The 288,358-nt window shown below is 38.2% G+C and overlaps 3 protein-coding genes across 5 annotated transcripts; 1 reads left to right on the top strand and 2 right to left on the bottom strand.

The window, feature by feature from the left end:
- Positions 1-82,998: 82,998 nt before the first annotated feature.
- Positions 82,999-217,673, bottom strand: arap2 (ArfGAP with RhoGAP domain, ankyrin repeat and PH domain 2). 3 transcript variants are annotated; one of them, XM_041986600.1, is made up of 33 exons: positions 217,492-217,673; positions 213,960-214,819; positions 210,533-210,615; positions 205,184-205,260; positions 204,795-204,859; positions 203,527-203,835; positions 200,875-200,944; positions 192,808-192,928; positions 180,426-180,619; positions 166,851-166,957; positions 160,852-161,051; positions 152,093-152,178; positions 151,622-151,804; positions 145,667-145,841; positions 132,312-132,437; positions 122,487-122,631; positions 117,355-117,457; positions 116,570-116,768; positions 108,278-108,341; positions 107,576-107,742; positions 106,921-107,133; positions 106,625-106,730; positions 104,750-104,897; positions 102,448-102,525; positions 98,041-98,115; positions 97,459-97,576; positions 94,198-94,326; positions 93,384-93,517; positions 92,353-92,435; positions 89,027-89,062; positions 88,035-88,098; positions 85,305-85,430; positions 82,999-84,681 (listed from the first exon to the last, which is right to left on the bottom strand). In XM_041986600.1, the coding sequence occupies exons 2-33, from the start codon at positions 214,769-214,771 to the stop codon at positions 84,334-84,336; spliced, it is 4,944 nt and encodes a 1,647-aa protein (XP_041842534.1). In that variant the 5' UTR covers positions 214,772-214,819; positions 217,492-217,673; the 3' UTR covers positions 82,999-84,333. The 3 variants fall into 3 exon arrangements, with proteins under 3 accessions (XP_041842534.1, XP_041842533.1, XP_041842532.1); XM_041986599.1 differs by lacking the exon at positions 217,492-217,673 and adding an exon at positions 217,180-217,406; XM_041986598.1 differs by lacking the exon at positions 217,492-217,673 and adding an exon at positions 216,875-216,964 and having other exon boundaries at positions 107,576-107,739.
- Positions 217,674-218,906: 1,233 nt separating this feature from the next.
- Positions 218,907-234,231, top strand: dthd1 (death domain containing 1). The gene is made up of 10 exons (XM_041984563.1): positions 218,907-219,653; positions 221,098-221,581; positions 222,521-222,851; positions 225,715-225,894; positions 226,391-226,638; positions 226,785-226,940; positions 231,949-232,238; positions 233,079-233,326; positions 233,427-233,484; positions 233,720-234,231. The coding sequence occupies exons 1-10, from the start codon at positions 219,269-219,271 to the stop codon at positions 234,028-234,030; spliced, it is 2,691 nt and encodes an 896-aa protein (XP_041840497.1). The 5' UTR covers positions 218,907-219,268; the 3' UTR covers positions 234,031-234,231.
- LOC121639377 lies at positions 227,696-232,023 on the bottom strand. The gene is made up of 6 exons (XM_041984564.1): positions 230,768-232,023; positions 230,508-230,676; positions 230,360-230,409; positions 230,121-230,258; positions 227,998-228,157; positions 227,696-227,919 (listed from the first exon to the last, which is right to left on the bottom strand). The coding sequence occupies exons 1-6, from the start codon at positions 230,836-230,838 to the stop codon at positions 227,731-227,733; spliced, it is 777 nt and encodes a 258-aa protein (XP_041840498.1). The 5' UTR covers positions 230,839-232,023; the 3' UTR covers positions 227,696-227,730.
- Positions 234,232-288,358: the final 54,127 nt, after the last annotated feature.

Genomic DNA, 288,358 nt, shown 5'->3' with positions numbered 1-288,358 from the left:
ACCAACTACAGAATGTCCCCCTCTTTCCCTCATCTGCTGATCCAGTCATGAACTCCTTTATTTCTATCCCTCTCATTCTACAAAGCCCACCTGATGTGCCCAGCCGAGGGACTAACCTGCTACAAACATGGCTGCTCAACAGCTCTGGCAAGACAAACCCTTCCCATTCCTGGAAGGCCTGCACAGCACTGATGTGCCATGCAATCTGCGTGGACTGGCTGATGGTTGCACTTAGTTCCACTTCTTCCTGCCAACATGAACAGGCCCCTCTGAAACTGCTTTAGTTGCAAGCCAATGTTCCCACTATCCTTTGAATGGGCATGAGGAGATAGTGCCAAAGTTGCTAGTGCCACTTTGGAGTTTTCCCATTAGAGGATCTATTGTTAAAGCTGACGCCCACTTCAAGTGAAGAAGACTTGAAGTTATTTAATGCATTATATATATAAATATATATTTTTGGACAAAGACACACATGCAGATGGCATTAATGAAAATGACCCAAAAGTCACAGTTATGCTATTTTTGTGGCATTCAAAGAATGGCACAAAACGTCTAATTGCAGTTATTATTATTACTGCAATAAGACACTCATCATTGTGACTTAATTATCTGAATTAGCAAAAAATCTGTTCATATTGGTTAATGAAAATGGAACCAAAATGAATGTTTAGGGCATAATTTCACATTAGCAGAGCCACAGAAATTTTTCCTTTTTTTAAGAAATTACATTTTGCACAGATATGCTGTAGTGCAGAATCATAGTTACTGTTAACATACACTCATGATCCACTTAAATCTTAAAATATCAGATTTGTTTGCTTTCACTTGTTAAAAACAGGGCAATTCTTCTAAGCATGGTGTCCCATTTCAGAGATTTCTTGTTAAAAATAAACTGTACAGAAAAATGTTTCAACTCAAGCAAGATAAAAGAGCTGCTATTCCAGTTTGACTTAGTTACTTTGTTTCCTAGAAATAAATGCACAACGTAGACAAAAAACTTCTTATACATGAAACTAAAAGGAACACAGGGGACCTGTGGTGAACAGGAAGTCATTGTTTTATTTTTTTATTTTTTCCTGATTAATCAAGCCTGTATTCAGATTCTGTAGCCAGCAAAACATTGTCCCATTAACAATATTTAATGGGGGAATAATGCACTCAGCGAGGATGGGCAAACATGGGTCAGTAGGGGAAAAGACTGAATAGCGTGAGAACAAGAGTTGCGTGAGGCAGAGGAGCAAAAAGGGAAGTTAAAGGAGGAAGATTCTTGGTGTCTGCAGAGAAGCCAGAGCCTTTGGGGACCCAGTGTGTACAAGACAGCAATTATACTTGATGAAGTGCCTCCCTCCGCAGCCCCCTTCAGCAGTCATTTCCCACTAGTGCGCCCCATGCCACAGCCACATATATCTTCCTGTTGCAAAAGATCTCATTAACAACCAATAGATGGGACGTCACTTATCTTTATCAAGCATATGCATAAGTGCCCCCTTATGATTCCCTCTCCTACTCCGTCTCTCTTTAGATGCATTGTCTTTAAGGTAAATCAGTTTAATTTAGCAGGATATAGGCAGATGGCTGGTTAGTCTTCTGAAATTGAGCAACTTTTGTCATTACCAAGCAAATGGAAGGCGTTTCTATTTTTTTTTTTTTTTTTTTGTGTAAACTGGTAGAGGTAGTGGTGAAGGGGGGGAATCAGTGGCACTGTGATGGGTATAATTAGCTTAATGAAGTCAAAGCAAGCTCAACTAGAGTATGAGTAAATACTGATTTCACTGTCCTAAATTATTCCTCAAAGCATTATCCTGTTATATGTTCTTGTCTGGGTTAAATGTCACTTATTTTGAGATTTTTTAAGATTAATAATTCCTATGTTGAAGGAATCCACACAATGGTCAAGCTGCCACTTGCTCGTGTTCAAAAAGAAGCCCAAGCAAAGAAAAAACACATTTGTGAAACCGATGACTTGCTTAAATTAGATTTCCATCTTTGAAATTGATCTACATCCCCCAAAAAGGTTAGGCCTATTCAATGCATTCAGGATGGTAATTAACATGAGCCTTAGGAGAAATGTCTCACGCTGCTCGCTGGAAAAGGCAAGTGAAACGAAGTAAGAAATGAGGTCTCATCTCTGCCTCATTGTCACACAAAAGTTATTCGAACCACCTTTACAATTTCTCAGATAACATCTTTCTTCTTTGGTTTCTGCAATAAGGACATTTTCCTCCGCTGAAAGTCAGGAGGCATCTCCTGGGGCCTATTAGTTTAGGCAGATTGTGAAGTCAGTCATCCTGGATTATTTGAGTCATATGTATCTACAATCTGCAAAAGTAAACAAGATCTCTGCTGCTAAAAAGTAATTGTGTCACCTCTGCTCTTACTCTAGTAACAGGACTGGCAGCACTTTTCAGAGTGCAGGGGTACAAGCAAGTTTATATAATTCAAAGCAAACACCTTGTTGTGAAACGAATCCTCATTGATTATGAGAGCCTTAGAATGTATGACTGTCCTTTTATATCTATAATATAAAAGCTAATCAACAGCCATGTTAGCAGTTTTTACAAATAAATGCTAAATCAGCTAACTGACATTTTAGAAATGATATAGCTAACAGGCTAACTAACAGGTTTAATATATTCAAAACTGTTTAAGTTCCTATACCAGATAGCATGCTAACATTTGTTAATTAGCTACTAAAAACACATTACAGCTGATGCTTTTTGGAGGCTCCAGAACTCTGCAGACTTCCAAGTTGTAGCAAGTTGTCACTTTGCATAACTTAGCATAAACGTTAACCATGAATTATCAGGTACCTAGTTTTTCATATGGTTAATATCTTTCATATAAATTATTACAATTGTCAGAATTTAAAATTGAAAATATGACATTTCCTAAAGGCTTATAAAATACATTTATGCAGCAAATGAAGTCGGAAATAGATGGGTACCATTTTTACTGTTAGGTCCAACAAAAGAAACACAAAATAATACCACTGTAGAAAGCATGAGAGTATGCCATGTCATGTTCCATGCTGGGACAGGAGGGCCATATCTGAAATTCACAACTACAGTTCTGTGGTAAGAAATATTTAGTTTGGCTACAAATAGTCTAGGGTAGGAGAGTAAGGAAGAGAAGGAGAAAGGAAAAAATGTGAAAGAAGATGTACTTTACCTGGAATCCTTGAATCACGGAGCCAACAACATGATCTGCTAATTTACAAGCTGGCATTGTGCTGATTTCTGAGCCTCTAAAAAAATCTTACCTCATCTAATCTTATATTAAAGTAACATAATTACAATAATAATAAATATAGCAATGTGCTTATGTTATGGAGTCACATAGGATTGTACTAATCACTACAGAGATAAAAAATGTGTTGTACATTGAAAACTTCTCATCAAAGTGGTTATTTTTATTATGCAGTAGCAGATATGTTTAACATTTTATTTGAGTTTTAAAAATAGCAGAATATATGATTTTTAGAGGAAGATCTAACAGGGAAGTTATAATTCAAGGTCTGTTTGTATAAATGTCAGTTTTAAAATTAAACTCTGGATACTGTACACAGTTTAACTAAAAACAAGTCATTTAAAACCTATTTTTGATTTCAAATGGCACAATACAATTTGTTCGTAGAAAGTTGGGACAAGGCATTATTTTAAATGATCTCTTCTTTTGACCACTCAAAGTGTTTCAATAAGGGGAAAGCCTGGACCATAAGCAAGACAGTAAATTAAATCATTAGCTTCATAGCACAATTGCTTAAGCAATATCTAAGTAACTACTCCCCTAACAATGCTGATTCACTGTGCATTATTTGCCTTTAAACCCTTAAAAGTATTAATCAGACAATTATACTATGTGGTTAACAAAGTAAACAATGACAATGTCTTACAGAAAGAAGCAAAACATTCCATGAAAATGACATCAGCTAGATTTTTGTGACAGAAAATTTATTAATGTTAGCATTTTTATATCTATGAACATGAAATTTGGAATTAGTATGAATTTTGACAAACATTTGACAAAATATGAATGTAACATTTAATCACACTTATGGGAAAGAAAAAATGGAGCTCTGTGCAGAAAAGTTATCTGTTTAAAACTTAAAGCAAATCATAATAAAATCTTCTCTAAAGGCATTTTTAAAGTCTCTGAATAGGTTTTCAGTTGTTCTAAAAAATGTACAGCTGCATGATGAAACGCCAAGAAAACACCAGCATGCTTTTTATTTCTATCTAAATAATACCTCTATTCCCTGAGCAAACTTATCATGCAACCTTCATCTCCTAAAGTTGCTATACAGACCTCTCCCCCATCTGCCTCTCTCCCCTTTCCCTCACAACGTCCACCTCCTCTCTCCTTTCTTGTATTGTCACTCACCTGCTCCTACTACAAAGGTGCACAGATGCCTGAAATCTTCACCACTGATCTGCCCCAGCAAAAGGGTAACCCACATGAGATCTACCTCACTAATCACTGCCTGAAACCACTCTGGGCTCACAGGCCGGGAGATAAAGACAGCCATGAGCTTTATTCAGCTTTAGCAGGCCTCAGCAGCTGTCTCTGTTTGGAATGACAAGCAAGACTGTTGCTGAGTTGAAAAATCGCCGCTGGCCAGCCTGCTGCAGACTACCTACCTTTCCATCTTTCCATCTCACTGTCAGAAAAGTTTTAACACAATCTATGGAACAAGCACAAGAATGTCACCTCTGAGCTGGCGTGATGTTACCACCACCGCAGTTTAACACGGCTCCAGGTCTGCATGCATAATAATTGTCATTTCATTGTTTTTTATGTTTAATATGATTATTCTTTTTTTTTTTCTTTTTTTTTTTTTTATCCCGTAACTCTCAAGAGTGATAAACGATGAACAGCGAGGCCCAGAGAGTAAGTTTCACATGGTTGCACCGAATCCGCAATTAGCCATTTCATTAGCATTCATTAACATTTCATTTTATTGTGTATATGGGAGCAACAGTACATGAGGTGAGGGCAGATGCTGCATTTTACCACTGACCCGTGAATACACATGAATGCAGTCTGGTGGCACTCTAGCTACTGTTTATGCATATGATCACAAAACATAACCAAATGAGGCCTTTCATTAACAAAGTTTCCAAAAGAGCTTAAACACAAGGACAGTTATGATGGGTGAATAGGCTATGGTTGGACTGGATGTCGATGTTATGAACATAAAAGGAATTTGTTTCTTTAAGAATGTCAAAATAATTTTAATTGAGACTAAAGACAGCTAAGAGGACTCAAAAGTTAGTTCTTATCCTTATAATTTTGGCTCCACAGTCCAAAAGTATTTTTATTGCAAATATACCCCACTTCAATTAAAACGGTATTTCTGTTCTTACATTCGCTTCCATTTGCATAAAATGCCCTGCTCTTCAGTTTGAGTACCTCTCTCTGCACTGAGACTTAAGAAATTGTTATCTTAGCTTTGTGTGCTCATTTTCAGATATCTGTAAGACAAGACACTCAGCCAACAGAGTGCCAGATATGATGCAGATGTCACTGCCTCTTTGTAAGTCCCCTTGTTCAAAACATCCCCTAAAGATAATCACGGGTTAACCTGCATCAAAAAAACACATAATTTTATTTTCATTTGATTAAGGTCAGTTTTATTTACTTTAAAATGCAGCAATTCACAACATAAATCACCTCAGGGCATTCTACAAAGAAAGTTTACTTCAGGTCCAGTTACATGCAGTCTGCTTCATTATATTCATTATATTCTGCTTTATTATATTTTAAATAATTTAGTCCAATTCATTGCTCATATTCTACAACAAAAATACTGGAAGCTAACATGCATATATAGATTTTTCTAATTTCATCAAGTGGTCAGCCATTCTTTATGCACACATTAGCAGTGATGTTCCTACAGCATGGAAATTTGTCATTGTTGCTCAAATGTTATAACAAAGGAATTAAGCAAATGTTAAGAGGCTCAAGTCCTCAAGAACTGGAGTTCTTCTGTTGCCTCCCCCTTCCAGGCTGCTCTTCCTTGAGTCCTTGGTTGTTCTTCAGTTTCTTGTGTTCCATGTATTATTTTCTTGCCAGCATCTTGCACCCTGCTGTGAGGTGCTGGATTGTTTCAGGGGCCTCTTTGCACAGCTTATACCTGGGGTCCTGCCTGGTGTGGTAGATCTGGGCTTCTATTTCTGTGGTGCTCAAGGCTTGCTTCTGCTCTGCCATGATTAGAACCTCTGTACTGTCCTTGAGTCCAGCCCTCTCTAGCCATTGGTAGGACTTGATCATATCCATCATTTCAGCCAACCTATCGGTCACACATCCCATGCAGTGGTTTTTCCTCCCATGATGGTTCCTTCAACTCTTTCTCATGCAGTTTCCACTGCCTGAGACATTCATTAAGTGCTTCCTGAAGTATTTATGGATCTTGGATGTTTCATCTTGAATAGTGGGTCTGATGCTCACTAGTCCTCTTTTTATTCTTTACTATAGCCTCTCTCTTCTCAGTGTAGAGCCTCTGGTTACTGGATTTGGGGTGGAACCCTCCATGCATGGTGAGAAGCTTTTGTGTTTCAACATTTATGGTCTGAGCTTCCTCCTTTGGCCAGCTTATTATCCCAGCAGGGCATGTGATCACTGGCAGGGCATAGCTGTTAATTGCCTGGAAGTTGTTCTTGCCATTAAGCTAACTGTGTTACTTGTTGCAGACATTTGACTTAGGCAGTTTTCCTTGTGTCACATTCCTGGTCCCTCTGGGAGTGCAACACCCTCTGTATGCACTACCTTCTTTATCTTTGACATATTTTGGTACATTTCTCCAGTTGAAAATTCTCCAAATGACATTGTGATGTCCCTATTGTAGATCCTGGTGGTGTGGATCAGTGAGTCAATGTCTTGTTCGCCCAAATATGCTTAATGTCATCTATCTAGAGGAGCTGATACTGCTTCACCAGTTGGTTACTGGAAAACATGACTACCATGAAACCAATAAAATCACTTTTCAAAAAGCCTTCTATTAGATTGAAAGCCTTTGTCTTTCCATCATTGCTTTATATTTCAGAAATACAACATGCTAAGTTTTGAAAATAAAAGAACAAAAACAAAAAAGAAATAAGCTTGCCTGTTCCATCTATAGGATCTTACATGCTCCACCCCCATTAGGTGAGATAATGATGTTGAAACTCAGTATTTATTATGTGACCAGAGCCTTTACAAGAGGCAATAATACTTTGGCTTTCACCTCAACTTTTCATGACTATGTTAGAAAAAGCAGTTAAAATCCAAATGGGCAAGGTTGGTGGGCAAATGGAATGATACCTTGGTGTAAGGAGAAGGACTCAAACTGAAGAGCAAGATATTTGTATAAGCAGCAGTGAATCTGAGCTGGAAAATAATTTTGAAGGTGCTGAAGTAAATGTAGCTGTCACTAATTGCTGTAGAGATATTTAAAAATACACAATGCTATGATTTTAATGGTGTGCAGTTCAATGGCAAGGCCTGTGTACCCAACAGAAAGGTTTTTAAATATGATTGAAGTAAGTCCTTTAAGTAAAAATTGTATATTGGTGTTGCTAATAAACTCTATTCAGCAACACACAGCCAATGTTGCATTTGGTAAGAGTGCATATTTACACAAATATACATCAACGTGTGTGTGTATGAGAAGATTAGTAGTTTGGGGGGCTTTGCTTCTGGCAGGACAAAGACACTAAGAGAGATGAGCTTGAGGATCTATTAATTTTGGCAGAAGCTTGGTCATTACAAAGGTAAACAGTGACATTTTAGGTGTAGTGTTATTTTGACTGACTGCCTATTAGAAGGTGTAATGCGGCGCGCAAATGTATACTTCAAGCCTCAGTGCCTCACCAATGGACAGGGAGAAGGGACGACTCAATCTACTAGTTTTTATTTAGCAAGGTCGCTTAGGACATTAGTAGGTTTGAACAAAGCCAGTGCAGCACACCACCCACACACACACAATCAATGACACCATTGTCAGCAGAACTCAGAAGAGCCAGAGCTATTAAGGGCCTGTCTCCATTTACAGAATATTGGTCATGTTTATAGAAGATAGGGGTTGTAAATTTATTGTTATGGCTTCTTGTCATCCTCTGACTTAGGGGAAAGCTGTGTATTCACGCCTTCTGATCAGTAGTGCTTCCCCGCCTGCTGACAGCTCTTGCAGACAGCTTGGTTAGATAGTAAAGCCACCAAGTGTTGAAGTCAGAGTTGAGGAATATAAAATTTTAAACTGTTACTGCAACAACTCAACAAACGTCAGCTATAATGGTTCACACAGACACATTTAATTGGCTTCTTTGACCCTCTAAAAAACTAATCAGTTCAGTAGAAATGATACATTACTTGCAGTGAAGGATTACCACCAAATAATTGGTCTATGTCTTGCAATGCACCAGCCTCTGTAATTTTGAAAGTGGCAGCTCTTTGTAGTGCAATAGCCATACTTTGATTAACCTGCCAGTTGTCACTAACTCCAAACAATGGGTTTGAGAGCCTCCCAGGCTGAAGTTTGTTTCTTTGAGTCTGTGCAGCTTGCTGAGCACAGTTACTACTTTGTTTACCACTGGGAGGAGAAGGCGTTGTTTGTTCCCTGCTAGTGTGACTCCTCAAGGGTGTCTCATAATTCTGGCCTGTTGCCCCATTTTGTCTCGCTTTTATAGCTGCATTGTTATATTGAGTGGACAGTGGGTCATGGGGGGTTGGGTACACCCCTTATAAAGGTCCGCTTTCAAGAAAACTGGTGGACTTTTTTATGGGTCTAATTGGAACTTGGCAAGATGGGCATGTGGGCTGCTGGTAGGGATTAGACTGGTGGCTCAGTTGGCTGACTTCTGATGGAGCAGTATGGACCCAACGCAGACGCTTTCCTTGTTATCCTGGAGGAGAGGGACAGCATGTGTGTACATGTGTTCATCTGTAAAGAGTGTGTATGTGTGCTCAGAGTGCAAGGATGGGGAGGTGGTGGGAGGCTGCAGCCCTGCTCCAAAGCGATTTGTCTCGGCCAAAAGGTTCCCTTGTCCTTCACAGATGGCTGGGCATGCATCCCCATTAGTGCTGGAGAAAGAAGAGCAGAAAGAACACAGAGGAAGAAAAGACACCTGTGTCTGTGCTTAACAAACAAACTCTGATCTACATGTTTTTAATATGCAATATAGTTAACAGTCCATCACAGACAAAGAAAAAAAAAGAATATGGAATCTATGCAATGCTGTATCTACACAGGAACGTTACTGAGGCAGACAAAATTTCATGGCTCCTTTAAAAGAATTAGCATTTTCAGCTCACAGGGGAACAATGATGGAGTAAGAGAGATGGGAAAAAAAGCTAGGCAAAGTAGTGAAGAAAACAGAGAGGGAGCAGTAGGGGGAACAACAGAATGTAATAGGTCTTTCTAGTATTTAGTGCAGCAGAAGGTTTATTTGAAAGAAAATAAAATGTGTGGTGGTCATCAGAGTGTTTTTGTCTTCATTCTGAGACCACAGGGTGGGCAGTGAAAGGTTAAGGCATGCCAGTTTGGCACAGTTTCAACAATGCCTTATTTTGGGGGGGGGGGGGGGGGGGGTCATAAGATCATTTGGGAAAGTTCAGTGTGTGAGGGAAGGTTGTTGGCAATTCTGTGTGCATCATATCTCTCACTTACCCCTTTGCTTCACTTATTCCAGGTTTGCCGTAAATGGTAAGCATGAAAGTGAGGAAAAGTAAAAAGTAAACTTTTTGTTTGGATCCATGTAAACACCAATTCAAACAATTTAGAGGTTTCTGTGGGGAGAAGTAAGACGAGCAATACTTTAAAATAAGATCTGCATGGAAACAATGTCTATGTGTCAGACAGCAGTTATTTAAATTAAGTTAAAGGCTATGGTTTACTGAGTTGTGGCAATGGACCAAATAAACCAAATACAAATCTTCCACTGAGGATATCTTTCAGCAGATGTTTAAAATCACAAATCCGTGATGCAGGAGGACTGAGTAGAAAAGACCAGTAAAAGTGCCCCCACCCCTTGAATAAATAGGCATATTACCAGGCATTAGCCTTATACTAGCAATTTGTCTGCTTTCTTTCTGTCTATAAATTAACCTTTCCTGGGTAACAGAATTTTCTGAACTTGGGTTATCTTCTTAAATTGCAAAAAACAACAAAGAAAAAATAGAAACAGAAGAAGAAGAAAAACTGAACTTATGAAGAGTGAAGCAGAAAGGTGGTGCCACTACAGACCTGGCAACCCACCAGCATAGCCAGTAGCGCAGGTTCAACAGTTTAACTCCTTCTGAGAGAGCTAAATATTTGGTGGATAAACTATGTACAGAGCTTCAGTTCAGGATCACCGCCAACACCCGCCTCAATATTTATCTGGAACTTTAACATTTAACTAATAAAAAGCTTCAGCTGTCAGACTGAATTACTCCTTGCACTGTTGTATTCATGTTAGGCTGATGCTTGTCTGCTGAATCTTGTGGATCTAAGACATACCCACTTAGCATATCATATCTAGTAAAATCACTTTGATTGAAATAAATTCAGCTTTCTTTTTGCCCACTCATATCATATGATATGATCTAAGATCTGTTAATCAGGGCATTGGTTGGACACAATCCCAGCATCATGAATTTTTCTGTAATTTTCCTATATGTATGTAATGATTGCGTAAATAATTTGTCTTTGACTGAGTGTAAACTACAGATTTATTTGGGATGTACCAAATTATAAAACAGACTTGTTTCTACTTTACTCAGACTTTAAACTGGAAAGATCTAGACACTATAAAACAGATTATAGTATTGAAATGAGTTCTGTACACATAACAATAACAATAATAAGAATTATAATTAGTTTTGGGCTCACTCTCTTTTAATGTTCTCACCTTTCACAACTAGTTAGTTAAATTTTGAACAATTTTGTTCGACACCCATTTCCCATTCGAAGAATACTTCTCAGCAGTGATTAAATTGGGGTAGGGCTCTCTGGGGCCCATCTCAGGCACATACGCTTTTTCATCAGGAAAGATTGTGCATATTCTAACATTTTTCTTTAGCAGACACACACAATTTTCCATTGTTGCTCGTAAACACTACAATTAATATTAATAAACTTTATTCACAAAACACTTACCTCCTTTTATTTTACTCTGCTGGCAACTCTCTTGGAGCCAAATCAGGAAACAGATCTATAAGCTGTAAATGATAAGAATAACACATTACAGACTTTTTGAAACTCCAAGTCAAATCTAAAGTCTTATGGTTCAAGTCCAAGTCAAGTCACAAGTCACTTTTAGTTGTAATAAATAATCTGTCATGTGATGCTTGCTGTCTGGTCTGCTTAGAAGACTGCATTATAATATCCAAGGAATTAAAAATCCATACTCACCCTTTATTTACCAGCATTTAGTAACATCTCTCATCTTTAGCATAAACTGACAAATGCGCTGTCCCTCTCTTCTGGATGATTTCTTTACTTCACTTAATTTGGAAAACCTATAGGTGAGCATGGAAATTTATTAGTTAATATGCACTAAAAATAACTCATCCATGAGATTTTAATGTTTACAAAAATCCATCTAGACCCACAGAGAATCTTTAAAAAATAATGCTGCAGTTCATAGCATGTTTTCCAGAATGTAGAGAGGAAGGCCAATATGTTACACTTTAGTGCAGATTTACCAGCTGTCCTGGACGTTTTAGACGTTTTCCTGCTGCAACACACCTGATGTACATAACAGCTTGTTGTCAAGTTCTGCACAAGCCTCTTAATGACCCACTAATAATTTGACTCAGGTGTTTTGCAGCAGGTAAACACTTAAAATCTGCAAGACAGTGGCTCAAAATGTCCAGTACTAGTGCATCAGAAAAATATGAATAACTTATGTTTGTTTGTTTTTGTTTGTTTTTTTGTTTGTTTTTTAATAGCTTAAAATGACTGTGAGATTAGTACAGAAATGTGAATGTTAAACTTTAATAAAAACTTTAAAATTTCATTATATATATATATATATATATATATATATATATATATATATATACACAACACATTACTTTTCCACTAACCATTAGTGGAAAAGTAAGACCAAATTGTTCACAGTGGGTCTGATTTCAGTTTGGTCCCAGTTTAACGTCCTCATGGCAAAGTCAGAAATTTATGGAAACTGTGTTTAGTAAATGTTTCACTGTTCTTCTGAACACATTCAGTGGAGCCAATCTGATGAAGTTAATATTGTTGTAGTACAAAAGTAGTAACAAGCTAACGTTTACATCGCTGTGGCTCTAAGCTCCTTGCTAACATAGATGCTAACATTAAGCTTTCATATTACACTGACCAACCTCTCCAGGGTTCTTTTAAGGTGGATAAAGATGGATGTAGTGGATCCAGGGTCCTGGATTTTTATACCACAGACATTGCAGTTTGCTGATCGAATATTTGTTCCTTTTAATAAGTTTTTAATACCAAAAAGTTACAACAGCAAACCTTGACATGAAGCGATTTTGCTTTATGGCCCTTGAAGTGCAACTCGAGTCCCAGACTTAAGTCCCCATCACTGATACATATACAAGAGAGCATTAATAGAAAAGTTTTACTATCTCCTCACATTGCCAGTAGTGTCTAGTTATTCCAATTGAGTTGCAAGCCAAATGGTCACTTTGTATTGTGTATAATTTGTCAAATTTTTGTCTGTTTGCAAACACAAGTGGCATGTCCATTCCAACCATGAAACCAAAGAAGCCCCCCGCATGACACATCCCAGTTTAACCCCTTTTTAAAACAGTTTTTAAACATCATTTTCCTCAAATAGGTACATCCCTCTGAAGAAAGTCTGTCTATCCTCTTCTTATAAAGGTTTTATGTTTTTCTTTATTTATATTATTTATATTTCTTTATTAAATAAAAATGTGGTTCTTCAAAAATAACATAAATCCTATGGTGGCTCCTCATTAAAAATTATATATATTAAGTTGCCTTTTTGAAAAGTCTCATCAGGTGAACAGACAGAAAGCAGGATTAGAATCTTACACCTTCTAGATGGTGAGGAGAGAGAAATATTCACAATATGCACAATAACTTCCATCAATGCACCTTTAGTGCTTCATTAACCAGATTTCTGGCCTATAATTTCTCTAACCTTCCATTCTTAGCTTGAGTGCACCTGCAGCTGCACCTGAACCCCCCTGCTACCGGGAGTTAAGGGGTTAACATCTTGTTTCCAGGTGTAGCATCAGATGTGTAAATGCAACTATAAACGTGTGTGGTATCCAAAGAAAAATCCAGAATCTCAGCTAACAGCTCAGCAAAACCATTTCTATGACTAACAACAGTTAAGACAAGAATAATTAAAAGACCAGGTACTCAAAGGACGAAAAATATGTAAACACAGATGATGACTCCTCTACTGAAAGCTCACATCTTACAGATTCCACAGCTGGAAGTTTCATCTCACTCTGACCAAGATTCACCAAACCAGAGGTAGAAGAAGACCCAATATATGCTGCATGTTTGCAAAAGTCAGAAAACATGTTTTACCTTTGATGTCTTGCCTGAATTAAAACCATGTTTATTAAAAATAAAATAATAATAATATTAATAAATAAAAAGTTTCTCGTTGTCTTTTAGGTGTTGTTGGCTTTTGACAGACAAAGAGAAACGTTGGTTCTTCTTCTTCTTTCTTAAGTTCCAGACAGAAAGCGTTTCTTCATTTTAATAAACCCGCTCTCTCATGATTATATCAGACGCACCGCCTGAGCAGGGAAGGGAGACATGGACGCCATGTTTCTGTGATCAAAGTTAGTGGCCAGCAAATAAATAAAAAAATTAAAAAAACATTAACACGCAATTAAAAAAATTAATGGCGTTAATTAATCATGTTCCCAGCCCTAAAGGTAATATGAACTTTGTCTTGGGAATTTGTCTTAGGCTAAACAGGGTAGGTAGGAGCCTTGCCTCCAACCCCTTTCCATCTTTTTCTACCATCTTTCTGCATTATGTGCTGTTTTGGTCCAGAACAGCTAGTTGTAAAACTTTTGTTAATTTTACTTTACTGAGTTATGTACTTCTATGGGCAGCTGAAGAAACTGCTCACACTCTGTTTAATATTAAATTAAACTTGTTCTTGTAGGTATTTATCCTTGTAATTTATTGCAGATATAGTGGGTATGATTTTAATGTCTAAATAAGTGCATTTTTACACCTTTTTGTCACTTTTGACTAGCTCTTTATTCAGGTTTAGGTTTAGTACACATGGTGAAGAATAAAATGGACCATGATAAAGACATCAAATATATAAACAAAGGTAATTATATTCTGTAAATGTTTTTAAAAGGGCAAAAGTATAACTAAAAAAAGAGTATGAAAAAAGAGTGAGGTCATATAAAATGAGTTTACTGACCTATGTTCTTCAGGTAAAGAGCTCCATAACTAAATGACACAAAACAACCCTGTTGGGAAGTTTCTCCAAGGAGGACAAGCAGTGACCATGTTTATAATATGCCGGCTGTTAAATCTTTATTCAAAGGGAAGACTTAAATGTAGGACATGAAAGGTGGGTTTTTGGAGCAAACAGTAAGCTATACTGCATGTGAAAACAGTCCAAGCTAAACACATGGAACAGGTGAAGGCTAAGAATAAATCCAGGGAGAAAAACTAGGAAACCAAGGAACAAATTAAGGCATAGCACAAGGAACACAAAGAACTCAGCCAAGGAACACAGATAGAGTGACAAAGACAGAGGCGGAAACCCAAAGCTCAACACATTAACGAACTGAAGGAGGTGGAAACAATCAGGAAGTCCCAGAGGCAAGAGAGGAAAATCACTGGAGGTGATTATCACATACACTTTTCAAATAAATACGGGCCAATACAAAAAACTAAAACTGTGCAAGACAAAAGTTGAAAATCAATTCTACACTACGCCAAACAGGAAGTCAATGCAGTGTAGCAAAGATGTAGGTGATGTTATCTTTCCTTTTTTAACTAAGGCTGACAGTCAACATTGTTTGACTCTGGCAATGGCTTTTTGGCTGAGAGTGAGAAATACCATGGTGAATGTGTATCTTTTTTTAAGGTCAAACTAAAAAGTAGGAAAAAGTAAAACTTTTGATATATTTCTATGTCTGAGAGATTCAGTTGTCACACCAATTTTCAAAGATTACAACTACATTAGAAGCAGATTATTTCCCTTTTCAGGATGGGTTTCTAATTATGTTTTTCATCCCAGATCAGAATTTTGGATGTAAGATAAAAGCCTTATAATTTCAACATAGCTTTAACTTTAAAAAAAAACAAACAACATGTTTGAGTTGTTTTAATGGCGAGGCATCATTGTTAAAGAATAAACTCAAGAATGCACTGCTGAGGGGAGTAACTGGCATGCTGTTAGGCTAGGAGTTGATCATTCTTGTGCTTTGGAGAGTATAATTGGCATCACACAAAGACAAGATGACAGTATAATTATCAACCCATACTGACCAAGGTAATTTGAACTGTCTGGTGTTCTTAACCTGGAGATCAGTGTTCTTTACCAGGAGTCTTCTCATGAGAAAAATAACAGTTATTTTTCAGAGGAAGCCAGCAAAAGGTTGTAAAGAAAAACTAGATAATAATATAGTTCCTAATATCTGTGATAACAAGGTTGTAGGTCATATATGGTTCACGTGCCTACTTCCAAAATCTTAACAAACAGTATGTTGCTATATTTTAACACTCAGCCACTGGCCAGAGCTTTTTGATGACCTTTAAGGTAGGCTCACCCGAAATGTTATAATAGGAGAAAAAACAGAAAATACAATATTCTGCAAAGGTTTGGCCGAGCAAAATGCTTCATAAGAGGGTAAAGAATAAAACTACAAAGAAAACAAGAACGTTTAAGAAAATGTGAAAAGTACTAGAGAAGATTACTGATTGCTGATGACCCCAGTAACAACCCCTTGTTATCCTACTAGCAGTTACAAAAGGTAATTCATGCATTCATATCATGACGCATAGACTACTGCAGATCTCTTTATTTCTATAAGCCAGAACTCTATCACCTGTAAGCAGTTGCTCCAAAACTTTGCAGCGAGATTGTTCAAAAAGGCTGTCACATCAGCTCAGTTGCTACGCCGCTACACTGGCATCCAGTCAAATTCAGGATCCATTTAAAAATCCTGCTTCTAGTCTATAAAGCCTGAAATAATTCCCGTCAGACCCCTAAAGTCCTCTGATCAAGGTCTATTAATTATTCCTTGCGCTGAGTCTTCCTCTGGAGGTCAGATCTGCAAGCTCCCCTGAGTGCTTTAAATCACAACTGAAGAGCCATCTCTGTTCAAAATGTTTATAAGTCTAACGTATAGAGTTTCAGGCTTTCAGGCTCTGCATTTCTTGTTCATCTTTTCCCCATAATTTATTTTATTTTAATATTACTATTTCATGGAAATCATTCTGTAACCCATGTTTTTAAAGATGATATACAAATTCAATTTACTCACCTACTTATATGCAACCACATCTTTCAGGAAATCCTTTTCTGGGTCTACCTGAAACCATGCAGCTCATCATATCTGATACTTGGCATGGAGCTGAAAATGGCTTCTGAAAAGGCAGAAAACACTATAAGCTCAAAGAAAAAGCTTGGTTGTCATCCCTGAACTTGTATCTGAAGAACAAATGCAGGTGAAGTGAATGACAGAGTGCAATGGACAATGATGGTCTTTAAGTAGATGATAATCAAGAGCTCCCTAGTGGGGCTTTTAAAGACCATCAGCGATGAACCATAGAGACCAGAGATGATAGCAAATCATAGCTGACACCTTTTAACTGCACAGGTCAGAGCAGCTAATGGCCTTCCCAGAAAGCAAAGCAAGCACACACAGCCCATATGTTGAAGTTCACATTCTATCTTTGCACCACTTGAGCATTGGAGCATAGTGTGCTTTTTAGAATTGAGTGGGCCATTCCACTATTTACTGGTCAAGTCAAACAAATTTAATTGTGTTCTCTGAGTAAAGTGCTGTGACAGAAAGAGAATGGATAAATATAATGTCTTGGAAGGACGGAGCACAAAAACAAAGGTATAGGGGTGCAGAGGCTAGAAACATGGCAGCTTTTAAAAGCCAATTGCACAGCCATTAAGCTCCAACATGGGAGAAAAGAAGGTGTGCAGTAAAAGTTGCATTGAGCGAGATGAAAGGTGCACCTTTTGTTCACAATGAATGTGCTTATCATGAAAGAGGCACAGTTGCAGCAGCTGTGACTCTGTCTGAGAAGTGAAGAAGTAAACAAGTGTGTCATTTGAGACGTTGTGGCTGAAATTCCATTTTCAGACTCAATTTTCCTTGAAAACAATGAGAATAATTAGCTTCATAACTCAGACACTGAGCGGAAAAATAATGGCCACGATGAATCATAATGTCTCGAATGTCATTACAGCAGTGCTGAAGGCTTATTAGAAGACCGCCATCACAATCACACATCAAAAACCACCATCTGGAAGGTTTAAGAATACCAAACTGGCCAGAGAATAAAAGGTCAGGACAGATAATGATATATGCATACAATTTTTATTTATACTGTGTTTATATTTATAATATTTGGACAGACTAAAGATTTGGCTTATTATTGTTAGAAAATACAAGGTGATGTAATTTAGAAATGCTCTGACTCAAACTTAAACCAAACAATCTATGGACTTATCTTGGCAGCTACCAAGCACTGAAAATAAAACCAACTGTTTCCAACAAACGTAGCAAAAATGAGAAGAAACACTCTCTGACCAGCTTCTTCAGCTTGGTAATGCGATTTAAATATGCCAGTTAATGAAAAAATACAGTTGAGCTCATGTTGTGGTCTGAAAGATTTTCTTGAAGAACTGTTTGCATGTTTGCTATCAAATCAAAAGGTCTGTTTCACTGACCTCTAGAAAGATTTATTAGCCCCTTAACTACTGGTGCTCTGTTCAACCCTTCTATCACATGCTGCACATATATCACCTTTATGGAAACCATCAGGAGGAAGCATTTCCTGCAAACCTGCTGTTAAATTCACTTCCATTGTTTCCAAGTTCAATTCCTTACAAGACTGATACATTTAGGTATATGTCCTGTAGGCTGATGAGGTTAAAATAGACATTTTATTATATTTTTTAACTACAATAAGCAGACATTTGGGGAAAAAAATAGGCAGAAGTTTGTAAAGACAACATCTTTTCAACTATCAAGATTGGTGGCTGACAATCATGATATGAGCTTGCGTCACAGTTCTTTGCAATCCATCCTTCCTGCTATTCCTGCCAAGACTGTCCCACAGGAGAACGGGGACAATTCCCAGTGGCCTAGACCTGAAAGTGGCCTGCCTGGCCTGTTTGTAAAAAGAAATAAAAAAATCCCAGAACATTAGATCGATGTGGCTGATTGTCACTGACACCTGTGCACATCATTTGTGCTCGTTGCTAATAATGGCGATTGGTCAAAATGATGAGCTTGAGCAACTTAAGCAAAGCAAACAGAAAATTAAAAGGTGAAAGGGGGAAGACAGATGAAAAGGAGGCAGCAAGTGTTGGAAAATTACAGGTATTTTCAGCAGCGACGAACTCACGAGTTCACTATTTAGTAAATGAGTGATTGAGGAGAACTTTTATCTGAACATAATATGATGTTATAATATGACTTTACTAAAACACTTTTATCAGTTCCTGGTTGGGTTGTAGGCACTGACATCACTTGGTTAAGTAAGAAATCAAGGCTTTGTAAATTTCAATGGCCTTCACAACCAGTACAGATTACATTAAACATAACTTGTAGGTGGTGATGGCCTGCATGAAGAAATGACCATATTAGTCTGATTAAACAGATTAAACACTTATTGTTCCAATGAGACAATTTAAACAAAAATATTATCTTCCCAAACAATATGATGTATAGTTGTGGTCTTTCTTTTTAGCATCATAGTCCAGTACCTATTTAAAAATACCAAATTCCTCAAAGACTGCAGCAACTAGGAAAGTGACAGGTTATTATTAAGTACCTTTATTTGAGAAGCATAACTTTTTTTTTTCTTATCTTTTTTTATTTATAATGTTCTATAATTGATCATATTTATGTACAAAACTTTTTTACATGTTTGCCTGTTAGAGTCTATATTAAACCATTTGTAGTTCATTGTAAGTTCTCTGTACTAAAACCTTTCATGTCTTAAGAGGTCTTTAATATAAAACATTTGCAGATATAATATATGCAAGAAAAAGCTGGATGTGATTCAAGGATGAAAAGATAAAGGTATAAATGTATAATGTATAAATATACAAAAGATAAAATAATGATGGATAGTGCCTCTGACACATAGCCCACTGGTATGCCAACTGTTGTTTTGCTGGAGTTTTGCTTCGAACTGCTGGCTTTTTCCTTTGGAAGTAAATTCAAATTAAGCAGATCTACAACAAACGTTGATGATACTGAGGTTATAAAGAAGGAACTAGCCCCACTGCAGTGACATTATGTTCAGAAAGAGTGCCTTGTACATCCCTGGGGGTTTGTAACATGTTCTGGGCTTTTGTGAAATATTGTGAAATAAATCAATCTTTTTAAGCTTGTAACAGGAAACACATCCTCATGCTAAGGCATTAAAAGCTAATACAGGAAACACTTTTCACATTTGTATTGCATGTAATTGCTGGCATGGGGATGCATTCTTGTGTATATTTCTTTTCCTGAGACAAACCCAAGCATGAATATATGATTGGTAATGATGCTTAATTAATTTCCTTCATCTATTTAATTACTTACATGTATATTAGTTTGATCTGCATAGCTTTCAATTATCTTTGGATGTGTGCTTCATTAATTTAATGTTACAGCAAAATTTAATCATAATTTATAATAGACTTAATGAAGTGTCTCCATTTCATTTGGAGTCAAATGATTTGACATGTTTATTTGTTACAGGGAAAGAAAGCAAGATCACTTTTTGTTGTGACCCCTAGACAATAAATTTCTATACAGGATAGATAATTAAAGAAAGATTTCATAGTTTCATAGTTTGAACTTCCTGACAGAACTGTCAATAAACGAAAAGCTTTCTAAAACTCTTATCTCCATTTTACTTGGCATTTCATATCCTCTTTCAGTCAAGCTCTAATTAAAAACTAAAAAAATAATTGCCTTTTTATTGTTAATTAAGCAGCTTCTTGGGGCTCAGAAACTAATTCATTTTGAACAAATATGGATTTATTTAAAAGAATTTATACTAAACATTTAATATGAAATGCATTTTTTTGTTAAAAGTTTAATTAATGGCTATTATAAGAAGGCATACGTGTACCTGTAAGAAATTGTCACTTTCATTTATGTCATTGCTTGGCTTAATTACTTTAGATAGTTGTTATTTTGACTGATTAAATTACAGTACATGTCATATTTAACTATGTGAATGGTTGATATGAATAACAATTGTTTTAATCCTTACCATTTCCCTGTTTTTTTCATGTATTTTTGATAAGAGGCTTGAATCCTAACTCCTTAAATCTTGAATAATTAAAAAAAAAAAAAAAAAAAAAAAAAAAAAACCTTACAGAATTATTGGGGGCAACCACTGGCCCTCGATGTTATGGGAGTAGCCACTGGTAACCAAAGAATTTAACCTGTACTGTACATTTACTGTTTAACCCTACTGCCACCTTTTCCTCCCATCACTCTACTCTGTTGCTTCTCATCATGTTGCTACTCTGCAGACTTTCTCACTTGCTCACTGCCTCATTCACAATCGTAGCTAAGCGACTACACAAGGCTGGCTGGGCTGGGGGATGGACAGGAGTCTGGTGCGATCAGCGCTGTTGCTAATGTCACACCTCCCCCTCTGTAACCAGGTCTGTTGTGAATGCACATATACACTGGCAGAGATGTTCGATTAGTACATTTTGTAAGAGCAACAGCACTAAATTAATACCAAATTAAAAAAAAAAACAAAAGCAATTGCAACTCTTCAGTAAAAAGTAAAAGTCCATCCATCCATCCATTTTCTGCCGCTTATCTGGAGTCAGGTCGTGGGGGCAGCTGCCTAAGCAGGGAAACCCAGACTTCCCTCTCCCCTGCCACATTCACCAGCTCATCCGGAGGGATCCCAAGGCGTTCCCAGGCCAGCCGAGAGATGTAGTCCATCCAGCATGTCCTTGGTCTTCCTCGGGGCTTCTTTCCGGTGGGACGGGCCCGGAACACTTCACCAGGGAGGCGTTCAGGAGGCATCCTAAATAGATGCCCGAGCCACGTCATGAATATAATTATAAAATCTAATCATTACTGCTCATGGTGTAGAACAGTGGATTCTCAAACTGGTGGTTTCAAACACCAAAGTATTTTATCTTGGGGGTCGTGGCTCAAAAAGTTTGAGAACCACTACTGGTTGTAAATTTTTTTTTTTAGGACGTAACTCACTCAGAAATCGTTTTTAACGAAGTACCCTCTGGCCAGGGCAAAACATTTTATTAAAAAAGCACAACTGCAAACATGATTTAGGAAACACCAAAATAAAAATATTGACTATATAATGTGTTTTTTCATTCTACAATACTATAGTACCGCCACCTCAGGACCTTTCATCAGGACATCTATGGACAACATCTATAGGATTGTAAAAGGTATAATCTGAAGGTGCAGGATACTCTAGCATCAGCCTGTCAGTGTCAAAAAATGTTGAGGTGCCTGGAAGCCTTGAAAGACTGCCTTGAGTCTTCAAGTAAAGAGCTGTAGAAGCTAGTGAGTAGAATGCCTGACTTTTATCTGACCTTTGATAGTAAGGTTGCCCAGGGAGCTGGAAAGAAGAAAAAAGAGGCAGTGGTGACTTCAAAGGCCTGTTTTGCTGAGCTGCCACTGCATCCCCTGTTGACATTGTCCTAAAGGAAAGGCCAAACATACACTGATCCAATAAAGTTGGCCACAGCTCTCCAGAGAGCCTTGCAGGAAGGATTAAAAGGAGTAAAAATGACAATCCAACTGGCCACTCTTTGCCCAGCTGCTGAGCTGACCCACTACTGACACCCCAGCTTCATCCATGCTTAGATGATCAGGGCCAACCTGATTGCCTTAAGTGTGATGGTGATTTTGACAGGATTACCTTCTGCTTCAACAAAGCCTGCCCCCTTTAATCCAAAAGATTTGCTACTTTAGTGCAAGAGGATCAACAACCAGGTGTGGAGACTGGGGCTGGAAGATAGCTCTGTCTCTGTCTCTGTCTAGAAGTGTTACAGTGAAATGTGTTTGAAAGTTATAAACCAGGCAGGAAAGCTCCACACAAAGTAGCTAAAGTGTCAAGAATTCTGTCATCCTAATGTGTGCTTTGTTAAATGTTTGAGAGACAAAGAAATTAACAAAACAACTAAAAGATTGCACATTATAAAGTTTAAAGCCACCACAGGCAAAATTATAGGCGTACATGTAATCTTTTTGTTATAATTACATGCACAATGTCAGGCATTACATTGTAAATGTTGATAAATGGCATATACAGTGGTTAGACACAACAGTAAAACCACTCATTTAATATTACATTTTTCCTCTTAAGTGCCCTCAAAATACTTCTGAACTGGTGTCCTCTGGTGTCTGGCACTGGGATATTGGAAGCAGATCCTTATAAATCAATGCCTCTGTGATTTGGGCATGTGTTGGCACATATGGTGGATGCTCAATCAGATCGGGATCAAGGGAGTTTTGAGGTCAGGTTAGCTCCTGAGCTCAAGCTGTTCTTGAGCAGTTTTTTGCAGTGTGGTGGGCTCATTGTCCTGCTGCCATCAGGGAGTGCTATAGCAGGGGGGTGGGGGGTGCTTGGGTCTACAGCAATGCTTGTGTGTGGTACATGTCAAAGTAACTTTCACATAAATGGAAGATTTTACTGATGAAGCACTGCACTGTAACATGATGAATGTTGTTCACTTCTTAGAACAGAGGTTACTAAGAAGCGTGCTGCGGTCCAGATCCAGACCCAGAACGTATCCCATATGGATCCGGATTTAAAATATAAAATCTGACGGGTGCTTGACTCCGAAAGTTTTTCCCTAACTGTGACGGAGCAATGTCACCGGAAATTGTGGGGGCAGTGCTGAGCAGAATAGCTACATGCGACCAACGAAAGAAACAAACCAGAAAAGAAGAAGATCCGGAAGAGAACAAAAAACCAGAAGAAGAATGAAGATAAGCACAATATCTGTAGAAATTGCGTCTTTTTAAGAAAGAATATGTGCTGTGTTTAGAGCGTGTTGGGTGGTTGGAAACAACTTTACAGCAGTGCAGCTGTGTCTGAAACTGACATCGGACCTAGGGAGTGAACTTTGAACCTAGCGCTGCCCACTAGTGGAGGAATGGATTTAACAGCCATGGCAACAAAAAGATGCATGGAAGTATAATGAAGGTGACATATGACAATGTTTGAAATGGACATCGCTATTTACGTTCATAAGGGAGCATAAATGGGCCTATAGAGATTAACAGTGTGGTTGATCAGTGACTGTTATTTCAAGGCTGAAAGTTAAAGCTGCATATTCATGTAACTACTGAGACTTTCAAATTATTCAAGCTTAAGTTTCCTGCTGGATAATCTCACAATATATATATATATATATATTGTTTTCTGGGCTGCAGTAAGAAACACAGAAGTCTCTCTTAGTTTCAAGCACATGACCAGCTTGTTTGAATGTTATGGCCAAAGAGAAGAAATATGAGCATCAAACTGTCCAAAAGACGAGGACATCTCTCCTGGCACTTACTGAGAGTGATGTGACTCGGCATGTAACACTGCATTGCCTTGCAAACTGTCAGGGTGCAGAAAAATGTGAAATAAATGTGGCTTAAGATGACTTTATAGGTCAGGAATGCAGATTCATACAGTCAGGGCAGCCTTAGGTGCAAGTCTAACCCTATATTCTTTTTAAATAAGTGACAAGGAAGTGACAGAGAGAGGGACATAAATGTCGAAATGCTGCTTTTACCATTAAGGTTTCATTAAATTAGCTTATTTGTCATGCTGCTTTATAATTTTTTTCCTCCTACCCGCCTATTATATACCGTACATTTTTATTGACTGACCCGAGTCATGGCCAAACTTACGGGTCCACCCATAAAGTTTATTGGTTACTTTCAATCTTCATGAGAAGCTTTGTCACTAATGGGGCAGGGGTTGGTAAGAGTATGTAATTTATTTGCAGTATACAATTGGTTTGATTAATTCGTAAAATTTTGTTTGTGGTATGGCAGGGTTGTGTACACGGTCGTGTCCGTGTCTTTATATATCACATGTGTTGTATACATATTCACACTTTCTCACCACCTCAACCAGCTGTTAATGAAAACTATCAGTCCAATGTTGTTGAACCTTTTGCAAAAGCAGAAAAGCAGAAATGACAACTTTTCTGATTCTTGCTTTTTCCACATTAACTACACCCATTTTAAATTTCTGACCAATCACGCAACTGTTATCCACATCCAACACAAAACTACTTGAATTCTTGCATAGCACACAACAAACATACTCAGTTCATAATACTTCTGTGTTTGAAAATATATAACCGGAGCTGATTGTAAACCACTTCTGTCCACCACTTTGTCCTTAGCCTCCTGCAATAATATAGATTTTTCTGCCTCACTTATCTTCCAAACCAAGGCAACAGTGGCTCAGTAGTGCAATGTGTCTAGAAAATCTAAACATGACCAAGAAGATGTCGAGTAATCCGGGGTTAACGTACGCGGTCAGATGGAAATCCTGCTCAGATTGCAAAGCAGCATGGGTGTCCATCCACCTCCTACGTTGCCTGTCTGTAGAATCAGACAAGCTGCCAGACACTGTAAGAGAACCAGTATATCAAGTCCATTATAACAACATGGTGGAGTCTGATTATAGCTGACAGCTGGGTACAGGTAAGCACATAATGTCCGGCACAGCTGTGGTTTCAACCCTGTCCTTTCTTTTTTGTCATTGTCATTGTTTGGGAAAAAATATGTGAAAGACTGTGGTCTCCTCAGGTGCACAGCATCTACACCCAGCGGGAGGGATGAAAGAATTTTTTAAACCCCTAACATATCATAAAGTGAGAAGAACACGTAGTGACACTAAATTTTAATTAAGGGAGTGACTCTTCAGTCTTAAGCCACACCTCTGTTAAGCATCAGGATGCTCCAGCTGTACAACTCAGTCACAGGAAAAAGATGCAAATGAGAGCAGTGGGACAGCAAACCATGTTGCATCAGGCGATTTAAGTGTCCTCAACACTGCAGTTTACCTGGGCTCCTTGAGATCATTCATTTTGCTAATTACCACTTGTATATCTGTGATAATTATGTTCATGAATTGTACACGAGATACATACACCTCAATTCAGAACATCCAAGCATTTCCCTGGTAAGCAATTACTGTTGTACATTTTTAGATTGTGTCCTTTCAGCCCAGTCTCAGCTTAAATCCAGAAACAGGCCCAAAATATCAAGGAAATTTAAATTGAGGGTGAAAAAAAAATTGTGCATTTCTTTTAAAACACCCAGCACCACTTTCAAAAGTTTTTCATGGGGGAGGTCCTTTTAATCCTGCTCTATGTTTTTATTTTGCAAACAAGCTGAAACTCATTAGTTAAAGTCTAAAAAAAATACTAGACTCCTTATATATTATGTCATTGTGAAAGGTCTATTTTAAAAAAAGGTACACCAGGTTTGAACCTATAACCAGTTAATTCTGGACCTGAACTTAACAATTTGGTTTAACCTAAACAGGCACTAAGTGACAATGAAACAAAAAAATGTTTAAATGGGGTCAATACTGGAACAAACTCATTTCTTGCAGATGGTAGTCTCATACAGTAACTACCACCGCACCCACCCGCCTCATGATGTGACATTTTAATTAAATTGTTTTCTAACATGAAGCAAAAATAAATGAGGAAATTGTGTCCAAAGGTGCTAATCATTACATTACTGTTATGGTTTGGTACTAGAGGCACGACCCAAAAAACAGAGACACAAGACCAGATGATAGGAAATAATTCACAAGGTGCTCAGAACCAAGGAAGTTACTGGGGGCTGTGGGTGAGTCACTCAGGAAGGTGGCGGTTATTGCTGGAGAAGGTAACTGGTGTGTCCACAGGTGAGTGTACAGGGAAAGAGAGATCCTTAATGAAAGAACAGAGTGTACCTGATCATTGAGGGTTTTCCTGATGACCATGAAACGGTGATGGAGCAGTGACAAGAAGATGGGTCAGCAACTCAGGACTGACTGATGGCTGAAGATTTATTTCAAAGGAAGTGATATACTGGGCTTAGAAATTTTGGTCATACAATAGCGCATGAAAGCAGGCGAACTGGTGCTGACTGGAGAGCAGACCCACACTTAAAAGGAGGAGGCCATCAGATCAGTCACAGGTTAGGTGCATGTGCCATCAGTAAGTACCGGGAAAGCCACACCCAAAAGAAGACCGGGGTAACAGATGAACAAAAATACTAAAAAAAACACAGAGATTACATATAGTGAAGGTTTGATAAACTGTATTAAGACTGTGCTGTCCTATATAGAGTTTGCATGTACTGTATCTCATAAAAAAAAGTAATAATACATCAATTTAGTGGATGAAAAATTAATTTCACAGATAAAATTATTATTATTTTCAATTAAACAAGAAAGTAAAAAGAACATATATTAAATAGTCAAATTACTCATGGGCAGATCAGTCACCTCAGAGCTGCATTGTTTTTGTTTCTTGAAACACAATTAACAGGTTGATTATTTTGCTCAAAGATAAAAGCTAAAATCTTCTAAGTATTAACTCCGACAAATTTACCTCCACAAACAGCTTTTCAAAGGTAACTGGAATATATGTCCGGTTTTGTGCTTAACAAATCCCATTGCTATTTTCAATGAGAGGGTATCAAAGCCAGAAAGAAGACAAACCTGAAGGGAATGTGAGCTGCCACAGCCTGACCTTTCTTTTGGGAATTTCTTAGGTGGCTGTAACTTGCCGGCAGCATACACCTACATCCACTGGAGCACAGTCGTAGAGAACACTGGCGAGTGCTTGATGTTTCGAATGACTGGAGAGAACAAGAGCAACACAGAGTCGGCTGTGCCAATACATTCATCATACTCCGCTGCCCCCCTACGGACCAGGTTCGCTGTTTACAACCTCCCACAGAAGCTGTGGAGTGCACTGATGTGGATTTGATGCAGAACTGCAGCCACTGTAACATGGTGAGCAAATAATCTTAAATGTCTCATGATGTATCTGGTGTCACTATTTTTGGTTTTGCCTCTGCACAAAGCTTTTTTGGGGGAAAAAAAATGTAAATAAGGGGTTTAATTAATTAGCAAACACCCCCCATATTTTATGATGTATTCTTATACAGCTGCCCACCCCTCTTCTCCTCCCATAGCATATATCCTAGCAGTAATACAACTAGTTAATGAATATCTATTTTAGTCATACTTCTATCGCCCCCATTACAGTGGTATTATTTCAAACTGCTCCACTTGCTTATATGGGGCGTAAAAAAGGAAGTCTAAGCCAATTGTCTATGGAAACGGTGCCTGAAGAACATGTCTCTGCTAGATAAGTTAATTACCTCCTAACCTACGGCTACAGACCAGCTTCCTCAGCTTTTCCCGCCCTTTACAGAAAGAATGAAAACAACACTCCTACACGATCAAGATGTATTTCATGCTAAAGGTAATTATTTCTGGATTATGTAACATGCACCTTTTATACTAATCACAGAGTAATCAAATAAGTATGGCTCACTTTTGAAATGTACATCACATACATCATTTATTTAGCGTTTAAAGATAAATCTTGTTTATTTTAATTTGTGCATAAACCATGAATGCGGTCGTTGTGCCTCTGTGGGTTGGGGACTTTGCATTTGAGCCATTGAAACAACACCTCACATTACACATCTTTTATTGTAGCTAGCAGTGCAAGCCTTGTGAAGCTTCTAAATAAGATTTGTACTTAAGGAATTTCAAAGGTGACATAAAGTAAATACACAATCTGGCTGTTTTATCAACATACCACCTGATCAACCAGCATTTAATATGCTATTATTATATATAAGCATATTATTTTTTACCTTCAGGGATTAATGAAGCATTTTTCATTTAATGTTAAATTCATATACTGGTGTTTGTGGTGCTGTGTACTGTTTTACTTTTTACTTTTAAAAAGCTGAATGCAGTGGCAAAGTACTCAGTGGACTGTTATGAGATGAAGTAATTTCTTTCTGACTACATATTGAACCGGAGAAAATACATGACGAGTTAAATCGGGTGGAAGAAGAGACACATGGGATGTAGCCAGACAGACATAACAAAACAAAGAAGGAAAAAAATATTTATACCACTGGAAACTGATGTGGTCACCAATCCCTAGCGCCAGTTCAGAAAAGCCCATTTAATATCTCTATTCCCAGGTTAGTGCTGAAGACTTATATCTGTAAGCAACATAGCTCAGATTGCAGACTTAAAGTCTACAAATTGACACTTTAATAATGTTTTTTTTTTTTTTTTTACTTTTTACTTGCTGTAATACTTTAAATAATGTTGACATCAAGGTCTGCTGTTTTTTGTGTGAAACCTACATTCAGCAGCAACTTTCTTTGGAACTAATGTGAAATCTAAAGCAATAAAATTTGTTGTATTTAACCATTTGCTCCAAGCATGAAATTAAAACTGACTGCTTCTTGTTTTTACTGCAGCTTCCTGTCTGCATACCTGTCATAAGGCCTTAAAGAGTGGATACGTTTTAGCCAAACAAGGCGGTTTTGTTCTCATGAGGCACACATTTTCTCCAGAATTTATTCAGTGTGAATGCACCTTTGACAATGTGAGAGTCACTGTCGTTGAAAACAAATTACACTGTTGATACTCAGGAAGCTGAGTGAACTTAGTGAGAGTACTGTAAAGGTACAGAGTCTTACAATCTGACGAGAACCATTATCTTATTTTCTTCATTGTAAGTAAATAAGTAAATAAGAAATGACCTATTTCTGGGCTCAATCTCAAACCGGCCTTTACACACTATCCCAATGGGAGGAGTGGAGTCATTTGTGCCACGGGGCAAGTAGTGCCATCCAGAACAGCCTTAAACTGGGGGTGGAGTGGAGGCTCCAAGATCATTTCAGGGGGTTGCCATATCATTGTAAAAAAAAATATAAATTTATCAAATAAATTAGATGTTTTAATTGGGGTTGTCAAAATTAGTGCATTAATGCAAAGACTTTTATCTGGGGAATTTACACATTATTTTTAACACAATATTACATAAACAACTAAATTATCACTCATGCCATGTTAAAAATCTAAATATAAAATCTCCAAAGACGCTGATTTTGGTGCCTTGTTACAGCGGACAACTGAATTTACCAAAACCCACTTTATCCTCCCTTATTTATGTAGATTCTTATAGTTTTCAAGTCTTACGTTTAGAGGATGACCACAGTATGACTCTTTTCATATATCAGACAATTAACCACTTGGTCATTGCATCTGACATCCACATTGGTCCACACTGTTTACTAGCGCTCGTAATAGACAAAATCTTTGCATACCCACCACCAGAAAATAAGAAGAATCCCTCCATACATAATGGCTGATTGTGACAACAGCCGGATGGAGGAATCCAAAAAAAAAACCGTCAGACCTCTAGACGGAAGTTTGAGTATTACAGAGACGGATCAATCAATGCCATTTGTAGAGAACAGGTTTTTGTTTCACTAAAGCATGTCTATCCCAAAGTCAAGCTGTTCAGGCTGCAATTTGAGGTGCAACACCTAGCTATCGGCAGGTTGCAAGCTAGTCTGGAGGTCGGGGTCACGAACACCAATGCAATTTATTTTTGGGGTTGTGGCTCAAAGGTTGAGAACCACTGGAACAGGAAAGCTTAGAAGATGGTCATGTCACCACATATTTTTAAAGAGGTATCCATTTCACTCATCTTCTAAAGAAGAGAGACACATGGCTTGAGAGGTAAACACATTTAAGTCAAAAAAATAAATATATAAAACAGTTTTCTGTCCTCCAAAGCAACATTTTTATGATCAAGGTTTTTTTTATTGCTGTGTTTGAACAGTTATAGACAACTTTGAAAACAGTTCACACATGTTTTAGTGCTTTAGTAAGCTACACCATGAGTCTATCCAGTTAGCATGATGCTAGCTCAAAACAGCCAGGGGGTGCTTTTTTTTTTTTTTCAAATTGGTGGGCTTGAGGTGATTTGTGCCAAAGGCCTTGTGATTATTTACTATATATTACTTTATTGTATTTAATTGTTAGTGTACATTGTATTCTCACATTTGATCACTAAAACTATGTGACTGTCTTAATTTTATACAAAAATCCATCATGTCATACAAGTACAAATGGAAAACAGACGGGTTTTAGCTGGAGTTGGAAAGAGCAGTGAAAGAGGTTCAACAGGGGAAGACCAAACGTCAGGTTGGAAAGGAGATGAAGATCTGCAGGATGACCATAAAAAGATATATGGATAAAAAAAAAAAAATAGGAGAAGTGACAAAGCCAGGCTATGAAAGAACAGCAGTCACCAAATGAGTCTTCAATTAGAACATTAGAAGATTTAGCTGACCATATTAATACACTAGCAGCAATGCTTCATGGCATAGGTGTCATGAAATGCCGTGAGCTGGCTTTTGAGTTCACACAAAGAATTAACATTGACATCCCTACCAGCTAGACCAGAGACTGCTCCACCAGTCACCCAGTCCTGCTCATTGTGGGCAACCATGCATCTCACATCTTACTCACATCAGTGGCAATTGCTACCACTTCACGCTGCTTGCAACCATTAGACAAAACCGTCTACAGACCACTCAGAATCTACTATAACCGAGCGATGGATGGGCCGATGCGATCACATCCAAGCCAATTCGTATCGATCTACGAGGTCTCGGAAATTGTGAACCCTTTCAACAGGGACTTCTTCCTGGAAACAATACCATCAATGGTGACAGACAGGGCCAATCCAGAAGAACCCAGTGCAACTGCTGACCTGCCTGGAGAAGAGCCCTCCACAAGTTCATGAGCCAGCACATGTCACAGTGTCATGTGACAGCAACATGGAGGAAACAGCCACAAAACATGAATTCTGCATGTATCCTGCAGGTTTGTCATACTGACAGAAAATCACAAAATGTTTAGAAAGATAAAATGAAATAGCAAATCTTGCTCTATGCTGATGTTTAAATTGTTATAAGCACAGTTCGCAGCATTCATTCATTTCTTTAGAAATAACTTGTGGCTTTGAATTCATGAGGTTGATTCTGGTTCAGATTTTATTTAATTTTTTTATTAAGCAAATGAAAATACAAACTCTCAAAGAGAATAATAATAATACAGATGAAAATTAAATACAGTGTAAAAGTGTAAAAATAAAACATTATGGAATTCCTGAATCCAAAACCAAAGAAAAACACAAAGCAAAAAAACACCATATTGGCACGAAAGATACATTTTATTTGACATTTAAATCTAACATGAAAAGAAACAGCAGAATACTAAAATAAAATAAGTTATCATTTAGAATAGCCGAAGACGGGGAAGGTTGAAAGACTTGTGGAATCTTTGTGGAAATATTTGAAGTATAATGTAACTCTTGTCATTGTAAAGGTTGCTGAGTTTATGATGTTTCAGGGACAGTGGAAAAAACAAGGAGCTGGTGCAGCGCACCAATTTATAAAATGGTAGTTTCACCAGTGGAGTTAAAAAAAGAAATTTGGGGCGTCATTGTGTTGCCATGGCAACAAGCGCTTTCCTTTTTCCATGGAGGGAAGAGGGTGTCCCATTCCTGCCTATCTTATAAATGCCCCTCCCATCCAATTAAAGTGTCCGCCACAGCTGCAACTGTGTCTTCATTGGGAGTGCTGACTCAGTAGTGAAGGGGTAGGCTTTTATTTTGTTTCTTTTTGCTCCCTCTGTGTTTCTGAGACTTCCTGCTGGGCATGGTGGCGCTGTTTGAGGATTCAACTCATCTAATTAAGCACCAGTCTGCAGCTTCAACATTAGCAGATTGTTGCCTTCCCTGTGGGGTAAAACTGTGGCTTTAAAAAGGGAATCTAACACATTTCGTGACCAATGCAAAAATACTAGAACAAGAGAATTTTATAATTGACAAAAAAATGACTTTGTTGGCACAACTGAATGCAGTGTGGCTAGCATGTGGTGCCTATCAGCAAGTAAAAAGATGGACAGGAGATTGGCTAACTGATCCAATATGGAAGATAAAATCTCTGAAGTTATATAAGAATAAGTATGTATAGGAAATATCATATATTTATATATATGTAAGCTCTGGGTAAGAGTGGCAGTGTATCTGAAATTTTTTAAATCACAAAGATGTGTTCATGACTTTAATATTTCTTTTAAAAGGATAACCTCTGTGGTGTGGCACCTTCCCCCTTACTATCAGCCTGTTTCCTCAAAGAATTCAGCAGAGCGAGTAGCTTCTACACAGGCCCCAGAAGTAGGCTGTCTGCACTTTTTTTTTTTTTTTTTTCTTTTTTTTTGCAATAATGTGCAGATGTTGCTGCTGAGGAGTTCCCAATTCAGTGATGATTTGTTTACAGATGCAGCGCGAGCTTGAGCAGCACATAATCCTGCATGTCAGCACTGTTTTGCTTGAAGCCGTCTCATGCGTTGTCAGTGTTACGCTCTCCGGCTGCTCTGTAAATACACTAAAAGCCCCTTGGCACATGCCTTTTTCACACAAACTCACTGCATGCGTTGCCCACAGAGGGTAAAGTCAGCAAGAAGGCTCAGCGTAACCTGTGTATAAGGCGTGTTTTTTACTGGATTATCTGCACCCTACCTCGCCACTGAAAAGCTTAAGTTCATTGGAAAAAAAAAAAAAAACTCCTCCTTTTCTTCATATCTTGCCGGCTTAATGACTAATAAAACCTCTTGTTGGTGCGCAAAGTCAAAGGAGCAGCAAACGCAAGCAAAACAAACAAGTCTATTAAAACCACTAAATGCAACCTTATAAGTCACAAGTGCAGAAGCTTGAAGAACACAAAGGGCACATGTTTGTTGTTCACTTAAGTCCAAATAAGGCTTTCTATTGAGGTCTTCCTGGAATGAGCCGTCTGTGAAAGAGCCTCAGCCTGTTCAGCGTATCATTACCCCCCTCTGCTGGTGCACATGGGAAACAAACCCTGTGAGTTCCACAGGGGAAGTGTATTTAAAACATCTTTACCACCTCATTGTTATGACCCAACACATTCTGCCTTGGTGTTAAACAAGGAGAAACAGTATAACACATGCTGTAGATTTTATTAGTCGAGCAGAGTGCTGTGACTCATTTCCAAGTCAGCGGCTGAAGGAGTTGCTTCAGTATGCAATATGCTCTTCTCACAGGATGACTAGCTCTCTCTCCCATTGCTCGCCACCTCTCACTCTTTCAGTCGCAGTCGAATTCATTAGCTCTGCTGCCATGTTGCCAATGCGGTGAGGAATGTAAATTAAAGTGACAGAACAGATATTAGCAGACGTCTCATAATAAAATCAACTGATTTTATCTGGAAGAGTATAACACACACACACCAACAACAAAAAAAAGAAAAAAACACTCTTCTTTTTCTATTTACCATCCTCATATCCTCCTGAGTTATCACGATTGTCTTCATGCACTGCCTTCCCTCTATCGCCTCATCCTCTTGCCTTCTCTGCATCCTGTCACACATGGACTCCTCCTGCTCACTATGCTTTGTTTTGTGCCATGACTGTGGACACTGTGTCAAACAGCACATTGACAACTTCAGTCCATTTCAGAAAGCCCATAGGTTTCTGTCAGATGTACGATTTTCTACTCGTCTCTACCTCATCTTAACTTCTTAAACTCTACATGCACCACTGCAAGGGAACTAATGGAAGTACAGTAGAGCAAAGTTGTGCATCTTTCTGATAAGAAAGCTTGACAACCACTGTATTTAATCATTGATATCATCATTCAATCTGTTTGACTTAGAAAAAACCATGTTGAAATGATCTGTTGCAGCATGATCAGCACTTTGCTGGTGACCTGTTTATGGTATGTACAGGTGCATTAAATAGCCTGAGGATGAGAAAAATCTTAAATAATTTAAGAAAGATTATTTTGTTTTGTTTTCATTTCCAAATTTTAAATTTTTATTATAACCAAAAAAGACAAAGAGCCAGAGGCAGAAGTTTAAACATCCTGCATTTTTAGCACTAACACATTTTTCCAAAAATAGAGAAGAGTCACCTCAAAGCATCTTAAACAGATGAATTTTGAAAAATACCAAATGAACTATGACATATTTCCTGTGTTTACTCAAAGAGAATTTATATAATGTTCAGTTCAGTGGACTGTGGGGGCCAACAGAAATCCGTCCGTTGGCACCTCAGGAGGTCCACCGTTACCACTATGAATTGGTGGAGTCCTCGTTATGCTGTTGTAGAAATCAACATCTTATCACTTTTAACTTTCTTACAAACTGTGTGATGTTTGCTTTCAGAATTTATTGGCATTTTAATTAAAAGAGTAGAATTTGAGTTCTTTCCCTCTTCTGGTAAATATTCTTCGTCCCCACTACAACATAAGCCCAAAACATGACTGATTCTCCACCGTGCTGAACAACTGGAGATGTTTCAGTATAAATGGCTCTATTTTTTCTTCCAAACATAGCATTGCTAGTTGTGGCTCAAAAAATCCACTCTGATGACAGAAGAAGCTCACAAAACTCATTTTCAAAATGCTTTAGGCTCGCCAGCTATTTGCGTAGATTTGATGCTGGATTTTCAGATGAGAAAAGAAAGACTTTCTCTCTACAGTGATGATCGTATTCTAGCATTTGCAGCTGTTTGTCATGATTCTCCAGACTAATGGCACTCTGACCACCATCTGTTGCAGGAAAGATGTGCATTGTAAAAGTACATAAAATTATTACATGCAAAGTGAGACATTTCAAGCATTTATTTGTTATTATTTTTGATGATTACAGTTTACAGCTTATGAAAACCCAAAAGTCTAAATCTCAGAAAATTAGATTATCACATGAAATCAATTAATAAAGGATTTTGAAAACAGAAATGTTGACCATCTAAAAAGTATAGTCATGCATATGAACTTAGTACTTGGTTTAAGCCCTTTTGTATGAATTACTGCCTCAGTGCGGCGTGGCATGGATGTTATCAGCCTGTGGCTCTGCTGGGGTGGAATGGAAGACCAGGATGCTTCAATAGTGGCCTTCAACTTTTCTGTCTTCTCATGTGTCTCATTTTTCTCTTGGCAATACCCTATAGATTTTCTATGGGGTTCTGATCAGGAGAGTTTGCTACCCACTCAAGCACAGTAATCCTTGGTCACCGAACCAGGTTTTGGTTAAAGTTTTCTGCTGAAGGAGACATGAAGTGCTGTAAAATCTCCTGGTAGACAGCTTTGTTGACTCTGGACATAATAAAACCTAGTGGGCCAACACTGACAGATGACATGGCTCCCCAAATCAACACAGACTGTGGAAACTTCCCACTGCACTTTAAGTGTCTTGGATTGTTGCCTCTCCATTCTGGACCACTGATCAACAGACCAGCTCAGTTTTTCTTTAGCCCAGTAAAGCCTGGTTACACACATAACGATTTTTTTCAATCTTATGAGATTTTTTATCTGAAGATAAAAAAAAATAAAAAAAAATCAGCTTTGATCGTACTGTGTGTGGTGTAAATGTAATCACGGAACAACAAACACATAACAATGCTGTCCCGCAACTCATCTACAATCTATAGCAACAGCCAGAAAACACAACACAAAGCATGGAAGAGGATATATATATATATATATATATATATATATAGGACAGGGGAATGATGGTGGTCTTGGGACTATTGTTTTAAAAATGATAATTGGACAGGGAAATCTCATGATAATCGGGTGTTTGCCATCCGAGGTCGGGAAGAGGCTAAATCAGGACAAAAACAGCCCAAAAATCGTTATGTGTGTGCCAGGCTTAAGGCACTTCTGATGTTGTGTTTTGTTCAGGAGCAGCTTTACAAGAGGAATCCAACATTTGAAGCCCATGTCCAGAATCTGCCTGTGTGTGGTGGCTCTGAAAGCACAAACTCCAGCCTTGGTCCACTCTTTGTGAAGCTCCCCCGCATTTCTGAATAAGCTTTTCCTGACGATCCTGCAGTCATCCCTGCCAGTTGTGCACCTTTTTCTTCTACGTTTTTCCCTTCCTTTCATCTTTTTGTGCTTTAATACAGTACTTTGAGAGCATCCAACTTCTTTTTCAGTTACCTTTTGAGGCTTTTCCTCCTTCTGGAGGGTGTCGATGGTTTTCTGCACAACTGTCAGGTCAGCAACCTTCCCCATGAACCTTACTGAAATCGGATGAAACCAGTTAAATGGTCAGAAGTCGTTTGTAGGTGTTTTGGATTATTTAGCTGATTAGAGTGCGGCATTTAGAGGCTACAACAATGAAATATTCAAATTTTCTGAGATTTTGATTTTTGGATTTTCATAAGCTGTAAGCCATAATCATCAAAATTATAACAAATAATTGCTTGAAATGTCTCACTCTGCATATAAGAATATATTTGTTTTTCCTTTCAAGTTGAATTACTGAAATAATTTAAGTTTTGCACAACATTTTTTTTCTTTATTTTATATTATATATTTTATTCTGTACATATATATATATATGTGTGTGTGTGTGTGTGTGTGTGTGTGTGTGTGTACTATATATTGTACACGCAAACAGACACACATCACCATTAAAGTGAAAACAAATCTGTAATATGGAAGGATTTGCAGCCTTTCTGCTTGTAACTCATTCCATCTTTTACTTTGCTCTTGTCCCTACATAGCAGAGCTGCATAAAGATCTGCTGACACTGCGCCAGCTACCCCTCCGAGACCAATCATCGAACTGAGAACTCTCCATCTTCTCCCTTGCCCCTGCACTTCCCAAGTCTTTTCTTTTTTTCCACTACCATCTGCTTATTGCCTCTCGTTCATTTTCCATTGTCCAACACAACCGTCGTAATATGCCATTACTGCTTTCACCTTTTAGTTTTCTTCCTCTCTTGCTTTCTTTGCCATTATCTGTGGGGTTACGGGCAGGCGCTGGATAAAGAGAGTAATTGTTGCTAAGGAACACTTCGTGCTGATAAAGAAGAAGCAAGCCAAGTGAAGTAAGTATTTGGGGGAACAGAAAAGTAAGAAGAGAGATGTGGGCTTTCTTTATATCCATCCACCAACATTGATAGCTGACTGAGTTTCCAAAACCCGTAGAGAGTGTAGTCTTTAGAGGCTCTTTTTGAAGTTGAGCCTGAGGATTACCATGGCTGCTTCCTCAGCAGTGGCAAACCTGTGTCTGATTCCTGAGACTGCAGGAGAGGCAGAGGGGGGAGGAGTAAAGTTTGAGCCCTTGGGAAATGGTAAAAACATGCATCTGAAAGCAACCACTGAGCAATGACAAAAGGAAGACAGATACATAGAAAAAAGGGTGTGGGTGTTCAACGTGCATGTGCTGCTGTGTTCCTCCAAAGAGGAGATTCATGAGTCACTAATTAGTCACAAGCTTGTTCATTACTTAACACCATTCAACACATCATACAAGCTTGTTGCCATCCAGAGCTCCACTATACATGTCATGTTTTAACTCCATGACCTTCCAACATGTGGAATCGGTTGCTTTGCAAAGAGAAAAAAAAAAGAAGCAGTAACAGGACATTAAATTATTCCACGTGGTATTGACATTACATCTTAATTGAATTGGTAACCACAGGCCTTTGCTAATCATAAGAAATCATTTTTGCCCAGTAAAGTCATCTGTGCTGGTTTTGAATCATATTTTTTGTCCTTTTACCAAAAAAAGCAGTCACAACTTCTCGACTGGTCAGATTGTATTTCATACTCGGCATTAACATTTATGAGGATATTCCATCTGTATAAGGTAAGACAGGTTAATGCCGAGCATAAAAATGTGCAGAATCCGAATGTGATCACATCAGCCTGCATTTTGCTCAGATCTCTGGCGGACAAATGCAATTCCTACTCTACTCCTGCTTTCCTAAGAGATAAATCTCCCCAGCAAATTGAAAGGTCATCTCATTTCAGGACTCACTGGTAAGTCAAGCAAACCTGGCAAAGGCTGCAAATAGTAGCAGTCTCTCTTGCAAAATTGATTTTGAAAGTGATTGTTGCACGTGCACGTCATCACTTCCCACGGCCAGGGATGCTTTGTACTTACTGATAGACCAGCATTTACCTGCCCCTGCCTGCATGGTGGTGTCATCTACATCAAGATAGCAGGACGGTCTGTCTGTAAATCTCAGCCACCTCAGTAAATGTTAATAAATGGTGAGTGTAGGAGATTAGATTATCCCTGAAAGGGCAAAAGTTCAGAATGAAATGAAACAAGATAGGTGTTTTTTATTTTGTTTAATTTTAAATAATGGGGGGAAAAAAAGGTTTTAGTAGTTTCAGATTTTATTTGGCTCTTTAGGGTTATGACTTGTTCATCATTATTATTTTGAAAAGTCAGCTGATGCAAAGTCCAAACCTTTATGAAAAGTTTTAGATACTATAAATACCCTTTCAAATACGCTAACAATTAGCAGCAAGGAGGTAAGCAATAGCCTGGAACTATGAAAATCAAACTGTTGCTCACAAGCAGGCAGCAGTTTTCAACTTGTAATTTAATTTAGAAATAACATTAACAGAAGAAGAGTAGTTCACCTCATCCACCTACCATATTTACCATGGTGGACTTTTCAGGATTTATGCATCGCCACCAAGTTTCTCTACTTCAGGTTTCTCCCCGAAACAAACAAAGCTGCTTTATTACTACTGGGAAACAGCATTAAGTATTCAAAATCAATCTCACACAGAAGTTGTAAAATGTCTGGAACACTGCATTTACACCACATGCGCAGCCACTTGTTTGAATCTATCACTCGTTCATTAATGGAAGCTGGCAACTGGGTCAGCCATACACCTGAAATACAAAAAAAAAAAATGTTTTTACTGCAAGAAACTGATCGTGACTGGAATTCCCCGTGGTGGGACAGCTAAACGAAGAGCTTCTAAGAGCAAGACCACAAAAACGATTGTTTTGCAATCTAAACAACTTAAACCTCAAATATTTCAAAGCAGCAAGAGCAAATGCGTTAAATATTTATTTTCACTCCACATCACTTTTGCATCACTTATTTACTTTGTCACTTTTTTCTTACGCAAGGAACTTGTGTGTCGTTCCATTGCCACTGCATGCCTAATGATGGGCGGGCTAATCAAGAATCCACAATATAATGTTGGCTATGTTAGCTTCACCTGACCTTCCTGAGTCCTAAAAGTAAGAGAACTCTGGCTGCTGTCTACTAGACAGGACTACAGTTGTTCTTGTACCAAAATAATCTTCTAAAATGGCAAAATGACAGGACAATTTAACAATGAAAATCTAATTAAAATGGTTCAAGGTTCAAAGAAAGAAGTAATATTGAGATTACATGTATCACACAATAGTCAGTGGTTTCAAGATTTCATTATGCACTCTTACAAAGACTATTTATCTCTGTGATATACTACTTAAGCAAAAATTAGGAAAAACATCTGGTCTCAAAATCTGAACAGTTATCTAGGACCACCTTCTTTCACCTCTGTGATATTGCTGAAATGAGGGACACCCTGTCAGAGATTGATGTAGAAAAACTAGTCCATGCTTTCGTTACTTCCAGATTGAACTACTGCAATTCCTTATTATCGAGCTTTCCCTAATATGCCCTGAAAAGTCTCCAGCTGATCCAAAATGTTGCAGCAAGGGTTCTGATGCTGAAAAGACCATATTTCTCTAGTTTTAGTTTCTCATCATTGACTCCTTGTTGAATCCAGAGCAGTTCGCTATTCGCTATAAGACTGCAGGTCTACTTGTGGTTCCCAGGGTCTCTAAGAGTAGAGTGGGAGGCAGAGCCTTTGGCTAACAGGTTCTGCTCTTATGGAACCAGCTTCCAGTCTGGGTTCGAGAGGCAGACACCCTCTCTACCTTTAAGATTAGACTTAAAAGCTTCTTTTATTATTATTATTATTATTATTAATCTTATAGTTGGTGATAGCTGGCCATCCCTTATTTATGCTGCCATAGGCTAAGATTGCTGGGGGGCGTGCCATGATGCACTGATCACTTCCTTCTCTTTTCGTCTCTCTGTTCTTTATTTTCCATGTATAAATTTATGACAGTATTTGCATCGTTAACTTGTGTTTCTAATCTTCTCTCTCACCAGCTCTCTCTGGCTAAAGGTTGTGGTGCCTGTTGATCCCTCTTTCCTGTCCTCTTCATATCCAGGCCTTCCAGGCAGGTAGTCACGCTCACTAAGTCGGGTTCTGCCAGAAGTTTTTCCTTCCTGTTAAAAGCAAAGTTTTCCACTGTCACCCACTGCCCTGTACATGCTCTGGATGGGGACTGAATTAAAGACAAGATTCAATACAATCTGTTGGTTTGCATAGGTAGGCTATCATTTTTTATGAATTACCATGTATAAACATAGTTCGAAATTGAAGATTCAAGATTTAAAACTCAAAGATTCAAAGCATTTATTATCATGTGTAAAGAAAGACATGGGTTTTCCTATACAATGGAAATTTTACTTTGCTGTCCACACCAAATACCACAACAATTTGAAAGTATAAGTATATGAATTAAAATATAATAAAATAAATCAATTAAATTACAACAGCCAAAACTGTTTAAAATTTAAAAATGACACTGAGGTGAATAAAAGCATAAAAATACCATTATTACTAGAAGAAAAAAAAAATCCTGTAAAAACAGGTCAGTCTGTTCCAGACAGTTCACAGATATCATATATGATTTTATAGGCATTGTAATACAAATTAAATTAAAGGTTTCTATTTTAAAGAACCATTTCAGTATAAAACCTGCATGCTATGACATGCAGAAATAGAGTGGAATTTAAATATAAGGCTGTCCATAAAGTGCATATGCTACTGCAAGATTACATTATAAACATAGGAATTGAATGAGCCACATTTATTCCTGCAAAGCTCCTGACATTCTGCAAATTATGTTAAAAAAAAGCTGACTATAATTTCATCTCAGATTTAAGAAAAATAAATAAAAACTACTGCTATACTGCATTCACATCATGTTAGTTTGATTATTATTAGTTCATCTAATTTTTTACATAAATTTTAATCCTGTTAATTTTACCCAGAGGGGCTGTACTGCTTTGCCCTGCTGCCAGAAAGGAAATGCAACTGCTCCCTCTCCTCATCTCACAATCATTCACTGCCCACGTGTCATTAACTTAATCTGTCCCTATAGATTGCAGGCTTCCAACAATAGAAGCTATGGATTTTTTCTTTCAGTGAAAAACAAAAAAAAAAAAAAAAAAAAAAAAAAAAACGTGCTTGGCTTTTTGAATAAGCCTAGGGTGAAGCTGCTTTACTAGACCAACAGCAGAAAGCAGAACTCTCAGTATCCACATAGGTGTTTCTGCTCTCATTGAGGAACAGCATCAACTTTGGAGCCGGAAGGACTCAGACAGGCGCTGCTTAAACATTTAAAATGGAGGAGGCCCACTTCAAAGGAATGGCCTCGTACAATCAGTGTACTCCTTTCCCTTTCAATTAGTACACAGTCTGCCAGGCTGGCTCGCTCACCCAAGGCCCAGGCTAAGGCCGTGAAATATTGATGGGCTTTTCTCCGGAGTGAATGGAACACTTTGTGCTTCGTTCCCCTGGGTGACTTTATGTGTGTGTTTTTTTTTTTTGTCTTTTTTTTGACGGCAGACAGCTGAGTTTGTGATTGTTTGTAAGATCCGAGTGGGCGTGCAGTGATGCACCAATGGCGGATTGCACTAAATTCAATACATTGTATTCTAACACAGCAGCACATTAATCTTTCACAACCATAACACGAGAAATAGTTCTTTGTTCAGTCAGATGAATCCCGTGTCTCACTATCTTTCTTCCTCAGCCTGAGTGATGCGTTCTTATTATCTGCAGTGTTTTACAAGACCATCTACACTGTTTCACCTTTGGCTGTGGCATGGAAACTCAGAGAGGGCAAATTCTGCAGGAATCAAAGCCTTTTTGCTTGCAATCTGTAGTAAACAAGACCTCATTATTTCCAACTGTGTGATCCTGCAATCATCAGGGACAGACATTTGCACTGGTAATTGCCATCGCTCATGTGTTCAATAAATGAGCACTACTTAACATCTGAGAGAAATAAACCTTCACAATTTTTTTGGGAGTATTAAGCTTTTATCTTGATTTTTTTGTAGGAAGGGCAAAGTGTAGTCTTTGTGTGAGATTATGGCTTTTTAAAATGAATCTCAACATAAACTAGTGTGTTCACTAGTTTATGTGAAACAAGTGATTCAAGCTTGGTGTTGGTTCATCCAGAGCCCAAATAGCTTTTTTCTCTCTTTCTTTTTGTATTTTCCTGAATTGAAAGGGGGTTATAAATCACAAGACCACTTTTGGCAAGTCTAACTTCTTTCACGAAGTAGACAAGGTGTGTGAACTTTAACATGCATGACCAATCTAAAATATTCCCACATTTACTGCAAGATGAAGGCAGAGAGCAGGAGGAGCAGATTGGATTTGGTATTAGTTAGGGCTCAGGCGGGTAGAGGGGTTATACACTTAGTCATATGATGACACAGCTCCTAATGGAGCAGAGAAACGATGCACTGATATCATTAATTGATGGATTAGAAGCATATAATTCCCTGCAGAGAGACAATGATCAAGAGCACGGTGGAGGGCAAGAGGAGCACAAGTAAGCACAGGGACCAAGAGCTTGAACGTGACCTGAGCCGCTAATTGAATAGGGAAATTCCTGTGATATTTTATTTAAATGAGGCAGGAAGAACAAATTAGTAAGAACAGAATGGAGGGGGGGGGGGGTGAATAGAAAAGCAAGCTGAGGGTTTAGAAGGAAAACGAGCAATAAAAAAAGAAGACTGCGGATTCAATAAGTTTTAAAATGAGCTTAAATTAAATAAGGAGCTCAAACATTGAGATTTTCCTTTTTTTTTTTCTAACCAAGTGGCAGTGTTGGTGGTTAATGTATGAGTTAAGACACCAAAGAGAAGAACCCAGGAGCAGATAAACACCAGTGCACCATTAATACATCAAGACTGAACGATAAATCCATGGTGGAGACATGGATGGATGGGTGGAGGAGAGACCTCCAAAGGGAAAGCAGCAGATCCCTGTTTAAAACTCTGCTTTTATCTGGCCCACACAGTGCCAGATCAATCCAAATGCCCGCCCATCATTAGGCATCAAAGGGTTGTAGGAGGGGATCCTGTCTGCACACAGCTAATCCTCTTTAAATGTGCCTTCTCAGAGAACAAAGCTGCTATTACATCAACAATGCATTTCTTGATGATCTATGCTTTTCTCACCATGTTTCATGATCATCAAAGCTTGCAAGGTGGCAGAGAATTTTTTAAAGATTGTGAAAATTTCAGATATGATTGTCATGTTATCCACCTGGTGACACGATACAAATAAAGCAGTTCAGTACATCCATTTACCTTAAATGGTTGCAAATGTAAAAATCTCCAGGGAGAGAAGTTCCACATTTGAACATGTCCATTTTTAGCCCCAAACTCTTGGTTTTATGTTGATGAATGTTCTGACATCGACTTGGGGGACGTGTAAAACAAAGGTCAGGTGCAGTCCCTGCAAGTAAAATCATTTCCTTCGCAACAGATGACAAATGGAGTCCGTTTCCCGTTACTGTCGAGAGATTCCTCCTCTTTTTCCTTCACTCCTCAAACTCCCTTTATGCGGTTTTTACTGTTCCTCCATGAATAAATAATTCAAGACATAGATTTTTCATTTTATCACTGAATATAATATTTATCTCCTTCTCCTTCTTGCCACCTACTGTGAAGAAACACACAAAATGCTGTGAGTCTCTTCACCTGAGTCTCAAATAAAAGTAAAAAAACAAACAGGAAAAAAAAATCTCTTGAGTCCCAAAATGATGCCTCAGCACCACTTGAGTTCTGTGGCATCTCTTAAGTTTCCATCTACCATTCCCCTTGCTTTTCTCCTTTTCATCCGACCCTCTGCTTCCTGTGTTACCCTCCTCTCAGCATCGTGCTGTGAATCTGTGACAGTGACAAATGCTGACAAGAAAACCAGTTATCTTGATACCTCTCTGCAACTCAATAATGGAGAACTTGATATGAAAGCCCTGTTATCTCGGCCCTCTTGGCTTGCTGTGTGTTGCACCCCATCAGTCAACAGGGAAACAAAGGAAAAGAAGTGGGGAGAAACAACTGGTGGGAAGAAACAGGGAGGAGGTTATGGTTTGGTTAATGCTGCAATGGGATTAATGGATGTGTGGGGTATAAATTGTCTCTCAATGACAGCAGAGGCCTCACTGCATTTCTACTGGTTATCGACGGGTTCCCCCATTGCTCAGTCTCTTTCTCCTCCCTCATTTTTCTCCATCTGCATGTAGCTGCAATTTATTACAAAGTGTCTTCCCATTCCTGTCTGAACCCCCCATGCATCAACCTTTTCCCTCCTCCTGCACTCTTTGAATTCAATACTCTAGACTGCATGATGTCCGAATTAAAGGAAGTAATGGAAGCAAATAAGAGTACACAGCCTAGTGTAGTAAGTCAACTGCATAAATGGGCTTAATGGGCATCTTTAATATTTGATAACTGAATAGAACTTGAGCAGAAATGAGTAAAATATACTAGAGCAGTGGCTTCCAGCTCCTCTTGCCTTAGATTGCACATTTCAATGAAATAATTTCATGAACAACTTTAGTGACATCTGTGTTAACAGTGATGTTCTGAACATGCTGATTTGATGTAAAAGTGAACAGTTTCATTTATAAAACAGAATAATGTTGCTAGAAAGTCACAGTGACATTGATCATGCTGAAATTTTTATTCTTGAGTCATGTCTTTCATTATTTCAAGCAAATTATTTTAGCTTGTTTTCAGGAACTTTGCTGCAGGGCCAATGACCTTATTGTAATAATAACAGGTTGACATAGTATCTCTATAAAAAAAAATCTATGCTATTATTCTAGTTTTATTTATCTCTATCTTTTTATATTTGCTAGTGTTGAATGTATCTTTAAATTCCTTCAGTCCACTGTCAAATTATGTGTTAGTTTGATGCTGTAATCCTCCATAATGTGGTTTCTAACAGGCATAATAATCAAGAGGAACGATGTTAAAATGCAACAGACCATGCTTGAGAGAGTCGACCAGAAAACAATGGAAATGGATGACCCAGAGATAGATTCTGGGCACAGGTGGAGGTCACTACCAGCAGTCCTTTTGGGGAGCTGGACCACATAGGACAACCTTTAACCCTCACATATATTATTCATTGTGATTAAGTGTACAGTTAAGTTGAGTGTAAAGGAACACAGGAGGGGGATTGAGTTATTGAGTGGGGCATGTTAAACATTGAAACACTGTGGACTGTTTGAGAAAATGTTCAAGATATTCTGCTGCTTCTAACTTTCTCTGTGGGATATCATCTAACATTCAACTACAACTAGGGCTTGGGCCACACAGGGATTTTTCAAGGGAGCTTTATTTTTAGGTGTGCACCACAGCGTTTTGCAGCTGATCAGAAACATTTGACATAGAGACGGGAAGCACTTTTAACAACAAAAAAAAGCAGCAAATTAATTAATTACTGTTTGGGCGGAGCTGTGCTTTTCTATCAGGTCCACACTGGCCGGTTCTTCGTTATTCTGAGTCAAAGTGAGACAAAGTTGCAATGACAAAAAGTCTTATCTAAGTACAAACTATTGTTTACAATATCTCTTGAGTAAAACACAATGTATGAACAAAGAACAGATCAACCTCAACACAGCAAACAACTAATGAACAATGCTGCTATCCACAGTAATGGAAGAAATCGCCTGCATTTGGAAAATTTTTTGTATCAAATGAATAAAGAGACAACACTAAAAATTTAATGCTATTCATTTCATTTAAGAAAGATCCAGAACCTTATATAAAATAAAATTAAATATATCCTGAAAATGGACGATTCTTAGAGCTCCCCCCTTAGAGCCCTGTTTCCACCAGTGGGTCTGGTAAGATATCAAGTCTTACACAGACAACTAAACAAACGAAGAGCTACTACGCTCTGTAATCTTACCACAAATCTGCAAACAAATACCCACAAAGGGTAAAAAACAGCACACAGCAAAGAGATCACTCCCAAAGTGGCAAACTTTGTCCCAGTTGTACACAGTTGCCCCGACTGAAAGCAATCCACGGTATATGAGGGCGAGGAGTCGTCCTGAACGGTCAGCCATGGAGGATCTAGAACAGTCGGCGACCAATCCTGGAAAAGGAAGGCGGATCCAGGAAGCAGTCCTGCAGCCAATCACCAGGAAGCACTGGCACAGTTTTATTTGCATAGACGGCTTCAGGCTGACAAGTTCATATGCCTTTGTTTGTATTTTCACCAGCAATTACTGACAAGGATGCCAGAATATCTGGTCTGAACCGTCCTACCCTTTTTGGGACCCTTCATTAGTACAAAGCCAGTACGTGGCTGACGCATCTATTGCTAACCAGGTGATACCTACCAGGTAAAGTACAGCTGGCTCTGGAAACGCAACAGAGATCACAGTTGCACCAAACCATCCCATACTGACCCTGTTGGTGAGTGTTTTTAGCTCTCCAAAAATTTGACTACAACCATCCAAGGTGGTTTTGTCAGGTGACAAAAAGAGGATTTTTTTTGTTAGAACTGTGTGACAGTCTGGAAAAGCTTCAAGACAAGGAATCTAGATGCACGCTGCCTTTTAGTATTTTTCATTTCTTTTACATTCCGCTCTCTCTCAAAAGCTAGAAAAACGTGTGAATGTGAGCAGCTTTATTGTGGATTTAGCTGTTTTAATAACACTGATGCGTTCCTGTTTTTACAAACAGATTAAGAAATATTTCACTTTGGAGCATGTAGAGCATGGACCCACTGGAGTCAAGCTGACTTTATACATGGTGGACTGATTCAAAACCACAACAATATCCAGGTGTGTTATTCTGACTTCAATGAGAGCTTGAAATTGCACAATTCTTGTCAGACTGACATGTTGACATGTGCTGTAATTGCACTGCATTGTAATTTGTCATTCATTTCTAACTTGTAATTAAACACACAAAAAGCAATTAGTTCATTTAAATGCAGTATTTTAATTGTTTTACAGCCATAATGTTTATGCATTTCCAACTATTGAAGTTGTCAGTCTGCCAACTGGAAGATGGATACAACAGACGGTATAGATACAACTGTGCCTGGGCAGTGAGTGTTATCAGCCTTATCTAACAGAAAAACAACATCCTTACCACTGAACTTCATGGTGGAGGCATGCAGCAACAGAGATGTCCTCCTCTGTTGTCTATGTTACTGGGGTGACTAGTAGCATTTTGTACAATGTTGAATTGTTCATTAGAAAAAACAAATTCTTTTAGTGAGTACACTCAGCGGCTTCTTAATTACACGTTGCTAGTACCAAGTTGAACCCTATTTAGCTATGTTTTTCCAATCTTCCTTTATAATTTTAGTATGCCTGTATGAATTATAGCCTCAGCTGATATGATTCTGTTTGGTAACAAAGAGAGGGTCAGCGTTACTAAACGACTTTTAAACTCAGCCTTTTATATTCACTGACCAAGTTTGTATCCTTAAGAGTGTGAATTGACTTAGATCTGACTTTCAGCCACATCAAAGCTGTCACCAAGCAGCTCTTTACCAACAAAATTAAAGGTTTTGTCTCCCAAAAAAAGGCCACGAGAAACTCATCCATGCTTTCATCCCCAGTCGACTGATTTACTGTAATGGTCTTTAACAGGACAACCAAAAAGCAGGATTAAACATCTGCAGCTCACCCAGAATGCTGCAGCAATAGTTTTAACCAGGACCAAGGGATCTGAGCACTTCACACCAGTTTTAAAATATTTAACTGACTTCCAGTCAGTCCCAGGATAGATTTTAAAACCCTACTGATTTTCTACAAATCCCAGAACAGTTTAGGCCCAGAATACATCTGTAATATGTTCAGAGGTTATAAACCTAGCAGAGCTCTAAGGACTCAAGTCAGCTGGTCCAGACTAGAGTCCAGACTAAACATGGAGAAGCAGCATTTAGCTGCAAAGAAGTGGAACAAACTGCCAGTGACGATTAAACTTCCACTAGCAGTAGACACTTTTAAATCCAGGTAAAAACATTTATTTTCTTATGCATGAAATCTGTACAGTAACTTTTAACTTACTTTGATTGTTGCTTGCATTTAACACACATATATATTATTTCTTTTCTTAATGTACTTGTTAATGTTACTTCTGCACCCTGCTGTAATGCTTTTAATGTTTGATTCAAAGCACTTAGATTTAATTGTCTTATACATGATATGTGAAATACGAATAAACATGCCTTGCCTTCTGAGCTGGCAGGAGTGGCTAGTGTCGTCTTCGACTGCTGTAGCCCATCTGCTCAAGGTTCAACGTGTTGTGTGTTTGGAGATTCTGCATATCTTCCTTGTTAGGAGTGGTTATTTGTGTTACTGTTGCCTTTCTGTCATCGTGAACCAATCTGCCCATTCGTCTTCTGGCTTCAACAAGATAGTTTCACTGCTGCTCACTGGATATTTTTTTTTCTTTGACCATTTTCTATAAACCCCAGAGTTTCTGAAAAGCCCAGTATATCAGCAGTTTCTGAAATACTCAGACTAGCCCATATGGCACCAACATGCATGGCAGTTTCACAGTCACTTAGATCCCCTTTTATCCCACATTTTGATGCCCAGTTTGAACTTCAGTACATCGTCTTGATCATGCCTACATGCCTAAAACTATTGAGTAGTTGCCATATGATAGGCTGCCTAGCTATTTGTGTTAACGAGAAATTGAGCAGGTTGGTGAGTATGACTGAAAGGAAATCAAAGATAACTGAGCTATTCAACAATCTCAGAGTACCTTTTCGACAAATCAAGTTTGTGGTCCATTTACTTCTCAATTACGAATCATTTTGCAAGAGACCTCACAGTTTTCATTGTGACTTACTTAATAGACACTCAATATCAGGTGCAGCACTCTATTATATAATTCTTTCCTACCAAAGCAAGACCTGCAGTTCTTCCTAAGAGTGCCTGCTGTACCATTTAGGGAGAAAAACCATTTTATTCACTGCTTACTTTGGTTCAAAAGGCTTATTCATATGAAATAAACTTCCGCTCATGGTGGCAGATGGTCTAGGGAGGAAGAAACGCCTTTATGAAAACTTGCAGCAACAGTGTAATTACTTCTTACTCTTGTTTTTGTTAATGTTCTGCACTTAGAAACATGGAAGAAGAGGCTTTAGCAAAGTAAAACAAAACTTCTTTCAGGAGAAAAATAGATTTCCAAATACAACCTTTTTGCTGCCACACATTTGGCTTACAGTTACTGCACACTATGCGACATCCTCGGCGTTCGTGGCAGGCCTGTGTTGATCAGTTCAGTCCTGTTTTGTATGCTCTTTTCCTTATGTCCCACATCCTCTCCATCTCAAAGGTTCCCTGTAGGTTATTATCTCTTGTGAATCCTATCAGTTACAAAACACAAACGGGTTATTGTGGTGTTGTTTGGAAGTGCTTAATTCAATTTGGTTGAGCCGGGTGCAGCTTTCAGACACCATGTGGATTCACAAACATCTGCTGCTGATGGAAAAGATACCCAAAACCTTGTCAGAATATGTATGAAAAGTCACCCATTGTGAGTGATTTGCTGCTGTCAGTTATAATATTAACTTTTAGGAAAATGGCTTCATTCTCACATACGAAATAAAGTCTTTGTTTTTCTTTAAATTATACAGGTGTTTATGAGACTCTCATAGCAGACTGTTACTGTAGTCTCCCTCAGGACATGCTGCACGAGTAAAAACAAAGTTGGAGTGACACGACTTCTATCTGCCAAGTGTAAATTCCTAGAAACAATGCACATCAATGCCGTCTGACATGTAATGGAGCTGAGTGCATGGAACTGGAAACCAGCGTTTGCTCCATGTTGTGCGTCTTGTTGTGGGAATGGGACTCAATCTAAACACATGGCTTCCCTCAGTGGAGAAGAAATGAAGGGGAGCCCTCAGGGCAAACACAAAGACAGGAGGACCTGGAAAAGTCTGTGATAAGCATTAACACATGCATGTAAACAGCAGGAAACAGTGTGCCGGCCTTTTCAGCACCCCTGAACGGCTGCCACCCCTGAAAATGCTGTACATACTTTTTACTGTCTCTATGGATAGTACTTAGGGTTTGCTCAGTTTGATAGTTTATTAAAGTCTCGTATTCCTGATCAGGCAGCCTACTGGTTTGTTTTCCCATCACCATCTTGTGACAGACAATATTTATTTATTTATTTTGCATTGCGTTGTCTTATCCTTTAAGCAAGAAGTTTAAACTCACCCCAAATATAAAAGGAGAATAAGGAATATTAAATCTATTATTATGTTCTGTCACTGCTTTTGTTTCCAGATAACTTTCCTCTATCCCCTCAGTGGATGATTTTGTTGTGATTTCAGGAAACAAAATATGAAAATTGCATAGAGGGGATATTCCTGATAATATCTGCTATGTACTCTTTCACTCAGTATGCAGAATCAGGTGCCCCTTAGGCCAGTTTCCTCTCTTTATCTTATTTATTTTGAGAAAAGCTTATATTGTCTCATACACCACAATGTGCACCTAGGAACCTCAGTGCATGGCTAAACAGGAACTTTTATTGCTGTCCCTACCCAGAATGGCAATTAGCTGTGGTATACTGGGGAAAGAACACAGAGTAGATTTGGTATGCAGAGAGCTCAGCAAAGTTAATGGACTTTTAAATCGTTGCTGTGCGCCAAATTCCTCATTAATGCCGTCCCTGGTCCCTGCCTACGCGACCGTTTGATTTCAAAGGTCAACTCTCAAATGTCAACATAGGAACGGTAAATCGAGTACACTTTTATGATGCACGCAGTGTGTGTGGAAAATATGTGAGGTAAAGCAGTGACAAAGTGAAAAAACTTTATGGACGTCGCTATGTTTTTTTCCTTTTTCTTGTTTTATAGAAGATATGCAGATTATTGTTAATTAAACTAAAACAAGTCTTTAAAGATTAGTGCAATATTTAGCATACTGAAGTTAATTTGAGTCAAACATTTAAAAGGTTTCTCTTAAGTAGCATAGCATGCTAGTCTTATAAATACTGAAGTTTAAACTTAAGGTTAGCATGCTACAGTTGAGCTCAAGGTTAGCAAGCTAAGGCTATTTCAAGATTATTATGCCAATGCTGAACACAAGGTTAGCAAGCTAAGGTTAAATGCAAGTTTAGCATGCAAAGGTTGAGCTCAAAGTTAGCATACTAAGGCTATTTCAAGTTTATTGTTCCAATGCTGAACACAAGGTTAGCAAGCTAAGGTTAAATGCAAGGTTAGCATGCAAAGGTTGAGCTCAAAGTTAGCATGCTAAGGCTATTTCAAGTTTATTGTTCCAATGCTGAACACAAGGTTAGCATTATAAGGTTAAGCTTAGGAAAGTAAAGCTTAATGGTGCGTTCCTGTTGTCATGTAAGTCCGAGATGTCGAGTGTGGGTGACGTCAATACCAGGTAGTTGCACCAACTCTGAAAAAATAGATGCCTCCAAAATAGCCAAATTGTGAGCATCCACAAATGCTGTATAAAACTAGAAAACCCATTGTAAAAATGTGCACCATGAGAACACCAGCCAATCGTTAATAAGGCAAACACATTGACATGATTTTTCACCAACAAGCCAGCCATAATGATGTAATTATCGATAACAACTCCCTGCCGTTTACTATAGAAACTTGACGGACACAAAATATATTATAAAGAATTCTAAGAAAGACATTAAAGGAATATGAAGTGGCACAGCAGCCATCTTTAAATATGGAATGTCAGGGTCCATTGAAACGTACAAGATCTTTGATCAGAAAAATTATTCCAGCAAAAATTATGAGTTCCATCGACATCTGGAATGCATGCTAAGGTTAAACTTAAGATTAGCATGCTAAGGTTGCTTTAGTCGATATGATTTTTGTGTTAACTTTCTGTGAAAATCTCTAACCCAGCAAAAGGTGTTAATTTATTGTCAATTAAAGGTCAAAATGGTTGATTTCTGCTTTAAATTTTAATCTGCTGATTATCAACACTTTAAAATGGCAGATGTTGAATATATGTCATTGAAACAACATTGTACCCTTGTTAAATGTGGATGATTCAAATTAACCAACAATGCACTGTACAGCTGTGCAGGCACCTATTTCAACAAAAACAAGGTGAGACCATTTATGAAAGTGTAGGGCTTTAGAAAATGTCAGTTTACTGTCTTAAACTGTCAACAAGTAAGAAAAAAAAAAGGAAAAAGAGTTGCCTGTGGATACAGACTTTGAGAAAGAAAGGAGAGAAAGCAATTACCTGAAGGTAATCTTCCAAATTTTTAAACGCAGGTTTAGTTAATGGTCTCAATACCTAACTTAGTTTATTACTTTTTTTAAAGAGATGGTCCTTTGAAAAATAATGTATTTTTCCCTTATTTTTTAAAGAAGTTGTGTCGTGGAATTTATGTAGATACTGTTTCCCTGCCTCCAAAAATCTGACTCAAACTAACGAGTCATTGTGTAGAACTTCTAAAACAAGCTTTTAGATTAATTTGAATCAGGTATGTTGGAGCATCTCAAACATACAGCAGTGGTGGGAAACTCTGGTCCTCGTCCTGCAAGTTTCCTGGTTTTCGTGCTCCAGCACATTAGATTCAAATTAATGAGTCACTGATGGGCTGTTTGATCCATTTTATTCAAATCAGGTGTTTTAGAGCAAGGAAACATCAAAAACGTACAGGGCTGCAGCCCTTTAGGAGCAGGGTATCCCACCACTTAGCTACAGGGTCAGAGAAGGTAGAAATATTGAGTTGAATTGCTGCTATGGTTGAGGTCAGATCACTAATGATTAGACAAATATTGCATTATTGATCATTGCTATCCCTGATAACTGCGTCGTCCCCAGGGTCTGGAGGCAGCTTTCTCTCCCATAACTGTCTAAGGTCGTCCAAGAGTGCTATAGCATTTGTTGACAAAAGAACAGTGAACAACCACTTATATGAACTAAAATTATTCAAAACCAATCACAATAAGCGCTTTTTAATTTGGTTTCAGTCTCAGACATCTGTAGAGTTAACATTCATGGGTGATGTTAAAAATGTTGATGCGGTTAAATTTTAGGGAAGATATCATAACTGTAATAATTCCCAATACTCTAGCAGCATGACGTCCATCTTACATCCTGCTATAATGTAGAATTTTAAAGTCCCTTTCATACTGTTGGATCCATTTCATTAGAACCTGGTGTGTTAAAGCAGGGAAACATCTAAAACCTGCAGGACTGCAGCTCAAGAACCAGTATTGATTACACCTGGATTAGGTTATATTAAGATAGAATTAAATGAAATACTCTGTATTTGCCAGAATTTACAGTACTTTATGTTTATTGCAGATATACTTTGGCACATAATGATGCTTAGTTAGGGGCTAAACACAGAAATATCCATTATTGCCATTTCTTACTTATACCAGAGTGGCAAACTGTATCAGTGACCTAATATAATGATATGCAATGAGGATAGATAAAAATGTTTTTAGTACATATTTGGATTTTTAAAAAAAGATACATGACTTAAATGTTTAATTAAAAACTTTTGATTCTGTATCTTTTTGGTAGCTGCTGTTTGATTAGGTTTTGGAATAATAAACAACTTGTTTAGGAAAACATTTTGTCTGAGTCTCGAGATATGAATTGTAAATCCCTTCTGGATGCTAGATTGTAACTGTAAATACATAATATGCAGTGTTTAAAGTATTCTGGCATGCAGAGTTTTTGCAGTGGAAAAAAAAAGCTGCAGACTTGACCGATGCTTTGAACTCAAACACTGAGCGTAGATGAAGAAATGTTCAGAGATGTGAGCCTGATATTTGTGGTATAAACAAAGGGGAGCTCCATTGGTTTATGGGGGGCTTTGACCACATTAGACCAGGTCCAGCTGAATAACTAAAACCCTCTGATTGTTAGCACTGTTGCCTCAGAGCAACAATGGTTCCTGGTTTGAACATCTGCTGTTGTCTTCCTGTGTAAAGTTTGCATGACTTTAGACTTTGTTGTCATTACACAGACATGTGCAACAAAATTAAGGTGCTCAGACCAGTACAATGTACAAGATATAAAACAAAACAATTTAGATACATAAAGAGAATATTAAATCTAAAATAAAGCAGTTTACATAGTAAAAAACAATGTACATTTACTGAGCTTATTTCACTGTTATGGTATTGAATATTGAACTGTAATGATAAAACAGCACGTTCTTCTTATGCATACATGGGATATTTTCCAGGTATTCCTGCTTCATCCTAGAGTCTGAAAAGATGTATGTTAGATTAACTGGTCATTCTAAATTGGCCCATGTTGTTTGTCTTATTTGTCTCTGTAATGCACTGGCGACCTGTCCAGGGAGTATCCTGCCTCTTGTTTGATGGCAGTTGGAGAGGCTGAAGCCCCCATGTGACCATAAATATGATTAGAAGGTATAGAAAATGGATGGATCTGACAAAAAAATAATGTTTTACTAGAACATATCTATTTCTCCTCTTTTTTTTCTCCAGTTAATGACTGCCTTAAAAAAAAAAAAGTCTACATGGTTACAAAAAACACACACACATTGGAGGTGATCCAAAGGAAGAAATAAAATCAGTCTAAAAGATTTGGTGACTAATAGCAGCATGACAACAACAGCAGAGGTTGTCATTAAAAGGCATCAATGCAAGATGAAGACCCCTTTTATTTCACTGCATTTGGAGCAGGAAGCAGAAATGTGCCATGCAGCACCTCTTTACGTCCAGCCTGGGGCCAGAGGCTGCACATTTTGACCTCATGACTTTGACAGACCATGGTGGAAATGATGCCACAGGCCAAAGCCAAACTGAGACATGTATAGTATAATCGAAACGCACACATTATTTTTGCTTGCACATGAAAGAAATCCACACAGACGCAGATCCATTAATCTGTCGAAGTGAAGATGTGCTGTAAAATGTACCTCAGGTATTGATTGCAATAATGTAGCTCAAGGTGCAGAGGGATATGAGAGCAGTAAACAGAAGAGAAAGAATAAGGGAAATGGATGTAGAGGTGGAAAGCAGAATTTAAATATGGCATTAAGCAAGCAGAGTGCATCTGTCTATTTTAATTTGCTTACCTAATTATCTGATTACTGCCTGTTCATGTGGATTCATTCCCTACTCTAAATATAGGCCCGGATCATTCTAAAGCAGTGCTATCAAATTCTTTATTTACTGATGAAAAGCCTTCTTCTCAATTAAAAAAAACACATGTATGTATAGAAAAATAAATATATATTTATATTGTTCTGAGAAAAAGCATTTGTTGGGCTGTAAGGCTAGAAAATGTTCATCTCCTTCATCTAACTTTCCAGATTCGCTTGCTCTGTTGTCAACAAAACATTAAAGTTTTGTCTCATTAATTATTGTTTGCTCTCCACCTTTGCGTTGATGTGTCTCAAATGCCATGCTTGCAGCCCATAATAGAGGCTGTGTTGAGCATTCATCTGGGTTGATGGGAATCAAACGTGGGAAGGAAATTAAAAAAGAAAGAAACAGGAAGAGTAAGGAAAGAGTCAGCATGTGGCAGAAATGGAAAAAAAAAAAAAAAACAGGATAACCCCCACTGGAGGAAGAGGACCTGTATCTGAAGAGATTCAAACGTGAACAAGTTTGTGTATCTATCACGTAAAGTTAGAGGGAATAAGGGCAGATTAATCTGTTATGCAAATATATGCAAGAATCTGGATATGATTTCTATATCTGGAAACATGGCACAAATGTTGAGAGATAAAGAAATATTAGATTTCATCATTTACTTATCTGTAATACTCATTCTGCAGAGGGTCGGATCCCTACATGAATAGATTTAAAAAGTTGTTAATGGAAATGGTTTGACATTTGCTTAAATACTTTGTAGTAACCCGTTTGCCATCATTTGGAGAACTGTAGCATTTCCTGGTGTAATTTGGTCCAGCAGCACTGGAAAAGGTAGATTTAATCATGCTAGTGTTAGCAGTACAATTCTGTCATGGATCAACGGTTGACAAAGTTGTGTTGCTCAACAGGTTCCACATAACGTACAGCTAGTGAAGTAGAAAAAAAACATTGTTTTGCTGTCTCTGCATTATATAAGGTGAGGTTGTATGGATAACAGGTCCAGGAGGAAAACCCACACATCCCTCTCCCTAACAACATTCACCAGATCCTCATGGTCTGATGGGATATATGATCCCTCAAGCATATTCTTGGTTTTCCACAGTCTCCCCTCCCAGTTGGGCATTCCTGAAAAATCTCAAAAGGAAGGCAAACAGAAGGCCTTCTTATCAGATATCCAAACCCTCTCACCTGACTCCTTTAAGTGCAGAGGAGCAACTGTTTTACTGCCACCATTTTCCCAGCCACCTTCCAAAAGGAATCTTTTTTTCAGCACCTTTCCTCTTTGTGTATGTTATTCTTCCACTACCTAAATCCTGTGATCACAGGTGAGGGTTGAAACTCTTTGGCTCATCTCCCTCTTCCTTACAACGGGCCGATGCAGTTGTCTCATTATTGATGACGGAGTCTCAATCCATCTGTCAGACTGTCTTTCCTTACTACCTTCACTCAAAGAGGCTGAGATGCTTCAATTTATCCCTTTTGTGCAAAAAACTTACTTGCAGACATGAAGTTTTTAGAATTTTTTTTTAAGTGTTAGACTTTGTTTCAATATATATATATATATATATATATATATATATATATATATATATATATATCACATCACTAGTATGAGATCTGGTGTGTAATCAGTAGAATATGCCATACTTTTATATATTTTTCCCAGTAATAGTCTAGCACAGAAGGATTACCAGGAGAATTATTCAACCCTCATGCAAGCACTGGTATTTTAAGTAACTGGAAAACAAGGACAAGTATTATCTTAGGTTAAAGTTATTTCCTTTTCAACAAGCAAATTGTGTTGGTTTCCAAACCTTCCACAACAGATGAGGAGAAGAGGAATAAGATTATTATGTCCAGGCACAAAACTAAAAATACAGTGAAATCAAACTTGACCTGGCTGACTTAAGCCACCAAAATGAAGACCTCTTACGTCTTCCCTGGTTAATCCTCAGAACCCTGAAGGTATATGTATCACTATACTGTGACTGATATCATAGGATTTCTGGAGCATTTTACACACTACCTGAAAGATTCTCCAGGAAACCTCTTTGTGCTTTTTGTGGTCCACAAAGTTGCGCACTGAGCTGTGTATGAACAATTATGCATGAAAAGAAACATTGAGGGTTTTTTTTTTTTCCTCAACTACTGTTTCTTTGTCAAAACAAAGGAGGATACATCTATTTCTATATGTTCGACCTTTCTGTGAGATGTTTTCTTTTTTAAAAAAATCCTGTAAATACAAAAATTAGCATGTTTTAAATGAGTAATATGTAATATTCTGTGTGATATAAGATTTTGAAACAAAGCAGATGCTTTGAAACTAACAGTTGAAATATGCCTATGAGAGGAATTTTTTGCAAGGATCTCTTAAATCCACCAGGCTCCAGGGATTAATAATAAACACGTTTGTGCAGATTGAGACACGTGCTTCAAGAAACATTAAATGCCAAAGTACCAAACGCTGAGATTATATATAATTTCAAGTGTTTGTTATGTGAATGCCTGCCCTTTACCTTGGCCAGGCTGTAATAAGTGTATAGAGAAGGGACAAAAGAGAAGGATATTAACGATTGTGGCGACTATGGATGCATTTCATGGTATAGCCACCTCTCGGGGGCATCATTGTGGCCATGAAAGGGAAATTCACACAGCTTAGATTATATGTATGTGTCAGATTCATCTAAATGTTTCCCTGTGTGAATCGATTTCCTGTTCCTCCTGCTTGATTGATAAGCTGGACACACTCATCTATTAGTTTTGGTCCACCGAAGCAACTGCTCAGGATAAAAGCGACAAAATGCTTTTGTATGGAGAGTCTGCAGGTGTGTGTGTGTGTCATGTGTGTGCATGCTAGGAGGCAGCTGCCTGTCTGCGATTGTCTAGACAGAATCATGTGCTTGCATACTGAGAGAGGAGGTGAAATGCTGAAAGCTGCCCGTGTTGATAATTTTCGGCAACACTCGTTTTGTGGCGGCAGAAACCTAAAAGTTAGTTGCAACAGAACTTTTTTAAAAATTAAAGCGGTTCAGGGATTTAAAGCAAAGATCAGCTTTTTAGCATAAAACACTCAAACAGCATCGAGTTAAGGGGATTATGATTATAAGGCTTGCAAAGTTTTCAATACAATACTATCAACCGTATGCATACCCCACTGTGTCTTCTCTGGGTGTTTTCCACCACATGAGGCAGAACTGATGTCATAAACCGCTCATTATTCACTGTACATAAAACCACAGAAATACTTTGAATGTTTCTGCATGAAAGGTCTGATACAGCTTTGACTTCAGCTTCTCCGTACTCTGCATCTCCTTTCAATCTTTAATGGAATCACCACGAACACCATCCCAAATCAGCCCCCATAATGCCTTGCTGTCTGCATGCCCGTGGGTTACGTCTGTGCCACGCTGTAATGGCTGCCCCTTATCTGACACACAGTTATGCAAATATTAGGTTCCACCAGAATATCTGGTGACAGGAGTTTCCCTTGCTCTCTCCGTTTTCCCTGATTATGCAGCGATAGGCTCGCTTGGCCTGGAATAGACTACTGGCGTGTAAAAGTGATTAGTCATATCTTGTGTTCGCAGCAATGTAAAACCCATCGTTTGTGCGCATGTCATGCTACTGGACAGCTGGAGACAGATGGAAAATTCTTTCCACACCACTGGTTTGGGTTTTGAATGTAATGTGCTGCGCTGTCTGTTTACTAATAATGTCTTATTGATGCTTAAGAAACTAAGTGCTCAGAATTCTTCTTTTCTAACCAGCTATTTAACTACTCAGTTAGGAATCTGAGATCAGATTTAGGTAGAGTAATAATTAAAGAACTTTTCAAGCTGTTATCCTCAATGCATCAGTGAATTACACAACCAGTTTCACTTTTCTTACTTTTGCCACCATGCCATGTTGACTACTGCTGATCCAGAGCAAGACAGAAGCCCACACAGTCAGTAACGCACACTGTGAATTTACATGGTAAAAGAAAGTTAAGAGTTGTTCTCAACCCGTAGCCGAGGAGGCTCTAACTTGCCTGACAGCAGTTTGGTTTTTAAAGCACAGCCATATGTCAAGGATACTGACTGGTATTAAAAATATTCCAAAAATTCAGGAAACTGCAGCCCACAACTTTGTGTTACTAAGTGAGAAAAAATGACAGAAAATTAACATCTTATAAAATCATCATGATATAATCGGCACACGGGTTTGAGTTTCATATTCACATAAGCACCGCTCTAGTAACGGTGCATAATCTGAAGTGAAAAATATATCAGCACAACTCTTAAAATAAATAAATGAAAAAATAATTTAATTGCTCAACATCTCATTAGAGATTAGGCTTATCTGCAATGTTATCAACTAAAACATCCCCCAAAGTTTAAATAAAGAGGTATACATATGTTTTCATGCAAAAGGGACTAAGTTGTTCCTGTAGTCTCAAACTCTTGCATGCAAAACTTTTTATCAGCAACCTGTTATCAAAGAAATAAATGTTAAATATCTGTGTTGTTATTTAGACTATATGGTATTTAGCAAATGTTAAGAATGGATGTAATAAGAAGATAAAAGCCTTGAGAAGACGCCAACCAGGGGATAAAAGCAAAATAATCAATAACATTGTACAATTGTGGGTAATGAGCAAATAGATTTGTCCTGCTTAATTTTTGTTGTGGCAGTTTTTCGTGCTGTTCACCTTTATAGTCTGGAGAATGTTTACAAGAACCATTTAATGCCCAATTAATTTATAAACTAATTTATAGGTCTATATAGAGTAAAAGTTCATCAAAATGATAAGTGTTTCGTTGAATGAAATAAATATATATATATATATATATATATATATATATATATATATATATATATATATATATATTTCACTCTTATAACACGATTTGCACGATTGTGTCCAACTTTTCCTCCTGCGGTCAGAATGTGACCGCCAAAGTCCTTTTAAAGAGTTCTGCAGAACTTAAAACTAAAACCATTTATGTTGATCATTGCACCACCTTAAACCCAACACTTCTGCAGCTCAGGCATTTTTTCTTTTTATGTAGTTTTTCTTGGGGGGGGTTGCATTCTTACACGTAGATTTTTATGATTCTTGTTTTAATAGATTTTTATAGACTGTTGCAGTACAATTTTCTGCGCAAGCAGACAATGAAGTATTTCATTTTGAAGTATTTCTTATCTTCGTTTTTATAGAGAAACTGTTTCGGTAGACAAAGTAATTTAGAAAGATGTTTTCTGTTGCTAAAAGCTCCTCTTTCTTTATTAGCTGGCTAGCTTCTCTGTGTTTTAATGTTAGCCAAGGAGCACAGGGAAATTTCAACAGCGTTTGTTGTAGCTACAACAAGGTTTGTGAGGGTAGAATTTAAGGGTAAAGTTTACCGATAGCTTAAGACAGATTTGCTAATTATCCTTAATCCTCATCTTTCGCCATTGCATTATCATGAGTAAACATTTAAGGCAAGGGTTAAGTTGTAATCTAACATCTAATCTAAGCTTGACCGAAATATACAAACTAAAACAGTCTGAACAAGGCACAGGCATGAATCAGAGACCAATGAGACATGCTGAAATGTAAATACTGGCAGCCTCTTTACTACATGCTTTAATTGGTCGGAGAATGTGTTCAGGTGACTCCATCTGGTCAGGTAAAGGTCTCGTATGACTTGACTTGGTCAGGTAATATTGCCAAGCAGGGATGGTGACAGCACAACTGAAAGATATAGAAGAAGAGTACATGAGGAGTAAAATAACAACCAGCCCCTTGTTCTTTCTCTCTCTCACACACATACCACAAAAAAAAAAAAAAAAGAACACTCTCTGCTCTCTAACACGCACAAATTCCATCTCCCCAAGGGGTAGTGATCTGTGACTACTCAATGTTCTGTGCACATCCGAGATGACAGCATGCACAACATGGCCAGCGCACCAGTCTGGGTTCCACATGATCACCCACTGCAGTACTGTACAGCAAACAAGATACAACTGCAGTGTACTGACAAGGAAAACAGCCCTGGAATTCCACTGAACCCAAAAGAGTCGAACACAGACCGGGTAAATGCACAGAAGGTCCTATACAGCCCATGATCTGTCTCGGCCTGCAGTAAAATGCCCATTAGTCATTTATCTATTAGTTTATTTCTACACAGATGACAGTTTTATTCATTAAAATGCTTTGCCCTAACTGTGGCCTTGTTAACTATTTACTAACCACCTCAGCTGTTTGGTAGAGCACATTAATCATAGATGATGATGATGGTCACACCCATACTGTTTCACCCTTTATACCCATAGCAGCCAAAGATTAAATAGTATGTGTTGCAGCATGCTTGGGCCATTTTGCCACCAACAGACATCCTAAATGAGCCTACCATCTCACTCCACGTTATTCAAGTTAAAACATCAGTCCACCACCACCTTTCTGACATCACAGCCTTATTATGGCATGGTGGCCATCCAACAGCCAACCAGAACTCCATCTATCTGGACCACCCAGTGTAGCACAGCATTCTTGGGTGAATAAAACTATTTAAAAACAAGTCTTCATGTTTCTCTTTACGAAGCCTTGGTTAAGGATGGTGAAAATACAGATTTATGCACAGCTGCAGCCTCGAGAGTATCCTACATGGTATGTTCTTGGGATTCCACCAGCAGCTTTGAACATCTTTTTGCTGCTCATCAGTGGTGTTTAAACAGTCCCTGCTTCAATATGATGCAACCTTTTTGCTCTCTGAGTCATACAAATGTTTTAAAAGTAAAATGATTTTGCTTAAGACTTCGTGAAATGTCCAATGTTTTCATGCAGATCCTTTTTTTCCTACAGCATAGAAACTATGACTTGCTGAATAATGTGGAACTTCCTTAAGTACTTTCCCTTAAATTAAGCTTAATTTACTAATTATCAAACCTATCTGAGATTGTCATGAACAGACGGGGGAAACAACACAAGTAAAACCTTCCACTGAAGCAAAACCCCAATGTGTCATTAACTGAAATCCTGCATGCATAAAAACATAAAATACTGTTCATTTGTGTGAGAAAGTTCTCCACAGTTTTCACAATATTGCAGTTTAAGAAATACTGTAATGTTGACTGCTAAAAGACGCGTAAATTTACACTCCATTAAGCCTTATGTCTAAAAATTACTGTTATAAGTTGTCTTATAAATACACAAACATGTCATGAAATGTACTATTTGACTGAGCTTGTAAAGCTGCTGTACATGTGCACATTTATACTTCCATAATTTAAAACTTGAGAAAGTTTTCCTTATTATCAGCAGAGGAAGTAGTAGCATGGGAGATTTAATTTAAGAGGAGGTAGTGGATCATGAAGGCATTTCACCATTCCTGAACAAATTTGATATCCGTCTGGAAGGCACAACCCAGAACGTCAGTGTTGTCAGAAAAAGTCAAATGTTGCTTTATTTGCCATTCCAATTCCAATTTCACATCACTGCCCATACTTTTTGATCATATCATTTTTCTGACATTTTCATATATTTTTGGCTCTACCTTCCTTTTGCCACTTACTAGCAAATCCTCACGGCTCTGCTTAAATAGCATATGATGAAATTCAGACCAGCTACCGTTCTAAAATATTTTATATCATAGAAGGCGAAAAAAAAAAGACCACGGAAAAGGTGAAACTTTTATAAGATCAGGGTTCTTCTGGCTAGTAGCTCCTACAATTCTTAAGTTCATGTTGTAATCAGGATGAAGCTGAGTGAATTATGAGCTGAATTGTGTGCAAATATTGCATTATTATTATTTATTTTTTTTTTTTAAGAAAATTTATTTTTTTCTTGAAACAGAAGTAAATTCTCCCTTTCAGTGACATTCATATTTCATGTTTAATCTTTTCCTCAGCTTTGACTGCAGTTTTCTTTCATTTTTATTATCCATGCATTTGCCTGATGACTTTTTTTTCCCCATTAATGAAGGATCAGCTGCTACACAGCGGTTTTATGGTGTTTTGGCTATGCAGTTTTTGCCAGAGTGCTATTGCTTAAAAGGCGGTAGTTAATGAATACAAAGCTACCGCTGACCCATGGATTGTCCACACAATGCAAGTTGCTTACCTGGGCAAAATCTCCATTCAGCGGTATAATTACAGACCACAACTGGAAATGAAAAGAAACATACACGCTCATCTTCTCTTTAAAACATGCTTTTGTTCCTTCCACAGTTATACTATATGCCCTCTTTCCTTTTCTAATGTAATAAATAAGTAACCTTTTTCCTTTTTCTGCAGACCTGAAAGTTGCCTTTTATTCTCTTGTGCATGTTTTTCTTAGTATTCTAGAAGAAACAGGCTACAAAGTCAATTAAAGAAGGTTGTGTCTTCCAGTCAGTGGCTGGTTAACTTAGCCTCTTCTCTTACCTGATGAACCAGACAGCTATATTTTGAAATGTTTAAAGTCATGCAGGTAAAGTTGCCTTTTGTTCTCTTGTGCATGTTAGACTGTAAGACTGTGGTGCTCAGGGATCTGCAAGAACTCCAAATATAAGCCTAATATCCAAACAACGTGGTCATGAGGGCAGGCAGAGGTCATACACAGAGAGGCAGAAATAAGACTACTTGTCCGGGGCAGGCAAGAATCCGTGGTCGTTCCAAACAGGGTTCGATATCCAGATAGACTTGGGGCAAGAAAGTCTGGCGTGGGTCAGGCAAGAATAATGACAGGAAAATCTGAAACATAAAGCAAGGCTGGGTCTCAACAAGGCATGAGCAGTTGACCATCTGACAGGGAAGCAGAGACTGGAGAGGGTTTAAGAAGGGTGGGGCACAGGTGTGAACAGGGAGCAATCAAGGAACTCCTGGTAGCGCAAATGAGCCTGATCAAGGAGCTGGAGGCCCAGCAGAGCAGCAACCATGACAATATCCACACCCTAACCTTAACTCAATGTTTCTCAATCCTGGTGCTCGGGGACCACCGCCCTGCATGTTTTAGAGATGTCCATCTTTAACACACATGACTCAGATGAATGGCTCATTAGCAGGCTTGCAATCTGAATCAGGTGAACTGGAGTTGGAAAGAACTAAAACATGCAGGGCAGTGGTCCCTGAGGACCAGGATTGAGAAACACTGCCCTAACTGAATGTGATCACACAGTGAACCTGCTTATAGTCGCCAACCTAGGATGGAGATTGGTCCATCCAACCATGAATCAGCCCCTAACAATACGAACCCTTACAAGATTAACTTTCCTCTGATCATCATCTTACAGTTCTTGGTAGAGTCCATCTGCCTCATGGAGTTATTAATACTCAAATTCATAATCTTTGCTATAGTGTCAGTCGCGGCATCCAGGTTTAACTGGCATTACTGATCTAGTTAATTGAGTTATGAACTGTTATAGAATCCATAAGTATTCAGCATACTGTACAGTACCAAAGCAGTTTGAAAGGATAACTTGGAGCTTGGCAAGATTTATTCTTCTTCTTTCTCTTCTTCTTCTTCTTCTTATTATTATTATTATTATTATCAATATTAATACACTTTTCAGTTTTCAGATTTTGAGATATTTTTGCCTCCACAGAAACTAATGGGTATATTACAAATACACTTTGATGTTATTTTAATTATATTATTTACACAATTTAGATGACTGTTTGCACACTAATAAAAAAAAAATCATAAAAGTTAAAAGTGACATACCAGCATTTTTCCTCTTATAAATTATGATTTTTGTTTAAGATGTGGCATATAAACAAAAAAAATTTTAACTAATTCAATAATTTATAATTTTTTTGTTGTTGTTTTTTTGTTTGTTTTTTTTTTTTTTTTTTTTTGTTTGTTTTGTTTTGTTTGTTTTGTTTTTTGGCTGTTGGGTGCGTTTTCAGATTTTTGTGATAAAATGAGATGAAAACAAACACCAAGTATACAATCTTCTCTTTGCAAACACAGATTTTAAATGTAGTGTGACCATTAGTCATTGGAACCAAAATAAGTTTTTTTAAAGGTATTTATGTCGCTCGAAACAAGCAATAGCACAAAACGGCAAGAGCTTGAGTGTAGCATCAGGTTAGCACAGTACCTCTGTAAATGGGAGAAACAGAAAAAAAAAAGAGAGAAGAGAGAAGATGGAGTAAAATAGCGCTGAGGGTGTCGAGGGAATCCGATGATGCAAAATGAAAGCATAACAACAGGACAGAAAGCAAAAAAAAAAACTAAGAAAGAACCAGTGAGTAAGATGTGTTTAACTGCAGGGGTTTGTGTAGGAGTGATGGGAGACCCTGCGGGGCCCCGAGGTAATCTGTGGGTTTACGTGCTAGCTCTCCAGGACCTTGCAGGTGTGCTGCAGTGGAGATGTCACAATTGTTTGTTTTGTTTTTTTTTGTTCTGTGTGTGTGTGTGTGTGTGTGTACGTGTTTTTACTTCGCACACACATTTGGATGAACATACAAGATATACAGCCACATCGATTATGAACATGTAGGCATGAAGTTCTGCAGCAGACTGTAAAAGTGCACTCAGCTCCTCATGTTGTCATCTCAGAATTTACTTTCTTCAATGGCAGCAAGGAACAAAAGCTGTTTGCTGGAAATATTAATGAAATACTTTTGTTGTAATGTGTAAGAGGAAACCTGAGAACACCATTAAATTATAGCAACCAAAAGTCCTCAGACTTTTTAACCAGGTGGTGCTGGTTGAAGTGTTTGTGATTACCCCCGCAGTTATGCACTCTTCACTTACGATCTTTGAAAAACTCAAATGGAAAAGGCCTTTTTTCTCCAATAGATTCCTGCACTGTGATGGGTCCATGTTCTCCCTTTCTCTTGTCTACTTCCGTTGCACTGAATGATATGAAAAAACAATTAGATTTAATCATCCCATTCTCTTTTTGCAAACAATTACATTGCGCCTTTGTTTCTTCTTCAATTTGATGAGGGAATCTGACACTATTCTTCCCCACAATCCTCAGTCATACATTATGGAGATGGCGAAGCGTGCTTCTGGTAATAGGAATTGACAGGAGCTACAGCAGAAATAACAGAAGCAGACTCCTCTGGCATCTCCAGCCCCACCCAAGACAATCTGCCTCTGCATATACATAAATGCACATGCACACCACCTTCAATATACAGCAGCAGTGGGGCATCCACGAGACATCCTCATCAATTATGAAAGAGCTCGGAGTACCATCCATTACATCCAATCAGCTGGAGAAATCACTGTTTTACCACCATTAGCATTTCTCTATTCATTAGGAAACCACATGCACACTCTCACACATGCACACACACCCACACAATTCTGCAGACAATGCGTCCAATAAGCCAGGATGAATAAGGATGAACTAAAAAGTCTTCAGAATGCAAAGAAACCAGTTGCATTCCCCAGTTTATTCATGACCTGAGTGGTATGCCTGCAAAAGGGCCCAGACTAATGTTAATTAAGCAGAGAAAAGGCTCATTAGAAAAAGTTAGAAACTAAAATGTTACAAAAAAATAGTCCAGTGTTTGAAGTGCTTTCTGCTGTCGGCCCCTTTATGGTCAAATCAACGACTCTCAAACAGAGACCAGGATAACCTGCAGGGGTTGCAGGACATATGTGAGAAGACAGAAGATATAACATCATTCTTCACTTTGGAACCTGGAAAAGTAAAAGAATAAAATATAATTTAGACTCAATAGTTGTGAACTTGGTTGTTTGTCTCCATTTAAATGTAAAGAGAGAGAAATTCCACCTGAACAGGCAAGCCAAAAAAAAAAAAAAAAAAAAAAGGAAAGACCAAAATAAAGTGGTTTAATTAAATATATATTGTGAACAAATCAAATCGTAAAAATTGTTTTACTTGGGGAACCACTGGGAACCACACTGCAGCAACAGAACATCAGATTCAAACCAGTTTAATCTTAATCCTAATATTTACTCTGTGTTGGTTCTGGTTTTGTCCCTCTCTTTCACCAATTGTGTGTGGTTTGCACTTTCTCCCGGTGTGTGCTTGGGGTCTCTCCAGAAAGTCTGGGTTCCTCCCACTATGCAAAGACATGCATGTTAGGTTAATCGGTCTCTCTAAATTCTCCCTAGAAATGTACATGAATGGTTGTTTGTCTCTGGACTTAGCTGTAAACTAAATGAATGAATACATTCTGCTGGGATGCTATGCACTTGGTGAAGTAGGGTATCATTGCTTTATAGTGTTTGTATAGAAATATAGTTGATTTTGAATAGTATAATTCAGAATGTTATACATTTAAGCGTTATGTATTTTACAGAGGTCACTAACACTGAATAAAACCTGCCAACTAAGTCAACCAAGCAGACTGTCAGAGCTGGTGTATAAACGCTATGAAACTATATTAAAATAACCAGGTTATCACACTAAAGGGAAAACAAAGACTGCAAAAGTAACCATGGATGGATCGGATCTTATTTGTTGCTGTCATCCCTAGAACGGCAAAACAGAGGAAACAGAAAAACAAAAAGAAGCTGTTCAGAGCAAGTAGAGTCCTACCAGTAAGGAAGGGAGTGTATACAGTAACAGTGGCCACAACTGGTAATAAAAATAACAAACTATCCTACAGGTTTTGCAAAATTATCCAGAATCCAGTGCCTTAAAGACAGCTCCATTTTTACCTTTTTAACCATATTTATCACTTATCAGCTTATCACTAGACCACAAAAAGCTTTGGAGGTCAAATCAAATTAGTTTCAACTTCCTAAATGTTGCTTATGTAGGCTTTAAGAGGACATAACTGTTTAGCCCACAGGTTGACAAATGCTAAGAACTAACTAATGGCTTTACATATAGGTATAATAACAAATGCAGTTTTGTTTATTTATTTATTTTTTTATGGAATTGTGTTGAACTTCCACAACATAATGACACTAAAAGTCTCTCTCTCTCTCTCTCTCCCTCTCTGCATATCTACATATATCTACATACATATATATATATATATATATATATATATACATATCTACATATATATATATATATATATATATATATATATACACATATCTACATACATATATATATATATATATATACATATCTACATACATATATATATATATATATATATATATATATATATATATATATACACATATCTACATACATATATATATATATACACATATCTACATACATATATATACACATATCTACATACATATATATACACATATCTACATACATATATATATATATATATATATATATATACACATATCTACATACACATATACAGTCATGGACAAAATTGTTGGTACCCTTCGGTTAATGAAAGAAAATATCACAATGGTCACAGAAATAACTTGAATCTGACAAAAGTAATAATAAATAAAAATTCTATGAAATTTAACCAATGAAAGTCAGACATTGCTTTTCAACCATGTTTCAACAGAATTATTTAAAAAAATAAACTCATGAAACAGGCCTGGACAAAAATGATGGTACCCCTACAAAAGACTGAAAATAATGTGACCAAAGGGACGTGTTAATCCAAGGTGTGTCCACTAATTAGCATTACAGGTGTCTACGATCTTGTAACCAGTCAATGGGCCTATATATAAGCTACAGGTAGTCACTGTGCTGTTTGGTGACATGGTGTGTACCACACTCAATATGGACCTGAGGAAGCAAAGGAAAGAGTTGTCTCAGGAGATTAGAAAGAAAATTATAGATAAGCATGTTAAAGGTAAAGGCTATAAGACCATCTCCAAGCAGCTTGATGTTCCTGTGACTACAGTTGCACATATTATTCAGAAATTTAAGATCCATGGGACTGTAGCCAACCTCCCTGGACGTGGCCGCAGGAGGAAAACTGATGACAAATCAAACAGACGGATAATACGAACGGTAACAAAAGAGCCCAGAAAAACTTTTAAAGAGAATAAAGGTCAACTTCAAGCTCAAGGAACATCAGTGTCAGATCGCACCATCCGTCGTCGTTTGAGCCAAAGTGGACTTAATGGGAGACGACCAAGGAGGACACCATTGTTGAAAACAAATCATAAAAAAGCCAAACTACATGTTGACAAGCCACAAAGCTTCTGGGAGAATGTCCTATGGACAGATGAGACAAAAATGGAACTTTTTGCCAAGGCACATCAGCTCTATGTTTACAGACAGAAAAATGAAGCATATGAAGAAAAGAACACTGTCCCTACTTTGAAACATGGAGGAGGCTCTGTTATGTTCTGGGGCTGCTTTGCTGCATCTGGCACAGGGTGTCTTGAATCTGTGCCGGTACAATGAAATCTCAAGACTATCAAGAGATTCTAGAGAGAAATGTGCTGGCAAGTGTCAGAAAGCTTGGTCTCAGTCGCAGGTTATGGGTCTTGCAACAGGACAATGACCCAAAACACAGCTAAAATCACCCAAGAATGGCTAAGAACGAAACATTGGACTATTCTAAAGTGGCCTTCTATGAGCCCTGACCTAAATCGTATTGAGCATCTTTGGGAGGAGCTGAAACATGCCGTCTGGAAAAGGCTCCCTTCAAACCTGAGACAACTGGAGCAGTTTGCTTATGAGGAGTGGACCAAAATACCTGCTGAGAGGTGCAGAAGTCTCACTGACAGTTACAGGAATTGTTTGATTGCAGTTATTGCCTCAAAAGGTTGTGCAACAAAATATTAAGTTAAGGGTACCATCATTTTTGTCCAGGCCTGTTTCGTGAGTTTATTTTTTTAAATAATTCTGTTGAAACATGGTTGAAAAGCAGTGCCTGATTTTCATTGGTTAAATTTCATAGAATTTTTATTTATTATTACTTTTGTCAGATTCAAGTTATTTCTGTGACCATTGTGATATTTTCTTTCATTAACCGAAGGGTACCAACAATTTTGTCCATGACTGTATATATATATATATATATATATATATATATATATATATATATATATATATATATATATATATATATATAATCTATTTTTCTTGTCATTAAGTTAGAAACTATTAGCATTTTTTCCTTTTTTGTACATCATTTTAATAAATATTTACATCCTATAGAAAAGTCAGCTTTTTTTTTATTTGTCTGTTTTTCTTTATTTTCAGTTATGAAAATAGAAATAAAAATGTTGTTCTTAAAAAATTACAACAAATTTTCAAGTGTATATATTCATAAAAATTTATAAGAAGTCTTCTTGCAGAAGGTCTTGTAACATTAACGACTAAACGAGTTTTTTTTAGCTGGGCTGAGGGAAAAATGGCTCTGGATTAAAAAAGTTGCACACCCCTGGTTTAGCCCCATGAACGACTTACAAAAGAAGAAGAAAAAAAAAAAAGGTTGAGAACCACCACTCCTTTGGATAGGTAACAGCTTAAATCTGATGAGACAGGTGCCTGCTGGGTGGCAGTTCTCTCTGGGACCATTACTCCAGCATCTAATCTAATTCCCCCTAAGGAATATCCATCAGATACTGGTTTTGTACCTTGCTTAAGAAAATAGAAGATCAATCAAAGTGTTAAGGTGGAGCAGAAGGAACAATGGGACTAGAAGGAAGGCCACCTACATTGGAGAGCTGTGAGGCCACATTTTTGATGTGGTTGCATTGGGCTTCATTATGCATGCTGTATTGAACCAAACCAACAGGTAATCAAGGTGAATCAAATATTCATTGGGACAGATAGCACTGGAGGGTGCAGAGTAACCCCAGTCAGAAAAGCCAATAAACCCTGATAGTATTGGAAGTAGTACAAAGACAGAAGATTTAGTTATTGTTAAATCAGAGGGCAATTGGTTTGGGAGGTATTTTCAGCCATGATGTAGTGCTTATGGCTATATAACATGAAAATATTTACATTAAAGACCTCTTAGTGTACTTTTTTTTTTCCTTGGTGAGACTGACAACTACAACAAATGTTTCTATATAAGACAAGTTAAGCGTGCTCGGTGTTTCCCTGCTAAACGAGTCTAAAGTGGGTTAAAAAACTGTTGGTGAGCTGGAATGACTCCATCATCACTGCCTTTATCTTCATCCATCCCCTCCATCTCTTTCCTTCTTCGTTATGTCTCACTTGAGCATTTGCCCCTCACCCTTGGTCTGCCTTGATCCCTTTTTTTTTTTTTTTTTTTTTTTTTTTGAATCCTTTAGTGGGAAATCAACCACATGCATGTAAACAAAGCTTCACACTCGAACACACCCCCACAGACACATCATTTTGTAGCACCATGGGGCTGACAGAAACTTCTATCAGCACAGCGTAGTCTTTCAGGTGGTAATTAGCAGCCATTGTTGCTGTTCTGCTAATCAGAAATCTCACACACCGATGAGGGTCATTATCTCGCCATCATGACAAAGAAAAAAAAAAAAAAAAAAGACAGCCCGGTTGAGGGAAGATGCAGAGATGTGTGTAGGTCTGTTATGTGATATGATACTTCACAGTCTTATCAAATAAAATTCCAAAATTGGATATTTTTCAATCATTTGCATATAGAGGGCTTTAATACCAATTATGAGATGAGATTCTGTGACTCCTCTGGCTAGTTGCACCTTAAGATACAGAGATATACTCTGAAAAAGCTTTGAGGCGAGCTGCAATGTGCACAAAGACATGCTGAAAACAGTGTAGTTCAGAGGTTTAAATGAAGCTGAATACAGTTTGCCATGAAAAGGGTGAAGAAATAATTAAATGCCCTCCAACAGACACACAATACAGGCTTGCTGGGTTGTATGAAATCCAATCAAATATTTCCAATAGAGAAAAACCCTCCTGATTGTGTTTAATCCAGTGAAAGTATGTTTTATAATAGTTGTTTTTTTTTTCTTGTAAGCAGACCTGTGGTTTAAAGCAAGATGATGACATTTTTGCTGATTAGTAGCTGCGGTGGCCTCGACTGTAATGTCCGAGAATTGAAAAATATTTTATTATAATAGTACATATTGATGGTCTCAGTAGCTGGAGTACTACTACACTTTGAGCTACATATTCACTACCTAATCATTATGTGCCTTTCAAAATGCTTAGATCCCTACATTCTGAATAAAGTAATGGTCAAGCAAGCTCAGAAATGGTATATGACCAAGCTTTGCAAATTTAAACTTTATTTTAGATGAAACAGAATTTATTTTAGATTAGACTAGTATTGAGCACCTGTTATTCGTTCAAAAATGCTTATGAGGAGGTAGAAAGGAGGTGAAATGTATCATGACTCCATGGACTATCACACAACAGAACCTACTACTTGTTCATTTTTCCACTTTCCTGTAAATTATAGTTGTTAAGGTTAAGGAATTAAAATGAACTTCGTCTAGTCTAGTCAGTTATTAATCCCCTTTACCACCAGTTGGTGTTGTATTATACATGACTGGAAAGTCTTCTGTAAAATACAGCTAAAGCTGGATTTATATTTGTGCAACGTCGGCGTAAGGTTAGTTTCGCTGTCACCGCCATAGGCCCTGCGTAGGTCTGCAGAGGCTCGACATGCACCCCTGCTACAAAGACAGTTACACAGAAGTACTCCCTTGTGATTGGTCAGTTTGGGATTACGCGTTTCGGGATATCTGAATCTTCTTGCTGAATTTTTGTGGTAACGGCCTTTTTGAAAAACAATAATCAGTGGATCAAGTTGATGAGAAGCTGATCGAATTATTTCTACGTTTGCTTTCACAACCTCATAAATACACTGCACCATGTTGGACGTCATTGCTGTTTTAAAACAGGAAATACGTACCGGAACTGAAGTGAACCATAAAAACAACTCAGTCCTGTTGAGTTTACCGGCCGATACCACCCTTGCTGCCACCTTCAGATTAGGAAGAGAAACTGCAACACAACACCAAAACCATGCATACCCCCTACGCTCGAGTGTAAGAACAAACTCACCAGCGTCAGCTACAGCGTAACCAACCGCACGCAAGCGTGTGGGTAGTCCTAGATTCCTGGATGTGGGATCACCAATGGCTTCAGAATCTCATTTGAAAATGTCATTTACACAGTTGCAGGTTTGCAATACAAATCAGCAGCAAATCAATAAAGTGGCAACATACAGTACCTATTACCTTTTAACTGACTACTGAGCAAAACAGTGGCGTGCATTGTACACATTCTGATTAATATTCAGTGCATCAAAATAAGAAAATTAACATTTAAAAGTCATGATCAGAATCATTTGAGGGTTTTTCCAAAGGTGAAGTGCTAAAGAGTGAAGAACAGGACATAAGAGTGAACTAAAAGCTGTGTAAACTGCACAATTAATTGTACAGTATATCATTACCACTTATCAACAATGTGGCTCAAGCTCAGACATAAATTAAACAGCTGGTCTTTCGTTATTTAACAGTTTGTCCATCGTTCCCTTAGTCTGCCATAAAACCTAATATCTACTTAAAATACCTTTAAGAATGATCACCAGCACCAGCTAATGGCAACACGAAGAATGTGGGGGGATAGAAGATAAATAAGCCTTAGTAGTTTTAAGAAACAGACGCTATTTTAATGGAAGTCTTTTGGAGCTGCTGGAATTTCTGTTTGGTCTTTTCAGATGTGGTGGTAATATGTCTTTTACTTAGTCTCTGGTTAAGCAAAGTGCCCCGTATTTTTTATGAATTCAACATTGCATTCAAGTGTTTTTTATCTTTAACTTTTAGTTGGAAATCAATAGAACTGAAACATTTTCTAAAGGATGACAGAAATAAATGAATACATTCAATTTTCCTATTAACTGCATATAACTGACGAGGTGTTGAAGTACATATTGACTTGTTAACATGGCACAGTTAATTATTTATACAATAATCACAAGATGTCTGAACTTGACTGATGGCAGAGTCTGCATACTGTACATCAGATATTACAGATACCATCACCCAAGGACACTAAAACTTCAGAGGACAAGCCTTCTGCCACTCTATAGACTCTTTGCATATTTAACCAGTAACTGCTTAAATTCCTTCTACTTTTCTTCCTCTGCGGCCCCTGTGTTGATAATTTCATTTAGCGCAAACAATATCAAGATGAAGGTTACTTTGAATGAACAGTCTATATTAAATGAGGATAAATAAATAATGAACTCCGAATGAGGCAACAAATTTCGCTAGTCTCCAATTCAAATCAGTGGTGTCCAATCTATATGTGTGTCCTTGGGATGATGGGGTTTGGAGAGCCGCAGGGCATCGCGGAGTACAAGAAATTGCTGACTGTCTCATGTGGTGTGCTGCTGGTCACTCAAGGGAGCAAGCTGCTTGCTTAATAGGATGGTCAAGGTCTTGGCACACAAAATTGAAAACCAGAACAGGGACTTTTGGTTCAGGGGTCGTGAGATGGTCCAGCACTTCTCCTCTCTCATTCGTACACTTTTTCTTGATCTGATAAAAGGCAGCGGGTCAAACCATTTCTAATTAGCTACATTTTTCTTAGTCATTTATTTTGTACCCACGTCTCCTGTTTATACCTGAATAATTATGTTTGTCCTTCCCTGATAGCGAACTAAGGCAGGTCATTGGACAATGGTATAAGGAGACTGCTTTGGCCTTGTCTCAGATTTTATTTTTAATAAACCAAATAACAGCAAGGTTTGGAAGTTCACTTTGATCAACTTAACGCTCCCCCGTTCGCCTTAAACATGAACCTTCACCAGTTACTAAATACCCCAAAAATAAAGCCTTTGCTGAGTCTATCAATGTTAAAACTATTCTCATTCATAGTAGAGCACACATAAGGAGACTGCATTTCTGAGGATTTTTTTTGTTTTTTAATCTTAAGGACTTGCTCCAGAGACATACCAGAAGACCTGAATACATTTAGGAGGCTTGCACGAGACACATTTTAAATATTAATGGTCAAAAGCTGTGGAGCATTGCCAGAGAAATCATGACCCAAGATCAAGTCAAGCTGCCAACATGTTGGATCCTCATGTTCTGTATCACACAAATAGCTAACATCTATGCTAGGTAAATGCCATGTTTTTGCGAAGGTTTAGTTCTAGACGTGAGAGAGCATCCCCTCAGAGCTACCGAAGACTTTTACAAGGGTTTTTAGAGGCTTCTGAGCAGGAATCTCCAAAAATAAAAGTAACCTGGTCTTCGCATATGCATCAACGTCTCTACAGTTTTTACTAGCTAGCTTTTCAGAGGATCATTGGCAGGATTTCAGTTCCCATGACCCGGCTAATGAAGTGCTATTTGCCTTTACCATTTAACATGTTTCTTGTGAAAATTTGGCATTTTAAATGACAATGAATTCAATGTTTTTGTAACCTAAGTACTGGTTCATGTTGTAAAAATAGTAAAATTTGCTCAAACAACAAATGAATTCTCTTTCATTAAGAGGGGAGTGAATGTCATTGTGACTGAAAGTACTGACATTTTTAGTCAACAACTAAAATTTAAAGTAAACTTTTACTGTTTATTTTATGCCAGTGTCATTCATGGACACATTTCCACCAGTTATGTGCCCACTGCAAGCTTAAAATAACCAAGATAAGAACATACCTTCAACAACCACCTGTTGTCTGGCCCGACTCCTTGTACACTGATGCTCGGCCAGGAGCCCACAGTGTTGGTTTTTACCTTTCTAATTCCACTGATGCTTTGGGTTACAATCTGACTTTCAGTGATGCTTACTGTTGGTGCAGCCAGTACATCACCTGGCAATAACTAGCATGACAACTATGATAAAAGAGTTACCCTGTCGATTGAAATCTGACCCGAAGGGCTCTTGTTTAAGTTTCATATCTGGGAATCTGTTGATCATTGCCACATGGGCAATGAAGTGCAGGCATCCATCTATTTTTTATACCTGCTTGTTACAATTATGGGTCACAGGGGGGCTAGAGCTTAACCCAGCTGCTGTCAAGCAATCGGTGTCTCCAGTTAAACAGTGAAGTATGAGAGTTGGTAAAGAAACTGTGTTGTCAACAGCATTTGCTCCTGCAAAATTCTTCTAATCTCAATAATGAAGAAAAATCTGATATTTTCATTTTTCTCAAGGTTTAATTGGAGTGTTTTAACATTTCCCTCTTTATTAGCTCTGCAGTGACATGCTCCTGTCTTCTACAACGAAAAGGGGGGGTTGCACTGATTGTGGTTTTAAATACTTAATCCCAGTTGAAGTGCAATTGCAGAAGCTTTTAATTAGATAAAGCTTGGCTGGTTTGAACATATACTTTACAGCCATGTCAGGCTAAAAGGGTCTATGTGCCGTAAATATCACCAGAGACATTAATAGAATTAAGATTAGAGGGCAAAATGTGTGGATCAGCGCAAAGAAGCAGCCGGCAGTGGGACAACTTCATCCAGTGAGCTATTTATAGCTGCTAAAATGGACGACGCCATTAATATATGGCTTACCCTTTCTGGAAATGTAAATCACGAGCACCATGGAGCGTTGTGCATGTTATAGAGCTGCAGTACGTCAGAGTTAACAGCACAGCTTGACTGGTTTACAGAGGCCGGGAATACAGTAAAGAAAATTGCTTCATTTTTGCGCACTATGCTTAAGGACATATAATGTGTTTTTAAGTAAATATGATGTCTTAGCACATTTTTTTTAGTCCTGCCTCTATAAATGGGCCAGTATATAAGAAATTTCAAAAGCTGTGGGGGATATGTTTTAATTGCTTGGCTGTTTCAAAAAGCCAGCTTGAGGATGAAGAAGTGCTTCTCCTTAGACAGAAATCTAAATGAATACAGTGGTATTATAACCATGAAGAGGCCTGTCACTCATCTGTGCTCCATCATTTCTCCCCTTCATGTTTAGTATTATCCTCTCCAAGAGACAAAGAAGGAATGAAAGATCAGATTGTATCCTCAGCGGACACCTCCACAAGGCCCGAGGCTGATCAATAAGCTGCGTATTTCAAAACTTGGATTGAATTAGGCACAGACTTCAGGTTTAATTGAGAAGCATTTCACGTCCAATCAGAGGGTTCAGGTCTGTTCTTTTGAAATGACTTGTCATCTGTTCTCTCTTTCAGCAGCGTATCAGTTGCTCCTTTACTCTCTAACCCCCCCCAACCCAACCCTCCACCCTCCGTCTAGCTGTCATCATAGTCTGTGTGAATGCTGCATACAGCTCAGGTGCTTTGCTTCTGTACATCTCTGCATACTGGCAGTGTGTGACTCAGAGCCCACATCCAGTGGTGGAAACATTAAGGATGTTTATGCTTATGCAGGAAAATCAGATTTATATCTCAAATTTGATCATTGGCACAGACTATCTGCACTTTTGATTTGCAAGTGATCAGATCACATTTGTGTGTCCAAATTCCACCAATTACCAGCATAGTTGCTGTGGTAACTGCATACATAGAAAGCTGCACCACCAGCATTTATATTTATAGGCTCCTTCCAGGTGTGCCTGTGCAGACAGCCCTGTCTCATCAGAAAATGTGTGATGGGCACATTTGTGTACATGTCTAAAGCCAATTAGTTTCACACTTCATCTGTGTAAATAGTGAGAAACTGTTTATCACATCTACCAAGCTATTTATGGGTGAAAGAGCAGCATAAGAGTGAGGAGTAGCAGTTTGAAGGGGAAGCAGGAAAGTGTATGAACTGTTAAAAAGGTTGTGAAGTCTTGAATAAGTGCTCGCTTACAAAGCAGATTCAAAATGCCCTTCTTGTACATGGACTGTACTTATATAGCACTTTTCTAGTCATCATAACCAATAAATTAGCATCCGCGTAGGTGATGGTTGCATTTTAAAAAGAATGTATTTTACAGTTATCTTTTTCTAATTCTAACCAAGTAGTTTTAATCTTGAATAACGATTAACACATAATGTTATAGGAAGTGACTAAAGTGTTTGAGTAAAGTGTTATGAATAATCGGTTGTTTAAAAAAAAAAAAAAAAAAACATCCCTTCTGCCTCAGTTACAAAGATTTTGTGGTTTGTTAAAGGAAAATCAAGATGTACATTGAGTATGATGAAGACAAGCAGGATCTCGAAATAAGAGGATTTAAATAAACTTCCTAATGTAAACAGAAGGCAATGCCAGGCGGGATAGTCTAAACGGGAGAAGAGAATTAGCTGAATGGAACAAAGTGAATACAGCTCATGGAGCAGGATAACAATGGCGATGTAGCAGCAAACAGAGAGAATGAGGGAGTCTTCGCTGTGGTAGGATGATGCAAATACAAAAGAAAAAAGCTCTACAAAAACAAAACAGGAAGTGAAGTCAACAAAGGTTCAAAAGTGAAACTAGAAACAAGCTAAAAGGTCAAACAATGACTAATCAGAGGGCTTTACAAAGCATTAAACAAAAGATAATTAAGACTAACCTAAGTGAAGCTAAATATTTTAACAGAACTGTGTGTTGAAATTGAAAGAGTTTTTGAGATAAAATTTTTAGGGGTTGTGATTGATCATAAATTAACATGGAAAAAAACATATTGATTATATTAAAGGAAAGATATCAAAGTCAATAGCAATCCTCTATAAATCTAGGGATATATTAAATTATAAGGCCTTGCATATAATATATTGTTCGCTTATACTTCCTTATATATCTTATTGTGTGGAATTGTGGGGGTCGACTTTTAAAATGACTATAAATTCAATAGTCATACTACAAAAACGAGCTATACGTATTATTAATAGGGCTGGTTACTATGATCACACTAATCCAATGTTTATAAAATCACATGTTATGAAATTTAAGGATTTGGTATATTATAAAATAATGCAAATAATGTTTAGAGCTAAAACAAAGTCACTCCCCGGCGGTGTACAAAGGTTTTTTTCAATACAGGAGTGCAAATATGATTTGAGAGATGTTTGTAAGTTTGCTGTACAAAAAGCTAAAAAAGGGATTAAAAGGACATGTATTTCGATTGTTGGGGTAAAATTATGGAACAATGCTAATAAAAATGTTAGAGGGTGTAAATCGCTTTTGGTTTTCAAAAGAATGGTTTATAAAGCTATTTTTGAGGGTTACAATTGTGAATGATTTTGTATTTTGGTATTATGTTTACTGTTGAAGGGTAGCTTAAATTGAAAAGAAAGTAGGACAGGCATATATAAGCATCATGCTTCAGCCTGTGCCTTTTCAGTCATTACCTAATGTTAAGACTGTTGACTAGTTTATATTGTCTAGAATGTTTATATTTATTGTATTGTGTGTGATGACTGAATAAATACTACTACTACTAGTGTGGTGGCTGGCTGTTACAGTATTTCAGTGTTATCTGTGTTTCAAGGAACAGATCCTTGTCTTTGTTTTTTCTTTAAGTAAATTTCCAGTACCTTAACAGCTAAATTTTTAGCTGTTGTGTTTGTAATAATTGGAAGAAAACATGACAACAAAATAATTTGTTGTATGAAGTATAAAAAGTAAGAGTACTTCTAGTCTTTTCTGGGAGTAATATCCTGATCATAATATTACAGTTAATTTAGCCGCATTAACAAGTAACAGCATGTTCTTGCTTTAATCTTTAACACTATCCCCATGTTACCTCTAAACTAGGAGACATGTTTCCATGGTAACAATGACAACTGCTACCAAGTGGCAACAAGTAACTGTAATTTATGTTTTTCTCATGAGGCTGTGAAGCTGAACAAACAGGTGGCAAATTAAAAGGAAAAAGAAAGATAAATAAATAAAAAATTGCCTTAGTGAGGTGTTTGGTCACCACAGCTCATCCACATGTGTGCACTGAGCTGCTGACATGTACCTTCACAATAATAGTTTGATCCAGAAGGGAGATTCATTTAGTGTTTGAGTGATGGGAACTAAGTGGTTTGACACATGATTTTGGGGGATATTATTTTTCCAAAGATTAAAAATACCTTAATTCATCTACAAGTTGTGGCAAATTAGTTCCCACTTATGTGCAACCTTAATAATAACCACACAAGTCTACCAACATCTATAACCACTAAGTGAGAATTCAACATTTAGCAGGAGTAAATGATCTGCTGTACTGGATTATGTGTTCCTCCGCATCTGGATCTAATAAAATGACTGCCCCATTTGAAGGTAAAACCACATCCAAACTAGTAAACTGCAAGAGAAGCAGTAAAGTCGACCTACATGAAGAATTCCACTTAGTAACTCACTATTATTGCTGCCACACAAGCTGCTATGCTGCAACTGAGTGATACGGTCAAAGTCAGCACATTAAAAAATGCTCATGACTCGGCAGGACTTTTTCACTGAACTCTCTCCCACCATATGGTGACCTTTGGACAGCGTAGGCCTCGAAGGAAGGGGAAAAATGCTTGGTTATACAGACACAGAGGACAAGAGAGGTAAATATACATTCAGGCGACAGCCCAATGAAAGACAGGGAGGATGAGAAGATGGTACCCGAAGCAGATTTAGTGTAGTTTTACAAATCAGAATCAATAGGCTGCAGGATCAACTCTACATCTGCTGCAAGTTGAATAAAAAACTCAAAAATGGCACTTAAGGAATGTATTCATTGCCACTTATGCAATAAAATATAAGTCATAATTACCACACTTGAGCATAGAAAACCCATTTCCACCATGTAAACCAAACCATAAAAAGTGCTAAGACTGAATGCACTAATGTGGTAGTTCTATGATTAGAATATAAGGACATGAAACAAAGGACAAGCAGCTGGTGTATGAAGCATAATGAAAATAAATATGAATTTTTCATGGAGAAACCTGTAACAATTGCCTACGTGTGCATTTTCCAGCCTCCATACATTATTCAACAAAGGCGTGTGACTCGAGACATGGAGTTTATTCTTGTATTTCACTTGAGATAAAGCAGATTTTGGTGTAATTTATGTACAAAATGATGATATAATTACATATTAATAGGACAAGGACAGATGGAGTCTCCTTCACGCTGAAATCTGCAACCTGAATTAAGTTGCAAGTCTCTACATCTTAAAATTTTGTCATTATGGTCACAGAAGGTAAGGTTTCAAAAAAAAAAAAAAAAAAATTGTTGAGTATAATGAGCTCATGTGAAAAAAAAAAAGAGTTAAATTACTCTATTCTCGCAACCTGGAGAGAGCAGATGCATCATTAAAATAAAAATAAACCACAGATAAAAGCCTTCAGTAGCTAAACAGAAAAAAAAAGAAATCCAATCAAGACGCATAATAAGAAACCTGAAAGCAGCGTCTGTAATTATCAGTAAACATCATTGATGTTCATCACTTTCTGAAACTCCAGATCCCTCTCATCATATAAGTCTTCTTTTATTCATGTATTAGTTTAAACGCCTTTTTTCTTAGATCTGGATGTAGTCTCATTTCTGTTTTTGCTGCTATAAAAAGTAGAAAGCTGCCAATTTCAGAAGAAAAAAATAGTTTTTTTTCCTGTTTATAAACATTGCTCACACCTCTACCAACTCTACCAATCCCACCATCTCTAATTCTGTGGAAACACAGGATGGGTCTTTTTTTTTCTATTTTTCATTTGCAGTTGTGACACAAGGAAGACATGTTTTAGGAATGTCCTGCAAACTATGCAAGCATACACATCTACAATAAATCTATGCTTTACCATGTTACATGTATTACATATAACATCAAAGATGGAGCAATTCTTTTCATCTTTACACTGTTTCAAGTAAAAACGCGAGTTAAATTCACCTGTGTTGCATGATTAAAACTCCAAACGGATTTGATTCTCGGGTCATTCTGCACATCATCCCTTTAAACTGGCACAATACATGCAAAATCCTAAAATAAAGAATCTAATCCAAAAAGAAGAATCACAAGCACTAGATCAGCAAAAAGTTTCACAAACATAGTGAGAAAGCAAAATATGAAGAACTAAAAATACACACTGATGACTGATCTGGCAACATTTAACTTATGAGGTAATCAAAAAGAAGAGGGGAAAAAAATCATAAAGACAGCGAGTTACTTGATATAACACAAAAAGATGCACATTGACGAAAAAAAACAAAGGCAAAGAAGTGCAGAAAGCACATTGAAAAAGATAAACAGAGCAATGCAAGGGGCAAGATCTATTCATATTAAATCAATATAGAAATATATAGAATATAGATATATAGATCCATAATAAAAAAATGCAACCTTTCTCTTTGTAATCACTCGATTTTATGTTATTAACATAAATGCAATCTTATGATTGGGCTGTATATGAATACCGGTATTATTTTTCCTGCAATAAGCTTCTAGTTTTTACATGTCGTCTATACAGGTTTGTTTATACAGGTCTGTCCACAGATTTAACACTATTTACATCAGACTGTGACATGGCAAAACCTTCCGCTTGCACCTCTCCAGGTATCTACTGTGTATTCTTAAGTTATGTGAATTATTACTGTAGTCGAAGCCAGGAAGTTGGATGTTTGCCTTCACTCATGCTTTGTAATTGATTTCATTCTTCCCACCACCAGTGAAATGTTTTCAGTCCCATTGGCTGCAACAAGCCCAGAGCATGATTGATCCACCTCCATGCTTGACAAATGAAGATGTATTCTTATCATCAAACTGAGCCTTTCCCCCCCCCCATAAGTTCTATTTTACCAACATAGGGCCACATCTCCACAGTCTCTTCCTGAGGATCCTCTTCACTCTAACTTGGGTTGTGTAATATTTCCAGTAATTTTTTTAAAGAGTCACCTTTTTGACATTGAAAAGAATGTTTTAACTTACCTTTAAGAGCTCATCTGCCTGTAACTATTCAGAGACATATTTAATATAGCCTAATGGACTCACTTTGTCAATACTGCAAAGAAGTCAAAAGCAATTTGTCCTTGTTCAGAAATTGTAGTTTTAACAACAACAAAGGAAAAGACTTCGAATCATTTCTCAGCTTGATCCCAAAGATTAAAAAAGTCAGAGTCAGAAATCCAAGTGTTTTATTTCAGGTTTAACAGCCACATCAGGGTAATAAGTAAATCAGTTTGTTATGAATTTATATAAATAACCAGGAAACAAGAGTTAGAGGTCGTCTCAAAACGACTGACATCTTTGGCTCTTTCAGAAATCACAAAGAGAGCTGAACACATTAGCAACGCTTTTACTGGCTCACTGAAGAAGCTGCTGCTAATTTATAGATGTCTTGGTAATTCCTAGCAATACTTTCCATTTGACCCCTCATATACTACTGTTTTATGTTGGGGACCATTTAACATACAACAGGAACTGTATAAGCATATCTGTCCTGTAACTGTGCTCAACTCACATATAAACATTTCCCAAATTTCCCCAGAAGAAGGCAAACTTTCCGTGACGTAATCAGGCTGACGTATAGCAGGGAATATTTTGATGTTGCAACCTGCACTAAACTGTCAGCCAAATAGAAATAAGTTATCATTAAAGATTAAACTGTTCACTAAAAACAGCATGTCAAAGCATTTTTTAAATGTTTATTAATATATTCATGCTGTGCATTAAAATTACATTTGGGGCAGCCAGTTTAAAAATTAAAGTGGTGTGCTACTGAAAAAGCTCAACAGCCTTAAAAACACAGCTATTAGCTGAACAGTTAAATGTTACAGTATTCCTGCATGTAAAAAGGTCACTTTATTAAAAATAAATAGTAACACTTAACACTTTAGTTTCTCCCCATCGACCAGCTAATAGCCAATAAAATATATGAGTATTAGTCACTATTAATGGCTCAGTCTGCTCTTTTCTCCATTTCATAAAAAGCACACACTTCTGTTTTTAAACCTTGCGTGCAATATAAAAATATGGAAGGCAGCTGAATATACACATCTATTATAAACATTTTTCTTTATAAAAGTGCTATGAAGAATAAAATGTTTATGAAAACTTTAACTGGAAGGTGGAAAAAGTGGAAAAATACTTTCCAGGTGTGGATGAAATCAGCTTCTCAAAGAAACATGAAGCAGAAAAAAATGGAGAAAAGACTTTCTGCTAACTTCTGTTGGACAGCTGAACATGCTTTTCTAACTTAGTCTTGATATAGACTACACACTGTGTAGTGCTTGGGTCAGCGCCACTTCCAGCTGAGGTTTTTCTGACCTCTGCTGTAGCCTGCATCTGTTTTCCACATCCCCCGTGTATCGGTATCTCTCCTTAAAAAGCAGTTGGAGATCAGAGCCTGGAGTTGGGCAGATCACTTTGTCTCCATCTGCACTGCGTGATCTTTCCTTCAGGCTTCTTTTTTTATTGTTTTCATCTCAGTGTGTGTCCTGATCTTCAGTTCTTCCTTTTTCAGTCATTATTCTTGCGACCGGTCTTACTCAGCACTGAATTTAGTTCATTCATCAGATTAGCTGGCATAATACTCTCACCACCGACAACTGGACTTTTGCTGAGTGTCTTACAGCTACTCTGAGGGACGGGCAAAGGCATAGGTTGCAGGTGTCTGGACAAGGATGGGGAGGGTAGTCGGTGTGGCATACAAACATCCACAGAAGTTCTTCTTTGTGGAAGCTCTGGGGCCTTGGTCAGGACACTTAGCTTTGGAGAGTTTGCTAGATTTTTGGTTTTGAGGGGAAGACTAGAAGTCTTGACGGTCCTTTGGTCTCCATCTCTGTAAGAAACGTTTCTATTTGTAAGCTGGGGGGAAACACAAAAGAGAGGATATACTGTAATAGAGTGAATTAAAGCCAGAACATTCCAACCTGGTTCTTATGAGGAGATTGAAATGATTAGAAATCACCTTCAATGTAATGTTAACAAGTAATCAAGAAAAAAAAACCAAAAGGGATATTTCTGTTGTTAATGAAGCTTAAAGAAGCACTACTAAACTTCCATCTAATCCCACTCTGAGGCCTCTCCATTCAGTATGAGCTAGTCTGATGTTGACTCTTTTATTTTTCTCTGTCTCGTTCCTTTTCTTTTCCTCTCTTTCTCTGATGATCTCTTGAATCACCCATGGTGTGCATACATGGCCAGCGTTTTTATATCCAGTTGCTGACATGTCTTGTGTGAAGCAAAACTTTACTGTAACGTGATGCAGCATCCCTGAAGTTTAACTTCTCATCCTCAGGACGCTGCTGGGCAACGACGGTTCCAGGAATGTAAACAATAAAGGTCACTATGCCATCAAAATGAGTCAGAAACACAGAGCTTTAAGATCTGAAAGTTACATAGTGCGACTTTAAGTTCAGAACATGCTACTTTACAGAGTAAGAAACTAAGGAATAAAAGGAAACCAATACTACCTCTAATTTCCTCACCTGTTGGCTGGAACTGTCCTTGCATGGTAGGCTCATGGGCCCTTCTGACACAGCGCCACCTCTGGTTGGTTTGTGATCTGCCATTTCTGTTGAGTTGATGGTCTTTGAATGGAGGTCGGACCCAAACTGGAAAAAAAGAGTAAACATCAAAGATACGGCAACAAGAAAAAAAAACTGCATTTACTGTTGTTCATTGTGGACAAAAACATTAGATCATGTTGATTTATTGTGCCGCATATTCTTTTTCAAGGAGTATTTGATATTTCCTTACCTTCATCCTGCTTTCATTTTATTTGGGTGACAAATATAGATAAATCCAACGTGACCCGACAACTTTCGTTGTCACACATACAAAAGAAGAAGATGGTACAAATGTCTGTTGCAAAGTAAATGCAACTATTTGCAACTGAATTTGCACCTGAAGTGATCTATGTTGAAATGTGGCTGGAGGACAGACTTAATTTCCTATGATATGAAAGCTTCTGCATGACATGCAGGTCATACAGAAAAATAAGTCTACATGTGAGTATGAGCAGAGGCAGCTGCCCGAGGAAGAAAGGAGTAATTTTATAAACAGATTTATTGCAAACTGTGGTTAGTAGTTACTGTTCAAACTGTAGCATCAAAAATGTTGAGCCACACTTCAGAGCTTTGGAAGAAACTATCTCACGAAGATTGCACCATGCTCCTGTAAATATATTTTGCCTTGCAGATCATTTTGTTAAAGGACAGCAGAACAGATTTGTGTAGAAAAATGTGGGGGGAGACCAAGGTTACAAAGGTACGTTCAATCGCTAGTATTTGTATACATATTTCTGGCTGTAGCTCTTTCCTGAACTTGTTGCTAGACTTTAGGAGTTGGGTTGCTTTATATTCAGACTTTGATCAACAAGCATAGAAGAATAGTATAATCCAGAATAGAAATAGAGACAAGAAATCCAAATGAAAGTGGTTAGTTCTACAACAGACACTGAAAGGGAAACCATCACTGACACCAGAAGAACAAAAAGATCTACCTTCCTTCCTATAAGACCCTCGCAGTAATCCTGCCAGATAACAATCTAAACCTTTGAAATGCAATGATATATATTTTACATATGTCAATGTAGAGGGTAATAGATTCAAATGACGTCAAGTTTAAAGTCATGTTCATAACTCTGAAAGAGCTACTGATTTTGTGCTGTTGTTGGCTGCATTAAAACAAGCATCTCTAAGAATGAGTCAGAGTGATGACTTTCTGCTCTGCAGCAGCAGTCCAACTGTGTTCTGATCTCTGGCTAAACTTTCACTTTAACAATGTCCACTTTTAAAATCACCGTGACCCTCAGACCTACAGAACTGTCTCTCCTTAACAAATCCTTATTTCATCGCTGCTGGGCCCTCTCCTTGGACCTTTACACCCTCCCTCCAACCTGCACCACCACCACCTCCTATTCCACCTCACTTTAGAGTAAGGCCTTCCATTGCTGGTTGCTATGGAAACTGTGAGAGCACAATACTCGGTACCAGGTAAGGGATGGGGAATCGAGACCACTGAAGCTCTCTCTCTGTCTACTTTCTCTTCTACACTTTCTCTCTGCCCTTCGCCAAAGTCCTGTGTCCTTCCCACGAGGCTCTCTGCTGGAAACTGACAATCCTGATATTTAGAGGATTTGGGAGGAGACTCCTAATATTTTTAGCCAGCGCCAGTCTGCTAAAGATTTACTTGTAGCAGTGCTAAGAGCCTCTCCAAAGATCAGAAAAAAGTCCACTGAAATAAACACCCTGAAACACTTAAAACAAAAATGGTCCTTCCCTTTAGATCAATCTCTGCCTGAGAGTGTTGCCCTTTTTACTTGCTAAGCTAAACTAAGGCACTAAAAGGCTTTTACAGTAAGCGCCTGTGATAAACAACACTTTCCTGTAGACGAGTTCCCATAAAGGCGGCCGAGGAAAGTGCCAAAGCTGATGAAATGTGCTGAGCATACAATACTAACTTAGATAATCTTAGTTTGATCTTTCTGGTCAGGACGAAGACAATGTTCAACTTTGGACAATTTTTAAAAAATAAACAGAAAGCACAAACATATTTCATGTAATTAGAAAGCAACGTGCCACTTTTACAAAGACGATAGCAGCAATAAATGTGAAAAATGATCCAGGGAAATGACAGATCTGTAGCTGCTCTCCCTGTGTTTGCTTTGCCCTGCATTATTTATGTCATATATGCTGTGTCAGCGACTGACAACGACAACACAGCGCTCTATCTGTGGGCTAAGTACCACAATGTGATTGTTACAGTCGCCTTGACCCTATTCTCACAGCTTTTCCAGATAAAGTGATTTGTGTTATTGTTGAGTGACCTCGAAAACTTCTCAGTTCTTTTCCTGTTTATATATATAATTTTTTTTTTTTCTGCCTTACAGTGTTACGAACCCCCTAAGTCCTGGGGCTGTAACAACAGCAAAATGGAAATGCATGTTTGGTGGTGAGGGTTTATGATTTATCATATCTCCTTGTTCTAAGATTTGGGTTGTAAAAGATGATTCATTCTGTTTTTAATCAAGTGTGTTTTTAATTAAAATAAAGTAAGGAAGAAGGATATCTTTGGTTTGCAACTCCACAGCAGGGTTATTGAAATTACACCCATACACACAATGCATTCAGCGCCTGCACAATTAACTGCTTCATCAGGCTTTTACATGAAAGAATTCTTCGCTGCTTCAACTTCTCTGTTGCAAGTCATTTTACCTTCATGGCGATGATGTCTGTCACCCAGCTGACCTGCGTCTCCCTCTTGTCGCAGCAGAAGTGCCTGAGGAGGGAAAGCTCGGTCACATCATTCACTGTTATTTATGCATTTTATCCCGTTGACTGGATTCGGTGAGAAACAGCCCTCGACATCATTGCTTCTGAGGGGACAACCTGAACGATTACTGTACATAGACTTGAATAGGGGTGGAGTTCTGTCATTAGCTATCATTATGTGAATCTGCCAGCGTAAAGTATGCCTCTGCATCACCGATTATTGCTGCAAGTAATAATCTAGGATGATAGTTAAAGTAATACCTGCCACCTGCTCAGGTTTGTGCTACTGTGCCACTGCAGGTAGGCTTGCTATTATGGAAGCCCTTCAGGCAAGTTCATATTTGGTATACAGTGTATAAATGACACAGGAGACACTTGTTAAACATAAAATGATGCTGTCCTAATACTATTCTATACCGAGGATGCATTAGACATGATATGGTTAGTATAATAAATTCAAAGTAGCATGCTAAGATTTGCATTAACATTAGCATTCATTACAGATGATGACGATGAGTTTTTATCTTAAATTTGGCCCCCCTATGCTTTCACTAATTCAGTTTGTACTCAGAAGTTAGATTTTCCACTACACAAACGCCCCTTGAAGTCGGCTATCTGACTTGGAAAATCGTTAGCCTATACATGCAGCAGGCATCCAGGACAGTAACAGTCCATTTGATTGGTCATTGACGTGCACAGAGCATGAATGCTCAGCAGCGTTAGAAACAGCTTCGGTTTCTTAAAATATGCAAATCAAGATGATTTATCACAGTTTAGTCAGTTGTTGCAATATGTATATCGCAAAAGCTATTTTCATGATGACGGTAAATTTTCTGCAGCCCTAATAGATATATTTAAACGTTTTAGAGACAATTTTTAATGGTAGGATTCAAATCTAAAAACATTATTGAAATTGAAACCTACAAAGTACTCACCACTGTTGTTTGTCAGTGTAGATTGTGAAGCCCCAGCTGTAAAATAAGACAGGCACAGGTCAGATTTGGAAAGCTTTGTTCTGCCAACCTATGCCTGCATATTTCATTTAAAGATAGATAATAAGCATCATTTTTTGACGGGATGTGAGGAACTTTTGAGTAACGTTTGATTAAATCTAACTTCGGTGAGGATGTACAAATGCAAAAAGGTCAAAACCTTGGCAGAGTGTATAAAAAAAAGTTCCCTTTCAATGCTGAGAGCTTAACAGTAGAATTAATTAGTACAAATTCTGGCACATATGTTTATGCATGAGCAGACATCAATATGCTCTGGGCCAAACGGTACAACACACGAGAACATGCTGCTCACCTACAAGCCTTAAAGTACTATTTAGATGCTCAACCTCTAAACTGTTGCCCTGCAAATGCGAGAATTTAACCAATGCTGTTATGATGTAGGTATTTCAATTAAAATCTCGGCTTGCTTTTAAGTGTATAAATACTTAAATGTATTTGGTTTTAGGGTAAATTAAACTGCACACCACCAATATAAGGTGAAAAGAGCACCTTCCTCTTCCCTGAAAACACTCACAGCTCTAAGTGAAACAGAGCAGAATAGTGAAGGGAGGGGGTTGGGGGGGGGCAAAGCTAAAGATGGAGCAGAGATGGAGAGGCTGCAGCCTGGAGCACCACTCCTGTGAGTTAAGGCAGCAGATCCATCGCCGCAGTAGGCTGCTCACAGATAGACCTCTGCCTAATGAGGTACTGAAGCGCTGCTTCTCCTAACCCTCTCACTTCGGCTCTCTCCATTCTCCTCACCACTCCGTCTTTGTTTCTTTACCCACTGCATCACCTCTCCTACAGCCCACTCAACAGCACATCTATGATACCACACTGCAGCATCCGCACTTTCGGTCCCTCCCTCTCGTACACTACTCCCTGAAAGGACTGCGTGATGTAGACAACCGCTTTATGCTCTCATTTTTCACACTTCCCCTAACTCCAAATCCCGACACGAGGAAAATTATGAGGAATTATAATTAGGTAATGTGAAATATAGGGTTTGGCTTCTCAAAAATTTCCTTTTTGTTTTACCAACAAGAACTGCTGCAGTTTTGGCATGTGTCATAAATTCCAATAACAGAAGATCATTAAAATAAAACAGTGGCAGCAATGTTTTCTGTTTGCAGAGGGAGACTTTAATAATTTGTATTTGTTAAAATGCAATTACATTTAATCAATTTTGCTACAGTGAAAAATAAGATGAGGTCAAGAGTGGCTTTGCTTTTCCCCACAGGATGCAAAATTCTGAGTGGAGAAAACGGATGATATATCACTGGGGACAAATACCTGACACAGGAGCAGCTGAGCACATGCACAATTTGAAAAACTTTGCTCAAAAGGACAGTGGTGCTGCTAAATGGTCCCCAGTTTATTATCAGTAGGAGAAAAGCTGGTTTCCTAAATGTTTGGCACTAATAATTTTATGTTATATTTTTAGCGGGGGACAAGTCTGGACAACAGGCGAGACTCTTCTTGCAGAGCCATGCTGTTGTAAAATAACAAACAAAAACAACTACTATATAGCAACATATGCTGCTCCAAACTCTGTATATGTTTTACAGATTTTAATAATCTAACCTCATACTATCATAGATGATTATTAGTTAGAGTGGACTGCAGACAGGAAAGCAGGATGGAATTACATGCACAAAATGATTGCAGGTTAAAGTTGATCAGAGTCAGCTGCAACAATGACTTTAGACTCTAAATCAGTGGTTCTCAAACTTATTGAGACAACATGCGGTAGTGTTCGTGACCCCCACAACCAATGCGATGATTTAATGATTAATTGTGATTACATGCACAAAATCAGCTTCTAAACAGCTTCTAAAACCTCATTTCAGTTCATACCGAACCACCATGATCAAATCAACATGTATTTCGTAATATTGTAATTTAACAAAATCAGTGAAAAACAGGAAAAACCTGCTTGTTAATTGGCAGATCTTGTATTCATAGATGACATATTTGGTCCAGGAAAGTTTGAACTTTTTAGCCATTTTTCTTTTGCTTCCTCCCCCGTCTTTTATATTTTAGCCATTTTAACTTAAACAAAACTAAAGAAGCCCAGACTTCAGGCATAGGTGGTGAGATCCCCACATTTCTGTGTTTATGCATTTTAAAATATTACTCTTTTTTATGCTTTGAGTGTATTTTTTAATTTTATCTAATATTTGTTTTTATTTTACATTTTTTATTTTCTTTAGTGTCACATACTGGTTTCTTTTAAGTCTTGCTCTGTAAAGCACTTTGATCTATACTTGTGTTAAATGCTAAAATATTCTTTTTTGTTCACCCCTGTTCCAGCTTTTCTTGAAAATTGTTGCTGGTGTTGAATAAAAACAATAGGAAAAAAGAAAAACTTCCAATATCTGACATGTTTCTATGCTCTATTTTCATTTAAATATAGACTTTAAAGGATCTGTAAATAACCGCATTCATATTTTGCAAACAGTAGTGAACCATTTGGAAACAGAGTTGCATGATTCTACATTAGAAACTTCTTTGATTTAATGCTCCATAAAATATGTGAGGAGGGAGCAGAAATGACACCAATGACCACTAAAACTGGTTGGTAATTACTGGCTGACAACACTAGCACAGAAGGTTGCATCTGTGATTTAAAAACTGGGAGAAGTCAGAGTAAAATTAGTGTTAACATTGTTTTAATGACAGAGCTCTGATGTGGTAATATCTAAGAAGCAGTGAAGACCTTTCCGGTTATAGGAGCAGATCATATTGCAGCAAATGAACATTAAGTGCACTTAAAGAGGAGCTCAAAGTACAAGAGGAAAGCAAAAACTCTACATATGGATTTCTATTTTTTAAGAACTGCAGATACTTTTCCATTAGACTGGTCCTTCTTTTATTGCTTTATTTAGCTGTAAAAGTCTGTAAACTAACTAACGATACCTTATTATCTAAAGAAGCACTGTCCAGGGAGTCGTCGACCTCCATGTTAGCTTAACGTTTCTTAATCAGCACTTTTATAAAGCTAATTTGCTTTTTTTGCATTTGCAGAAACGTGTTTCTTTGTTCTGTTATACCTTGTTTAAAGTAGAAGCACAGCATCATTTGCCAATTATAATGTTGACAATGTAGCTGCAGCATCTGTACCAATTTATATCAACAGCAGAAGTGAATCAGAAAACATTTAATAATGCAACAAGTGCAGCTGAGATTGAAATTTAAGTGGTTTTATTGCATCTATGCAGACTAATATATCCCTATATAGTTTCATAATATATATGAGTGCCCTTTACTTGGTGGGAGGCTTGAGCTTTTTCTTCAGGCCCATGTAACATTTCACAGTCTTCAACTGGACAGCTCTCTCTGCCTTGGTACTCTAAAAAAAGGAAAAAAAATTTTTTAAAGTAAAATAAAATAGCCAAATAATTCTCTTTAGCATCACAGTAAATCACAATATTACAATCAGTGTGAATCATTACCGACATCTTCCATTTGACAAAGAACAAAGTAAAGAGAACAAAGCAAACAAAATCAAAGTTATGGCTTGCTTCTGACACCTACACATGACAACCCACCACCCATTCCCCGTTTCATCCAACATAATTTGCACTAAATGCAGACCTGAGAATAATTGCAGAGGCCAGGGAATATCAATTATATTCCAGTAAGACTTCTAATTTCCCTTGTATTTACGCAGAAATTAGCCACATTCTTGAGCAAACCTCATACTTAGAAAAGCTTTCAGAGAAAGTATCACCTCCACACACACCACCACCACCTTTAGCCATTATGCCTCCTACCTACATCTCCCCATCCTACAGCCAGATTTACTGCACCTCCATCAATTATTAACACTTCTTCACAGTCCTTTACGAATCCCATGATTCAACTGCAGAAATATGCTGAGAAGAAAAAGCCTCCAGAGATCCCAGTCTTGCTGGTCGTCTCTGAAGCACACACTGTATGCTTCCTTTTCCTTTTATTTATTTATTTTCTTCTTAGAAAAAACGAGAACAAAGCCTGTTGCAATCAGTATGTTTTTTATTCCTCTAATGCAAAAACATAGGATGGCAGCACAGATCGCCAGGGTGATGAAATGCAGACTTCATGTCACAGAAGCTGGCTGGGTTGTGGTCTAATAGGCCCCACTGTAACCCAATTTCAGATTTCTTAAGCAGGTATAACCTTCAGTATTCCCTTGGGAAGTCTGCCACTCTCTGTTCCCCTACAGGATTTCTGTTTGCATACAAAAAACCCCCACAGTGAAAAGTGTTTACTATAAATGTGACGGCAGGTGAAGCCAAAACTACAAACGAGTACTTACTTTAATGTCCCTGTAGAGCAGAAGCTTCTCTGCACGTAGAACAACATACTTGTCCTGAAATCTGTGTCCCGACAGAAGTTTGGAGGATCCATCACTGAACTTCATGTGATCGCCTTTTATAAACTGCCTTCGGTCTGGTGGAAAATATTGAAACAGTGCACTGTAAAACATGGTTAATTAAAAGGAGTTTTATTTAAAAGTTGAGCTATGTTTAACAGTGTAAATTCTGCATTATATGTTTTTACAGTATTAAATTGAAACTCTACAGCTTGGGCTGGATTTGATGACCCAATTCTTTAGCTTAGAGGCCTAAGCTGCGATAATCCATGGGGGATAGCAGCAGGTAAGCAGGTACCCCTGGCTGACAGTTATGATGCTTGTTGTCTTTCCTGTCCTCTCCACACACAACTTGTTAAGGCAGATGGACACTCCTCCTGACTTTGGTTTTAGGTCAGGCTTCTGATGTGTTGGTGTCTTTAGGTTAACAGGATTTTGACAATTCCCTTTTTTTCTAATTTTTGCAGACAGATCTGGTCATACCTGAACAATTACACAATTTCCTGTTATTTAAATCTATTTAAGTTATAGTTAGTTTTAATATGAGCGCATTCAGATCCAGAGTAGAATAAGGCAATGGGAATTTATAACAACATAAGATTAAATCATGCTCATAGTTTAAACTAGAAGTTGGCTGTTACTAATGTAGACAAAACAAATCAACAGAATAGTGAAAAATATAATAGTCATTCTACAATGAATAATAAAAGAAACATGTACATTTAGTGATAGTTTTGCACTTTTGATCATACTTGACCTTTACCATCAGCTGCTCTTCTGGTCCATGCAAACTTCTTTAGAACAAGAAAAGCAGAGCTAGGGCTTTCCAAGCTACTCCACTCCAACACCTGCTCAAGAATCTTCTCACTGTGGTGCAACGGTCGCTCTGTTCAAAAGCATCAACAAGGGAGGAAAATTATTTAATGAGGCAAATGTAGTAGGAAACCGTAGTTCTCAAAGAAGCCAAAAGTCAATAACTAAGCAGACAGCCTCTGGCTTGTGATCATTTCTACAAGAATGAAACAAATCCACAGCCTCACATCACAAAACCCACAACTAAATCATGCTAACCGTATAACCGAATTATGTTGCTGTGGCTCCCATCTTCATCATAGAGCAGTTTAAATTATCTACAGCATATCAAGACCTGATTATAAAAACACACTCATGTGCAAAATAGACCTATTATCTCTTCCTAATTGGCGAACAGGGTGCATGCTGTCAGCCAAAAAAAGCAGATAATTTGTGTACCACCACCCCTGCTCCGACGCTTCCATCTCTACACTCCCATGTTTTTCATAACCGAAGGAGGTAAAAAAAAAAAAAAAAGAAGCCACAATGGCATAACTTATTAATAACAGCCGGCTTATCTTCTCTCTGGAATCTCTGCAGACCCCGGCCACGGAATTAGTTCCTCATTTCCCAACAAATATTAGCTCCCCTTTTCTGCCTACTGTCCTCAATAACAGTGTTTATCTGGAGCTATCCTCCAAAATGACTAATTAAAGCACGTTCCCTCCCTTCTTTATGGTTTTAAAAGTAAAACCTGTCACGCTTGAGCCTTCAAAATAGCTTGAGTGTTTACTCTTCCACTGACATATTGTTTTGCCATGGAAAATTTACTGAACCGTCAGCAAATATATTCATTATTCAACACACCTTTACTTTTAGAAGAGGACAGCGTGTCCTCTGAAACTCTGTGACGAGGAAAACAAACATAAGAGCGAGGTGTAAACTCTCAGTGAACTGATGAAAAGTGCACAGGGACAGCTTCATGACAAATCTGACTTCCCTCTCGCTTGCCTCTTCAATGATCAAATGCAGATGTGTGAGACATGAGGAGCTGTTGGTGCGTATTAATGCAAGATGAGGTGGGTCAGCTTTCTAGGTTGCTCATGCAAAAAAGATGAAGGTAATCCATGACATATGATGGCAAAGATAATTAATTAATGTGCATATCATCAAACCAATGATGCTTGGATAATTTCTCAATGTGCTGCCACGTTCCCAGACACTGGTTCATTACAGAGATAGTATAATCTTCTAATCACGAGATCCATGGATGAGAGGAAGTGATCATATGAGAATAGCCACTATAACGGTGATGTGAAGTCAACTGGATATACAGCAAATCAAAGTAAGGTGTTTAGAGCAAAGAAAACTGTTCCAGTACAACAGGTGTGTGATGGTATATGATGCATTCAGTGGCATTACAGCCTTTTGTAAAAAGTGATGACAACTGTTCAGGGAAAAAGTAGTAAACTTAAAAGCACCATACCAAGCACATTATATTCAATTCATTTATGAGTTAAATGGGCATAAACACAATGATCAGAAAGACTACAGACTGAGACATTTTCTTTGTATGCTGTCCTTTAGTTACAGAACAAAATGGCTTCCTGACCTCTCAATCTAGCATAAACAGAAGCTATTTGTTACCACAGATTCTTTTCTCCTTGATTAATTTCACCAGGTGGATTCTAAACAGTGGTAATTAGTGGAGTGTTATTGTAAAAGCCGACTTATCTGAGGTGCAGAAAAACATGTTGCCCTTTACAAAAAAAAAAAAAAAAAAAATCAGTTTTGATTAAACTGCATGACAATGGAGCGGGGTGTCTTATTCATGTGTACAGAGGAGGCAGCGAAACAACAAGAGCTGGCAATAATTAATACTACAAGTAATTACAGTTGTGGAAAAACAGCTCTGAATGAACATCTTACTGTTAGTATGAGTTCATTATGAAAATTTTGTTTTTTGTGTTGACCTAGTGTTAACCTCAGAGCTTTACTAACACAGGGAAAATGCTCATACTGACCAATAACAGACCCTCAAAATGAACTCAAGGTTTACATGCTAACACATGGTTGATCACTTTTATATTTACTCATGTGGCCTCCTAAGCTTCACTAATGGAAGCAAAGCATCAGCTGTTACTCATCTGTTCATTATCTGTTTCCTTTTCTGACTCTTCTTTATTGTTAGCTGCTAGCATAAGCCTCCTGACTGGTTTCGCTATGCTTTCACTATCTGTGCAATAACACTTTTAAAATTTCCTTCATTGTTGGAAACAATAACCTTTAAGCTACATGTTGAGTTTGCTGAAGACCTGGATCAAGAAATAAGGCAGACCTGTCTGGTTTCTTCAGTAAAAGGTTGTCAAGGTCTCCGATGAATTGTTTCTAATATTTTCTGTCCAACAGTGGCTTCCATCTGTACCCAACACTTTAACAAACAATACCTCCTTTCAGACATTAGATTGCAGGGGACCTGTTGCAGCGTTTCAGTTGACCTTAAAGGTTTTATACTTGGACACGGGAATGACATCACCTCCAAGTTCACCTTCCTGTTTCAAGCTGGTAAAACAGCCAGATTTACTCGCTGATCAGGCTGGTTATAACTTACAAAAACAAGTTGATGACTATGTGTTTTGCCATAGAAATGTGTTCTTAGATAGAATTTCCACAAAACTATGTGTATGACTGATTTAATGGAACACACACTGATAGAAAAGCTCATTATCAGTTTATTATGGAAATTACTACAACTTTTATGTGCAGGACGTCGGGGCTGAACAGGTTCTGACTTTTCAAGGAGGAAATCAGATTTCAGGGAGCGTTACAGTGGATTTTTCCCATATGAAACTTGGAAATGTTGACTTCCAACTTCAGATGGAAAGTAGTGTTATATTAAAATATCAAGGTGGAAAAATGCTCAACAGAGAGGCCACGGCATAGATAGTTTCTTTTTTTTTAGCTCTATGATTGAACAGCATAATTTCTGGAGCAGAATTACCTCTTTCCAGTTCTTTTATCCTGATAATCACATTACAGTCTCAAAGACTGAACATGAAATCCCTTGGAAAGCATCGACTAATACCTGCATCCCTACAAGATACCCTCTAACCAGGGTTAGAAGTGGTGAAGTCAGTCAATCATCACTTTCTGAGAGGGAAGAATGAATGAGGATGAATCAGTGTTACATGATGCAGACCGGAGGGGACCAGAAAATCCTTCATACCCAGTTCTCCATTTTCAATAACTTCAAAGGTGGTCCAGAAGTCATCAGCTTTAAAAGTGACATTCTTCATACTCAGCGCAGATTCTGCAAGCTCTGAGGGCCGCATACTGGGAGAGACCTGCACAAGCAAAATATAAAAGTAACTAACAAACACAGTGAGCACATCCTGTATCTCTAAATGAAGATTTTAGTCTACAAGACTGAAAAATAGAAAATATGCTATCTTTCTACAAGAAAAAGACATTTAGGAATTAAGGTCAAACTGTGCTGCTGAGCGCTCCGTTTTAATTCTGACCCCCTCTGGCATTGCTGCCATATGAAGAGTCTCTAACCAGCAGCAGCCTACAACCCTTGGAAAATGCAATTACTCACACAATTTAAACAGATTTTTTGATTAGTTTGCTTATGATTAATTTCTGTAGTTGTAATCCCATCAGGTTAAACCACAGATGTCTGTGCCCTATTCCATCAACCTCTACCACTCTGGATCTACCCTCCCTCCTCCTGCTCCCCCCCACCTCTATCTCCGCTTTCTCTCTTATTTCACCTTACTAACAGGACAAAGAAATCACACAGCCTCACCTTTATTAAGCAGCACTGCTCTGGCTCTTTTTTTTCCAGGTAAACCTCGAAAATCAAATCCCCAGCTGGACAGAACTGGAATGAAACAAACAAAAAAAAAAAAACAGTTGGATGAAAACCGAAGAGCAGGATGTATTTGAATAATTTCCTTAAAATTTAAGCTCCTGTGTGGTGAGACTGTAAATGGAGGTAAGTGAGAGAATTTGTAAGAGGAATTTTGGAAACCTGACTTTTTTTTAAATTTTTTTTAAGAGATATGAGGCAAATGAAACCCGGTAGTGTTAATGGAATGCAAAACCTGGCTAAATGAAGCAGACATGTGTGAGAGACACACAGGAAGAAGTGGGAGCGCAGGATGAATGTTTCACTTTCCACATGTGTTAATTTCAAGTTTGCTGTCAGTTTGAGAATATTTCAAAAACACAACTGACAAACACTCTTATGGCGTGGTGAGATGAGTCAAGGTGCCAAGTCTTTTTCTCAGTCTTGTACAACAGAAAATGAAATATTTATTTATTTCAAACTGTTGTCTTGTAGCTGTGATACATCCACTGCACCCCCCCCATTCATTAAAAAAATCTGCACTGATTTAATATCTGCTTTCTGGCTATTTGTTTATATTTAGAAAGTATATAGAGAAAGCAATTTGTAAACCAATCTCAGGGCTCTTACATTTCAAGGAAAGGCTCAACTTGACTCCAATCCCTGTTTTTCCTGCACAGATGGCATATCCATATTTATTACCAAGAGTGCAGATTTGCAAGGCTACTTTTTCCTCCCCTTACCCGAGGAGAGTTCTGTAGTCCACAATTTTTGTGCATACCTTAAATATTACAGCAGAGCACCTCTGTTTAATGAATATGAAGTTAATCAGTTTTTTTTACATGTGGAACAGATTTAACTTTTCTCATACACAAGTCATGCAAGCTCCTGTTGACATCTGCAAGGGTGAAGTGGAACAACTGATGTGAAGAAATAACAAAGAAAGAATGCAAAACATCATTTTGATGTCAGCAAATGTATTGCATCAAACGACAGTACCAGTAATAAGTTTGGACACACTTTCCCATTAAATGTAATGGGAGAGTGATAGATGGGGCCCCTCCTGACTCCTGTGGCCCTAAAATGACAGAAATTATAGTCATTCAAACCAATGGAGCAAAAAGCTGAAATTGTGAAAATGCCACAGATGGATATGGAGCCATCTTGCTTTGCTCTGTACTTGTCCTCCTTCCTTTCACTGGTGTGTGATGAGAGAAGGACCAGAACCACTTAACAAACAGGAAAGTACAGGGAAGAAAAAGAGAGCCAAGGAGAATCAAGGCTTTTCTAATCTTTCTAATTAAAGCCATCCAGGCCCAGGCTGTAAATGCAACGATCGATTTTAAAGTACCAGCTCGAACTTAGAAGGCATGACACTGCCTTGCACCTCATTATGTCACTGATTCACTTACTCCCTTACTGTAAGCCTAGCCATCTTGAGCATGGCTCCCTTCGTGCCTTTCTGCACCTTTATAAGGAAACAGACGAGGTCAGAACCTTCACCTGCAAGGTAAATGTCAAAAGCACTATGTCTCGGTGTTCAAGTAAAGACCCAGGAGCCATTTGTTCAGCAAAGGCATCATCCTATTACTTTAACTCCTATCTGGGCTGAATTGTTAAAAATAGCTGGATGTGTCAGCCTGATGGTCCACTTGTTCACTGGTCCAGGCTAAATATTTAAACAGCAGCAAAAGGATCAGCATGAGCTTTTGCACATGACTCCTTAACTGTTCCCCTGTAGCCACAACAGCATTTATATATGTGGTTTTGAGTGAAAGTTGTTAATAGCTCTTTTCATGGATTACCATGGAAACTGGCATTTATGTCCTTTTTACGATTGACAGAGCACTGGAAATCCTGTTATGCACAATCACTGAAAATTAAATCCAGGTAGAAAAAAAAAGTAAGGTTGCCAACATTTGGTCTTAAAAGTAAGTGAGGGAGTCTTTTGTTGCCATAAAAACATTTTAATGAGACAAACAGTTAGGAGGGAAACAGCTGGCTTTTTCTAGTTAGGTTTTAAAAATAAAGTGCAAGATGGGGTCAAATATAATCATGTACAATACAAAGAAAGTGGTTAAAAAAAATCTAAACTTTTTTTCTTTTTTTTAAGTTTACCTGAATGATTCTGCTATATTTCCAGTTCATTTTTTACACAAAGGATCTTACAGCTCCTACCAGAGTAGCATGACTTTGTTCATTTATTTTTTGCAGTATCATTCCAGAAGAACTGCTTGTTTATTTAGTTTTTATCTCTAATAAATACAAAATTAAAAATGAAAGACTCTCAAGTAAAATGAGGACATTTCATTTAAAATTTAACATCCTCCATAATGTCTACAAGTGAAAATGTGTCATATTGTTCTTTTATTAACATACTAAACCTAAAAATCTGGAGGAAATTTTCCAGCAGCCCAATGAATAACAAAAAGACCACTGAAGTTCTGTTTTAAATGATGGCTTATATAAACCTCAGACACCACTATGAATAAAATGAACACACACATAATCACTGCAACACAACCTTTCTAAACCTGTGGGTGGGAAATTAACTCATATATATATATAATTTTTTTTCCCCATCTTTTCAGACACCAAGAGCTAAAGTACCAGGAGACAGTTCTTTGGCTAAATGGATAAATATAAATAACATTTTAGTTCACAGCTTTTAATTTCCACTTATAAATGAGTGCTTTCCATGACTGCTCTTAATTTGGTGCTCACCATCCTCGGCAGACACAGTGTCTAACAGTTGCTTTGGCAAGAAAAGGGAGTGATCGTGATTGACATCAACTGTTTTCTTTGCTAAAATATTAGCCCAAAGATAGAGCTAACAACTCTGAATAATCTCAATGCTCACTTGAAATATTTGTAAGTAATTGTTTTTAAATGGAAAAATATAAGGCTGTTAAAAATAATGGTGGTAACTAATTAATGCAATTTATTCTGTTAAAATTTTTAACGCATGTATAGCATCCGTCATTAATGACAGTGAAACATGGAGGAGTCTAGAGGCAACATGGAACAAGGTGAGTCGGCTTGCTTTATGTATGGAATTCAGGGCGTTACACTGGTGGGAGATAAGGATGTTTTAACACCCACACTTTTTCTAATGAGAGGGTGCAATACCCACACTTTTCCAAGAAAAAAAAAACAACAACAACAAAAACTTTAAACGTAGTTTTGCACAAACATGACCGCTCTGGTTGTCTCTCTCCTATTGTGAATCATGACGACTGTCGATCAGCTGACTGTGTTTGCTGTCGCTAGCCCCATCTCTCTTGTTGCGTCTGTTTATTGTGGCTCATGGTTCACACTGGCACACATTTACCCAAAAGTATTGTTTTTGGACGAGCTGACAATAGTAAGCTAAATTTAACAGCCTCATGTCAATCAGACCCATGTCACTGTCACCTGAAGCTCAACAGCATTCTATTTCAGTTAGAGATGGTTTGCCTATAACTTTTCAGTATTGACGGTGTTTGCTAGTAAAACAGCTAAAAATGTAACGCCATGCACACATCTATGAAGATAGATCAGATTCAGATATCTGGTGAGAGCGAAACAGCAAAAGAAAGCAAAGGGGACGTTTTCTCTAAGTCATTAGTGCTGTGCAGATGTTGGAGACACAGATCATTTAAGGTCCATGTGGCGAAATACATTATGAACAGGCTCTAAAATACAAATCAGAGCAGGGCGTTTTGCATTTTCTATTGATACAATACCGAAAAAATGGACATATTACAGGCATAGTTGCAAATGGTGATTAATCATTATTAATCAATTTGTAAGCTGTGATTAATCTGACTAAAAATTTTAATCATTTGACAGCTCTTAAGAAAAAGTGAATGATTTTCCTATTTTAAAACTCCGAAAACCCTCAAATTTACATTCATAAGCAGAATGTCATCCCATGTTTCCCCTCTGACAGCTTTATAACAGCACTGGCTTTCCATTGACTAACCCTCATGCCTGACAGCAGCAGACATGCTCTGAAAGCCTGTGGACTAGGCAGAGAGAAGCAGAAAGAAGCCGCTGTAAACAACTTATTCCAGATTTCAACAACAGCGGCACCATGTGATTTCATTTTTTCCCCCTCTCAGTTATCTAAACCACGTGGTTTTCTCGGCATCCAGGCATAAAATACCTGCTGTAAAAGGTTAACAGGAACAAGGACCTTTTTTTCCTCAACCACTTTCTCTTGCTCTCTCTACCTCCCCCTTCATTTCTGCCAGAATAAACAGGAATCCTCTTCAAATAAATCCCACCTTTGAGTCCCCGACTCGCTTGTTGATGCGAGTGAGACACCGCACTCGCACACAAACAGGATGCACATTTCCATTCGGGCTTTGCAGGTCGACTTACTGTGGTGTCCTTCTTGTCATTCCAGCGTGTGATGAAGCAATTCTCTCTCTCCATCTGTTGCACCTGGTCCTCATTGACCTGTTGGAAATACCACAAAAAAAAAGACACATCACTATTCAGTCAGCAGCAACTTTCTCATCACCTAAAGTAAATTTGAGAGACATCAACTTGCTTGACAGAACACGAAAGGCACTCTGCAATGGTCATATTAATTTCACCACTTCACCATCAGAATAGACTGGAAAAAACAAGCATGTCGTGCACGCTGTAGTGGGTCGTTCAGCACACACTTCTAAAACTAATTTCTACATAGAAAGTTGGCTGAGTGTCTTCACCAAGTGAAGGCTCTCTTCTTCCAAAGTGTTGGAAGTGACATTTCTTTTTCCAATGTTTTTTTGTTCGTTTTAACATCATTATCGTTTTCAGAGAACAGTTTGCTTTGTTTGAGCCATACGAATGGCGAAGAAGATTGTGGAGCTCATCGTGTGTGTTTGGGCCTGATAATGGGCCCCGCCGACGACATCCAGCACAGAACCGGTGCTTTAATTAGCGAGACGTCTCACTCGTTTTATGTCACAGTTAGTGTATTCATTGCTATTGAGCTCATGATTGGCTGAGCTTAATGTTTATTTGTTATGCGAATGATGGCGTCCCGAACTGATTTGGAGAGAATGCTCCTCCTATTAAGGTTTTTAACAAGAGGGATCCAGGCGTTCAACTGGGAATCAGCAGCCACTCTGTGCTGCATACCCCATAAGCAAGGCTGGTCTCCAAGGGTAACGCTGATCCTGCACCCCTCCCCATCCATCCAACACATCCACGAAATATGTACTGTTGTGGAGATTTGGCAAACGGAGCGCTGCTCCCCCCGACGGTTTAAATAAGAATAAAGTTATCCCTGCTTGATTTAAATATGTAACTATCTGGATATTCTGTTCATCACTGTGACTGACAGTTGTTAAGATTGATTTCACACATTTCCTGCAGTTTCCTTCCTCTATTTGCTGGAAAAAAATAAACAGATCTGCCACTGAGACTGAGCCGCAGCCATTGGATGAAGTTTTAGTGCTGTGACAGGGTGCTGCATTTATTTTATTTTCTATACACATTATTGGGAAAAAGCACTGCTGGTCACTTCATGGATTTCTTTTGGACAGTGGACTTTCATCAGCTGTGACGCAGGAGTTATGGCAGGCCGACAAAACTGTCCTGATGTGTTTACCAGTGTGTGTACGAAGCATAAAAAGCTATATAAGAAAGTGTGTGAATGGCTGTATTTTGCCTGTGGTGTAAAATGCTCTGGATGATCGGAAAGTGACTAGAAAAGCACCGTATAGGTGCTGCTTGTTTACTTTCTTCTACTTCATGGTGCAGTAATTCTGCACACTACATGAGTAGTTATAGTTATTGGCTTTCGCAATGTCGATAATGTTAAAATATCAATTAGAAAAAACTATTTGTAATCAAAAAATGTTTTTTGTTATCTCAATTTTTGATGATCAGATCTTGATATAATCATAGGTGTATTCAACATGATAAACATCATCGTCTTATTCCTTCATTATCATAATTATCATTAAGACAATTATCGTGACGCTCTACTGCAGATCTATCAAGAAAACCTCAAATGAATTAAATACTTTTGGCTTTTTGTTGACTTATTTAATTTAACACTCTGCTGCAGCAAAAATCCTCAACTGAGATTTTGTTTTTTTTCATGGGCATTCACACATTAGAAAGATGACAAACAGCCAAGCATGAGCTTGAGGAAGCATTTAAACACTGGTGCAGGACTGGATCATTTTTTTAAATCTTTGAGTTGATCAAGAATTTGAAATCTCAAGGTCAGCTAAAAAAATAATAATAAAAAAAAGAAGACTTATTTATCGTACCTACATATATAAAATGTACACGAATATATACAATTTATCTATGTGTTTTGTGATTTTGCCAAACAAAAGCGCTTTTTTTAATGAAATGCATTTATCAAAAGCAGTTTACTTCTGTGTGATAGTGGCATGAAAACCAGACGGGTTTATGCTTAATAACTGCAGCCAAAGACACAAAGCAGCAATACTTTACAAAGAAAAGCTGCAAAAAGCTTTTTTTTTCCCAAACTAATTACGCTATTTTTTTCTTTGACCATAAAAAAGTAAGACATTATTTAACTGATAGTAAAAAGTCCCACATTCAGTAACCAAATACAACTGTGCCATCTTCCACAATGTCTCAGAAACAGTTTTTCATCGTTATTGATGCTGTGTAACGGCATAGAATAAAAGACGCTATATTCTTGACTCACACTGAAGAGTGTAATGTAGTTGCTGATTAGGTCATGAACCACACTAATTTCCTCTGGGGTTTGTCCTCGAGTCTGGAACAAGCAGGAGGAGAAGACCGAGGCCAGTTTTTCACTCGGCATGCAGTTGAGGTGGGAACACTGCTGAATCCTGAGTCACAGAGGAAAACATGATTAGGAAAGCCATGAATGCGTGCACACAGTCACACAGATCAACACCAGAAGCACACATCCTTTCCTCAGTTGCTCTCTCAATCTCTCATAGCAGTACAAACACACAGAATTGAATAAAATGTTAGGCCTAAGGCCAAACTCTGCAGTGAGGCAATTAAGTCTTCTTAAAACAGTCCATATAAATTACAGCTAAATCAAACCATTCAGTGCAGGTATCTAAGGAGCCGGTGTGTAATGTGAGCATCAGTGAAAGAGACATGAGGACAGCACAGTATTTGTTACTTAATCCAATTAGACGTAGAGCTAATAGCTTTGTGCTGTGATTCTGCAGCAGGACCAGATCCAGTCTCTGATGTCAACTTTCTCTGATATTTATCACCACAAACTTCGACACATGAATCGTATTGTTCAGAACATGTTAAGATGAGGACAGAAAATGTAACATTTTAATTAAATAAAGGAGAAGACACACATAATATATTATGAAAAGAGACAAAAATAGCCCCACTTGTAACAAGAACTTTAGAAATGTCTTTGAAAATTGCTCAAGTTTCAATAATGAGGCACACAATCTGTCTTTCACTGAAAATGCCAACTAATGGTACAAACAACACGTAAAAAAAAAGATCATTTTTAACCCAAAGATGTTGTTTCTTTAGTGAGAAGCAATCGTTCAAAATTATTTTTCTATTTGCAGTACTTGCCACAATATGTATTTGGTTGAATTTATAACAAAGGAAAGAGGAAACTGTCTCGCCAGATTGGTTAGTAAAGAGTCAACAAAATGAAATCAGAAAGTGAATCATTTATTAGAAGAGAAGAGGCACCATGGTGATCAGTGGGTGACATTGCAAGCTAAGGGCTGTCTCATGGTGAGGTTGAGTTTTCCTACTTGTTTAATTTGCATCAGTCGAGCTACAACTGTACAACCAGTGTCTGGGTCAGTAGAGAACAATAAGACAAACCAGACAGGTCATGTGACATTTTAAGAGCTATGAATGGGTTTTCTGTCGATTGCTCCAAAAGTTTGTAATTAAATCACATTAAATGTATTTTAGTTCTACATTGTTGAGAAAACAAGCTATGCAATGAACTATTAAATGACTGTTAGACACATTTAAGTAGAAAATATTCTCATTCAGTTCTAAGCTTTTACACGTCAGTACACAAAAAAAATGATCTCATTCCTACCAGGTCTTTAACCTCAGCTAACAAACAAGACACAATGCTGTATAATAATCCATTTAACAAAAATTAGGTCAAAATAAAGAAGCAGTGTGTTAATAACTGAGTACATCTTTACTGCTTCCACAGGAATCAAGAGGTTAAGTAGCAGCCCGGCGCTGATGATCAAATGCAATTGATGAATTGAGCTTCAATAGTGTAACCAGCTCAATAAGAGCAGAATTTTGGGTCCGTTTTCTGATCTAGAGATCATAACTGTGTGTTAACTCAATGATAAGAAGGAAAGAAATCTGCAATCGTCCTAGAGAAGCAATTGTTGCCCTTTAATCTGGGAAGGGCTATACAGCCAATTCCATCAGTGCACAGTGTAGAAGATTATTCACAAGTTTAAATTAAAATTAAACTGTTGCCAATTTTTCCAGGAGTGGGCGCACCAGCAAGTTCACCTGGAGGTCAGACAGTGTAACAGGAGAGCTAATTTCAGCTCTCGCTTTCAGCTTTAGCTTTCTGTGTGAATACCTGTACAGATGTTGAAGCAGCGCATTAAGGGTTGATCTGTTGATCTTCGGCAAACTCTCTATAAAAGTAGAGTACTTCTTCACTCTTTGCCTCTTGTCCTTCTCATCTGCAAAACCAGACATGATAAATATAGGGAAAAAAATACATTTAATTATATAATAAATTTAAAAACTAGTGAACAAAAGCTACACAATAAAAGTGGATTTTTGTGTTATCCAAACATTGAAATATTTTCTGTGATGTCATTCCATTAAAAATGTTCGACAGTCTCCATCCCAAAGCGACACCTCACATACCCAGAGCTGACACCCAGAATGGATAGAGCTCCTTGGTCAGCAGTGCATCCTCTGCCTGGGATAAGAACCTCTTCAAGGTGTCCGTCACATCCTCGAGATGGTGCTCCTTCTCCCTCAGCTTGACATTTCGGGCATCGCGGGTGAATTCCTCTAGGAGGGCAGACACTCGAGCAGAGTCCCCACGCCTCTGGTAGACCCCCTCCTGGCACAACCCTGAGCACAATGTCAGGAGGTGATAATTAAATAAGAAAATAGCTAAAGATGTCTGTGATTTTTGCATGTTTTTAAGGTAAGAGACTATGACTAAGGTCAACTACAGCAGAATCAAAGTGTTGGTGTATGGAGCTGTTTTTGGAGCTGCCAAGGCTAAACTTACTGTAATATGTATTGTGTGTTTATATTTTCTAGGGAGCATTCATATAGTCACAAGGAAATGAAAAGTTGGACAGCATTTTCTACATTTCTAAAAATGTGGTGAAATGAGACAGTGTAATGTTACTGCTTTGTGCCAGACAACATTAGAAAGTATGACATTCTCATCTCAACGCAGTGTACCGGATGAATCACCTCCTCAAGGGGAAATGTGAATATTACTCATGCAGAACTTATTTTTTATAACTTTTTTTTCTCTGCAGATATATGTGTTCAAACTCACCATACTGGGTGACAAAAGCAATGCAGCTGTCGACAATAATAGGGACCCCGTTTTTAGTCAGCTGTTGGTTGCTGAGTGCTTTTCCGTCTGTCCCTGCAGCTAGTGTGATGGCGGAGTGCCACAGACAAAAGTCCATCTTGTTGAAGCCATGAATGTAAACTGTTCTGCTTAAAAAAAGATAAAGGAAATGGACACTGGTTAAAAAAAGACAAGGAAATAAAATCCAGTTACAGGATTGAGCTTCGTGTTCTTACACCTGGAGTTCTTATATTTGGAAAACACTTCTAAATCATTAAATAAACAGCCAACATGATTAAAGGACTCCAAACGTGCCTCAACAGAGCTTGCATCTATAAACAACTGCTGTTTCCCACGAGGTTTGATCAAAAACTCACAAACAAACAGCAATTAGCAGAGTATGCACAAAGTGTTGTTGTATTACTCTAAAAAGGAGCCTAAAATTCTCAGCTTGTGCGAGAGTCGCTGTGTGCTGCCGACTAACACCTTCTCTCTAACTCTGGCAGGCAGTCTGGCTGGGCTTTAATTATCGCGGATGGCTACAGTAGGTGAAATGCATCAGGACTAACAAGACAAAAGGTAAAGTCAAAGCCAACAGCACTGCCTCATGAATATCTTGCTGCTGTATCACAAATAATTCCAATTAGCAAATATATCCCCCTCTTTTTTTCTCATAAGTCATACCTTCCACACCCCACCATCAGCAGGACTTGGATCTTGTCCTCGCCCTTAGTATGTGTGGAGACAGCTGTGGAGGGAAAAAAAACAGGAAGATGTAGCTTTAATAATCTTGTAGTAATTGTAGTTGCAATAAAATTGTAGGCTTTGAAGCTGTGTGCAACATATGCTGCTGATGCAAAGTAGTGTGAACAGGATGGTTTAGTATTTGCAGCTGTTTGATATCAAAAAAATAATTTAAAACTTCACAATTAAACTTGGAAGTGGATGCATTTAGAAGTTGTAACTTAAGGGTTTGCAGTATACATCAATTGTTTGGTTATTCAAATAACACATAACAATACTTCTAGACATACATTTTCCAGCCTTAATTTTTTTAATCCTATCTTTACCCATTTTTTCCATTTTATTTGTCCTTTATTTATCCAAGAATTTAAAGATAAAAGTTTTCCTTAACGGCATTTCTTTCTAGATCTATAAGTTGATGGCAGCATAGGGACATATAAAAGAAGTCAGGTCATAGTTTTAGTATCAAATTGGCTGGTAGGGAATGAAAGAAGTGTGAGTCAATGGTCCCTTTACGACATTCAAATACTACATTCATATAATTCTAATAACTCTATAAAGAGAGAAAAATGGTTACAATGTGCAATGTGTGTAAAATAACAGCTGAAACATAAATGCACACATTTGTCTGCAAACTCATATCACGGCCTCTCAGTGGTCAACAACAATTACACAAGAATGTCAGTCGGTCATTAAAAAATAATTAATTACAGAATACCTTCCGTGCTGGATTTATCAATATGGATTTGTTTAACAAGTCTCAGAAAAGATGCCTTGGGTAAAGGATGGATTTCACAGCTTCTGAAAGGGGTATGGTAAAACCCAAACCCTCATTCTGATCACAAAATAGTCAAGTCATGAGCATAAAGTTAGGATTTGTCCACAGATTTTTAACTTGTGTAAACTTCTGTCAATCAGCCATAGGGATTAAATTCAGTGACACTTTTAAAATGAGTAACACTGCTTATATTGTGACCATGGCCTCCAAACTCCCACAGGTACTGATCTTAAGGGATCGCATGGTATCTGTGAAGTAACCCCAAAGCACAAAAACCCCATCCAACAACCCACAGGGACCATCGGCTCAGTTAGCAACACTAGGCATTCTGGGACACCCTCAGGTGTTCTTGCTCAAATAGATGTTCAAATATCTTCTGGTGACACAAGAAGGACAAATTTTTATTTTCAAAAGTCAGACGTGATCAGTGCTCTGTATAACACAGAGATATTTACTCAAGTAGTTAATTACATGTCATCTAGGATCCACACAGTGTTACCCAACCTGATCTAATCCCTGTATTCTGCATGGGGAGAGGTATACATACATGAGGTCCTTTTGGTCTGACACAATGGAGACACAATGGAAAAAATTTATCCATCAAGCTCATTCCACAGATAATCAGCTGAACTGAGACCTGGAGAGTTTTGGATTTGTTGTTAAACTGTTTGTTAGGTTCCTCAAATCTTGTCTGATTAAATCTTACAGTACAGTAGACAGACTTATCCTGAGGAAAGAGCTGTCAACGCTACATATTTTAGCTTTTAGTGGTGAACTGAGACCAGAATAAGCTTGTTAACAGTTGTACCACCCTCTATCGCTGCATTTTTTTTTTAGCTGCTTGTGCTAAAGTAGCTCCTCTGTAGCTCCCAGCCCAAATCACTGCAACTTGGTTGGCTTTGTTCCCCTCACTTGCTCACATGTTGCCCTTCTTTGTACTAAATTTGGTAGCTACAAACAAAAAAAAAACCATCACTATTAGACGAGTGTAAAAATTGCTCAGATCCAGTCATGATTTCCACCATTGCCTTCAGTAAACCACTTGGCCACATGGATAATCTCCCTGTTTAGTTCCCAAGGTTACAAATTGGTCAGCAGAACCTAGATGGACTTCAAAAACTGGTGCTGGTGAACACATTTAAATAACAACGGCCACAAAGGAAAGCATGGCCATGCTTTAATGCAGCACATCTTTTGATAAGTGCTTTTGTAGCAAGACAAACAATGCTATTCTAATGTACTACTGAGATGTTTTTAATGTGGAGTCTGTTTGAGTTTGCACTTGACAAGGCTTCTAAAAGGTGCAGATATACAGTGTGTGTGTGCGTGGTGGTGGTGGGGGTAAGGTGAGAGAACAGCAGTACAGTAATGGAAATTGCCAAATGCACTCCAGTGGGTTTAATGGTGTTTCCATGTTGTAATGGGCAACATGAATTCAGGCTTTGTGCCCCAGTCCCATTGATGGCAGATTGAACAGGAGAGGAAAGTGGGGCATAAAATAATAGTGTTATTTGTCCTCAATCCTTACATAAAAGGTCTAACTGCAAATAAACAACATTGCTTTGCTGGCTGTTTTGTGCACATAAAAATAAATAAATATATAAATAAAAAACTAAATCTGTACAATCAAATCTCTTGAAATCGGAATGAGAGAGCAAGATACAGAAGAGCTGTGCTGGGGGACTCAAAAGTTCTGCCATAATCTCTTCGGGGGCTTCAAACAGCTGCTTGGATCATGGCAACAATCACACACAACAGAGAAAGTACAAAAAAAGAGACGAGGCTCTGCTCAAATCTCCTAGCAACAACATCTGGCGCTTTCATCACGCTCAAGCACTGGTTGTTCTCAAGTAGCAGATAGAAAGATGAAAAATACAGAGAAGATGAGGGACTCTACCTTAAACTGATTTTATGAGATTGATGGAACCAGTATAACTAGTTGTTTAATTATCTACAAAAAACTCAAGCCTTGACATTTGTGGGTGTTTTGCTTTACAACAAAATGGTAAACATGCCAACTGATAATCTGTTCAAACATAAAGTTTAATTTCATTATTGGCACAAGAGAGAAAGACTGTTATTTTGACTGACAAGTGCTCTGTATGGGCCTTTGTGTGCTAAGCCAGACAGTAAAAACAATTAATCCCCAAAAGTCTCTTCTAACAAATTCTAGCCTTTTATTTTGTTTGGCATAATTTCAAGGGTGCAACATTTCTTTCTGATCCAAATAACTTGAGAAGAAAGCGAAGAACTTAAGAGTTTGACTTGAGAAGCGTTTATTAACAGCGTTATCAGGTAAATGCACAGCATTTGTCATAGTGGTTTGAACAAACACACATAAACCCTCTTTTATCCTTCTAACAGCTCAGTGGATTTTTTTATTTATTACTTAATATATTGGTGTGATAAGGAATTAAGTCGGCAGTCTTGTTCTCACCAAAGAAGATATTTTTTATTATGTTTTCATTAACAAAATTAGACTGTTCAAACATATTTCTTTTCCTTCCTCTTCAATGTTGTGGATGTTGTTTTATTAGCTATGGTACTCTGGTGGGAGTGGGTAACACATGCAGATGTCATAATAAACTAATTCCTAACAGAAAGTAAAATTAGGAAGTTTATGTAGTGTTTTATTAGCAATGTAGACCACCCTGTTTTATAAAGTCATATTTTTCAGGTAACACTTTAAATGTACTTTTTCTAGCTTGGATGAGCCCTGTGGCAAGTTCTTGTAAACAACGTTTCCATTCCCAGATGCAGTAAGTGTCTCCTTGAGCTTATGTCCTCAATTATAAGACATTGTTTTAAGGCTTAGATCTGCACTGTTTATATCCATGACAACAAGCTAGTTGACTTTTCCTGCCTTACGTTTAGTGGTACAACTTATAACAAAAGCCATGTTTACCACTATGTACAATGACCTCTCCTTTTATAAACAGTCTGTAAACACCTGGGAAGTGATGAAATCTGATACTGGACCTTTGGAAGAGAAATGTCTCATTCTTGTTTGATAAAAGATTCCAGCTGCTTAATAATTGTTCTTCTTTGGCATGATGTGCCAAAGTTTTTAGTCAGCAAAAGCTTTGGATTGCAAAGGCTGGTCCATCGCCTGGACTCCTCAAATATACGAAGCCATGCTGTTATTTTAGATGCATGATGTGATTTAGTTCGTCTTGCTGAAAAACGCAAAGTCCTCAATGAAAAAGATTCTGAATGGGAACACGTATTGTACTAAAGCCTTTATATATCTATCAGCAATGATGATGACTTTCCAAATGTGTCATCAGTTCTATATGCACATAACATAATACACCCTGATACCATCAGAAATGTAGGCTATTGAACTGAGCATCCTCTCCTCTTTAGTCAAGGGGATGTAGCATCCATTATGTCCAAAAAGGAATTCAAATTTTGATGTGACTGACAACATGAAAGTTTTTTTTGCATTTCACAAGTCTATATTAAATGGGATTTTTGGCCCAGAGGAAACATATGTTTCTGAATCATATTCATAAATTGCTTCTTCCTTAAGCTTTAACTTGTATTTGTGAATCGTACAGCAAACTGCTCACAGAACATAAGATTTCTGTAAGTGTCCCTGAGCCCCGAGTGATTTACATGACAGAATTATTCTGGTTTATAATGCAGACCTGCCTCAGGGCCTGAAGATCTTAGGCATCAAATGCTGATTTTCATCTACGTCTTTTAAGACTTATTGAGATTCTTGGACTGTTTTGACGATATTATGTTCTGTAGATGACGGGAAATTCAAAATCTTTACTATTTTACTCTGACTAACATTACAACATTGTGGTGACATTGTACCACAATTTACACTTTGTTTACAGCTCTTACTTCTGAGAGACTCTGCCTGTCTGAGGTGCTCTTTGTAAACACAACACGTTAGTTGTCCTATTGTCCTCCAGCTGTTATTGTACCATTTGAGTTTCCAGCCTTTTGTTCAATTGAGAATTCTTGTAGACATCAATTTAAAGAAGAGATAATTTTCTTTAAATATGAAAGAATAAAATGCTTCACTTTCTAAAATTGATACTTTTTTATGTTCTATTGCAAATAAAATGGTTTTTGAGATCTGCATCTTTTCCTTAACATTTTACACAGTCTCATATTTTATTAAACTTTTTTTTTTTTTAAAGGTTTGTTTTTACAAACACAAGACAAAAAGTAAAATTAATAATAAAGTACGTCTTTTTTTTCTTAGGGACAATATAGACTGAAATCCTGCTTGCAATGTTCCCACAGAGTAACACAACACTGAATTCCTCACCTGTAGGAGTAAAAAGATTTTTATTTACTCATTTTTTCCCGTTTAATCAAATTTTCTGCTGTGATGTTGCAATCTTACTTTCACATTTGGATCTTTGTAAGCATGCATGAAAAAAAACAAACAAACAAACAAAAAAGAACAAAAACAAAAAAGGCACTTGCTAGCATGAACTCCTTACAGCACTGGAAATCAAATACTCAACACATAACCTTTATTCTACCAATTTATCAGCAAAACTAATTTAAAAGACAAAGTAATCAAAATTGGATTTAAATGGTCGGCACCATCTCCCAGTCATGGCTCTAAAACTAAGGTACTGCAGAGTATCGTTCAGTAGATTCATCTACACTGGACTGGTCTTATTAAATGATTGTGTGACTTCAACCTGTGGCTTTAAATTGAAATAATATCACTCACTTGAATTCGAATCAACTTCCAATTTAGCACAATTTATTGGGGACACTTCTTTTTCCTTCTAAATTTATCTGTAATTTCTATATGTAGTAAAAATATTACAATTTTTATTTAAATGAACCTCAATTTAATTGTGGAAATACTAAATATGAGGGGCCTTAGTCTTGTGCTGATCTTTATTATTAATGATTACGTAGAGCAATGGGATTATCATAATTTTTTTATATATATATATATATAACTGGGTGGACTGCTGTGAGATACAACCACAAAGAAAATGGCACACACAGAGTTTAAAGTTAATGTGCTTATCTTGTTGGAAAACCTCTAATTTCAGAAAGTTATGGGCGGAATGGCTGATTTTTGCACTGTGACAGGTTAATGATTATACCGCTCTATCTGCCATTCCCCCTTCATTTTACTTTCTGTGTCTTGTTATTTGCTTTGCAGATATCTTGATCCAAGACACCACAAAAAGATCTATGTCCTCCCAAATACACAGCTGAACTCCTTCCATATTTAGAGGTATAAACTTTATTTGATTGTTTTTCTGGTTCACATAACACAAAGCTTTAATATCCAAGAAAAGATTACAAAGACCACAAATTAAATTATACACAATCGTCTGTAAGGATTTCCCTGATTATTGTGTTAAGTTGAATTTAGGATGAATGACAGAAAAGAAAAATTGAGAATAAAATGAATGAAAGTCAGATTAGTGCTGCCTATTTACAAAATAAGAAAAAAACATTTCCATATGCATGTTGCAGCCTGAGGCCCAAAAAATAGGACCAGAGTACATCCAACTTAAAATAAACTCCTTATGCAGTCTGAAGTGAAGCATGCTGGAAACATGTTGTGATTTTAATTGAAAAGTGTGTTTATTTAATCCCTCAGTGCTACACAGGGGGCACCTTTCATGTGGTGGTGTCACTGTAGAGAAAATAACAGTTAATCCCATGCCACAGACTGTGAATCCTAAAGCGATCCTTTCAGTGCTTCGCAACCCACCATCCCCTGACAAAACGTAGTCCCTTCTGGCACCAGCGGATCCCCGGCTGTGACAAACATGGTTTGTGAAAGCCGGGAATAAAAATGAACACCGCTGCAGTTCTTTATCCGCCCCAGGTGAGGAGATGGGGCGGCACTTTGCACAATTTGATCCATGTCGAGCTGTAAGTAGATTAAAAAGATCCATTGATCCTCTCCTCCTTCTGTTTGAATGACACACTGGTGCAATCAATTGAAATGCTGAAAAATCTCCATCATCTGCCGAAGTATGAGTGAACTTTAGAGCCTTCTTCTCTCACTGTCCTTTACATAACTACCATTGGCCTGTAATGTGAACATTCAGAGTTAAAATGAACTGCAATTAACCCGCCTTGAAATTATGAAGATTTTGTAAGCAGCTGTAATAAATCTGAATCCCATCCTAACACGTTTACTTACATTATGTAATATTCACCTTTGCTCTCTTCATTTTAATAGACCAGCTTCTCATATACACGACTGCAACACTTTGCCTCCAAGCATGTCAGTTAACCACTAATAGCAGGGTTTGAACTGAAATGTGTAATGGTGTGAGAAGCTGAAATGTCTTCTGACACTGGTCGCTTGCACACCGCCGCCAACATCATTAAGTAGTTATGAAAGCTGCTGTTATAGATTGGTAGACTTTTGGTAATTACAGAGAGAATATTAAAACCATCTGAGAGTTAACAAGGCACAAATCTCATTGCATTGATCAAAAAATTACCACCACTGTCCACTGGCACTACCAAGTATGAACAGCAGGATTGCTCATTTTGGGCACTGTGATGTTGAAATATCTGATTCATAACTTATTGAAGTGTAACAGCAGCATTAACGAGGCCATTTGCTGGTGTAAATACTGGTAGTTTACAGAGATTTAAGGTATCTTCTCGGGTGTTAACAAAACAAACTTTTGTATCCAGCTGAGCAGGACCTCAACCAGAACAAATCTAACTATCTGAGCCATGTAGTGGTCACTGGACCCAGGACTTTCCGAAGCTTGGTTTTAATTCTGGGGTATCGCTTGTCTTAATGTTGTTGGGCTAAGATTTATCCCATCCACCAATGATGAGAAAAAAAAAAAAACTGGATGAAATTTTCCATTTTTCCATTTCTTTCCCGACTGCTGTGGTGGACTGGATTCTTAAAATGCCTTTTATAATTGTATCCATTTCTAACTGGTCGACCACCAGTGGTGCAGCTGCTACACAATCTATCATAGCCATCCACTACTCTGCTCGTAGTGGCTTTTCTGGCAGGAGTGATAAACCCTGCTGTTCTGATCAGGAAAATCCAGACAGTTTGCTGTGTTGGTAGACCTGATCCACATTGGGAAGGTGAGCAGCAGGGACATTGTGGAGACGAGCTGGTTGCCTGACACCTGATGGAAGATTAAATGATTTGGGGACTGCTGACAAACACTTTGCTGCTTTTTTTTATCCTTTTTCTACCTGAGTATAGACAGTAGTAGGAGGTACTTAAATCCTCTTTCCTGCACAAACTTTTTTTTTTAACCTTAGCAATAAAAGAGTAAACTTTTCACTTACATTATGTTGACTAACCTAATAAATTCTAATCACTGAGATCTTATTGAAGATCACTGAACACCCATTAAAACTGCATTCAGCTCCCAATTAAAAACTGCAATTAAATGCTTCTTTTAAAAGCATATGAGACAATAAATGATTAAAATAACAATGAAAGTAATCAAAAAGCTTACTAAGCTCCTGTAGTTGTTTGAGTTGAATGATTTCCGCCTGTCCCTCCTCATCTCCTGAGCTGTAGTGCAGGGCAGAGCCTTCCAGCATAAACCAGCCCATCCTCCAGTGGTACAGGTCGTGGCCTTCTTTGTAGTGGAGTCTGCCAATCAATTCACTGTCTTTCCGAACCAGACCCTCAACTTTAAACGGAATGAAGTGCTGCCAGTGAGACACAAACAAAAAAGAGAATTGGATAACAAGAACTTCTAGGATTAACAATGTAAAACTTTTTTTTGGAGTAAGCCATCAAAAAGCAAGAGGAATGCAAACAGAAAGCAGGTGCAACCTTCTTTGCTAAGTTTCTGCTCCCTTGTGAAAGTATTTCTACTGTTAAGCTCTATCTGGTCATTGTTCTGTGATTCGAATTGAAAGCCTCTGGTACAGATGGAGAAACATATGGGCTAATGATGCAACACCTTTCACTAGAAATCACTTGGTTGCCTGGGACTAAAAAGATAAAGGATAAAATGAGGGCATATTTTCATCAGGTATTATTACAAGATCCTGTCAGCATGCAGAGAGAGACAGCAAAGCCACTTGTCTTAGTGAAAGATGTGCAGGCAGCATGGGGCTCAGTGAGGACATAAAGTGGCTGAGTGAATGGAAAAGTGTGAGACAGATGTGCTGTGGTTCTGCAGCATGTTCACACAGTTTCTTCTTTTTACTTTTAAGTAAAAAAATAAACTTAGAAAAGAAGCAAAGAAATGTGTGCTTTGTGTGGTGTGCTCAGTGCGAAGTGTGTCACCTTTGTCAGCGCCTGGATCCAGCCATGCTGTGTATTCTGTGTTTCAGCTCCAACAATCAGCACTCGCTCTGTCTGCAGGTACAGCTCAACGGTGAACATGGCTCTGCCAAAGACACAAAGCTCAACATTACATACAATATACGGGATTTAAAATGCTCCCAGAAATGCAGAAAGGCAGCAGAAACGTCCAAAATAATCTAGGTTTCTGCACAAGGTGAAAACAAAACAAACAGGTTAAATCCGTCTGATTCAGTGAGTGATGAAATAGGGCAAAGCTGCTTTTGTAAATGTCCATATTCATTCTGCTGCATTCACACAATGCAGCAAAAAGGCAGTAAAGTTAGCTAGTTAAATATCCAACTTTTTTAATATGACAAACTCATGTACATTTCAGCTCATCAAAGGCACAGGTGTAGTTTGTTACATAGGGTTTTCTTGCATTAAATGGCCAAACAAAACATGTTTGTAAATGAGCATGACCAACACAAGAGCTGTAAATGGATTACTACATAAAATGTAGTGTAGCCATCACTGAGGTTACCACAACAAATTAGCACAAACAAATTAGACCGCTCTAGCAACTATTTCAAATAGGCGACTAATGACAAATCTAGCAACTTTTTCTGGTGTTACTGGAGCCTTTTGGAGACTGACGAGAAAGCTTATATAGTTTACTTCTCAATGAGCTGCGAGCGCTGCTGCAGGATCCTCCCCCATCCATTAGCGCTCACAGCTGCAGTCAAAGCAGAAGATGTTCACCTCTGCTCCATGACCAGACTGAAAATAAAACTCGCAAAGCTGCTGCTGGCTGATCCCACCCTGGCTTGCCATCAGATATGAATGCCTATTAATACAGAGTCTGGATGAAAACATTAAAAAAGTTAAAAGTACTGTAGCAGGGGCGGTGTGTATCACAACTGGTTGAGCAGATGCTCCATGTACAGAGGTTACAGCTCCTCAATGCAGCAGGCCCAGGTTCGGGTCCCTGCTCTCTCTGACCCACCTTTACCTGTAGTACTGTAACATGGTGTAGACTCAGAGAACAGAGTCTACACAGTCGGAGCTGTTAGTTAAAATACTTAAAATGACACTTTAATTTTATGTTTGTTCATTTTTGGGCGGGGATATTTTCTTTTACTTTTTCTACTGTTTTGAATTTAAATGCAATTAAATGCATTTTTCAAGACATTACTACAGTTTGAGTTTACAATATTAATGTCTGTGTCTATTATATGATTTAGCCGTCCACCAAAATCAATTTAAATGAAAAAAAAAAAAGTTGCTTTTTGGTTTTATATATATATATATATATATATATATATATATATATATATATATATATATATATATATATATATATATATATATATATATATATATAAAACCAAATATTGTAACCAAAAAATTTGCTATTAATCTGTTCTAGTTTTTTACATCCTTTCTCTGCCTATTATTTCCTCTGTGGAGGTAAACAGGACAGAGTAATGCTACGTTAATGACCTGCTCACACTGCCAAACTCTGCTCTCCTTCTTGCTGTTTGCTACAGTGAGGGCAGCTCTAAATACTTCAGCAATGGGTGTTTAAGGTGATGTGTCACCCAGGTCACAGCAGCTCTGAGTTGCTCTCTTCTCACACGTATCATGGGAACAAGCAAGATATGGGTGTTTGCGTGCCCTCACACGATCCCACCCTCCGTTCTCCTCACCCCCTATACACCACCCTCCTCTTTCAATGCTGGCAGGTGTGCAGGAGCTTGTTAGAGGAGGTCCCACAGGGAAAGAGTGTCGGAGGAGTACATTGTTGTTCTTGGCAAATCCATCAGTAAAGAAAGACCTGGAGGAATGAGAGATGAACACTGCAATATATGAGTCGCAGAGGGAGGTAGGAAAGTTGTGGCAAAGGTAAGGAAGAGATGGCAAGCTGACAGCAGTGGAATATATGGCCAAGACCACAAAGGCCATTTTTATTTACATTTGTCCGGTTTTAATTTACTCATCTTTCTCTTTTACTCATATCTTTCCATTTCCTTTCCTTTATGTCCCATATAGCCCTCAAAACTGAAAGTGTGTTTTAGGTGTAGCACATTGACATGCTGAATTCAATGACTTAATTGGACCGTGCAGCTGTTTTAAAACATAAAAGAAGGAAAAGTAGTTTGGTTGACAATGCACGAGCATGACAAGCAGCAGAGATATAAGACAGATTACACTTTAAAAAAAAAAAAAAAAAAACCCTGAAAGCCATGTTTTTAAAATAGCAAAAAAGAAAAAGAAAACACTAAACAAAAACATTGAAGCTACCAGTTCATAGTTTTATTTTGTAGGTCAATATGTAACAAGTCTACATGCTTTAAAGCAATACTACATACATTTCTGGCCATTAAACTTTGCTATTCTGACTCAGTTTGATGGCACACTGACATTCACTATGTACATCCCTAGAGTTGAGTCACAGTGCTGAGAAACCACACTTCACAACTGTGTGTTGCAACTTGGAGCACCACGTAATAACTGTGTTTTTGTTATGGAACCACATCACATGCCGCCACCTGGATATCAACAGACTGGCTGTTTTGGACCCAGTAGTCACTGAGGCAAAGGGTCAGAAAATGCTCTCTTTTACACTCTTGCTTAGCTAAAGTGGGCATTAGTGTAAACTAAATATAAATTGAAATAATTATTGAGAAATCATTAAAAATATACCTAAAAGCATGACAGTAGATAGTAAACAGCCATCCACCCTTAGTGGCATCCAGACAGCATCCTTCACTCGCTCATACCACCTCAACTGGCTCCATTTGATCAAAGAGGCAGCAGCTTTCCTTTAAACCTCCTAGAACGACTGAGCCAAAGGTGACACCTTTTGAAGAAAGCTTATTTCCCTTATTTTTCTCTGCAGTCTTATTCTCTCAATCACTACCCACAGCTCACGGCCTTAGGTGAGGGCAGCAACATAGATCAACCTGTAAACTGACAGTTTCAACTTTTGGCTCTGCTCTCGCTTTACCACGACAGACCTGTGATGGTCTGTTGCACCAATCAGCCTGTCAACCCTCAGCTCCACTCTTTCCTTGTTTATGAACACGACAAATACCTTAACATATCTTCTTGAGGCAACAGTCTGTCAAACTCATTTATTTGGATCACATTTGAATTTCAATTTACAGTACACTTTTAGTTAAATAGTTTTACAAAGATAGGCTCGAAGTGCTCTCTGTACCTGTACATACAAACTCTTTGAGCTTTGCTTCTTTCTCTTAATAGTTTAGCTACAACTAAAGAAAATGAGATTTGCTGCATTCACAACCACAGAAAGAGCAATTAATTAAGTGAAATATGAGTTTCATGGAAAAGCTTATTGCAAAGTTATCTACATATGAGGTATTTTAATTACACCATAAGCTTTTAAGTAATTTTCATTCTTTAGCCCTCTTTTAGGAATATAACCCATCTAAATTACAAAGACCCCACCAAGGAGTCTTTAAAAAGTCCTTTTTGTATGGCTGTGACTAAGAGAAGAGAATGACGGAAAAGAGAGTGGTAAATGGAGAAGTGGTGGGAAAAGCAGCCAAAAAGATTGTAAAGAAAACCAGGAAAAAACAGAGGAAAGGGAGCTTCTTTTCAGGATTGTTCAATGGATCTGAAGGACAAAACTGACTTACAATTATTCCTGTTCAAACAGGCAGAAAAAGTCCCTGGAAAATCTCAACTTATCACCAGCCACCATACTCGCTTTGCATTAATTCCTTGGGAGTGGGTTTGTAATATTCATGTAACTTTAGCAAACGTATGTTTCCGGCCGCTCTATAATTCACGGTGTCCTCTGCCACGGTGAAATTACCCAGATGCCGTGTTTAATGGAAGCGACACCTACGGCCTCCTGTAGCGCGGTGATAGGCTGCTGGTGGGAGTGTGTCATCTGCATGCATTAATATTCATGAGCGGAAGACAGTCAAGAGGTGAGACGTCCCCGCACTCTCGGTGCTCAGGCATGCTAGGCATGATGGGAATGCTGGAAGTTTCAGAAGTGAGATGGAGTGAGGCAGAGTTTAATCTAGTGAAACGCATGGCCATTAAGAGTGTTAGCGACAGAGAAATAATAGCCTTTCTCAGGGTGACGCTGTGACCTGTAACTGGTATGTGTGCAGCAAGCTAAAAATGGAGCTGCTTTGTAGTGACTGCGCGCCCAGTGTTACTGTACCTGTCATGGCTGTGTGTGTGTTTTCTTTTTTTTTTTTTTTTGCCTAGTTCATCAGACAGACCATAGTTTATATTGCCAGACGTGTTTCTTATTAGGAGTTTAGATGCCATTTACAAATAAATGAACTGTTTCCTCTTTGTGACATCTGCTGCGATCATTAAAGTCTTGTTTTCTGCTTTAATCATGAACCGTTATCAGACTTCATGCTTTGAAACTGCAGCACACACAAACAAAGAAAGACACACAAGAAAAATCGATGCATCTGTTTCTTCTTTGTGTGTTTCCATCACCTCTAGAAATAAGGAAAAGTTTGTTGTCAGAGTAACTTTTTTAACTGAATCATAATCTAACAGCAAAGGGGTGGAGACCGTAAAGTTAACACAGGAAATGGCGGTTAAAGCTGCACTATTGCCAGCAAAGTAAACTGAAAATATAGCTCTCATAAAGCTCTGATGGTTCTGTTAAAGTGAATGATGCTCTGTCTGAGATTATGTTAACAAGACATATGATGAGGAGGAACAAGTGCGTCAGAAATCTGTGTTTACAAGCTTGTGTGTGTTTATGTCAAACCAGGATGGCATTACATGTGCAGTAAATCGTTATTCAGCCAATCAAAGAAATAAATCACAAAGGAGGCTTTTGTTTCATGTGTAGTATAGGTGTCCTTACAGCAGGTTAAATCATGATTTAGTGAAGGGGATGTATATGAAGCTTTTTAAAGGGGCTTTTATCAGAGCTGTTTGAAAAACTGGGTTCCAATTAGAGCCCCCTTACCTGGCTGATTTCCTACAAAATGTAATTTATCAGTAGAGATTGGATGTATTGGTTCTTAAGCCACAGTAAATCCCATTTTAGTGATTTTGAACGTGTAATTTCCACGTTTTAATTCAAATAAATTGAGAAAAGTATGTGTATGTGTGAGAACTCTTACCCAGCTCCAGTCATTGTCTCCGAGTTGTTGACAGCCAGGCTGACCACTTCGCTGATGTCCACTCTCCCCATGGCTGAGGGGCTTCGCTCGCTCTCATAGTAACTCAGGAAGCCGCCCTCCAACGTACACCAACGACGCGCCATGTCTAAAACACACATACATCCAAGCATTATTTAAAACAGCACTGTGTATGAGGACAGATGAGCTGAAGTATTCACAGGATACATGTTTGTAATAATGTTTAAAAATCAGTGCATCACAAACAAAATAATGTAATTGCAATAAACAGCTAGCACGCAAGCTCTTTTTTTTAGCTTTTTGATTGTAAACTGTCTCTACTTAAATACTGCATTATTTTATTCATTCACTGATTCAGATTTAGGAAAGATTATGTTCTCAACTAAGTTCCCATTGTTGCCAAGTGCAATGACAAGGAAATGGAAAATTTCATTTCGGTGGCTCATGGACTTAAAGGAAAACCTGAAGGGTGAAACATTTATCAAAACCTTTTCATCTGTTTATTTACTGCAATGGTAAGCCCACGTGTCTCAGCCAGGAGCAGCCTACTGAATGCTACAATGACTTTCCAAAGGTTTTCTAAAAGTCATAGGTGTCCTCATAGCCTGTGTAAGAGGCCCCAAAATGAGAGAATTCTGTCTCCTCGCTCACTTGCTTGCTCCACTTTTTTGCAAATCTGTGAGTCTGAGATCTTTCCCTTTGTGACTTCACAAAAGGAAAGATCTCAGGCTCACCACTGACCTTTTAGAGGGCAGGCTAGCTGAGCCAGCCCTCTAAAATCACTGAGCGGGTGACAGCAAAAGCTGGATCATCTCCCAGAGAGCGGTGTGGCGTAGGCATGGATAGGCACCACTCATGAACATTTAAAGGTTTAGACACAGAAACAGCCCGTTCTCAGTAGAGCTCACTAGAGCTACTTTTGAAATGGCTTAAACAAAGGACCAAGACTGAATTTGGGGTAATACACTTTGAAAACAATGTTGTTGGACCTCTGACACCCATTATGAAATAGTTAAAAAAAATGTACAATATGGGACCTTTAATAAATAACAAGGTTAGGGAGTTAAATAAATGCATGGTGTGTTTAAGTGCTGGTGGAAGGCTGGGTCATCTGGATTTTATAGTTATTTAATATAAAAAACTATGTATGAAATTATCCACCTGTATTAAAAGGCTGATTCTATGTCTTTACAAGAAAACAATTTAAAACAAACTGTCTTGTTTCAGGTGTATATGTATGAAAATTTACAAACCAGTGGTCTGAGACACATCTGGCTGTATTTTGTACCTGTAAAGGTTGCCCAGCCATCCAATTTCGTGGTGGTGTTTTTGTGATCTTGTTTTGTTTTTTTTGTTATTTCTTTTTATCAACAAATGAATTTCAGGTTTAGACACATACTGGTTTCAGTCTCAGACACGTCTGCTTGCCTTGTTTTTGGTGTAATTTCGTACACCTGACATTAATTTAAAACATACTGATCATTAAATGCAGAAGCAGCTATTTTACAGACAACCTGCGTGCCGACCGTCAGCTGCAGCTACACCATCATACAGGAAATGTTACTTCAATTGATGAAAAGAAGTTTAAGTCTGCCTGTTTCATTCAGTGTAACTAATGTTTAAGATTCTTTGCTGGGTGTAAATGTCTTTACCCAGACCCCCTGATTTTGTACAACTATGGACAACTCAAAGGGTCCTTAGGTTTTGGCATGCAATCTTTACAGTATGATTGTATACACTAAGCTAAAAGCTTATTTTCTTGTATTTACAAATACATGTGCCTGTTTTAGTCTTGTGCTAACTTAAGCTATAATGTTAGCATTGCTAACAGACGCCAAAAGCTTCTGATCTTACCAGACCAAAACCGCAGGACGTACCAATATTTATTGCTTCATGGTTTCAACACAAACTAAAACAGTTATGAAGGTGTACTTACAAGAGCCGCCTCTCACACTATGCTAATCTGATGTTAACTTTAGACACTTTCTACTTTTGCCCTTTCCATATGCTACAGCTACTGGAAAAAATGTAGAGGCATACATTTGCATACTGATCAAATTTTACAAACCGACTATTGTTTGTAGAGTCAAAAAAAGGCAATTAATTAGAGCCTGCAATTTTAGCGATTGGTTTGGAACAATTAGACCCACTCCAATCTATTTAACAGCGTTAATGACTCTCTGCAAGCTGGGACAGTGTTACTGAGAAATCGTTTAAAAGTTCAGAGATAAGTCCATGTGTTTCAGCTTACACACTGTACTGTATCTGGCAGATGAGTATCATAGGTTTCTCTCTCATTTTTCTTCTTTTATTTTTAGAGTGCTTAACCCTTAAACTGAAATATTTTTATGCAAAGCCAATTTGTTAAAATCCCACTTTCTGAAGGGCAGAATTTCAAGTTATCATATCAGAGGGAATACATGAAAGAAAAAAAAAAAAAAAAAAAAACTTGTTTGGACTTGCTTGTATGTTTGGACATACATACACAAGCATGCACACAAAATTAAAGCTGTTTAGGGACACCAAGTAGCAGGCAGATTTCAATCAGCAAACATCATCTCAGCGGAAAAGCTGGAAAACACACAACATTGTCTTTCATGACTGTCTGACTGTGTGATTTACATAGCCAATGAGCACGAAGTTCATAAAAACATACCTAATTTTGGATTTTCAAAGTCACCGTGCCATCTGCTTTTTTGTTCTGCAACAAACACACGCGCACCAACAGCTTCCCAGCCCACACCCCCTGCCGTTCGCAACTCCAAAGTTCCCACTGCATTCATCTCATGAATATGCTAATTGTGCATTCCTCTGCCAACTGTGTGTGATGTTTCAGAAGGAACAGATATAGTACCAATAAAAAGGAAGTGTCTACAACTGGATGTTAAAAGAAAAAGGATGTGATAAGGATGAAAAAGGAGGATGTCAGTTTTGCTCTAGTCACCCTCGTGCTGCCACTCTGCGGCTTTTTATGACTATGTGTTCTCGGTTTATAAAAGAAAAAATAATAATCATTTGGACACGATTCTGCAAACTGCTTGAAAACTGCAAAAAATAGCTAGTATTTAGTTTCTCACTTGGCATTTAAAACACATTCTCCTTCTGACCCTACTTCACTTCAAGAAAAAGATTATTCCTGCAGCTGCAGATTCATCATCTCTATTTAAAATCCACCATACATGAAGACGTCTTTTTTATGTGAGTGGATACAGCAAAGCAGACAAAGTGTGGTATTTAAAGCCATTACCACTTTGGTCTATCTGGCAGGATACTGTGTTGTCTTGGTGACGCAAGTGATGGAAATACACTTTGCTTTGGTTTCAAACGTGTCTAAATCACTAAGGGTTTGGAGAAAATGTCATGTCCATCATATTTAATAGAAGATGGTAAAGTTCTTGTGTTGTGTTACGTTTCTCTTTAACTTTGCCTTCTTTCTCTCTTCCACCCCTCTAATTGGGTAATAACTGAACAGTTTTCCTTTCTTTCCTAAAGTCTGTTACTATGAAAAGCAGCTGGAAAACTCAACAACAGCAAAAAACAAAACTAATTTTATCTCAGTTGTGTTACATAACATGCAAACATGAAGCTTGTTTGAGACTTGCTGCTTTTTTATGACCTGGTCATGATTTAACAAATAGCTAAATTATGTCTTGCTCCAAATTTCCTCATATCAAAATTCCAGACTCAGTCTTTAGATTCCTCACTTGTTTTCATGCACTCGTTGACTTGAATACAAATAATAACTGTAGATGGTAATTGAATGATTTTGAAATTCAGTAGTAAACATGGATGTTATGTGTTAAGCTAAGATGCAGACCTCTGGTTCTAGGTCCTGATCAATCGCCATAAAAATCAATGTATGATGTCATTTCCATAGAAAAGTAACATATCTGCCCAGATATCTGCCCTGTTCCCTCATTTTTTATTTTTTATTTTGCTTATTTGCTCTTTTATGCCATTATTCCCAGTTTTCCTTGCATGTTAAAACTCTCCAAAGTGCAACTCAGCTAGAGCGTGCATGCTCATCAACCTCAACCATTTAAAAAAAATAATACCTGGCTATTACAGTGTGGGAGTGTATGGGTATTTAGTATGAGAAGAATGGATATAATAATAAGCTAGCACAAGCCATGAGAAGATGCCAGCCAAGGACAGTAGCAGCAGGCAATGCAATACATTTCTATAGCACATTAAATCAACTTAATGAGCTGTAGATGGCTGCTTCCCAGGCTAAATGAACAAATGCTAGCCATGACAGTTGCCATGACTGGGGTCTGCTGAGTCAGCAAGTGCTAGCTAAAATGCCCCTGTGCAGGACCGAATGAGCATCCAAGCAAGCAACAGCAGCCAGTGGCGCTCAGGTGAAATCAAGGCTGCTCCCTGGGCTGCTCACCCACTCAACCCTTTCCAGATGAACAGCATTTCCTTCCCAGGCAGAATGAGTAAGAGCTGGTGAAATGTGAAATCGCAAACTACCATAACATGTTTCTTAAAAGGTAAAACTTGGCTAGAAAAAGAAGGCGGATTGTCATTTATGAGAAAAACAAGTTGATGATTTCTTGTTTTCTCAATTAGTTTCTGCTCTTAATTGGTAAATGTTTATTTTATGAAACTTTGGTTGCATTATTCTGCTTTATAGCAAGATAAAGTGCGAATTTGTAGGCTAAGGCAAATTTATTTGTATAGCACATTTCATGTACAAGACAATGATTGTACAGCACCATTTAACAAAAGCAAAAGATTTTTAATCTGAATTGTGAATTATGTTACTTAATACACAATTTTCTTCTTTTTCCTTTTTTAACCAGTGTTGCAACAAGGCCAACATTTTTTTTCCCTGTCAAAGTTGTTATTGAAATATTTAGATGGACTGGACGAAATTTCATTAAAGAAAGTTAATGTTCACCAGAAGCTGAACTCAAATCCACTGACTTTTCCTCAGCCATAAGGACATTTCCACTTCTGTATGAACGGTCTCAACAACGGCTGGATGAATTAAGCTGATTTTCAATCTAAAGTCAAATTTCCAATTTGTCCAAAACACCATTCAATAAAATAAACTGCCTCAGCAAACTCATTCTGTAGGAATATTCTTAGTTGCCAAGGTTAAGTCAACAAAAGTTGACGAGTCTTCCCTCATACATGTATTTAAATGAAGCAGTCTGGAGCTAAATAAAAGGTAATAAATGAAAACCCAAAGGGGAAGCTGAAATGAGTCCTTACTTCAGCCACACATATTTCTTATTTAAGCATTTTTATTTAGCAACTTATAAGATAATTTGTCTTCAATGAAAGATTACAAAAAAAAATTCAAATTACTCTGAAGAAATCTTGCGCAAAGTATTGTGCAAGAAATTACAATGTCCAAAAAGGTTTGTAACGTTTGTTGCCTTAGGTCCTAAAGTTACAGGGCTGAATGCTATAAAAGCTAAAATATCTAACTTTTATGGAGGTATACAGTACCAGACGTTTGGACACACTTTCTCATTAAATCTAATGGGAAAGTGTGTCCAAACGTTTGCATTGAAATGCCTTGAATAAACTACATTTAACATCATCATGTTTTTTAGAGGTTTTTCCCAGTTTGAGGACAGATACACTGAAAATCCCACTAATCATCTGGAAACAAATCGGTGTGAGATCAAGGATCAGATGATATAGATCTAATATGTCAAATCATTTGACCCGTTTAATGTGTGGTGGCTTTATTTAAATTAAAATAATAATGGTTACTGTTTGTGTGTGGACATGAAGTTTGCTTACTGTAAGCAACAACAAGATGGATAAATGCAGACTAGCTCACTGAGTTTGATACAACTGAATTAAATTAGTACTGAACTTCTTTCAAAACTGTGGGAAAAGTTCCTTCCAATCACAGCAGTGAATTCCTCTGAATCCCTCTAAGACATTTCACTAGGCAACTGGCTTCATCAGGAATCAGCACATTGCCCAAAGATGCGCATCCTTCTGTCGTCTTTGTTTGTAGTTCAGCATTTCCTTAGCGGGTGGGATACCACTAGCTTTTACACAAGCGTAGTATGGCGAACAATGGTGCTTGATTTACAATCAGGCAGCTGCGTCCATTGCCAGCTGTTCCCCCACACACAGCAACGGCCCCGTGGCCCAGCCGTTCTCCATGGGGGTCCGCAACCAGCCGCCAGAGACAACGCTAGCGGAAGCCAACCGTGCTGCATGCCGCAACCACATAAATTGGGCCAATTAGCTTGTACGCCAAGAGAGCTCACTGCATAGTATTTTCCAGAGGAAGGAAAGCCTCCAGATCTACAGTGTGGAACTTCTATCTCTCTTTCTATGCTTTTTTTTCCCCTTTGAGCGATTCGTTAAAAAAGGGGCTAAATGCTCCAAGTGTGGAAGATGAGCAGGTTGATTAGACAAATTGAGCCAATGTGGCAGTTAAATGTTTCATTGTCTACCCGCCAAATGGATCACGTTAGAGAATAACATTTTTCAATAAAGTTTTCATTCTGGATTGGGATTCAGCTTTAACTCTCAACAAAGGATATTCCCAATGTCCCATTAAACTTTTTTTTTTTTTAAATCGACAGCTCACAGACATTCATTGCAGCACGCATCAAAATAGCAGGCTGTGCCTCTTTCTGCTGAACCTTCCTTCAATAACTCTCCCACATCCAGCTTTTTCACCAATCTTCTGCCTATCTTGCCATCAGACTAAAATATCTGGGATGAAGACATCTGGTGGACAGCTTGTCAGGGGAGCTGGAAATGGAAATCGAGAAACTGAAGGGATCTGAACGATCTGTCTGTGCCAGAATTAGAGTCCACTTCATTACAGGGAGGGATGGACAGATACAGCATACGGTAAGGTTTTAAAAAACACTATATGCCATCTATTTCTGGCTTCAGCAGCAGCACAACTCGCTTATTTAAGTAATCGCTAGAAAATGGATATTTGATTAAGACAAACTGCTTAATAGGCTTTGTGTACTCCTTATGAAATATTAAACAAAGCAGCATGAACGTGATTATTTCAGTAATTTAACATTGATTGATGAGAAAGATTTCAACAAACAAAAAAAAAAACACAAAAGAAGATTTGGTTTGTATTAAAAAGCTGAGTCCAACTTGGAAAAGAAAGTAATTGGGCTCAGTAAAACATAATTTAACTTCTCCCTCCTTTCTCCATCCTCTCGCTCTGTTCTAGTTGTGCGTTTCTGTTTCAGGCAAAACGCAGAGAGCTGCTGATGAGGAAAAGCCTAAACTAATCAGAAATTAGGGGTGCCATTTCCCTGCTGCCACTCACCATTTCAGACAGCAACTGCCTACTGTCTCCCTTTTCCTTCCAAGACTCACAGAGAGACACAGATGCCCACAAAAAGCAATAACACACTTTTGAATATAGGAGCAGCATGACTCACTCCTCTGCCCATTCAAGGGAGAGGACTTAATATATGCTGGAGACGACCATCTCCACCGGATATGGCGTGGAGCTCCACATATCATATGCTTTCAAAAAATAAATAAATAAATAAATAAAACAAGGTTTATTGTTTTTTCTACCTTCAACTAAATTACAAACCAAATCCAAACTGAGAATATAGTGTCAAAATGCTATGTCCCACTATTACTATAGCTTCTATAAGGAAGAGCACAAAAGCCTATTATAGGTGTCTACACATTAAAAAAAAAAAAGAAAACAAGTTTAAGACACTGTAGCATAGTGCTTTTATTAAGCCCTGAGCACAAGCTATGAATTATTAAGAATTCAGGCACATCTAACCATTAGCCTGGGAGCGAAAGGCATCCTGTTGTACATTCAAAAATACCTCATCTCCCTGTGCTCACAGTTCTGACAGCGCTTCCTTTTTGATTGAAGAAGTTGGAACACGTTGAGTTTTAAACCCAACCTCACTGAATTTTTGAGCAGCTGCAGTTAAAGAGCCACTAATGCATAAAAACAGAGGAAATAAAGTGTTTATTAGCTGAATCTTATATGAGGATGGGTAATTTCAGTAGGCTGTGGTTACTAAAAGGGTCTTTATCAACACAGTCACTTATAGCATTACTCTGAAATACAAACCACAGGCGTATAGATGGAAAGTAAACGGCTCATTTACTGTTAGAAATTTAAAGGGTGCAGGAATAAATGGTTATGTTTAGTGGTAGAAAATTAGCTCTCAAACTGCAGTTAACTTTGCAAAATGTTTCAGTGTTTCTCTGCTCAAAGTTTGTTTAGAAATCCTCCCAAAACTTCCCCATCTTACTGATGTTAGGCCTGTTTTTTTCTGGATAAATGCTCAGACAGACCGTCTCTACATGCACCAAACATTTGTCAAACATCAAAGCAGGGCTAAAGAAATGTGGGTTAATATCCAAGTTATAGTAAGAAAGTCAGAGCAGCATAACTTAAAATGAATGTTGAACTGTGATTGCTAAATGGAAAAAATAACTGTTTACTGAAATGTTCAATAACTTTATGAGACGAAGTCTAATTATACGCTGTTTTACAAACTCATTCCGACAAATGCAAAGGGGAAATGTCATGTATTTATTTTAGAAATGGTAATTCTACAGAATTTATCAAATTTTTAATTTAAAATAGCTGCAATTTTAATCATTTGAGCTAAACATGAATGAATTCCTTTAAAACTCACACAGAAAACATTGTCATAAAACAAGAAAATGCACTGTGCAAAATTAACAAGACGCTTTATTATAGTTATGTGTTTTAATTAAAAAAGTAATTAATATTTGTCTCATAATTAGCAGCTTTTCAGATACATTTACTAATTTCTATCATTTGACCAATGAAACACAAAGATGGCATACTTCTATTTGTTTTTGTGAGTACATGATAACACAAGAGTTGAAGAAAAAAACAAACAAAAACTAAGAATTAAATTTCAATATAGTGGAACTAGTTATTTAAATGTAACATAAATTGTTATTATTATTTTTTTTTTGTAAAGATAATGAGATTTTCAAGAGATACTCAGATAACATTTCTCTCCAGCTCCTGTGAGAGGCAATTTTCCAGACCTCAGCTCTGTTCATTAGCCAGCATGAACAACCAATGAGGGCTGAGGGTGACTGGGGTGATGAAAACAGAGATGGATGTCTTGCTCAACATGAATGAGACTCTGCTTATTCAAGTGGCAGCTACTGTTTTTCTCCTCCATCCCCCTTTTTCTTATCCCACTCCTCCACCTTCCAAATAACCCCCATCCCCAGAGGCAGTGCCCAAAGCCGGCTCCTTCTCCTAATTACCCATGGGCCCCCGCAAGTGCGCCAGCTGTTTGGAGAAGTGGGACCACTGCAGAGAAGGAGGTGCAGCAGCAACTAAGAGTCGGGTGGGAAACTTGCAGGCTGATTAAAAGTTTTAAACTGTCTTGGAGGACAAAGGAAGAGGAATTCTGAAGTTTGGGAGGAAGCATTTTAGGTATATTTTGCAGAGAACGGCACCAAAGTTGCTCAGTTAAGTCTTTTTTTTTTTTTTTTTTTTTTTTAGTTGACCATTGACCATGACTTGACCGGTGCCTCCATCGAGTATTCACAGCTCAGTCATCTAACATATATCTGTCTGACAAGGACTCCCAGACGACCATGCAAAATGCTTTTGAAAGACACGTGCATTGATCGTTTTGACTGGACTGTTTGCTGTAAGGATTAAACGATTGGCAGTTTGACAACTGACAGGCTGACACTGATTGATCGATCAGCGCTTAACTGGAGGAGACCTCTGACAAACATGCGGCTTAAATTGCTTACAAATGGATTGACGGATTGATTGGCCTTGCCAGGGCTTTGCAAAATGGCTTCTATACTCACCGTCTCTTCCGCGCCGATCCAAAGTTGCCTTGGCAGGGCCAGAGGAGACGTAGAGGAAGCCGTCCATGAAGAGGGAAGCATCAGACAGCGAGGTGTTGTCCGACCACTGCTCTAATCTGGGGAAATCTACAAGGAGACCAGACAGCAGGAGATGAGCGAAGAAATGGCGTTACCTATGATTTACGTTTACCCTTAACCTGCTTAATGAGTAGTGGTGTTTGACCTTAATTTCCATGTCCCCATTTTTCTTTTGATTTGAAATATTTTTTCGTCTAAGCCTGACCTTCCAAATTTCCCTGCACTCAAGAAGTTTTGAAGGGTTTGTCATTTTTAAAATCATGAAAAGCAACGGTTTGAGGGCTCATAGTTAATATTATTTACTGTCAATTGATAAGTGGATGAAAGGAAACTGATCTCCAACAGGATAAAAAGTTTAACACAAAACTTCTCCAACATTTTTAAAAAACTAAAGCATCTTAGGCCTACTTTGCATATTTCTGGAGTTAAAAAAAGAAAGAGGCACCATGCAGAGGTCTGAGATTTGAGCTCTTGGGTAACTTTTGCCAAGACTTCATACCTTATTTAGCTCAAGAGAAGTGTACAAAAGGATTAAAAGAAGACACCTCAGTATCCCTATTGCAAATGTAAAATAGTTTCAGCAAGGTGTAGCAAACTTTGGAGTGTGAAGCTACACCTGCACAAATATGACATTCACAGAGCAGTCATACAAAGAAAAACTTCCTGCACCCTCACGACAAAATTCAGCATCAAAAGGTTGTAAATAAACTTCTAAATGAGCCAGATGCAATTTATAAAAAATTACTTTTGTCCACAAACAGGAAATGCACACTATGATCAGATAAAGTCTTCAATAACAAACTGGCAATCAATTAAAGATGTGGAAATTCTGAGAGAATTACACACAAACATGACAGTCTACCATGTTTCCCACAGGTTCACGGTCTTAAGGACTAATTGTCTGTTTTGACCCTTTTGTTTCATACGTGTAACTTAGATACAGGATGAACAGGGTGTAAATCTTAACCTTAAAATCATCTCTGCCGAAACACATATTCATGAGCTCTGTAGCTGCAACAGGTACCCTATCCATTACAGCATGACAGTGGGAATATGACATATGACAAAATAGCTTTATTTAATCATGTGACTGCTAAACTCAGCTGTGTAGTCATGTTGCATGTACAAACTTATATGTAATGCCCATATGTAATCACTTGTTCCTTATTCCATTTCTGACAGACAGACCAACCAACACATGCAATAACATAACCTCCACCTTGGTGGAGGTTATTAATGATGGTACATTCGGCTTGAAGTTGTCTGTGTAACACCAAAAAAGGATAAATACTCATGTTTCCATTTTCACCTTCTTGGGAAACTTTAAAAACCACATGGGTCTATGCGTGTGGCATCAGAGCATAACTCTACAGTGGACAAAAAGAGTAGCTGCGACATGCCATCATGTAAATCAGCTAATCAACATCAGACTGTTTAATCTTTAAAGAATCTTTAAAGAACATACATTAATCTTAAAAGACAAAGTAGAAACCTGTTCTAGAGAAAAGGGAACCTTAAATGACTTCTGTCATTAATGTGACTTGGCATTGTATAAAAAAACAGATCAAAATAAACTGAACTAATTAGGGTGGTGTGTCTCTTTGGAGGGGTGGGGCAATACCCCCAGTATAAAGGTAGGGAAACACTGGTCTGTAAAAACATGATTGGGATGAAAAACTTTACAGCTCACCAACCTAAATATAATGAAAAATGTGTGGACAGAGCTTTTAAGAGCAATACATGCACGACAACCCAAGGATCTCACAGAATTAGCCTTCTGATGAAAAAAAAATGAAAACCCTCCACATAAGCGGTAGCAGACTTCACTGGGTTCAGCAAACCTTTGCACGCTTTACTTCATTCTTTAATGCCTGTATGCAGGGTGTCCAATCTTTTGCTGTAATCCAATTTCTTTGTAAAACAGTCAAGAAAAAAATTTGTTTTCTGATTGCGAAAAATTCACAAATAATATATTAATGCATAAACATCATAAAGAATAGATTGCTTGCAGATAAGAGATGTGATTCTAGTTTCTGCTTCTACTGTGATTCACATAATGACCTAAAAAGTAGAAAAGATTTTTAGTCACACAAGACTAATTGCTTACACACTTCTGCATTATCCTTAAACAGAACAATGAATCCTTCCCAGCCTTCTGATTGCTGTTGTTGAACCAATGTTCTGACCTCTACGTGATGAGTGTTTTCCCATGGACATTAAATTAGCAGCACACCATTATCCATTTTGTTGCAAGTAGCATAAAACATGATTATTCAAGCTGCTCTTTATTTAGTCATGACTTTGTCACATGGTCACACTTCTGCAAAGTCAAATATAAGTTGTTCTGATGGCATTTCAAGGGACGGACCTCCATGGTTTCAATCTGTTAAAAAGGAGTTTTACACTCTGTGCTCACTTCATCTTTGTCCATTTAAATCTGAAGCATTCCTCACTCATTTCCCCTCCCTTTTCTTCTGAACTCCATCTATCCTTTTCTTGCTAGCTTTAAGAGCTCCGTACTTTCAACCTTATCATTCTCAAATTCAATTAGCTTCAATTCTGGGTTCAATTTTCTGCCAGAGCCTTGGTAATATCTTACAGATTTTATCTTCAGTACCTCCAGCTCTCTCATCAAGCAAGGTAAAATAACTTTAATTGAAACCGTTTTTGATTGAAGTGACATTTCCACCCTTTAGTGACAAGGCTGAAGCCTCAACCGCGGCCACACATCACTCCACAGAGAAAACCAATTAGCTCATTTAACGAGTCAGCTTATGTTTTTGTTCTGTGTGTTGACTGGTTCTGTCAAATTAATTAACTGTGTTCACATGTGCATTATTAATTTCCAATTTAAAGCACTGTATTCATTAATATTTTTGTCATTAACATGTGCGTCAAGAAAATAAACAAAATGGATGTCATATATCATGTTTAACAGCCTAATTGGTGATTGCAAGAAAGCAAAGGTCATTCACTATGAGTAACTTTTAAAACGTTTAAGAACTACTGAAAGAAAATCTGAATATCTGAGGGAATGGCTAAATCTCAGAGGACTAAACTGTCTACGACATGCAAATCTGTCAGCCATCAGAGATTTTAACAGGTCTTTTACATCATACCATTTACAATTTGCTTTAGGAGACTTTCCTCTGTAAACGTTGCCAATCGTTCATTCACTTATTCATTCATTATAAAGACACTTATCCCAAAATCCTATTATTATCTTTGGCCTTTTCCCATGCACACAGACTCCCCCCTGATTCTTTTAATCTTATGATAATATACAATGTAGAAGGTGGGACCTTTAAAGGCTTTGCAGTTTCATGTTGAACCTTTTCTTAAAGTGTTACACAATTTTTAGGCACAGTTTTGTCAACAGCCAACCCTCTGTCTAACTTCACATCTGAGAGGTTCTAATATACCCATACATGCTCTTATACACTATACTGAAATACTCTCATATATTATTCCAAAATCTCCTCTTATACCCTCCTCTGTCAGGCTCTAATATACCCAGTTATGTTGCTGAACTGTTGCAAATTAACCCAGTTTGTCAAATGCTCATCCAGTTGTTTTTTTTTTTTCTTCTATATGTGCCATTTACATTTCCACCCTTTGATATGTGTTGATGTCATATACAAAACGAGCAAATATTTTTTCATGAAATGGCTAAAATGTCTGTTTCAACACTTGACATGTTCCTTTGTTCTATTGGGAATAAAAAATGGATTTATGATATTAGCAAATCATATTATGTTTTTAATTTACATTTTGCAAAGCAGCCAACTCTTTTGGAATAATGATTGCGGTTTAGAAAACAGGACTTTCAACAAGACTTCCAAAAAGGAGCACTAAACATTCACAGCTCATCCAGAACGCTGCTGCTAGAGTTTTAACCAGGACTAAGTGATCTTAACACATCACACCAGTTTTAAAATCTTTAACTGGCTTTCAGTCAGTCCCAGGATAGATTTTAAAACCCTACTGATTGTCTACAAATCCCAAGAATGGTTTAGGCCCAGAATACATCTGTGATATGTTCAGAGAATATAAACCTAGCAGAGCTCTGAGGACTAATGTCAACAAGTCCAGACCAGAGTCCAGACTAAACATGGAGAAGCAGCATTTATCTGTTATGCTACAAAAAAGTGGAAAAAATTTCCAGTGGACGTTAAACTTTCATTAGAGGTAGACCCTTTTAAATCCAGGTTAAAAACATTTATTTATTATTTATTTATCTTATTATTATTTATTTATCTTATGTTACTATGCATGAAATATGCACTGCATTTTTTTTACTTATCTAGACTGTTGATTACTTGTAATCATTTTATTATTTTATGTACTATTTAATGCTACTTCAGCAGCCCACTGGGATGATTTAAATGTTTTATGTGAAATACTTTTGTCTCATAAATTAAATGTGCTATACAAATGAACTTGCCTTGCCTTACTACAGAGCAACACATAAGTTTGATGGTACACAGTCTTCATGTCTGGGAACCATTTTCTGAGACTACAATATATTGATGAGGTTTTCTGAACCCTAAAAATGTTTTAGCAACATAAAAAGTATATATTTTTTATAATAAAACCATCATTGCCACTGGTTTTCAAAGAATCCCCTTCATTTTAACTCAAACTGCAAATGCTGTGGTTATGAAGGGCTTTTAAAGGATGCACCTAAATTCATCATCATCTTCAGACAATTATTTCTGCCCAGCAGCACGTAGCGATCCAATAAACAGCAGCAGCATTTTTGGCATGATACAGGCATTTTAATGTGCTGTGGCCATCTGTAATAAGAGCAATATATTTTTGAAGTGACGCCAAGGAATTCAGAGCCAAGTTAGTTAGCAACATCTGTAATCTCACTTTGAATCCAATATAGAGAATCTGGATGCCAAAATCACTATTATAAATGCATTGAATTTGACATGAATGTCCACCAATAAAACACAGCAACATGCATCTTACATTCACAAGTATGTGAAAATGCATTCCTTGACAGAATGTAAATAAGCTAGTGGCTTGATGCTGTGTAACAAGGCTCTCTCTCTGTGAGTCTACTAAACAATCCCTCTGGGTCCCTGAAGCTGGATTCTGTTAAGATGGGACTGTGATGTCTGTGGGGGCGGCAGTTGAGAAGTCTGGCCTGTGCTGATTGGTTCATTCCCCAGTGAAGGGAGGTGACATGACAGAGTGCTCAATTAGCCATCTGGTCGCCCACGGCAACAGTCACAAAGCGGTCTCCGACAGGCAGTGGACAGTGGGGTAAAATCAGAGGAGCTTGCTCGTACACACACACACACACACACATACATAACACTTGTTGAATTAAAACCACCATGTCTGGGGTAAATCCTTATTTATCCGAAGCTGCTTGTGACCTCTTGACCCACAAGCGTCTGTCTTGTGTACAGTTATCAGCGTTGGTAAAAAACATAAGCGACAGACAAAAAAAAACAGCAGTCTTACAATGTTACAAACAAAAGAGCGAAACAGAGACTCTGACTTAAAGTGTGTTAGTGTTCATCTTTTTATCATCCTCACAGAAGGTCTGATGAATACATTTTTAATGCACAGTGAGATTTAAAGCATCACGGATGTCACTGCAGGGTGGCGACAATTAAACTTGCTCGCCTCTAAAACCATAAAGTGTCATTTGGAAAGACTCATGTCAACACTAAGAGGCACTGACAAAATAGAACTGAAGAGCTACCAGAACACACCGTTCACTTATGTGTTTACATTCTCTTTACCATCAGCTTTTATGCAAATGTTTGCTGTGACACAGCTGAAAGGGCTGCAAGATATATTAGTTGTTCAGTTTACACCAGTAGGGTTAAAGCCACTGCTTCATAGAAACTTTATGAGCTGAGACTTTGATAAATAGTTACTTAAGGAGCATTGTTTTCAGGAAACTGGTGTTGCTTTTGTGTCAGTACCATCCATTTTCAACCAATGAAGTCGGCCTAATTTGAATTAGCTTTTGAACTGTAAAACCGATGAAGAATGAATAGTAGCTTTTTGTCCTATCAGTAAGTCTTTACAGTGACAAACCCACAGAGAATTACCAGCCAACTCTGCAGCCGAACCTTTCATTATTTATTGTTGTATTAATTATTCATGGATACGCATTTACAATTATTGCTTTGTTTCTGGTCCATAACTTTGCTGTTTTGGCTCCAATCAGTCGATCACAAGTGAGATTTGTTCTACACTTAGTCACCTGGTCAAGTTAAAAAATACATAATATGAGCAAAACTCAACCCTGGATAACTGTGGAGGATGAGTCATTTTTTTTTGTATTTCATGTAAGTTTAAATTCAATGATAAAACATATCTTCCAAAAACTACTTCATATCATAGTGTGTCCTTAAAAGGTAAAGGTAGCCACCAGTGGCAGGCTTCTCAGTTTTAGTTGTCATGACGAAAATGCCTATTAATTTTAGTCAAGTTTTAGTCATTTGTAATTTTGTCTAGTTTTAGTCGCCGAAAACTCAAAAAGGTTTTAGTCTAGTTTTAGTCAAATACAAAAAGTATTAGTTTTTAACTAATTGAAAATTTAAATTAATTTAGGTCAATAATACATATTAAAAAGTGGAATCAAGGTTGACAGGTTATAACAAGTATTGTAATTTATAAAACAAGTTAATCTTAATGCCTTTGCATAATAACCAGATCCTTTAGCAGACTGATAGCTTTAGCCAAGACTTTCCCATCAACAGGGATGCAATGCTGCCGTGCTATACTTAATTACTGTTGGGCAGAAACCTTTTATTTCTATATTTCAGCTTTTTTCATGAGTTGATGCTCTACTTCATCATACAAAAATGTCACACGAGAAAATAACTGATCTATAAGTTCAACATAAAGCAACACATTGTGAGCTTGTTTGGTTATTTTCATCAATAATTACAAAATTAAAAGGAATGCTTTTAGACTTAGAAGGTTTCCCAGCCAACAGCAAATACTGTAATAAATTACTTCTAAAAAGCAAAGAGCAACAACATCCTTATTTTGGTAACTGTGGCTTTATTTCTGAGAATTTTCTGAAGTGCAATAATCCACCCTGAACATACACATGCCCCAAATATGAGCAATGGATGAGGAACACATGCTCAACTTGACCTGGTCTGCCAGTGAAATCATGATGGATTACAGTTAAAACATGTCCATATATCGTTACCACCAAACCCCTTTGTCGACGCTGCCGTCATGATTCATCTATGTGTTATGGGATGTGTCTAACTGCTGTGTGTGTGGTTCAGCCAGCTCAGAGCGTGTGTGAGCGTGAGTGAACGTGCACGTGGAGGGAAACGCGCATCGGGAGTGAAGGCAGCGGAGAAGTGGTGTAAAAAGTATGAATGAGGTCTTGTAATAAAGCCGTTTCTCAGCGCAACCGCTGCCTTCCTTTCCTTGTGGTTCACCCCGTTAACAAGTGTAGAGAGGAGCGTAGGGAGTTAACCGAATGCTACTTCAGCCCTAGAGAAGGATCTCCCCCGTATCTTCCGATCACGGTCAGAAGAGGAAAACGGGAAAGGTTAACATATGAATGAATGAACTGCTTGTCTGTGTGCGCTGCACGTCTGGTGGTGGGCGTGGCCATGGCCTGGCAGCATTTCCTGTTGTGATTGCACTTACAACAGGAAGAAATGTCTGCATTTTTAATGTCGGACAATCAGCCCTTGCACATTTTCGTCTCGTCAACAAAATCTCACAAACATCTTGTCATGTTTTCGTGATCAGGAAGCCATGACGATAACGAGTCACCACCTCATTATCGTCATGAAAAAAAGGTTCGTCAACGAAATAAATTCGTCATCGTTGACGAAAACAACACTGGTAGCCACTTTACATTTATCATCAATCTGTCATCCATGTTGGATTTTTTAAAGACATACATGTCATACTGCGAGCGTTGTCATTGTCATAAAACATTATAAACTAAACTGCTTATAAAAATAAGTGATTAAATGTAAAACAAATATGTTTTGTTATGAAAATTATCCCTTTATAAGAGTGACTGGAAAAAGAAACTACAGGTAAATTTAGTATTAAATGGCATCTAAAACAGAGTAGGGAACTGAACCTGGCAAGGAGGCCAAGCAGCAGGTGGAATTGGGTTGCTAATGCTGCACACCTGCAACATTTATAAACCAATTACCAACTTGTCTCTTTGGTCCAACAGGGACTATTGGCAAGCACACGCATGGGGACACGGCTAAAGTCAGGAGCCTCTTTTGTGTGTTAATAAACTATGTTAGTGTCACCAATTTAAGGCACAGACAGGCTTTTTATTCACTGAAAATAAGTCATGTAATACCCTCAACACCTTAGAGTTTTCCCTTTCAACAAAAGGACTTTCAAAATCATTACAGATATTCCAGGGTTGCAAATTTGCTCGTTATTTAACAAAAAGCACAGATTCAAAAACCTCAATTCACCTGCAAATCTGAGGATTGCTTTGCAAATCTACAGACCAGTCAACATGCTTTCATGCTGTAATTTATAAATCTGAGTATGTTCATTATGTAGGTTCATGCTCTAATCACATCTGCTTCACAACTCTGATCTCAGTACTATCAACACTGGCTTCTAATTCATTTTAGAGGATTTATGGAGAAAATTTGCCACTTTGTGTCCACTTACAGACTTATTAGTAAATTAGCTTTCAGAAAAGGGACATCAACATGCTTATTTTTAACAGTTAATTGTATTTATATGGTGTACGTGCCCTTTGGAATGCAGCATATGGGAATACAGTCCACATAAAGAAAATAAATAAATATAAGAACCTAAAAATATACAAGACACCACCTCAGTGGAAAACTTTCTACTATAAGAGATGGAGCCCATCATTGGCGCTGCCCTCAGGGGTTCCTAAAATGTGAAGACACATGGCCTTGGAGAGCTGCAGTTGCCTTTTTTTTTAATAGAATCTGGGATGGTAATATGGAAATGAACATGCTCCAGAAGTATCCCAGGGTGCTCTCAAGCGAGCAGGTGTGGGTGGGAGAACGAGGCCCGCCGAGGCCCACGTGCATGCACTCACATTTACGCAGAGAGAAGGAGCTAATGAAGTGGCCATGTTCTGCTATGAGTGGAAGTCCTAACATCGGAGGTACAAATGAGCCGCTGTGGAGGGAATGGGCTGCGGAGTGGTTCCAGGATAAGCAGGTTGACAGCTCCCTTTTCATACACTATATTCAGGGGAAATAGTGAGTTTTCCTATTTTTATTTTTTACAAACTGGGAGTGTGATTCACACTGCGAAGACAGGCGGCGGAGAAGCTTTCTGCACGCTAGTCCAATTTAGAGTTTAGTTGAGAAGTGACAATTCTCCACGGTATCTGATTGTTTATTGGGTGGTTCATTCTGTTTTCTCAGGGGGTCATGAAATAGAGAAAAAGACCATGTTTGTCATAATTTTCTTTCGAGATTGACTCTGGTTTACTGCACAATGTGGTTGTTGAATGGAGGCCTGAAGTGCACTCTAGCTGTGAAGACACATTTTACAAGATAACTGAATGGAGGAAAAACTATGCACAAAGCCACACAGAGTGGCGTCCTACAGCAAACAAGTCAAATATCTATATCTGCCCTTATGTTACCCAGTATGTGTGCACTTGTTATCCTGCTGAAAAATTCAGCTATAACCCAAGGCTGAATTCTTTTAAACTCCAAAACAACTCTGAACTCCGTTTTGTCCTCGATATTGGCTGCTGTGCTCCTCCTTTTATTCTTGCCTCTATCTTCCCTCTGTCAACACCAAGCCATACGGCAGGGATGGTGTCATATGGGTATTGAATTGTTCCCTGATCCTGCCAGACGTAACGCAGCACACAACTGAAAAAGTTCAATTTCTGTTTAATCAAAATGTTCACAAGTCTGTCTGCAAACTCAGGGGGCCACATGCACAAGAACAATGCAGACACCACTTTCCACAGCTTTGTGTGATGTGACAATGTGCCCAACAGTGGGAAAAAGTCAGCAGGGGGAATCTGGACAGTATTTTGTAGGAAGGCCTCAATTTTCTCACAGCACTACTTCTTCTTTCTGCAGTACAAATCAACAGATGCACAGTCCATTTTTAGCCTTTTAAATTCTCTGCACGATATGTGCACACTGTCACCAGTCCTAGGAAGAAACAAATCAGATCAAATGTCTGTAGATTCGTCTTCAGTCACTGATGAGCTCATTTCATGTAGTTATTTACAATGTGTTTGTCATCTCTCAAACCTCTTTCTTCTAGGAGCTGTAATTCAGAAATGTTTATTTTTCTTTACTGAAAACTGTCTGTTCAGAGTAAAAAACGGACAGTAAAATAACTTCCCAAAGCTATATTACTTCCACTCTAACAATTCTTCAAATTAATATTCTGATTTAATGTTCAAACACTTTTTATGCAAATAAATCCAGTTCAGTTTATCTTATCAAACACGCCAGCCTGACCGGCCGATGGCGGTGTGTTTGGAGGATCGGATACACACAGAGCACAGGAGAAATGACATGCTGTCATGGACGTAACGTTCTTGCTAGTTAATGCGAATGGCCAAATAAACAAGGGGCCGCAGCGTTTCTGATGGTTAATTTGGGGGAAATCATTCAGTCACTAACACAGTCAGATCATGTACAAGGTGTCCTGCAGCCTAAACTAGTTATAACAAAACTATGCTAAATGTCAAACAAGAGAAAATTAACAGCCTTTGCATAACCTTTTTTTTTACCAACTTTTGATGATTTATTAGAACCAGATTAGTATTTTAGATCCAATGCGGCTTGTCGGTTATTAAAAAAGCTGTTTCTGTCAGATGAATCATAGTTTACACTTATGCTCTGATGTCTAACTAATATGCAAAACAGAATAACTTTGAAATCTCCAGATAAGAAACCTTTATCAGTAAATGTAGACCACTGTCTAACGTCATCAGTCCACATATCCATGCCACTGTACATGTCGGCAGATACGAGGCAATTAGGACTCATCAACTCAGTAATGGCAGTTCCACTGGAGTAGTCTACTTCTTTTCAAATGGACTGAAATTGTATTGCTGCAGTAAGAAAGACTCATTTTAAGAGTCTCACCATCCCGTTTTATGAAATAAGGACAAAAAAATTATGGACAATGCAAGAGGAGAGGCAAATTACATGAGTTTGCATATCATGGTTCCCATTTTCTGGAAAATGTTGTTCAGAAATATGAAGTTACTATAATCTTCACCTTACACAGCTTCCCATTATTTCCATACAGATGGAATGAATTTCTTAAAAATGCAATAATCACTTTGACTGCCAGGCTTGTGGCTTGTTCACCTCTTTGCTAATTCATTTATCCAACTTCCTGGAAAAGAGAGCTATTTCTCTAATCAAAATCCACCCTAAACTGACATTTTTTAACATATAGATGTTACAGATTGTACTCCTATTAAGGATTACAGGGATTTCCATAGGAATAAATTGACTTGCAGGCAAGATGTTAAGGCCTTTGCACAGAAAACTTGCACACTGTATTCCAATTAGCTTAACTAATCCGTCCAATGCTCCCAGTATGAATATTCATTGGTTCTCAAAAGTTATAAACAAACAGTCAAACAGGTTATGCAACATTTTCTTTAAGGCTTCAGCTTATATTATACAAAACAAAGGAAATGAATAGCTACCGTGTAGCTTGCTAAAACAAAAATCTCTGTCTACACCCATCCTTTGTATTGTGATCAGTTTGACTGCCGACCATTTCCAATTCAAAGTGAATCTGCCACAACCTGTCTTCACAGCATTCTTTACTTCTGCACGTCATGAAGACTTTATTGTGCTGAGAACCAAATAAATCAGTTAATCAGCTGCAATTTCCTGCTGGTAATGAATATAAATCATGAGGCTGAATGCGGTTTCTGGGGAATAATGAGCTTCTATAGCAGAATATAAACAGAAGATGGTGGTTTAGTATTGCTAGTGTCACACACAAATATGCTTTGCTATTACTGAAGAAAAAAAAAAAAAAATCCATCCTTACGGGTGGTATCTGACCCTGAGTTAACATCACTTTCAGAAGTAGCTGTTTTGTGGACACTCATTTAGTCCCAACTTGCAAAGTGCCGGACTGACTGTTGTCCCTGAGGCAACATCTCCCTGCAGCACAAGGGTACTGTCAATCTGTCAAGTAGCAGTTGGGCTCCATGACCCAGGTCACGATTGCCAGCAATAGTACGTCAGCTTGGTTGGACATCAGTCTCCACAGTTGAAGTCTGTTTGAGTCCACATTTGTCTGTTTGTTAACGATGAAGCCCTAAAACTCCCAGCCACATAATGAGCTCATAGACTGTCTGCATGCGACACATTTCAGACAGACCCTGCCATCCACATGAATATCTGTGCGTTTTTCTGCCTTCCTGTATATGTGTCTTATAGCACACACCTCAAGTAATTGCCATCACCATGGTGACCAGGTGACCCACGCCACCAATTAGCGAGTCCCTAACAGGCTCGATGCTAGCAAGTGTACACAGATGCAGTGCATACATTATGTAAAATACAATCCCAGAGAAAGTCTCCCCTCTTCCCAGCCCCAGCCAGCGGCCTCTCCCTCCCTCTCCTTTTATCTGATACATTCTTTTCGTCAGTCCCCGTGTGGAAGCGCAAAAACAAAACACACCCATCATGAAGGAACCGAACGACGTGGCACATCTGTGCCGAGCCTGCGATGCCAGGGAACACGAAGTGGGTAATACAAAGGAGAGTATGGGGAAAAGTCGCAGACACAGAGACGTAGGAACAGAACTTTTAACTTAAAAGTTGCAGCTTTCAAATTTGTGGGTTTTTCTGGCTTCATTTCCTATTCATGACAAAAGAAAAAAAATAAATAAATAAATCCCACTGTGCTTTTAGGAATGTGGCAGCACTGGAGTGAGTATGATTTTAAAACAAGATTGGCTTGTTAACGAATAAAGACATCCGGCCAAATCCATGTGGTTGTAACTTGTGCATGAAGTTTAAAGGCCATTTCACACATTTAAAAGATCACATGGACTTTCATCATCTATGTCTGGCCTGGACAAAAGAATACAGAAGTTGTTCTATTTTACAGCTTTTTATAGTCCCATGTTTTACCTGGGTTTAACACCGATTCTGGAAAACGGCTGTTTTGACAAGGAATCTCATTTCCTCCAGTAATGAATGGACAAAGAGAGAGAGAGAAAAAAAAAAAAAACACAAACAATATATGCACACACAACAGTGTTTGAGGATAACTGGCCCACAAGATGAAATGCTTACCAGATAGTTTGTTCTGGTGCAGGAACTCCATCTGCAGTTTCTGTCCAGCGCGCTGAGCCAAAAGGTAAGGGGTGGAGTAGGTCGGATCCCCAGTGGCACACATAACATCTGCCCCACTGAACACCAGTGCCATGGTCTGCAGCACGTCAGGCAACACCACAGCTGCACAAAGTGCCTGTACACACACACACACACAAAAATATACATATATTCATATGTACCACTTTGGTGTTCATTTTATCAACAATCCCAACCTAGTTAACAGAAAGTCCACTTTATTATCATTTCTTTATATACGAGTCAAAATCTTGAGACTGATTTTTACAGGCAATAAATCAAACCAAATTGTACCTTAATACTTCCTGCTGTGATGGCAAATATAAGACTGACTTATTGATGTAGCAGCTCATTGGATTTCTAAGTAGCTCTCCATGTCTGGGTTTATATCTTTAAAATTTTCAGATCCCAAACAATGTAGCAGTGAAAATCCCTGGGAATGCAACCATGGTCTCACTTCCCTGTGTAGGGGGAGCAGCTCTGAGTTGCTGCGTGCTTGTGTGTACGCGCATTTGCCAGGTTGATAAAGGACAAAGTTTATAAACTGCCATCAGAAAACCGTAAAAAGTTAGGAATTGAGTTCCTCTTGCTAATCTCAAAAGAGAAAAATATGATCAAAGTTTAATACTCCCTGTGGGAATCATTAAAGGTCTAATCCCTGTGAAAAAAAGCAATGTAGCAAATAAGAACAGTACAAATGGGGCATATTTAACATAATAAAGGCAATTTCATTGAGGAGAAACGTGGGAATAATGAAGTGAGAAACAATGTGAGCAAAAGAAAAGCAGCAGAATATACCGAGTGTGAAATCCCACCAAGGTTGCAAAGTTTATAGTATAAACAGAGAAACATGACAAGAGGTACTAAAAATAGCATCAATGAATCACAAGAATTTAAAGAGGTAAAAATGCTGATCAAAGAGCATGTGCTTTGTATGTAATATGAAATATAGTGTTTATCCAGTGCTGTGCTAAAGTCTTGAGGCATTCGTCATTTCTTGGTATATTGCCAGGAAAACATAATTCTTGTCAAATTGTCTGTTATGTTTAGACACAACAGTGCTTCACTCATTGTATAAAACACCTTTATTACACTTGAATGATTCACAGGTCAGTTTTAAATGGTTTAATAAACAAACAAGAAATCATTTCTCCTACAATGGTCTTTAGAGGGGCTGAAAATGAAGGAAAAAAAAGTCAATGTGCAAAAAAAAACCTTGAAAGAGATTCAGACTCTTTTAAAGACTTTTTAAAGACTTAAAAAAAAAGTCTTATCGTGAAGACATAAAGGGTGGCTCAAGGCCTTTGCAAGGCACTTTACATAATTCATACAAAAACACAGGTTTGTGTGCCTTTGCCTTGAACAGTGAATGATACACAAATTGTCCAGTACTTATTATTAAAAACATCGCTAGAACGGTTAAAAAGTCTTTCATATTGTGCGTCTGTATCAGCATGCTAATTAGCCATTGTGGTAACTACCCTAGAGTTGAAGGTGAGCTGTGAGCTTGGCAATCGGATCAAGAGAGAAGTAAAGGTTGGGGCTCTCAGGTAACATGCACTCGTAATGTCCCCCTAGTGCCCACTTTACTGTGTCAAACCAGGCAGAATTAGCTCATGTCTATTAGTCTGTTTTATTGCCGTTTCCTCTCATTTTTAAATGTCAGACTCCTGAGCATTAAAGCGTGTTCACCTCTTTCACCATCACAGTGGTAAAACTGTAAATAAGCATTGCGTCGGCTCTTTAACAAAACGCGTTGTGTTCTGCTTGCTATAATGAAAAACCTTTGCTATTTACAGCAGTTTACAATGCAGATTTTAAAATACCTCAAGTCAAACTTAACGCTTTTAAAACTTTATACATACACAAAATCAAAATATAAAATTAGTGCAATGCTCCTTTAAAGGTGCAGCGTGCAACAAAATCAAAGGTTAATTCCAGAAATTTTTTCTAAAACTGTTTCTATGGGGTATCCATTCACTTTATTAAAATAAATTGTTCTTTTACAATGAGCCATTTATAATTCTGCTTGCCGCGATTCCACGTACACAGCAGCTGTTAGGCATCTCAAATATATAGCAGACTTCATGAACTCCTTAAGAGAAAATTAGGTCAAAAAGCTACCACAAAGGGCAATATCTATCCATGCAACCATACTGTTGTTAAGGTGATTTACTTTTCCAAACAGTGATCCAGCAAACATCAGCAGATAGAGGGACCAAAGGAATACAGTCTGAACAAGGCAGATATTTTCTTCTCTGTCTGTCTCTTTCCATCTGTCCAGTCAATTGATGTGACATTGTGCTCGATGACCCGTGACAAAGTACATCAACAGAGGAGTCGAGTGGCAAATAGCGGAGTTTCAACGAACAACTTCTCCTTTCATCGGCCTCAGGCCGAGTCAGTAGGCTGCATCGATCTGCCACAAACAAGCAATATCCGTCTGAAAGAGAGGCACGGTGAGGCTGTGCATATAGACACACACAAACAAAGTACTTGTCAATAAAACCTACCCACTCACGCACCGGGCCTGCTCCACGATGGAGATGTTTGAGTATGTGTGTTTCCAAGCACAAAGATTCATTTATCTCCATCACTGCGCACGCTTTCTGCAAAGACTGATTCATCTTCATCGATAGGAAACAACAGCGAAATTAATTCCATCTTCATTTCTTTCACGCACATAGAAGACGGGGTCAGATTATAGCAAAACAGTCCCATGCAGCCTGGCCTTATTCTGTATCAGCTCTGGAAAAGACCTTCCGTGTCATAGCAATTACTGTAGCCACGAGAGGCTCTGTGTGTGTGTGTAATGATATAAGAAGCTCCTTTGACACACTGTGTAGGTCATGTGGTCTGCGGAGACTCTGTGGAGGTCAATGGGAAGTGAGCTCCTAATCGGAAACGTGGGACTAAGAAACAGATGAAGATTGTGAAATAACATGAAAGCAAAAAGGTTGCAGAACAAAAAAGGTTAAAAAACAATTAAGGCTATGTAATCACACATTACCACAATTACCTCTAAAATCCCATTTTTTTTTTTACTTAAAATGACACTTTAAACAAATTTAAGAAGCCCCAAAACACCCTATTAAATGCCATAGCCGATTTTAACATAGCATGAATGTCAAAGAGGAAATAGTCATTGTTATTGTCTTTGTTCTGCTAAGGACTCCCACAGTAACTGGTGTTATATAGCGTTTATTATTTTATATTTATACATATAAACATATTGAACATCTCCAGTGAGATCAGACTCAGTGTTCTTGTATTGGAAACTTTTTTGTCTGTTTTATTTATTTATTTATTTTTTTATTTTAAAAAGATTCATATTGAGTGAGTATGACTGTTTTGAGGTGCATTCCTTATATAAGCGCACATACACACTCATATATTGAGTCATGCTGTGTGTATTTACCTTTGTGACACACTGATCCTCATCAAATCTGTAGAGCACTTCTATAAAAGCAGGCTAGACTGTTAGAAAGCAAATGCAACCACCCACTTCCACTGGCTCTCTACCTTTTTTCCGTCAGTATATTTCCCTCATGACACTTACACACATACACTTCTACTCTGGATTGACCCTTTAGAAAGCCACACTCTCTCTCTGTCGGTCACACTTCCTCTCCTAGCGCCGCCTGGCAAGAAACTCCCACTGGAACAGCACATTCGCACATCTCAATTGGAGCAGCGCACATGTTCACACACACATGTACATACTCCCACAGACGCACAGCCGTGCACAACCTGCAATAAAACCAACCCAAGCGTTTCTGTTGTGGATACTAATCCATTTTTCCACTTAGCTTGCTGGTATATCTGTTTCTTACTTTCTTGCCATATTCCCCTCTTTCCCTCCACATCTCCACTCCTCTCTTTTCTATGCAGGAAAACAATGTGAAGGGCTGATCTGCGTAAATGCTGAGGCAGGTGGAAACTTCTTCATTGCTTTGTGTTGTTAAGACCCTACTTTTAAAAGAAGCCTAAAAAGCAGGCCCCCTTTGTGCAGCAGCAATAAAGGCTAAGCTGTAAGGCCACATCGCTGGCATGCTTACACTTCAGATCGATGAGACTTCGCCTTGACGTCTTTAGGCTTAAAGTGCAGATTAACTGATGGTCAGAAGGTCAAGAAAACATGGAATTTTTTTTCAGGTTTGGCAGATTTAGCTAGTAGAGTACACCGTGTGCCATTTTCACAGAAGACACCACTGCAGGTAGCTTCAACTTGCTCAGAGAGATTCTGTTCTTGGCTCCATCATAAGTGAATTTTGATTTGCTTCTGTAACTAGACAAAGACAAAAACACAGAAAAAGGTATAAAAGTCTAATATGTTTTCAGTGTTGTTTGTTTAAATTTTAGTGAAGATTGAGCAGACGGATGATGACATTGTCTCTTCACTCAGCCACAAACTACATGTATAAAATAGCACAGATGGTGATGCAACAACAGAAGAGGGGAAAGGCTGTACATTGGCAGCCTTCTTTTTTGTGTTATCTGAAAAGTAAATGAAAGTATTATACAGAGTTAGTGGACCATGGAGTTGCAGCCAAACAGAAGTTGTCGAAGTTATGTGAGGTACAACGGCTTAGTGTATAAACACTAACACTGAGACAGAAGGTGGATTATAAGACAGTCGAGGCAGAGATAGTAAAAGAAAGAAAAACACTGCTTCATCATTGTTGAGAACAGCAGGGGAGCTAACAGTAAGTTAGCTTTGCTGTAAAAAAAAAAACAAGCAAGCAAACAAAAAACACAGTTTAGTTAAGCATCTACTAGATCTATACTAGATGCATCTAGTAGATGCTGCATGTGTAAGTATGAGTATAGGTGGAGCAGCTTCAGGTGTGTGCATAAAGATTTCTTTACACTGGTTAAAAAAAAAAAAAAAAAAAGCTAATATCCACTACCTCCTGAGTGCAAAACTAAAGTGTTTAAATGGCTTTTAGACTTGTGACAATTGAGGTGGGATTATAAAATGGCCTCCATCTCAGCTCAGCATCAGTGACAACACAATACCTGTAGACGTGTGTTACAGAAACACATGTCTACAAACTGTAACGTCTAACATGGAGGCTCTGAAACTGACAGCAACACCTCTAATTAAAAAAAAAAAAAAAAAAAAATTGTTTTATTGATTTATGTCTTGAAATACTTTAGGCTGTAACACCTCATAAAGGGATGTCTCTTAAGGTATTTACCAGTGAAAATAGATTATTTACATCCAGAGACATTAGATTATTATTCTAACCGCATTATCTTTGTATTTCATGGAGCTACTGTAAACCTAATGATAAAATCTTGTCTTAAACATCTGTCAGCTACTATTGCTTTACTATTAAGTCACTGAAGATGAAACCTTTCTGTGCATAATAAACTCTTGAAATAAAACACAAATCTGCTGGAATATGTAAAACTTAGTGGTTTTAGTCCTGTAAAAACGCAAGTCAACATTTGAGTTAGTTTAATAACCCGTCTAACCACAGCTAATATAGTGGATATGTTGATGTATAACAACAATTGGCCAAGACAGTCAATGCGGTCTCTGTGTACAAGTCTGTGTACATGTTGAGCTCTACTAGCCAATGTACCAGTACAGTTAAATTAATGGATACCTGTAATTGTAAAAGTAATAATTAACACTTCACGATATGTTTACTGTCTTTTCTGCAAGATCATCAATCTGCTACCCAAGGTGCTAATCTGTGTTCTTGTAAAATATATCATTCAGAAATACTTCCCATAATACCAGGGGATATGACAGTTCAGTCAGTTTTTGATACCAAAAAAAAAGTGAGACAAAATGAATTACATATCATTCATTAAACGTATTAACAGAATCCAGAACTTAGACAAGCAGATAAGATCCAGAAAAATGCACGTAAGCCAAGTATGTACCCGATTGAGCTGCTGAAGGTTATGAAAGCCTTGCAGGACCTTCCGGTATTTTCTCTCCCTGTACTTCCTGCAGATGAACGTGGCACGCTGCTCAGCGGAAGCCCCACTATGGAGCTCCTCCTCCGAGGGAAGATTCGCAGCCCAGAAACTGTTCGCGTTTCTGTTCCCCACCTCCAGGAAGAGCTGCAACATGTACAACGTATGCAGTTAGGTGAGAAATGTTTGTAGAGCTGTTACCAGGATATAAACTTAACCAACTCTCAAACATGTTTACAAAGACTTTTGCTTTCGCCATTTTGTGATTAACATAAAATGGCCGATAAGAAGCTGAACAGTCATTATAAATACAAAAAAGTAGCAGATATTTACAAAATGCATGTCAGTAAAGTATCAAGTCCTGTAAAGAACACTGATGGCATATGGCTCTATTACTTCTATGAATGAAAAGGTGAGCTGACGTGTTGTAAATACCTCCACAAGTTCATTGCTCCAGATGCTACTGTCCAACTTTAGGCTTCTCACCTTCGAAAGACTTGGACCAAGGAAGCGGTGCTGTCCTAGCAAACAGGAACATACAGCTATCAGTATGAGTGCATAGATACTCAAGCTCATTGTTTTATACAACCCCTCAGATTCAAGAAATCTTTTTCAACAAAAGAAATATTCTGAAATCTTTGGTTGCCAGGCTTTGCTTTAGTTTCTGAGAAATTCATATGAGGATAAAATTACGATGCACATATATGCAAAGCAATCTTCTCGGTTTGCAGAAAACACAGTGAATGTAGTGATGGAATAAACAACAAACAGGCAGTTACAAGCCGGAGAAACAGAGCATGACTGCAAGCTCATTCTCTCACTCATGACAGACATATTTAGTCCCCTCAGCTCTCCTAATTGGAAATGAAAGCAGAGAACGAGGGCCATTAATTGCTAATGAATCATGAGTAATTCATTGTGTTTGTTGGTCGGCCTGTTTATTTGGGTGAACGAGAGGCTTCTGGGGTTGCTTATGGCCAGAGCATACATGCATAATACATTAGAAACACACTGTATGTGTGAATGTAAGTTATTGTCCTGTGAGTAAAGGCAGATTTAGTTGTAGACTTGGCATGATCTCATTACTGTCTTCTATTAGGAAGTAGAGCAGCTGTGAATGAAAATGAGGGGCTATGAGCTGTGACAGGCCATCTTGACACAGTTCTACACAACGCAGGCTCAAGAAACCTTTGAATTATTTGCCACTGAAGAGATACGAAAGGAAATTTACTAGTGAATAAAGGTATTGGCCTAAGATCATGTCTACATAGAGCAGAGCAAAGGAAATGTCTCATCAGGCTTAGTGGATTTATTCTAATGTAATGTCATGTCACATAATGCAAAAACATGAGCAAATTGGGTACACAATGTTTACAAAGATATACAAAGAACATTATCCCACATATACATCTCCATTGGAAAAAAAAAAAAAAAAAAACACAAATCGCCAAACATCGTATCTTGAATGGACTTTTAAATCAGACTCTAAGTTACAAAAACACTAATAAGTATTTCTGTTGTTCCCCAAATGGATTTTGTACCTGAAGAATAGTCAAGCTTTATGTGAAGGCATTACACAACAAACACCATATTCTTTTTATATTCTTATTTCCCATGGCTACCCAGATATTATCACACTGATATAATCTTCTGTTTTGAAGCCATCACCAATAAGTAAAAACAAAATATACTTAGTAATCATAAACTTTCTGATGGAATTGAGTCCACTCTCATAAAATAAATAAATATAAAATATCATATATCTTTTCATGGGACAACAATATAGAAATGAAACTTTGATTCAGAGCAAGGTCAGTATATTACTTTTACGCTGCACAATTTCAGTATTAAAATAAACTCATACATTTTAATAAAATAATGGACCTTCTGTTTTGTTTTTTTTTTTATTTATCTATTTATTTATTTTGCATGATTACACTATGATCTGATTAACATTAAAAGAGGCTAGGCGGTGCAAGTTTCAACGCTTCATACAAATTATGATTCCTCTAAGCAACTACAAAACACACTAAAAATTAAATAGCTGATGAGCAAAAATCAACAAGTGGACTCAATTGAATACCACGGAAAGTTTAGAATCAAACGTCACACTACAAGATTTATTACAGAATGAAGATACTATATATATATAAAAAAAAAAACCTCCAAAATCTACAATGAACTTGACAACTATTTCTACTGAGGGACTAATGAAGGAATATTCCATCCAAAGGAGCACAGTGAAGCTTTTCCAATGGTCCTCATAGAATAGAAATAAAAATAGCTAAGCATGCAACAAAGTCCAAGAATCTCAGAATTAGGAGCCGACAACTGTTACTGAGTGGCGTCCATATAGATAACCCTAACTAAACAGAAGTTCTCATGCCCCCATACCTCTCTAACCTGGGCATAAAAAGCAGTTATTGCATGTCATGAAAACAAGGAAGGGCTGAGTTACAAATCCTGGGGATCAATATGTGAGCCTCAGAAATATTTACTGGCTTCAAAAGATTAATCAGAGCAGTTTTATATTCATACCAACTCTCTTCACAGCATCACAGGCCGGTTCTTCTTATTACACACAGGCATTTATTACACAGGCATGTCTTCTGTATGGTTTCCATCATTACCATGCCTCCATGCCCCAAGAGTACAAAAAAGGTTTAAAATTATGACAAACTAACAAACAAGTTTAGCTGGAAAAATAACGTTTGTGAAACAAATACCTCATCGGCTGCCTGTTGAGAAGGACAGGCAGCCCAAAAGTTCTTGGAAAACCTATTATCTATATTTCTCTGTCATAGTGAAACCGTTCTCATTCACATTTGGTGACTTTACTACGAGGTCAACTTACTACAAAATCAACAACAAATCACATGATATTATGATCGTAAAGTCTTACAACATCAAAGGCAGAAAATACGTTTTCAAAACCTAAAAAACTCAGTTCAACTTCTATTTAATCTTAAAAAATTGTATATAAATGACAAAACATGAACACTGATAACACTTTCACACACCCTTGTCTAAAGATCAATTGCTTTGCAATCAGCTGAAGATGATGTGATAATTACAGACCAAGACCTGAACAAGCTTTTAAACCACATCTTCAATATTCAATATTTCAAGAAGGCGGCAGTAAACCCTATTGTTCAAATAAAATGAATCAACTTAATAATAAATAGTTTGCCAAGTTCTTTACATTTCAACTGGTATTAATTGAGCAAATGAATGTGTTAAAAAGACTAATGGAGTCAAATGGATACAAAAATACTAGTTTGGTATTACTGGCAGATTTCTGCTGATCAACCATGTACCAGCTTAGTCCTGCTGTGTAAAAGACATTCCCTTCTATCATTTGATTTTCTTAAATGAATTTGTGTTAACTAGAATTGTGTTTGAATGTGGTTTCTTCAAGTTAAATAAAAAAAAGCAGATCTCATGTCCTGCTTTCAAAGTGAAGGCCTTTAATATTTGTCAGTTTTATCTTGAAGGAGTGAAAACATTTAACTGAGTGCCTGCTGCAAAGCCATGGCCGTGCTCCATCTACTGAGCCGTACGTCATTGCAGGAGTATTTTAACTTGTGTAAGGGTAATGAAGCTGAAAAAAAAGCAAGCATGCACGTGTGCCACAGGGTATACGGAGAGGTCTTCCTTGTTGTTAATGCCTTCATCTCTCCTGTGGAACAGAAACAATATACAGAAGGGCACTCCCATCACGACAGCTTTCACAGAAATAAAAAAAGAAACACTGCTTAACCCACTGTGGATTTCACCTCCAATTAAAAACTTTCCCAGTGACTCCAGTGACGGTTCACAGAGCACTTTTCCAGCCCTCTGTACATGTATGGCATTTTTCCCTTACTTGGTCAAGTCAAAGCGAGACAATGAGTACTGCATTTCTGTGTTACCGTGGCAACTGTTGCAAGAAGACAAGTCTATAAGTTGCCTCCTGGTTAAAAGAAGTGCATCATAATTATGATTGTGGGTACCAGTCTTAAGGTCATTTCAAGTAATGTCATTTCCACTCTGGAAGCTGTGTTGGATGGTGGGAGAAAAGAAAAAAAGATAATGAGTGTGGAGATGAATGGTATAAATTGGTGTAAGCGAAAAAAAAGGGATGTGGTTTGAAAACTTAAAAGGCCAGGATAAGTGTTCAGAACTTGGATAAAATGTTAATAAAAAACATTAAGAATGAAAGATGGATGACGTTTCATTTACAATCTAAAATGTAACTATTAATTTCTTTCCATTATAAATGGATCAAAATATTATGTTAGGTTTGGTAACTTGGAATAGCACTTACTTACACATTACCACATGGTAGATGACGTTGGCCACTGGCTAAAGAACATAGCAAAGCCTAATCAACGGAAAAGGCAGATATTCAATTTATTCATTGCTTTATGAAAAAAGTTGTAAAAAGTTAAAATGTGAGTAACTGTTTTACATTTAAAAAAAACAAAAACATAATGGTCAAATATTGGACTAATACAAAATACGGATCATGCTATAAGTGTGGAATTAGGCTAATGCCTCCTTCCACATTAGCCATACTGGCTTAAAACTGTTGAAGAAATTTAGTAGACAATTTAGTTTGTGTTCCAGTTGATGCTGATTAGTTTCAGAATTGTCATTGCCTTGATATGATGTGAACAGGGGGACTCTTTTGGCTGGTGTTTGGAAGCAGTGGATGAGAAAATAATTTCAACATTTTCAACAACAGAATGCAGCTATTTTTAACAGGTTGCTAACAATTCTAGTTTTTCGATTAAAGGGACCTCTTTTTGTTTTCACCTATATTTCCCCGGCACTTAACTGCAATACAAGCAGAGTCATAACATAAAACCATAATGTGTGTTAATTTTCTAAGAATACATAGAGCTGGGTATTTCCTGAATCGATTCGATTCACAACAGTCCATTTTAATTAGGTTTCAAATAAATTCTATTAGATTTTGATTCATTTACAGCTAACTGTGTAACACCACCTATTTTTCTTGATTATTAAAGATATTCTCAGATAACTATTTTTAAAAAACACTAAGTGCACTTACTTGACAATCAAAATCAGTTATCTGGGGGCAATAGGATTACTGTAAAAATCTGATCTGACACACCTACATGCATTTCTAAAAGACCCGAACAATACAGCGTGTACCCAGTTCAACAACCAGAAATGTGATAAAAAAAAAACAAAAAAAAAAAACAGTCAGGACAGAAAAAAGTTAAACTTTTTAAATGTCCAGATTTCACCGTTTTATTCAGTGGAGACACTCTAAATATTAAAAGTTCAGACCTCAGACAATGTGTTGATGTAATAAAACCTACAAAGGATATTGGATCCATTTTAAGAAATTGATGACGTAGATTCAACTTGTTCAGCTGTGCGTGTTCCCATGACAACGCTATCTACATTTCACCAGTGCAGGTCACCGTCATGTAAATCACATTAATAGCATCCGACATTTTACTTTTTGTTAAAAATACAAAGTGTAAACCTGCGCTCCAGGAAATGCGACTTTAAATGACCATGTCGGATTTATAAAGTACTTATGTGCGTGGTGACATCACTTCCTGTTGTGGAATATGGTGGCACAAGTGGTGTTAGCATTAGCTGCTAATGTGAACGGTGATATGCCAAAAAAGACTTTACAGGTAAATTTAATCCACAGAGGATGTATAAAAAGGACGTATAAAAAAATCCATCTTCAATTTCTATGAATCGATATTGGATTTATTTAATTTGAATCGATTCAAATTGATAATAAGTTAGTAAAACATTTAAATGTTGGTTTACTGCCTCCTGGTGACCAACAAAATTACTGCAGGAAGTAACCGCGCATTGTTTTCCAGTAAACAAGGATGCTGATACTTGGCTGAACAGGTTTTGTTATGAATAAACTGGGACAGCTGATTCTATTCTATTCTATTGTCATTTAGCAGCGGCTTTTCTCCAAAGTGACTTACATCAAGATAGTTCATGTGAAAACATAAAAAAGTGTTTAGTGGCCTAAATTTTGGAAAGAGGTTTTCCCACTTGATGACAGAACTTTTAAATAAAATTCAAGTTTATGGAAAACCAGTTAAAACAAAGGCCTAATGTATGGCCATTCTACTGTAACAGCAAAATTTACAGATGCTAATTAATTGCGAACTTTACATAAAAAGACAAAATATTTTAGTGTAAAACTCTTCAACATCTAAGGGCTCAACAATGCTCCCTTAATGTGCATAATTAGCTAGTTTGTTTCAAATGTTGTCAAACATTGGCATGGTTATTAGTCATTAGGCATTTAGCAGACGCTTTTATCCAAAGTGACTCACAGTGGTTAGGCAGTAGTGTTAAGGGTCTTGCCTAAAGACCCAACTGGAAGGTGCTAATATTCGTTCAAAAGCAAACATGAAATTGTTTCTCTTTCTTTATGCCCAGGTGAGGTAACATCATAGACGTGTTTGTAGTTCCATACACATTCACACAACTTCTCTTCAAAAAGTACCACCATTTCTGTCTCCTTCTTGTTGGTTTCTTTCATTGGTCGGTCGCACCTGAGCTGTAACACACGACACGATTCCTGGCCGTGCTGCTATGTTTCCTTGTTCTGGTAAACATCGCCAAGCTCTCTGACAATTTACTAAAATACGCAAAAAATGAATGCAGCGCATGGACAAAAGCCTCCATCTGCATGCATATGCATCTTTAACACTGACCACAAACAAGCCCTAAAAGTTACACACAATTACAATCAATTCTATCTTGGCACAAAAAGAGCAAATTGAGGATTATTCATTTTACTATTAGTTCTCTTATTACTTCTGACCTCATCCTCTTGTTCGGTATTTCTTCTATGACAATAAAGTGTAAAAGAGCTAATTAAAAGCCTAAACAGGCATTGGTATTCCAAATGGACTACAGCCTAATTTTAAGAGAGTAGGACATCTTCCTCACTGCAGATATTCACCCTCTTGCTCCCAGCATGTCGACAAAATGTAATATTAAACACTTCTGCAAATGAAATCATTTAAGGGCATTTGAAAGGAGACGCTGGATATCTGATGTGTACCAATTACACAGGTGGGGTGAAGAATTGCATTATGTATGACTGGGAGATATCTAGAGGTGGAAAGAGGAGTGTGTAGTAGCATGCAAAAAAAAAAAAAAAAAAAAAAAAAACCCTACACAGACTAGATTTCCTTCTACATCAAGCGTGTCCACTGCGCTTTTCTCTAATCATGTTTAGTGGGTCAAGAAGCAGCCCGGGATCCCCCAGGTTCTCGCCTGTGGGCTAATCTTTGTTGTCATTTCATCTGAGCCATCCAGCATTGCCAAATAGATTAGAAAGTCCAGAGCCTGGACACCAACTCTCATAAGTGGCTTATCACCTGAGATCTTATTCCAAAATAGCCTCGGGGTCAGAGTACATACTCACACAGGCCCAGACGTCAGACCTCACATACAGTGGAGCAGAACTCAGGGCTAATACACTCATCTTTTCAGTTTAGCATGACTGTGTGTCTTGTCTCTAACTTTCACACATAGCATGATGTTTATTTTGGTTTCATGCTCTAAATTATAACCTGGGAGAAAAGTAAATTTTATTCATATAAGATTAGAATGGTGTCTGCTGGTATTTCCAAATGGTTTCCTTTGCAGCCTGTGTCCTTTTATAACCAAACAGCGCTTGCTTGTGCTCCCACATCACCGGTTAAAACGGTATTTCTTTGAGCTGTCAGCAAAGAGTCCTAATTTCTTTTCATATCATTGCATTTTAACCCTGAACACATGAAATTCTAAAAAAGAAAAGACTGAAAAGTTGGAGGGAGTAAAAAACAACTTTTCATTGTATTTAATTATAAGGCCATTTTTTGTGTTTAAAAAAAATGTTGGAACATTTTTCATTAGCAGTTGCCTCAGTACAGGACTTTTAGGTCTGTCCACTCCACCTAGTTGAATGAATGCCTGGCATTGTGACATAAAAAGTGATTTCTGTCTAAAAACAGTCAATCCAGTGAGCACCACATGATAACTGATGATTAGCCAATTAGCCATAGGGCTGAGAGTAGCACTGTTGGCAAGCAATTGCTATTTTAAACAGGCTTTTACAATGTGATTAACAGAAAAGAACCCTTAGAATAAAGGCATGTTGACATGCTGACATGACTTGTGCTGACTAAAAATAATGTTAAATTCAGATAGACGAAACAGCCTACAATGAAATTCAAAACCACTCCCTCACAGAAATGACTCCATATTCAGAAATATTATGAAAATTACTTTAATAATAAAGATTGTTGACACAGTTTTAGTTTGAAATCATATAGAAACAAGAAACTTCAAATAACATATTATATAAAACTTATCGTAATCCTAGAAGACTGCATTTCAATTTGTTAATAAAATACAAAACAAACAAAAAAGAACATTTCTTAAGAAAATTAAAAGACTTATTTTCCTTACATGTTATTCTCTGTGTTTTTTCATCCTGGTTGGGGGAGGGGGTCTGTAATTGCAGGGTCTTTCCCAACAGGTGATAAACTACTGTTATAATAGTGAAATAACTATCAAATGAGGCGTGTTTATTCGGGTTACTGGCTTTTAATCACATGAAACTGCGTAGGCAGGAATACATTAGAGCAATGTTTTCTTTATATTTCTCTGTATGTAAAGTATGTTTATCAGCATGAACACCTGCTCCCAGCATGTATGAGTCGGGAGCATATGGAATGCCATAAATATTAAACCATTGAAGTTGAATAAATAAATCTGCCTGTGAAATTATTAAATATGGCAATGAAATAAAAAAAAAGAAAAACTTTATTGATATAAATAAGTTCAATTAGCATGCTTTTATATTTTCAAAACAACTTTCATCTATTTCAGAGAATTTTTACATTCTAATATCCCATTTATGAATTCTATTACCCTTTTCTGATTCCATTAATATGACTATGCTCTTTTGATCTCTATTTCTTGTATTCAAATAAAGGAGTATGATTGTGTCACTGAGCTGGAGCAGCATGATTAGACAAAGGTTAGATCAGACAGGTTTTCATATTATGTACCAACCGTGCTGCTGCTTTGTCTGGCTCAGTAAGGTAATTTAATAACATTCCTTCATTTAGAAATGAAAAAAAAGAAACATTTAATAATACTTCGTCAATGGGGGGAAGTAAATCAGCATGTTTTTGTCTTACCTGCACATTGCTTGCAGATGACCACGCCCAGATTGACCGACGCCCACTCCGGCTGCGGAGCACCACAGTCAGCGCAGCTCCTGTTGGCCTTGTTGAACCAGATCTTCTCTGCCACTTCGTAGTCGTACAGCATCTCAGCAATCGATTCTTGGACCGCTTCAATCCACTCCGCTTTCTCACGTTCTGACTCTGCCGTGAAGCTGCAACAATCAATTTTTTTGGCCCCCCACCCCCAGCCCCAACACATACCTCACTGTTATTGATTTGATTTGAGAGAGCAATTAAACAGCATAGTAGTGCTTGGCAGTGTGACAACAGTGTGTCATATTTGGAGCAGTTTTGGGAGGGAGTTGCTAAGTGTGTACGTCTTTGTGGCTGCCATCGATTTGGCGAAATTAATAGGGGGGGGTCACGTAAATCAATCTGTCTCAGCATGCAACGCTACAATCTATAAAGCTTTAATGCAGGACATATTTTCAGGATATATTTCAACATTAGATCCAGGAAAGTTGAGAAATGATGATGAGAAAAATCTACGCATATAAACAATTTAAAGCTTCAATATACATTTTAAAAAATTTGTTTAACACAAATTCCATCATGACTTTAAACAAGAGAATTGTCCCTGTGAAAATGACTGAATTGAAAGAAAAAAGGATGAGGAATAAGAATCTTGGTTCTAAGGTTGTGTGTATCAGGATATACTGAAGAAAAATGTGTCTGCCAAATGATGGTCATAGTTCAAAAAAACATGATGGACAGGAATAACTTTGAAGGATATATCATTTATTCTGGCTGGTGTTTACAGAGACCGTTATGAGCTGATCACTAGTAGAACTGTAATGAGTTCATCAAGAAGTGACCTTATATACTGAACCTCCCATTAAAATCATCCATATGCTTCTTCAAAGATTTCTGACACTTACTTAAATTTTTTTTGTTTTGTTTTTTTGTTAAAGTAATTAATATCTTACAATTAGCTACATATATGCTTTGGATGTGAAAGAATTTGTGCACTTGTGGGTGCAAACAGGGGTCACATAGATGGCAAAGATAGAAAGCAGAGGAAAAGGAAAGAGAGAGCACCTTAGCACTTAAAACGAAGAAATGGTACCACTGGTCACCATGACAACAGTTGTTGAGGGGTGAGAGTGAGGGTGGGAGACTTTTGCCTGGAGCGGAGGATGTGCACCAGGCCAGCCTCAACCAAGCAACCCAGCAGAGATCAATAGGTTGATTGGGTTCAGCTGTTCTGTGACCAGTCGTCTCTTTGGATGGGCCCCAGGCCGTAAGCCCATCCAAAGAGACGACTGCTCACACCGTCTGTTGAACTACATGACAGCCTCCAAAAATCACAGAAGAGCAGAGCAAGAGAGAACAAGAAGTGACAACTTTATGTGGTGGCTCAAATGAAGCCACAAAATAAACTACAGCTTGGAGGACAAGTTTCGGAGAGCAGAAAAACAAATTACACAATTAAAAACATAAAAAAACAACTTTTGACAGATCATTTAGCCAGTTAAAAGGCAATGAAGGTCCTCACTGAGAGCAACAGATTCAGTAACACACAGATTAAAAATACAAGGTGGGTAATTTACATTGTCACTTTCAATGAGAGAAATGTTTGAAGAAATGATTTACTGGAAGATTCTTCCATTTTAAATCCTTACTGAGAGAGGGTCATTAACACTATATGCTACAGAAACTGACTAAATCAGTTCTTGAAATGGTGTATTGATTTAAACCCGTTACACATGTGGCTTGATGATACATTTCAGTTTCTGTCTTTATGCTAAGCTTGGCTAACAGGTAAGTTTCTAGCTGCATATGGCAGACAGATTGGAATCAAACTTTTCGTCCAACTCAATGGAAGACGGGAAATCAGCCTGTTTTTAAAAGCAATTTTATGAACAAATATTTAGATAAAAGGAAGGTCTAAAAAAGGCTCATTCAGTTCTAAACTCCTTACCAGTCACTTTCCAACTGAAGAATGCTAAGAAGATAACACAATGTCATGTAGTGCGTAGTATTTACAGACGCAATAGATGCTTCACGTTTGTTTATCAATTTGTAAGTACCTGCACACTCTGAACCGATAAAATCAGGGCAAATTGATGAATGAACAAAGGAGACTGAGAAAAATGACTGCACAGAAGTTAATAATGGCCTTTTGCGGAGCAGTGGCTCCTACTTCTGTACAGAGGCATGCACAGACAATGCAGTCAAGTCCTTCTGTGCAGAGTCCTTCACGGGTCCAGTTTTCTCTGCCAGATCACATCATGGCTTTTTGCCTGTTCCTGCTGTTTTGAAGTTTTTTTGAATGAGTGTTTTGGGCATTTGTTGGATTTCCTGCATATCAGCACCTTCTGTTAATCATAGTTTGTTTCTTGTGTTTTGTTATTTTGCCATGACAAGTTATGGTTTGCTCTGCTCTGCTTATTAAAATCTTTGTTCAAGAACTTCCCACCATCACTTTTTTTTCAGCTGTCGCACACTATTTACTGAAAATTGTGATGCCGTCCAAATATTACAGCATATAACATCACAACACAAAAACTTTTTTCCCCATTAAGCCCTTGAAAGGGGACTTATCTGCAGTTTTACTTTAGTATATGCACATTCTGCTCAAGACTATCAAATTTTTCTTATTTCCAAAGTTTAAAGCTTGCTTTCTATCATTTAGTCTCTTCTGAGCCTCATTGTCATTCTCTGTACTCAAAAGTCTGCTGGTATATCTACCACCACAACAGACTGAACACTTTGTCCATTTAAAGGCAGCAAAACAATAGAAAAGCCAAAGTAAGTCTCCACAGCTTAAAGTGATTAGATGAGTTTCTCACTAATCCCCACCTTGCGCAGGTTGGAGAACGCTCCCAGGGCCACCAATCGATTTGATTCACAACCACACTCTCACACAGTATAAACCCCTTTTAGCGGTCACCTTATCAAAGCAATTCTGAAGACCTGAGCTCATTTTATTTTCACTTTTTTTGTTGTTGTTGGGGGTCCAATTACAACAGGTTTGTTAACGAAGCAGCCAAAGATGGGACTATTAAGGGAACGGCCACAAACAGATCGATTGGACATGCAACAGACAGCTACAGAAATGAGGGCGAAAAGAGAAAAAGAAAATCTTTATACATGGCAAAAGAAAGGGGTAAAGAGAAAACGGTGAACAAGCGTGCACAAACAAACGAGCCATGCCTTCTTTCCAGGCAGCTGTCATGCTTGTATTCTAAATGGGCCATTACAGCACAAACAAGCAGCACGCTCATTGATTGTAGGCCCTCAGGGGAAAGGAGTCACCTGAAAGGCTTTGTGCCCTACAGAAGCAGAGATACCTGCACAAAGCTCTCGAAGGAGACTTCATAAAAACAACCCTGATCAATAATTAGTGGGTTTTTTCGTACAAGACCCCATTTCCACGTAGTGTGCACAATGCAATGATCGATAAGTCTGTTAGTTGTGTTTTTGGTTCAGTGATTCACAAGGTGCTTTCTGGAAGAGATTTGACAAAAAGTGCTAATGAGTGAAGGAAAAGCAAACTTAGAAGAAGATACTCTTTTGCCTCATTAGAGCAGAGGCATAGCTGCACATGCACCATACATGCCTGGACTTGTTTTTTAAATGACAAAGTTAAAATCTATTACAAATAAGTAATAAAAATAAGGCTGCATGGAAAGAAAGGCAACTTACTGAACAGGCTTCTTGGTCAGGAAATCCAGTAACATCACTGCTACATGACATTAATTCAATTCCGGTGAGTGACACTTAGTCAGAAGTCACATACTTCACATAAATTTTAATGCTTCACCCCATTCTCAGAAAACCAACTAAATATATGTAATTGCCATCATAACAGTAAAAAAAAAAAAATCATATTTCCACATTTCTTTATTGGGATTTGGACAAGTCCAGCAAATCTGTGAATCTGTTTTTTTTGTAATCAAAGTGTGACTTATACTGCAAATCCTGGATTAATTCCTATTAATCATTTATTGACTGCTTTGGTTGTGTGTTTTAGAATATGGTCGTTGATCCAATGCTACTCCTAGGTCAAGTTTTTTTTCACCCCTAAATCTTTAACTTTTTTTTCTTTTTTATTCCTGATAATTTTCTATGATTTTGTAAGGTTGTCTAGCCTTTTGACTTAAATACAAAACAAAGCAGAGCATTGCATTGTTTCACTTAAACATGAGGATAATGTTTTAGTGGTTTAATAGTTCTTTTATTAAACAGAAGCCACATCCCTGTCTAAAAAAAAAAGCAAAAAAAAAACAAAAAAAACACTGCATTATTTAAATAGAGAACTGATGATCAATAACGTTCCTCTTAGTCAAGATGCGTAAAGGCTAGTTTAGCTAGCTCTCTGTGGACCCGTTTAGTTTGCTTAATTATGTGGCATATACTTAACACATGCCTTGAAATCTCGGTATCATTAGCTTAAATCAATCACAACAGCCATGACGGTGATCCTTGGACATCAGATAATCTTTGGAAATAAGAGCTACAAGCCACTGAAAGAACACGTCAGTTGCCGAAGTTGGAGAACATGATCACAAGTGTATGGTTTAAAGTATGGCAGTTCAAAGTCAATATTAAAATGCATCTTCACATGCATCCCCAGTGGCTACTCATCAAATTTAACTTCAGCGCTTTACATGCAAACAAATATGTAGGATAATTAAAAACAAACAAGACATCAGTAGGTCTTCTGTTTCTGCAAAAGCCCAGATTTCTGATGTTTTAGAGCTCCATGTGAGTGCACCTCTGCTGATTTAAGACATGTAAATTGGAAGCTTTAACTCTACATGCTTCTCATTATGGACTAGCAGCTCTGTGCAGAATGTGAATATAAGCCTGAAACACTGGAAGCAACTGTTTGTTGTAAACAATAACTTCACTGCCAGTAATGCATCCACAGGCTGTGTACTTTGTAATCCCCATCCTGCCGGATGTGCCATGTTAACTCCCAGTATGCAATATAAAAATATCAGTTGAGGTAATTTCATATGTATTAAGAGCACACTTTAAAAAAACAAAAAAACAAAAAGTGTACAGCTTCATCTGTTGTTGCAACTGCCATTCCTAAGTTAATATACAGTTATTGAAATTAAAGTGAGCTTATACAGCAGCAAGAGAATACACTCCAACACAAAGGTGTTTGAAGAAGATGGTAATCCATCCAGTCTTTGGCTGTCCTGGGCTTGGTGCTCTGTGGACCTGCTGGGCCTTTGGGGCCTCGGGCTCCCCCCATCCCCCGCTGATGCTTTGGGGTGCGGCGTGATCACGGCCACAAGCACACATTTCTTCCTTGTTGCATGGCCACACACGCACGTTCACACGTGCACGCTCACAAACGTGCTCATCTCTCCATCCGCTTCTGACTAGATGTTGCTGATGTTTGTGTGTTGGTACGTTTCTCTGCAGGTTATCTGATGACTGCTGCACTTTTTCATATCATCATTAACCTATTTTTCTTTATGTATCATGTAGTACTTTATATTGTTTTTTGTGATGTGTTTTAGGCAGCCTAGACAGCTGTTATTTCCACATTTTAATCCTGTCCTTTTCTCCCTTTTTTTTTTCCCTCTTCCTCTATCTGTCTAGTGTCTTTGGCACTGACATATAAAGACTAAAGAAAATAAGATTACAATGAAAATAATAAAAATATCAAGTGCAGACATGTATATAGCATGTCTCCATTGGTAGAGCAAATCTATCAAGCAAAATATGGCACACAGACCACTGTTCTGTATGTTAGGATGCTGGACAGGACAGGGTATAAAAAAAATTTAAAAAAAAAGAAGATGGTAATCCAGCTAAGGAATATGGATGTCTGTTCACCTTGCTGCTTCATACTGTTGAAAACTTTTTACTGAACATTTTACTCAGCATTCATCTTTAAAAGGATGAAAAAAAATAAATAAATAAAAAAAAAAAAAAAAAAAAAAACACTTGTATGCTGTCCACAAAAACAAATGGAAGAGGTGACATACCAGAAATTTTTGAAGGGTGTGTTGATTTCAAAGCCCCTGCGGTCCATGTCTCTGATGTTAGCAGCAGTCAGTTCTACCTGGGCTATAGCCAGCCCAGCTCTGTAGTCCTGAAAGAACAGCAGCAGCACAGAACAGAGGGATGGAGATTATCAGGTACAAAATTGTTAACAAAACTCCCAAAAGAGATTTTCAGCATATTTTATAAGAAGATTATTTTCTAACTGATCACCGTGGAAGCAGTTACCATGCTTTACCATGTTGACAGGAAGCAAGGAGAAGCCAGAATCATGCAGCTTGCTTGACAACAGCATGGTTAGATGCTGTTAGGGATCTCTTTATATACTTTTTGATACATGGCCTACGGCTACTGTATTTACTGCCAATGGGGGAGTGGAAATATGAATACCAAAAGTGATGCAGTTTGAAATAGTGATGATGCACTGATGCACACATGCTTGCACGTCTGTATGCACAAGATTAAACCCAATAGCTAAAAAGGCCCGATAGGACTCCTCCTTCAGCTTGACGGCATCCCTTACTGCTGGTGTCCACCAGCGAGTTCGGTGGTTACCACCACGACGGGCACCGATGACCTTACGGCCACAGATGCGGCTGGCCTCCTCGACTATAGAGGCACGGAACACAGCCCACTCGGACTCAATGTTCCCCGCCTCACCCAGGACATGGTTGAAGCTCTGCCAGAGATGGGAGTTGAAACTCTTTCTGACAGGGGACTCCGCCAGACATTCCCAGCAGACCCTCACAACACGCTTGGGTCTGCCAGGCCTGACCGGCATCCTCCCCCACCATCTGAGCAAACCCACCACCAAGTGGTGATCAGTTGAGAGCTCCACCCCTCTCTTCACCAGAGTGTCCAGAACATGTGGCCGCAAGTTTGACGATACGACTACAAAGTCGATCATCGAACTGCAGCCTAGAGTGTCCTGGTGCCAAGTGCACATGTGGGCACTCTTATGTCTGAACAAGGTGTTCGTTATGGACAATCCATGACGAGCACAGAAGTCCAGCAACAAAACACCACTCGGGGCCATTCCTCCCAATCACGCCCCCCTATGTCTCGCTGTCAAGTCCAAGTCCCCCCCAGCAGAAGGGAGTTTTGCAGCCAAGGATCAGACCACCAGGGTCCCCGCCTTTGGCAGCCGCCCAGTTCACACTGCACCCGACCCCTGTGGCCCCTCCTGCAGGTGGTGAGCCAACGGGAGAGAAGGCCCATGTCACCCTTTCAAGCTGAGCTCGACCGGGCCCCATGGGAAAAGGCCCGGCCACCAAGCGCTCGCCTCCGTGCCCCACCTCCAGGCCTGGCTCCAGAGGAGGGCCCCGGTGACCCACGTCCGGGCAAGGGAAACCCTGGTCCTTGCTTTGTCCTCATCATAGGGGTGAATTTACCCGCACTTCGTCTGGTCCCTCCCCTAGACACCTGTTTGCCATGGGTGACCCTACCAGGGGCATGAAGCCCCCGACAACATAGCCGCTAGGATCGTCAAGATGCACAAACTCCTCCACCACGATAAGGTGGCGGCTCAGGGAGAAGACTTGTAAGTCATTTTGGATAAAACAGTGTGTAAGATAAATGTAATTTAAACTAATTGCACATATTCGGTTTGTTAACACATGACACAGGATTCACTAAAGTTCTTTTATCCAAATAAAAATTTCCCTGAGATGAAGGAATTGTCTTAAAATCAAAGTTTTGTTTTTTTAAAGGAGTTCTTGTAATGATAAACAAACAGGTAGACTCACGAAAACATTGGAGTCATTATCACCTTTTAATTTGTGTGTGTGGGTGCGATTGTGTGTGTTTGAAGATGGCACTGAATCTAAAGTTATTTGTTAGAGCAATCTGCTGAAAATAATGACACACCAAACAGTTTTTTTTCCTTCTTCTTCTTCTACCTGATGACGCACAAACTGAGACTGTGGGTGACGTGTGCATGTTTTAGAAAGGAAAAAAAAGAGCTTTGGTGTGTGTTGTGTTGAGAAAGATGGAGTATGTGTGTTTGTACCCGCACTTTATAAAAGCCAAAGCTGCATCTGGGGAATCCAAAGCACCTCAAGCTTTCAGCCTCAATGTTTCTCAATGGCTGTTTCCAAAACAGGGGTTAGATGCAGAGGAACCATTTTTAGAAGTTGCAATGTACAACTGCATCGCACCGTGCTCCACCCATTTCCACCTGACCCCAACACTTGCAGCAGTTAAAAGCATTTTATACAGCTTAGAGCTCTGAGCCAAGACAAAAGAAAAACAGAGGAAGTGCCCTGGCACCCACACAGATAAGCAACACATCAAAATAGGGTAAAACCACTCAGACTTACAGGTGTACAAGACAATACAGAAAAATATTCTCTGTATTTCTTCACAGAGGCTCACAAGAACTGCTGGAAGTGTGACTCCAAGATGTGGGTGACAAAGAGCAAGAAGAGTGAAGAAATGGAGAAAGTAGAAGTTGAAAAATGTTTTAGTAATCCTCACTGACAGGGGTTGAGACAGGTAAGCTGTCAGCTGAGCAGCTGACATTAGAGAGCAAAAACAAAACACTATTTCCACCAAAGCTCAATGGTATTACAAGATTCTGCTTAAACGAGGAGCAGTAAACGCCGTCATGCAGTGCCAGTTATAAATCATTTCTGTTTTCCACGCTGACTGCTCCTCACCAGCAAAACAATTTACACTAATTACACCAAACAAAGAAGAAAATGAATCAACACCATCTTTGTTGATTGGGCATTTTTTTGGGAAATACACGGCTTTGCAGCGAAAACAAGCATGTGTTTTTATGTTAGGGAAAGAGAGCGTGGCCGTGTGTCTTGTAGAATAATTACCGTCAGACTCTGCAGAGCAACCAGATTTTACAGCAGTTGCTTAAATGTTTTCATATTGCTGAATTGTTAGCCTTATCCTTTAGCATTGTGTGGGTGGCTCTGATTGAGACTGTCAAAACCTTGATTTGACATTCATTAGCCCCAATTATACTACTTCAAACATATTTAGAAACCTGGTGGAAAAACATGAGCCATTTCCCCTTTTCATAACTGTCATTCACAATGATACTGAGAGGGGATGATGACAGAATCATGAAGAAAACTTAGATCCCATGAAGCTTTATGAATAATTATGACACTCTGATCTTAGAAGAGGATGGCAGAAGAGCCAGGGAAAGATAATGTGTGTGAGACCAGTGCATATACTTTATGGAAAGGTCCTAATTGAGCTAAAACTTTTTTATGTGAGGGCTTCAGGGCAGCGGAAACTTGCCTCTCTGTCCTATCAATTATAACTACGTGGAGTTATTGCTCTTTGAAGTTCAGCATGTTCAGAGGTTTGAAGATGCATGACGCGATAATGAGAGTATGGGGGTGACAGGGTGTAAAGAACCTCACTCAGTGCTTATTGATGCTATCCATTAATTTCAATCAAGGATCTAAAGACGAGACACCAGTGTATTTTAAAACACAGATGGATCAATAGTTTGCATGCACAGCTGGACAATAGGAAGAAAAGTGTGTGTAATGCATTTGCACATACATTCAAGAGTGTACCTGCCTGTGGGTCTATGTGCTGAGAGGGCAAAGCAGTCACCTATACCTAATGACCCTCATCCCTCTCAGGCAGCCAATTAGAGAGCTGGGTGTTAGCGGCCATCCAGCCCTCGCCTCTCGTTACCAACCCAATATGTGCTGTGGCCTCCTGCCCTCTCCAATTAATTCACCAAGGATGGAGGGAAGGATGAATGGAGTAAGTAAGGGAAGGATAAGGGGTAAAAAGTAACTCACCCAATTACTACTGCCAAGGGTTAGGTGGCATTAAAGGCACTTACAGAGGAAAAGGGGGAAAGGCCCCAAGGCAAATACCACTTTGTATGTCTTCCTTCACTTGGATGCGTTTAAAGAGTGACCAGCCTAAAACAAGAACTTAGCAAAATTAGAAGATCAACTCTTCAAGACAAATCCTTGCATGACCTTAGTAAAAAAAAAAAAAACTTTTTCCTTGTGCCTAAAAATAAATAACCTTCCCCTCCTAAAGGTTATTCAAAGGCCGCTCTGACTGTACTAGTCATGCATCCAATTATAATCATGTCAAACCTTTCAAACCTCTTATTGTGCGAAGCAGTCACTTCATAGTGCTGAGATGCTCAAAAAGAAACCAGACAAAGAGAAGCAGCTTCTTCTCATATCTTCAATTCTATGTTCACTCAACCACTTAAGCTGCACTAAAAGCATATGAGGTGAGACAGTCTCACAGACAGCTTTGTGAGTTCACACTCAATAGAGAAAAATGCCTTTGGATTATTTTAAACATCAGGCATTGAGACAGGAGGGCGACGAAAGCAATGATGGGTCATTTGAAACAGAGGCGGAAGAGGGCAGAAAGAAGCAAATGACAAATGTACTTTGAGTCAAAAGTATTCCATAGACTATAAGTAGTCTGATTCTGCTTTAGTGTGAATGTCTCAGCAGTTTTGGTATAGTAAAGGTCCTAGTGTTAGAGCTACAAATAAAACAATGTCAGAATAATGTCAGTCTGTCTGGATCTTAGAATATATCAACAGAAATATCTAAACAACTTCTGGATGAACTCCCATGAACTCTTCTTCAGACATTAATGGTCGCTAGAGGACTTTATTGACTCCCTGAGTTTTCTGCAAGCTCCAGCCAGGGCATATACTGAGGGTGCATTCACACCATGCCGTCTTGGCAGAACCCTAATTTGAAGCAAACTAGAAGCAAACTCTACTTCGCCTAAAAAAGTATGTCATGGTTTGCTTCATGTGAATCAAATGCAGGACGCAGACTACAAAATACACTTTATTGCCTAAAGTATTGGCTCACCTGCCTTGACTCTCATATGAACTTAATAGATACCCCATTTTTAATAAAATAAGTTTAATGTGACGTTAGCTCACTCTTTGCAGCTATAACAGCTTCAACACTTCTGAAAAGGCTTTCATAACGTTAAGGAGTGTGTTTATAGGAATTTCTGACTGTTCTTCCAGAAGCGCATTTGTGAGGTCAGACACTGATGTTGGACAAGAAGGCCTGGCTCTCAGCCTCAACTCTAATTCATCCCAAAGGTGTTCTATCGAGTTGAGGTCAGGACTTGTGCAGGCCGATCAAGTTCATCCACACCAAGCTCGCTCATCAATGGATTTATGGACCTTGCTTTGTGCACTGGTGCACTGTCATGTTGGAATAAGACAGGGCCATTCCCAAACTGTTCCCGCAGTCGAGAGCATGGAATTTTCCAAAATCCTGACAAAAAACCTCAAACCATAATCTCCCCTCCACCAACCTTTACACTTGGCACAATGTAGTCAGACAAGTACTAACAAGTACCTGGCATACGCAGACACTTCCATCAGATTGCCAAATAATGAAGCGCGATTCGTCACTACAGAGAACGCGTCTCCACTGATCCAGAGTGGTGGCGTTCTCTACCCCACTGCATCCGACGCTTCGCATGGCTTTTGGTGACGTATGGCTTGGATGCAGCTGCTTGGCTGTGGAAACCCAATCCATGAAGCTCTTTTTGCACTTTTCTTGAGCCGATCTGAAGGCCACATGAAGTTTAGAAGTGTGTAGCAATCAGCTCTGCAGAAAGTTACCGACCTTTGCGCACGCCGCGCCTCAGCATCTCCTGACACCACTCAGGCGTTTTATGGGGCCTACCACTTTGTGGCTGGGTTGCTGTCATTCTCAAATGCTTCCACTTTGTTATGATACCAATGACAGTTGACTGTTGAATATTTAGGAGGGAAAACATTTCATGACTAGAGTTGTTGCTCAGGTGGCATCCCATGACAGTACCATGCTGCTTGATTTTTATACACCTGTGGCCATGGAAGTGATAGGAACACCTGATTTAAAATATTTAGATAGGTGAGTGAATACTTGGCAATACAGTATACTGAGGGTGCAGTCACATCAACTCGTCTTGACTGAACACTAGTGTATTTGCTCGGAAAGTCTGGTTCATTTAGAGAACAAAGTCTGATGTGCATCAAAGTCTTTCTAGTTTGCCTAAAGAAAGTATGTCATGGTTTGTTTCAAGTGAATCAAATGCGGCAAGCAGAATACAACTTATGTGGCGGAAACAGAAGTTGTTCTTTATCTTGTCTTCTCCCTATCAGCAATTCTTGATGCAGTGCCACCTCAGGTGAGGAGAGGAATATGTTATTCAAAAGTTGTAATTGGTTTGAAAACAAACCAAACCAGGCTGAATGCTGCAACTCCCAACTGAACTCTCTCTCTCTCTCTCTCTCTCTCTCTCTCTCTCTCTCTCTCTCTCTCTCTCTCTCTCTCTCTCTCTATATATATATATATATATATATATATATATATATATATATATATATGCCAGTGTGACATTTAAAGCGTTGCCTGTGTTAATAGAGAGTAGTTTCTTTCCACCCGGGTCCCACGTAGCTATTGTTTGTTACAGACCAGCAGCTATGTTCTGCCCGGTGTCATCTGGAAAAAATTAGTCTGGAGACATTTTCATTTTCACGTTGAAATCTGCGTCAATGAAATGTAGCGTGAGATTTATGTATGGCTCTATGGTGCGGCTTGACCACAAGTCTGTAATGGTGGTGAAACACTGCACTGTAGCCACATCCTTCACAACACCCTCACAACACTCATCATACAGGACAGGGAGAGACATTTGACTAAAATGGTGACAAGATGGCAGTGATACCGTTTGGCCAAATTGTTGATGAGTTTCTTAAATCCTGGGTTGTTCACTGGTCTTTGGCAAGAAAAAAAAAGAAGCTATATTTGTTTATAATGTTTGTTATCTCTTTGTGTCTCTGGGAGCTGGTGGACTATTTAGTTGCGACTCTTCAGTCTAACTTGAGAGGTGTTGGCAACTCGCGTTGAATAAAACCAAAGCGGTTGGGGCTGTGGGAGGAGTCTGCAGCAGAGCGCTGCAATGCTAGTGCTGCTTGATTTGTAACTGAAAACAGTTTACAAGAGTAAACTGCGAAGGAGCAAAAAATCGGATCATTTCATTTTTATGATCGTTGAAAATCCAGATTGTAATTGAGATTAAAATTTGATTCATCGCCTTGCCCTAACATGCAGACATAATTAGATGCAGTTTGGTAAGTTTAATAGGCTGCACACACACACACACACACACACTGCATGAAAAGATGGTATGAAATATTTTATAGTCAAGTGATTGTTGTTAAAGTTAAAAGGAATTTACATCAGTTCGAAATCTTTAAAAATGTCTAACTTTTCCATCTTTGGCTCTCTCACCGCTCTCATCTGCCTTTCAGTGAGTAACAGACAGCTGTTTCCTATTAACACAATTCACAAGAAACAGGACATAACACCAGCAAGTAGCCTTTCAACACAGGTGAGAATTAAGTGGTTAATGTGTTAGATGTTCCCCTTGACGAGGGGAACACTAAATATAGCACATTAACGGGTGAGTGAAAACACAAGAGCGCCAAGTTAATGCTAATATTGCTCTGTGTCTACTGCATGTGTGAATGGACAAATGTTTTCTGACAAATTCACCTTTTTAACTTAAATGTTTTTTTTGTTTGTTTGTTTTTTACCTTCTATACCAATAAAAGCTTGTTGCAATGCCATGAAGCATCAAAAAAGGGGGAAATATAGGTTTAAATTAAGGTAAAGTATATTTAACCCCTTAACACCTGAATTTATTAACAATTAAATCAAAATAAAAATACAGGAGAAAAATCTGGAAAAAAACCCAAAGAGATTGTACTTTATTTTATCTGTGTATTAAATTGTAAAAATGAATAAAGATAAACAATAAATAACTTATAAAATGCATGAATTAAAATTGCAAATAAGACTGCTAAAAGGTAAAAAAAAAAAAAAAAAAAACGAATTACATTTCTAAGTTTTCATTGTATTACAGAAAATTTCAGACGTTTTCTGAATATGATGTTGGTAAATTGCACTCCCTGCCACAGACATCTAAAAGGTATGCATCATCTTTCAACATCCTCAACAAGTAGTCCTTTTCTGTCAAGATTTCACATCACAAACAAGATGACAGCAAGAAAAATGATCACACAACGATCAATCAGTCTCTCGGCTACTGAAGTCAAAACAAACTAAAGAACAGTTGTGATGTATGAGATGATAAGACATAAAACAAGTCACTCTGCTTGTAGCGATTTACTTACGATGCAGCACAAGACAGGGAAATCATTTTTAGAGTAAAGGTGAGTGTGTGTGACATGCTTTGCACACCATCTGACTTTCTTTACTTTGGTGTTTAAATGACCTTAAACACAGCTCCATCACAGGGCTTACAGTCCGTGAGAAATTGGGTAGGGGTGGTGAAGGAGGAGCTGGAAGGATGATGTTTCCAATAGCTCGTTCATCATGTTAGATTAAATACTCCACTCCACTGAACTTGAACAGGAGAACGGTCTGCCTCCCTCCCTGCACTCTTGTTCTCCATCACTCTCTTCTCTTCTTACAAACCACCAACACTCATTTCTCGCTCATGCAAGCCATGCACCGAAGAGGTCTTTCTATCCCCTCCACTTCATTTATCTCTTTGTTACTGTCTCTTAACTCTCTTGTCTTTCACTTCGCGCCTGCTTTCTTCTCTGCAAAATGCACTGCAGCCGCTGCTGCATTTATGCTGGGGATTTAGCTTGTAAGCTGAAATAATACAATTAATTTGTTCTCTCCCCAATTCTCTCTTTCCCTCGGTTTCTCCCGCTGTCTCAGATCAAGGAAGTGGAAATGTGCTGACATGGAGGGATACCCAAAAGAGAATTCTAACAAAGATGTTTGTTCACGCTAATGAAGAAAATAATGAAAGGCAAACAAGAAAACTGCAAGAGCGAGCAAAACGAATTGAGAGCCGAGGGATGGAAATGAGTTGAATGCAAGTAGCATTATCAAATATGCACGCAAATATGAGTGAGGTAATAGTATCACTGCTGTGAGGTATCTTTCAAACTCATCTTGCTCATGGGTCAGCAGTGGGCAAAGAAGATGTACACAAGCAGGACTGTCAGGACTTAATAAGAAAGACTCAAGGGAAACTATGTGTAAGAGAAAACCTATTCTCTCTTTATCCCATGGCTAAATAGGAAATTAAGCTCATCTTATCAAAAGTAGTGTACTAATCTATGACAATTTATTCTAGGCACACGACAATAATAAGAAAGGTAATCACTGGCTTCCATGTAATTTGCTTATTATTGGTGTTCCATTTCAGCAGGAAAGTCTGATGTTCCCAGTGTGATACTTAAAAACACACACACCTATAAGTCAGATTTTCAAGCTGGGAAAAAATCAGAAAAACCTCATTAATCCTGACTTCGAAATCCAAGGCTGCCAATCTGCCCAACAACAATAATAATAATGATATCCTTTTAATTAATACTCCTGACTGTTTGTGTCTAATTAACTCAAACATGTACACAGTACAGTCCAGCTTTAATCATGCCTCTGCCACGCTAGTAAAGGCAAAATGCCAACTGCTTCAATATCAACTGGTCTTGCTAGTGGGCATACTGGTTTTTCAACAGAAAAGAAAAAGTGGAATCTCTCCGAACACTGACTTCCAGTGTTTAGCCAAGCCCGCTTAAAAAAACAGCAGGTACAGCCCAAACTGATTAACACTGAGTATGCATAAAATATAATAATATAATATAATATAATATAATATATAATAAAAAAAATACATCTAGCAGTATAACACAATAAAGTAAATGTAAAATAAGATCATAATAAAACAAAATAAAAAATCTAATTTTAATGTGATAGTTTATTGGTCCATGTATCCCTGCTATTTACCTCTAAGCATTGCCTAACAAGTGGTAACTCTGAACTGACATACAAGCGTACAAGCTAGTAGAAACTCTACAAGCAATGGTCGAAAGTTTTTTTTTTTAGACTGAGTACAGGATTCCTTCTTTCACCCTTCATTTTCTGGGTAAACCCATTTATAACGCCTTTTTAAACTTTATGCTTTCATGATTTTCGTATTGACCCATTCATACACTCATACAGCACTTCTTATTAAATACATGCACTCTATATCAGCTTTTCTCCATCCTGGTCCTCGATGGCCTCCTGCCCTGCATGTTTTAGACTGTTCCAACTCCAGCACAAACATTCAAGGCTGCACCTTTTCTCTACGATTACACACCAATTAATATATCGGGGGTTATGTGGGGTTCAATGTCTGGCCAAATGACATTTCCACACATGCAAATAGGCGGGTTAAAAATCAGACCTTCCAGTTGGAGGATGAACATTCAATCAGCTGAGTCACAGCGACCCCAGTATTCTACTATTATCCTTTAAATTTCCGAGCTAACAGTGGTAAGAGGTGGCAGATACTGTCAACACCGTGTCAGAAGGCAAGACACCGGAGGCATCAGATGGTGCGGCTGGATATCTCAGTTGGCAGGGCATCCATCTCCCATGTGGGGTGAATAATTTTGGAGAAAAGCGTCTGCTAAATGATCTAAGATTGGTATCAGTTTATTTAGCGTTAAATAATATATACACTCAGAGGAAGTCCTGCAGGTGCAGAGGGACACAATCACCGCTATTAACAAGGTAGCCAAAGAGTTGCAGGAAATAAAGACCGTCTGGACAGAAATTAGGACAACAGTAAAAAAGCATTGTGTGAGAATAAATAAATAAAAGGAAATCCACCTATTGTGTGTTTAATAAGTGTTGCATCACTTCTAGATGGTCCAGCCTCCAGTCTGTGTCCCACTCTGCTGGATTTCACAATGCATGATTGAAGCTACTTTTCACATTTTCTTTTGTTGACTGCAACATGCTGGCAGCAGACTCTCCACCTCATTTAGATGAATGTATTTTCTAAAATGTAAGTTTTGTTTCACAATGATACCACATATTTTAGTTGTTGAGGTTATTATTATTAATATCATCTCTCTTTCTCTTGTAAATCCTGTTTTGTTTTTTTGTTTTTTTCCTGAGCGTGCACACTTAGGAGTATTAATATCGAATGTGCATCTTTATTCATTTTTGCAAACAGCTTTAATATATAGCATATAGTATGAAAAGTAATATTTGATTGTGCACAAATATCTCATATTTAAAATCATTTTTTTCTGTGCCGTTGTTTTCTCTGTTTCCTGTTTTTCCAGGTTTTGTGCATACAGGAGGGTCAGAGTTTCCGTGGAGGTAGGAACATTCTCCCAAGTTTGTTTTTTTATAAATCCCAAATGCTGACTATAATTGGCATACGCCCATTTTTGTACCTACGCCAGCTTTATAAATGAGGCCCAAAGTCATTCCTGATATTGCACCTTCAGAAGAATTTACCAGAAACACTTGGTAGTTTCAGTATTATAAAGTACATATGAAGTCAGGGTTAAAAGGAAAAAAGTTAGAAAAACTTTTAAACGGTAGGTGCATCTATGTTAATATTTGATGAAAGAGTCCAGATTTAGTCCCACATGTGAAAACAGTCAGAATATTGATGTAAATACTGTAAACTTTTATAAAAGCAGGCAAGTTCAGTTTTAACATCAGTGTAACAAATATGTAACAAAAATAAAGAGAAAGTTCCCCACTATCTGATGTAAAATTTAAAATTTGTTTGTCAGCACTTACTGATATTGTTTTTAATAGTTAAAGATGTTTTATTATTTTATCCATTTTTGTTTATTTTCAACATTGCATTGTTTGTATGCCTTTAAAGTAAAAGCTAATAAGGTGATTCAAAAGAAAAAAAAAAAACTACAAAACACAAGAAAAAGAATTTTACTCCTCCAAGAAACAAACCGTCTCTCTCTCTCTTATTAATGTGTATTCACATGTTTGTTTCTAGCAGGCGAGCACGAAAAATACTAAATTCTATGGCTTTTGAAAAGGTTGGATGAAGGTCACACAAACCACGTATTACAGAGTTAAATAAACAGTGTTTTGCTCTTTATTTATTTATTTATTTTTTTATTTTTACCTGCTAGAAAGTTGGATGATGACAAACAGAATTAGGAAAGTTGCCATTTCCTAAAGCTGTCAACTTCTTGTCCAGACTTATCTGTTTGCATATCACTCACAACATCTCCCCTTGTTTTCCTGCATCTATAAAAAGATGTGGTTGGTCCAGGCCCTACATCTGTATCGCTGTAAACTAACAACTTTCAACCAATAACGATGCGGTATCTGTCTGCTACTTACAACTTATTTCAGTCAGCTGAAACTGCAAGTGCACAGACAAGCACAGCTTTCAGCTGGCATCCACAAAGAAACAAGATGCTGATAGCTAACAAGAGTAACCACCACAGCTGGACAGATGGTCAATACTTAATTCTGAATTTCAGCAGGTACATCAGTGGTAAATGCTACTTGCTATACTTCTCTCTTACTTTGATGCAAGTAATCAGATAAACCCAAAAAACTCTCTATTTGAAAGAAAGTAGGTAATTCCTATAATTTTTATTTTTCTAAATTTGACAAATATAAAGGAATGTATGCCTAGAATTGCCTCAGACTGTGCTGGATTCAAACGCAGGTTTTATATTTAGATTCACAACACATTTAGCTCTTTTCCCTCTTGGTCTGAATCATCATGGCTGCGAGAGGGCTTCTGGTCAACATGGTTACAAACCATTTCTTTAAAAGATACTTTTCTGAGCCTTTATAGGACTGCAGCTACTTCATAGACAAGAAAAAGGCAGCAGGGTAAGAACGACACGCATCAAAGGTCCTGGGATCTAAATCAAACTCAGGGCAATGTGCTAAGGACACTGCACGGTCTGATAGTCAAAAAAAAAGACCTCATAATGTCTTTTCCTTGACCCTTTCATGAGGTTAAGAGAAAATGGTCAGATAAATGTGTAAGGACTAATGAAAAGATAACCACACTCAACAAGAACATTAAGCTGCGCTGTGGGTCGGTGGTGGTGAAACTGCAGCTGTTCACAAAGTGTTCCACAAAAACACATGGGGTCCTTCTATCAGTGTGCTCCTAGCATATTGTTTCACAAAGGCTTTGTTTGCATGGTAAAATATAAAACATTATTATAAGGGTTGGTAGTGCTGCTTACTATCATATTCATTTACATGAATGAGAAAAAAAATAATCACTTATGAAAGCTGATGCAGGAATGAATTGTTGGGGGGAATTTAGATAAAAGACGGTTCAGTTCTTTCTTTATCCTGAAGGGGATAAAAGAGGAAGCATCGAGGAAAGTTTCCTTAGCATTTAGAGAATTCTTCCAGCCTCTTTCATAATGGTCACTTGGATACTGGTCATTTCACACAAGTTAAAAAAAAGTTAAAACAAAAACAAACAAAAAAAGACTACAAGGGCAGATGCTAAGCTTTAGTGCATAAGCTCAATCAGGTGAGCTTCAGGGCCACAATGAAACAGATATTCCTGTGTGCTAGCATGTCCTTGTACTAGCTATATAAGAGTAGCCTGAAGCATTTTAACACATAAATTTACTTTTTGCATTACACATTCATGAACATCTGCATTTCACCCACCCCTTCTTATCATCTGCCTTCTTTAAAACACGAAGCTGTCATTCTGTAGAGAGGGGGTCCCGGTGGTGTTGAAAGTACCTGTTCTGTTTTGCAGAGCCTGACTTTATTCCCCACGAGGGACACCAGCACTCTGCCTTTGTAACCGCGAAGCTCCAGCAAACCCCGCTTGTTTGTGGAGGAGAGGTGGGGAAGGCTGTCGGAGCGCTTCTGGGATCTGCAGGCAGGGGGGCGCGTGGCCATCTGAAGAGTTTCCATCCACTCCTGGCGCTCCCCTTTGCATGCATAAGAGACAGAACAAGAAACGAAAAAAAGAGGCAGATGGTTGGTATAAGTGTGAGAGGGAAAGAGTAAATACAAGTGGGGAAAAAAAAAAAATCAAGAAAAGCCAGACATAGCAAGACAAAGACAGATCATGGCATCTTAAAGTCTTTCAATCATTGTGTTAATTCCTCATCTTTGCATCTCTACTATGAGCTACATTTGTTCTGCAGCTGCTAAAGCACCATGGTACGCTGTTGTAGAAAACTTCACTCAAAAAGAAAAGCAGTTGAAACACAGGATGAGGTACAAGTGGTGAAAATGAACTTAGCCTTTGGAAAAGAAAATCCTGCAAAGCAGAAAAGTGAAAATGTGCCAAGTCAAACACTAAAGATATATATAGATAGCTGCTTCTGAAATTCAGAGGCTTCTAGCAAGATGTGGTCGGGTAATTTCAGTCTGACGAATAATTAAAATATAGGATTAAATAAAACACAGTTTAATGAAAAGAAGTCACAGCTTTGTGAATCCAATGATTTGTCTCAAGCTGAAAAGCAAGAAGGCAAATCCCGGGAAGGAGCGCTTACAGTTCACACAAACGTTTATATTATCTTGGTGTTAAAAAAGTCTACCGTAAGTTCACCTGTCAGTCATCTTTGGTGATGCCTCATGTTGTTTTTCCAACTGTCTGCCCCATCACATGCACTGTGATAAATTTAATAAGTTAATCCCTCAGTTTTAGCTGTCTTTCTGGTTTGTTTTACCCAAATACATTGTTTCTATGACCTTCTTGATATTTTACAGCTGTTGCTTTTATTTGGTCCTATTGTCTGACTTCTCCAGTGTTTTTCTCATGGGGATCCCTCATGCTGGGGGGCTATGCCTGCTCGGTCTGAAGGGTCATTACCAAGGGGATCCCCCATGTCTGGGTGGCAGGGGGTGGGGTGAACGCATGTTGTGGGTGTGTATGAGTGCATTTAAGAGAAATTGTGATCAGGTGTGTGTTTTTAAAATTGTTTTAAATTTGTTGTGTGTTTTATGTGAAGCATTTCCTGCTACTTTTTGTACGAAAAGTGCTTTAGAAATAAAATTTGATTTCATATACCAGTGTGCGTGCTTATAGTATTTTGATTTCTAAAAAATGTTGTATATTTGTGTTGTTGTTGGCAGTTTCAATGGCTCAAATAATAAAACGTATCAAGGTTAGTTCAGGGTTCCTTATGAGGTCGTAAAAAAGGGAGAGTGAGCCGAAGAATTTACAAATGCTTTGAAACTGACATGTTAGCTGAGATAATGTTAATTGGAGTTATTTGCAGGCCGAAACAATATCGAATTTGTCAAGGAGGGATGGCTTTCATACATCCACACAAAGAAGTTATAGGTTTCCAGGATTTCTCATGCTTTCATCTGCTTCTGCATGCATCAGCTCATCGGTAGCATCCAACTGTTGAAGATATCAGGGAACTGACGGGTTTTTCTCTAATTTGAAGCCAAAATCTCTTTCAAATGCCATTGCATAGCTCAATTTATTTAAGGTACATAGTGTGTGAAGCGCAGCTAAACACAACAATAGTTTTGCACAGCATTAGCCATTTTGATTAGTTTGACCACTGCTTGCTTTGCCGGGAGGTGTGCTAGCCTGCAAAAGCCATATGATTGAAAGCAAGCATTGGCATTGTATTTGGTGTCAGTGCTTTTGAAAAGGCTTATAAAGACACTGTATTACCTTTACAGCACTTAGACTACAGAGTGGCAGACATGAGAAACCAAAAAGTGGTTACCAAGCCACAATATTAAAAGAAAATCCCTGATTGAAACAGTCAGTTGTTTCATAACTGGCACTTCTGACATGTTTCGTGACTTCAAAAACCATTTGTTGTGTAGCAGGATGTAAAATCTGTAAAACACTGTGAATCCCTCTGGATTCTGCTCACCTGAATAGTCCCAGCACCATGCAAGGCATCATGTTCCATCCAATGTTTACATTCAAACAATGTACAGTCAGACATCAGACATCTTTCTCCACAATTTTTCACAAAGACTTAAAAGAAGACATAAAGCCGCCAATGTGAAAGCTCATTCCCCTACCAACCAAGACACTATACTATCAAAGCCTGCAAAATGGAAACACATGAAGTACCAAAGGATTGCAAACACACAAGAACAAACAGTCGAACATCACAGGTCCAAAGAAAAAGCCCACTGTGGCAACTGTTCAACACAAGCCGGGAAAACAGCCAAATGAAATGCGCTAACTGGTGTGATACTGCAATCAGTTGGGGGGGGGGTTCTGCAAATTTGGGGAAGTCATGAAAGCACTTCTTTCCCCTTTTTATGAAGGGAACTGTGAAGTTTCAAGGTTTCTGAAAAGTAAACACATAATTCAAAATCTACACATCTTCCAACTCATGTAAATACAAAAGGCAGTGCTGTGGCAGGATGACAGATACGCATCTGGAATAAACACAGTGACAAAATGATCACAGAATAACAATGAACATCAGTGTGGTCACAAACAGTTTGACACACCTCTTTTGTATTTTGGGTTTCTTTGAATGCAGGCAAAAAACTGGATGAAGGATGGCATAAGTAATCTCCAAACAGGGGACAGATGTCTGTATTTTCAAGTGGTTCTGACATGTTGTATTCAAATGATGCGGGTACAAGCCTTTATGTAACTGCTTCTGTAATTGCTGTTACTTTCCATTATCATGCTCATTATGTGCTTCTTCTGTGATGCACACAAATGTCACTAAAATTTATTGGACAATTACCATGTAGGAAACATGAAAAATACTTGAGACGTTAACAAATCACACTGCTGAAACGAGTCCATTTGAATGATTGTTCTTAGTCATAGTTCGGTGTTCTCCTTCAACTCTCGACCTGTAGCTTATTTCAAGTACAGAAGGCATTGTGCTGGAAAGGCCTTGGCCACAGAGCACACAGAGATCCACTGAAAAGCTGTGTGTAGTAGAAAGAACTCATTGACTTCTTATTGTCTGCTCGGGTAAAATAGTGAATGAAGAGATATTTTGTTTGCTTCCTTTAGTTATAACAGATCACCTGTGTCTGCATTTGGGAGTAATAAGGACTATTTGCATCTTCTGGATCTAAAATGCTCCATGATGGAATCCATTCCCTGTGTTATCATTATACATTAGCCTGTCTTGCACATGTCTGCAAGATTTAAAAAAAAAAAAAAAAGAAGCTAACGCAAGATAACTTATAGATATGCATGTCAGGTTTAGGTGTGTTTGTGTAAGTAACTGGGGCCAAATTAAGACTAATCAGGGGTCAGAGACCAGATTAAAATTAAAACTGACATTTGTGGTTTTGTTTTTCTTGTTTTATACAGTTTATTTTTATGAACCAATGATGTAAGTTTGGACTAGAAGCACTCAGAGCACAGACCTCTGCCAAGCCATTGTAATTTTTTTTGCCAATGATTGTGGGCATTATTTTTGAGTTAGAAGCTCTAATGGCAAATTATCACTTTCTCCACATAGTAAAGAATCCTTTAAAAAATTCCTGGATCCAGGATGTGATCTAGATTACCCCCAAATATCTACAAAATCTAATCACTCGTTCCTTCCTCCATTTCTGAGATTTCCTGAAAATTATCCATACATAACTTTTGGAGTTATGTTGCTAACAGACAGACAGACCAACACCGTCAAATTCACGACCTCCACCTTGGCGTTGGTAATAATATTGATTACTTTGTTGGTATTAATCTCCATCTTTCCCTTTTCTCTAAATACTTTAACTTCTCTGGCTTGACAGGCTAAATAGTGTCGTCTACACACTCCGTCTATGTAGGTAGAAAGAGGAAAGTGTGGACACTCTGTCCCGTCAGTCTCTTTATAGTCACTGTCCGTCACAGTCGTAAATAGGCCGCAATCATCATCTTGACTGTGACCTTCTGACCCTCCTGTAGCCTTTGTGGACATGTCGCTCTTGACTTTTTGTGCAAACATCTCCATCATCCTCACTTCTGAGGAAATGGTTCTGATCTCTGCGTGTCCTCCTTCACACTCTGCCCACTTGAGATCCCACGTAGTGTACCTGCTTCCTGTGTGCGAACTCATCTCTGGTCAAGCAACCCCCGCGTTTCTTCTGAATTCACAAAGAGCTGGTATCAATAATGGACGGCCTAATCAATTATTGACTGCCCTTTACATCACTAGTCTTTACCGTTCCATCCCCACCCTGCTTTCCCAGGTCCATTACCTGTCTTGCACTCACTTATTTGCCTGTTCATTTATTCAGGACCTCCTTCCTCTCTCCCTCCTCTTCAGCTCCACAGTCAGTCTGAGCACTGGAGGAAGGTGGGAGGACTGAGACAATCCATGCCCATACGCCTGCACGTGTGCATCTGACCTCTGTGCCACAAAGTATTTTGTATATGTTTGATTGCCTGATTTCTCTTCAATCTCACACAAAAACCTCCATTTTTGTTTGCCAAAGTGCTTTTTGTTCTCATGCAGTCCACAAAAAATACAAACATGCCCTCACCTCTGCATGTATATGCAAAGCCTGTGTTCTGTTCTCAGCCATTACACCCAACAACCATCCAGCTTCATCGCTTATTACATGATATATACATGTATGACCGCCTACCACAAATACTATTCCACTTTACATGAAGAGAGATGAGGAGGGGCAGATAATCCTCACTGAAAGTGGATGAAATGAGAGTCAGATCCACTCAGCGTTCAACAGAGATCTTCCAAGCCGCCCACACACTCTCCATCAATGGCAACAAAACAAAACAAAAAAAAAAAAAAGGAAAATAAAGACCAGAAAGAAGAGGACAGAATTTGGCTATTTTCTTTGTTTTATCCTATTTAAATATTTTAACCATAACATATATGAACACTTAAATAATTTCATTAGTATTCCATGTTGCCTCCATATATTTGCCATTTATTGCAGAACTTTGGTTGAAAGTATGATCATGCCCCCTCCCGAAATTCCTGCTGGCTTCATAATGCATTTCATTTTCTGAAGCGGAGCATACTACTGTCCTCAGGATGTGGCTTTTTGTGTTAGAGAAAAATGCACCCACAGCACATGAATGCCTCATGACTTCATGGCTTTAATTAAATTGACTTCCAAGCAATTTCAGTGGCCATGGTTTGTGATCATACCCGATGGTCACTGTGCAAAAAATCCAAGTAAAATATACTCAAGCCAAGCAGGACAGGACTTACTACACTGAACTGTCACAGAGCATTGGAAAAATGGTGGTAATACTAGTCAAAAGAAATGGATTTTTATGTCTCAGTCACAGGGTGGATCACCTTGATCACATGGACACATTAAAAGCAACTCCAAAAAAATACTAATGTTCATACTTTTAGCAAGATGTGTGACAATGCAACTGCTTTTTTATAGCCTTTGCTACAATTAATCCATGATGATAAAACCATAGAGCTGGGATGATCGAGATTTCCATGATACATAAATACTAAAATACTAAATATGAAAGGTAGTCAAACTCATGATGAATCTACAGTCATCTCTAGAATCTCCTGTCTGCTTTGACCATCATTGGTTAAAGCAAACAGATGTCTCAACATTAAGTACTAGCAGCAAAGTGAGCTGAGTGGTTTCTCTCACATAGTGGCTGACAGAGACCAATAACACAGCTACGAGAGGGAACACTGGATCTGCATTCAGCAGGTTTACTGTAGACTTCTACAAGGAGGGGAAATTCTAAAACTAACATAGTTAATACTAATGTGTGAATTAGGGAGAAGTGAAATCAGCATCTAAAAGTCTTTAAGATCTTTAAACCTTTTGGAATTTACTTTTAGTATTTATGTATTCATCTACAAGCCCCCCCATCTCCATTTTACAGGGAAGGAGTTTCTTTTTATCTTCAGGAGAGTAGTAGTTATGTGTGATGAAGCAGTATTACATAGCAGTAAATACTCATTCCTCTGTACAGAACAGCCTCAACAGCTACTGAAGCAGAGTTCCTTACCATAGAAATCTCATTTGTTATGCTACTGCAAATGCTCTGTTTTTTTTTTCTTTTTTTTACATTTTTTTCTAATCGTACTATCATAGAATCTTACCATTTAAATAAAAAAAGCATCAATTCCACCTGATCGAAAATGCACTGATTTAAAACATTTTACTTTTATTTTATGGTTCATATACTTGACCCATATATATATATATATATATATATATATATATATATATATATATATATATATATATATATATAGGGTTCACAGACATCCAACCACCACTGTACAACCAAAGTCCAACTAAAGGTCTTCCTGACTTTATAATTCAGCTTTCGTTCTGTCTCTGACCTCTCACAGTGGTTCTGTGTTGTTCTTAGTTACTTATTCTCTACATCGCTATAACCCTCATTCCTGTCATCGCAAACAAAAACAACATGTGTTACAAGCAAGCTTGTAGAAAGGCAAATGCCAAAGTACCAGAATACAAATCATCTTTTTTTTTTACACGATAAATATCATCCTCCGTCTTGTAGCATATTTGTCTGCAGCCCCTCCACACCTCGTCAACACTCTCCCTCGCTGTCCTGTCTGTTTTCCATCACTCTGTCGCCGCTTTCTTCTCACTGCTTCCTTCCTCCTTCCATCTTTCCTCTCTCAAGCTGACAGTACCTGAGGGAAGAGGCCACCTGCGGACCAAGTGGGGAATCAGCCGACAGCTGTGTGCACACTCTCTCCGGTGGCCTTCAATTATTCACTCTCTTCTCCCTCCTCCTTCTTCCTATCTTCACTCTGCCCTTTTCATCTCTCTCCACCATCGTTGCCTTTACCTCTGTTGTTTTTTTTTTCCCCACACAGATTGCGTGTCTGCCTCTCCTGCTTTATTCACTCCTGTTCTTCTCTGGCTTAATCCCCTCTTTCTCTTGCTGCTCCCATCCCCTTGTCTTCAAATCCACTTGGATGCCTTTTACTCTCTTGCACACTCCTGTGACCATCACTCCATGATTTTGTTCCCCTCCTCTCACCTCGTCTGCATCAGCCCAGCAGCTCCTTAACTCCACTTCACTAACCTAGTCCTTCTCCTTCCCTCTCTTCATGCCTCCCTGTTTCTTATGTGCTTCCCCAAAGATTGATGACTCTCTAGCACAAGGCGAGTGGGCCTGTTTAAAGATGCATGAGGTGATGAGGCCAAGTTTTCTCCTTCTCTTTCTCTCCCTCTCTCTATTTCTCCTCCCAGCCCCTTCTCCTGATAGCAGTCACTGCTTCTGAAAGAGGCTTCCCATTGTTCCCGGCTGGTCAGAGGCCACCTCCAAATCAGACAGCTCCCTCCCATTCCCAGCTCTTGTCAGGATGGCCGAGTGTGACGAATGACGAATGACGAGCAGACCGTTTGATAAATGATGCCGCCAAGGCCCCGTGACACATAAACAGACAAAAAAAGCTGGCAGTTATCGATATGATGATGCAGTGAATCGACAGGAGAAGAAGGGAGGATCCCTGACACTCTGTTTAGTGAAAAAGGATGAAAGAAGTTTGAAGGGCACAATGTTGGTTATATGGCTTTTTATGAGTCAACAGTGACACCAAACTATATAAAAAAGAAAATTCACTGCAAATGTTTGCTACAAGTCCATGAACCAGGCAAGGGCAAAAGCCCTTGTTGCCTAAAATAAAAATGCACTTTCATGTGTATAGAATGGCTGATTTCTGATGCCTTTAGTCTCCTGACTTTTTAAAAGCTAAAAAATAAAAAATAAAAACCTTCATTTTTTTCGTTGTATTTTGTGTGTATCAGTTACAGCCAGTTCTCAGTGCCATTACTTATGCTCTTTCATGTGACCATTATGCTCTAAGGCCTCTTCATCAAAAGAATGTGATGAGTTGGACGAACTAGCCACAACTTTAAACTGCTAGCCTTCAAATAATTGAAAGGGATGTAGGGATCGACTAAATATGTAGCCAGCTGCCCTTTGTCACTTTCTGCATAGCTAGTTAAAAAAAAGAAGAAGAAGAAGAAAAAAAAAACACTTGGAGGCTTTATGCATAGAACGTGTCATTCAGTTTGTGCATTAGGACAATGCTGGCACTGCAAGGAGCCAGTTTCACAATTTGTGTCCATCAAGGAAGTAAATACTCCTTTTTTTCCACTTTAATGTCTACCAGCTCTGCAGAGAAAAACCTCTTTAGCTGATAAAAATTTTTCACCTTATTTATTACTGTCTGCAGGGATCACAGGTTTTGACCCCAGGTTGTCCCAGAAATATATCTTAGGGGAGGATTAGATTTGCATTCTGCTTTATGTCTGTTTAGTTGCCTCCTACTACTGTGCTCAAATAATTCTCATTATATATATATATATATATATATATATATATATATATATATATATATATATATATATATATATATATATGCATATCAACCAAAAACAAAAAAAAAGAATCCCCTTATGGACTTGTGGATGGAAGCACTGTCCATTGCCAATTGTGCAGTAAGGAATTTTCATACTATCAAAACACTTGAACCTTGAAATGTTACCTCATTGCAAAGCATTTTGCATCTAAACCAGAGGTCTATAGTAGCACAGCAGCTGTCAGGCTACATTTACAAGTGTTCTTTTAGACATAAAAAAAAAAATCCCATAAATGCAAAAATGCATTTTTCTAACAAGTAATCTCTGTTATTACTTGTAGTATTGGACATCAAAACAAAGCTGAGGGTAGCGTGCCAGACTCCAAAAAATGTTCTCATTATATAGCAACAGTTTTCATGCGTTTCCATTGTGCTTCTGATCCATACCTCGAAAGATGTTAGGGTTCAAATGACTACAGTGCAGACTCACAGCATCTTTAGATACGCCAAGAAGGAACTCATATTTTAGCAGTTAACAATTATTTAAATTTCATAAAATGGAGGGGGAAAAGGAAACTAGCCAAATGTAGTGAATGAATTTTTTCCCAGTGAGATACTGACATATTTTCTGTATTTTTGCTTAGTTTTCCTAGTGAAGGTTTCAAAACTAATTCAGCCTCGGATCTGCCGCACTGTTGCAGCAGGCTAAATCATACGCCAGCGGCAGCAGAACATACACATTGCATTATAATCAATTATGTTTTGTTGCTGCATCGATGCAGAATTATCCACGTCTGCACCGCGGTGCATCATAGATTACATTCAACACCCCTATTAAATAGTAAACCTTAAGTTGAGCTCATCAAGTGCAGAAAAAAGCTAATACAGGGAGAACCACTAATAAGCAAGTCAGAAGTTGATATTTGCTTTCTTGGCTCAACAGATGTCAATTTAATGTAACGACTCCGAGCTGATTGTGATCTTTTAGCTTCATCTGTTTTGACATATTCAAACTTAGCCAAACAATGAGTTCAAGGTTTCCAGTGTCATTATCATGCAAACCTAAATTTCTTCAATCTTACTTATGCATGAGAATCAAAGGGCGGACAAAATCTGACCTGAGACACAGACCCTTGATTAGTGAATGAGCTGTTTGACCTGAGCTGCCTAATAGCCTGCCATCAAGCAGACAGGGGGTTGATGGTTGGAAAGCAAAGAGCGAAAAATGTCTCTTTCTTCTCCAATTAAGGCCAACACAGACAAAGCTTCCACCTGAGACGCGATAAGCTGAGACAACTCTCACTCTGTAATAATCTCATGCTGCTTCTCTCCATCCTTCTGTCAGACAAAACAGAGGATTTGACTTTTTTCTTTTTGAACATTTTTTTTCTTTATATTCTCACCCATTACTTTGACTTTATAGACAAGGTTCAAGCAGAAAAATGAAGCTGTTACTGCCACCAAGACGTCTTTGCATTACTCTGCTTATTGCATTGTATTCAAAACACAACTGCAGTTCCAAAAGAGTTTAGATGTTAAAAAATGTTAAATAAAAAAAGCAATGATTTAGTAATTTATGAAAAAAATGCTGGCTCATTTTAAATTTGGTGACAGCAACACATAAAAAAACAAATTAGGATCAGCCAACAAGAGACTGGAAAAATATGCAGTGCTGAAGAGAAGAAAATGGAGAGAGAAAAAAAATCTGTTTAATTTGCAACATGTGACTTGAATGATTGGATATCAAAAAGAGCACCTTAGAAAGGCAGAGTCTCTCAGAAGAAAGATGGACAGAGGTTCAGAAATTTTAAATTAGGAATCATAAGATCTGTGTGTGCAAAAATCAGAATCGGATACTCTTGGTTTTCATCCCTCAAGCAGCACTACATTAAAACAGACACGTTTCAGTCATAAAAATGCCTGCATGTGCTCAGTAATAGAGGTGTGCCCTATCGTATTGTTTACAATAATATCGGTAGCTGTTTGGACGCTGGTAGAAAATGTAATATATCATATGATCACATATTTCTGGCGTGATAATGTAATTTAACTGCGTCTCAGCTGAGCGAGTAAACAAGGAAGCATAGAGCAAAGCAGTGTTGAGTATGGCTGTATAAAGAATGCTGATTTTAGCTCGAAAAGATAACAAAAAGCAGGGATTGACAAAAAACAATTACTAAATCATTTTGCCGTAATACGCTCTACTATTTTGCAACACGTTACTAATGACAAGCACACTTCTGCCGCTTCCGAAGGCGAATCCAAGCAACTAGACCCTCCGCCATTGCTGCTCACTGCTGCAGACTTAGCAAGTCTGCCGCTATATGTAGAGAGTATTCAGCGCTTTCTAGTGACTATAAAAAAAAAACCCTGCCATGTTGGCCTTGTGACAGACTGATGACCTGTCCAGGATGTACCTCGCCACTTGCCCACTAATTGCTGGGATATGCTACAGCCTAGAGGGACTCTGCAACTGAATAAGCAGATATATAAAAATGGATGGATGGATATCCACATATGTAAAAAATTTGCATGCCACATAAAAATGTTTGTGAATTCAGAAATGGCAGGGACTACAAGCAAAAAATAAACCAAAGTAGTAGAACATAGAATTGCACAGGCTTTTTTTTTTTTTTTCTGTATGCCTTATGACAAGTCGAGCAAATAGCGGAACGATTTTACTGATGTTGTGACTTATTTTTGTGCCCAAAGACATTAATTTCGTCTGTGATATCATTACTAAGATATTTAAAAAAAATGTTGATATATAATTTTTTAGTAATATTGCCTACCCCTATTCAGGAACCCTTCCAGAAATCATCATCTATGATTATGTATATCATAGATGTGCCATTCACAAATGCAGAGTAAATGTTTATTCTGATGGCAACAATACTTGGAACTGCTGCAACTGCACCATTACAGCTGTGTAGTCAACAAACATCTGGATACTGAGGAGACTAGTCCCACATCCTTCGGGAGAAGAAAATGATCCAATTCATGTCTGATATAGGATTATTGCAGCTCAACAATCCTGGGTTTTATTTGTCATATTGAGTTTCATACATCCAATTGTTTCGAGTATGTGACAGTTTTGGACTGCAGGCAGGCCAGTTCAGTATCCAAACCTTTCAACTACAAAGCCATGTTGTTATAGACACAGTATGCAGCGTGTCTAGCCGAAAAAGATACTTTTTGGGAGCATTTATTCTATCATTCAGAGTATAAAAATAAGATCACAGTTATGATATTGCAAGTGTAAATTCAGGAGCTTTGTGAGCTTTAGAAATGTAGGCTGTTAAATTCTGTCACTGGAAAAGCTGGGCTTGCTGCAGAAACCCCGGCTAATTACCTGAAGGTGCATTTTAAACAGTTGTGTTTTTAAAGAAAATTCTGTCTCATTGGCCTTGATAAGTCATCTGTCTGTGACTCTTCGTCTCCCAAATGCTTTGAACTTAATGCACACCCAGCAAATTGATATCAATCTTTTAATGCATACTTTGAAAGACAGAATAATACAGAATCATTTCTTTGTTCAGTAGTACTTTGTGAAAAGACTGAGAAATGTAGAGCCTGTGATAAAGCTGAACAGATGCAGAAGAAATAATGTAGTTAAAAGTGTATTTACAAAAGTGAGGAAGAAAAAAAAGAGTAAGATATAAGTTTGCCACTGAGGCACTTAGAAAGTGATGTAACCAAGAGGCACAAACAAAGGTAATGGAGGAGAGGAATGGAAGGAAAAAGAAAAAAAAAAAAAAAGCAAAGCTAGTCAGAATATCGCAGGGTCAAAGTGACAGCAAGAACAGATTGAATAGCTGATAGATGACTGCAAAATACAGAACAAACTGGAAAGGATGCACTTGTTGTACCTTCTCTTTCAGCTCGGAATATGAAGGTCCGTAGGGAAGTCACAACTTCAAACTTGTTGTCGCCCGGTCCTCGCACCTGCCTGATGGCACTGGCCAAGATCATACCTTTCGAGTACATCTCCTAAACAGAGACACACATAAAACTGACAGATGAGTACTCCCAAACACACAAGCAAGCACACACACGCTTTCATGCATGCTAATATTGTTATTGAACTGCTGCTCATTCCTATTATCTACATCTGCACACCCACAATTACTACTTTGCAACACATTGTTTGCATCAATAAATTTGTAATTCTGAGTTGTATTACCATCAGCTGGAGTAGCATTCAATTTGAAACAGCACTGACAGACATCCTTATCAATACAGAGTCAAGTTTATTTGCACAAACAGTTACCCTGTTTTCTTTGAGCATTAAGTTTGATAAATGGCACAGAGCTCTTGGACATAAAGCATGTGAATCAAAGTGCTGCTGCTGGAATACAAGCAGGAAATTCATGCTATCATGCTTTAAAGTGAGCAGGCGAAGTCGAATCAATGTGATGTTTCACCTCAGATTCCAAACTTAAAATGTGGAAGATTTGAAAGAGAGGACCAGGAAACGGCTCCAAAAGTGAATTGCACCACATTAAAGAAGCCCAAAGACAAGAATAACACACATGTAGGTGTTACTTTAGGTGTTCGGAGACATAACACAAATCTACAGGCTGAATACAAACCTCTCAGATATTTATAAAAGCAGATATGCACACTGTTCTGGGGATTTGAGTAATGCACAGGAAGTGCTTGGTTAAAGTGGGATTTGGTTATGTGTGTGTTGTTTTATTACCCCTGTGTTTTCTTTTTTCCCCCCCGGTAGCGCTTCTGGAAGCAACAAAATAATCAGGATGTTGCACCAGAGGCTTCATGACCCTCTTTACAATCTCCCTTGATAATGGCAATTAAAGTACTGGGTCATTGTGAGTGTAAAGCAGACAGAAAAGAAAGAAATCAAACCTTAATATAATCTCAGCTAAAGAAGCAGGGACAGGATGGTGCAGCTGAGAAATCAGTATTCACAAGTTAATGCAGACAGCATTTGGTTGCCCTTAAAGTATTTGGAAAAATCTGAGAAGATCTCAGATTGTAATGTTCTTTCAACAGAGTGAAAGAACATTACGTTTCTGCAGCATGGAGAAAATCACTTGGATGGAGGGGAAAAAAGGAAAAAAAGGTCATAGCAGACATTGCATTATTCATGTTGATAATGTCATTATCATTCCAAAGTAAGAAAAAAAAAAAAACATCTTTTTTTTTTTATCTTCATCACTCTTCAGCCGTCTTGACCTGAATTTCGATTCTCTGCAGTCCTGCTCGAAAGACGAAGACTTGTGTTGACTTCCATGTGCAACGCTGCATGTTAGCTCTTCTGTCCTGTGGTCATATCCAGCAAAGACAAAGTGAGCAAAGGGAGGATGAATGGGGGAAGAAAAAGGCGATGAACTTCTGACTCCCTCTCGCCATTCTTAATTAAGCCGGTGACCTTGCCGTCCACAAAAGCCTATTTCTAGAGACCATACTGCCAAAAATATACTAGTCGGCACAGTCACTTAGGGAGAGCGGGAGGGATGGATGGATGGATGGAAAAAGCAAGAAATAGAAAAAAAAGAAAAAGAAATTAGGTTTGTGTTAAAAGGCCAAGGAGAAAAGTGAAAGAAAGAAAATGGAAAGAACACAGACACAATGGAAGAGATAAAAACAGTGATATGAAAGAGGTGCAGGGGAGGGAGGATAGAAAGGAGGCTTGTGGGAAAGAGAGACATCATGTGGAAATGAAGATGCCTAAGAGGGTCAGGAAGGGGTCCTTCTCATATTAAAGCAGGATGTTAACAATGGCAAGAAGTGGCTCAACCTAATTACAGACAGGCAGCCTTGTGCGCTTCTCTCTCCGGGAGTTTCACACCAGTATCTCCCTCTTCCTCCCTCTAAATTTAGATAGAAGTTACAGGAAGGTGAGGAGAGGAGAAAGTAAGGATGTGCATGTGTGGATGAATTATCTCTGTGGCTGCGTGCTGATAATTATACCCCAGTATGGGTTAACAGTAATTAATTGTTTTAATTCTAGTTTTGGGGTCATGTAGGAGGGAGTTGTTTAATTGCGAGTTGTGCATCTGTAAATACTCTGACAGGAGAGTTGGCAGATGAAAAGAAGGGGTCAATGTTGAAGTAATGGTGGATGGAGAATTCCGACATTGAAGCTGCCTACTCGTATGTTTATGGACTAATCTCATATGACAGGCTGCCCAGGAAGCAATGAGGCCTAACTATCTGTCTGTCTCACAACACAAACCTGACTCACCTCCCTCTGACCTCCTCCCACTCACAACTGCCTCCCTTCTAGATCCATACTTCACCCCATATCACCATCTCTCATTTTACCCTCCCAAAATTTGCCAACCTCTGTCGCATCATGGGATGCTGTCCCTTCTCTTTACATGAGTGGAACCGCCTCTCCTCCTATCCTGCATGGATAACTTTGTCCCTTTTCTTTCCAAAAACAACATAGAAAACTTCAAGAAACAATTAAAGCAGAGCAATGGAGATAAAGCCTACAATAATGGAGGCGCCATGTGGAGAAAACAGGGAGGAAGACAAATAAGGGCGGAGGAGGGGGGTCTTTTTTGTAGCGGGAACGGCGCAGAAGCTCTGTTATCCCCACAGTGTCAGATTTGCAGTGGATGTATGAGGACACCAGCTGGCTGAAGGAAAGAACTACACCTTGTGAAAATGGCTCTAGACTACACTGCATCAGGGTTTCAACCAAGTGAGACCGATTTAAACATTTACATTGTAATGTCCATTAAAAATGAAAGCAATCATTCTGTCAGCTGAGATTTTGCCCCTTTTATAATTGTCTGAAGGGAATACAGATTACTATTGCAATTAAAGATCAAACCCAAAGTCTGAGTATTTTCTATTTTGTACAGCTCCAGGACAGGATCAGAGATTTGGACATAAAGGTTTAAAGTCACAGCAGTCGAGTCTGAGCCAAGTCTAAATCTCCATTTTCTGCTCACAAATCTGGCTCAACCCTCAGTGTTATTTTTAAAGCTACACATAAAGCTGAATCATTGATTCCCCTTCCCTTTTGTTCTGTGGGGACATGTAAACAATCCATAAAACAGCTAAAACTGGCTTGTCTAATGCAGACAAACTGTATTCCTTCAACAGCGTTCCTTTGGGGTTGCATTCCTGTCCATCAATACGCATCTTTCATTTTATTTCTGTTGTCATTTTACGCCCGGCAAAATATCTGGCTCTATATTCTCCGGCGGCATCAGCGAGTCACTAACTTTGTCTGACAGGTGGAGCTTGGCGGGACGAGCACAGCAGGCTTTCTGGAGTTCGCTGCCTGCTGAGACGAAACAAAAGCTGGCGAGAGAAGTGAAAGTGAATCAAAACAGTTATTTTGTAGATCATAAAACCAAAATGTAGAGCTGACAGGAGGAAAACTCAACATAAGAAAAGTTGCAGAGTCAGCTGTATGGATTCCCAAATGATGACCTCATTCACAACAGCTGTAATCTGACTCATTGCTTAACTATAAAAGAAACTAAATGGGAAGTTTTAAAGGGATTCTTGTAATATTTATCATTATTCCTATGACAGAGAATCTCATGTTTAAACAGTTAATGACCTTGTGGGTGTGGTAGCACAGGAGCTGCTTAATTTTTCCTTAGCAACAAAATTATATTTTTATAAATTAGCTTGTATGAACAATTACTATAAATTGGACTCATGTAAATTTGATTAAACTGAATCATAATGAATTGGTGAGAATTTAATTATATCTGTGAAATGCCTTGAGATGACTTTGGTTTGTGTGTTACAAATGAAGCTGAGTTTAATTAAACTGACAAATATATTAAAGCAAATAAGTAAAAAAGTGCAAATATGGAGATATAAATACAATAAAAAAACAAACAGAAATATGCACAGTATAAAATAAATAAGTCGGGAAACAAAGATAATTGAAAATGTTAGAATAATTAGCATTTGTTTGCTCCCTTTTTCATTTATCCTCTTTCCAACATGTCATAGTTTTTATCCCTTTTTACCCTTTAAATTCCCTCACAGATTTATTCCCCTGTGGCCCGCCTATGATTCCGTACCTGTACAAACCTATTGTGAATTTAAATATCACTACTTAAATTAATACTTGGCAATGTCTGATGCCATGAAAATACAAATATTCCATTATTTAGCAGAGTTGGGGTGATCAGAATAAGCCTCATCGCTTTGGGGTGCTACAAAAAGCATCAGCACAGGCATCTTGGGAAAATACTGGGGATGATAAGTAAGTAGAGGAGCTTTCAGACTTGTTAAGACAGCTTTCCAGCAAGATTCAGAGACATGCTCGGACAGACTGACTGACAAACTGATCCCCAATCCCAAAACCTCATCTCCCCTTTGGCCTCCTGTCCACCCCTTATCCCTATCCCACATTCCCTCATCCCTTCACTTACTTTCTCTTCTCACTAGCCTTAAGCAAAGTTTTTCCCCCACAACACACACACGTAGACATGACACCACACAAAGGCCCGGAAGACTACATCTCAGACCCAACGCTCTCTCCAAAGTCAATCCCAGCGTTGACGAAATCAGGCGAAAGGAGTGATTGATCAGACAGATTGGAGAAAATGCTGCAGAGAGGGAGAAGTGAGACTGAGGATCTCGCTACTCTCCCACGCCATCTCCGCTACCCCCATGATGGCATCACCGCGGCCAGAGACCTTCAAACTGTGACTGCGATTAAGTGCGATTAGTTCTGCCTGGAGCTGACAGATCCCAGAGGATTGCAAACTACAGAAGAGCTCTTTGGGTGTTGAAAGCTGGCGAAATAGATCAAGTATGGGAATGAATGTGTGTAGGCATTTTTGTTTTAATGAACAGACAGTAGAGGCAGAACAATATGATACGCATAACCGAATCAGTCTTCAATTCATGTGACAGCCTGAGGCAAAGTTTACTGAAGATAGCACAAAGTTTGTCCCAACTGATTTTACATTTGTGACCATTGTATGGTTTCACTCAAGTAAACATTCGTGCAACATCTGGCAACACTTAAGAATCTTTTAGCACACGTTTACTTCTATAAATGCTTATTTTCTATTAAGAAGATCAATTCTTAGAAATACTTTTATGTATGAAAACTGATATACAAATTTGCTCCTTTTAGTTCAATCTAAGCCATACAGATGAACTGTTATATTTTTATAAATATACTTAAGTTATCACTGAAAACTTACTCATTAGGTCCAAATTTTAAAGGAAGACTAGACTGAATTTTTTCTGAGGTGTGACCTCTGTGGCAACAAGAACAATTTAGATTCTGTAACCTTATTAATGATGGCAGATTTATTAGGATTTGTTGCTGTATAACATTTGCATCAAGTGAAACAAGGTCAAAGATTAAAAGTTATTGTGTTTACATGGATGTAATTATAGTGAAAGAGTATTTTTGTTGTAATTTCCATTAAAAAAAAAAACAATCAAAAAAAAATAAAAAACATTTAGCATTTTTTTAGTTTCAATGTAGAAAAAAGAAAACCTGCTGATTTCTTATTAAAACACTGAGTGAGCCCGGCCAGGGTGGGAAACTGAATACAAGGCCAAATTTTGAATGGTGGTCTCCTCAGACTCACAGATACCTGTATTTATCATGTATATAGAGACATGAATTACCAGATTTCTCTATAATCTATGTAAACACCACTTTCCAAATATAATCAATTTCAGTATAAGCCGGATAACCAGAATACTGGCGTGCTACATAACACAATCTGTGCCTCTAAAAGCTGCATCTCTGGAAAGTCTGCAAATATGAGCCCCAATATTCTCATGTCATGCAGAAAATGTATGGTTGTAAAGTCTATTCAAGTACTGACTGATGCATAAGATTATTTTTACATTTCTTTTACTTTTAAAATCACCTGAAGACAGATAAAGAGGTTTTCAATACTGCTCACTTCAGTTGTGTTTACACGTGACATTATAGTTAAAAGAAAACAGAACTTTGTGCAAGCTGATCCACACAGCCAACTGTCCTCAAAGAAAGCAGTAAAGTGAAAATGATGGCGGGGTCTGTATCTAACTTTAATGCTAGAGCTAGCAAACAGAAATAGCTAGCATGTATTAGCTTACAGATTATTTTCCTAGAGACAGACATTTTAGTTTAATTTGGCTTAATTTCTTCTCTTATAATCCAGTGTTTTGGTACTATACCAGCAGCGAGAAACTCCAACATTTTGAGCAACCTTAGGAACATAGCTTGCTACAAGCTCCAGCTTTTAGATTTCAAGTTCAATAAGACAGATGTGAAGCATATTCACACAAGTAGTGTTTTTGGAAATGTCAGTAATTTCCTTCAGTCTCAGACAGATTTCCAAACTAGAATAATTATAAGATAATCAGTGCAACTCTAAGATGGGGAGAGATGAGGATGATTTTGAAGCCTTATGCCAACATGGCAATAGTACGAGATGTAAAAAGGTATGTACTGTGAGAACAGTAAAGCAGTTTCTGCAGTCTGCACTTTGAGGGAAACAGTTACATATTTATACTTCCATTTCTGAAACACTAAAACACTGAAAGATATTCTTGTAATCTTTTTCAACCCCCACGCTCACCCTGTGGAGGTGGTATAAGAAGGCAAGCAGGGGGTGCAGGGCCTCAGCTTGCCGCACAAAGCCGGGATGACAAAGATTCTGCTCAACCTTTCCATTCACCCAAAACATGATGAAGCATTCTGCTGTCTCATAGGGCAAAGTCACATTGGCAGGACTTTGGAAGTCTTTAAAAAGTCTGAACAACAATCCCTGTTTGCTCACACACACGCACACACATGAAAGCAAACTTTCATCTTCCACTGTACTACATAGCCGACAGTGTCAAAGCACTGACTCGCTGGCCTGCCTGCCGATACCGGCCTGCAGTCGCCAGAGCATGTCCTGATAAGTAAAGCAACAAATGTAATGGAAACAGAAAATGAGGAAAACGAAAGAGAGGCAGAAAGAGTGAGAGAGCATGGAGGGCTATAATTAGCAAGTGATTAACGAGCAGGCATCAGACAAGTCCCACATCATTGATTGTGATGTTGTGCAATGCTGCTGCAGTGAAAACAAGCTGGCCCTAGGAGAGGGGGTATGAGGTCACAGCTCACACCCACAAACACACACAGGCAAACAAATGTGTTGTCTTTAGCAGCAAAACACAGCAAACAGTCATTAGTGAGAACACACAAGTCGAGCACATTATGTCAGACTTGAGAATCACTTGTAAATAAAGGATTCATGCATTCAGTCACTTTAAAAAGGACAGTGCAAAGACACTCAATGCATAAAAATAAAGAATTGGTAATGTTACTTTGTTGATTTCGAGCATCAAACAACTGCCTCTCCATTTTTAATTTGCAGCTAAATTAAAGCCTTGAATGCAAAAAGGCTTTCCGGGCTAAAAAATAGGAAGTAAGACTATCTTGTCTGCATCTATGCCTGCATCTTCTGCAGCTTGTTTTTTTCCAGCTCCTGTACCCTCACTCCACTTCGACTCATCGCTCTCCTCCTCTCATGATGAGGCAGGCAATGCTAAGCCAAATTCAAACTCGACTGTCACACAAAGGGAGAATGAAGAGGTGCACTGGGAGGTAGAAATGCTGAGGGAGGCAATAAGAGATGAGAGTCTTCCCTCACCCTAACTTTCTCTCCCTGTCGTTCTTTTGCTAGGGATCTGGTCAGGTGCCAACATCAATGTACTTTGCTCTATGGCTGGGCGGGCGCAGAGAAAGCTGGCCCGTCACGCTCGTTGCTCCGTCCTTGCCCCTGTTCCTAACTGTGCCAAGCTGATGATGATCATGACAATGAGAAGAGGGAAAAAAAGGTATAGATTTCTCTGACAGAGAAAAAAAAAAGAACACTGAGTGTGACCATGCAGGCGCTTACCTCAGAGACAAGGAAGTAATGTCAATATTTCCAATAAAAACCACTATTAGCATTTTATTTGTGGGCATTTTTCCTCACACCTACCTTGTCATTGTTGTAGTATGCCAGACTCTCGCCATCAAACCTCACCCACCTCCTTTGAAAAACACAGTTTCTGAAGAAAAAGGTGAAAAGGTGAAGTGAAAATTCATGTGACGCACAGCCAAAGTCGATCAAACTAAGCCAGTTTTGAGAAGGATAAGCCGTTGTGTTATGAAAAGTAAAAGCAAAGTCCTACAATGTGAAGACAGCAAAGCAGTAATCTGCTCTAGGCAGGTACTCATATTTCATCATGAGTGCCACAGATTCATTAATGTCAAGTGTCGTATCAACAGCTGTCAATTATCATAATCAAAATAAATGGCTGTATTCAGTTTGAATATTCAACAGCCCCAGGGCAGTTTGCCAACCCCATGCAAATCTAGCGGTGAAGGAGACTATAAAAAAGGAAGGAAATGATTGATAGCTCTGACTTCTAGTTAAAGTGATACATGTAGCACCCACAGACTCTGGAAAGAAAAAGAAGTCAAACAAAGTAAAAGAAAATATACAATGTTGTGCAACTCAGTACTACAAGGTTAACTCTTATTTTCTTCCCCTTACCATTTGGTAGAGTTATGCATGATACACAAACTGGCTTCAGCCATCTGTTTCTGGTATCATTTTGCAGATTTAAAGATCCATAAAAGACAGAAGATATACAGAAAAGCAGGGGAAATTGCAAAACTAAATGGGTTTGTTAAAAAGTTGTTTTTTTTTTTGGTTTTTTTTTTTAAAGCAAGCAGTGGCTAAATACGTATAGTGTTGACTTTATTGCTCATTTCTACGGTGGCAGGGAAATGCAAAACAATATTATCGAGTGAAACACTTCTACATTTGCATGATACACATTTGCATCATAGAAGCCATGTTTACATTTACAAAACAAAAGTACACTTTTACCATGGGCAAAACAGCTTTACATTTCAGAAAAAACACTGTACAAAACATAAAACACTTTTACAATCCTTGATGCAAACAAACACTTTAACAAAGTTCTGAATACATTCCTGAAACACTTACCAATGACAAAGCAACTTTACACTGACATGAAACACTTTAAAAAGTCTTGAAACACAATTACAAAGATATGACATGCCCGGTGTTATACCAATACCCGTGACCCATCAGAATCTGTGACCACTGAGGCGATAGCGTACGTTCCCGCATGTAGGTCTTAGAAGTCTTGAAAACACTTCTATTGACGTCTGAGTTCATTACAATGCAGGTAAAGTCACACATTCTGATCGCTGTCAGAAATGGTAAAGTCTGTGTTCCTGGCTATGTGAGGGTCACATTATGTTAGAAGAGTCCAAAGTCCGGATTCTTGCAGTCACAGATTCTGATGGGTCACAGATTTTGGTGTAACACTAGTCAGGTCATACCTTTGTAATTGCGTTTCCTGAATTTGTAAAAGTATTTCACATCAATGTAATGTTACTTTGTCGTTGGTAAGAGTTTCAGAACTTTGCAAAAGTGCTTTGCAGTTCCACATGCAGGTTTGCATCAAGGATAGTAAAAGTGTTTGTTTTGTACAGTTGTTTTTTTTCTGAAATGTAAAGTTGTTTAGCCCTTGGTAAAAGGGTTTCAGCATTGTACTTTTGTAAATGTAAACTATTTCTATGATGTAATTGTATATCACAAGATGTAATATTGTTCTGCACTTCCTGGCCAATGTACATTTCAGATATAATTAGTATTTTAAGGGTGACAATCTGCACAATAGTGGCCAGTGCTTAGATTCGAACCAGACCAAAGTAGACCATACAGTTTATCAAATGGTATGAATACTTAGCTTATAGCTAGTGTATACATTATAAAATATGAGGTGGCAAAGATCCTGTCGACCATATTAATGTTTATAACATTGTCTCAAACATTTGCATGCAAGAAGTACAAGAGCATGACTAACGAACTAACAGGCACACACAGTGTCTTGACAGTGATGGAAGACTGCTATTTATCAGAATGACTGTCAATCCTCATTACACGATAAGGGAAGGGTGCACACAATTAATCCAGACTTGGTGAGCAGTGGTTCAACATCTGCAACAAAATGTCAGTTTACCAATCATGAAAACAGATTACACAATGTAAAACCAAATGTCCCAGCTCTGATATGATGTGCTTTATGTCATTTTAATTGGGGCCAGTGGTCACTTCTGTGCATCTGTCACAGTTTATCTAAGCAACATCATGACTAAACACACCACAAACTTCGGCATACAAAACCAAAACAAGAATTGATTGCATGCAAAACCAAACAAAGAGATAAAGCTATCTGGAAAATGGTGGGAATTTTGATAAAATACTTAGTGATTAACTTGTTAATCTGCAATTATGATGAGCTAACTTCAACCAGTAAGATCAATAAAAGACTTCTCAAGGGCTCTGTGGTACATAGCAGCCCATAGCAGTCATTTCCACACTGCAGGCTGCCAGTATAGGATGCTGACTGGTGCAGTTTCAATCCATACATTTGCTTTTGAGAGCTGTTATTTTTTAAGGCTCATCTACTTAAAATCTTGCACACAAAACCTGGGAAATAATAATAAATTTATATAGCACTTTTCTAAACAAATGTTACAAAGTGAATCACACAGTAGTAATAACATCAAGTAAAAGAAAAAAGAAAGATAATGTGGTAGTCTAACTCACCCTTGAGGCGACAGCTTGTCCAACCAGCCCACTTTGAGCACTTGGTGTTTGGGAGCTCCGTAAAAGCATGCATACGGCGAAATATCAGGCAGTGCATTTGTGGTGACGGCTCCTAGAGCATCTGCAGGCTCTGAGTAGAGGTCACACTCCGCCATGATCATGGATCTGTTGTCAGGGGTCACAGCCAGACCTTGGTCCAAACAGGCCCGGGGTGGCAAACTGGTACACTCATCCACTGTTGAGTACTCATTTCTGTAGGGATCTGGGACAGTAGGTGCTGGTGGACACTCTTTCTCCTTTGATTTGTTTCTGCATAGAAATAAATGGCATTAAAAACTGTGGTATATTGTAAAATTACGGTTTGCATATTTATAAATTAGAACAGAACTCAAATTTAGACAGACCTCATTCATTTCTAATGCATGAATTCAGAACTTTAGCTTAGCATAAACACTGGAAACAGTGGGATGAGCTAGCATAGCTCTGTGCACATAACTAATAATCAAAAACCCTCTGCTTTATACAAAATAAACAGACCAATATTTGTTAATTAACCAGTTATCTAAAATTCATCACACTTATAATTCAGTGTCTCTAGCTGCTGTCATAAAAGTGTCCATCCTGTAAAAATCACATAATATTTAGTTTTCTAAGGGTAGATTTTAAATTTGTAAGAGACATGCAGTGTTTAGCTCTGTAAAGCTAATGTAAGCTGATCACCTCTTTGAAAGCTAATTATGGAGCCAGATCCAAACACGAAGAGTGGTATTGATCTTTATATCTAAATGTCAGCAGGGCCAATAGTCATATTTCCTAAAACGTCAAACTGCTCTGTTTTTAAGAGGCCCTACAACAGGGCTACCCAGTTTGCTCCTTCGAGGGCTGCAATCCAGCAGGTTTTCATGAATTCCTGCTTCAACACACCTGAATCAAACTGAATGAATCTAACAGTCTATCAGATTCTGCACAAAGACTCATTAATTTGAGTCAGGTGTGTTGGAGCAGGGACACATTGAAAGCCTGCTGGATTGCCACCCTCGTAGGACCAAAGTGAGTAGCCCTGCCCTACAATTACAAATTAGAAGCAGGAAATAATTAGCACTCCCATTAACCCTGAATCCCTTATCTTAATAGCTTGTGATGCTTTTTTGAGAACTGTGGTATATGTTCTGTTGTAAAGTTTTAAACATACTGTCATCAGCATATCACATACATTTGTGTTTTATATTTTTAGATCTAAAAAAGCACATTGCATCAAAATACAATACCTCTGTTTCTTCTGTTTTATCTTGGCCTTAAACCCCTTCTGCAACCCTTCTTTAGTATCTCGGTCCTACAGAGCACAAAAGAGATTAGCATCAAATGAAAACAGAGTGTCCATCTTTTACCCAGACACCATTATCACATAGGTGCACTAAACTACGTTAACTTTAGTGGCTAGGTGACATTTTAATTAACCTCAGGGAGCAAACTGAAACAAGCACACTTTCCACTTTGCTATGTGTCCACGCTGACATAATTAACACTGAGAGCAAGTCTTGTATAACTCTGACAAAAACAGCAAAGATAGTGCTGAAGATGTGAGAAATGTCAGCTCCTCTTTGGTAGGCTGCTTGTCACTGCCCACGAGTGGCTGTGTGTGTGAGCGTTGTCTTACCAGAGCAGTTTCAGGGCTGTTGTACAGGAATGTTTCTCCATAGGGAGCAATAGGTGTCAAGGTTCTTTGAAGTGGAGCTAAAAAGGACACAGAAACAACACAATGGTGGTTTTGTCAAACAGCTGAAACTTGAAAAACACAGCATGAAGGCCTGAACGTGGTGCTTGAAAGTAAGCAGCTTAACAGGATTGTTCCAGTTAAATTCCAAATCGCTTAGATGTTATAGTGCTCTTTCATTAAACCAACTCATTGATCTGAATAAATGTGTTGGCTCTTGATCCATGCAAGCACAAACTAATTAAATCTTGCTTTAGTATGCCTATCTCTCAGCCTTGGCCCCCTCTTCCATGCACTAATGGGAGTGTGATCTTCCTCAGCCCGTTTCAAACAGACGGAGTCGCTGCCTGGACCGTTACTTCGTCTTTGTTCCTGCAGAAACTGTGGTGTGTGGAGGCAAAGATGAAGGAGAAGAAGAGAGGCTCTAGCCAGACACTATTAGTCTGGAGGCCTGGGGCCACCCTGCGTGGGCCACTGCCTGTCACTGTGAAAAATGACACTCCCCTCTCCTGAGGATTGTGAGGGCCTGAAGATGCCGCCACAGGGCCAGACACACAGACACTGGTGCAGGGAAATTCACGCTCAGACTGTACAAAAGATCGAAACACCCTCAGACACTTAAAGATGCCTCTAGACAAACACAGACATAAAAGGATGGATAGCCAAATGAGCAGACTCACACTCTCAGCGTTTCAGATGGGAATTTACGACTTTTAAAAACCTTACACACACACATACACACCTCCAAACAATGCTGGCCATTAGGGAAGGGCATAAAGGGCATGTGCTGGGTTTGGTAAGCTTTACGAGGAGGTCGGTGCACTTGATGATAGAATGCACTCCGACACGCCGGCCCTCTCCACAGACAGGCTTGGTGGGCAGATATTGACCATCAATCATCGTCTATCAGCTGACCTTCAGGCCCTTCACAAGTCTCCCTGAGGGCTGCTGGACGCCACAGTACTCTATTCCTGTTCGACTCCCTCCGCTCTTCCCTCAATGGTTTCGTCTCTGGCATCTGCCTTTGTTTCTCTCAGATGCTACTTTATCTGCTCCTGAACAGACTGTCAAGCTGCAGCCGGGGCAGTGACTTCGATACAGTCCTCAGCTCAAAGTTTGTGAGGAGATTTGTTCTGAATGTAGTGTTGTCTTTTTAAATCAGTGCATGTCTCTTTGTTATTAGTTATTACTTGTTTTTGAGACACATTTTAAATACGGAGGATGTAAAACTGCTATGATGTGCATTCATATCAGTCACCAAACCCTTCTTGTTCCCTGAATTTACAAAAAAAAATTATTTAAAACTAAAATTGAAAAAAAAAAAAAATTTTTCCCAATTTCTTTTAAATAATAAAGCAATGATCAACACACTAAATTATATAATTAAGATGCAATTTAAACCTCGAAAAGTAACTACTAGGTTTTTTGACATATCAGTGTAAAAACAAATCTACAATTTAATGAGATACTTGTAGCATTAGCCAGTCATCAAGCAGAGGTTGTCAAAGGGAAGGTCTACCAGATATGTTTAAAAGTATACAATATGTATAAAGACAATAGGGCCAGCTTGAGGTGAATGCATTATGGATGCACTACATTACAAAACGACATTTTGGGCAAAAAAGTACACTATTAGTTAGATAAGGCAGCCGTGTCAGACACTATATTAACTTGGTAGAAGGGATGTCCACGACCAATCGACTATTTGATTAATTGAAATGGCGCACAAAGTCGACAGCTTTTTTTTAAAGTTGACTTTTGTTTGGAGGAGTTATGTCTCATTGCGCAGAGACATGGTGGTGTTTACAGCGCTGTGTTAAAAGAGCATCATGGCCCTTTAAGAATCCTCAAGCTAGAAGGGAGGAGTGGCAGGACGTGGAGGGCACGTGAGGGTTGAGTCAATTAGTTAGTTCCAGCAGAGTCCCATGTCTGCTTCACCACTGCTGGGTAAAGTGAAGGAAGCTAACCCTGAAGCTAGCTGCAGCTTCATTCAGGAGTAATCACCCCACCTCCACCTACAGACCTCTGTGTGGAAGCAGGAAAGTTTACCAGCTGATTCCTTTGGAGTTTTCACTGATAGTGGAGGCAACAGACCAGAGCAGCACGGTTACTAAACCCTCAGAAATGTTGCATCAGGAGCAAAAAAACAGGTGGCCAGACAAGGAAAAGAACTGGTTTTGCTCCTTTGGGCATGGTGTTAAGCTCACGTAGCATAGCAGCCGCTATATAGATGAAGCAAATGCAGGTTCGATCCTGACGTCTCCCTGACCCACCTTTTCATCTACCTGCTGAACAATAAATAACTCTAGAGCCTACTTGTTTATGGAACACACAATATATAAATAATATTTCATACCTGTTTTACAATTTTCATTCACTAAACATTAGGCTTATTGATTTTGAAAGGCCTGACTAGTCGACTTCAAAAATCACCTAAAATGCTCATCCCTATTTGGTAACTGTTTAGTTTCAGTGTTTCAGTGGAAAGGAATACTACACTGTTATAGATACTGTCTGTCTAGTACAGTTTGGCTGGCAGTTTGTTGTCTAGTTAATTAAATAGTCTCTACTTTCTATACAGAAGAACTGGTCTTCATGTCAATTTCCTTTTCTTTAATGCCTCTTACCTCACTTCCTCTCTCCACGTGCCTGCCCTGGCATACTCTGCATCTATCTCTTGAGGGAGGGATTAAGACACAAATAGAAGAATCGATTGCATGCAAATGAGGATATGATATGTTGTGGTGAGTTAAGATGAGGCAGCATGCTAACACGCTAACATAAGAGAAAGTGCTTGTTCCAAATTAAAGCTACTGATACATGAGCATGGATTCCTATATGGACACTGCACTCCACTATCAAGGCTGCCATTTTGGCTCGGGTAGTCGAGAACAATAACTGTCACTTTCTAATTTTTTTTTTTAGCCAGTGTTACTGTAGTGTTGTGGGTTCCATATGCCAGACATTCATTACTGATACAGGACATATGTTTTTATTATACTGATAATTATATAAGATAAAAGGCTGTAATGAATTGTCACTGACTGAAAACATAATTTAGGGATTTGCGTAGCAACCTGCCGTTTACATACAACACCAATAATACTGGCTTCCACTTCCGGGTGAGCAGAAAATGAAATTTCACTTGAAAAAGCTTGGGCAAAATCTTCCAAAATGGGGAGACTTTAACTTAAAAGACTGTAAGACTTAAAAAAAGAAACCTTATAAACAGTGTTACTAAAATCTTACAAATGACATTGTGAGACTCTCCCACTTTAAAACAAAGAGATAGAAAAATAAGCACTTATTACAGTTTGTTATATCTGATCACTGGTTGGCTGTTATGGATATGTTATGGAGATCCTGTTAAAGTAAATGGTTTTAAAATTATTAAGGGGTATGTTTACTATTTACTGGTAAACCCCAGGTTTAATAACCTAAAAAGAAAATCAGATTAGAAACGGACAGCTGGATTAACTGGCTAAAAAAAATATTATAATCAATAGATTAAGCAATAAAAAAAAATCTGCCCTAATCATATATTTAAGACATTTATACTCTGTATAATAATTCCTTTTTTACAGAAATGCAAACATCTGACTGCCAACCTGACTTGCCAGGTCCCTCATGTGAAGACACCTGTCAGGCCCTGTACTCTGAGCCAATCAGGTTGCATCTGTGATGTAGTTTATAAATAATAAAGTTAAAATAAGCTGGATCCATCAGTCTCTTGATAATGTGCTCAGTTTCCTGTCTATCTGAACTTTTAAAAAAACTGATCCAATATCCACAAATGGTCCTCAAGGCCCACTGTCCTACAGACTTTTAATGTTTCCCTGCTGCAACACACCTGACTCAAATTAATGGGTGAATAGCAGACCTGTGCATAGCTTGTAAGAGATCCATTTAAAGTGAATCGGGTATGTTGCAGCAGGGAAACATCTAATGCCTGCAGGATAGTCCGCTTTGAGGAGGGTTGGTGATCACTGCTCTGAAGAATCATTCAAAATTAATACAGGCATCTGAACACAAAGGCTTCCTTTTACATACATTAAAGGTTATGTAATAGATAACATTCTGTTATGTGTGCACCATGGTAACGCCCAATCATAAAAAACCCAATTTAAATTTAAAGTATTTTCAGAAAGAACTGCTTCAACAGAGCAGTGAATATACAGTCAGTCATTCGGGATTATGCATGTGTGTCACTATATCAAAAGGTTTACGTGCTGCTGCAGGGATACTGAAGAAATGTTCTCTCAATGAGATTTTACACGTGGAGGGAAAAAAAGCCATTTTTGAAAGGAAGAGACAAGGTGTTCAAATTAAAATTCTGCCAGCTTCCACTAGCAAGTTTCAATTGAAGACAACAATCGTTCTGTGAAACAACACAGCTTTTTTTTTTCTTTTTTTTTTGTGTGTACACAGTCTCATCTTGGAATAAATGCTTCAAAAACGCTTTTGTAAAATCATATGTCAAAAACCGCCTTGCTAGGCTTTAGTGTGAAGGGAATTTTAGCTTGCTAGTCAAGACTCGAGCTCCCCATGTCCCTGCACTGGGACCTCCTTGGCTTCTTCCTTAGTCTCTCTCAGCCTGTTTTGCATCCATCTCTTCCTCGGTCCTCCCAACCCACCTTACTGTCTTTCCTTTCAATCCACTCTCACTGTTTGTCTTGTTTCAGATAGAGAAAAAAAAAAAAGTTGGGAAAACAAGGTCTGCCAAGAGACTATAACAGTGCAGTAAAGGCAACCTGCAGGAAAGAAGAGGACAAGGAGGAATGTGGAGGGATGAGACTGGGTAAATCGGTTGTGCCATGGGATGGTAGGGTCAGAAAATATTGTACCAAAGACTCACATGTTTGTGATGTTAAGGGACAGGTGTTGTCAGAAAAGCATTGTCTAATCCTAAGAAAGTACAGCTACCTCAGATAGGGAGGCATAATAAGCCAAATAAATTCAAAAACACATTTGCACTGGTTGTACAACATGTGTGTTGTTAGCAAAGTTAAACAACTTCTAAAAAACTTTTGGAGAGCTGCGCGACAAGAATACATAGGGTCTCCCTGAGGGACAAGATGTGAGAGAGCATATTCCCTGTGAGAAGAATGCTTGAAACAAGGGTGCCGGCTTTTCCCATGACACAGCTTCCGAACACCCCCACCACAACAGCGCACTACCCCTCATCTCCTCTCCCCGCTTTCATCCGGGCAAACAACAGCACCGCTGACTCTACAGCTGTATGAAATATTCATGGCAGAGATAAAGCGGATGAAGCAAAAAGACTGTGTATACCTTTCTGTATGCGGTTTGCACCTGTGGGACCCTCTGAGCCAGCTAGGTGTTCAGGGCTGGTTGTTTGTGCTGGTGGTGCACTCCTGAGGAGGAAGCAAAGTCAGTGGATTAGAAGCACGGCTGCAGCACGTGGGAAAAATGAGCAACACCTTCCAAACGTAAAGAAGTAGGTTGTCAAAACCTGAAAGTTAGTTTCACAGCTCAGAGGTTCAACAATGTGTAAAATAAATGCTGTTAATTTATGTGAATTGCAGAACTGAAAATGAAATTGGAGGCTTGGATTAGATGTAAATCTGAGAGTAGAGGCAGAAAATTTTAGTGAACTTAAAGTGAAGGCAGCGAGAAAATCCATTTCCTCCTTATGTTTTTCACTTTGTCATTTCGTTAGCAGGGCTGCCCTCAACTAAAACATTTCCTGGTAAACCATCAGTTGCAATTTACAGCAAGTGGCCCTTTCTTTTCATCCAAACACACACACAGACACACACATTGAATCAGCCTCTTTACTGTTAATGCACACGTCAGATCCACGCAGTCACATCCAGTCCTTCTCTGTTTCTTTGTCTCACTACATACATAGAAGAGAAATCTGATTATTGTCAAACCCTTTCCTTGAGGGCCACCGCCATGCAGGTTGTTTCCCTGCTTCAAAACACCTGATTTAAATTAAGCCAATCTGTTACCGAGTCATTAATTTGTACCAGGTAAGGGCAAGCAGAAGTTGCACAAACCTGCAGTGGACTGCAAGACAAACTGTCCAAGAAACTATCACTTCTAACTTTTATTAGAGTTCAGCATATGTGCAAGTATAGCCGAGGCAGAAAAATATATTAATTAATACACACTTACACTTGACTATTTAATTAAGAAATTGAAATTAGAAGCACATATAGAGTGTCTTAGCCTGTTTGAGTGATTCAGTTAACAGATGAACTAGGTATGCTAGCAGAGTATCAGCTCCTGATAGCGACGTCATTCACCAATTGGATATTGGGAGAAAGCTTTCATTAGACTTTCTATTCCATTAGAATTCATATATATATAAATAAGTATATGATTTAGTTTAGTTTCTAGTTCAGACGCAGAGTTACTGCACTGACAAGTCTGATGAGGAATGAGCTGCTTTTGTTACTTTAGCTTGTTATTATTGCCTCTGGTTATGTTTTCATGTTTTCAGCATTGGATTTATCGATCTGTCTGTTAGCAACATAACTGCAAAAGTTATGGACGGATTTTGATAAAATTTTGAAGAAATTTCACAAATGGAATAAGGAACACATGAATAGATTTTGGGCGTAGTGCAGCCCACAATTATTGGCAAAAAAATAAAAAATAAATGCAATGACCTGGCAGAGGTCTATGTTCCCTGAGTGCTTCTAGTTTGGATATATTTTAGTCTGGAAACATAAAAAGCAAGACGCAGCTTGAAATATGTGTACAGCCAAGGTTTCCAGGTTTCTGGGGTAAAATAGTTAAGAAGGGAAGAGAAAAAAAGTGCCGCAGACACTCCTTTAGCATTCCAGCAGAGCAGTAAACTTCCAGAAGACAAAAACTGAAGGGAACATTCTGGAAAAGTCTGCTAGCAAAAATTCTTTAATCCTGCATGACAATGCAACTAACATGAAGGCAGGGAAGGAAAACGTTGTTTTGCTCATACACTGGAGCTTGTTGAGCATGGTGGGATAATTTCACAGAGCAGAGCTAGCGATGCTTTCACTAATGCACATAAATCTGTGGAGCATTTTAAACATTCTAAACCACCACATTCCTCTTTTGTAGGAACTTCGAACTGAACTAAAAGTTGCTAATCGGCATCATGAAGACATTCATGAACAGTCATTTCTACGATCTATGATCAACATGAGCAGAAGTCCTTCAGCAGAAACGAGCTCTCTGAGTCAATTCTACAGACCACAACCTGTAACACTGTTAGACCTTCTAGTGTTCCCAGATTATTCACATACATCCTGCACACTTTTCAATATATTCTCTTAGACCTTAAATACTAAAAAAAAAAGCAGTTGTTACTGCTAAATTTTAACTACCTTTGTTGTATTTAGATTATGTAGCAGCTGTAGTCGTTGTCTTTAATTTACTTTAGAAGTTTTTTTTCTTATAAATTATTTTGGAAAATATTTAAACTGGATTTATTTACTTTATCAGTTGTCCTCTTATTAGGAAATGAGGTGTGGTCTACTACAACGTAATGAAACCTCACACAATAACAACAATGACCATAATCCCAATGTTTGCTTAAACTGATTCGGTATCAGATATTAACGGCTGATATCGGTATATTATCGGCTGATATCGGTATATTATCGGCTGATATCGAAGGTTCCACATATTGGAATTGGATCAGAAACTCAAATAGAACATTGGTGCATCTCTATAGCAGAGCTTTAAGAGCTTCATTTTTGTATAATTTCAGTCAAACCTACTTATTTACATCCATTTTAAATTTCGATTTTGATCTGACAAGCACGATAATTCAAGGTGTGTGTCGGTGTTAACATTCGCTGAAGTGTCCTATGATATGCAAACAGTAATTTCAGAGGTTTAAGTGATTCAACGTCCTATATTGTTGCTACGGGAAATTCTTGTTGGCTAGGTAGGCTGTCCTATTTCAACAACGTAAAGCGGTGTGTAGCCAGTGGCAACTTTGTACGTTTCACTTTTGGTCAGGTCATGGTGCAAAGGCAAACATCTCCTGCTGCAGCAGGGACTGCTGCCTAAGGACCAAGCCTCTTGCTTGTTCTTTTGGACGGGATAGGTGCCTGTTGCAGCACCGCGGCTCACTGAGTAAACTATACATGCTTTCACATCAGTCTCCAAGTCTCCAATAACACTAGAAAATTTGTTAGACTTGTTGCTAGGCGCTTATTTGTAATAGCGTTGCTAGAGGAGTCTGAAAACTTGCCAAATATAGTGCAAAAGACAGTAAGATTTTAGCAGAGCTCTAACATGTGTACTAGTGTATTCTGTGCATCAGGAACTAGTGCACTGACAAACGTTTCACACTGATCAGAATTTAAACTGATTAAACGCGGTGATTATTTTTAATGCACTAGTTCCTTATGATACAATTAATTACCTTTTTTGTAATTAATCATAATTAACATGTTAAAGTCCAAATATGTGTGTGTGTGTGTGTGTGTGTATATATATATATATATATATATATACACACTTTTTGCTATTATTTTAATAATTACTATTGCCATTACATTGGATATTTTATACAGCAAACATTCACTCACTGACACTGAGAAATTTCAGACAAAGTCATAGTCTTACTACGTAAAGCTTGCTGTGTTGATAAAATCCATATGATTTGTCAATGAATCTTTGCAGAAAACTTTCAAAAAGACATTAAATAACATATTTACCAAAATACCAAACTATAAATGTATCTTAACAGTAATACCTGTCCTGAGGTGGGATAATGGTCTGATCGGGGATTTCAGGAACAGGCCGATGCCTCAATCGATAGGAGCGAGAAAGCTGTGGACCTTCAAGACCCTTAAAAGAGGACTGTGTTTCATAAATTAAGTTGTCAACCATTTCACAATGAAATCCCCCGTTGTCATCAGTTAGCGCTGGGAGAGGGACTTCAGCAGCAGAGGACACAGAGTCTGTGTTATAATGTAGGGGCTCTTCCAAATCTGAGGGCATTTCTGGGGTGGAAAGGGAGTCGTTGCTGCTGCTGCTGCTGGAGTGCACGGGGGAGGACACACAGGTTTGTGCCAACACAGATTTCACTATGTTATTGGGGTTACGCCTCATCGGCTGAGGTGGTGTGAGGTGTCGAGTGTCTGGAAAGTTCCCAGGGTCAGTTCCCAGTCCTGCTCTAGCAGGCAAAGTCTGACTTCCTTCAAAGTCATACTCCCTATTCTCCTTTGATTGGAGTTGACATGACATCCCCCTCTTTCTATCCTTCAGGAAGACACGTCTTGGGTATGGCACCGGTTTCTTTTGACCCTTCTTGCTCTCTAGACCATCCTGCTCGTCTGTGTCTTCTTCTCCACTCTGCTGCTTCAGTACCTCCAAGCTCCGAAGGATACGTCTTCGGTGACCTGTTGGCAGCACTTTAAGCTCCAGGAGGCGCTCATCTGTGAGGTCCATGCACTCATCCAAGGCTTGATAACCTCCATGCTGGAAAAGGGAGATATACTGGGACAAGTGGAGGGTGGACAGCCACTCTGTAATTTCCAGGCTTGGATCTAGAGGCTCCAACATGGTGCTCTGTTGGTTCTTCTTCTTGGAGCATGAAAGCCTGGGTTCACACTGTGGGCACAAAGAAAATAACGATAAAAAATGGGTAATGGAATATTTGAGCCATCACACAAAATTAAATCTAACCACATGACATCACCACTGTACCATAAAATACAGTTAAACTTAGAAACAGGAAGTCAGGAGTCATTTAGCCAGTAATGTGCATTTTTAAGTAAACCACAGTTATACAAAACAAACATTGATTTGACTCTGGAGAGATGTTTTCTCAAGTGAAATTAAAGGGCTGAGCTTTTCCTGTAAATATCAGTAGTGATGGCATTAATCTACTCTGGCTGTGGGAGAGTGACCTACTTTAAAGTAACAGTTCAACATTTTTGGAAATTCAGTCATTTCCCTTTCTTGCCAACAGTTACATTAGACGAGACGATCAATACACTTTACTGTTTGTGTGGGAAATATGAAGCGACACAAACACATATATCATCTTTTTTTATTGCCCTTAAAACAAACCCTTAGTGTACAAGTTGTGTTTTTGGACTCCAGGAAGTTGGTGCAACATCATTCTGTTCAACCACACATCATTGCCATTATGTGGATTTAGCGTTTTTATGCTTGCAGAGGATCTCTAAAGATACAGGTTTGAGATTAGGCTTGCTAATTTTGAACATACAGAGTGCCACTAGAATACTTTTATGCTTCTTGCAGTGAAGGAAACAAGCCACCCAGCCCCTTATATCTGTTATAGGAACTTAAAAGAGAATGATGCATGTGCTACAGATGAATCTCTACAGCTACATTTGCAACACCTAGATGAAGCAGGAAAGAGCAACGGCCTTGAGGACACAGCAGCCACCATTGCAACTTCTAAAATTTAAAGTCTATGAAAATATATTTCTGGAGTGCTTACCACGGGAATGTTTAAAATCAAGGATTTTATGTCTTGGTTCACCACCAAGAACTAAACTGCATTATAGCAGGTTGTTTCCTTGTGCTTTCAAACTGGCATCTCTTCTAAATATGATGAAATGAGTTGCAGAAGTCCTCTTTCATGGTTTATCTCTCACATTTGCACCTAACTTGAGAATTACAGGAAGATGCATACATACCAACCTCAAAACAGGTCCACTTCTCTTTTGGGTTGCAAGTCTGCTACACTCAAAGGCCCTAAGAAGTTACTTCTGCTTTTAAATAAATACGTTTGGCATCAGTTTATTACCCATACAAGTACATCTCATAGAATGAAGATATTTTAATCACGGCCCTTGCATCTTTTAATCTCTCTCTGTCCTCTCTAAAACTGAGAGTGCAGGCACAAAGTGTGCTACACATGACTGAATAAATCCCCATAAAAGAAATCTATACTGTCTATCAGAACAGCCCAGCTGAGGGTTGCAGCATTAACAGACAGGGATGTGTATTGGCTGACAGCCAGATGAAGCATACACCAAACCTCTGCCTCCAAGCACTTACACAACTGCACACCATCATAAACCACATGCTATAAAGCACACACATTCAGCAAACATTATTAAAAACTGGATATAGGAGTTTTGATCTGAGGCTACTGGCAAGCGTGCAAAACCACAGATCAATAGCAGAGAGCAAAAGGAAAAAAAAGAAAAGAAAAAAAAATAGAGAGAACTCGACCAGCTAAGCAGTTTGCACACACCACATGTACAGATGGGGCAACACAGCCACACAACGTAAATACACAACTTAAAAAAACCCAAACGGTTTATTACACTTTTTTTTTTTTATTTAGTTTTTGCTTTACATGCATATGTAGTTTTCCAGCTTAAACAAAATGTGGCTAAAGTACAAGAGAGGTGTGGGTGAGTGTTGGTGCCACAGGTATGGTAGCACAGCACAAACAGTGAGTCACAGCTTGCACGCCCATGCCTGCACTATCACTAGCTCCCTCATAAATGTGTGCATCCTTATGAACAAAGTTCAATTTGTGCCTCCTTCCTGGTTTGAGAAAGAAAAACCTGTTCATGCGTCACAATAAATAAACCTATACACAAACACTGCGTACTTTAAAGTATTTTTCCCAACATATTTGCCGATTAAATTAATTTAAAGTTGAATTAAAAGTACCTTTACCTTCTCAAGATGAGCACGGCTGTTGGGACAGGAGTGATAACGTGTTTTCATTCAAGGCATTCAGCAGCAACAGGCGCACGTGTGGCTGAGCTCAGTGTTTATATATGGCATAAAGGGTATAACAGAAATATGAGTAAAAGGTTAAAGTCGCAGTTTTACTTCATGTTAAAATTAGCAATGTGTGGTATGGTTGAGTTTTTAAGAAATGAATATGTTTTATTATTGGTCTCGCGCCCACTTTGTTCAACTTCAGCTGAAAAGAAACCGCAGCACTTGTAGACTCATACTTGTTTGTAGACGCTTACCTGCGGGTTGAAAACGGAAATAAACTTCGGGCATTTAGTCCGCACACCTTTACACCCTCGCGGTGTCCACTTTTAGTTACGAAGCTTTAAAAGTGTTAAATGACTTTTCAAACTGTCGGCCGTTTCCGTGTAAAAAAAAAAGAAGAAGAAGAAGAAGAAGAAAGCTGTACGCCCAACACGCGAGAGCGAGGCGCGGCGCGAGCTGAGCCGTCCAGCATCACACTTGCTAATAAAAGTCAATGATGCAGGCTAGTGTTGTGTGTGTGTGTGTGTGTGTGTGTGTGTGTGTTTGTTTTTAGATGTGACGCTTACCTGCAGTCAGGCTGTCAAACTGGTGGAGTGCGTGGTCAGTGTCTCTGGGCGCAGAGGTGTCACTGAAACAGTTAAAAGAGAAAAAGAAGCGCGCGACTGTGTTGTGCACTGAGGAAAGGAAAACTGGAGGTATTTGAAGTTTTCCTGGGAATACTGGCATGTCCCAGCTCGATCCCACAGCTCCAGGCTACGCATTAAACGCAGGCAGGAATGCAGCTGAAGAACACGATTTGTTTCATTTTCAATTTTTTTTTACAATTCATCTTATTGTGTATGCTTAATATTTTTCTCATTTCAGTTTATTGGCACTAAATAAATAAATCATGATTCAAAGTGATTATGTCACCCATTATTAGCAGGTGTAACTTAATGAGTCCTCGCTTCATCTGGAATATTACTAATTTTGGTGTGTCACGAAATAACAGAGAATTGAAAATACAAAAATACAAACTTTTAGAACATGTTTACGTCACTTTCATTTAAAAGAAAAGATAAGCAACAATAAATTAAATACATGTGTAATACAAGTATATATTTTTCTTAATTTAGATTAACATTTGTCTGTGTTTGAGTCTAAATTAATCCAAAAGTATTTCACGCTCATTTCAACCACATGGAAAAATTACACTGAATCTATTATTCAAAACGGGCCTCTGCTTGACATATTGATCATTCTTCAGATATAACAAAAAGGAGATGGTTTAGGAAAGTGTTTAATCTGACTATAAATTTAATTTAATCCAATAGATTAATTTAAAGGGCTTAACTTCTGCGTATGCTGAATGTCTTGAGGTTTTGCTGTGGTCTGTTGCTGTAAGCTACATATAGAACTAAACTCACGTTTAGCGTTTCTTTACTCACAGCTGGAGACAGTGTACTGAATTAGCCACATGATGGAGACAAAGTGCAGCATTTCTGTGCAATGGCTTTGAAAGGAACTTCACTTCATCCAACAACACTAACAAGCAGAAACCAGAAAGTTCAAATTCCTCAAATTCAGGTACTGTCACAAAACTTTTTAAAAAAATATGAAATCATGATTATATAAATGTTAAGACAGTAATATAATATGGAGAATGTTTATGTTTTGTAGAGATATATCACTTTTTTTTTTTTTTTTTGCTGTGCTCACCCACATATTTTCCTACAGTTGAGAGAATTATTGTACAACATAACACTTCTATTATTACTTGCCAGTGTGCCACTTATTTATTAGACAGAACATTCAAAACATTTACATTTTTTTGCAGAGGATCACAGCTTTAGAATTTCCACAGGAAACCCACAAAATGACACCCTGGAAAGTGTTTTTCTCACTATGGCAAACTGGTATTTGTGTGTCAATAAAACACTCTAAAGATCTCTTACTTGCTCACACAGGCAGTAAAATGAGCCGCAAAAGAATAGAAGATGACTGGAGAGCAGAACAGCCTGTGAAGCTTTTGATCTGCGGTTCCTCTTTTGTCCATCCCTGCCCCGCCTCCAGGGGTCGCCTCGGCAACATGTTTTACTACTGGCAGCCATATAAATACAGCTTTGGCTCCTGTAAACTGGGAATGCCAAGGACACACTAACACTCAAAACCAAGGACTCAGAAACCAGGGCAGCGTTTGCTTCAAATCTAGAATAATGTTTTTTTAAAAAAGAAACTGATATTCACAGATTTTTTTTTTTTTTTTTTTTTTTTTTGTCATATGCAAGATGGATTGAAAAAGAGCTAGAAAAGGGGCCCACAAAGAAACTTCTGACTTTCATCTCCAGCATTTCTCAGCTTACCATGGATACTAGTCAGCATGTGAGTAAACAAACCAATAAAGCGAACCATCCTGTTGGCATGAAGAGTATGGACAGTCTCATCACATTGACCCTGGGGCTTGAAGGTGTCAGACACTGCAGAAAACATTGTGCCAAACCAGTGGGTGGGAGCAGAGAAAAAAGGAAGCTCAGTCCTGCAGAAGAGGAGAAAGATTATGGAAGAATGCGTGTTGATGAAAAGCAGGAGGGAAAAGTGTGCAAGCAGAAAGTTCTGGGAGTGTTGACGGAGCTGAATGTTTTTCATTCAGACAGACTGATAGCTTGGAAAGAAGCCATCATAGAGTGTGCTTCCATGCTCAAAAAAGCTCCACCAGAGGGCAGTGTTGAACAGCATCCAGCTACATCAGGTAGGGGTGTCTATCTAGCTTCTTTTTATGTTGTGACCTGCAATATTGATGAGTTTCCTTTCAATCAGGCTATGCAATGACCCACAGAACCAGAGTTGTATCCCTCTTTTTTTTATTTGTTCATCCACAGTCAGCAACATTTAAAGGCAAGAGATTTCTCCATAGACCTACAACTGAGTATGATTCTAAGTTTTAACCTCCTGGTTTGCTTTGTTTTTCTGTGTGGAGTTGTTCCACTAATTGTGCCCTTCTAGGTTTCCTCCTACAATGCAAAGCCAGGCTAATTTCTGATTGTAAACTGAGTCTTTTATGTTTCTGTGTTTGTACAAGAACGGGCCAAGGGCCTTTCCAGGGTTTCCATTGTGCCCTTTGTTGACATAAGCACATTGAAGCATCATCTCAACTGTCAAAGTCAATTATTAAAGAAATTTTACATTTCAAAGCCTCTCAGTGTATGGGTGAAGCTGCTTAGTCAATGTAACAGCAATGGTCTTTAAGTAAAAAAAAAAAAAAAAAAAAAAAACACCACCTTGTTCATGGTCTTGTCAATCTGAGGTTGAAAAGGTCTGCTCCAAAACCTGCAACAATGGTGTCAGCTCTTGTGTCACTATGTTTTTTTTTTATGTAGCAGTGCAGCCTACTCTGTAACACTTATGCTCAACAGTGCAGTAAGAGACTAACTGTGCATATATGTGCAAACACATGAAAAATCTTTTTTAGCAAGGCTAGCTTTATCTTGGCTAGCATGGTACGTAAACAAAGCAAAGACTGGTTCACATGCTGATGTTACCAGCGCACAGCAAAAACTCTAGTCTTCCAGTTCACGAATGGGTATGAAAATACTAATATAGCTCTGCCAAAATCTCTACTTGGCAGTAATTGATACTGCTTGCCCTGTCTATGCTATCCTAAGCAATAGCCAGTTGAAATATTTGGCCAACACAGATGTTTATGTTTAAGCTTAAAAGCAGTCATCAAAAGATAAAGCTAAGCTATCCAGGGCAGTTGCAAAAACGGGTAATGCATTGACTTGATCATGTTGAACAACAGAAACACATTACTTGCTGTTTAGCTGGGAGCTAAAGCTTCTTGTTTTACCTTGTTTCTGCCATTTCCTACTTTGGGCTAATTTCTTCTGTAGCTTGCACAAACTTCTAGTTGAATCACTTCCTGACAGCACTTTCAAATTTACTTTAAAACCCCACCATGCAAGTTATCGAGACTGGTTCATCCAACCTTTCTGAGACTGTAAGCGGGGCTTTGCACAATAAAACAAACCTTTCCAGCCACAACATTGATGGATGATTGTGCTCATGATATGTCTGGTACTTGTAAAATAATTGTATACATGTGATCAAGGTTTAAAACTTTATTCTTATTGCAGGAATTGATTTATATAGCAGTAAGATTATCTATGCTTTCATTATGTTTTCATCACTTACAGAAAATAAAACTTGGACCTGTTCAGACTCCCTCAGTGACATTTTCCTGAGTGTTGGAGAGGACATAGACAACCTTGTGGACAAATTGGTTAAAATCATTACTAAGCTAAATGCGGCAGTCCTCCAGTTATCTGCAAATGAGGCCTTGACTTCGATTGCAGTACTTCAGGAATCCAGAGACACAGACACTTTAGTGCAATGTGAAAACTTCAGGAGTGATCAGCTTGAATATAATCTTGGGTATGAACCCAAGGTTGAAGATGATCAAAGCCAGAAAAGGCTCCCTAACACTGAGCAAACACTGGACTCTGACTGCAACAACATGGAAAAGATAGAAGAAAAATTACAAGACATGTGTCAAGTGAATGACTTTCTAGAAAAACCCCTTCACTGCCAGACCAATTTAGAAGAGAAGACACAAAAGGACAATGAGAAGATAAATATCAAGAAGAAAGAAGAGGAAACATGTGAATGGATTTCAGTAGGGTAAGTTGACTACACCATAACCTTTTGTTCTAGTTAATCCTTTATCATATTTCCAAGCATCCCTGTAAAATTTCTTTTTACTGCACAGAGCGCAAAATATACCATTCATTTGCACATGGTTGCTATTTTATTTTCACATTTTGAGAAAGAAGTTCTAATGTGGTGACCTGGTGGCAGCTCTAAAAATGTTCCCTCTATCTGGGAGCTGAACAAATAAATAGCAGGAGTACCTAAAACATTTGTATTCACTTAGGATAAAGTTAAGACTAGAATCCTTCTTTCTGCAAGTCACTAGTACTTACCACATTACCATGCAATTTGAAACTTGCAATAAAATCTTAAAAACATGTATCAAACAACGTAGACATGTGAATGGTAGTTCTCAGAACTGCGAAGGAAATTATAACATAAAACTAGAAGCACTCAGAGAGTGCAGACCTCTGCCAAGTCATTGTCATTTTTTTGTCAATGACTGTAGCCATTATTTTTATTTGGAAGCTCTAATGGCAAAATTATCACAATCTCCCCATAGTGAAGAATCCATTAAAAAATTCCTGGGTCACCCCTAAAATCTAATAACTTTTTCCTTATGACATGTTTGAGACTTCCAGAAATTTTCATCAAAATCTATTCATAACTTTTTGAGTTATGTTGCGAACAGACAGAAAGACAAAGCAATGTAATTGAATACATGACCTCCGCCTTGGCGGAGGTAAAGAAAAAAAAAAAAAACCAAAACCAAAATGAAAATTTAATCAAAAGGGATCTCGTGCACTCAGTGCTTGCATTTGTCTCACACCCGAACAAATCAGGAAAATTCAGATCAGAGAGACAGACTAAAAGTCTGGGGAAAGATGACATAAAGAATTTGTTCCAGCATTTCATAAACTCTGCAAATAATTATTTATTTCCACGTATGTGTTTTCAAACAATGCTTAGGCTCGGTGGTCAGTCGGATGAGAGCCGCTCTGAAGCACAAGATCAAAGCTTTATCAGAGCATCTGCTGGTGCTGCTAAAGTCCTGTGGTGCGAGGTGGCAGACCACCTAAGCTGCCTGATGGTGTCCAGCTCTGAGGAGCTGGTAAGCAGAGTGATCCACATTAAAGTTCAGGCCAAGGCCAGCCTTCACTTCCCTCTAACAGTGGCCATGCCTTTCCGTGTACGGCATCGCGGCAGCTACAGGGATGTTGCTGTGAAGATTGTTGATGAGGAGAGGAGGGTGAGCTACATCACCCCTGTGACAATAGAGGATGTGTACAGAGGACAAAAGGTAAGGTGTTCTATTATATCCATTAACTTTGCACTTCTAGCATACTATATATATATTATATTAATCATTTGTGAAAAAAGTTGAGGGAAATAATTATGTGTAAATTACTATGCATAATATCACTGGCAGGAAGTTCTCTTATAAAAATATGGCATTAGCAAACAGAAGATCCTTACTTTAGTTTGAGTCAAAATAACAAACCAATACTTTAACAAGATTTATCCTGGAAGTGAAACTTTTAATGCCTTTATAAACAATCTTGTGAAAAGATCAATAATTCAGGCCTTCCCACAATCAATCCAACAGTGCACTTCACTTTATCTCCATATCATGGGTATCTTCTTGTGACTGCCATCTAGGTCTCTCAAGGTGTATGAGTTTGCCACCATCAGCTACCTGATCTCCCATCAGAGATCTCTTCAGAATGAGGCTACAGCTGGTGGGAGATGTGACATTCTTTGGTTAAGAAAATTATTACATAAAGTATTTTAACCTCTTAAGTTCTGGTTTTCAGAAAATATGGCTAAATGGCCAAACCTGAAGAAAATAAAGAAATGCTCAACAATAATAAGGTTCAAATGCATGTTATCGGTATCTAGAGGCATCCAGGGACTTTTAACATCGAGGGACCAGTGTCAAAATATTACTATGCTTGAGTAAATTTAAATAGAACAAAGGAAAAATGTAAAATTTCTATCCTTGTCAGATTTTTCCCCCTTTTTTGACAAAGGATATAGCCAATGATTCCATTTTTAAGCATTAATGTTTGTGCTAAAATACACTTGTTCCTTTTTTTAAAAATGAACATTAGGACCTAAACTTATTTTTGAGCAGTTGAAAATAAACACAATAGTCCTGTTTTATTATTTTTATTATGTAATTAGGGCTAATCAGGGTGCCTGTAATAATTTCAGTCATAATGAGAGCTGACCAGGTTTAAATGGTTAATGAAAAGAGAAATTATGTAAAAATTGCTATAGAAATTTGCTGTGTTGTGAGTTACTGAGTTGCTGTTACCTCCCTTGTAAGAATCTTTCCCTGATTTTCTCACCTGAGTGTTCTGATTGCTGTCAAAACACTGCCTGCTCATAAGTACTGAGTCCTTTGTGCACAATACCTGAAGACGTACACGTCCATGAAGATGACTTCTCTGAAATCTGGTGTTTGAAGGAGCTGGCACGTATGAACTGAGTCAGTTTCAGATCTTTTTACAGTGTGTTACAAGAGACAGGCGCTGCTAAAAGCCCTTTTCCAAATTCTGTCTGTGGAATATCAAACAGAATAGAGCTTTGTGATCGCAGGCTGTAGTGGCTATGATTCTTTAAGGTTAATAAGATGCCAAGGTGAGATGGAAGTTGATAGTTGATAGTATTACTTTATACAGAAAGATATGAAAGTGAACTTTTCTCCTTGCTGTAAGCAGTGTCCAGCCTACTAACTGGTATAGAGTGCAATGATGCGTAAGAGATCTTGAGTCAGTAATAAACCTCAGGGCTCCGTGGTTCAGTGTGTAATGTATGCAGACAGGACTTTGGGATAACATGTAAAGAATATCGCCATAATCCAGCAGTGGCAAAAAAGTGACTAAAACCAGGTTTCTCCTAGCCTGGAATGAGAAGCAGGCTTTGTTTCTAAAAAAGAAACCCAACTTCAGCTTCTTAGTGAAATGTTCAATTTGGGCTTGAAAGTTAATGATTCCTCAAGCATGAACATAATATATTTTTGAGATTAAACTAATTCAATTCACTTACTTTGTCAGATTAGAATCTGAGGCAGAGTGTGGCAATCTTTAAGTGATCGGGCAAATATCATTAATTTAATTTTATATAAAGGTTTTCCCTAAACGATGTTGAAGGCAGATTGTATTTTGCAGAAAGGATTGTCTAGAGAGAGGGCAGAGCTATACAATACAGTATCATCTGCATATAAGTGTGCCTTTACATTCAGAGTACCTCAACATAACTCATTTACAGTGAACAGAAATGGACTCGGATACATAAAGGTAGCTTATCAGAAGTTAAACCATCAACCTGTCCACAATGTGAAACATTTGTCTTTGAACCAGCAAACAGCTTTGAGCTTTGAAATGGTCTGATAATAATTGAGGCTTGAGGGGTCCCACCCTTCCAAGAGCAATAGGACGACAGCAGATTTCCAAGCCTCTGGAAATCTAATGCTAGATTGAAAATATATGATAAAGGATCAGCAATGATGTCGGCAGCAAGCTTCGGTAACAAAGGGCCAAGATCATCAAGTCCAGCTGTTTTACTTTCATTTATATCCATTAAAGCTTTAAGAACGTCACTTTAGGTAAATGGTGTTAATTTAAAGCATGTAGTTTCATGTTAAGACTCAAAATCCAGGGGCAGAGAGGTGTCTGGTATACAGAAAACTATACAAGGACTGGTATTCACTGGGGTGCAGTCCAAGAACTGAAATGAAGTTCCTGACGATACAAAGCATCTGTTGAAACAAAAGAGGATCATTCAAATTATGGGAAGTCTCTTGGCAGCAGTACTCAGATTTAGTCTTGTGAGTAAGTGAAGCATATCTGTTTCTTAGGCACCTGAAATGACACCAGTCTGTATTACAGTATGACATCAAGTGGTCCTGACACAATAGCTGTTTGAAATTGAGCTCAGAGTTAACAGGGAGCGGCTGTACAAAGCACACAATGCTGTTTCACAGCTCAAGTCCTGTCTCAACAAAAATACGTTATTAGTGAACATATTAACAGTATACTGGCAAATGTATCAGTTGCCTTTTTTATTAAGTGGTTACATAGTGTGTGTAAAGTGTAACACTGCTGATGATTACCTTGATCAAAACAGATAGTTTAGCTCATGTTTTGTCTCTTTGTCAGGGTTCTTTTGCAGAAGTGAAGGTGTACTCATTGGGTCTTTTTGCAGTGGTTTCCTGTCTCAAAAGAGAAAATTACACCATTCCCAAGAGGGGGTTGTCTTTAAAACTCCCCATGGACTCACGGATCTGCCTGAACTACCTGCCAGGATCCTTTACTGCTCCTGTAATGGCACAAACAATGGTATGAGGGTGATGATTTGATCACCACACATCTGTCACCCAATTTACTTTTATTCATGTATGGAAGGCATGATTAATGGCAAGTTTACAACACTGAGCTCTGATGCGGGTTGGGAAATGGGTAGAGTATTTTAAAGATCAACGTTTACAAAAGCAGAAACAGAGACGTCATACAGAAAATTGGTCAAAAAAACGAAATGAAGAAACTAATTCACAGACTTAAGTTGTCACAAATGTTTTCTGTTTGATAAAAATAAACAACATATGAACAGCTGTGGCTTATATTTAAACTGACATGTGAGTTCAATTAAATGAACCAACTTCACTGCAGCAGTTTGTTGCTAGATCTCACGTCAAAAAGCATCAGCTCCCTTTGATTAAAAACATGTTGTCGACTAAATTAAAGTGTCAGAAAAAACTCTTCTCATATTACTCAGCATCTCCAGCCAAGCTGCTTCCTAAACCATGCAGAACAGCTGTTTCCTCATCTGCTTCAGGTCCAGCCTGTGGACGCTGTCCTTCTGGCGGCCGTCAAGTCCAGAAATGAGGCCTATAAAGCGGTGGTGTCTGCAAGCCCACTGCTCTTCCTCACCCATCCTACTTCACAGCCCCTGAAGAGACCCTTAACAGTCACACTTCCATGTCCCCCAAACCCTGACAAAAAAAGGGACAAGAGGGGCCAAGACAAGCCGGACCACCAGTGTCGCCCAGTCTGTGCTCCCCTTCGTCCCTCAGAGAGAGTGAGGTGAGTTAAGTTTCTATGATCATGATCAATATTGTAGGAGACTAAACATATAGAAGTTATTTATGCACCACTTTCTGTAAGAATGTCCAAACCATCTGTATCAGCAATTTTTTTTAGTGTAATTTATTTTTTAATGTGTTTGTCAGAATCTTGGATGCCACCATGAAGTCTAAGGAAACATCAAATGAGTCGTTGATTGTTCTGGGATCAAGGGACAAACAGTGGAGTGTTCTAGACCAAGTTTCAGCCAGGAGTCAACAGAATGGGCTGGTGTCTTTTGACTTGAGGGAGATTTATGACAGGTATGCAACACAATTTCTTCAGTGGTGTTTAATGTCAAATGGGGAGTTTGAATTGCTTATTTGACCACTTTTGAATGTACGGTCCTTGTTTTAGAAGGAGGAGCTGTGGTGCAGAAATGAATCCAGATTCTAGCCATGTGGTTTAGGACTTTCACAGAGTTGTCTTGAAGCCACTTCTGTGTTTTCTTGATGCTATAATTTAGGTTCTTTCAATGAAACCTTTCCAGCAGTCTGACACATTATTGCTAGAGAAGGTTTTTACCCAGGGCTGTTCTGTATTTCCTGCATCCATCCTTATTTTCTGTCCTAAGTAATCTCTCAGCTCCTTGTCATACTAAATCATACCCAGAGACTGATGCTGCCATCACCATGGTTAATCATAGGAGTTGTATAAATGAGGTAATTCCTTCAGGAATCCTTTTAAGTCTAAAGAGAGTACTTAATCCCCTAACTTCTTTGGGTCATATAAGTGCATAATTTCAAAGCCCCTTTTCTACAGTCTCAACTCTTGATCTGACTGTTTGCTTGGTGTTTGCCTGACCAAGATCCCTTTAGTCTTGAGTAGGCCTACTTCTTTTGTCCTGGCAACCAGAGTCAGGAAAACTAAAAAAGATGGAGGCTACTGAGAAGAATTATTTACTTGTATGTCTTCACACAATCCTGTCTCACAGCAACAAGTCATCAACATTCTAAAAATTACACTCAAAACTGCAATATATGATAAAAGAACAACAAAAGAACAACTGGGGGCAGTTTAAAATCTTTATTTTAAGCATATCTATCATAGTTTTCAGTGGATACTTTTATGTACATTCCAACATAAACAGATCAAAATGCAAACTGTAATATGAGGCAGAAAAGTCCAAAGCAGAACAGCAGACAGGGCAGACAATCCCAAGGTAAAGCATGTTGGGTAATTTTCACTTTTCTTGAGTCCAGCCCTGGTTTGTCCATTCTGTCCACCCAGTAAAAGATAAATCTGACAAACACAAAAACAATTTTTTAACATAACTCTTCAATTGCATTTTATGAGTTGGAATCATTCCATGTGTCTTACCACATCTCCACGTGGCGCCACCCTTCTGATAAACTCCATCAGCCATTGTATTTTACCCGTAGACCTGTATGATCTCAGTTTGTTTCCACTACCTCTTACTATCAGTATCAGTATGAGTTTACTGTTACCACCACGAAGGAAGATGAAAATAGTCCTGCGCCTGACCACAGAGAAGAAAAAAAAGATTCATGTACTGCAACAAAACAAAGTAAAACCAATGTGGTTTTCATTTTTGAGCAGTACCAGAAATAACTGTTGCCTACTGTGGAACAAAACACCAATTTACTGAAGGCTTGAGAGGAAGACGAGAAACTAAACCGACATCAATGGTTTTCCTTTCTGTTTTAGTTTCGCTCTGTAAAACAGGTTAAGAAAGGTTTTGATTGTAATTCTCACATCCCTCCTGTATTAGGTGAAGCGTGTCCTCTAGTTTAAAGAAAGATAGGTGAGATAATATTTAGAGCAACTTACAATGGATGAATAATGTAGTGTAAAAGCACATATAAGAGTTAAAATAAAAATTTCTCAAGACTTTTGTCCACGAGCCAAGGGAATCGAATATAAATGCTTTTTTTTCTCTCTCTTTTTTTCTGGCTTAGATTATTTTAAACTCTTTTAGCCACAGATTGTTCAGGTATGGGAAAATAATTTAAGTTTCTGAATGAAATTCTTTCTAAAACATGGTTAACATTGTGAAAAAGTATATATTTTTAACTTAACCTGAATCGTTTTTGGAAAGAAGTACACTGTAAAAAATTCCTTTTTAAGAGTGGTAAATATAAACAGTTTATGAGGTAATTAGCCCTTTAACACCTAACTAAAAATAATTGACAGAAAGTTTTTTTTTCTTTTTTTTTTTTTTTAATATGAAGTATTTATTTGGCCCTTTAACAAAATGTAAAAAAGGGGATACAATTCATTCATTCATTCATTTCAACAGTCTATTGCAGGGCCAAGCATAAAATTTTCTTTATATATACAGTTGATGGATGTGATATGTCAGAATTTTTGCAGTGTAAACAGTTTCCACCAGGAGGCAGAAGACAAGTAACAAGGTTTTGATCCATTTTACCACATGGTGATGCAATAGTTACCAGAAAATGTCCATATCAAATGTGATACATAAGTGTTAAGGGAGTAGTGGGTTAAATACATAATGTGTTTTTTTGTTGCTTCAAATAGTCATGCGTCGTTGTTTTTTTTTTGTGTAAAAGGTTTACTCTGTTCATCCAACATCACTTGCTCCTTTCATAGATTTTGGATCCAGCCAATGAGTCTTCTTTTTTTCTTCAGGAAAGTTCTTGACTAAGTAACCTTAGTACTGTATCTGAGTATCAGGCATGACAAGAGCTTGTCTAATTCGGAAGTAAGGGAAGCACTGGACCATCATTTATGTAAGGAAAGGAAATAATACCATCTCACCACTATCATGAAAATGCTTTACTTTGTTCATAAAGTCAGAGTAGCTGAAAAATGTAAATAAATATAAGCCTATGATGTGAACATATTTCACTTTTATGGCTTTTTCCTTCTTTTAAAAAAATAAACCTCGATGGTAATTCAAGTTAATGTGCTAATTTTTATATTTGACTAAGATTAAATACACACCATCGCCTCTATGAAACATGATTGTGACACATTAAGCAAAATAAGCAATTTCTCCAGCAGCTTTACTTTCCTCCGAGACATTTTCAAAGTGCTTAGGTAAAGATGATAAAAGCCCATTTTTCTGATTGCTCAGACAGAACCTTTGTCATCTTTATCATCCTTTTTGCCATTCCAATTTCCCTCTGGGATTAATAAAGTACTTTTCATTCATTTTTGATTTCCTGGCAGAAAGTCATTAAGAGAAATTTTCCTATTCTACTACCTGATGGGAGTAATCTCTGCCTCATTGCCAAAATGAGCATTAGAAAAACAATTGCCTGACTCACCTCTCAGAGCTTCAGCAATAATTTCTGCTCTCTATATTAACAATGAAAACACACATTATGGGCTAAAACGAAGATAACTCAAATTAAAAAAGCAAATTCTTTTGAATTTGTCATGAAGGCAAACACACCAAAGTGTCTCTGAAAGCTCTATAAAGTATGGAACATATATAGTTTTGGTCATCTCTGTACCTTTGTGGAGAGATCCAGTTTGCAGTTGTTGACTTCAGATTTGTTTGCTTCTCGGGGAAGATCAGAAACCCCCACAGCATACTTAAATCATGAGGGTCCAGCAGCGATATTCCCGTCATCACAAGAACACTGTAAAGACTGAAACAAATACAGGAGAATGTAGAAAAGTGTACAACAAAAATAAACTAAACAAAACATAATTTTGAGTGTTATTAATAAAATTTAAGTTTCCTTAACACCTCTCAGTGACATAGAGCTTTTTCAGTTTTCCTTTTACCAAAGAGTTACCCTGTAAGACAAAGAGAAAACAAACCTGTGACCATTTCTCAATACATTTATGCAGCTGTCACAGTTTGGACTTTACTTGAGCTGAACAAGATTTCTCACAAGATGTTTTTGGTATCCGAAGCCAATGAACCCAATAAGCGCGTTTGACAGGCGTAGCAGGTTATTGGGGTCCCGCGCTGTCCTCACAGCCACATCCATACACGAACCTCCAGCTGTCAGACTCACCAGGAGTCCTCCAACCACACTGAGGAGGTAGAGGACGTCACTACTGGTTAGACCGGGAGAGCAAAAAGAAAGGAAATTAGGATTTAAATATTTAAAAAGAAAGCTAAAATAAGTAAAAACTCAGGGACTCTTACTTGTGGGCCATCAGAGCTGATGAAAATTTCATTATTGTAAGACTTGGCTGGGAGAAAAAAAAGCCTTGCATGAAAAGCCCTGAATTTGGAGACAAGATATTTGGAAGAAAACACAACAATTTAAAGTATTTTCTATATATTTGAATGTCTACAACGGCAGTGATGGTACATTCATATAAAAAAGAAAGTCATCACATATCTGCACATAATCAAAAATCATTGGGTAAATACCTGATCTCAAAATTAAGCAAATGCAACTTTATGTGGACAACACAACATGTTTTTATTGAACTAAACATAAGTGAAAATGCAGAAGCAGGGTGTGAAAAATAAGTACACCCCACATTTCAATAGCTTGTAGGATATAACTTAACCATTTTCTGAATACATTAAGAGGGTACCCCTCCTTTTGTCACATGATTTAGTTATTTTTATCAGTTGTTCTTCTCCTAAATGGGTTTTTCTTTTCATGTATTTTCTTTAATGTACTTTTAATCATTCTAGCATTAGTTAGCTTAAAGTAAGAAGTCAACACTTTAAGCTAAGACCAGGCAGTACTTCACATACCACGAACTGTAGGTAAAACATTTATCAGTCTTAATTTTTTTTTTAACTTAAAAAATTTGTGCATGGAATGAATCATTAAGAAGTACTCACCGCTTGCCTCACTGGAGCTTTGTTACTGAGGTGTCTTTGGTCAGGATTTGAGTAAAGAAAATGTATAAATGCAGAACACTACAACTAACAGCCAGACTGAGGGAAAGACCTTTCCTTTACTTAAGGGGTTTTAAAAGGGCACATGGGATGGGGGGGTATAAATGCTTTAAATTCCAGGCTTTAGCATTTCTATGCCACAACATAAGTACACATAACGTATATGTAAAGTGTTGACAAACGTTGAAAAAGAAGGCATCCAAGATACTGTTCTACTTAGCTGGTACTATTACAGGTCTTGGATCTATTCAAGTTTTTAATTCTGTTATACTTTCTTCTCTAAATCAGTTGTATGAGGGAATAATATGTGCAGAGTGGCTTTTTTAAAGTCTTCTCTGTGTTAAGCGCATCACCTCTGTGTTTTGGCCCCTGATAAGAGACACTTTCCTTTATTCAGCAAAAAATTAATCTTTTTCACCAGCGCTAAACCTCTTAAGTTTCCCTCTGCCTGCCTCTCCTCCCACCAGGCTGCTCGTGGTTCGTCTCCTCTCCCCACTGCAGCCTTGTCAGCTCGCTTCCTTGGCCGAGGATCTGGAGGAGTCCACTCGCATCCATGCTGTCACCGTCCTCCTCCAGCGACGACGGGAGGATCCTAACACTATACTGGTGGCTGTCCTGCCCAGCAAAGATCTCAGTTGGGAGTTGAGCAAACTGCAAACTCAGGGCTACGACGGCCTCATGGAGACCTCGGCAGAGATCTTAATGTGTGAAGCGGATCAGCTTCTCCTGTGTTTCACTGGCAACATCAGCTCCATAGGTGGGATGTGAAGGTTCTTATGTGAAAGCAATTAAGTCTCTCAGAGGATGGTCATTATTTCACTGAATTTAGTTAAGCTGGGATGCAACAGTATTATGACAACAGATTTAGCACATGTAATACTTGTCATGACTTGGCTACTGGAATGATGATCAGAACAAAAACCTCTGTGTCAGTGCAGAGTAAACAACCTGGCAGAGGTAAAAATGTTTGATAATCACGTATGCATTGTGTGAAGTATGAGTAATCTAAGCTATTTAAAATAATTCTTCCCTCTTACTGGCCAGTTTAAATCTAGGGAAAGATGTACACACAGTTTTTACATACAGTACATCCTGCCTCATGTTGTTTTGCCAGTAAATAGAGTTTCTCTCGTAACATGGTCACAAGCACAGCTTTCCTTAAAAGCAGGGATTAATAGATAAAAATTCCAGTTTACTTGTTCACTAAGATAATTTCAAACACCACCATTATATCTCTGAACATCTTCTGCAGCTAATCCTGCACATTGGCCTTCATCACTCACTGCATTCCAGTTCCTCCAAATAATTTGCCATATGGGAATAATGAGAGCTCTTTAAGATAGTTTTGCATTGCTAAAGTTTTAAGAAAACTGGGTTTAGAAGTAGAAAAGCCTGTTCTGGGTTAGTACACATTTCTCTTCCCGTTGCTTGATGTCACAAGAATCCACGCTACACAATTAAGTGGATGAAGGATGTGTTTACACAGGCAGCCTGCAGAATGCTTGTACAGCATGCCCTTTGGTATGTTTGATTTAAAGGGATCGGAGAAGGAAGTCGTATTTCCTGCATAAGCTTTTCAAATATTTGTGTTTTGCAGCTTTTGCTCAAAACTGCAAAAGCAAAGCCGATCGACTCACCTTTCACAGCCAGCGGAGGAATCACCTTTTGGTCCGTCTAACTGAAGTAGACCCGTTTGGGAACTACAGCTCGCCTCACTACAAGGGGACAGCCCTGTTTTATAGAGTCGGCAGAGATCAGCTGGAGTGGCAAGAGGACAAAACTGTCCTGAAGGATCCAAAGCTCCTGGGAGATCCAGTCTGTAAGCTGTCCCTGACTTTACCAAAGGTGCTGAAGCAATCAGAGAATTCAATATTTACTTAATACTAAAAAAAGTGTCTGTCAAAAGTGAAAAAAAAAACTACAGATTTATCCTGTTTCATTTCAGAAAGTGAGAAACATCAATCGGCCCACAGCAGCCAGGGTGAAGTTATGTGAGGAGACAGGTGTGTGACGCTCATCTATCATTCATCCACTCTGACCACTTGCAAGTCCATGTCACTTACAATTGCTTCAGTTCCAACTAAGATAGGCTGTGACAAGCTTTCTTTAATTAATGCATAAACATCTTTGCTGCTCCATCTGCGTATGTATAACTTAATAATTTCTAGTTTCAATTATATGTTAGTGTCTAAAATAAAGATCTTAACCATTGTTGCTCCATTTGTGCACATCTAACAGACTCCCTCCCAGACGCTCTTCTTCTCTGGCTGTCTGGAGAACTTTCACAGGAAGAAATAGCTCTGCTGATGTCCTCCCTGCGTCTTCGTCGCAGCGCTGCCCAGCTGGTGAAGCTCCGGGCCGGGGACAGTCCGTCAGCCCAGGCCTTCCACGTCCTGACCATGTGGAGGAGAGCGCTGCCAGCCGTTCCGCACCAATCAAAGGCCTCCCAGCTCGCCCAGTGCTTGGCCAAGAGTGGCAGGCCGGATTTGGCTGGAGAGCTGCTACTGCGGCAGGCAGAGCTCGCTGAGATAAGGAAGCTTAAAAAGTAAAATTCACACAGCCTTTGGTTTGCTACACAGGGCCAAATTAGTTATTGGTAGGGATTTATTTTATCCACAAGAGGTCAGCATTAGACTGAGAGACCCAGTACAGTCTTCTGAACTCTGTGATTTCCAAATATTTCCTTGTGTTTAGCACCTTAAAATCAAGGTTAACAGGCAAAATTTGATTGTAGAGCCACATTTTAAAAAAATTACTGTAACAACATACTGACAAAGATTAAAATTACTAACAAAAAACAGTGTATATCCTGGTTTTCTTTTTTAATGCATGTGTTACCGCTCTTAGTTTGCTCTGGTTCTTTTCCCAAAACTTCATATATTCATTTTATTCTAAAGTTTGCCTCCACCAGTAGGACAGTGATAAACTGGACAAGTCGGCCATCTTTCCTCTTTGTGTAAACAAACACTGACACTGAGCTGCGACCTCTTTTCAGCTCATCAACACCAAGTCATTTTGAAGACCTGACAGCGCCTGTTGATAAGTGATGGATGGCAAAGGCTTATATCTCAACATACTGACACACATACATAGCCTATCGTGGCAGGTATATCATGTGATTTGTATCTATTTCTAATATGTATTTGGCTCAAATAATTATACTTGTTTTAATGTGTGCATCAAAGTGAGGATGTTTAGGAGCTTTTTTTTCAATTATGTCTCGATTTGATAATCCATATTTTTTAACTAAAGAATAAAAAAATAAAATGGGTAAAAAAAAAAAAAAAAATTAGAACCCCTTTATATACTGACAGGTGGAGGTGACTCATCCAAATCTCTATTTATGATCTGCTTTCTTCTTTGCTCCTGGAGAGATCCTCCTTCCCAAACAAATTTGGGATTTTCATGAGTTAAAAAATGTATTTGATTTGATTTCTGAATTACTGTAACTAAACGTATCTTCAAATTTACAACAAATCTGTTTGAATTCAACAAACTAATAATTCCATCCCAATGCAGTTGGGAATCATTACCACCATTTCCCAAGAATAACGATCCACAGGCTGAAAGGCACTAACTTAAAAAAATATAGAGATTTAAACGATAAAATGAAAACCCTGTTCTCATCTGCCTTTTCCAAAGTCAAATACTCATTATTTCAAAGGTCACAGTGAACTCGTAGTGGTAAGTCTAACATTATGTTCTTGAAATAATTGAAAAATCCTAAAATAAAATTGAAGTTCTAGCACAATGAGGGGGTAAGGGGTTACAAAAAGCAAATTTTGTCTATTATTTGATGTATTAAAAATCAAAATGAACTTAGCTTAAAGGTTAATGTGAATGTCTAATACAAAGGGATCAGAAATAAAAAAAATTGAGCAGCTGACTCCTCGACTGTGACAGTACATCTGATGTTTTTGACTGTACACTGTTACACAACTAAAATTAATATTTTGATAAGATTTTATTTTAAATATTCTTTTTTTAAATCCAGCAATGTCTGCCTTCAAGAACTAAAACTGCAGGCAGATAAAGTGTGCTCCATCCTTGTTAAGACATTTATATGTTTTTTTCTGCTTCATCTGCCTTTGGAGGCTCACTCTCCAGCTGTGTGACATTCTGCAGGCCCCGAGCTGAAGCTGGGAGGTAATGATAGAAGCTGTGTGTCCAGGTAGGGGTTGGTAGACTCCCCAGGAGGTAAGATGAGACTGCCTGGTGCTGCATAAAGGAGAGCGGTTAGTTGAGTATGATAGTAGTAACATTATCTAGTATTGCTGATGAATTAAACGAGGTGATTGCTTCTGAGACTGTATTTGTTGACTTTTTCCCAGTAATTTAAAGTACTGTTACTCTAACTGTTTGCAATGCCTCTTGATTATTATCCCTCCACTTTTCCTCCTTCTTTCCCTTTGGTGTGAATCCAAAGGATGCATGTGGCATCACTACCAAGAGAGTTGTGTCCGCTGAGTGTGTGAGGCAGAGGGGGTTATCATTAGTCTGGCAAAGGGCCATTAAACACACACACACACACACACACACACACGCACAAACACACACTGAAGGCCTCACTAGAGGTAAATGTCACACAGGGGGCTCCTACAGCGCTAGGAAATCGTTTCTTCCCTCATTTTATCTCTCTTCTCTTCCCTTCTACATTATTGAAAAGGCCACGCAGCAAGGAACTCTGGGAGGCGGTCTGTCATCCAGTAGGGGTGGATACAGAGGGCTGATGAGGTGATGAAAAATTCCTGCAGAGTACCAACAGAAAGACATTCTGATTAAAACCTCATCTGTTTCATCATTTCATTTCATCATCCTCTTCTTTAGTCTGGATACTCTGACTCCAGTGCTGCCTTGATCAGCTGCAGCTCTCACACTTTTGGCTGTCAAGGTAAACCAGTCTTTTGTGATTGAGATGCAGAGGAAGTCAGGAATGAACATATGCACCGTCACAGCCTGTCTTGGAAGCTATGGACCGTAGCATTCACATCTGGGGAAAAAAGCCCTGCTTTTTCTTTCACTGTTTATATTAAAGTGGAGAAGTTGGAAAACTGTCGGTTTTAGAAATAGTTTCTTCTAGGCTGGTTTAATTACCCAGTGTCTTGTTTACTCATTAAAACAAGCACAATTCCTTATTTATAAAGCACATCTTTAAAAACATGGAAAAAAACAAACAAACAAAAAAAAAAACAGGCCACACATGGTTTGTAGTTTCTAATAATAATATGGTTGAAGTTTCTATTGTAAAGGTTTTGCCAGCAGAAAAATTAAGTGGAAGTTTTAAATGATCTTCCTCTTCATATTTATTTATTTATTTATTTATTTATTTATTAATGTAGCATGAAAAAGATAACTACAATGCTATACAGTAAGTAGTCTATACCGCTACAATTAGCTTAACTTAGCATGCTAAGCTACACTAAACAGCTACAATTAGCAGCAGTTTAGTTTAACTTGGTATGCTAAGCTAAGATAAACAGCTACAATTAGCAGCATCTGGACGAAGGTGGGAAAGAACCCTGGCTTCCTTCATGGAAAAAAACTTTGTTTGCTTCATGGAAAAACAACAAAGTTAGTGTAAAAACCACACTGGGTTAAATTATTTCGTTAGTCTTCATGGGGTTTCCATGTTATGTGTTGTGTAATATGTTGTGGTTGCGAACACCATTTCAACAGCTTTACTCCAACCTTTAGGATCTGAGTCTAGCCTAATAGCTAAAAAATTTAATAACCTAATCAAACAACCACCTCTTCAGTCTCAAAATGAAAGCTTAAAATGTCCACATGCAAAGTTGTTTTAAAATACTGATACCAAAGGTTTGAAAACATTTAGTGCTCATCTGTGGTAACTTCTTACTGTTGTGACGTGGTTGTTGTCACAACAGTAACATCTCGTACATGTACATATTTCTGTCTAGTCCACACTGGAAGACTTAGCTTCGAAATAATATTTTATACTGTGATGTAAAAATTAAATTAGAGCTGGATTTTATCATGTACTATGGAAAGTATTACTGCTAGAGCACTCCAAGGTCCAGTGCATGATCTGAGCTGCTGTGTTGAATCCTGTGATGAGTTAAAAATGGAGACAGCTCCTGTGTGGCTGCCCACTCATACAAAAGCAAGGATGAATAAAATCTCTGGGGTGATTCTCTGACTCAGCCTGGCCATGGTTGCATATATGTGTGTGTGTGGAACTGAAAGAGTAATAGATAGAGTGAGAGACCTTTCAGGTGTACTGCTCACTGGTCTGTGACAAGATCTTCATTTGTCCCTCATTTCATTCCAGTTGGGCTGGGCCGTGAGGCCAAGAGTTCCCTTAGAGAAAGCTCTCAATCACAGTGGCAGAAAATATTAAGAAGCTATAATCAGTATACAACCCCAAATTCCAAAGTTTGGATGCTCTGTAGATTGCAAATAATAACAGAATGCATTGATTTGCAAAATCTATTCCCAAGAGAACCTAAACAACAAATGGGATATTGAAACTGAGACATTTGACCATGTCATGAAAAATAGTAGCTGATGTTGAATTTGATGGGAGTAGTTTATCTCAACAAAGGTTGGGACAGAAGCAACTGGAGGAGTATTTTAAAACTGATTAGCAACAGGCCAGTAGCATGACTGGGGGAAAAAACGGTACATTTAAAAGGGGCCGAGCCTCTCTGATGTAAATATGTGCAGAGGAAATTAGTTCGAACTCATTTCAGTGCATCACAGGGCTTTTTGTTCACTCGGCCTGTAGAAAAACAGTTTGATCTCAGGGGGGCTCTGTACTGGCGCGGTTTCCTGTTTGCCAGAGAACAATCCATTTACCACTCACAGATTTTGCGTTTCTCTTGGCCATCGATCAGACTGTTCGATGTGTGACACTCTTAAAATTCCTACAACTCAGACACAGCACAAAACAAGTGTAACTGTGTGGTTGTCGAAAGAGTATGCAGCAGACATGAATGAGTGAATGACAGTTTTCTTCAGTTAAACACTGAAAATTTCCACATTTCCACAGATAATGTCATCCTGGAAATTAGAAGTAACAAAACAGCTTCTCAGGCCCTCCCGCTCAGTCAAGCCTCAGAAGTTTGGGAGTCATCTTTGACAGCACTCCAAAGAGCTAGATTGAAATTAACTTAAGAATCACTTAAGAAATATTTCAAAACTTAGACTACTGGTGTCGTAAGCTGAACTAGGTGATGATTTTCCATGTATTTATTTTCCTGTTTAGATTATTATAACAGTTTTTTTTTTTAAAGAAATTAGCTTTAAATCGCCTCCAGGCAGTGCAGAATGCTGCAGAAAAACTTTTAACAGGAGGTCACATCGCTCGCATTTTAGCTTCTCTTTATTAGCTGCTGGTAAATTTTAGAGTTCATTTTAAAATATTAGTTGTAACTTTTAGAGGACTACATGATCTAGCTCCACATTATCTGCCTGACCTGTTGAAACCTCTTCCTTCTTCGTAGAGGGAGCTGCTGACCCCACATGCTCGGTTTAAAAGTCATGGTGATCAGGCTTTTAACACAGTAGCACCGATGTTGTGGAATTCTCTTCTGCTGTCTTAACCCTCTACAAACTCCATTCACTCTTTTAAAAAGCAGCTAAAGACATTTTTTTTACAGACAATCTATAAACCAACTTAGTGTCTGTTTTTATTCTGTTTTTATTGTTAAAACTTGTTTTACAGTAATTGTTTTTGTCTTGTAAAGAACTTTATGATTTGAAGGTGCTTTTTTAAATACATTTTTCTTACTTACTTACCTAATGCACATTAGGGTCCTCCATTTTGGAACCAACGTCCTAGTTAGACAGTGTTAAATAAGTACATTTTCATGAAGTTGTTTGGAAAGCAGACAGAAAAGCACTACTGAGCATTTTTTCCCTGGGTAATCAAATCCCACTGTTGAGCAAGTTAGAAAGATTGACACCTGTCATCGGCACAGCAGCCCCTTTCCAAATCAGAACTAATTGAAAGCTAGTCATGTAGGAATGTGGCACAACTGAGACTGAGTGGGCAGAACATTAGAGTATGGAACCAGTATATAAAGACTTGCTGAGGATTTAATGCAGCGCCAAGCTTGCTGGATATTTTCAAACCCCGGCAAGTGATTTTTCAAGCGAAAGTGGGGTTTCTCACTGCGGCTTTGTCAGAGTGTTTGAACCAACCTACATGCTGGGTTTGCCGCTTAGTTTTTAGTGAGAAACTGGCAAAGTTAGAAATAAGCATTAAAAAAACCATATGATACATACTGCAGTTTATTGCAGATACCTTCCTTTTTTCTTTCCCTTTTGATATATAAGCCTAGAATTACATTGAATTAATTGAATAAAATTAACAAAAACATCTTTGGCCTCTTTGAAGCAATTCCACCAACATGTCTCTGCACAGTTGACCATTTTCTGGTGGAAATAACTTGGTGTTGCTTGCTGTAGAAAATCTCCACGTATGTATGAGAAACTGTAAGATGGAGCAGGAGAAAGAAGGTGAAAAAAAGGATGGGATGATGAGGAGAGAAAGCTGAGGGAGCAGCAGCAGGGGTGAAGAGGTGTCAGAGGAGTGATGGAGTGGGAATAAACAGAAGAGATGAGAAGAGGAAGGAGGAAGGTGTGGCGTAATGGGAGATGGTGAAACGTGAGGGTAAGGAAGTGTAGTAACAGCATGTCCACTGGCGTGTGAAACTGCCGAACGGGCATCTGCAGTGTGTGTGTGTGTATGTGTGTGTGTGTGTGTTTGAAGTATGCGTGTAAGTGTGAGCAGAAGGAAGGGATAGACATGGAAACCCAGCGTAATTTCTCCTTCACACATTCCAAAACATGTCTGGTTTCATTGAGATGATCCTTTAAAGGTGAGAGCGTCAAAAAGAGTGCATTTTTCCCACCTTCCATGGTAGTCTCACAAAAAACAAGAAGTAGTAGCACAGCTACACCTGACCTTTAAAGCTACTCATCTAAACTTGCAAAACTGCATGCCTTAAAAGACGCATATAAGAAGACAGTACACAGTAAACATGTTTTATGCCCAGAAGAGTTTTGGTCTCTGATGCCCACCGTCCATTTACAGCTGTGTTTGGTATTTGAAGTAATTTCTATGCCCATCTTTACCACTAGATGTCAGTAATTCGCACACACCGTACCCTTAAATAACCAAAACTGAATCATAAATAGCACTGCAAGCAGTCTCAATATTTCAACATCATGTGGTCATTGTGGATGCGACTGTGTGCTTTAAACCACGCTAATGTCACACCCCCCCGACTCTGCAATGGTATAATGATTTGTGGCCGTATGACAGAAGTGATGTGTGAAAGGGATTAAAGATTAAGAAAAATTCAGGATATTGAAGAATTATTTACTTGGGGAAAATAACTTTTGTTTCCAAATCAACGTGATATATTTTAAAAGATTATGTCCAGTTGTTTTTTAATTGTCATAATTCATAAATTAAAATATAAGTCTATTCATTGTTTTTTGACCTAATAAGATGTTTTTCTCTATGTTTTGATGAGTAAGTAAGTCCACCGTGATAAGTAGAGGGTATTTGCAGTATTGCAGCCTCCTGCTTCAGGACAACATTATCAGAACCCTCATTTTTCAACATAAGATGCTTCGAAGGAGTAAGATTTATCAAGAATATAGGCTCATTTATGCCCCCTTTACATATTTACATCATTGTCAAACTTTGTTAAACGTCACTGCACACATACTACCATGCATGCTTTATGTTGCATGGTAAAAACACAGAGATAAATTATTTAAAAATAATATTTTCTTGCATTGTTCATCACAGCTATCTGCAAGGACAGTTTCAAACTAAATCAAAAGTTAACATTTCCTTTAAAGTTACAAAAAAAAAAAAAAAAAAAAAATTCAGGATATTTACTTTCTTTATTGTGATTTATAAACTCATCAGCTCATCGTTTGACAGGTTGAAAGGAGTAGATGTTGCAATCCCTGTTTGTAACATTCTTGCCAGAGAGCTGCTATAAGGCTTCACTGACGGACACATCCTTAGTTGTGTACCTCACCATCATGGGGTGTTTCGGCCATTTATCACAATATACTCTCAGCTAAGGCTGGTCCACCAGAGGTTGATCAAGCCTGGGTGTGTGCCTCATGGTTAGTTGTTTGCCTTAGTGGTCCAGGTGGTGTCCCTACACTTCAGCCACAGCCAATGCATCATCCTTTCAGCAGTACTGACCAGCTCCATGATGGCTTGTCCTGCAGCTTCTCCCCTGACTCTGGCATTCCTAAGGAGCTTTGCTGTTGTGCTAGCTACCAAGCCACTACACCTCACCTCCACTGGGCGCACTCTTGTCTTCCAGCCTCTGTCCTTTGCCTCAGCCGCTAGGTTGGAATAGCACAGCTCCACTCATACACTTCTTCGATGGCGTCCTCCCTGGAAACTGTCAGTTCTATGATGAAGGCAAGCTGGCAGGAGGATGAGTTCTGGTCGCAGGGTGGTTTTTTTGCAACCTGTGTTCACCGTCCTTCTAACCCTTGCTCCCAAACAAACAACAAGCAATGATGGGTGTGTGTGCACATTCTAGCTGTTGAGGGTTGGGCATTGATAGATACGCTCTCGCGCTCGAGTTTATTGGCTAGACATAGTTTAACTAATATCAAGGACTTCTGATACTTTTTAAAAAATCTCAAAGATGTTGATTTTCTTTACCCATCTTCACTGTCTAACATTATTCCCCTGCCATCCGTGTTTGGTATGAATAATTTAACACACACACAGCTAGCTCAGTTGGCCATGAAATGGCTTTTTCAGGACTCACACTGAGTTTACTGTATGTGTTGGAATTATTAATGCCTATGGATTGTGGGAGTTAAAACAAAATAGGATCAGAGATGATTCTAGGATTTTCTGACTAGAAGGTTGGGCTTCTGTGGTAGAAACTGGAGCAAGATTCCTCAATGCTTTCAAAGAAACAAAGACAGCTACCAAAATGTCTCCAAAGCCATTGAATGCTTGTAAGTACATAGAAATGTTGGCCCTTGTTTAGATAACTTCTCCAACACCAGCAGCAAGGGTTGCATAGCCTTCCAGATACATGATCAAGCCTGCCTTAAAGGAGACATCTTATGCCCTTCTTTTTCAAGTAGATACAATTCTTATGAGCTCTTAATGAAATATCTGTGATATGCTTTAGCCAAATTAACAGCGAGACACTATAGCAGTTCGTTTTGCTTCTGATTATTTACACTTCTCTTCAAGCGGATTTTTAAAGGTGGCAGAGAGACCCAGTCAACTCCACTCTGCTAATTTATTTCTCAAGGTCTGACTCTTTTGAGACCTGTAGAACTCAACCTTTAGAGCATGCTATAGTGTATAAGAGAGCATACAGTAAATAGCTCACCAGCTTAATTTACAACTTCCAATTAGCATACATTTAAGAAGTGAACTCATAGCCTTTTAAATAAATAAATAAATACTACAATATTGCAATTTCCCTCAGGGATAAATAAAGTATTTTTCTTTTTATTTATCTTCATTCAGTTTATTTTTATTTAATGTAATAGCAAAGCATAAAGTATGTGCAAAAGAGTTTCAACTTTCCAGTGTCAAGGTATAATGAATGCATAATTACCTGAAGCTGAAGCTATGTTGAGAAAAAAGAGGTAAGATGACCTTGTAGAAACATTAAAGTTTTCCCTTCAAATCAAAAGGACTCACTGAAGGATGCTTTTAGATATAGGGGGCCTAAAACAAAATATCAGGATTATGTCTTTTGGAGTTCATGAATTGGTAGTGACATTGTAATAAATGCTCTCAAATTATTTTTCAGTTTCATGTTTTCCTCTTGAAAGATTTTCTTTTTTTTTTAACCAGTTCATACCATGTTGTTAAAAACGAATCATTTAAATATCTTACTTCTTTTGGAAGCCTGAAAGTGCTATATAAATCTAAGTACACCAAAGAATAACCCAATTAATAATAATAATAATAAAACATTTTATTTAAAGCGCCTTTCAGGGCACCCAAGGACGCTGTACAAACAAATAATAAAACATTAAGAGTACAGGAAAGGCACACATATACAACACAATCTAAAAACCTAAACATAAAAGGCAGAGTGGCGAGGATGTGATTGAAAATAATGTTACAGACAGTATGCTGTTCTGAAAAGATGAGTTTTGAGTTTGGAGATGAAGGTGAGGAGAGAGTCGGTATTGCGGAGGTCAGGAGGAAGTCGCTCTGCTCCCCATGGTGCTGAGACGGGCAGGAGGGACAGAGAGATGGATAGAAGAGGAGGAGCGAAGACATCTGGAAGGGGTGACTATGTGGAGAAGATCTGAGAGGTAAGGGGGTGAGAGTTTATGTATGGATTTGTATGTATGGAGGAGGATCTTGTATTCTATCCTGTACTTGATGGGAAGCCAGTGGAGTTCCTGCAGGATGGGAGTGATGTGATGAAAGGAAGGAGTTCGGGCGATGATGCGGGCAGCAGAGTTCTGCACCATTTGGAGTTTCTGAAGGGATTTCTGTGGGAGGCCAAAGAGAAGAGAGTTACAGTAATCCAGGCGGGAGGTGACAAGGCTGTGGACCAGGATAGAGGTGGTGTGGGGGGTGAGGGAGGGGGGAAGACGGTTGATATTGCGCAGATGGAAATAGGCTGAGCGGGTGATGTTATTGATGTGTGAGGTGAATGATAAAGCAATATAAGCATGTAATGCTGATATTACTGGCTTCCGCAGACTAAACATAAAGAATAAATAAATTAGTAAACACTTGCATTGACTTATAATCTTCTAAAAACGTATAACTGTTTAGCTAATGAGTTTGCCATCATGCATCATCTCATGTGAACATGCTATGGCAGCTTTACTGTAACCCATTTTTTTTTTACAAAAAATGTTCAGATTACTTCAAGTCAGAGTCAAGTGGGGCAAAGGATGCAAAAGAGTGGACAAGATGTTAAGCGGGTGCTGTACAAAAAAAATCTACCACAAACATTTAGCTTTCATGTTGGTAGCATTGGTCCTTTTTATAGAATTGCAAACATCTTCTTTACACTGTGTGATCAAAATTTATAGAAGCTTTTTTCACATGACAAGAGCTGAAATGCTCTCATTATCTTGACAAATAAGCATTTTATCAAGCTAATAAACTATTGTAACTGGTTACTTGTTTTTGTTTTTCTTGAGATCATAGACTGGTCAAACAAAATGAATGGTTAACATGGAAGTGGAAATTGTTGCAATTGGTCTATAACAGTAAGTTAAGACAAGCATGTGGTATTTTGTTTACTTCGTAGCAGTGGCTTGCCTGAAGAAAAGACTTTATTTTTCATTTTATCAGTTTTTCATTAACAAAAAAACAAAAACTATGTTAAAAATGTGTTCAAGCACAACCCCTCCCAGGTTCCATATAAATGAAATTCAGTGCTGGGTCATGACATGCACTATGAGACAAACTGAAAGGCCAGTGCTTCGGAAGTGATGGGGAAAAGCTTGAAGTAGCTTTCAAAGTTAACCAGCTATTTGTTTTCTCTGCCAACACCTACAGGTATGATTAAAAATAAAAAAAAAATACATGTAGATGTAAGTTGTGATTATGACAAAGAAAATAATATTTTGTTTAACTCCAAAACTGCTCTCCACTACAGATGCTGATGTTATCCAGAATTAGCTAGCATTAGCATGTCAGCTTTTGGTATAATGGCACAAATAACTCAGAAATATTGCAAATGCAATGTGGTTTATGTGTGTTTGATGAAATTCAAATGTACAAATAATATTATTTTATATTTCTGTTGGGTTTGATGTTACCAGCAACCCCTATTAAACTGCACTATCATCTCATTCCTTCTTTATGTAAATGCAGTGATTATGTCAGCTTGCAAGTCCCTCTGGGTAGCAGGAGCCAGGTAAGAAAAAATAGAATGGTGGCATAAAATATAGCTATTTTACCACAACTCATGCTCTGTCTGATGGCCTCTGAGCTTCTTGCTTATGTTCATCATTGACTGATATCGCAGTTACATCCCATTAGCTTTTTTCTGCAGATTTCCCTGCATGCTGAGCAAAACTGCTCACACGCCTGCACACTTTTAAACAGGGCAAAGAGCATTACATTTTAGTTTGTAGTTATTGGAGAAAGTTTTGTTGAAAGGACTGCAAGACTCTCGATTAAAATAAAACAGATTAGCATGGAAAAAACTGCTGCAACATTTTGACAGCAAAGATAAGGTTCAAAAGCCTCTAAGTATGATTAGATCATTTTGCCATGTAGATATCTCACAAGTACTTTTTCATCTTTTACTACCAGCTGTACACTTTCTGTACTAATTCCCCCAATACTGCACTACAGATGACAGGGCTTTAATTTTCTTCAATATGTTGCCCCCACAGAGGAACTTCATGAATTTTCAAAAGGTTTATTTTTAATCAGGATTATGTTGTTTAATTAGACAACTGGCTGTCTGTACAATGCAGATATTGAGTTGTATACAAAACAAAGACAGAGTCACACTTGAATTGTTTTAAGTTTATTTAGTAAATTGATATCATTGATTGCAGGCTCAGAATTTGGTCGAGACGGTAGAGACGTGTCTGTACCAATATCCGCAACTTTTCCATCACACAGAACAGTTAACTGATCCACACTCTCTATAGGCAGCATCACCGCTATAAGTCCCACCTTATAAACCCTTTAACCCCTTCACACCTGCTGCGACAAGCCACTTTTTGACTTTGTTTATCTAACAAATTTATTTTATAAATATATTTGCTTTTATTCATTCACACTGATATATTTATGTATCCATTATTATTTAATTGATTGTTATTAATTTATTTAATATTTAAGTTTTTTTTATGCCAGTCCTTTTTTCATATTTTATCCCATATTTTTACCAGTATTATCTTTTTTTTTTTTTTTTTTCTATAATCGTGCAAAATTCAGGTGTTAAACATTTCTGATTGGCTCGGCTCTTCTGTTCTTAACTACATGATTGGCTGTCCCTGCTGTCACACATTATGTTCAAAGAGCCAGCACAAGCTAGTGCCAGAGAGCGGTTCTAACATGTGTCACTGTCTCAATTCAAGGTCTATGCACTTCAAAGTGCAGGTTCATCGATTACATATGTCACAGTGACACTCCACGTGCTGTCCCATTTTTGAGCCTCTGAATCCAGCCTACAAACCCTAGTTGTTAAAGGTTACTGGTGGTGCATCCTATGCGGCCTCTGTTCTCTCAGGATTCAGTGCACACAAGATGAAGTCGAATGGGCAGCAAAGCTCTCAAGACTATGTTTTTTGTTTTTTATAACATCATTTTATTAGAAATGTGACATAACCAAATACATAAAAAATGTTTGTTAAATGGTGGCATTAAAACTCTGTAATGTTTTATATTCAGGGATTTTTAAGCGGTTAATGAAGAGTGCACCTGCTTGAAAACAACAGCCTCAGATAATTTTTTTTTTTTTTTACATTATTACTCTGTCAGTTTGAACTTTCACTAAAATGTCTTATGCAAACTTAGTAATTTCAGAGGTTTAGCACTAGTCCAACAGCCCAGCCATTTGGCTTTTTTAACGTCCATGCCCAAAGGGCAGCCAAGTGGCTGGATTAGTTTTGAGATAATATTCATTGTTGTGTGAATGAGTCAATTATTCTATACAAAACTGAAAGGGAACTAACGTTGCTTTGCCTTTACCTGAATAAATCAGTGTGTTGATTCATTCAGGTAATCGCTGCGTTGGCTCCATGTGCATTTAAGGATTGATTTTAAGGTTCTTATTGTTGTTTGTAAATGTCTTAATGGTCTTGGGCCTTCTTATTTATCAGACCTGCTTTTAGAATATAAACCCTCACGGACCCTGAAATCCTCCAGTACCTCCTCTGGTCTCTTAGCTGTTCCCAAAGCCAGAACCAAAACTTATGGTGAGGTCTCGTTTTACCACTACAGGCCTGGACTGTGGAACCGCCTGCCAGTGAACCTTCAGGGCTGCAGAAACTGTTCATGCTTTTAGGTTCAAGGCCTTTTTTTTTAGTTTAGCTTATAGCTGAATTTTATATGTTATTGTTTTGATTTTTGCTTATTTAATCCTATATATTTCTATTATTTTTACTACATATTTATATGACTTTCTGTTTTATTGTTTTACTGTTTTATTGTTTTATTTTGACCCAAGTACTGTTTTTATTATATTTTATTTTATTTTATTTTATTCCTGAGCTCCTTTATCTGTATTTTTATTCTTGTCACTCTTATCATTACTTATTGTTTATAAGTTTATTTATTCTTGTTTTTACTGTTTAACTCCAGGGTTTCCTCCTAGGAATCCCTGACACCAGTAGCTCTGTCTGCAGGGCTGTTTCTATGGTGACTGCTCTTGTCTGGGTGGCTGGGGGTCCTGCCCTGACCTGGGTGGTTCTTGTGGTGGCGCCCTCTGTGGTCATGGGTGGGCTAGGTTCTGGTGTGACTGGATCCACAAGATATTGTTTCCTCACAGCAGCATCAAGCCAGATATTTTCATTTTATTGTCATTTTTATACTTACATTCATATCAGAGACAGTTATTAGTGATGAGAGTTCATGTTCGTACATAATGGGGTATGAGTGGGTGGGGGGGAGTGTGCAGGCGCTTGGTTTGTGTGTGTGTGTGTGTTTTATTGGAGCATGAGTATTGAAAAGCAACTGAAATTATTAAGTCCATATTTTTGTGTGTCTCTCTCACGTCACAGCTTCCAAAAATGAAAATTTTAAGATATTTTTAGATGTTTAATCTTTAACACGTATGCCCTCCTTGGAAAACATTTGTTCTTTTTGTTCAACTTTCTTATTTTTTTGTGATAATTTTGGCTGTGTTGCAGCTTGTGTCATGAGGTTTTATAATAATTACTCTTTTTAGACAAATTTTTTAAATCCGGTATCTGTTCCCCTCCTGTGTATTTTGTACTCTGTGGTAGAATTTTGCATTCTTTGGTGATCCTTGTGGACAAAAGTGCACATGCACACACATCCAGAAATGCCAAATATTTAATATTTTTTTAAATTATTTTTTAGAATTTTAATCCTTTAAATCACAATTACATTTTTTGAATGATTTAATATTTAGTAAAAATTTTACAAAACATTAAATATTTTCTAAAAGATAAATATTATGGGGATGGGGCTTTGGTGGTGATTAGAGTCTTGGATATGCCAAAGATTAGCAACAACATTAATTTGATGTCATTAGTATTTTTTATACGGTATAAGATGCTTCTTATGAATATGGAGTTATATTATGGCCCCTTTGGACCACCAGGAGACACCAATACTTTTTCTTGTGTATGTGTATGTGTGAAATAAGTTCCAAATGAACAAATATATATGCAAAAAGATCAGTCTTAGCACCCCTTGGTGGTTCCATGATGCTATAATATAACTAGCCAAGATTTCCTGTGTCTGTTTACATGGGAAAACAGCTGAACCTGGTAAAATCATGTAAAAATGTCAGATATCTCTACTTTTCTTCCAAATGAAATGGTGACATTAAATAATGAATAGCTTTAAACTGTAATTACAGTAAGATTAAAATTTGTAGTTCTAATGAAAGTTAGCAGAACAGCTTTGTCCACAAAGGTCACCAGTGGGAGTATTTGATGCTACATAAAAAAAATGCTCTTGACATCAAATCAGTTTTGTTGCTAATCTTTGACATATCCAAGACTTTAATTACCACCAAAGCCCCATCAGTGAAAAACTTTTTTATAGAAAATATTTAATGATTTATGTGTTTTTAGTAAATAATTCATTCCAACAATTAAACTCATTTAAAGGGTTAAAATTTATTTTTGACCAGGACAGAAGTTTTTAAAACATTTATGAAAAACTGTTGGATTAAAAATAATCTCAGATTTTAAATCAGGAACGACAGACCAATGGAATCTTGATAGAGTCAAATTTATCTGCAAGAGGTTCAACAAGCTGTGAACTGAATATGAGCCAAATGCGAACTGAAGATGCAATTGTTCAGCCCAAGTGTTAAAACTGTTATCTTCTTAGCAAGGTCATGTTCAGCTTTCCCTTGAGAAAAATGAGTTATGTATCTACTGACAATACACACACACAGTCACAGCTGCATTGTAACAGAATATAATTCACAAAATATGCTTCACATGCTGAACTATTGTGGTTGTGATCATGGACTTTGGATTTGGTGGTGTTTATTTAGTAGAATTAGTGTTTTGTTCCTCCAACAGTGTTAAAACTGTTTGGCTTTGTGTTAAATTTTGGTTTACTGACTGATAGTCTTGTTTTCTGTTTTTGGTAAGACTTAAAGCCCTTTTGGCTTCTGCTTTTGTTGCTTTTTTGATGGTTTATTGGTAAAAGTAGAATGTGTTGGGCTTGTTTAGGTTTGTTGTTGTAAATAGTATTTTTGGTTAAATTTTAGATATTGGAGCTGCTTTACCTTTTGTTAAAATATTGTAGATTTCGTAGGCCAGTTTTTCATTCACCCTTACGGTTATTCTTGGTTTTGCTTTTTACTGGCTTGTTTTGAGTTGAATTTAGAACATAGTTGTTATATTGTGTTTTTGGTTTAAGCAGCTTTGCTGTTTTTTTGGATGGTTCCTCATTTCCACTTGCCACAATAAAATCTGTTAACTCCCAGTTTCACATCCATCCACAGTTCTCATTTTTGTTACGCCTTTCAAACCCCTGTATTGGGTAGTAACATACAGTCTGTATGTACAGTGAAAACACTGAATAAATTGAACTTTAAAATTTTAATCAAAAAAAGACATACATGACTTGTTTCAAAAATACCTGTGGTAAGGCCTACAACAAATAAAAACTTTCTCCTCCTCATGTTGTTTTGACAGTGAAACTGATTTGTGCCTCATGGATAAGAAGATTATTTTGAGGGGCTGCATGATGGGCCCTCCAATACACTCATTTCCACTCATTATATATATTTTACACATCTCCTATTTATTCGTGGGCATTGTCACTGTTACTCTGTCAAGTGAAGTTAAATGTGCATGTCAGTAGGGAAGTGCTGGTGTTACACCAAAATATGAGACCCATCAGAATCTGTGACCACAGGGGAGGACGATAGCATACATTTCCCTGAATGCACGCCTTAGAAGACGAGTGAAGTCTTCTTGTATTTATGTGTGTATTTAACTTGTATTTAAGTCTGAGCTCCTTATAATGCAGGCACACATTCTGATCAGAAATTGGGACCTAGATCCCCCCCGTTATAGTGGGGACTCTTCTAACATAATATCCGATATTGTGGACAGCAGTGAGAGAATCAGGGGCTTCATGACAATAGCAGCACAAGCCCAAATAAGTAACTACACAAGCCCAAAAACCTGCAACTGATGGTATTTGCAAGAGACTTAACATAAAAACAAGCCCACAGTTGCTGATAACAGGCAGATTTAGCAACACTGCTGCCTTTTTCCGGTGCAGTCATCTTTATCTCTGCTTTGTTTGATCTAGCTGGCAGTCTACCACCACGCCAGAAGTCTCACACACTGATTGGCTGAGTGCATCACGTGGGATGGCTTACCTCACCTCACATGCAATGTTTCCTGACCGCTAACAAAGAAGACTGCAAAAGTTGCTTCAGTTAAAGTAAAAGCACACCGTCAGATTTTATATTTTAATTCCGGGTCCATTTGGGACAGGTTCCGGGGTCTGGATCCAGACCGCGGTCTGCTTGTTAGTGACCTCTGCCATAGGATCGGTCACAGACGTGTATTTGAAGAATAACCTACGCTAGTGTTTGTTGTTGATGTGTATAAGGACCATATTCAATAGATCTATCAGAGATGTGTATTTGGAGGGTATCCTATACAGGGATCGGCTACAGATCAGATCTTTTTGTATATCCCTGGAAACATTTTTGATATGTGGCAGGTACAATCTTCGGATATTATGCCTTTTTATCCAGTGATACCTTCTGCCACTGTACATTTAAAATCCAAGGTTCATTGAGCCATTTGTTTCATATAGCCATTTAAATTACGTGAGCATGTTGTTAGACCCTCAGCTAAGAGCCAACAGTCTGTCTGGTTGGCTGACCTCTTTCTGGCCTCTAATCTTTGCTGCTTGGCCAGCAGGGCACAGCAGTTATAGAAAGAGATGAAACAAGCCTGACAATATTCACAGTGAGTGCAGTTAGTAGACTCACAGAGCTAATTTGTTTGGATTAACTATTGCATCCATACTAGAATTAGACATATGTGTTTTTATATCTGCACGGTTGCAAAAAAGCCACTAGGACTTGGATAGATTTTAGTTTAAACCAAGAATACTTTTTAATACATTCCAGCTATTCACATATAATCTCTTTAAACAAGAAACTGCATATTAATATGCACAATTATCATGCACAATATTATGCAGATAACATCTGCATACATATTAATGCTAATGTGCAGAATCAGAGAGCTTGGGAAATATTTTGGTAGTGCAACCTTTCTGGATTTGTTTTGTACTCTATAGCTCAGGACTGTTAACAGTCATTTTTCAACAAGCTTTGGTTTTATAGATACAAACGTCTGTGTCAGTAGCAAATAGACAGAGAAAAGAAAAAAGAAAAAGCCAAAATCCACTCAAAACCATTTATTGTTGAGTGATTGTGTTTGAATATGATTTTTTTAAATCTATCTGCATTCAGTGACACATCAGACAGGAAGACATGACCTGAATTTATGATTACCCGGTATCCATTGCCTAAACCAGACCCTTTGGAAGATTTAAAGTTAACCCCTTTAAGACTGTCAGAAGCACTGGCACACCAGATGTTTGGAGAGACTTTAAGACTGTTGATCTTAAAGGGTTAAAACCATGGGTTCCCAGTAAGATGTTTATACCAATAACAAATAATTTCTTTTTAGATCAATGGCAAAAGACTCAGTTACTTTATCATTTACTTTACTTACTAGAAATCTGAGTCAGTGGAGTCTATCTGAAATCAGCAAGATGGCTCCTTTAACAATAGGATCAACCCCACCATCAACCAGATTTGTGCCTCTGCTTGATAAGTGACTCTCGACTTGCATTAAACACAGCAACTATCAGTACAGATAAAAGCATGGCTGTTCTATGGGGCCTCCAGTGTCACTCACTGGCCAACCTCTATAGTGAGTAAGTGGACAGCAGAGCAGAACAACTCCAAGCCACTAGTTCAGATATGTAGAAGACACTTGTGTAAAAATCCAAACTCAACATGTGAAAAAATATATGTATTGTTTAGTAGGTTTGTCCTACACTTGGAAGGGTTTTCTTTAAACACCCATAGACACAGAAACCTTGAAAGATAAAACACCTAAACACAGACTGAGAAGTAGTGTTTTTGAAGCACAGTGCAACGAGGAGTGCAAGACCAGTGGATAAATAACTATTTCTCAAGCATATGGTATGACACTAGAGAGCCAGGTCCTCAGGTCAAGACTAAGCAGTCCATCTGCACCTTAAAGACTCAACCCTCCAGGCACATAAACAACCATAAGCAACTTGAATCTTGTGAATAAAACATCTCACATGTTGGTCAGGCAGCTGAACGACTCACAGGTGATCCTAAACAACCCACAAGATGGTCCAGTGGGTCGGTAATGTGTGTGGCCTTCACAGCAAAGTGTGTGTGTACCAATAACAGCTAAAAAATAATTTAACTCCCCATCTATCAGTTAGAATAGAAGAAACCTTTTGAATGAGAAATGACATCTTAAATGACCAAGAAAAAAAGAGAACTCCAGTAACATTTTATTTAAGCACTTAGAAAATAAATATGCACCAAATCAATGCAATCATTATCAAAATCATTATCTAATGTAGAATCGTTGACTGTATGTGAAGCACTACTATGAAAAATTAATCTTGTTAGCGGTATGTATGTGTGGGTTCTCTCGGGGTACTCCTGCTTCCTCCCTCCATTCAAGGACATGCATGTTAGGTTCATTGGTCACTCTAAATTCTCCCTAGGAGTGAGTGTGAGCGTATATGGTTGTTTGTCTCTCTATGTTGGCCCTGCGATGGTCTGGTGACCTGTCCAGGGTGTACTCTGCCTCTTACATGCTGAAATGCTAGGTTAGGCTCCCCCACAATGGACAAAAGCGGTATAGATAATGAATGAATAATGAATATGAAATTCACTTCAAAGAAACCTTGAGTCACATTGGTCCTGTGTGATTACATTAAGCCCTTAACGTCTGAATTAATTTGTGAATATAAAACAAAATAAATACAGGTAAAAACCCTCAAATCTGACTGACACCCCAGGTGCCACCATAAGACCAGACAGTCAAATTCTACCAAATATTTGGTGCAAACTGACCTTTACCTTTAAACCACAGATGCCAAAGTGAATAAAACATGTAATGAACTTCTATTGTTCTATATCAATGCTATCCTGTTTTTTTTTTTTTTTTTTTATTATCATAATGCAGCATTCATACAGCTACATATAGCAACTCGCTAATCATGCTGAAGAAACACTGATAAAATCAAAGAATGAGAATTATGCTAAGTAAACAATTTGATTGATTTAAAAATGATATATCATTGTTTGCTTTTACAAACGTAGTTTTACTTTGTACATCAGAAGTGGTTCCCAACCTGGGGTGTGGGACCCCCCCCCAAGGGGGTTCTTCAAAGAGTACAGGGGGTCCCCAAGGCTTTGAACATTCAGAGCTATTGTGATTAATGTCCACACATATGAAGAGGGTCCTCAAGGAAAGTAGGTTGGGAACTGTCGCATTAGATGATCACTTTAGTTGTAATAATCAGTTCATTATTTTCTAAAATCTAGACCAAGTTTTTTTTTTTTTTTTTTTTTTTACAAAGGTCTCATTTAGATATGCCGGTCTATGCCCATGTCTGGCCCTGTATCAAAGATTCTCTAGACCCGCCCCTGTACATAAAAGCAAAACAGGATGACCCAAAGTGGTTTGGAATAAATTAATGAGCGAAGAATATTATTGTTATTAATTTTATTTAATTAATCAGCTATATGATCTCATTAAATTGATTAGATAAAAGTTGTAAATATTTAGGTTTTTCATGTCTTTCCTCCAGATCACAAATGGACCTAGTTTGGGCCTTTTTATTAAATCTTGATTTTTATTTTAGGACATATAGTCTGTGTCTTTTACAAACTTTTTACATACAGGACAATGCTTTCATAGTGTTTTGCCATAGCTAAGATGTAAGTGCTTGCAAAAAGGTGAATTAAACTCAAATGCTGTTTAATTTTTAGTACAGCACCCACTTTAAACAAGTACAGCTTCTTTTATTATAGCAGTAATTGCTTAGTAATTGTGCTAATCTTTCTGGTTGTAGAAGCTCTGTCATGAAGTGAACTTCGAATGAATGTGGTCTTTTTAGTAGAAAAGAAAAATAAAGCTTAACTCTAATAGGGTTGGTAATAGTCGACATACTGCTTAATGTACTTTATTATCATATCTCTGTGTGTATGTGTGAGGATTAGTGAGAACGTATGTACATGTGTGTGCGTATGTGTGTTTCTGAGACTAAATGGCACAGCTGAGAAATTAATAGCTGCAGGCTACCACACAACAAGTGTTGCAAGTGTAGTAGCAGGAGAATAATAGTAAACATTGACATCATAATCACCTTAATGAACTGGAGCACCAGAGCAAATACACTGTGCTGTCTCTCTGCCTGTTTCTCTAGCATTTTTTATTTTTATAGATTTTTTTAATGCATGCCCATTTCCAAACCCCTAAGCTGTTATCTTTATTTTCTAAATTTGTGAAAGAAGACACACTGAAGCAGAAATCTTAGTCAACAAACATACATGAATAGGCACAAAGCCTGCTGTAACATCACATTATAATTTTGTGTGTAAATGTGCATGTTTGCAGATGTACTAAATTTTATTGACTTCTGCACATAACTAAGCTGAAAATCCTTAATAATATGAGTTTAAATAATGCAATTCATCATTAATTTACATGCACTGTTTAATTTGACCAATAATCCAACAGCAGTACAGTGAACAAATGCATTTCATTTAATTTTCACAGACACAATTTTATTAGTTTGGCTTTAAATGACAACACAATTTCCGTTATGTTTCATCTCCCATCTCATGAAAGTGTAAACACTTTTATATCACATCACTGACATAATGTCACCAATAAATCTGGCCATGATAATGATAACAATAAAGGTGTTTTATGGTCTGTTTGGTATTTTAAGATTTTTTTTATCTGATAAACAGTTAAATATCAATGCCTAATCCAACAATCATGGGCATATAATAATTTCTAAAACAGTCAAGGATTATATTGATTGCATTATATCTTTTCTACATCCATGTCTACATCTAAAATTCCAGCAGCATGGAAAACATAATGTATAATTCCCCTTTCCAAAAGAACCAATATGAGATGCTCTTTGTCTAACCTTAGACCCATAGCCCTGACCTCACACAAATTCTTAGAAAGACTTGTTTTAGGTCATCTGAGTAGTAAAGTCTCAGCTTTTCTAGATCCCTTGCAGTTTGCCTATATAGGGGTGGGAGTGGATGATGCATCATGCAACATCTACAAGCATCTTGAAACCTCTACTAGTTCAGTGAGGCTTCTGTTTTTATGATTTTTCCAGTGCTTTAAATACCATTCAGCCAGATATTTTAGCCAGTAAGCTAATTAATTTTAAACTCCATAACAAAACTACTGCGTGGATTTTAAATTATTTTCTGTCCCGTTCTCAGTATGTCAAACTTAGTAGGAAGCAGTCTGATACTATTTTAACAAATACAGGAGCTCCACAGGGAACAGTTTTATCCCCTTTTTTTACTCTCTCTTTACACAGCTGATTACAGGGTCAGTCAGCCATCCTGTGTGTTGCAAAAGTACTCAGACGATGCTGCACTTGTGGATCTGCTGACTCGAGGCAATGACCGTGCCTACAAAAGAGAGGTGGAAGCATTTATCAGCTGGTGTGATGCAAACTTTTTAAAATTGAATGTTGAGAAGACAAAAGAGCTCATTATTCATTTTAGGAGGAAGAAAGAGAACCCCTCATTAACTTTCATTAAGAGTCATAAAATAGAGGTGGTTAAATCCTACACGTACCTGGGTGTTGTTCTGGATGATAAATTAAATTTTGAAAAGAACACAGAGGTGGTCTTCAAAGAGACAAGGATCTTTCTGAGGAAACTCAGATCTTTGAATGTGAGCAGAAACCTTCTTTATGTGTTTTATCAGGGAATTTTAACCAGTGTTATTTTCTATGCCGTGTTGTGTTGGAGAAGCGGCATTTGTGTAGATGACAAAAACAAGATTAACAAATTGATTTTAAAAAGCTGGGGCTGTGATTGGCAACCCCCCCTCTGACTCTCTGGACCTCACTCTGTCAAAAAGAACTGGGTCCAACTTGAAAATAGTTCTATTCCTTGAAAACCATACTCTACAAGATGTTTTTAATAGTCTCAAAAGCTCTTGTAATGAAAGTCTTGTCATGCCTCAGTGTTCTACTGAACGCTTCAGAAAGTCTTTGTTCCTGCAGCTGTCAGATTTTTAAATGAACACCTGTAGTTTTTTTTTTTTCTTCAAACCATGTTTTTAGTATATTTACATATTTAAGGTCTTCACCACGTTTTTTGTCATTGTGTGTGTATGAGATGTTTGGTGGCAAAGAAATGTCCCCTTAAAGGCATGAATAAAGCTGATCTATCTATCTATCTATCTATCTATCTATCTATCTATCTATCTATCTATCTATCCATCCATCCATCCATCCATCCATCCATCCATCCATCCATCCATCGGATGGATGGATGGATGGATGGATGGATAGGTTGGATACTGATTCTGGTCAAGTATCAGTCCTGGTTCTGTTGGATCTCAGTGCTGCGTTTGATACTGTAGATCACAGAATCCTGTTGCACAGGCTGGAAAACTGGGTTGGACTTTCTAGAGCGGTTCTTAACTGGTTCAGGTCCTATTTAGAAGGCCGGAGTTATTTTGTTACGATCGGCAGCTATGAGTCTGAGCGAATGGCCATGACTTGTGGAGTCCCCCAGGGGTCAGTTCTTGGACCTCTTCTGTTCAATTATGCTCCCTTTGGGTCAAATATTACAGAACTATAGCATTTATTATCAAAGTTATGCTGATGATACACAACTTTATGTGTTTCTGTCACCAGATGACTGCAGTCCAATAGACTTATTGTGTCAGTGTCTGGAGCAAATAAACACCTGGATGAGAGACAATTTTCTACAATTAAATGAAGATAAAACTGAGATTATTCTGTTTGATAGCAAAGAGAAGAGGGTCAGCATTGGCAAACACCTGGAGACTCGGGCTCTTAAAATCACCGACCAAGTTCGTAACCTTGGAGTGTTGATAGACTCAGATCTGACTTTCAGCAGCCACATCAAAGCTGTTACTAAGACAGCTTTTCACCAACTCAGAAACATCAACAGAATTAAAAGTTTAGTCTCCCAGAAAGACCAAGAGAAAGTCATCCATGCATTCATCTCCAGTAGGCTGGATTACTGTAATGGTCTTTTAACAGGACTTCCTAAAAAGAGCATTAAACATCCGCAGCTCATCCAAAATGCTGCTGCTAGAGTTTTAACCAGTACTAAGAGATCTGAACACATCACACCAGTTTTGAAATCTTTACACTGGCTTCCAGTCAGTCACAGAATAGATTTTAAAACTCTTTTGATTGTTTACTAATCCCAGAATGGTTTAGGCCCAGAATACATCTGTGATATGTTCAGAGAATATAAACCTAGCAGAGCTCTTAGATCCAAAGACTTGAATGAGACTTGACAATGAATTGTCCTGTACATGAAATGTGCTATACAAATAAACTGCCTTGCCTTGCCTTGCCTATCTATCTATCTATCTATCTATCTATCTATCTATCTATCTATCTATCTATCTATCTATCTATCTATCTATCTATCTATCTATCTATCCATCCATCCATCCATCCATCCATCCATCCATCCATCCATCCATCCATCGGATGGATGGATGGATGGATGGATGGATAGGTTGGATACTGATTCTGGTCAAGTATCAGTCCTGGTTCTGTTGGATCTCAGTGCTGCGTTTGATACTGTAGATCACAGAATCCTGTTGCACAGGCTGGAAAACTGGGTTGGACTTTCTAGAGCGGTTCTTAACTGGTTCAGGTCCTATTTAGAAGGCCGGAGTTATTTTGTTACGATCGGCAGCTATGAGTCTGAGCGAATGGCCATGACTTGTGGAGTCCCCCAGGGGTCAGTTCTTGGACCTCTTCTGTTCAATTATGCTCCCTTTGGGTCAAATATTACAGAACTATAGCATTTATTATCAAAGTTATGCTGATGATACACAACTTTATGTGTTTCTGTCACCAGATGACTGCAGTCCAATAGACTTATTGTGTCAGTGTCTGGAGCAAATAAACACCTGGATGAGAGACAATTTTCTACAATTAAATGAAGATAAAACTGAGATTATTCTGTTTGATAGCAAAGAGAAGAGGGTCAGCATTGGCAAACACCTGGAGACTCGGGCTCTTAAAATCACCGACCAAGTTCGTAACCTTGGAGTGTTGATAGACTCAGATCTGACTTTCAGCAGCCACATCAAAGCTGTTACTAAGACAGCTTTTCACCAACTCAGAAACATCAACAGAATTAAAAGTTTAGTCTCCCAGAAAGACCAAGAGAAAGTCATCCATGCATTCATCTCCAGTAGGCTGGATTACTGTAATGGTCTTTTAACAGGACTTCCTAAAAAGAGCATTAAACATCTGCAGCTCATCCAAAATGCTGCTGCTAGAGTTTTAACCAGTACTAAGAGATCTGAACACATCACACCAGTTTTGAAATCTTTACACTGGCTTCCAGTCAGTCACAGAATAGATTTTAAAACTCTTTTGATTGTTTACTAATCCCAGAATGGTTTAGGCCCAGAATACATCTGTGATATGTTCAGAGAATATAAACCTAGCAGAGCTCTTAGATCCAAAGACTTGAATGAGACTTGACAATGAATTGTCCTGTACATGAAATGTGCTATACAAATAAACTGCCTTGCCTTGCCTTGCCTATCTATCTATCTATCTATCTATCTATCTATCTATCTATCTATCTATCTATCTATCTATCTATCTATCTATCTATCTATCTATCTATCTATCTGTCTGTCTATCTATCTATCTTATAGATGGATAGATTTTAAAATCTGTCATTCACTGAGCTGATCTGATTATCTGGTTTGGTGGGTTGTAACGGGAGTTAGGTTTACTGAGTGTGCCACTGTGAGTTCTTAGGCAGTTAAATATATCATTTAGTATATGATGCATATATTGTCAGAGGCGGAGCTAGAGGGGTAGCCAGGGTGACAGTGCCCACCTCTGCAATCTAATTAGACACCCCAGGTGCTACCTCAGGTGATTGACAAGTCACTAGAGGTGAAGGACAGAAACATCTTCCCAGATTTGCAAGGATCACAACTATTACTACCCCAGTGTAAAGTGAAGTTTTAAAGTGGTTTCCTAATTAGTCATCTGTCAATAATATTGATATTCAGCTGCATTTCTAAAACAGATTGTGTCCCTGTGCAAATACAATTACTAATATTCTGTAAGACTATTAACTTGATGTTAGCATGTTACACTATGTAGGCGTACTAATCTAGTCTGGTAGCACTGGCTTAGCTTGAAGCTATTGTGGGGGAAACCATTTCATAATTAGTTTTCAGTGAGTGTATTTAGGGACTACACATCTGCTCAGTTAATCAAGATTTTCACTATAAAGAAAGCTCAAAGAGTAGCTCAGTATTCAAGTCACATAGCAGTAACTAAGATAGAGTCACATGAGTTTAATTTACAGAGGAGGCTGATAGTTGATTTTACAGTAAGCTGTGTCATGAAAATATGGACAAGCATAGCGTGTAACCTATTTTAATCTATATAGAAAGATATATGAATGAGGATAAAGGTAGATAGCCCCTGACATCTCACAACACGGAGACACAAGAATCCAGTCTACCACCACAACCACACAGTAAGCCAGAACTATGAGGGGGAGAAGCCATTGATTATACTACTATCACATCAAGTGCCACTTACTACGCCCTAAAACACCAACTTGACTTTGTATGTACTACTGTAAACCTTTATTTTCACCTGGTGATCCTGATTTTTTGTCTTAAAATGTTTTTATTTTTTGCGTCTCTCTAATGTGACCACAGTGTGTTAGAGAGAAGAACACAATCATTTCTTAGTATATGGCCTCCCTGATAAATTTTTATTTTTATTAAAATAAAACATAAGCTAAAGAAAAGCACATTTATTCAATTATGAACCAGGTGATATGCTGTATGTGTTATATGGGGCACAAAAGCACAACACTTCTAGTCCACATAATGTTATTTTAGTTCTGTACATGAAAAACCAGTTAAATCTTCGAGGAAAATAGACCCAGCACCACTCTGATCTGTCCCCATAGTGCCTCGACGGTGTACTCAATAACCCCACAATCTCTCAATTAAATACTCCCAAATGGTCCAAGTTTCTCTCACTTGTTCATGGAGCAGCTCCAAGAGTAGTCTCCTTCAATTTCTATGCCATTAAAACAAAATACACCAAACCACAGACTGAACTAAAAGCAATTGGGTGAAAAATCGCAGAAATTTCTGGATTTCCCTGTACAGCTGTACAGCCTCAAACAGACTCCACACAGAAAGATTGAAAAGGATTTCTTTCTACAGTCAGCCAGATGGATGATCAAGTTAACTGGCTTGATTAAGAAAAGTCATGTCTGCTTAATGTCTCCTGTAAGCGCAGACATATGCTCCCTCATCTGCAATTGGTAACTATCCTGTGTGCCTGTGTGTTTGCAGTAGCTGATGTGTCTGCACTGCCGTGTGTTTGCACATGTACACTGAATACTATTCATGCAAATACAGTTGCTGTAATGACATATTTGTACATGGGTTTGTATGTGTGTGTGTGTGTGTATTCTGGAATTTGTTTGTACTATATCCTATATAAGAGAATTGTGGAGAGAAAATGTGCACATCTGTGTGTGTCTCCACTCTGCCAGACCCATTTGGTATTTCTCAAACAGCTGTCAGCTTTAACCAAAGTGCTTCAGATGACTGATCCTAAAACTGGGCCAATAAGTTCCCACACAGAACCCCACAATCTTCGCACATGGACACTTTGGTTATATTGCTGCATCTATCTCAACACATCACTGTGCAGCTTTCCATCCATTAATCTTACAACCATTTCTTGTATCCCCTGTCAGTTTTTTATACTTCATATTTTTCTTTTTAATTTTCTATCTTGTTCTGTTATTCTTTTCTCACATAAAATATATGTTGATAAATGATCAAGTCTTATTAAAAACCTATTTGTATAGTAGCCTTAAAATGTTTGCAGTGGGTTCTGCTGTGTCCATGTCATAGCTGATCTAATTTTATAGCAACCTCAGTTTTCATTCATGTCATAGTTATATTAGGGTATTGCTTATCCAATCAAGTCATCCAAAAGGACATTCCCATCCCCGTAAGGTAATACTATGAGTTACTATACAGCAGTGTGTAGGGTACAAGAGGTTGGTCATGTAAAGTTTGCCATTGCAAGATTCATCCATTTGCTGTTACCATGGTAACTTCACCACAGTGCTAAAATAAATGTGGAATCATCCCAAGTTCAAATTTCTGGTATTGCTAGTAGAGATACTACAATTTCTACAATATTATGTTCAACTTTATGAATGAAATTGTGTGTGTGTGTACACATATGATAGAATTCTGAGACTTTCTACTTAGTTAAGTGTGTGTTTTGGCATTTGTGTGTATGTGTTGGAGGCAAGAAGCACGAAAGAGCCAAATCATACAGCATCTCGTCTGGTCCCCACTGCCTGCCCTCCAACTACCCCCCAAGGACGGCCAGCCCATTACAGTAATAAACTAGAAAGGGGGGGGTTGATGTGATGGAGAGAAAGGAAAAAGGAGGTCTGGGAGAAGGATAGAGGTATGAGAGATAGAGAAAGTGGTTTTGCGTGAGAGAGTAAAGATGGAGGTTAGCTTTGCAGCAGAAGGAGAGAATGAAAAAGGGAGGTTGGGGTATGTGTAAGGGACTTTTTCTGCAGAGGCAGCAAAGAGGGTGGGGGCCGTTGCCTTCTTTTGCCTCCCGTTAATCCCTGAGTGACTTTCACTGCGTACAGTAAGCAGTGCAGTGCAGCCCGGTGCCCCCACAAATTAATCTAGCAAAGAGCCTGGATGTGGCTGTGCTGAACTCCCCTCTTTACAACCCCCCATCCCTCGGCCCTCCCTCTCTTTCTGCTAAGACTTGTGAGAGAGGGGGGGGGGGGATTGGGAGAAATGAAAGAAAGGGCATAAGAGAGAGGGGGACTGAGATAAGCTGCTGCAGTATTGTCCAATAAGTGGAGAAAATGTGATGGACAGAAGGCAACGGCAAAGGGAGAAGGCAGAATGAGTGGAGGAGGGACTGACAGGAGGTGGTGAAAAAAGGAAAGACGAGGCTGAGTGAGGGAGAAAGAGAGATAAGGGAACACAGTGGACTATTTAAAGCACTGGAAAGGATGACCATGAACCCTCACTTCGATGACATCACTTAAGGACATGATGATGTCACTGGCTTTGGGGGACTTTGCTGCCACTCTGTCATAATGTGATTTTCTTCCATCTTTGGACTCAACCAAAAGGTCCTGTATGACTCACTTTCTCTGTTTTAGCTTCACCTTTATCGTGCAGCTTAAGTTTGTTTCCTATGTTTATAGCAGATTTTAAAAAATAAAAAAATAAATGAGTACAGTATATATAGTTTGCCTTCTGGATGGGAGATAAGAGAAACATGACTGACTGTAGAAAGTTAAGCTGGAGCCACTTTTAATTTAGCTTAGTACAAGCGAAGAATGAAGGACAAGCTGGCCAAGCTCTATTCAAAGTGGAAAATAGACCAACTCCAAAGTTTGCTAAATAAAACACACACACAAAAAGGAGAAATAAATTAAAAAGTCCAGAAAATTCAAAACCAGTCCAAGAGTAACATCATAAAGACCATACAAAAAAATCCATGTACTTGTTTTTGAATTTATTTACCATTTTCTACCATTTTAATTCATTTGCTAGAGACCCTGATGCTAGCTCTAACTTTAACATGCGTCAGCTATGAGCAAAGCTGGGTCAATGTTGTTGGCTGGTTTCACAAGTTTGCATTAAATAATAATATCATCTGTCAAATTACAAACCTGGTGAATTTCTTTCAGTTTGTATGGCCCCACAGCAACAAGAAATCCTTAAATTGTATGCTAGCATTGTTATAGCGAATACAGCTAACATTAGCTTCTTCTTGTCTCTCAGTTATAAAGTTTTCCTTTTTTGTTCTGCATTTTTCTCATTTAAGCCACAGATTTGACCGTTTCTGTTGCCAGATAACTAAAAAATAAGACATCAAAAACAAAAAATGGGCTGAAACTACATGATAATGTTTGTTAGTCACCACCCTCTGACATAGGCTACACTTTGAATCCACTGTAATGATATAAATGTTTATTGGAGGGAAAAGCATTGCTGTGTATTTTATTCATATCATGGTACTGAATCATGATGCTTCTCTTTTTCACAAGTTTGAGCCTTGTTTTTTTATCTGATATTCTTGCGCATTCAAAAATGAATACCATGTCACATGGACTAATTATTAAAGTTTTAAGAACACATTAAATTTCCTGCTCAGACATTTCATTCTGCTAGGAGCCTCCATATATATCACCAAATTTTCTAAAATGATATCTCACAAAATTCACTTGTTTCCCAGCACAAAGCACTACACAACAAATGTAATAAATACTAGCTAAATAATATTTGGGATAGCACCAGCTGGTATTGTATTATTCATAATGGATAAGTCCGATAAGTCACCTTGACGTCAAGCTCTGGAAAAGTCTCAGTCTGAATCTGTTGTTTACTTCTATAACCTCCAGGTCACTGATCTTTGAGGACCAGGATTTAGAATCCCTGGTAAAGATTAAGGAATGCATTACACTTCTTGCTTGTCACAAAAACATAGATTACAACTTTTATTACATGCCATCGTGTCCCTACTGCTGTTTTTCTTACCCTTTGGAGCAGTTTGCATGAAAATCTCCAAGAGGTTTCAATGATATTCAGATTTTTATCTCTTGATAGTGACAACCAGCTGAACAGCCACTGATGAAACTAAAGGCTTTTTGCCATGAAACAACATTGCATCATTTTGAAGAATGAGGCAATGGCTGTGGTACTTTGTGGTTGTGTGAGCTCACTAAAGTGAGGGTGGGTGGTGCTGTTAAAGATGGAGTTCATTTTAATCCACATCTTCTCTTCTGCTTCCTTCATGGCCTCCAGGCAAAACTCCATCCTTTCTTTTTCTCCTCACATCCATCTGTTTGTGTGTCAAAGCTGCTTCACCAGTATAGAAGAGCCACAGCTAACTGATTGGAACTGCTCTGTTTGGAGATGGGCGCTAACACAAGAACTCCTAATTATTTTCCTGTTTATCTACATGCACCTTGTGCATACCCGCTTCTGTCACGAATCCTTCATCTTATTCCCTTTCATTACAAACTATAGTTTTTATTCTCCAGTCGCTCCTATCAGCCCAAACACTTTTATCAGTGCAGCTGCCAGTCTTCCTCAGCGGAAGAAATGAATTACCAACATACACTTACAGCCAAGCGAGGTGATGAACAATGATAACGTGCAAAAATCCCCCCAATATCCTCCCTCATTTACCAAGCCACTCCTGAGGCCTAGAGGTGCTTATTGAGCTCTGTACCACAGCATTTAGCCCTGGGGTCCCTGTACAGCTTGCCAACACTAGGCTTGATTGACCCCATATCTCATGAAGATGTCAGACAGCTCTCCCATTTACTGTATGACTGCTTGCTCATTTACTCTTTTGCTGATTGCTGGAGCAAGCACAAAAGGAGAAAGATCTGTATTTGTTTTACCCGATCACAGGAGCACATAAGGGAGTGCCATGAGCCAAAACAAATCGGCTAAAAAACACAGCGAAATCAAGCATAGGCAAACAGCTTGCAACTACCTCTAGGCTCATGTTATCAAGCATTAAACTGTGCACATGTAAGAGATAGGCTGCCCAACAGCTTGGAGTGCAATGATGGAAAGAAGACAGGCCCAGTATCCCCATCACACCCTTGTCAAATTGAGTTTTTTCCCCTGCTATTTTTTCATCTTTTACCTTATGTTTTATGCTTCCATTTTTTAAGCCAGATTTTTTTGTAAACATGTATTTGCAAAAATAACCTGGATGCAGGCTAAACAAGATGCTATGCATACACAGGAAGTCCAGTCCACCATTTGTTAAAAAGGATGCACAGAGTAATATTTCATGTTGTAGCAGAACAAAGACAATTGAAGGTAAGAAAAAAAAAATAAAGACAAGACAAAATCAAGGGGAAAAAAATTATTTAACTAGGAAATTAAATCACAAAGTTGTTATTTAAGGTTGTGGTGATCTGAACAATCTGTGACCTTTGTGTTCAAGCGTTTTTATAGTTCATAGAGATTATGAAGATAAAGGGCTGTCAGATTTATTTAAGTTACTTTGTGAAAGGTAAAAACAACAATTTATTCAATTTTAAACAAACAAAATAAACCAAAGTACAAAGATTATTTACACGTTGGCTGAAAGGAATATGTAACTCCCTGTTTGGGGATTTTAATTTTCTTTTCTCTGTGTCTTTAGAACTTTTGAGAGAAAAACAAAAGGTTCACTTTTAAAGCTGAACAGTATTTCTATTTATCCAAGACAAAAGTTATCACCCGATTGTTGACCCTTTAATGACATGCACATAATATTTAATATATACAGTTTTTTCCTGATGGAAAAATCTTTGCTCAAAACTCTTACTTGTCTTTTGACCCCTAGTAAATATTTTTTGCACTGCAACAATTCTGATATATCACATGGTAAAAATGATAAACATATGCAAATCATCTTTCTTTTATTTTTTTATGCATTTATTTTTATATTTTTACAAAAAAGCCAAATAATAATAATAAAAAAATAATTTTCTGCACATTATGTCTTGAGTCAATTGCCAAGAAATAATCTTTTTTTCCCCCAAGTCAAACAAGTTTGTATTTTAACTAGGGCTGTTAAAAATATCATGTTAATGTCGGTAACTAATTTCTGTTTTTTGGCAGGACCCTTCTCTAACACAGTAGTTGGCTGGTAGTAGACAGGGTTTATACCTCAGCTATACAGGGGCGGGTCTAGAAAAGCTTTGATGGGGGGCCAGGCAGGGACACTGGCCAGGAAAAGGACACAAATGAGACCTTTTTTTTTAGGTCTAGATTTTATGAAATGTTAAACTGATTGATACAACTAAAGTGATCATCTAATGTATCAACAGGTGTTTACTTTGGGTGATGCTGCTGTAGGACTTTTATCACTGCTGCACAAACACTTGAAAGAAAAACAGTTTTTTATCCAGATCATCAGTTTTATCAGTTTCTACATCAATATTGACTGTTTAACTTAAGTTGTCACATCTGGTGGTTTTATGACAGAAATTATCAGTATGGAGACGATTTGTGAGATGATGCTGTGTGAATTCAGCATCATGATCTAGATCAGGGGTGTCCAAAGTCAGTCTTCGAGGGCCGCTGTGCTGCAGATTTTCCAATGTTTCCTGCATTAACACACTTGACCCAAATGAAACAGATCCAACAGCCTATTAAGTTTTGCACAATGACTCATCAATTTGAGTCAGGTGGTTTTGGAGCAGGGACACATCAAAAACCTGCAGGATTGTGGCCCTTGAGGACCCGAGCTGGACACCCCTGATCTAGAACATGGTAGCGATGGTTTAGAACAACATATAAAAGTACAGTAATTGCAACAGCATGCATAGATGCTGCTTTTGAGTCATGCAGCAAAAGTGGATGTGAGTAAATGTTTTAATGAGAGATAATATTTTTCAGCTACAATAAACAATTCAAACATCTCTATGTTGCAGCAACCTTTGTCAAAGCTTGACATCGTTACGGTGTCGCTAAAAGGAAAACCATCTATAATGGTTGTGAGAAAGATATGAAATTACAGTATATATCTATAACTAGGTTTTAGCCAAAGGTTGTACTTTACCACAAATCAGCATAGGACTGTAACTAAACACAAGAGAGGTTATCGTAGTCATTGTTGGTGGTTAAAATACTTTTTGTATGGTCTGTAGGAACTGTGGAAGTAACCCCTGCCCTTTCTCCCCAAAGGATGAAGATCAACTTGTTTACAACATGCTGCAAAAATCACCAAGGTGATCCAAATCTTGTGGGTAATGCAAAGCAAAATTCCAGTGTGGGTTTGGTCTGAACACGTCATTGGTTTCTATGTATTTGTATAAACTATCCATCTTCTTCTGTAATATTGCAAAATCATTAAGGTATTATAGAACATTTCCCTAACTTGTTATTTGTTGTTACATCACCCAAAATGGGTCCAACAGTGTTGAAGCCCAGAAAAATCCTAGTTTTAGTTAGTGTAGGAGCTCATTTGCTTTTCCTTTCCCCTTGTCAGTAAGCTAGTATCCTTTTAAATCTGTGCAGTCACAGAGTTATGCTCACTAGCAGAAATGCTGCATTTATTATTATTTGCTTGCCATTGTGCAGCATATTGGTCCATTTGAGAATTTATTGATATGATAAATAATATTGATCTGTTGTAGCTCTAAGTAGCACATACATGACTTTAAAGTGCCAAAACATTAACTTTATTGTTTCAGTGACAATAACAATGGTAGCTGATGTGATATGTAACATCTGCTACATTGGCTGTATGGATATAACTCATCTTATGCTACAGGTAAGTTAGCAATAAACATTGTTTGCTAATATTCTTTGTGTAAAAATGTATTTCTAAATTTCACTGAATTCCAATGTCTGTAAATGTAATTTATTCCAAGTTAATGTCAAATTGTCATTGGTATTAATTTCTATGAGCCCAGGTCACCATACAGCATTGTCAAAACTGCATACAGTATGTCCTGTGATTGTTGCACATGGTGAAGGACCTAAACACAGGACACAGCCAGGTAAAAATCCAAAAAGGAAAGGTTGAATAAATGGACCAGAGGTCGAGCACAATTAATGACCCCAAAAGGCAAACTGACAAAAATAGATGATTGTCAAAACAAAACAGAAAACAAAGAAACAAACAAAAACAGACAAGTATGAAGCAAAAAGTAAAAACCTACAAGAAAGCAGAGGTTGCAACCATGGAAAACAGAAGGTAAACATTTGAAAAGCCAGCCACCAAGAAACTTGGACAGCCTGTCAGAGAATGACAGAAACCAGGGAGTATATATCCACAGTGAGGAATGGCTCAAGCAGGTGTGGATGGCAGAAGCAAAGCAATCACTTGAACACACACAAGTGCAAAGCAAACACAGGATGTAGAAATAACAGAAAGGAGCACATACAAAAAAAAAAAAAAAATCTAAATGAAACAGGAAGTGAATAAAAAGCTTATTAAAAAGAAGGTAAAAACAGATGGTTACAAGTTCACATATGTATACATGCATAGTAGGGATTGTAAGCATCATATACTCAACACTGTAACCTCACTCCACATAGCTGTGGTGTGGCAGTTGTCGAAACAAAATCTAGACATCCCCAGGTACTTCCTTCAATAACCTGAAAACTAATTCCAAAGAATGAAAGTCCAGTCAGCTGTGACATCTGCTGATGGCTTTGTGCAGCACAGCGGCATTGCACAATAAATTTGGACCAGGTGCCAACAGTTCCACCCGAGCTCTCCCAACAAGCAGCCATTGCCATAGTTACACGTGAAAAATGCCTCAACAGAACGGATTAGCTACCACTGACACCGTTCAAAGCGTCCCATGTTAAAGGGTAAAAAGACTCTCAAAAACATGCTGGACTAAAATCAATAAACAGTGAATGAACAAAACACAGTGGTTATAGGAGAAACATCATGGCTGAAGCAGACAAATATTCAATGAAATTGAATATTGAAGAAGTTCTTGTGAAAGTTTTTCAGAAAAGGAAGGTGTGGAGTTGTGAAACTAGATATAAATGGATGGTGTGGGTGAGAAAGAAATGGATCTTGGATGGCTTTGTGTGCTCTAATTGGCTCCTCTGGCTTTCACCTTCACAGGCCACTGAGTCTGAGCAGACACTGAGTGTAGTGGTGTGGATGGTTGAGGCCAAAAGGTGACGTGGTATTCTGTATGCTCTGCGCCTTTGTGCCTGTGAATATCTCTGAATGTTCTGCGGGTGTGAGGAAGTGCAAAGTACATGTGATTTTCTTTTATTTAACTCCCCTTTGTGGCCTCCACAGTGTGCGAAATAAAAAAACAGATGGAAGCGAGAATGAAGGAAAAGCTGGCTGCTTTGCTAATTGAGCTACCACAGCACTTCTCAAGAGGCTGGTTGGCTTGGAGATTGGATGGATTGATACGGATGCACGCTCACACACAAACAGACGCTGCAAGAAGATAGAGGCACAGCTACGCACACACAGAGAGATAGGAAATGCCTTAGACAAGCTTCATCTATTGTTTTCTTGGACAAATTCAATTAAGCTGTGCACAGGCAAAACAGACAAGATGGTGGCCTGCCCTTAAAAGCTTTGAAAAAGCAAGCATTGCCTTTGCAAGCGTTGCTTTATTAGTCTAAGAGGCTGCATCTCAATGAGATTTTATTTGCTGTCAGAGAGGCGTTTATTTCATGAGTTTGACAGGTTTTTCAGCTATTTAAATGGAGACCATTTTGCACACAACACAGCTAGATCAAAGACCTTGAGGCGAAGAATGACTTCAAAAAGGTTACAATATGCACTCACTCTGCAGCATTCTTCCTATCTTCAGCCTCAGTACTGTGAGGGAATTAGTCAAATATTATAACTACTACAGAAAGTGTAAGGATAGGCTGCAGAGCAGGAGAGACCACAAGCTTTACGCAAGCAAATAAATCTCTGCTTTGTTATTATTAATCCAGTGTCAAACAGGAAAGTTCTTTGCCTCTGCAGAAGCAAATAGGCATTTTTCCTTTGCAGCTTAACATCTCAGTGTGAGCGATCCCTACACACACGCACCACACAGATTAACACATCATTTAGGATTTTTTAATGACACCCTAAGGCGCTACCGTACTTTTATTTATTATTTTTTTATGATGACGCAGCACACACTTTAAATGCTCACATACAACATGTGCTCACATAAAATAACTGATATTTTAATGCTGTAAATGTGAGCCCTCTTGGTCAAATTTATTTTCATATAACATATTAAAAATGTATGACATTTTGTTCTATTTCTACTGTAATGGTTCTCCCGGCATCCAGCCATAATTTAACATAACAAAACATCATTATGTAACATTAAGGCTGTATCTTTTACAGCTACAAGCACAAAAAGCCCCCAAAAGACATTGTGGATTGTGTATCTTTATACTGTGGTTATAGTGTGTGTCTTTGTTAAAAGGGTTTCAGCATACAACTTAACTTCCAGGCAGAACAAATTTGACTAGAATCTACCATTTCTTATGTCAAATGTATGTTAATCATTACAAACCACATATGGTGTATGTTTTATGGCTTGTCTGTAGTGTTAAGGAATTTTATGTGAGATTTTTAGGAAAAAAATCACAAAATCTTACTTTAAATGTTTTATTAAAGATGCTTATCTTTATGGGTCTTGTAAAGGGTTTCACCCATTTGGCATTTTATAAACAAATTTTAGTTGGGTTCATATTACATGATACACTATAAAGGTGCAAAACATTTCTAATTGTCAAACAAACTAGAAAAAGGCCCAAACTTAAAAAACTTGGGCATGAACAGGTATTCATCTCTTCAAGACCATCCTTTTCAAGCCCCCTTTTTAAGTAATTCAAGCTGCAAAACTATAGGCACTGGTATTTACTGGGGAATTTGCCCATTTCTCAAGGCAGAAATGCTCCACCACCTTCAAGCTGGATGAGTTCTCCTGATATTCATCAATCTTTAACTCATGCCATAGTTTCTAATTCAGATTGAGCTGTGAGCTTGTTTGACCAATTCAAGACATATAAATGAGTTCCATTGATTAATTTGTGTGCTTTAACACTTAAGCAGTTTAAAGGGAAAAAGATTTTTTCCTGTATGTAGCACTATTCTTACTTTGTAAAATAAATTCTGACCCATTCCCTAGGTTCTGTTGATGAAAAACATCCCCTCAGTGAAGCATGGTGGTGGCAGCTTCATGCTGTGGGGTTGTTCCCTGGATGATGACAGGTGCCAGTTAAGACATTATCCTTCATAGGACTTTAATAACAGGTAAATATCTTTATACTGAAATAATCTGATATTGAGATTGAACATAGCAGAACTTAGTTAAACTAATTATATGAATCTGATTATAATTTATACCAGATTGTATTCTAGGGCTTCAAAGCACAGGAGTGTTTCAATATCCACACTTTCAATGTTTTTAAAATAATTTGTTTTCTAATTCACTTAAGAAGGTTCAACATATTTATGTAAAATCTCCAAAACATTCAGTGTTTTAAATATTTACTTTATAAGTTTTCAACCTTAAATCTAGTCTGTGCTTATGACCCATTCTGAAGGCACACTCATTCATCATGCACATTCCTGGGGCGTTCATTGCCCTGCAGCTTTCCAGGGCTCAGAAACTGAACTTCACAGCTTTGTGTTCCAGCCTGGAGGATCATGTGACAGCTGCAATCTGATTTATGATGCAAGCCACACACAAACACCTAGCTATCAAGAAGCTGGCCGAGTTAGCCTTCATTATGGGACCCTAAAGTATGAAAATCTGGTTAAGAAGTATATTTTTAATTTCAAGTTATCATCTTACAAGGTCGATAAAATGCTGAGGAAAGTATAAACGTTGGCTAGGCAATCCATTTTGCTGCCCTGCATGGTATGGTACTTCATCTCAGGAGACGAAAGTGAATGAATGTAATGTATACTGTATCTTTTTTCCAACATGAGATAAAGAGAAAGTGCCCTAAAGGCCTGGTGCTTTTTTTTTTGGTGGTTCTGCATCATCTTCTTCCTGTTCCTCTTCTTCTTCTCTGGTTTGTTCCTTTCACTGGTTGCGTTTTAGCTCAATACTGCCCCCACAATTTCTGGTAGTATTTCTCCTTCTTTCACATCAAACAATGGATAGCTTCCTGAAAATGGACCAAAATATGTGCATAACCAACACAGAAGATGGGCGAAACTGTCCGTCAGTCTGTGTATCCTTCTTCTGCGTTGAGCATAAATGGACTTTAAGAGTGTTTTTTAATGTCTTTCAATCATTCATTACAAAACAAGGACTAAAGCTTTTCCTTTATTACTGAGAAAATTTTTAATTGGTTGTAATGTATGATTTTGCAGTGATTGTTCAAGTACTGCTCATAACGTTAGCCATGACAGTAATAACAGCCACAGACACCTCACATTAAAACTATAAACGAACCGTGTTACTTTGATGTATAATAACAGGAGGGTTTAAAGGATGTTTTGTAATGAAACAAAAACAATATTATCCTCTTCTATTCATAGCCGTACTTAAATTTCCAATCCCAGACTCACTGAAAATATGGATTCATTTGTAAGAGGCCTGCTATGTTTCTCTGAACACTGAGCTAAAGAGAAATTTAATACAGCAAAAGACTGCAAGGATTGTCTGAATTACTATTGGTTGCACAGTAATAGTGGAAAACTTATCAACACAACAATATTTTTGCTTACATTGTTTGTATAATTTAGCTTTTAGCCATGCACATGCACAAATGTGAGATAATAATTAATTCTGGATGCAGAAGCCCACTTGTAACCTTGATAAAGCAAACTCCCATGAATTTTTGGTTAATCTCTGACTTAATTCTTACAACAAAACAAATTGCTTGGTGTCTCTTAAGAGCAGATTAACAAACAATCAATGAGGCATTGCACTGTTAGCCATGACAATGTGCTGCGTGTTGCACAACTGGAGAACATTGAGTTGGCTGGAAAACAGCTCAAGAAGTTATTAACACAACTACTGGACACCAATTCATTTCTGAATTAGCTGAATTGAAACTGAGCTTGTCAGACATTAAGTATCAGCCATTGCAGTGAAATATTATGGCTTGACAATGTAATTGTGTTAACTTTCATTTTAGCATCCCAACATGATTACCCTGGCTGATTAATTTCTTTTTGATGACACTATGCACAATACAAAAGCTTGAAAAAGAAACCAAACAGCTGCATTTATAGCAATAACTGTTAATCATAAAACTAGAGGATATGATCAAATATTACCTTTATCCACTGGATTTTAAATGACATTTGAAACCACTTGAGCATAATCTGGAGGAAATAATACAAATTTAACTAAGGCCACAGGACCTTCTAAGACTACATTTGTGATGACAGCTGGGCTTTGAAATACACTGTGGATGAATCTTCCCAGAGGATGCAAACAAACAGGAATGACAACAGGCCAGGCTAGCTTTAAATAATTTTAGTTTTCTATTCATTTTAAGTCAGAACTTCACGCTAAATAAAACCTTTCATTACAGAAAATACATGATAAATAAAGCACATCACTGTATTAAAAACAAGGGCTTGTTTGCCCTTAGAAAAATGCATGAAGATCCAAAAAGTCCATGAATGTCTTTAGCATGCTGGGGCAAATGTCTGTTGCTTGAAATCACAAATAGGCATAATTAGTGACTCTGCAGTGCTTTGTTCTCTATCGTAACTTTGTTCTTTCTTACAGCAGGACAAACAAGGACAGTCTAATCATAGTGTCCTTACGCCATGATGGCAGTACTGCATTTAGAGGAAGTGCCTTTGAGCTATTATCAAGTGTAAACAAGTCAGAGTGGCACATGTCAGACACTGCATCGTGTTGTGTGGCAGCTGTATGAAAGAAACAAGGCCTCCTGCAGCAGAGTGTTTTTCATTTTATGATTAAATCTCCATCAACATGAGCATTTTTAGCAATTTTTCAGAAAATGCAACACGCCTGAGAAATAAGTGCATATCTAAAAGTTTGTGAGAATTTCCATATAAGAAGTCCAAGTTTAAAAAATGCAGTGATCTTTTAAAATATTATATAAATTGTTTTATATAATTATCCCCACATCTGAGGAAAGATAACATCATTTGTAAAGTTTCATGAACACATTTTCGAAAGCCGTGTTGTAACCTTTTCTAGGTCAGTTCATCGTGTCGTTCACCTTCATAATCTGGATCCAACAGTGGCACGCACACACTGCATACCACTCAGTTTTATGTGATATCATGCTCAAAAACATTGTTTATTGTTCATAACATGCAGTAATTTCCAGACTGCTTGTGCACATTCCTCAGTCGCCATCTCCCTTTTGCCAACCCATCAACAAGCCTCCAGGTATTCGTCCAATCAGATGAATCAGATTTCCGCCACATCCACTCCCTTTCAGAAGGACATGTCCCTCCCAGGAAAAATCTCTTGCTTGTTCTTAAATGCAAAGCTAATGTAGAGGTACCCAGCGTTAAGAATCAAATGAGTGCAAAGGCCAGTTCTGCTTTAAATGAAGTTGTCAGAAGTTGAGAAGGTAATTACTCATGTAATTTACGGTACCTGCTTCACTTACTGTAAGAACACTATGACATCACCTAGGCTGAATTCAGAGGATCTTTTCCTTGATGGGATTTCCTAAAATCCCTGTATTACTCACTCATTTTCAGTACAAGGCTTTTAAGGCATTTTCTCATTTTCCTCATTTTGTTATATAGCTGTTTAGTATAATGAAAATATCTCCGAAGACAAATTCAACACCCAAAGGAGTTCTGCTTGAAACGTCTGATCACTTGTCCAGCTCTTTCTTCTGTTACTTATCTCCTTCATCATGGCACTGAATGTTTGGGAAACAGAGAATAAGCTGTTGTGTTGTCATTTTGAATAAATAACTGTTCAGTAGACTGAACCTTCTAAGATGGGTATATGTGTTCATGATGGGTTTTCAGTTTTGCACACCAATAAAACAACACTTTAATAAAATTCATTTGTCACTTCATGGTTGGATTTAAGCATTAAAATTATTTGGTTAGTGTTAGAAAAAAATATGACTAATTAAATACATTTATTTTATAACACAAAGTAGCCTCATGAGTGCTATTTTGCAGGTTGCCTTGGTTGTAAGTTAAAAAGAGTTTATTACCATGAAACTTTGCCCCTTCTTGGTTGGGTTCGGTCAATAGGTTGACTTGGTTGGGATTACAAATCAAAAATACTTGATCAAGGTTGGAAAACTATCAGTGTTTGAATTATTTCCAGTAGCTGTTACAACTCCTGGAGGGTGCTTATTCTTCAAATAGAAATACACAGTAGGTAGTTCTAGGCCAAATATATACTTGCTTTTAATAATGCATATCTATCATGGCTGCCTCACATATTTGGCATTTGGTTGAAGAATTCTTTATGCACATCTTCAGAAATTTATTTAACATGTTTACAAGCTGTGGTATGCAATAATAGTGTCGAGACCAATTTGACCTGAAATCTATCATCTATCTATAATCTATCATGTGGTTTGGGACTAATCAATATCAAGAATAAGGTCAGTTTGAACAATCTAACAAACAAAACCTTACACTCTTTGATGACACATTCAGGTGTTTATCTGGACCAGGTGTTAGGTGCTGTAGCTAGCAGGGGATGAGATGGAGCTAACTCTGTGTGTATTGGATAAGGCAAGGATGTACAATCATATTTGAAACATGTTTTACTTGTGGGGGGTTCATGTGAGGAAAAAAAAAAACTTTAGATAATTTTGAAGAACAAAGAGGAGTTTAAACAATGTGTGTCATTTCAAGGAATAATGAATTTTTGGGACAATGCTGAGATGTAAACTATGTACTCTTCACCCTGTCATAAATCGTGCAATCCTCCATTGTATTAGTGTAGAAAAATTTGCACCCATCGGAAAATTTCTTTTTCTTTTTTTTGGTCATTTATACACTCAACTATCTAATTGAAAGGTTGTTATTTTACAGAAATAAATATCCATATCCATCCAGGACAGAAAATCACTGATTGAAAATCCTAGTCACATCCCATTAACAGAGACTGGCAGATGCGGACTGGGACAAATAATCGGCCTTTGCATAGCGGCTCAGATGCTTTCATAGCCTGTATACAATCATAAATACCACAAATCTTCCTGCTCCATTAAATGTGAATTTCAACTGCTGTACTCCTTAAAACCACCAAAACCATGGAGTCAGTTAGCAGGAATCAGTGAGAGTGGACATACTTCCATTATTGTAATTTGCCAATAAACATCTCCACTCGCACAGACATGAATATTAGAGCAGCATTCATCCTTCGTGCTTGATGGAGAAAGAAAATAGAAAGAAAAACATGAGAAATGATGGATCAGTTATAAACTGTTTCAAGACAAAGTGTATAAACAGTGTCTCTCTTTTGATTTAGTTGTGACAAAATAATTGATTCTTTGGTAAAGAGGCAAACAGCTGCATCAGTGTTAACATCTGGACTGATGTGTTGGCTAAAAAAAAATAAAAATTAAAAGCTATTTATTTCTGTATGTTGTCCATCAACACCTACAGAGAAGCTGCCTCTAACACATTTTAACCCAGTAGTATTGTCATGTGTTGAGGTGGAGGTGAGGACCTAAATGCAGGGTGACCAGGCAGAACGGAGACAGGTACAGGGATAAAGGTTTTAATGCATAAAAATAAAAAGAAACCAATTGACTTACAAAGCTGAAAACAGGGGAAACACAACAGAAACAAGACAGCAACCTGACAAGAAGACATACAATGAACTGGCAGAGGAAAACCAAAACCAAGGGGTATAAATACACTGAGGAATACTAATGAGGAACAGGTGAAGCAAATGACCTAATTAAACCAAGTTTACTGAATCAGGAAGGATAGAGCACAGAAGATACAAGGGTAGGACAAGATACCAAAAACAGAGGACTTAAGGATAATTGAAATTAAGAAACAAAAAACACAGAAGCAGACACCCTTAAACCATAACAAGTATCCCACTATCAGCTCACAACCATTAAAAATAGGAAAATAAGGAAAATCAGAAAGCTGCTGACACACTGTTCATCTTGAGGAATGATGCTTAAAAAGTCATGTTCTCACATTCAATAGAATGATTAAGGAAGATATGAAACAGCTAAATCTTCTGTTTTAAATAGTGAACACAACCAGTTAACCAGCTGTTCTCCTGGTGGAAACTTTGACATCATCAACTAATATCATAAATGCAAGGAGACAAACTGACATGTTTATATTGACATGTCATCACTTTATCACAACAGCTAGTTTTCACTGCTAACTGGTTTGTATAGATCAGACTTACTGGGTTTACTGGGCGTCTTTAATCAGAACAGATCACGTGAAGGCAGTGCAGCTTACCACAGCATCTACCATCATCATCATCCACAACAGCTGATGAAGGTCCTGCTGCAGTTGAACTGTCAACCATTTTTGATAATTTGGCAGCACTGTGTATTTTTCTTTTTTTTTTAATCATGCACTTTCTCCGCGCCTCTTCTTCGTTTCTACTCTGCGGTTAGAACAGGAAGCTGAGATTCGATTGGTTCAGCCTGGTGTCAGTTAAGAACAGAACCAATGGGCCACAGATCAACATGTTTCATGGGCCTGTGGTCAGGAAAGAAAGTGCTGTGCTGACTATTTGGATGAATAAATTACTTGTATACGGGGATCACAGTGAGAAGGGGTTAAAAATTTAAGTGGTCCGGCCCACTTGGACCACCGATCTCCTGAGTTTTATGGACAAGTCAGACCAGTAAATTAACTGTGTTGGCCATAAAAACCATGTTGGCCCACCAGATGACCAGTCTGTCCCTGAAAACTGGTTTAAATATTCAATAAAGGAGTTACAGACAGATTTGAGGTTCGTATGAAAAGTGTGCTGAGAACTAAAACAACTTTGCTTTCGCCTCAGAAACATGTTCTGTCTATGAGACCCTTGCTTCTCTCATCCTCTTAATTGTTTCACGATGCAGCTTTTCATCATTCCTCCATTACTGCATGTGAGATATTAGCAACAAGATTCCTATTAAAATGGTATCATTCTACTTTCTGGACTGAAGGGTGTAGAAAGCAACCTCTGAGAGCCATTAGGGGCCTCTGTTAAAAGTCAAAGTGTTTAATGGATGCTTTGTTAGACACATAAAATGGAGAGAAAGTGAGATCTTTTCCTTATGGTCTCCTCATCAACATCTCATCATCCTCATAAATAAACATGTCCCTTATTTAAGCTCTTTTTATACTTCTTTGAAGCTCTGCTGTCTGTTAACTGGAGGCTGTTAGCATGTAAATCATGCTATAAAACAAGATGCTAGCAACGTTACCATTCAGTTCCAAAGCAAATCTGAATCAATCCTCTGAAATGTCCCTTCAAACCATCTTTGCAACAGATTTTCTATTGTTTCAATACAAGTAAATAAACTTTGTACCTCTGTAATATCATCAGCAGTTGGCTATATAAGCTACAAACAACTGCAAAGAGTATTTGCTAAACAGAAACAAAACTAACAGATGACTTTGGCAAAGAGAACAAAAAACCATAGCCATAGATGAGAAGTAAATAGGATCATTTAATTATTTATAGTCTGACATTCATATTTTGAGACAAGCACGTTTTGAGTTTCAGACTAAGAACCCGTGGACTTGCTTATACCGTTATAGGGGGGTAATGAATATTCTTGACTCGTGCAACAGAGCCGGTTGCCCACTCTTTGTAAAGTCCATGACATCTCCATGTTTATCTTAGGATAAGACGCAAAATTTTACTCCAAAGGGTAGCTGAGTATTAATAGGTAAGTGATTCAGCCTAGTAAATGATTGTGAACCAAGTGAAATTTAAGAAATCTTGTGATGATACGGACCATTTACCTTACACTATCAGTCAAAAGTTTAGGCACACTTTCCCATTGGCTTTAATGTAAAATTGTGTCCATACTTTTGACTGGTACTGTACATTAGTCACTTGTCAGTCACAGGATAAACCAGTCATAAAAACCTTAGCTGCTTTATTAATATTACCACTCCTGGCAACAATTATAGAATCATTACCCTTACAGGCTTATTAGATTTTTTTTTTATTTTTTTTTTTTTTATTTAGTTTAAAAAATTATATTGCTTTGTAAAGACACCATTTTTATTAGTTTAGTATTTAGTATTGTTTGCAGTTCTGCTGGCAATTGTTTCGCAAATCAAAGCACAGCTGTGCTAAATTAATATAATGTCATATCTAAGAAGTCTTCAGACTTGTCAATAAGATCAAGGAATTTTGGGAAAACAGCTACCAAATTAAAATGGCAAGTAGTACCATATTCTGCCTCCTGGTTTTGCCCTCTGCTGGTCATCACATTTCAGATTTTTTAACTAAAGTCAGTGGTTTTGCATCACTAAAAAAGGAAAGAAAAAGAAAAATCTGGAAATTTGAGTTTGAGAAGGTATGGGTCTCAGAGAAAATGTGTAGGAACCCTTTAATTTTAATAAAATCAGCTAATAGTTGCATCTAGGCTGGTTTTGACCCGGAAACTATGAAGTGACTTTAAGAAGATGGTGCAAGTAGCTTCAGTAAGGACACAGAATAAAGCATTATAGTGCTACTTTGTGTCATTAGTAATAACAAATACACCATAAAAACACTTTAAATTTCTTTAACTCAGTTCATGCCAATGTAGAGTATAAGAAGGTGTGAAGGGATTCATCCAGAGCAAATGGTGGGAAAAAAGTTAATTGGATGTCAGTTGGTGTGACACATGAAAGCTATACATATAGTCGTGTCTCTGTTCAGTAAGCTGAGATGAAGAACGGAGCTCTGCTGGGCTAATTTAGTGCCCAGTTGGGTCCCTACACATCCTCTCAGTATCCCTCTGCTGATAATCTTTTAGCCTCAAGTTCAGAGGAAAACTATATAGTTTTCTGGCTGAATGCATGTGGAGTGATTATATTCTTTTAATGTGTGCAGGGGCTGAATTTATAATGTATCCACATGAGGGGATCTGCATGATTTTGTGTTTGTTTTCTGAATATAGAGAAGAAAAAAAAAATCACACAGCACAATTTCAGTGTGACTGTCTGTTGCTATATTGGATTTGCCCAAGAATCCCCAGTGATCAAGTCCAACTCAGCAGCCCTGCCCTAATAAGCTCTGCACATCAAGGCTTTTCTCCTCTCTTCCTCTCTGCTTCGCTCCCTCACTTTTATCCTTCCTCCCACCGTTGACTGCCACCCATTAGCCAATACAGACCACACAAAAGAACTCAATCACATCTGGCAATTTAAATTCGTTCCATTTTCTCCGTCTCTTGTGCATCAAAACACCTCTCAACTGAACAAGCTCAGAGCTTCCGCTCTACTCAGATTATTTGCTCCCATTTATCTGTGCACATATTGTATATATGTGTGTGTGTATATATATATATATATATATATATATATATATATATATATATATATATATATATATGTAATTATGACTGAATGCTACTCTAAGCAGAACAAAAGAAAAAAAAACTGGAGCCCAGCAATAACAGGGCCACACTCATTTAGCTTTCCAAAGCTATTGTAACAGAATTCCAGCAATATTCTGTCTAGAGCAATTAGTTTTTGCACATTCAGTGTATATGTCGGTGATGATGGGGGTATGCACATAAGACAGAATAAATTAGCCAACTTGTCAATTAGAAAATCCCTTGCCACTTCTCTCAGTGCTCTTTCTTTGCTCATTGCTGGCAGGAAAAGTGAGCCCTGCACCGGTGTTTAGAATTGGCCATCTTGCAGGCTACTTGGGTCCATGCATTTGGAGAGCGTGATGTAGGTTGTCTTGCAGCAGTGGAATAAACACATTAGCCGTGATGAGCTGCCCACACAAAACGAAGAAGAACGGTCTTAATAGTGAAATAACTGGTACTTAAGCTCTACTTTATGTATCACACAATCATGTCCAGACCTGTCTTCTATACTTTGTTATCAATTGTTTTGTTTTTTTTTTTGGTTCTTTTCATTTACACATAGACATGCAAAAAAGGTTTTTATTAAGACAAAGCTTGGCTGACAGTTGAACTCTTTGGTCCTTGCTGTGACTGATTGGGAGTGTACACAACTCTGAAAGGCAGTGACGCCTCTAACCCGTAGACAAATAAATCACCATGGCAAGGAGGATAGAGAAGCAGGGCATTAAGATAAAGAAAACTCACTGCTCAGTTTGCCAAGGAAATCAAAGAGATTGATATGGTATGCACACTGAAGGTTTTATTTTTTCCTTCAGGTGTAAAACTCACCACAGTTGCATATAGTTCCTCTGTCCCATACATGTAAATAAATATAAATGCTTGAATTAATGTTGTTTACTTGGGGTGTAAAGTTAACCAATATAAATCAAAGTCCAGTTCTAAAGATGTAATTTCCTCTAGACTAATTTAAATGTGCTTTGTCAAGGGCCCCCTACTACTACTAAAAGTCAGCCAATTGAGGTTTTGCTGCAGTGGTAGCCCATTTCTACCACTGTGAGATTTCATAAGTCAGAATAATAAGATATTATCCCATAATAAGCTATTATCTCATTATTATGACTTTAACTATCATCATGCTACTTTATTACATAACTAGGATTTTGAATTTCATAATTATGACAACGTGAATAAAGTGACATAAATGGACTTCCATAAGCTTCTGATTTTTTACAGGTTACAATGGTGGGTTGCTAAGTGAATCTACATCATTTTTATGCAATCGTGATGGGCTGAATGGGTTGAGCCAGCACACCATTTAAACAACTCATCAGCCCATAAAAAAAGCACCCAAAGAAAATGTATGTGTTGGTGCACATCTTCTGACATTTCATCAGACCGTGTAAGTTTATAACTGGTGAATGGAAGATGGAGACTGGAGACCTTACTTGGTGGTATGTCTTATTCAGCACTAATTCTAAATCGTTCTGTTTTAAATTTCACCTTTATTTTCACCTGCTTAGAGTCAAGAGCATCCGATAGAAGCAAGTGGAGAGCATTTATGCCTTAATCTGTAGATCGAAGAGGAATAGCAGGTCAATAATTCACGTACCAGGTGAGTAATACAGTTGTTTTTGTAAATTTGAATGGAAACTGATGAAAAGAGGCAAAACTGTTGAATGTTGCTTGTGGTTTTTGGCAGCTTTTGCATTTTAGAACAGTTGAAGTCATTTTTAGTCTTGTCTTTTAGGCAGACGTTGGTTAAATCCTCAGCAGACTAGGATTGCAGCAATATATGTTGCACATGTTTTATGCAGGTATGACATATAACCTGTTTATCTAACTTGAGGCAGCTGATAAAACTCCAAGACAAAGACATGTCCTTGTACCTTCCATCATATAATTTATTTCTCACATCATTTCAGTCTGTGTCTAAAGCTGAACATGGAACATGAAGGCTTGTGTATGCTTTTAAGGAGTCATCACCCAGAAGTTGCACTTTTTCAAGTTAAAGCGTGTATTGGTGTTGGACTGAAGTGTTAACTTCCCTCAAAGCCTTTCTTTTGAAGATGGTCGAGTTTTTCCGTCTGGACCCTTTGTTCACAGCAGAACCACCAACAAGGGTAAACTCTCCCAAACGCTTGATTTTAATTTGCTCCTGGGATTTCGTCGTCATAGGAGGCCGTTTGAATAAGCTGGTCCCTCAACCCCTCCTATATCTTATAATGATATAAAGTCATGCTTTACTGCTGACGCAGCTAAGGGACGAGCCTAAATGTAATCCCAGAACAACACACACATAACGATGCTGTATCACAACTGATCTACAATCTAGTCCTCCGAGCTGGACAAACGTCTAAACGTAGAAGAAGAAACATAGAAACAACTGGAAAACACAATACACGGCATGGAAGGGGATATATAGGGTGAGGGAATGATGGTGGTCGTGGGAGTATTGTTAACAAAAAAAAAAAAAAAAAGCCAGAAATGGAAAAAATAACAGACTGGAGACGGCGTAAACATGGACTTTATCTACTTCCTTGTTCCCTAGCCAGCTCGCTTTCTGATTGGCTACATTCCGTACCACGTCACCATCCACGCAGTCACAATGCACGAGTTGTCGGCGTTCCTCAGAATTCGGCTCTGAAATATTGAATATGTTCAATATTCCCAACTGTCCCACTACGACCCATTTCAGAGCGGATCTTCGGGACAAAGCGGCTCATAACACACCACAGACCAAATGATAATAACCTCACGATGATTGGGAGTTTGCTGTCCAATGAGGCAAAATCGGGACAAAAACAGCCCAAAAATCATTATGTGTGTACCAGGCTTTAGAGGACAGTGGATACATAAAAAGACCAGGTGATGAGAATTTAAGCTAAACATATGACTACTGTTGAGCACTTACAAAAACTGACTTTAACAGCATCCACAAAACAGCAGCAGCTTTTAGTTTTTATTCTACAGTCATTTTGCAGACGCTTTAATCCAAAGCGGCTTACATTTGAATATAGTTTTATATTCTTGAGGGTGAGTTTACTTTCTCTTTATCGCTACATTTAGATTGTTTTTTTTAAGTCCTGATTTGAGCAACGTAAATTTAAGCAGGAAAAGGTGAGCATTAACGTCGCTGCACACTTGTCGGTGCTGAAAGACTAGACTGTGTAGGGTTTTGTTTAGTGTCTTCTCCCAATCTTATTTTTCTTCTGTCTTCCTTTCAATTTCATTCATTCAGTCAATCAATAACCCTACAATAATTTGTTTCCAATTTCCTCAGCCTTTTATAATGTCAGAGAAACAGACTCCTGTGCCTAAAATATTCCAGTCCTCCCACTCACTTGACGACAATTAACTTAGCAAGTGGGTTGTAATTAGTTTTGTTCCGAACACCATTGTTTAGTAATCCATTTTCCCCCCAGAACTGTGTATCTTTTGCCATTGTCATGTGTTTAGAATGTCTTTTTTTGTTTTGTTTTACCTCTCCCTGTTATCTCTTCATTAACTCTGTGACGTCTGCATTGATTAAGCAGTGCGGTGAGCAGCTGGGGAACAGCAGCGTTGAGGAGTGATAAAACCCCTTCAGGTGGAAGCCTGTCAACACCTGCCATCTCTGCTCTGCTCTCAGCGGTCGCAGCGAGACACCAGGGCGGGCAGAAAGAGGAAGAGCAAGCACAGCAGTGCAGCGCAACAGCACGCTGACCGTCTGGTGAATCCAGGACAGCTGAGAGCCAAGGACAGGTCAAGTGTGTGTTTAAGGCACATGAATTTCCATTGATAGATAATGCAAGACTTTGCAAAAACAGAGCTAAAACGTCACCTAGAGAGCAGATGTTGACCACATTCTCTTTTTGACAGACATTCACTTCAAGCTGAATCACTTATTTTGTTTTTTTGTTCTTTTTTTTGGCTTGTGGGTGACTCTTTTAGCTTCACTTGCAGGCATCCTCCTCCTTCACAGCCTTCTTCCCTTCAATCTTCTGTTTGAAGAGCAAGTCATTTCCTGTCTTCTTCTTTTTGTGACAGCCAGCCCCCCCCCCCCTTCCTTCAATAAATGATGGTCCCCTTTCTCCCCAACAGACACTAACAGCTGCATATATATGGATCCAAATGAGGCTAGGCAAGCTTTTTATAGCTCTTTATTATATTAATATTTATGCCCCTGCCAACCAAGATAACGATGGCGTTTGAATTTAGCGCTCGCAATTAACAAGTTCCAGCTGCCACACTCTGGGTTTGTGTGGAGGGGTTGTGTTCATGTAAGAACCACTGTGTGCTTTTGTGTGTGTGCGCCTAAGTGCTCAAATAAGAAGGCATCAAGAAGGGAGGTTAAATGTTCCATTTAAATGTTATGTCACGAACTAAAGGGCAGATTGAATCAATCTTCCTGAAACCCAATTAGGTTATTCCGCTGTAAACATGACGCTTCTTCTCGCATACAGAGATAATGGCTCAGTGAACCGAATCGCAAAAAAAAACTCCTATATAAGGGTTTATCATCACCCCTTTAAATATGTTATTAGGATGCAGAAGACTAATGATTGAGCTCATTCAGATGTAGTTTTTATCATCATCCATCTTTGGTGTTCATCAATTTAGTTTCTCTTTTAATATGATCAGTAAATTCAGGCTGAAACCTGAAAATAAAAAAATTAAATAAAGGTGAAATGTATGACCCACTGTTAGAGGAGCATACCCCACTGCTTGAAGTTAGAATTTTCCTCAGTCAAAAAGTGTGACTGTGGGCTTTTGTGTTTTGAACTTGGCGACATCAAAGAGAGTTGAATGGTCTTAGTCATCCCAGCCAGACGCTGGAAGAGAGCCAGAGGGAGCAAAAGGGACAACATATGACAGCACCCACGCTTGAAAACAAGTTCTTGCCTGTTTTCAAGCAAGAACTTGAAAACGCATAATTGAGAAATGTTGTGGCAGCCCAGTGGAGTGGACAAATATGCTGACACAACCTGGTTCTGCACATGTATACTTTTTTTTTTTTTGTTTGTTTTATTTGGTGTGTAAATTGTGCCCTGTACAGATCCAAGATGCATGAATTCATCTGTGTTGTATTCAGGGTACTAGTCTGTGCTTTTGTTACTTCAACTTTGGACTGCTGCAATTCCTTATTATAGGGCTGTCCCTGACGTCCCTTTTTCAGAAACTTTTCAGGAAAAGTCTGTTCCGAAATGCTGAAGCAAACTTTCTGATGAAAGCAGGAGAGATTATAATTCTTCTGTTTTAGCTTCTCTTTACTTGCTCCATGTAAATAGTGATGTGTCGTTTAGAGTGAGCTGGCTCTAAAAACCGATTCTCCTTTAAGAGGCCTGAATCTTTAGAAGGAGTGGGACTTTATGTTGATGTGTACACCATGCAGTTGATTACATAGGAGTGAAAACTAGGATTACACCACTGTGAAAAGAAGGAAGGGCGACAGCCTCTTAGAAGACAGGGAATGTAGTGGTACAGACTAGGTATACAAAGAAAGTCAGGTAGCCAGATTTAAATTACAAGTGTGTCAAAAAAAAAATTGAGAAATTAGCTAATTTAATGTATCATAATGTTCATACTTTGGCCTTTATTTAGTGTGGTTCTGTGTTCCATTGTTTGTTTAAATGTTTGATTAAAATATTAAACATAACTATTTTCTAATGAAAAAAAGTGCTTAATAAAATCTATTATAGTAAATAAATAAATAAATAAATAAACAAAATAGCTTACCAACAAATAAAACATTCATAATTGCTAAATTGGACTAAAATAGAAGCTCTGAGTGATACTGAATGAAGAGCCATTTGGGAGTGCCTTTTCTAAGGGAGCCGACTCAAAAGAGCAGACTCTTTTAAGAGCTGAACTTCCCATCTCTGATAGTTAGGGGTGGCAAGCCATTCCTTAGTTTGAGGGATGCCCGATGATGCACTAAGCACTTCCTTTCCTTTTCCTCTCCCTGTTCTTTATTTTCCATGTATAAATTTATAGCATTGATAGCATCATAAACTTCTACTTCTCTCTCAGCAGGTCTTTCTGGCTTAAAATTGCAGTGCTTGTCAATCCTTCTTTCCTGTCTTCTCCATCTTTAACCAATCAAGGCAGATAGCCACCCTCATTGAGTCGGGTGTTAGATTTAAATGAAAATGATCAGAACATAGATTTCCCTATTTCAACCACCAGGACTGAAGAAGGGTGGAGGAGTGGGAGATTTTGCTGGTGGTGCCAGCAATGAGAGCATGTAAGGATAGAAAAGTGGAGTTTGGATGCAGCAGACAAAAATACAGGCTGCATCGGAGGTGTTCAGCACTGTGTCTGACATAGAGGCAAGGATACCGGAGGGCCAATCGACCACAGTGTGCCGCTAGTCGAACTGAACAAGAGCCAAGCACGAAGCAGAGGACGAATGGCCGAGTGGAATCAGGTCGTTGGAGTCATTTTCACAGATGCTGGGACCTCCTTCCTTAGAACGAACCTTGTCGATTTTTGAGATTGTTCCTGAGACACAGTCAGATTTGGTTAAAGTTAGATCGGACTACGTCATTTTCATGCATACACTATCCACGTTTTCTATGCCCACAGGGACTGGCTGAGAGGTGTTGGTGTGTGAAGGCCCAAGCTTAGATTAAAGGAATATATTGTTAAAAACTTCTGCAGACTCTTGTACTCTGTTTAATCTTTTTTCCTACCACAGCATAATAAATCAATCAATCAATCAATCAATCTTTATTTATAGAGCACTTTTCATACATGAATGCAGCACAAAGTGCTTTCCATGGTTAAAACAATCCCCCCCCCCCCCCCAACCCCCCACCCCAACCACCACACACAACCCCCTCCCTCCCCGCTTGTGTACAAGCAAGCATACACATACACATACACACACACATACTTGCACATATTAAAAAACTAATGTGAGGTTGAGCACAGATGAGCCTGGTAAGGAAACACTATCACAGGGAGCCGTCTGCACCGGGAGCCGCTCACAGGCCACGACTGCCATGACACCGACCCAGGGCACACGGCCAATTGAGAGGCAGAGGAGCCACCCAACCAGCGTGAAGAACCTGCTGGACAGAGCCATAGCAGCCGCAGCCGATGAAAGCCCCCGGTGCAGAGAGCCCCCTCCGAGGAAACACTTGGGAAATAACCTAAAAATAATATAAACAGAATAAAAGCATAAAATAAATAAAAATGGGTTAACATAGAAAAATAAATAGGCTAGGGGAATAAAATAAATAAAAATAAAATGAATAAATATTAAGTAAAAGCTAAATTAAAAAGGTGGGTCTTGAGCCTGCTCTTAAAAACATTAACATTCTCTGCAGCCCTGAGCTCCTCCGGCAGGCTGTTCCACAGACGAGGACCATACCACTGGAAAGCTGCCTCTCCATGAGTATGTGTCCT

The sequence above is a fragment of the Melanotaenia boesemani genome, chromosome 5, assembly GCF_017639745.1.
Source record: "Melanotaenia boesemani isolate fMelBoe1 chromosome 5, fMelBoe1.pri, whole genome shotgun sequence".
Lineage (NCBI taxonomy): Eukaryota > Metazoa > Chordata > Actinopteri > Atheriniformes > Melanotaeniidae > Melanotaenia > Melanotaenia boesemani.
The sequence above is the reverse complement of the archived record's forward strand: the minus strand, read 5'-3'. Positions and strand labels throughout refer to the sequence as shown.

Coding starts and splice junctions, on each gene's coding strand:
- arap2 (XM_041986598.1), bottom strand. CDS start 216,925: ATGAAAACACGTTATCACTCCTGTCCCAACAGCCGTGCTCATCTTGAG. Junction 192,929..200,874: donor CATACTACAACAATGACAAG/GTAGGTGTGAGG, acceptor GTCTCTGTTTAG/GAGATGTACTCGAAAGGTAT. Junction 97,577..98,040: donor AGCAGTGCTGCTTAATAAAG/GTGAGGCTGTGT, acceptor TTGCTTGTGCAG/GTCTCTCCCAGTATGCGGCC.
- dthd1 (XM_041984563.1), top strand. CDS start 219,269: ATGGATACTAGTCAGCATGTGAGTAAACAAACCAATAAAGCGAACCAT. Junction 222,852..225,714: donor ATGTGTACAGAGGACAAAAG/GTAAGGTGTTCT, acceptor TCTCTTTGTCAG/GGTTCTTTTGCAGAAGTGAA. Junction 226,639..226,784: donor CGTCCCTCAGAGAGAGTGAG/GTGAGTTAAGTT, acceptor TGTGTTTGTCAG/AATCTTGGATGCCACCATGA.
- LOC121639377 (XM_041984564.1), bottom strand. CDS start 230,838: ATGCAAGGCTTTTTTTTCTCCCAGCCAAGTCTTACAATAATGAAATTT. Junction 230,677..230,767: donor TCAGCTCTGATGGCCCACAA/GTAAGAGTCCCT, acceptor CGGTCTAACCAG/TAGTGACGTCCTCTACCTCC. Junction 227,920..227,997: donor TGGCGCCACGTGGAGATGTG/GTAAGACACATG, acceptor TGTGTTTGTCAG/ATTTATCTTTTACTGGGTGG.